At 45.5% G+C, this 264,862-nt stretch overlaps 6 protein-coding genes, 1 non-coding gene and 5 pseudogenes across 10 annotated transcripts; 6 read left to right on the forward strand and 6 right to left on the reverse strand.

The window, feature by feature from the left end:
• Positions 1–207: 207 nt before the first annotated feature.
• Positions 208–55,455, forward strand: ARID3B (AT-rich interaction domain 3B). The gene is made up of 9 exons (XM_054565190.1): positions 208–298; positions 2,832–3,439; positions 35,327–35,398; positions 35,578–35,650; positions 48,915–49,098; positions 50,421–50,701; positions 50,810–51,064; positions 52,474–52,572; positions 54,888–55,455. The coding sequence occupies exons 2-9, from the start codon at positions 2,909–2,911 to the stop codon at positions 55,049–55,051; spliced, it is 1,659 nt and encodes a 552-aa protein (XP_054421165.1). The 5' UTR covers positions 208–298; positions 2,832–2,908; the 3' UTR covers positions 55,052–55,455.
• Positions 55,456–74,791: 19,336 nt separating this feature from the next.
• CLK3 (CDC like kinase 3) lies at positions 74,792–88,114 on the forward strand. Of its 2 annotated transcripts, none has more exons than XM_054565204.1 (13): positions 74,792–74,811; positions 78,000–78,151; positions 78,840–79,056; positions 80,959–81,055; positions 81,333–81,399; positions 83,479–83,595; positions 84,314–84,480; positions 85,625–85,719; positions 85,804–85,933; positions 86,190–86,272; positions 86,682–86,761; positions 86,964–87,054; positions 87,663–88,114. In XM_054565204.1, exons 2-13 carry the CDS (start codon positions 78,000–78,002, stop codon positions 87,837–87,839), a joined length of 1,473 nt encoding a protein of 490 aa, XP_054421179.1. In that variant the 5' UTR covers positions 74,792–74,811; the 3' UTR covers positions 87,840–88,114. The 2 variants fall into 2 exon arrangements, with proteins under 2 accessions (XP_054421179.1, XP_054421173.1); XM_054565198.1 differs by lacking the exon at positions 74,792–74,811 and adding an exon at positions 75,032–75,097.
• Positions 88,115–89,564: 1,450 nt separating this feature from the next.
• Positions 89,565–167,831, reverse strand: EDC3 (enhancer of mRNA decapping 3). Of its 2 annotated transcripts, none has more exons than XM_054565213.1 (7): positions 167,729–167,831; positions 136,305–136,515; positions 133,212–133,525; positions 110,068–110,403; positions 96,320–96,473; positions 92,509–92,726; positions 89,565–90,809 (listed from the first exon to the last, which is right to left on the reverse strand). In XM_054565213.1, the coding sequence occupies exons 2-7, from the start codon at positions 136,466–136,468 to the stop codon at positions 90,475–90,477; spliced, it is 1,521 nt and encodes a 506-aa protein (XP_054421188.1). In that variant the 5' UTR covers positions 136,469–136,515; positions 167,729–167,831; the 3' UTR covers positions 89,565–90,474. The 2 variants fall into 2 exon arrangements, with proteins under 2 accessions (XP_054421188.1, XP_054421198.1); XM_054565223.1 differs by lacking the exon at positions 167,729–167,831 and adding an exon at positions 167,538–167,563.
• LOC129064146 (transcription factor BTF3-like) lies at positions 98,152–98,794 on the reverse strand (annotated as a pseudogene).
• On the reverse strand, positions 148,414–148,961 carry LOC129064153 (neuronal vesicle trafficking-associated protein 1-like; annotated as a pseudogene).
• Positions 167,832–168,940: 1,109 nt separating the features above from the next.
• On the forward strand, positions 168,941–169,047 carry LOC129064322 (U6 spliceosomal RNA). The gene has a single exon (XR_008528437.1). It is a non-coding gene; the product is annotated as a U6 spliceosomal RNA (small nuclear RNA).
• An 832-nt stretch (positions 169,048–169,879) lies between these two features.
• On the forward strand, positions 169,880–174,886 carry LOC129074879 (non-histone chromosomal protein HMG-14-like; annotated as a pseudogene).
• A 19,535-nt stretch (positions 174,887–194,421) lies between these two features.
• Positions 194,422–195,264, reverse strand: LOC129074970 (suppressor of cytokine signaling 2-like; annotated as a pseudogene).
• Positions 195,265–198,186: 2,922 nt separating this feature from the next.
• On the reverse strand, positions 198,187–199,995 carry LOC129075038 (40S ribosomal protein S14-like). The gene is made up of 2 exons (XM_054579036.1): positions 199,906–199,995; positions 198,187–198,806 (listed from the first exon to the last, which is right to left on the reverse strand). Exons 1-2 carry the CDS (start codon positions 199,993–199,995, stop codon positions 198,198–198,200), a joined length of 699 nt encoding a protein of 232 aa, XP_054435011.1. The 3' UTR covers positions 198,187–198,197.
• A 1,318-nt stretch (positions 199,996–201,313) lies between these two features.
• On the reverse strand, positions 201,314–207,315 carry LOC129064162 (cytochrome P450 1A1-like). The gene is made up of 7 exons (XM_054565257.1): positions 207,174–207,315; positions 204,147–205,011; positions 203,477–203,603; positions 203,300–203,389; positions 203,084–203,207; positions 202,851–202,937; positions 201,314–202,698 (listed from the first exon to the last, which is right to left on the reverse strand). Exons 2-7 carry the CDS (start codon positions 204,981–204,983, stop codon positions 202,413–202,415), a joined length of 1,551 nt encoding a protein of 516 aa, XP_054421232.1. The 5' UTR covers positions 204,984–205,011; positions 207,174–207,315; the 3' UTR covers positions 201,314–202,412.
• A 5,920-nt stretch (positions 207,316–213,235) lies between these two features.
• Positions 213,236–221,095, forward strand: LOC129079862 (cytochrome P450 1A2-like; annotated as a pseudogene).
• A 25,801-nt stretch (positions 221,096–246,896) lies between these two features.
• On the forward strand, positions 246,897–263,779 carry CSK (C-terminal Src kinase). 2 transcript variants are annotated; one of them, XM_054565270.1, is made up of 13 exons: positions 246,897–247,536; positions 258,810–258,889; positions 259,215–259,340; positions 259,455–259,567; positions 259,883–260,102; positions 260,963–261,056; positions 261,245–261,310; positions 261,394–261,493; positions 261,586–261,676; positions 262,140–262,213; positions 262,298–262,493; positions 262,600–262,686; positions 262,952–263,779. In XM_054565270.1, exons 2-13 carry the CDS (start codon positions 258,875–258,877, stop codon positions 263,132–263,134), a joined length of 1,365 nt encoding a protein of 454 aa, XP_054421245.1. In that variant the 5' UTR covers positions 246,897–247,536; positions 258,810–258,874; the 3' UTR covers positions 263,135–263,779. The 2 variants fall into 2 exon arrangements, with proteins under 2 accessions (XP_054421245.1, XP_054421255.1); XM_054565280.1 differs by having other exon boundaries at positions 259,227–259,340.
• Positions 263,780–264,862: the final 1,083 nt, after the last annotated feature.

The following is a 264,862-nucleotide window of genomic DNA, read 5'->3' on the forward strand; positions in this document are numbered from 1 at the left end:
CCGACCCGCTTCCGTTCACGACTTAATTGGGCGGTGCCGTCCCTAAGAAGTCACTTCCGCCTGACCCCGCCCCTCGATCCCTTTTTGGCCGCTTCCGGCTTTAGGCCGCGCCCCATCCCTAGCGGCCCCGCCCCCTCCCCACCCAGGGCTGACGGGCGGGCCCCGCGGCGCCGCTTCCGGTGCGGGCCCCGCCCCGGCTGTGGCCCCCGGCTGCGGACCAGTCGAAGGAGCGGCGGTGGTGCTGGGGTCTGAGCCACTGGCTCCTCCACCGCCCCTGAACCTGGAGCCCCTGGCACAGGTAAGTCGTGCGGTCCCGGCTCCCTCAGCCGCGGCGGGAGCGGGGTCTGTAGCAGGTGGAGGCAATGGAGGGGCAGGTGTGCAAGGATAGACGTGAAGGCACTGGCCGGCGGAGACTGGGGGCCGCGGAGGAAAAGTCAGAGCGCTGGGAGGAAACCGGAGACGCTCTGCGCCTCTTAGGGTGATTGTAGATAAAAGGATGGGCCGAGTAAGGCTCTCCCCCATCCCCCGGGAACTGAGAAGGCGAGATAGGTGGGGTTGGGACAAACAGAAGAGCCAGTGGATTGGCTAGGAGGGCTGGTAGAGGTAAAAGTAATCGGACTGGCTGTGGCGGGGGGCGGGGAGGGTGTATAAAAAAGCGGGGGGAGAGAGTAACCGGGGAGGGAGGTATAGGGCTTGAAGGAGGCCAGGGCCAGAGACATCGCGCAGTGAAGATACTGGGAGTGGTGAATGAGACCTGGTTCAAAGCTGCAAACAGTCCGTTGCTCCGGACTCGGTGGTCTGGGAACTTTAGGGAAATGAGGGAAGGGGGCCGTGTGAAGGGATGAAGTGACTTAAGAGTTCTGAGACGAGTTTTTTAAATGTAGACAGGTGGTATTGTTGTTTGGATCGACTGGCTGCTTAGGGACGGGGGACGATGGGCTTTTGGGGGTAGGGTGTGTGTATTGAGTTGTAGAACTGAGTCATATCAGTCTTTCTAAAGAGGCTGTGAGACACATCTTCCTCTGCTAGGGACAGCAGAGATGGTGCCACAAGAAGCAGTTCAATGACTGGCAGGACTTGGTTAAAAAATTTCCTGCCCCCGATTAGCTGTAATGATTATAAGGAAAATTAAAAGGGCCAACGAATTATTTGCTTCATTCTTTAGTTTAATTTTCTTTGATGCAAACTGTTTTAATTTTAAACGAATACTTTTGCTGACTGGATTTAATGTGGGTGTAAATCTTTTCCTGCTTTGTTACACTATAAAAAGGGCTAAAGCAGAATGAAAGTATGGTACAGGCATAACACACTTTCTAAAGTGCTAAGCAAGGAATTAAAGGTAGTAGGAGGCAAATTGGAATTTGACTCTTTCTCAGAATACAAAAGCCAAAAGCAGTGCTTCTAAGATAAATAGAAAATTAGTTTTTTTATCTTTTTTTTTTTTTTTTGCCTAGCTTTAAAAATTAGACCCTTTTTTTTGTAACCCATTAAAATACTTAAACATCAAAGCAGTTTTTATTGCTGGGGATGTGATTATTTCCCCATGAATTTTTGAAGATGCTAACGATTACTTTGTTTCTTTTAACCTTTCCACCCAATCCTGAAACAGCAGAACAATGCAAATGTTAATTCCCAACCAGTGCAGTGCACTCTCTTTTCACGTGATGATAACATTGTATGCCATATTACAAGCCCTGTTCACTTAAAATTTGCCCAGGCATAGTAGTAATCTCCATTCAGTTATGAAGCCTTGATGAAGTAGCATAGCTCAAATGATGCTTATTGGGGGTAGGAATTGGAGAGGAGGAAGGGAAGGGGGAGTGAGAGGAGGAGAGCATGTGAAAGGGGTGTGTATTTGGATACTGATTGGTAAGAATGCTGATAAACCAGCCCCCAGAATATTTTTGGCCTAAAAGCCTTTTCTTTTTGTATTTGCTATAGAGCATAGTAGAAATGCTTCAGAAAGAAAGAGGATGTGAAGAATTTACTTGGCTGTGTATAAAAAAGCATTAACTTACTGTTTAGATAATATTGATATCTGTTTCAAATTAATTAACTTTAAAATCTCCAGAGGCATTTCCCCCTGTTTGTTTTGGAGTGACCATTGCAATTTGAAACTCTTGCCTCCTTGCTGGATTGGAGGGGGGCATACATTCTTTCATCTTGTTGAAATTGGATTCTTTTTAGGCTATAATGTCCTGTTGGCATGGCCCAGCCCACTTGAAAAGCAGGCTGGCAATTTGATCTGGGAAATTTGAAAAGTTTAGACCCAAGAGCAGATTGCTAAATTCTTCTCGTCTGTGAAAGAAGTCATTTTGTCTGTCTGATAGTTCTGTGTCTAGTTTGGATGATAATTTCTTTCTCTGATGGACCTGAGAACTAAGCAATATTTTCTGTTTTGTAGGCAAGCTCTTCCTTTTATTATTGTGGTTTTCATATTCACAGCCTTTGTACAGTGCAAACCTTGTTGCCTTTCCAGTAATAAACAGATTAATGTTTGGTATGTTGAGGGAGAGAGATCAGAACGCAGGTGGTTTATATACTAGATACCACCTGGATTTACTTCTTTTTATACGCACAGTAGTCCATCACTAATAAGATTCATCCCATATTCCCCTTTTAAATCTTATTCCTCTCACACATTTCTCTACCTTACTCACCCCTGAAACTCCCACCACTCACTCATGTTAAAATTCAGGTTTAGGAGCTTATGTTTAGTGTTCAGAACTCATTCCCTTTACTGGAGAAAAGAAAGTTATCTTATACCTGTTTTCCATAGTGATTTTTTTTTCTCTTTTCTCCTTCTTCGTGGTTTCTGTTAATCACTTAAGGTTTAGACCCAGTGTGCCTGCTGGGCTGTGCCCAGGTTCAGAGCCATGCCAATTGGTGGGTGAAGCTTTAGGCCGTGATGGAGCCACCGCAGCAGCCACCACCGCAGCCACCGAACATAGCTCCTCTGGGGATGGATGCCAGAGAGAAGCAGGGACAGCAAATGAGAGAAGCCCAGTTCTTGTATGCCCAGAAGCTGGTCACACAGACTCTCCTTTCTGCCACACCTGGGCGGCCTGCTGGCAGCTCTTCCCTGGGTCCCTTAGCCAGAGTTCATCCGCCCACAGCAGTGACCCGAGTTTTTGAACGGAACAGCGCAAACTCAGAGCCTGAGGAAGAGGAGGGAGGCTTGGAAGATGACGATGGGGATGATGACATTGCAGATGTGGCTGAGAAAGAGGCCCGGGCTGCTTCAAAATATTCTCAAGGGCAGAAAGTAGTTTGCCAAGACCCCAGAGGAGCACATGTATCTGGCGTCCTTCCAGCACCAGGGCTCCCACCACATGGACAGCAAGCTCAAGAAGACCATACCAAAGATGCTACCAAGGCCCCACCTTCAGTCTCTGGAGCTGGGCCGCCAGGCTGGAATCAGGATGAGCAGCTCAAACAGGTCAGACTTTCTTGCATGGGGGTCATTTGTTCTTCTAAAGGCTAGCCAGAGAGGGACACTGGACTGCCAGGACCAGGGTCTGTGCCACTCTTTGCCTCCTTACCCTACTTCAGTGACCAGCAGCTTAGGCATGAACAGACATTAGTTTTTTTCGTCATACTTGTTTTCTTGATTAAAGCAAAGAAATGTGTAAGTCACTGCTCGTATAGATTGTTCCAAGTGTGAAGGGAGAGAATGTTAGTATAATCTCTTTTTCTTAAGGAAGGATGAGGTTTCAACAGTGTTATGAGGAATATCTAAAAATGAGATATGTGACTCTAATTACAGTTTTCCTAGTAGTGATGTAAAAGAATAATCTTTTTTTTTTAACTTTTTATAAAAATCCTCACCCTAGGATATGTTTATTGATTTTAGAGAGAGAAATGGAAAGAAATATCGATGTGAAAGATAAACATTGATTGGTTGCCTCCCATATGTGCAGTGACTGAGGATCAAACTTGCAACATTTTGATGTACTAGACAGTGCTCCAACCACACCTGGCCAGAGCAAAGAACAATCTTGCTTAGGATAGTTTCTTAGCTCCAGACTAACCCAGGATCCCATTCTTTAAGGACAGTTTTGTTGTTTGGCTGCTAAACATAACTGACAAGAAGTGCTTGCATTGTGTGTATTTTCTAACAAAGAGCCCTTAGACATGATTTTATTTCACAGGAAAGGGTAGTCCTCAAAATGCCCATTTTAGCCAAGGCAAGTTTAAGTGATTTTTAAACATAATGAGCATTAGAGTCATCTAGGGAGCTTTAAAAATATATACATTGCAGGGTCCTAATGAATTATCTTAGGGGGTGGAGCCTAAAGAATCTGTTCTCAACCAAGCCTTTGATTTATATTCCTCTTCTGTTTCTGACCTGCCATGCACTTTTTCCTCACCCAGAGAATGGGATCAATGATAAGTTGTTCCAGATTGTGACTTACTGGTGCTTGGACAAGAAGCTTATGATAAAGCTAGTAATTTCTGTATACTCCCCATAAGCACATACTCTTTGTGCGGTCCGGTGGTGTGGTTTAGACACCAATTATGAAAAGCTGTGAATTTTCACAGGGCAACTTAAGTCACCTATGGAAAGTTCTTTGGACCCTGAAAAATCAGCCGTTTTGTATACAGGAGCCTGTGCAGTTCATCTGAGTTTACAACTCAGATGATGTCAGCAGGAGATTCCAGAGCCAACAAAGTGAGGTCCAAATCCCATTTCTTCCATTCATTACCCTGTGATCTTTCAATAGGTCTCTTCATCTCTCTGTGCCTGTCTTGTATCTGTGAAATAAAAACCTTGAACAGGTTTTTGTTTTTGTTTTAGTGAATTAAAAGGCAATTTTTATTATCAGCAGTTGCAAAATGGCAATCACACACCCTTATGAAAAATTTACAGAAGTTATCAGACTTGGTGGCTAGCAGAGAGATACTTAAATATTTTGTGAATGAACTTGCCAACAGAACAATAACAAAAAAACTTCAGAAGGGGAGCCCAAGGTATTTTATGGCTCCATATAGTTTCATTCTCCTTTTGGCATATCATTTCTCTGGTCTGATCCAATGCTGAACTCTGGTAAAGAAGTGCCACATGGTGAAACAGCGTCTGAATACAGGTAGAAGAGAGAACTGGTGCAAAGTATACCAGGGAACAAACGAATTAGGACATCCTGCTAGGTCTTACTTTTGAAGGATGGCACCTTCTTTGTTAATTGAAAAATGAAAAATGGGGGAGATAGCAAAAAAATATTAATAAAATAAAAGTGTTCTGGCTCTAGTTTCTCTCTTTTCTGACATTATAGCAAACTAATGTTTCATAGTCCTGTATTTTCATGTATTATTCTGGAACTGTCTGCAGGGAGCCTAAAAGGGGCTGTGGACTCGAGACAATCTGCAGTTGAAAGTTCTTTCAAGAGGAGTTCTGTCAGGGCTGCGAAAGGAATAGAAGGATGTTGCGAGGATTAACTGAGCTAGCATGTGGTTAGGTGGCAGTGCTCCAGGTGCTCTTTAATACAAACTGCCACCTCCACTGATTCTGCACAGACCTGCCCTGAGGAAGGGAAGATGCTGAGACACACAGAGGTTTTTCCTTAGATCGCCAGGGAGTAGTGGCAGAGATAGGACAAGGGATCTGAAAAGCCCAGCTTCCACGACAGCAGCAGCCTGGCTGTCAGCCCAGACCTGCCTCCTGGCTGATTGCTCTGGTTAGCAAGACATCTGTGAGTTGCTGGCAGCCCCCGCACTGCTGGGTGGTTGGCAGGGTTCCATGCTGGCCGCTGAGTCAGCTCATAGTGGGATCCCGCCCTGACGGCACTGGGAAAGTTCAGGCCTGAGGCAGCTGGGCTGCCCCTGCCTTGGCAGCTGGCCAGCCTTTGCGTGTGTGCGGTCGTTCCTAGAAAGTGCAGTGGCGTGCGAGGAACAACTGGAGCTCCAGAGCCTGTCTGTCTTCAGGAAGTGCAGCAGGTGTTGAGGTCAGGCCATTAGAGCTTTGAAAAAAGAGACTCTTCAGAACTGGCGTGTGCGCGCACACACGTGCACATGGTAGCAGGTACCCAGTGCTGGGTTCTAGATGGCAGCAGTCCTGTGACCACACAGCTCGGGGCTAGGGGGACTGGCTGTGCGTTTCTGAAACTCGTTGAGTTCCTTTTAAGTCTCTGAGGCATACTCACTAATTATAGACTGCCTGGCAGAGCACTGCCAAAATGTTTTATAAATGCCAGTGTAGCTGAATGAGGTCTAATCTCATCCCCTGAATTTACTTTCCCCTTGGATTTGAGGATCAAGAATTGGGTTAGGGGGTCATTGGGTAACAGTGGCTCAAAACCTTAGATGTGTACCTCCTTTCCTTCTGAATTTAATTTTACAAAATCCTTGTGGTTTGTGCCCTCCACCTTTGATCCTGCTTTTTGGTTGTTGTTTTTTTTTCTGTTTTAAATTTTTATTTACTGATTTGAGAGGGATGGAGTGAGGGGAGAGAGGGGGAACGTCAGTTTGTTATTCCACTTATTTATGCATTCGTTGGTTAATTCTTGTTTCTGCCCTGACCAGGGATCAGACCTACAACCATCATGCATCAGGAGGGTGCTCTAACAGAGCTTCCCGGCCACGGCTGATCCTGCTTTTAAAGCAGTAAACTATGTGCTTAGGGACTTAAAAACCTTTTTTTCAGTTGTGTTTCAAAAGAGGAGCCAAAAAAAAAAAAATTATGGGGAGAGCCTATTAGGAACCATTAGGAACCACAAGACTGGTTTTTTTATTATTCATAGTCTTTTGTTTCTTAAGCAGTTACTTACTAGAGAACAGAAATAAATGATCTCTTGCTTCAGCAAAAATTACAAAGATTGACACAAAATGTTCTTATTGTTAATGTGCTGCAGCGTTCATTTTGTTGTTTTTACACAGCAAACTTTTAGAGAGCCTTCTTTGGGCCAGGCCTGTGCTTCAGGGACTAAGGCATGCTTGTCCCTCAAGGAGCTCATCCTGATCAGCAGAGGCAGTGTGGGAACCTCAAGAGGAGTTGTTGGGTCTTGGGTTGCAACAATTTCACTCTGTCCTGAGTCAGCTTAAGCCAAACTGTTCAGTCGAAGCTATGCTGACAGATAATTTTAAAACAAAGTTTTGCTTCAAACATTCACACATTGAGGTAAAAGAGTTAATTTTGTCGATACTGTAGCTAGCATAACTTGGTAAACAAACAAGAAAGCCCAAAGGTATTTTGCAAGATTTTGATGGGTAGAGGAGGCGGCACAATATCTGCTAACTGAAAAGCGGAAGTTGAAAAGCTTAAGGGCTCCACAGATTATCTTTTGCTTCTGAAATCCGTTTCTTAGAACATGTGAAGTCAAAATAATTTCATGGATTCTCTTTGAAAAAAACTTGTAGAAAATAATTGCTTCTCAGGCCTGAATCCTTAGAAAGAGCGTAGGATTCTCTGACATCAGAGTGATGGGAAGATGAATAAAGCCAGGGAGCCCAGGGTTTTAGAGGCAATCAGGTTTCAATGGGCAGAGTAAATAATTGTAAAACAAGACAACAAAGAGCTGAGTGCCCTTCCCTCAAGGGAGATCAGTGAGCTCTGTCAGCATGCTACCCACTGGGGGCTGTTGCTGGCCTAGTAGGGGTAGTCTTCTGTCCTAAAAAGAGGGCAGTTCAGGCAGTACAGGCTTTCTTTGTCTTGAATCCACTAGTGGAGCCAAGTTTCCAGAAGGGCATAGGCTCCCTCCCATACAATAGATAGACGAACGATGGCTTGAGAGGCATGTGGGAGCCAGAGTGTATGGGCCTGGTTTTCCATACTTTAGCAATCACTGTAGTTACTGACTGTGGGAAAGAAAAAGGGTGACTGACTGACTACTTGGTCCCCAGAATCTGTTAGCTAAGAGTCCCTCTAAATAGTAAGGTGTGTTCTCTTGGGTTCAGCCTGGTTTTCTTGGTACATACTGCATGTCTTTGGAGCATTAGATGTTTTTTGTAAAGATTGTGCAAACTATTGCCTGGAAAAAAATAAGGTCAAAGCTTTCCTCACTTTCTTTGTAGGCTAATCTTGCCTGCCCTTATTGCCACCTCTTTCTCCCTCCAGGGGATGTTTGGCAACCTGTTTGGTTATCTTGGTTCTGGGGAATCAGGGAGAATGTGCCACAAGCAGATAGTGGGTAGAGACCAGGGACAGTACTAAATAGTCTACAGTGCACAGGACAGTCTCCCATAACAAAGAATTATCTGGTCCAGAATGTGGCAGAGGATGGTGGTAATCCTCTCCCACCATCCTTATGTAGTAATTTTAAAGATTTTATCTATTGATTTATTTATCTCCCTGCCAAGTTATAGCAAACAACTAAAAGTCATCTTCTTATTAACACAAATTGTAATTTCTCTTTATATTTTCTAGTACCCAAGCTTGTTGGTCATTTATCTGCTCCTTCCCAGAGTCATTTCAGGTCTTCCTAAAATTTATTCTGCATTGGATTCATTAATTTCTCTTTCTCCCCAAAAGCTCAAAATTACCTGGAATTAGAGATTTTGGTGTATTTTTCATTTAGTTCTAGGCCCTATGTTTAAAGAATAAAGATATTACAAAGGTGGAAGAAGAATATGAATGAAAGATCTGTGTAAAGTTTATCCTATCATACAAAAGTTAGGTTGCATTGTTACTAGCACCTAAATACTTTTTGGCGCTACAACTTTTAAGTCTTTACTACCTTTGTAGGTTAAGATGCTCCATAAATCCTAGGCACTACTCTAAAACAACTCCTTTTTTCTAGAGCTGTGACCAAACTCTACTATTCTGGAATCCTCTGGAACATTTCAGGATTATACGAGCTGAAAGCATTGCACTTTTGAAGCTGCGTCTTCCACTTTAAAATAAGGATATGTGTGTATTTCTTCTTTAGGTAGAAGTAAGCTTTGTATTAAATTGTTACAAAGGCAAAATCAATGACTTAACTTGGGTCCTGATCCTTATTACCAAACACTAATCCCTCCATGTATGTCCCAGATCCCGTGCTGTCCTAATTTTCAGGGACTTGCTCCATTAGTGAACTTCTATTTCCCTGAATCTTTGGACTGTCTTCTGAAGCCTTTTCCACATTCACAAATGTTCCACTATCTCACAAATTAAAAAAAAACAAAACTCCCTAATAAATATGCCTGATTCGATTGCTACAAGGAAACAAGAGGTCCCTTTTAAAAATATTTTCCTTCCAGCACATCTTTTCCCAGCTGTTAATGTAGTCCTGTCTACCTTTCCCCCCATAACAAATCTTGGAGGAATTACTTGCACTCCTTACCTCCGCTTTGTCACCTCCTACTCACTCAACACTCTTCTAGTCCAGACTCTTTCTCTTCCATGTCCCTGAAGTTCCTCTTGGTAAGGCTGCCTAATGACCACTATGTTGCTAAGCCCAGCTTGCCTTCACTTCATTTGCTCCCTCAGCAATATAAGATACTTTTGACCCTTGTCCTTGAAACATTCTCTTTTGCTTTTCATAGCCCCATTTGCTTATTTTCCTTATCTTTCTCTTCTATCTTGACGTCTAGAGCTCCCAAGTTCCTGGGGGCTCAGTCTTAAACTCTCTTCTCTATATGTAATCCCTGGGCAATTTCTTTTACTTTCATGGCTTTAAGTACTATTCTGCAAGTATTTGATTCTAATACCTATTGTTTGAGCCCCTGTTTCCATTCTGAGCTGAAAGGATATATTCCTTACTTCCTTGGTATTTCCACATAGATTTTTACTGGCATCTCAAGTTTAACTCCTATAAAATTGATCTCTTGGTTTCCAACTTATTCCCTCATGGTTATTTCCTCCTCTATTTTTCCTCTCTGTGAATGGCACTTCTATTGAGTTGGTCATTCACATCAGAAACCTCAGAGTCTTTCATACCTCCTACACTCCATCTGGTGATGTCTAGTCTATCACCAAGGCTTATCAATTGTTCCATCTAAATATATAGAATCCTGCCACTTCTTCTCCACTATTACCTGCCTAACCAAGCTACCTACCTACTGCTGTAGGTGTCAACTAGTTTGTCTTTCCTCCCCCATTTGAATACATTCTCTAAACAGCCCCTAGAGCAGGGGTGTCCAGCGTTTTGGCATCTCCGGGCCACACTGGAAGAAGAAGGGTTGTCTTGGGCCACACATTAAATACACAAACACTATAATGAAAACTGATGAGCAAAAAAAAGATCCATGAATATTTTTTGTGATATCCACCACCACAAATAAGCAAAAAAGTCCTCCTACAATAACCTTAATTATGTGGAGGCTCTTTCAGTAATCTTTTAAAATCGTTGAGCGGGTTCCAAGTTTGTGATCACTAATACAGAAAATGTTCATATCTAGGTACTAAAACATCATTGATGGTTTTTAAATATTTTTTATTATAAAATTAAAAGAAAAGAGGGCAACATAAAATTAGTGGGATGTTTGACACTGTATTTGAGAAACTAGCACATCAGTGTCTGATTCGATACAAGAAGTTGCAATTCTCAGTGAGTTCTCAAGGTGCTCATCAGATATTTTGGTTCTAATTTTACTCTTAATGTGTTCCATTCTTGAAAATAGCTGCTTGCAAATGTAGGTGCTGCCAAATAGCGATGACATGAATAAGACGTGATTGTGAAACAAGGGGTATTTGTCTCTGGGAAGATTTTACTGGACTATAAAAAGTCCAGTATAAAAAGAGACATGGTCAAATTTTTCTTTAAGTTGAATGTCAGATTGCAACTCTCTGCACTTCATTTGAAAATTGACAGGTAACATTTATATCGATTGAAAATAGAGTCGCAAATATAGCAAAATATTAATTATTTTCCTGGAAATCTTAAAATCTGTTTTCAAATTCTTGTTTCAAATTGAAAAGCAAGGCTGCATATCTTTTGCTGTTCACGGACTGTGTTTAGCCAACATACCAAAATGCATAAAATTGTTTGCCCTAATTTGAGCTTGCCAGAATTTCAGTTTCATTTGGAACACTGTTATGGTTCAAAACATGGTATTGATAAGTTGGTTTGCACCTTGAATATGCATGTTTAACTCATTTAAATGAGTGGTTATAGCCACTAAAAATGCTAAATTGTAAGCCAGTTTTCATCATCCGTTTCTGGCACAAATTTTTTTTTTGATACCACAAACGACTTGATAACATGTCGCAAATGATAAAATCTTTTCAATATTTGGTCTTGATTTAGCCATCTTGCTTGTGTAAAGTAAATGTTGCCATAGTCTACATTAGTACTTTTAAGGAATTCCTGGAATTTGCAATGATTCAGTCCCCTGGCTCTTAGGAAATTCACAGTCTTGATGATGATTTGCATGACATTATCCATTTTTAGCTTTTGTGCATACATTTTCTTGATGTACTTTGCAGTGATACTTTGTCAAACATGAACTTTGGGCGGCAATTGCATCGTCTTCTATTAATTTTACGAGTCCCTCTCTTTTACCTACCATCGCTGGGCACCATCAGTTAACTGTACCAGGTATGTTGACAGTGTACAAAAAAAATTGCTTTAACATATTTTTTACTGCTTCATGTAAATCTCTTGATTTAATTGTGTCTTGTAATGGCACTAAAGAAATCATTTCTTCAATGACATTATATTCATTATCAATACCTCTAATAATAAAATGGCAGGTTGAGCCGTATCTGTAACATCGGTGCTATCCTCCATCACCAAACCATAAAATTTAAAATTAGCAGCTTTACTCTCCAAACTTCTTTCAATAGATTTTCCAATTTCTTCCAATTCACTTGGCTACAGCCTGCTGAGACAAACTGATTTTAGAAATATCCCCCTTTTTTCAGGGCAAATTATATCCGCTACACTTTCTATACATTGCTTAATAAACTCACCATCAGTAAATGGTTTTGATTTTTTTGCTAGTAAATATGCTGCCACATAACTAACAGCCTTTTCAGTGGAATCTACCCAAATTGTAACTTTCTGAAAAAATTTTTGTTGAGAAGACAGACTTTTTTTTTCAGTTCTGCTATTTTGTCCTTGTGACAGAATTCTTCATACACATTGAATTGGGCAGCATGCTTTTGCATATAATGCCTTTTCAAATTATAGTCTTTGAAAACTTGCACAAATGCCCTACAAATTAAGCAGAGTGCCTTACTATTTGCTTTGACAAAGAAAAACAGTCATCTGCCTACTTTTCATTGAACAGTCTTCCTTCATCCATAATTTTTCTTTTCTTTTTTATTTTATTGTTTTTTTTTATTAAAGATTTGATTTATTTATTTTTAGAGAGGGGGAAGGGAGGGAGAAAGAGTGGGAGAGAACATCGATGTGCAAGAGATACATTGATCTGTTACCTCTTGCACATGCCCAACTGGGGACCTGGGCCGCAACCCAGGCATGTGCCCTGACTGGAAACCAAACCGTTCCGCTCCCAGGCTGGCACTCAGTCCACTGAACCACACCAGCCAGGGCTTTTCATCCATAATTTTTGTTTTGGAGTCTGTTTTTCTTTTGACATGCTGTAGAACCCATGCTGGGATTGAAAAAAATTATAATAGATAAGGGACTTTATTTACTTTTATTATGAAAGTTAATTGACAGGAAAATAGAAAGCAGGGTTTGGGACCTTCCACAACCCTCTCTACCCATGCAGGGCGAAGCGGAGGGCCAGTTGTAAAGCGTGGTGGGCAATGTGTGAGGCACTGTCAAGGTGTGGAAATACCTTTAATAATCAAATGAGAATGCTAACCTTGACTTCTAAATAACATTAAACTCCTAATGTTGCAATGATAGGTTGAAATATTATCGCTGCCTTGCTAACTCACCATGAGCACAGGTAACATCTCATGGTGTCAGTTCTACTGTCCGTGCTTAGAAGATAACACTCTGGAAGCTGCCCACCACCATAAAACTGAAGCCACCAGTGCATACAAATAACAAGAGCACATGTACCTTTATTTTATGTGATGTTGCAACATGTAATCACAAAAAAACTCAGTGATTAAGTACATTTACAGTTTTGTGTTGGGTCGCGTTCATAGCTATCCTAGGCTGCATGCTGCCTGTGCCCACAGGTTGGATACCCCTGACCTATAGTGATCTTCTAAAAATCAAATTAAATTATGTCACTCCTTTAATGCCCTCCAAGTATTATGTCACTTGCTTTAGTTGTAATCTGCAGAATCTGATCCTTGCCTGCTTCTTCAGCCTTGCTTTTGCACTCCTCCAGGCTCTCACCTAGCCTTTAGTTCCTACTTTAACATGACTTCCTCATTCCAGTCAAGATGGCTGCATAGGTAAACATGGTACTCCCGTCCTCCCACAGCCATATCATAATTACAGCTAAACTACAGAACAATAATCATTCAGAACTGCCTGAAATCTAGCTCAATAGAAGTCCTACAACTAGGAATTTAAAGAAGCCACATTGAGACAGAGGGGCGGAGATATGGAACAGGCTGGTCCCATACCTACTACTTGTGGCAGATAAAAATTGCAAGGGATATGTAAGCTATGGAGGTTCCCCCTTCCCCCTGAGTAGTGAGAGGTCTGAGCCCCACACCAGACCCCCCAAGCCCAGGGTTCCAGTGCTGGGAAGAGAAGTCCCCGTAACTTCTGGCTGTAAAAACTAGTGGGAATTGAGGCTGAGTAAGAGAGAAGGCTTTTGGAGTCCCAGGGAATTTCTCGTAAAGGATTCACATAGACTCACTCAAACTCATTTTTTCTGAGCTCCAGTGCTAGGACTGCAGCCCCAAAGGCACCAGGGACATATGGGATGGAACTGACGTGCCTCGTATCAGGGCAAGAGCTGGAGGGGCAGCCTTCTCGCAGATAGCAGTGCTGATGGGGCTCTTGTTCTTTTCTCAGCCTTTCCCCCCAAAGAGCCTGCAGGGGAATGCCATATCTGAGTCTCCATAAGCCTGCTTCACACTGTTCTCACCGCCCCCCAAACTTGCATGCCCACCCAAGCTGTTTCCAGTGGCTTTTCCATACAAATGACCTGTCTTGGCTCATACTTTAGACTTTGCTAAAGTCCCTCAAACAAGCAGCATCTGGCCTCAGCATGCCCCCTACATCTTGCTGGGTGGCCCCAGGCCCGTTGCTAGCAGCAGCCAGCCCTCGCTTGCAGCTTGGCCTCTCCTGGGCACTTCCAAGCCCAGAACAAATGGCAGTCATCTGCAAATCACTTTGTAGCTCAAGCACAGTGGCCCCAGGCAGAACACTGGCAGTGGCTGACCTTGGCCTGCACCCCCTGGGAGGCCCCGAGCCAGCGCACCTGGTGGACAGCTTCAGACGATGTCAAAACACCACCCAGCCACCTCTACAGCGATACACTCAAGGGGTGGACTCAGTAGGCACCAGAACCCCACTGAAGTAAATCTTATTCTGTGGGTGAGGCCCTTGCACAGCTGATTCTCCAAGGTGGTCGGAGGTCAGTGGTCATTGGTTGCAGCTAGTCCTTGCAGCCAACCGGCCCCTGAGTAAATCCCTCCCATTGCCATGCCAATAGCAATCAAGGATCAACTACAAGTGGAGGGTGTACACAGCTCACATGGGGGGGCCGTACCGCAGGTGCTCAGCTTGGGTGATCTGGGAGGTTGTGCCACTGGACTCTATAGGACATGTACTATATTAGGCCATTCTGCCTAACAGAATAAGGAGACCAGAAAAACATGTCCCAAAGGAAAGAACAGATTAAAACTCTAGAAAAAGAACTAAACAAAATGGAGACAAGCCATCTGTTAGATGCAGAGTTCAAAACACTGGTTATAAAGATGCTCAAAGAACTCAGAACTTCAGCAGCGTAGAAGGGATATTGAAACCATAAGAAAGAACCAGTCAGAAATGAAGAATCCGCTAACTGAAATGAAGAATAATGCATAGCAATCAACAGTAGAATAGATGAAGGTGAGAATTAAATCAGAGGTCATTTTTCCTTTTCTGAACCCTCCCCCAACAGAGCCACAGAGCCAGTAGACAGGCACCAAATCTGAGACTGAATCAGCCTGGCTCACTCTGTCCCACCTGGGTGATTCCCTGAAGCCCTGCCCCACCCAAATTTCAGGCTCACCCAGCTGTATCCAGTGCCTTTTCCATATGAATGGCTGTCTCTGCCCATGCTTCAGAGTTCCCTAAATTCTCTCAAACAAGCAGCATCTGCTTTCAGCAAGCCCACACCTCTCACTACGTTGCACCAGGCCTGGCACCACCAGCAGCTAGCCTTGGTTCACAGCTTGACCTCTCCTTGGTACTTCCAAGCCCAGCACAAGCAGCAGCCATCTGCAGATCACTTTGTAGCTTATGTTGTGTAACCCTGGACAGAACTCAGCTGTTGGCTGACCTTGCATATACCAACAGCAATCAAGGCTCAGCTACAACAGAGGGGTGTATACAATTCACAGAGAGGCACACCTTGAGTACCAGGCTTGGATAATAGAGGAGACTCTGCCATTAGACTCTACAGGACACCTACTACATTAAGCCACTCTCCCAAACTTGGGAGATGTAGCAGCTCTACCTAATACATAGACACAGGGTAGCTGCCAAAATGAAGACACCCGCCCCCCCACCCCCAAAATGGCCCAAATGAAAGAACAGAACAAAACTCCAGGAAAAGAACTAACAAATGGAGACAAGCAATCTATCAGATGCAGAGTTCAAGACACTTGCAATATGGATGCTCAAGAAACTTAGGACCTCAACAGCAGGAAAAAATCCAATCAGAAATGAAAGATACACTAATTGAAATAAAGAACAATTTACAGAGAATCAATAGAGTGGATGAAAAAGAGTATCACATCAACCATTTGGAATATAAGGAAGCTAAAAACACCCAGTCAGAACAGCAAAAGGAAAAAAGATTCCAAAAAAAATGAGGATAGCGTAAGGAGCCTCCGGGACAACTTCAAATATACCAACACTCATATCATGGGAGTACCAGAAGAAGAAGAGAGAGAGCAAGAAATTGAAAACCTAATGACAGAAAACTTCCCTGACCTGTTGAAGGAAATAGACCTACAAGCCCAGGAAGTGCAAAGAGTCCCAAAGAAATGAACCCAAAGAGGCCCACACATAATTAAAATGCAAACATTAAAGACAAAGAGAATTTTAAAGCAAGAGAAAAGCAGTTAGTTACCTACAAGGGAGCTCCCATAAGACTGTCAGATTGCCCTGGCTGGTGTGGCTCAGTTAGTTGGAGCATTGTCCTATAAACTCCAAGTTCCATTCACAGGTCACACGCCTAGGCTGCAGGTTTGGTCTCCAACTGTGGTGCATACAAGAGGCAGTGGATTGATGTTTCCCTCTCACGTTGATGCTGCTTTTTCTGTCTCCCTTCTTCTGTCTATAATATCAATAAGCAAGTCCTTGAATGTGGATAAGTTTTAAAAAAAAAATTGCCAAATGATTTCTCACCAGAAACTTTGCAGGCCAGGAGGGATTGGCAAGAAATATTCAAAGTGATGAAAAGCAGGGATGTACAACGAAGATTACTCTACCCAGAAAAGCTATCATTTAGAATAAAAGGGTATATAAAGAGCTTCCCAGATAAGGAAAAGCTTAAAGGAGTTCACAACCACCAAACCAATATTACATGAAATGTTAAAGGGTCTTCTTTAAGGGAAAAAAAAATAAAAAAATTTGAACAATCAAGTGGCAATAAATACATATCTTTCAACGATTGAATATTTAAAAAGGAAAAAAAAAAGCACCCTGACGGCTCAGTGGATTGAGCACGAGCCTGTGAACATAAAGGTCATTGGTTCAATTCTGGGTCAGGGCACGTGCCTGGGTTGTGGCTCAGATCCATCGCCCACTGGGGGCATGTGAGAGGCAACTGATCAATATTTCTCTCCCTCCCTTTTCCTCTCTCTAAAAATAAATATTTTCTTAAAAAAAGAACAAAATATTAAAAAGCAAACAAATGAATAAGCATAACAGAAACAGACTCAGGTACAGAGAACATTTTGAATGTTGCCAGATGGGAAGGGGATTGGAGGTGGTGGATGAAGAAGGTGAAGGGATTAAGAAGTGCAAATTGGTTGTTGCAGAAAAGTCATGAGGATGTAAAGTGCAGCATAAAGAATGTAGTCGATAATGTTCTAATATATATGGTGTCAGATGGGTATGAGATTTACTGGGATGATCACTTAGTAAGTTATATAATGTCTAATCACGGGTGTGCACCTGAAACTAATACAATATGTCAACTGTAACTGAAAATAAAAAATGATTTAAATTAAAAAAAATTCCTCACCGGCTCTGTCTTTACCTCTATTGTAGATTAGGTTGTATGCTGCCATTGAACATTATAGTTTTATAGTTGTGTGGTTTGTTTGATATCTGATTTCTATACTAGATGGTAAGCTCTAAGAGGACAGGGACCATATCTGTTTTAGCATCATCATTGTATCCAGCACCCTGCAGAGTGATGGCAGGTAATAGACACTAAATAGTGTATTTGTTTCCTCTAATTTTTAATTTGCCCTGTATTTTATGTGAATGGCATCATTTTTTAAAAATAAACTTCATTTTCTAGAGCATTTTTAGGTTCATAGCAAAATCGAGCCGAAGGTACAGTGATTTTCCATATCCCCTATGTCCCAAATTATGCATAGCCTGCCTCACTATCAAATCCCCCCACCAGTGATTCATCTGTTACAATTGGTGAACCTATATTGACATATCAGTACCACCCAAAGTCGATAGTTTACATTAGGGTTCACTGTTGGTGTTGTACATTCTTTGCATTTGGTAAAGTATACTCATATATTTTGTTTGTTTTGAACAAAAAAAATAGAAACTCTACATATTATTGCTATAACTAGCTTTTTTAGTCAGTGTTAAGGCAATTTTTCCATGTGTGTTCATAAAGATCTCTTTATTAATGTTTTTATAATCACTTTCTCAAAATTACTTAAGATGATAGATGCTTATGAAAACTTAAAATAATACATGTATACTTAAAAAAAAATACTATAGCATCTTATTGCCTGCTTCCTCCCAGCCCTCCATGCCCCCCTTCCTTCCCACAGGAGGCAGTGATTAGGCATGAATCAGCTTCTAGGGCTTTTCCTGTATTTTTACCAATTTAAGTGTGCAGTCAGCACACACACGTGTGTGTGTGTGTGTGTGTGTGTGTGTAGCATAAATACAGACCATCTTTGTAGATGCCATGTAACTGTGCTTTTGTGTTACTATTTTTGTGGTATGGTGGATAATTTTAAAGGTTGAATTTGCTGTGTCATATTACTAACTTTTCATATGTTTGCCTTTTGTATTTGTTCTGTGACTTTCCTGCTTTTGTAGCCTTTGCCCATTTTTCTTTCTTTTATTATTGTAAAAAACATGAGGTATACCCTCTTAACAGATTTTTAAGTGCTTAGTACACATTTGTTAACTGTAAGCACGATGTTGTACAGCAGCTCTCTAGAACTTTATCTTTTTATTTTTTATTTTTAGAGAGAGGAGAAGGGAGGGAGAAGAGAGGGAGAGAAACATCAACATGCAAGAAATATATTGAGCAGTTGCCTCTCACAAGCCCACTGATCTGGGAACCTGGCCTGCAACCCAGGCATGTGCCCTGACTGGGAATCGAACTGACGGCCTTTCAGTTCACAGGCCAGCGCTCGCTCCACCGAGCCACACCAGCCAAAGCAAACTTTTTGGTATTTGTGTGACTGAAACTTACATCCATTGAACAGTAATTCCTCATATCCTCCTCCTCCCGGTCTCTGGCATCCACCTTCTATTTTCTGTCAGTGCAGTTGACTACTCTAGGTACCTCATATAAGTAGAATCATGTATTTGTCTATGACTGGCTTAGTTCACTTTATTTTCACTTATTTTTTTGTTTAAGTATTTATATTATTTAGAATAATGTCCTCCAGGATTATCAATGTTATCACATGTTGCAGGATATCCTTCTTTTTAATGACTGAATAATATTCCATTTTAGAATATATGACATTGTCTTTATTCATTCATCCATGGACACTTAGATAGATTCCATATCTTGGTAATTGTGAGCAATGCTACAGTGAACGCGAGAGTGCAGGTATCTCTTCAAGACCCTGATTTCAATTCTTTTGGATAAATACCTAAAGGTGGGGTCATATAGTAGTTCTATTTTTTTTTTTCATAAACATCCACACTGTTCATGTCACCTGCAGCATTTTACATTCTCACCAACAGTGCACAAGGATTTCGATTTTTCCACAACCTCCCCAACACTTATTTTCTGTTTTTGTTTTTTTAATTACATTATATTTTAAATTATTTGTTTGTTTTTATAATGGCCGTCCTAACACAAATTAGATTTTGAGTATCTTTTCCTATTCTTGTTTTCTACTTATATGTCTTCTTTTAAGAAATGTGTATTAATGTCTTTTGCCCATTTTTAAATCAGGTTTTGTTTGTTGGTTTGTTTGTTTTTTTTGCCATTAAACTATAGGAGTTCCTTATATCTTTTGGATATTAATTCCTTGTCAGATACATGATTTGCAGATACTTTCTCCCATTCTGTAGGTTGCCTTTACACTCTGTTGATTGTTTCCTTTGATGTGCAGAATCCTTTAGTTTGCCTCGTTTGTCTATTTTTGGCTTATGTTGTGTTTGATTTTGGTGTCATATCTAAGAAGTCATTGCCAAGACTAATGTCATAGAGCTTTCACAAAGTTTTCTTTCAGGAACTTTACAGTTTCAGGTCTTTTGTTTAAGTCTTAAATCCATTTGTAGTTGATGTTTATGAATGGTGTAAGATAAGGATCCAGTTTCATTCTTTTGTGCTTGGATATCTAGTTTTACCAATACCATTTGTTGAAGAGATTATCCTTTTTTCATTGTGTAGTCTTGGCAGTGTAGCAAAGATATGTGTGGGATTATTTCTGGGCTCTGTATTTTTTAAGTTTTTTTAAAAAGATTTTATTTATTTATTTTTAGAAAGGGGAAGGAAGGGAGAAAGAGAGGGAGAGAAACACCAATATGTGGTTACCCCTCAAGTGCCCCTTACTGGGGACCTGGCCCACAACCCTTTGGTTCACAGGCCGGCACTCAATCCACTGAGCCACACCAGCCAGGGTGGGCTCTGTTTTCTGTTCCACTGGTTTGTATATCTGTCTTTATGCCAGTACCATACTTTTTGATTACTGTAGTTTTGTATTATGTTTTTAAATCAGGAAGTGTGAGGCTTCAGCTTTGTTTATCTTTCTCAAGATTGTTTTGGCTGTTTGGGGTCCTTTGTAGTTCCATATGAATTTTACAATTGCTTTTTTCTATTTCTGTAAAAAACAAAATGCTGTTGGGGTATTTATAGGGATTGCATTAAATCTGTAGATTGCTTTGGGTATTGTGGACATTCTAACAATATTAGCTCTTCCAATCCATCAACATGTATGTCTTTCCATTTATCTTTAATTTTCAGCAATGTTTTGCAGTTTTCAGTGTTCCAAGTCCTTCACTGCCCTGGATAGATTTATTCCTGAGTATTTTATTCTATTTGATGCCATTGTAAGTGGGATTGTTTTTCTTAATTTCCTTTTCAGATTGTTTGTTAGTGTATACAAACATAAGTGATTTTCATATGTTGATTTTTGTATCCTGCAACTTTCTGGAATTTATTAGTTCTAAGTAGGTTTTAGTGGAATATTTGGAGTTTGCTACATGTAAAATCATGTCATCTGCAAAAAGATAATTTTACTTTTTACTTTCCAATTTGGATGCCTTGTATTTGTTTTTCTTGCCTAATTGTTCTAGTTAGGACTTAACATGTTATGTCAAATGTAAGTGGTAGTGTAACCGAAACACAGGTTGGCAGCCTGCTACAATGGAAGCCAGACTCTTGAGACAGGTGCTAGTGCAAAAGGAAAGAGGTTTATTCAGGTGCTGCAACCTAGGAGGCCAGTGGACTCCCATCTCAAAGACCATCCCCCCTTCCTGCTCAAACCTATAGTTCGTAGAGGGATGGGTAGGAGGGGCTTTTTTCTTTCTATCCAGTTATCTTTCTAGCTCTTGGCATGCTGAGGTCCTATTCATTCATCTTTCCTGCTTTTGGTGCGCTGGGGTCCTGTCCATTCATCTTTCTAGCTTTTGGTGCACTCTGTAAGAACTTCCCTCTGCGCCATCTTGGATAATGGGGGAGATCCCCCAACACTCAGACTGCCTGTCTAGGGTAACAAATTCCCATGCACTGACAACCTCTTTTCCTTTAGAATGTGAGATTAAAAAATGACAGCAGCCAATATAGCAATAGCCATCTGGTGTGAATGAATCAAAATTAAATCTATTTTTTGTTGGATTGGCAAAAAGTATTTTTTGGTGTGCTGCAGAATTTTAGCAATTAGTAATGTGTGCCACAAGATGGAAAAAAATTGGAAATTGTTGTTCTAGGTTAATTTGTTGGTGTCTAATTGTTCATAGTTGTCTTTTACGGTCTTTCTTATTTCTGTGGTAATCATTGTGATCTCTCCTCTTTCATTTCTGATTTGAGACCTTTCTTTTTTCCTTAGTTTAGCTAAAGATTTGTCAATTTTGTTCATCTTTCCAAAGAAACCAATTCTCAGTTTCATTGATATTTTTCTATTCTGTTTTATTTCTTCTCTATTGTTTATTTCCTTCTTCCTGCTTAACTTTGGGCTTAGTTCGTTATTCTTTCTCTAGTTCCCTGAGGTGTAGAGTTGGGTAGTTTATTTGAGATCTTCATTTGTAATGTAGGTGTTTATCATTGCCCGTTTAGTACAGCTTTGCTGCATTCTATGAGTTTTTGTATGTTGCATTTTTGTTCCCTTTCCTCATTTTTCTATGCTGTTTTCTTTTTCATATTGAACTGATTTTTTAAGGCTTTTGTGCATCATTCCTTGTCTTTATCTTTCTAATGTTTTTCACAGTTGTTAGTCTTTCAGCTTGATTTATAGTTCTTTCATCAGGTAGGAGTTTAAAATTTTGATGTAGCTGTATCTGTTGATCTTTCCCAGTGTGGTTTCTGTCATACTTACCTCTCTAGGACCTTTTTTTTTTTTTTTACTTCTTATTTTGTAGATGTATTTGTATATGTAGATCTTTACTCCACCATTTTTTCTCCAAAACTGTTATTTTTTTAAAATACATTTTATTGCTTATGCTGTAACAGTTGTCCCAATTCTTCCTCTTTTGCCCCCCTCCACCTGGTACGCCCATTCCCTCCAGCACTCCTCCCTCCCCTTAGGTCATGCCCATGGGACCTGCATATAAGTTCTTTGGCTTCTTCAATTCCTATTCTATTCTTAACATCCCCTTCTCTGTTTTGTACCTACCCGTTATGGTTCGTAATCCCTGCACCTTTTTCCATTCTTCCTCTTCACCTTCCCAGCTTATAACCCTCCAAATGATTCACATATCTATGATTATGTTCCTGCTCTGGTGGTTTGCTTGTTTTTGCTTTTGTTTTTGTTTTTGATTTATTTATTTTTAGAGAGAGGGGAAGGGATGAAGAAAGAGAAAGAGAGAAACATTGAGTGGTTGCTTCTAGCACATCTCTAATTGAGGACCCGGCCTGCAACCCAGGCATGTGCCATGACTGGAAATTGAAGTGGCAACCTTTTGGTTTGCAGGTTGGCACTCAGTCCACTGAGCCACAACAGGCAGGGCTCTTTGTTTAGTTTCAGTTGCTGATAGTTGTGAATTTGTTACCATTTTAAAGTTCATAGTTTTGATCTTTTTCTTATATAAGTCACTTTAACATTTCATGTAATAATGGCTTAGTGATGATGAATGCCTTTAACTTGACCTTGTCTGGGAAGCACTTTATCTGCCCTGCCATTCTAAATGATAGCTTTGCTGGGTAGAGTAATCTAGGTTTTAGGTCCTTGCTTTTCATCTCTTTGAATACTTCTTACCAGTTTCTTCTAGCCTGTAAATTTTCTTTTGAGAAATCAGCTGACAGTCTTATGGGAACTCCTTTGTAGGTAAGTCTCTGCTTTTCTCTTGCTTCTTTTAAGATTCTCTCTTTATCTTTGACCTTTGGAATTTTAATTATGATGTGTCTTGGTGTGGTCCTCTTTGAGTCCAACTTGTTTGAGACTCTATGTGTTTCCTGGACTTGTATGTCTGTTTCCTTTGCCAGATTGAGGAAGTTTTCTTTTGTTATTTTTTCAAGTAAGTTTTCAATTTATTGCTCTTCCTCTTTTCCTTCTGGCATCTCTGTGATTTGGATGTTGGTATGTTTGGATATGTCCCAGAGGTACCTTATACTGTGTTTGTTTTTTTGAATTCTTGTTTCTTCTTGCTGTTCTGGTTGAATGCTTATTTCTTCTTTCTGTTCCAAATCATTGATATGAATCAAAAGTTTCATCCCCTCAACTGTTGGTTCCCTGTAGATTTTTCTTTATTTCACTTAATGTAATCTTCATTTTTTCCTGGGTCTTTTTTATTTTGTTGTCATACTCATTGAGTACTCTGAGCATCCTGATCACCAGATTTTTGAACTCTGCATCTGATAGGTTGGTTATCTACATTTCATTTTAGTTCTTTTTCTGGGGTTTGTTCTGTTCTTTAATTTGGGCCATATTTCTTTTTCTCTTCAATTTGGCAGCCTCTCTGTGTTTGTTTCTGTGTATTAGGTAGAGTTGCTTTACCTCCCTATCTTAGTATCATGGCCTGTTGTAGAAAAGTCACCTGTAAATTGTGTAGGGCACAGCTTTAGGTAATCACCAAGGCGGGGCAACCTGCTTCACTGCTTTGGGGCTCTTTTTAGGGCTTGACTCAGAGAGGGGACAGTGCCTCTGTCTGGCTTCTGGAGGTTTGCCTGGTACGCGCCCTGTGCAACCGGTGCCCTTCCAGCAGTTGCCCTGGTGCTGAATCTCAGAGGGGATGGGTCTGCGGACATTTTAAGTCCATGCAGGCCCTTTAAATGGAGTTTCCTGAAAATCCAGCAGTTTCTTCCACCTCCCCAATACCCTCTGCTTTTCACAGCCAGAAGTTATGGGGATTTAGCTTCCTGGCACTGGAACCCAAGGCTATGCAGTCTGGCCTGGGGCTGGGATCCCTAGTTCCCAAAATATCACTCCAGATTTTTATCCACCACAAGTAAATGTGGGACCACCTCTTCTGCCTCTCCATGCCACACCAAGTCTCTTCCTCTCCACCTCTCTCCACGGTATCCACACCTCCTTCCGGTCTGGATGAATGTGGCTTCTTTAAATCCTTGGTTGTCGGTCTTGCATACAGCTCAATTTTCTAACGGTTCTGGGTGTTATTTGTTTTGAGGTCTAGCTGTAATTCTTTCTGTGGTTGCTCAAGGAGACAAAGCATATTAACTTATGCCTCCATCTTGCCTGAAGACTTCATCTTGAATTAATAGGAACGATGTGAAGTAGGGATTCAGCGTTTTTATTTATTTATTTTAAAGTGTTTATTTACTTTTACAGAGCGGGGAAGGGAGGGAGAAAGAGAGAGAAACATCAATGTGCAAAAGAAACATTGGGATCTGCTGCCTGTCACATGCCCCCAACTGGGGACCTAGCCCGCAACCCAGCATGTGCCCTGACTGGGAATTGAATTGGTGACCTTTCAGTTCACAAGCCAGTATTCAGTCCACTGAGTCATACCAGCCATGATGGGATCAAACATTTTTAAAAACCAGTGGTATTTTGTAGCAAATGGATAGCATCTTCATGTGTTGCCTGCTCTCTTAATGTTAGAAATTTAGGCTAGTTCTGATTGTTTTACTCTTATAAATAAAATTGTACTGTATTTCTAGTTATTTTCTTAGAGTAGATTCATAGACTAGTATTACGAGATCAGAAGGCTAAAAAAGTGAAGTGTAGTTAGAAGCAGCGACTTGAAGATGCAGTGTCTGCTTTTCATTCTCAGATGCACTGCGTTTTTTAAAAAATATACTTTATTGATTATGCTATTACACTTGTCCCATTTTTTCCCCTTTGTCCCCCTCCGCCACGCACCAGCTGCTTCCTCCAGCAATTCTCCTGCCTTTTAGTTCTTGTCCATGGGTCATACATATAAGTCCTTTGGCTTCTCCATTTCCTATACTATTCTTAACCTCCCTGTGTCTATTTTGTACCTACCAATTATGCCTCTTATTCCCTGTACCTTTTCCCCCATTCCCCTCTCTCCCCCATCCCGTTTATAACCCTCCATGTGATCTCCATTTCTGGTGATTCTGTTCCTGTTCTACTTGTTGCTTTGTTTGTTTTTGTTTTTGTTCTTTTCAGGTTCAGTTGTTGATAGTTGTGAGTTTGTTGTCATTTTACTGTTCATAGTTTTTGATCTTCATTTTTCTTAGATAAGTCCCTTGAACATTTCATATAATAAGGGTTTGGTGGTGATGAACTCCTTTAACTTGACCTTATCTGGGAAGCACTTTCTCTGCCCTTCCATTCTAAATGAGGGCTTTGCTGGACAATGTAATCTTGGATGTAGGTCCTTGCCTTTCATGACTTTGAATATTTCTTTCTAGCCCCTTCTTGTCTACAAGGTTTCTTTTGAGAAATCATCTGATAGTTTTATGGGGACTCCTTTGTAGGTAACTGTCTCCTTTTCTCTTGCTGCTTTTAAGATTTTCTCCTTATCTTTAATCTCAGGTAATTTAATTATGATGTATCTTGTTGCGTGCTTCCTTGGACCCAGCTTCTTTGGGACCCTCTGAGCTTCCTGGGCTTGCCTGTCTTATTTCCTTTGCCAGATTGGGGGAGTTTTCCTTCATTATTTTTTCAAATAAGTTTTCAATTTCTTGCTCTTGCCCTTCTCCTTCTGGCACCTCTATGATTTGGATGTTGGAACGTTTAAAGTTGTCCCAGAGGTTCCCAAGCCTCCTCATTTTTTTGAATTCTTGTTTCTTCATTCTGTTCCAGTTGAATGTTTATTTCTTCCTTCTGTTCCAGATTGTTGATCTGAATCCCAGTTTTCTTTCCCTTCCCTCTTGGTTCCCTGTTTATTTTTCTTTATTTCACTTTGCACAGCCTTCAGTTCTTCCTTTATTTTGTGTCCATACTCAGTCATTTCCGTGAGCATCCTGATTACCCGTGTTTTGAACTCTGCATCTGATAGGTTGTCTATCTCCTCATAACTTAGTTCTTTTTTCCAGAGTTTTGTCCTGTTCTTTCATTTGGGCCATATTTCTTTGTCTAGGTGCACGTGTTACGTTGTAAGGGGCAGAGCCTTAGGTATTCAGTGGTGCGGGGGCAACCCACTTCACTGCATTGTGGAACTCTATGTGGGGGAGGGGCAGAGAGTGAACAGTGCTGCTTGCTCGGCTCTTGCCCTGCTTTCAGTCACTTCCCCCACTTCTCACAAGCAAATTGTGCTCTTTCAGGTGCCGCCCTGGTGCAGTTTCTCAGGTGGGTGGGCTTGGGTACATTCTGGGAGCCTGTGGGACCGTCCAACAGACTCCCCTGTGAGACTAGCTGTTTCTCCCACTGCCAGAACCCTGGGTTGGACGGTGTGTCTCATTAACCAGTTGTTCCTCCTGGTTTATCCACACGCAAATGTGGGATCACCCTGTCTGCCAGCCGCCTCATCTACCCAGTCTGCCAGCTGCTGCCTTGCCATGCGTGTCCTCTGCGCCCCTCCTACCAGTCTGGATGAATGTTTCTTCTTTAACTCCTTGGTTATCAGACTTCCATACAGTTCGATTTTGTGGCAGTTCTCGTTTTTTTGTTTTTAAATTGGTTGTTAACCTTTTTTTGGCTGTGTGAGGAAGCCTATCTACCTATGCTTCTATTTTTGCCGAAAGTCTAGAGTTTTCCTCTTACCCTCTTGAACTTTGAAATTAAACTGCTGTCTTTAGGAAATGGTTTATGTTTCATTCTAGCTCCCCTTTATGGATTTGTAGTTTATTGCAGGCCATCTTCTTTTAATCATGTGATTCCCTGCCTACCCTCCCACCCCCCAGTTCATCACTTAACCAGCCTGTGTTGATTCATTCACAGGCAGGGAATGAATCCCTGACATTCATTTGAGCCCCTCTACCATCTGGAGGCCCTGTGCCAGGTGCACTAGTGTTGCAGAGGAGTAAGTCACCATCTGTGTAAGAGAGAAACTCATAGTCAAGGAGAGGTGGCAGGCAGCACAGGGACAGCTGGTACCAGAGTTGCAGTGAGTACCCCATAGTACCAACCCCTCAATGGGGATGCGGGGTTGGGAGAAGTCCTGGCAGCTACTCTCAAGAGTTGTAAATAGGGCTGAATTTTAAACACAAACTGTAGCTGTGTTCTGCCTGAAGAAACCTGCTCTGTGCAATCCCAAGCTTGAAAATGAAAGCATTTATTTCTTTATAAAATAATTCATCATAGCATTTTTTTAAAGATCTGTTCTTCCTATACATTTAAAAGATGTAGTTTGAGAGAAAGGATAAGTCTAATGAAACTTTTCTGAAGCATTGACTTTGGACAAGTTTCCTACCCTTGCCAGGTCTCAGTTTCTCCTCTTGTGAGATGCAGTGTGTCTCCACTGGCTCTCTAGCTCTGAATTACTGAGCACTGTGGTATGAATGTATGTCAGCAACCATTGTGAAGCTCAAGTGGTGGGTAGCTCACAGGGTGGAATGAGCAGTGCTGTCAACTCAAATTCTTCACAGAAGGGGAGCTGGGACTTTTTTGTCTGTGGCTCTCACCCTCAGAGTGACTTGACAACTTGACTGGGCTAGTTCATTCATTCTTTGGCAGAGAGTTGTTCTCGTCACCAACATTGCATTTTAGTTTTTCTTCCTCCTTTTATAGGAACACCCCATTTCTCATCAGTCTTCTTGATTATTGCATGGTGTGATTGTGTGCCGAGATGAGAAGGTAGGCATGTGCCCTCCCTTCCCTCCCCAACTCATCCTCCTTTCTATTGCTTAATCAGAAAAAGTCCCCCTTAGCTCTTTTTCTAAGCCAGTGAGTTTGAATTGATCTTTGTTGCTACTAAGAGGTAGGGAGGCACTTTCTGGTTCACGCTAAAGTTACCTGACAGCGGAAGGTGTACATCTGATAATTAGAACTCTGGTGCCTCCAAGGCCTGAGCCATTTAGCTAAGAGCAGTAATCCTGATCTTATCAGGAAGGTTTTGTAGTTCAACAGTGTTGTTTATAACAGTATCTGTTTTACTTCCTAGGACTCCCCTCTCCATTTAGGATTCTCTTATAATCTTGCCTATTATCCCTTTAAAGCAAAGCGGTTTTTGTTTTCTTCCTACCAAGATCTGGGAGTTAGACTTTAACAGTACAGCATCATCAGCCCAGCCAGCAGTTGGAACAGTCACAAGGGCGGTACAGGTAACACCTGTGGAGCCATGGGTCTAGCCAAAGGGAAGGTAGTTTGTGTGTTGCTTAATTAAAAAAAAAAAAATAACAGTACTTACTAACAACAGAATATTTAGCCCAAATACTTTAGTTACATTTGGTATTTCAAAGTAATTAATTGGTATCCACAAGTTTGGGATCCGCCCCTTTGAAATCTAGTGATTTTGCTAAACGCTACTTTAAGGTTCAGGTCCTAGGAATTTGCTAAGATCCTTGACCCTGGAGTTCAGAATTTATTAGACTACAGAGCATAGATACGAGAAACATTACTATTCTGTGTTTTCAGAGAACATTCCATAATAAAATTGTGTGTAATAGTGTTCAAACAACAGGACAGTTTCTTCAGGGTTTCAGAATATGGGGGGCCCACATGCAGAGTTGGTTGCTTAGCCTCTGTACTTTAAACCTGAGGAAGGGGTTAACTCTCGCCCTGAGGAAGAGTGAGGAATGGGAACTAAAATTGCTTTGGACATCTGAACTGTGCTTTAATAAGATATTCCAGGTGGCCAAGGAATAATCCTAAAATAGCCTAGATACTTAATTGCTTTTAAAGTCTGGCACTGCTGTCTCTGGGGAGGTACAGCTCTAAGGAATGCAGTGCTGGCTCCTAAGATCTTAGAGGCGTGGTCTGGTTGGCCTTTTTTTACCCCTAAATCCCAGTAAAAAAGAAGGGCCCAAGGCAGCCTTACTGGGTTAGGAGACCCTGGTTAAATTTCTCCTCATGGAAGGTTGCCGGTAAGCCTTTGGCTCCTGCTGTTGCTGTCTGGCACAACCGGGCTCCCTCCAGGGCTGTGGGATTGCTCTTGTCACCACCATCACCATCACCCCTCTGCCCTCCCCCAACACACATCCAGAGACAGTGGTTTATTTTCATTGGTGCCTAAAGGCTTCCTTCTTGCTTGATCCCCTCCCTACTCAGTGTCTCTCCATTTCCATCAGAACATATCTTTCTCATGATAAAGACTAAGATTCATCCTCTTTCTCTTCCGTGCCCTCAGTCCAAGAGCTGCCTGATTCTCTGACTTGGCTGCATCTTACGACGACGGTCGTTTCTCCCTGGTTCTGCCCCAACCCCCCACTGCCCACCCAGGTTCTCAGTGTGGACAGCTAGAGCCAGCCAGTCCCAGTGCTGGCGTTCCTTCTCAAATCTTCAATATTGTTTACAAAAGTAACATATTGACATTGTAAATTATTTCTGAGGAGCACTAAAAATATTTTTTTTAAATGAAGAGTCATACTGCTCGGTTACTTGAAAGAATAAGTATTGTGAAGATGTCTATTTGCTAAAATTATCCTATAATTTCAGCGGAAATTTTCATTGTTGAGGGGAGAGCAAGTGATGGGCCTTGACGGATGATTCAAAAGTAAATCTATAAAAAAATTAACAGTTGTATTTTAATTGTCTGTCTCCATTAAACTGTCAGCTTCATGAGGTCAGAGGCTCTTGTCTGTGTTCTTTTTCCCTCAGACCCTTTCACGGTATCTAGTGTATTCTAGGGGATCAAATGTTTGTACTTGAATGAATATAATGAAAAATGGAAATTCTACATTATCTCAATCCATTAGGTGTCCACATACTATATTTTTTCCAACAAAAATGGGTCATTAAAATCATCTCAAATGCCAATTTAATCGTGTGTTTTGCTGTTCAAAAAATATCCATTGCCTCCCAACTGTTCACAGTTCAGAGTTTAAATTTCCTCCTGGTATTCAAGGCATCTCACGGCCTGTTTTCACCTTAACTAGTCGGACTTGCATCCTCCCTGCCAAAACATACCTTGTTTATCCTCCACTCCATGCTCATTTAAACTGTAATCCCCCGCCCCCCCCCCCACCCCTGCCTTCAATCCTTTCTTCCAGGCCAGCTTTGTCTCCACCTCTGATCCCTATCCCCTGCCCCCACCTCCTAGGCACTTTGTGTTTTGGTACTTGTTGCCTTGCTCTGGTGAATGCCGTGTGTGTGTTCTGCTTGTTTTTCCAACTATGTGTTTTTCCTCCTCAGCAGCTTGTACAATGCTCTATCTGGGTTAGTTTCTCAGGAAAAGTGTTGAAGGAATTTGTTATAGGATCTTTGCTTCTCAGGATAGAAAAAGCCCCTAAAGTCCCTCTTGTCCACCCCCAGCTCATGTTGGATTCCACGCCATGACATCCCAGACGGATAGTCATCTAGGGACAGGACGCTGCCTGCCTCCTAAGAAGGCCCATTCCATTACTGGGAAGTTCTGGTTGTTACGAAGTTCTTCAACCTGAACTCTTCTTCCTGATAACTTCAGCCGATTGACTCTAGTTCTGCCTTCTGGGGCTTTAGAGAACAAAACAAAAAACACCTGCCTGCCTCCTTTCCCACAAGACAGCCTTTTAGATTTTCAAAGACGGTGAATCCATTCTTCTGTCTTTTCTGTCTTCCAGGGTTGAGGTGTTGAGGAAGCACTATTTTAACCTTCAGCTTAAACTCTTGATTCATTATTTTTGAAGGCCTTGTATGTGTATGTCACAGTGCTAGGTGCCATATTCTTCTGGTCCCCTTTCAGGTTAACCATTTTTTTCTCTCTCTCCCTCTCCCCCACCCATCCCCTGGTGGAAGATGGGCCCATCCTACCCAGGATGTTCGGTTTTATAGGATAGCAGTTCTTATTCCAGTACCTCAGGGAAGTTTCCTGGGCAAGTGTTGTGTTAAGGTTGGTTTTTAAGCCCATGAGGTGAAATGAGGCATAAAAGCTCTCCCACTGATAGGAGCTACGCAGGGCTGTGACTGGGCAGTGCAGGCATTCGGTGAACAGAGGGGTTGGTTCTTTTCTTCCCTCTCCTACTTCTCCCTTCCTGATGTTTGAACCCAGAACACTTCCTACTTTCCTTTAAAGCCACCAGGCAGCACGGTGTAACAGAGGGCTAGAAAGGCCTGGTTTAAATGCACTAAGAATCTGGGCAAGTTACCTGTGCTCTTTGAGCCACTGTTTTCACCCAAGCCTTTCCCCACCCCCTTCTTTCCTATGAGTATGCCTCGCGCCGCCCCCCACCCCCGCAACTGCGCGGCCAAACTTCTCCAAACCTCTCCTCCCTCTTTTCATCTCTTAAGGGCCTGTCTTCTCCCTCTCCCCCTCCCCCTCTCCCCCTCCTCCTAAGCTCCAAGGGCCATTCTTTTGTTGTAACTTGTTTCCTGAGTCAATTTCTTCTACATTGTACTTTTTCTACCTCTGTGACTTCCTCAATAAATTTCAATAGGTAGGTAAGTAGGTAGGTAGGTAGGTAGGTAGGTAGATAGATAGATAGATAGATATCCACCCACCTCTACATTGCAAGGAAATACTTCATTAAGCTTCTGGCCCAATCCCTGCTACACAGAAGATGCATAAACACTAGCTTCCTGTTCCCTTTTGCTCCCTTTTCTCCTTCCCCCAACCTTCTTTCACTACCACTTCTGAGGGATTTAAAGGCAAAATGCTCTGTGGTTTCCTGGGGAAAATGAGCTAAATGTGAGTGTAGTAGCCAAAGCTTGACTTAGGTATTAGGGAACAAACTATCATTTTCTGTTGAGCTCCTAGTGAGATCAAAGCTGGTAAGAGATTTCTCAAGTCAGAGAGGTTTAGAAGGTTATAAATGACAGTAAGTGACCACTGTGGCTGCTGTTGCCTCCCGCACACATTCAGAGCTATTGAACACTGCCTGCTTCCCATAGGCTGACAGAGGCTGTTCCCCTGGCCACTGGACTTGCATGCAGTGACTCTTAAACCGAAAGCCTTTTCTTGGGGACCCCTCTTGATTCCTAAACTGTTGAGCTGGCTCTTTGGGGCTGTTTTACCCATACTCACCTCTACTGCTCCCTGTTTTCCTCCACTCTAGATTCTCAGCACACTTAGCATCCAAGAAAAAATTCATTTCTGGGCTGAGAAGTTTCCAGCAGTCACACCCATACCCTGTTGATAGGCCAGGAAACCTGCTGCCCACCCACTTGGAGAGCATACGTGAAGCCTTCTTTGCGGCAGTTGGTCAGAGTTAAGAACCAAGAAAACTGCTGAAGCCTGTAATCTTCCCAATGAAAGGAGGAAGGAGAGCAGAGCTGTGGGGTCGGAGCCCCCATTTGGAAGCCCCTCCCTGTCTTTCAGCAGATGCATCAGTGCTTTCTATATGCTGGGGGATGGGACTCCCCTGACAGGATGTTTACAGACTGGGGACAGAGGTAGGGGCACAAGTAACCAGAACCCAGTGCTTAGTGGGCAGAGGTGGAGGCTTTGTGGAGGAAACAGCACTCCAGCTCGATTGGGAAGGGAGGCCAGGGTTCAGGAATTACTCTTACCTCAGCTAGAAAATCTGGGTTGAAGTTTAACTGCCCCGATGTGGAGAGTAATGCAAAGAGCATGGACATTTCACCAGAAGATCCGACTGAATCTTTTAAATTAAGTAATAGGCCGTCCCTGCTATGGAACTGATCAACAGGGAACACCTCTCTCCTGGGCAGCTTTTTTCCCTGCGTTTCTTTAAATGGTGACTGACCTTCCTATCTGTGGAATGGGTCAAACAGTGGGATTGCTCAAAGAATTTAGTGTCCTATTTCTCTCTTGTTTTGACAGCTCTCCCTGTCTTGAGGTAGGGCATTTCAAAGTAATATACCATCACTAAGATTTTTAAGCTGGATCGAGTGAAGCGGTCATGCCGACCCCCACCCCCATTCCCCATCCCCCATCCCCTATCCCCTATCATACAAGGCTTTATCCTTTGTTCCTGGAGCTGAAAGCTGTCACACTTGGGTGTTTATCGTCGCACATAGGTATGCAGTGGTTGTACTGGCCTGCCTGCTTTTACACTCCTCTCCTGCTGTGGAAAACCCTGTCTGAGATTCTAGGTTGTGTATTCCATCCTCTCCACCTGCAGTTAAATAGTTTCTGAATGAGCATTCAGAGTGCTGGAAGTTACTATAATTATCAAAAAACTATGTTTTCATCTCTCCTGGTGATAGAGAATCCTGTGAGGAACCAGTTTCAGATCACCAGCTAGAGAGTTGGGAATTCAGCAGCCACAGTAAACAGCTGACAGAACAGAAGCAGCAGTGATCCCCCATTAAATAAATGTCTTTCAGCCGATAGGGGCTTCCGAGGTAATTGACTTTCCAGAAGGAATTACTGGCTTAAACTAAATCACTGGGCATTAGGGAAGCCTACTGCATCTTTTGAAAGGGGGACTGTGACTCTCTGGTTTTGCTGACCTGACAGGCATAATTCATCTTGATATTCATTGTCCTAGTTGCCACCAGATGACACCAGATTTCTGTTGACTGTAATTACAACATGGGGGTGAATTTGGGCTTTTTGGTTTTTTTTTTTTTAATAGTGCTCCACCAACTGGGTTATTGGCTTCCCTGAGTTGAAGGTGCTGTAGGCAGATTTCTGCATCGTCTCCCTGGGGAGATGATGAGTGCATAGCCAGAGAGCATTTACTGAGCACCTCCTCGCACACGTCTTTTACTCTCTCAGCAGGAAAACAATTTGATGTAGCCTGTTTCATTTCAGCTGACAGGATGTCACTTCTTGGTTATGCTGACCTCCCTGTGTGCTAGATTGCTGCTGTCAGAAAGTGGGTCTACACCTCAAAGCCCACTCAGAGTAAGGGAAGCAAAGGGTGGCCTCCAAATATAAGCAACTAAGACCTCTGCTTTCAGGCAAGCTTTAGTAAAGGGAGAGGGGAGAGAAAATAGAACTAGACCAGGCCTCCATTTTATTGGCATGGTTTCACAATGAGATCCTTATGTAGTCTGAACATCTTCCCAAGAAACTTTTGCTCCCCATTCCACAATGCCCCTTTTCAACCTCTTATACACCCCAGCCAGCTGGGTGGCACACACTTGTGTGTGCATGTGTGTGAGTGCATGCGCCTGTGGTCCTGAAGAATAAAGGACAGTGTGACGGGCTCACCGCGTCCAGTCCCAGCCACCGGGACAGGGTGGGCAGCAGACTTCCAGTGTGGCGTTTTATACGCCCCTGTAGCAGAGAGCGGTTTTTACTCTCCTGTATGGTATATGTGTTTGTATATATTTTGAAGAAGTATTCAATTGGCTCAAATAGCCAGTTAATTCCTTTTAACAATGATTGTAGTTCATCACATATTCACTGGGGCCTAATAACTGCCAGGCAATGTGCTATGTGCTACAGGTACAAAGGTGATAAGACACTTTTGCTGTTAAAGAGCTTACAATACAGATAATTCTGAAATGATATATTAAATTCTAAGTTCAAAATGTACAAAGATTGCATCTGGTATACTTAGCCCAGCCAGGAGCGAAGAGGAGGCTGCCTGTGGAAAACAATGCCTGACTGGAGGAATAAGAGCTCCCCAACTGAGTCAGGCTAGGAAGCAGATTCTAAGAACATGAAGGTATACTTACATTTACCATCCCATCTCCTCCATTCAGTTGAACGGTGTCGGTTTAACTTAATCATTTAAATCACTATTGCTTTGATGAAAATGAACTTCAGTCTAGTAGCACGGAGTCTCTACCTTGGGAATAATCTCAGGCCCTGGGGATCCTTCCATCACTAGGGAGTTCTGATTGCTAGACTTAGGCTAGCTGAGACACCACAACTTCAGGATATGTGTCCTGCTTCCTTTGACCATTTAACCCCACTTTGAGTGTTGTATGAAAAGGCAGGCTAGCTATCTTCACAACATACCATATAATACACAAATAAATCATCAAATAGACAAACACATATACCATAAAGAACCTGCCGAAAAGCGATCCATCTCATAATGGTGGCTCCCCAAAAATCAGCTAGGGGTGAACAGGCTCTCAGAAAATGGGGCCTTTGTGTCCTCCTCTAACAGGATTTTCAGGTGTAAGTAATGCCCACCCTCCACCAAATGGAGATGATTCTTCCACCTGACTTCCCTCTCATTTTGGAACCGTAATTGAAAGCAAAGAACTAAACAAGGGGCGGGGGGTGGGGGGCGGGAGACAAGCTGCCCCTATAAGGGTGGCAGAGGTAGTGAACTGAGCAGTCTTTTATAGTATAAGCCAGAATAGTCCCAATTCCTAATGCTGTCCATTTCCCCCCTAAATGAGTGCCTTATTCTCTAACACACTCTTCCTACTGCTGCCTGAACTCTCTGCTCTGTTCCCCTTTAGAATGGTGGCTTGGCTTGGAGCGATGATGCAGATGGAGGCCGAGGAAGAGAGATCTCTCGAGACTTTGCCAAGGTCTGTAATGTTTCCTTTGTGATAACAAAAGGGGCAGTGGGTCGTTGTATCTGATCCCCGAGGCATAGGACAGGAGGGGCCTATGAGTCACATTTGTAGTCTAGATGGTTAAGACTTCCTGCATAAGATGAATTTTTTCATTATGTTTTTTTTTCCCCCTGGGGGGATTGGGATTACAGCTGTATGAACTGGACGGTGATCCGGAAAGGAAAGAGTTCCTGGATGACCTCTTCATCTTTATGCAGAAGAGGGGTGAGTGTGCATTATTTCAATTCTGTGACTATTTATGGAGTGCCTACTGTGTGCAGTTCACACTTGGGCTTAACTCCTCCCCACGGAGTGCCAGAGTCTTAGCCCAGGAAGACAAGAGGCATTTACTGCTGATTGGTTATGAATGTAGCCAAACAATGGAACCAGATTGAAGGCAAAGAGGGCCCTGGCAGAAAATGAATGGACTGATTATTGAGATCTGGTCCTGCTATTTTTTTGTCATTCTGCTTCTGATTAACTGGTCTCTGAAGTCACTTCAAATTTAAATACATTTTTTTCTTAGTCTTATAACTTCCCTGAACATCACTTAAACTGGTACGTGGGGTTTCCTGTTGCTGTATCTAGCCTCAGAGAGACTGGGAAAGGCCATTGAAAGAATAGAGGCCCCTCAGTATTTGTTGGGAGGATCGGAAATGACTTGTGAAAAGGACAGGTTAAATCTTTTTTCTTTCCATTGGCTCTTTGATTTTTGCATCCACTGGCTCGGTGGAGGCATTTCTGCAGTTTTACTGTAGGTATGTGGGTGTCTGCTTTATAATGCACCTTCCCACTTCTCTCCTCCTCTCCTTTTAAGCTCCCTTACTCACCGCCAACCATCTCACTTTGGACCGGGTTATGACTGAGTCTTGAGCCCAGTGACTCAGCCTCCTGGCTTTATAGCCTTTCATTACAATGGGTTCACCAGCCAGGCCAGCCCTCAGCACGCATGGCCAGAAACCCAGGCTCTCTAGGAGAAGGTTCTTCGCAATCTGTGTAGCTCCACCTTTGTTACCCTCAGGACAAAGCCATGGGAGAGCACTGCTCCCACCAGCCTCTTTCCCAGGATTCATTGGGTTGGCCAAAAAGTTCTTTTGGTTTCTTACCATACTGTGGCTCTAGTAGCGCTTAGTTGTCTTTAACTTCATTTGAAATAATTTTGTTAGATTGTATGGTGACAGCTGTCATATCAGCCTGCTTTAAAAAAAAAACTTATCAAAATTGGCCAATTTTTGTGTAGCCATTTTAATATTGAAGATAGAAGAAGATGTGCAACATTTTTGACATATTATGCTTTATTTCAAGAAAGGTAAAAACACAACTGAAATGCAAAAAACGATTTGTGCAGTGTATGGAGAAGGTGCTGTGACTGGTCGAATGTGTCGAAAATGGTTTGTGGAGTTTCGTGCTGGACATTTCTCGCTGGACAATGCTCTACAGTTGGGTAGACCAGTTGAAGTTGATAGCAATCAAATCAATCACAGCAATTGAGAACAATCAATGCTATACCTTGAAGGAGGTGGCCAACATACTCAGAATATCCAAATACAGTCCGTGGTGAAAATGAAGAATATGTCTTTTATTTTATGGAAAAAACTACAGGAACTTTTTGGCCAACCCCACACGTCCCTTGGCTTCTATATCAGCTCCTTCTCTGAGACCTGGCTCTGCAAGAGTCTTCTTAGCCAAGGCTGAGCTCTGATGGCAGCCCCAGCTGCTAAAGATTCTGTGTGAACTCCTCTCTCATCCCTCTGTCTCTCCCTGTCCTTCCTCTTCTCTACTTTCCAAAGCCGAATTACCTTCTTAGTAATATGACTATTACATGCCCATTACTTTGTCATTTCTTTGCTCACAAAAGGCAGTCACGTGTTTTTTGAGGTTCAGTGTCCCACCCCATCTTCAAGCCTATCAAAGTAGTCAAAGCAGCCCTCATTAGTGTACTTCTCCAGCTGTTGTCTAGAGCTGCCTGTGCTGGTGGAAAACAAGACTACAATCCCAAAAGAGAACGTGACTAGCAGCAGTGAAATGCCTTGCTTGCACTGAGAGGGAGAAATCCACTCAATATTTCAGTCTCCCCTCCAATTACCATTTAATTATTCAGCAGCTCCACCAGCCCAGCTGGTGCAGACCAGGAGCTGCTGTCATCTCAGGGGGCTCCTGTAGCAACGTTGTAGATTTAATCAGCTCTGGCGCTGCCACTGCTTTATTTTCCACTGGATTGTTTTTCTCCTTTCCCAAAAGGATTTTTAAAGGAAAGTAGAAGTTTTATCAGCCTGGCCAAGAGTGAAGATCCGTAATTGTTTCTTTAGTACAGCCTGTCCCTGCTAGATTAGGAGCATCTTAAGGACAGCTGCTTTGTCATTTCTTCATGTCCCCACCGCTAGCACAGGGCCAGACAGGTGGGTGCTCAGGCTATAATTGGAGGTTAGCAGGAGAGAGCGGTGAGTGCCAAGCCTCCTGGTGCTCTGCAGCGCTAGGGCTGCCGGACTGCCATCGGGTATGTTTCTGGGTGAACCCAAAGCAGGAGTAAGGGACTCCTTTTGAGTGTGTCAGTTCAGGCCCTGAGGAATCCTTCCCGTCTTCAGCCCTCATGTGTTTTGGTGTTTGCTGGCATCACCAATAAAGTGAACTGGCTGAGTTGGTTTTGCTACTTGTTCATTATTCTAATACTTAAAGGTTTCTCAGCCTTAGCATATGACCTTGGGGACTGGATAATTCTTTGTTGTGGGGGTACCCTCCCCCAGTTGTGATAACCAAAAATGCCTCCAGATATTATACATTTCCCTGGGGGATAAAATTGCCCCTGCTGAAAATCAGTGCCATAGAGGAACAGAAAAGATGGTGAAGGTCTAAAATTTCCTCAGCAAAGAAACTCTTTATGGAAACCATCTTATTTCCACTCAGGTAGCAGTATCTGATGGCAACAAGGTGTGTCTCGAGCCATATTGCAGGAGCCCCCTCTGAGGCTGAATGCCACAGGCAAGGGTGCTGGGCCCCCTCCTGGGCTGGAGTGCAAGGCAGGCCTCAGAGAGGAGCTGAGCTCTGGCGATTGGGGTCAGGAGAATGAACGAAGCCACACAGGTGGAAGCAGAAATGCAGGGGCGTGCCTGGACTAGACACAGCTAGAAGAACCCTTCTCTGTGTCCTGGGAGAGTCACTTGTCACCAGACTGAAGAACATGTTTGGCCAAGAAGTTAGCATTCCTGTCTGTGGACATAGTGGAGTTACTGAAGTTAAAGCACTGTGAGTGTCACTAAAGCTGGGCCTTCAGGACGCTTACTGGGGCAAGCAGTGTGTAGTTGGGCTGGAGAAGGGAGACTGAGGCAGGAGGACAGTGTGGAGGCTGTTTCCTTAAATTCGGTGATCTCTCTGGCAAACTCATGTCTGACAGTCTGATTCAGGTGGGCAGTTCAGGAGGTCTAGGAGTGGGTTGCACTTTTAATGCAAAACTTGATGTATGTATTTGCTCTCCACTGAATGGTGAAACCAAGGGCCCTAGACATTTGTGACTTACTTGCCATTCCCAAATTGAGTGTCTGAGGTACTCAGAAGCCAGGTCTTATTAGTTGGGTCCAAGGAAAAGCCTTACAGACCTCAGCAGCAGGCAGCAGGTCATCCTACAGAGCTAATATGAAGGGCGAGTAGATTTCATAGGAGCCACTGGAAATGGCCTGAGTTTGAAAACCCTGGTGACACCCACCTGAGCTGGGAGTGGGGCTGGGCAGCTTTGACACAGTCGGCCACACCTCAGAGGAAGTGGACAGGGCTCTCAGGGAGGCAGCACCCAGCAGGCTTTCCCAGAGACTGCAGGTGATGAATCTCCTGTTCAGCAGACGGGGCCCACTGTTAACTGCTGCTTTGTGCCAGCTCTTTGCTTGTTAGCATTTGGGTGAATTGACTGTAACAGATGGGCCTCTCAGCATGCAGCACCTTGGTTTCTAGGCCAGACCATCATGACTTGTACCCTGGGGACCCTTCCCCAACCATCAGAGCAACCTGCCCTAGAGGGAGCCTGAGAAGAGGGCTAGGCAGTGCTCTGCTGGGCTCACTGCCTTCCACCTGCCTCAGGAAAGGGCTGTGAGGCATGTGGCAGGAGGAAGAGCTCTACACTGATAAGTGTAAAGCTGGAGGTAACATCCCACCGTCCCCCATGATCTTGAGCAAATCCTTCCCTTTCTGAGGGCCATAGTTTGTTGATCTATAAAATGAGAGGGTTTAGTAAGAGTTAGTCGAAGTTTTTCTAAGTTCTGTGTTCTGTTTTATGTGTCGCTAATTACATCTGTTGAGCTACCAACAGAGAAGAGCCACCCTCGGTGACCAAAAAACAAAGAAAAGGTTTATAAAGCAGTTTTCTATCAGAGTAGTTGTATAGCTCTGGCTGATGTGGCTCAGTTGGTTAGAGTGTCATCCCATAAACTGAAAGGTTGCGGGTTTGATACCTGGTCTGGGCACATGCCTAGGTTGTTGGTTTGGTTCCTGGTCAGAACGTGTGCAAGAGGCCACCGAGCAGTGTTTGTCACATTCGTATTCTCTTTCCCTTACCCTTCCCCCAAAATCAATAAGTATGTCCTTGGGTGAGGAATTAAAAAAAAAAATGTGTAAAAATTAGACCAAGGATTCCCCAAGACAAAATGCTTCTCCCCTTTTCTTGCTGACTGTGTTTCCTCTTTTGCTGACTGAAGCCCAGTTGAATTAAACAATTTGCCTTGATTCTATTCCCCCAAATGTATCTCTAGAATGATTGTTATGATTGTTTAGATTTGAGGTACACCATTTTGCTCACCTTTTGCCTCAGGCACATGCATGTGTAAAATACAAAGGGGGACCACCCAAAAAACAGAATTATCTTCTGGAGGGCAGACCCCTTGTAGTACAGGCTTCCCACACTAGGTGAGTGTTCTAGGAACCCATCTGTACCATTGTATCAACTGGCGTTGTGAGAGGCTACATTCAGCTTCAGTGAATTTTTTTGAAGATTCTTTCAACACACCTGCCCATTTCATGATGGGTGATTTACAAGCGCACCTGCCCACACTGCGCTGAGTGTTCAACAGTTTTTGACCAAAAACAGCACGACCCCATGCCCCTCCCTCCATAGTCACTGTTTTTGTTTCCTTGGATGAGAAAAGTCCTCAAAGGGAAACGGTTTGCTTGTGCGGAAGAGATGAAACAAAAAAACGGCAGAAGCACTAAAAGGCATCAAAATCAATGAGTTCAAAAGCTGTTTTAAGCAGGGGAAAAAATATCTCGGAGGTGTATTGCATCAAATGTACTTTGAAGGTGACTGAAGTTTAAACATGTAAGAATAAATACACAATTTTTTGTAAATAAATTCTGGGTTTTTGAGGGTCCTCCCTCGTACACGTTTCTTTGCCAAGAATAAAGTCAAACAGTTGCACAAAAGATTTTGTGGCTGATTGACCTCACCGTGGGCGGTTTCTGAGATGGCATTCCCTGGTGGATTTTCCAGGAGGTAATCTGGGTGGGAGGGCCTAATTTGGAATTCTGATATGGAAAGGCTTATAAACAATTCCATTCCTCCTCCCTCAGTGCCAAAGAAAAGTGTGGTCTATTGGAAGAGGAGGAGGACAGTAGTGTTGCTGTTGTTTTCATTATTATCCCATGCACTTTACAGAACCCTTTCAGCCCGTTATCTGGCCTGCTGCTCCCCACAGCTTCAGCTCCGTGGGGTAGAGAGAGCAAAGGTTATCAGTTAGCTATGAAGAATCAGCCCCCAGGTTAAGTGACTTACCTGAGGCTAGAGCTGCAGATTTAGCACTTGGTTTCCTAACTGCCAGGCGAAACTTGGTCCCTAGCACCAGCAGCACCATCACTCCCTGTTGGGGCAGTGGATAAGCTGCCTTTCTCCACAGGCCACTGTCTGGTAGGGCTGATAGCATCTAGCTGATTAACACAGGGTAGAATTCTTCGTGCAAGGCCTATCTCTCAGGGAAGGGCAGATTCACAGTGGCACAAAAGCTGCCATCTGTCAAGGCAGGATGGGGTGCGGTGAGGGGCACAGGAGACAGAGCCCCAGCGGCAGGATCATGCACACACCTGGAGCACCCACAAGCAGGGCTGTCCTCCCAGCCCTTGCCCCAGCTGGGCATAGCAGGCTGAGGACCCATGAGGAAAAGTTTTGTCCAGACATCACCTGGAGAGCTGCCCTCCCTCCTCCACCAGTTCTATTCAAGGCTGCAAACTGACCTTGGTTTTCCCAAATGGATTGTTGGCTCTGTTCTTGATGTGTATATACAAAGAATTTACTGTGGGAAAAGGGCTTGGTCTGCCTCAAAATGGAATTTGAGTGTTTTTCCTTCTGTTGTGTCCTTATCTATCCATCTCAGGCAAGGAAATGTTCATGACATATATGGCTTTGCCTTTTGGTGGAGGCAGTTTTTGTATATTCTTTGTGTCTTGCAGTAAATGGTCAGCGCTGTGGGCACTCTTCCTGACAGACCAAAATACGCTGTCTTTGTCAGGTGATACAGGCTTTGGGGCTTCCTTTTCTAACTTTATTCCCAATGGAAGTCTAAAATGCCAGTCTTTGCCTAAGGATTAGCCCTTTGCCTGACGCCTGACCTTTTTCTTTTCCCAGGAGATCCAACTGCTGTTGATATACCGTTCATCTTTTTTCCACGTTTAATAGTCAATTAATACTCTATAACTACCCAGTTATTCATGATAGTGGGACGGGATCCTCATGTTTGAAAAGCATGACTGATTTGAATGGCCCATTTTTTTAAATTAAATTCAGCTTCTTCCCCTTCAAATTCTGTTATTGGTACTTCTGGCACTTGGTAAAATTGAGTTGATAGTTTTGCTTCCTTTGTTCCAAGGTGAACTAATAATATTCAGTAAATTGTCCAAGGGTTGGTATAGGGAAAGTTTGAAATGAGGGTTTGGCTCACTTACACTGTGGGAAAATCTGCTGGGTCTTGAGAGGCTAGTGACATGGATGGCAATGGAAGCTCAGACGGCCGTGCACTGCCCAGGCCAGAAGGCCTGGAGTTATGTCCCTCCCCCATCAACCCTCCACTCTGTCTCCCAGAGACACCGACCAAGTGTGTTGATCAGCAGCAGACAAAGCAGAGAAGATCTGACAACCCTTCTAACTCCTTGGCCAACCTCTATGGACATAGGTGTTTTTCGTTTTTGTTTTTTTAAGATTTTATTTATTTATTTTTAGAGAGAAGGAGGGAGAAAGAGGGACAGAAACACCAATATGTGGTTACCCCTCAAGCGCCCCTTACTGGGGACCTGGCCCACAACCCAGGCATGTGCCCTAGACTGGGAATCAAACCAGTGACCCTTTCGTTTGCAGGCCAGCACTCAATCCACCAAGCCACACAAGCTAGGGCTGGACATAGTTTTTAAAGAAGGAGACAGCACAGTCATAACTAAAATTTTATTATCTGTCATAGTAGAATATAGCATTGTACATACTGCTGAACTTCACCTAGGGCAATTAATCTAAGCCAGGGTATCAAAATAGGTAATGAGTTTCAAATTAGCCGCCATGGTTATGGTACCTCCAGAACTTCCATGTATTGCTGGTGGGAACATAAATGGCTTAACTTTGGAAATCTGTTTTTGTAGTATTCACTAAAGCTAAACACATGCTGTCCCTATTACTCAGCAGTTCTGTTCCTAAGTGTACCCCGACAGACACTAGCATTTACATTCATGAAAGACACTTGCAAGAATATTCATTATAGCCAAACACTGGAAAGACCTCAAATGTGGACTGGTAGTAGAATGGATAAATAAATAAATGGTGCAGCGTCACATTGCTGGTAGAATACCACATAGCAGTACAAAAGAATGAACTTCTGTACACAACAGGGATGACTCTCACAGACCTACTGTTGAGCAAAACAAGCCAGACACAAGGATATATACTACATGGTTCCATTCATTTAAAGTTATAGGAAATCAGCGGGGTGATATATGTCCAGATGTAGTTACCCTCTGAGTGGGCTGCAGGGGCAGTGGGTATTGACTGGGAATGTTTCCTGGGGTGCTGGAAGTGCTCTCTGTTTCATCTGAGGAATGGTTGCAGGGGCGTACACAAAAGTACAAGTGAGTTGTATACTCAAGATGTGTGCACTATACTGTATGTCAGTTAGACCCACTTGGTGGGAAATCAGAGGTGGAGGGCTTAGGGTACCCATTAGTCCATCTCTAGGATATTTGTGCACCCTAGCCACTGTCCAGTCTTGCTGAACGGTCAACTGCACACAGCACTGCACCCCACCAGACACTGCTGCTCAGTTTCCTGGAGGCAGGTATTTTCTACATAAACAAATCGAGGAATGAACAGTCATTTCTCTTTGTGTTCCTGGGGGGCAGGTCTAGAGCAGGGAAGGAATAAATAAGCAGAGGGGCGGACAGAAAGCCTGCCTGCCTGTCTGCCTGTGCATATTCCCTGTTTAACATGGGTCTTAACTCATCCAGCGTCTCTGAATGGCCTCCCAGCATTATTGACGGGCTATGGAAATGATTAATGATCTTTCTCAAATCGGGGGCGGGGGGTGGGGGGGGCAAAGCAGCGAGGGTCCTTGGCAGGACCACACCCTGGGGCCTGGGCCCTTGCAATTGGTGGGAGAGCAGCCGTCATGTGACTGCCTGGGCTCCCTCCTCCCTGATTCCTTCTGGTCTTCGTTGGAAAGTACCCCTTCTCTTCTGAGAGGAAGTGGCCCTCCCTCAGCATTCCCACCCTACCCTATCTTTGTTGTGCCAGCGGCCATCTCCTTACCTCTCCCCAGCCTGGTCTTCATAGTCTGAGTTGTAGGAAGGAGAGGCAGCCAGGTGTCAGGGAACAGTGCGTGTTTGGCTCATGTGCATGCGAAGCTCCTGATCAGAGCTTTGGCCTGCTGATGCCAGTGCCATTAGCATTCCCACCACCAAGGGTTAAAGCCCAAGAGCCCCACAGCTTCCCTGGGTCCAGGCCCTCATAAAAGCCTTTCCACTTAGCCCCTGGGCTGCTTTCCTCTCCCTGGCTGAAATCTGATAAGAGGCCTCTTTGTTGGGACTGTCAGTCTCCTTTATTGAGGAGGGAGCTAGAGAGCAGTGGCATTTCTTGGGGTTGGGATAGATAAGGCCCTGGATTCCTGTCAGAGGGAGCATGATTAATTACTCTCAGTCCAGGCTCCTGCTTTGATTCAGTGACTGACAGTTCTCAGGCTTCCCTGTCAGGCGTTTACTGCCCTCTGAGAAGCTGGACGGGGCTGAGATTCAGCCTCCTATGAGGCCAACACTAGGGACCTGCAAGGAGCTCTCTCTCTGCCTCCTTCCTGGTTCCAGGCAGGTGTTCTTGCATCTGTTGTGCACAGAGGCCTGCCCCTCTCTCTCGGTGGAGCCTCCTTACTTGTAGGATGTAAGCCAGCCCAGGGAGGCCTTAAACTTTTTAGCTAGTCCTAAACCACCCAGAACCCTGCACAGAAGGTCCCAAACCCTCTATCTCAAGGTCACTTGGCAACATTATTTCATAATTCAGGCAGGCTCCTAAAACCAGGTCACCCTCCTTTTCGTAATAATCACAACTATCAATTTTTAAGTTTTATTCATAATCTCATAGGACTTCCGAACTGAAAGTCATCTAGTCCAAGATCTTCATTTCACAGATGGGGAAACTGAGGCATGAATAGGTCTCTCTCTCTCTCTCTCTCTCTCTCTCTCTCTCACCCATACCCAGTATGATGTATTGTTTTCTTTTTTATTCAGGCAGGTAAAACTGGGAAAAGTCCTCGCCCTCTGTCTTATAGTTGAGGCTCCTTGGCTACCAAGTCCATTAGGCATAGAGCAGACTGCAGAGATAGAACAGCCCTGAGGATCTTGCCTCTCTCAGTTGTCAGGGGAATGAAGCCAGGGTGGGGTTCGTGTCTAGATTATCTGCCTAATGTGAGAAAACCAGACCATCATCCAGAGGTAGCACTTAGAATAGCCTCAGCTTTTTTTTCCTCGCAGTCCCAAGGTATTCCCCTGCCCTGGGAGCTACTTTCAGCTCTTCTGCAGAGGGCGGATACCCTCCCCTCCCCCACTGGTCTCTGCAGCCACGCAGCCACACAGGGCAGGTCTGGGTGGAAGCAGGACTCGGGGTTACCACCAGGGTTCCAGTGTGCCCCTAGCCTGGGTTTTCTCTGTGGAGGTTCTAGGAAGAGGTCACTTTTGGTTAGGCTTACAGCCTTGATTTCCAACACCATTTCGTTCCTTCCTTACCTTCTCAGGCCCTAGCTCTACCTTTTGTTTCCTTTGCCCCTGAGCATTTCTCAGTCTAATGCAATCACACTGTGTGACGGTAAAAAGGTGAATTTTTAATGAAATTTCTACATCTGTAACATTGTTTTTCAAGCAAGTCATCTCAGATGGTTATATATTAAGTCCAATGACTATTCAGAGTGAACTTATAATTCCTCTCTGGGGAATTGGTCTTCAGAGATCAGTTGAGTCACACTAGAAAATCTCTTGGTGTACGGTGAAAACAAAATCAGTATAAGCAGCCTGGTCACTTCATCTTATTCTGCTGGCCTGCCTCCATGCATGACCATTTCTAAAAGTAAAATACACGCTTCACGTTTGATTCACCACCACAAGAGAGACTCAAATGAAAATAGTGCAAACTCTGAAAGCTATTCATGAGCAAAGCTCAAAACCATCATCTTGTTATAGAACTTGGATGCAAAGAGCTTGACCACTCTGGGCCTCATTTCCTTAGTCCATTTAACAATGAACCTGCTCGGGCCTGAGTGGGGAAGGTGACTCCTTTCAGGCTGTCAGCGTTAACACCTAAAGCTAGTGATGGGTCCTGGCAGACACACCACAAGCCTGAGGGAAGTGTGGTTAAGATTCCCAGTTGGGTTACCACGGAGCTGGTTGCTTCAACTCAGTTTTTTTTAAAAATCTGCATGGCAGTTTAGTTTATTGAACACTATGAACTATGAAGCCGTGGTGAAGGAAAAACAATCGCTGCCTTTGGAGAGCTACAGTCGTCCTGGGATACCAGATGAGCGTACATTAAACAATGAGAAAGTAATTATGTGCTGAACATGGAGGGGTTATAACAAATTTTGAAAGAGAAGACATCCATGTGAACTAGGGTAGTTAGAAAATTATTCATGGAGGGAGTGACCATTAATGGCTGGTGTGGAGAGGGTTTGAGCAGGGACAGGTCATTTTAGTCCTGATGAGGAGGGAGAGTACAAAGCAAAAGGTAGAGGAGAAATGAGCTTGGTTTTGGGGGTGATAATGAGGAGACCCCACTAATTGGAGAGTGAGTTGTTGGATGTAGTAGAAATGCTTCATACTTTTATCTGTTACAGAGTGCCAGGGAACTCAGTCATGAGATCAAATATGTGGGCTGGGATGGGTAGGCAGTCAGAGTCTTTGCAGGTTTTTAAAGAAGGAGATGAGCAATATGGTTAAAGTGCAAGTTGAGTGCATGGATAAGAAGCTGCTGCAGGCATCTAATTCTGGGCCAGCAAGGGCCTGGTTCAGCATGGTGGCTGCAAACTGGACAGGAAGACACCTTTGCAGGGTACCTCTGAGGAAGAATCAGTGGCGCTTTCTAACAATCTGTAGGTTAGTCATAGAGGAGAGAAGAGGACTCGGTGCTGCCCCTGAGCTTCCTGCCCAAGACCTCAAAGAATGGTATGTTGTTGGAAGAAGGAAGCAATGGGAAAAAGGAGCTAGCTTAGGGGATAAAGGTGAGCTCAGTGTGAACAGTCTGACTTGGAGTGAACAGGTCACACGTGAAGATGTCCTGGAACCTTCTGGAAATGTGAGCTTAGGGAGCCTCTGTGAGGGGACCTTGGAATGGTCTACCCATCTTCCTAGAGTCTCTAGGTGATGCCATGGAGAGTGTGAACATGCCCAGGCCTTTAGTGTGCTCAGGCAGACAGACCTCCAAAAGGACATGAACCTCAGTCCTGTCTTGCCGGAAACTCATTCTGCTGCATCAGCCTCTCATCTTGTGACAGGAGTAAGGGTGAATGTCCAGAACAGCACAAGGAGGAAAATTAACCAACATTATGAGCTGTGTCTTGGAGTATAACAACAATCCTCTGAGAATTTACCTGTGAGTCTGCGAATCTAACTCTATGGCCCTTTTGTCCTTGACTCTCCAAAGACCCAATTGGTCCAGACAAAGGCCTTGGAGGCCTCCTGCTCCCTCCCCACACTGAGAAAGAGACCATGGTAGTCCAACGTGTTCGTGCTTACTCTGCTTCCTCTTCATAAATGTGGGAGCCTTCGCTCCATTCTCTGGCTTGAATTATCCTACAAGAGAGTTGGTGAGGCCAGCATTCCAGGGCTGGGAATAGAATGCCATTTCTCGAGGGAAAAGAAGCAGGAGGAGCCGAAACAAAGCCCTTCTCTAGTCAGGCTGGTCTAACGTCTACCAGGCGGGCAGTGAGATTGGGACAGCGGGAGGGGCTAAGGGAGGAACAGCCTGTGTACAGTACAGGCAGTTTGCCATTAAAAGGCAACAGGTCTCATACCCTGCCCTGGATGGTGACCCTTCCCTTTGGAATTCTCCCCTCTGACCTCTAGATCATTAATCCAGAGGCTGCCAAATGACAGTCATCCATCACGCCTCCTGATGAACTCCTGAGGAGCGCCTGTGAAAGGCGCTTGTCCCCGCCCTCCCTGCATCCCCTGGTGCTCATTAATGGGCCTTCCTGCTCAGGGCCAGGTTTCCTAGCCACAGCTCTGGCTCCTCTCACTTCCCTTTGGGGCCAGTGTAGGGAAGCTGTTTTGACCCGCCCCTCCCTTTCAAAGGCCAAGGAAGGGGTGGAGTGATTAGTGAGGAGAAAATTGTTGAGTGGCTTCACTGGCTCGCTCTCTCTCTCTCTCTCTCCCTCCCTCCCCCTCCCTCTCTCTCTCTCTCTCTCTCTCTCTCTCTCTCACACACAAACACATACACACACACACACCCTCCCTCTCCCCAAACCTGTGTTTCCTGCAGCCCCTTTGACATGGTGGAGACACAGAACAGAAAAACCCATTTCTCTTCCCCTGCAGCAGCAGAGGAGGAAGAAAGCAATTACTCAGGTAGATGAAACAGGCAGGATCTCCCCTTGTTGAGGGAGTCAGGGAAGGCCGTCTGGAGGAGGGGGCTGACTGGCACATGAGGGCTGCAGAGGAGTGAGTTGCCGCATTAGGAAAGAATCTGGACTCAGTCCTGCTAGGAAAAAAAAAAATTTTAGTCCAACCCTCTTATTTATAGATGGGAAAACAGACCCAGAGAGGCTATGTGTTTTACCCAAGGGCCACACAGCCTGTTGGTTGGACCTATCTTTCTGTTCATCCCAAGAGAGGTGGCAGCTAGTCTGACAGATCTCAGGCTTTGGGAGTTTGAGTTAAATTACATGTCCAAGCAGATTTCTGAACATATTTCTAACTCAGCAAAAGGTGGGCATACACAGATGTCTTTTTTTCCCTCTGCTTGAGGATGACGCAACCCTCTATTTCTCTCTTTGGACGCTAACAGGGACCCCCATCAACCGAATCCCTATCATGGCCAAGCAGATCCTTGACCTGTATATGCTGTATAAGCTGGTGACGGAGAAGGGGGGCCTGGTGGAGATCATCAACAAGAAGATCTGGAGGGAGATCACTAAAGGCCTGAACCTGCCCACATCCATCACCAGTGCTGCCTTCACCCTGAGGACCCAGTGAGTGGCCAGGCCTTGGGGAAACGAGGCAGAGACTGAAGAAGGGGGATGTTTTCTCTTCGGGTTTTTTTTGCGGGGCGGGAGCTGACAGGAGATTGAACCCACAATCCCAGTGTATCAGGACGATGCCCCAGCCACCTGAGCCACCCGGCCGGGCAAAAAGGAGATGTTTTAGGGGAGAGGAAGAAAGAAAATTCCATTATACAGTGAACAAGGTGAGTGGGATTTGAGACAGCCAGGAACTTTCTGAGGTGAACCCCTCACTAGACCAAAGTAATGATGAGAGCCGTTGTTTCCCAAGTGGCCTCTGTGCTGCTACTTCACTATTCTGTTGCCTTCAAACCTCACCATCAACCCTGTAAAGTAGGTGTCATTCCCGTCTTCCAGATTACCAAAACTAAGTATCAGAGGTTAAATTGTTCAGTGAAGGCCATACCAGTTATTAAGTGGTGGAGCTGAGATTCATTCCCACCTGGGCCTTGTCCCTGAAACCTTCACTCCTTCCAGGACACTGTCTCCCACACTACACCTCCACAGTAAGCCTCGCCCTTCTGACCTGACACTCAGCTTGCCCAGCAACATGGGACCCAGGAGAAGGTGGCCAGTCAGGCCCCACTGGAGTCAGTGAATGATTTCTGTCACCATTTGAGTTCTTTTAAAAGTGTGATAGAAATAGTGAGGCTAGGAGCAACATTGGAGAGTGAGGGCCAGAAGAAATTCTTTTCTTTCATAGCACTCTGGAAGTTGCCCTGTGAAAAATATGGAATGACCAACTGACGTGTCAGTTACGTCATGTCCTTGTTGAAAAGTAGAAAGGATTCATCTGTTGGAACTGTTCCAGCAGAAGTGGGGGGGCAGAGCTATAACCAGTATAGCAGTCCTTATCTCAAGGTTCTTGAGGAGAGAATTGCCTCCTGGGACATCTAACACACAATGGGAAAAATTGCCTGTCTGACCAGCCTAACTTGGGATGGTTAGGAGATCAGCAGCCAGATAGTCATGTCACAATATGGATGCAATACCTTGCAGGGCACTAAAAAGCCACCAAAAGGACCATCAAGTATTGGCCTATGTCCCTTATTTCCCTTAGTGATTGACGCCTCCCTTTTGAGCAGTGCTCAGAATTGAGTAGCAGTTAGACGGGCCTGGGCCAGGGTAGTCAGCGGCCCTGGAGTTTTCTCTTCCGTGGGGTGCCCCAAGTTGCGGGCCTCTGTCTTGGAGGCCTGCCTGCAGAGGCTGCTTCCTCAGACCCAGCAACTTAAATGGGGCAGCCTCTGGTGCCATGTTTTGGATTACTTTTTTCCTTCCTTCCTTCTCTCCAGGTACATGAAGTACCTCTATGCCTACGAGTGTGAGAAGAAAGCCTTGAGCTCCCCAGCTGAGCTCCAGGCAGCCATTGATGGCAACAGGCGGGAGGGCCGACGGCCCAGCTACAGCTCCTCCCTCTTTGGCTACTCACCCGCTGCCACTGCTGCCGCCGCCGCCGGGGCCCCTGCCCTTCTCTCTACATCCAAGATCCGCTTCCCCATCCTTGGGCTGGGCTCCAGCAGTGGTACCAGTGCCAGTAGCCCACGGATATCCCCAGCAACTACCCTCAGGAAAGGTCTGCAGGGCCCTAGGGGAGGAGGAAGGAATGGAGCCAAATTTCTGTGTCTAGGACCTGGGCTGGAGGGTGGATTGTGGGTCAGTCTAGCTTTGGTGCCTTTGCCAGGTGATGGAGTCCCAGTGACAACAGTACCTGTGCCAAATCGACTGGCTGTGCCCCTGACTTTGGCAGGCCAGCAGGCTGGCACCCGGATGGCCACGCTGGAACAGCTGCGGGAGCGGCTGGAGTCAGGGGAGCCCCCTGAGAAGAAGGTGTCCAGGCTGTCAGAGGAGGAGCAGCGCCTGGTGCAGCAGGCTTTCCAGCGCAACTTTCTCAGCATGGCACGGCAGCTGCCCATGAAGATTCGGGTCAACGGGCGGGGTGAGTGTGCCAGGCCATGCTGCATTCACGGGCCCATTCACGTCCCTCACGACTGGGCTGGGGCTCCTCCAGCTTTTGACCTCCAGTTCCCCAGAAGAGTCTAGAGGCCGGAAAGCCACATGGGGCTTCAGTGGCCACGGAGATCTCAGTTCACCAAGCTGAAGTTACTTTCTTGGGGACCAGAAATTGCTTCAGGCTATGCTGTATTCTCTAGCAAATAGGAAGAAGCAGTGTTCAAGGAGGAGTCAGAGACTCTCAGGGACAGAAGCTGTGTTCGTCTCCCCCACCAGCCTTTGATCTGTCTACATTAAAGGGCTCAGCCTTGACTCCAGTGCCTGACAGGATGTAGGGGTGTAGGCACGCGCAGGACACATCTGGGAGAAAGTCGGCACCTCTGTTCCTGAGGCTCTGTGAGGGACTAGCTTCCCTCAGACCAGGCTGCCTGTGGCCCTCAGAACAGGCGGGAAGGAGGAAACACAAGCCTGGCAGCATAATTGGCACCCTTTCCCTTCCCCTCCACACTTCCAGGTGCCCCACTTTCATGTCCCCACACACTCCATGTCCCTTGTTCCTCTTCCGTCCCTTTCCTTCCTCACACACATTTTCTTGGCCATTCCTGCCCTTGATGCTGTCCCATAACAAACATGAAATACGTGTGCATAGGAAAGAAACTAGGGGTGGAGGAGCTAGGGGTGCACATTCCCAAGCAGCCCCTCCCTGTCCCGCTCTCCCCTGGGTGAGGAGCAGAAGGGGGCTGGAGGCGATGGCCCAGGTAGCAGGTCTCTGCTCCGTTACCCATCCAAGGCTAGGCGCCCCGGTCCTGCACAAGCCAGAGGCTAACAGGACAAGCGGGTCATCTGAAGGAATTCTTGGCCCTGTGCATGGTGCGCTGGCAGAGGTAAGCTGGGCAGTGGCCTTCCATGAGCCCCAGATGCCCAGGCTGAGATGGAGCATCAGGTGCCGGGCAGGTAGACCCCCTCCTTGAGGATCCCCCAGCCTGGTGCAGGGGAGGAGGAGGCAGGGTGAGGCCTCAGAGGCAGAGCCTGGATCTTCCTGATCTCTGGTTGCTCAGCCGATGGATAGTGGGTGCTCGGTGAAGTTTGCCAAATCTCTTAAAGTGCCAGCACACAGCTGTGAGCCAAGGGCAGCCTCTTGCCAGTGGTGATCCCTTTTTCTTCAAGCAGAGAGAGTTGGGGAGGTGAAGTGGCTTACGGAGAAAACAAGCAGCGGGACATCAGCAAGCTTGGGTCTTTCTGCCAGACCTTATGCTCAGGAGACGGTTATATAGGTGCTTTCTACCAGTGCTTCAGTCTGCTGTGTCCAGAGAGGGGGCATTGGAGAGCCTCAGAAAGGACAACAGAAGTGTCGGAATGGTTGACCAAGCCTGCTGTCTCCCTTGTCCCCAGCAGAAGACAGATCAGAGGCCTCGGCTACAGCGCTGAATCTGACCACAGGCAGCATTGGGAGCATTAACATGTCTGTGGATATCGATGGCACCACCTATGCAGGTGAGGCCCGTGTGTGGCAGCCAGCTGCCAGGCGGCAGCCCAGCCAGCCCCGTTTGTCACCCTCCTGTCTGCATACCTCCCCGGGGTGACTTCCTTTTAGGTGGTCTCAGAGTTCCACAGGTGAACTGGACTAGGCGAGGCTGAGGATTGTTAATATGATGACAGATCACCCTCCACCTTTGACAGAACGATAGAAACCCAAGGGCAAACCCTTCTGGACCAATGGTTGGCTTGCTAATTGAATAAGTCATTTAATGCAAAGTAGTAGTCATTTCTATATTTATGCCTTTGAATACAATTACTTAGAATACAGTTATTTAGAGTACAATTACTTAGAATACAATTCTAAGTAATTGTATCCTAAGTCCACAATTATGGCCTTCTAATGCACTGTCCTCCTTTCTTTGTGCTTCAGCTGTTCTCTTTCTAAACTGCTGTTACTCCTTTTCTTTAAAATGGATCAAGAACAGACACAAAGGGATCTGACTGCTTGTTTGTTACAGTTTTCCCCATCACTTACAGTTGTTTCTCCTTAGTCTGATTTGGCAGTAGTGGTTGGTTGGTTGGTAGGTAGGTAGGTAGACCAAGTAAGTCTACCCAAGGCAGTCAGCTAAGTTTTCATAGTTCTCTTACCGCTCCCATTTTGTGGGTTTAGGACTAACTCTGAGAACAAAGCAAGCTGACTCTTGTCAAGCATAGTTTGATGAGTTGGGGCTAAAATGCCCAGGCATTCTAGCCGGTGGCCCTCTGCCAAGAGCCCCAGCATCAGCCCCTGGTTTTACATAGGGCATGGAGGTGCCCCTTCCATCAAGACTGGGGGAAGTTCCTCAGAGCATGCCTCTGGCCCTTCGAATGCTTATGTGCTAGGGGCGAGGCTCCTTCAGGGTGCACCCTGCAGGCCTCATGCTCTGGATCTCTGCTGGATTACCTGTTGGCATCAGGATCAAGGCCAGGGAAGGGACAGAGTCCCTGGGAGCAGCCTGCAGAAAAGCGGCGATGTTCAGGGCCACATTCAGTCGTCTCTGCCTGACACGGGAGGCCCTTGAGGAGATTGGACCAGCCAGTTGGCAGGGCTTGGGTGCTCTTGGCCTTTTGGTGGTGTCTGGTGGCCTGAAAGGTTTAGGGTTTGGGAGTAGGTCCATGGAGAAGACAGGGAAGGAGGAGATGGGGGCCTGATCTCCACATCCTTTTGTCCTTTATCAGGAGAAAGGACACAATGGCTGCCTCCTCTCTCAGAAGAGAGTTGAAGTCTTCCCAAACCTCACCTGCCTCAATCCCAGTCCCACCTGTGTCCTTTCTCAGTGAGTTTGCAGTCACCTCAGCTAGGAACCTGGAAGTCATTCCTGAGAGCCCCTCACACCCATGCTGGCCCCCCAGAGCTGAGCAGACCCTGCTGCTCTCTGCTCTCTGTCCTCTCCTGCTATCTTCGCCACCGGTGCCCTGGGTCAGGCCTCTCTTCCCCTGTGAGAGTAGCTCCCTTGCCGGCCTCCATCACCCATATTCCTCCCAGCCCCATAGAGAACGTTCTAAAACACATCTTATGAGGTCCCTCCCTTCTTAAAAGTTTGAGGGGCACCCTGGCTGGTGTGGCTCAGTGGGTTGAGCACCAACCTGCAAACCAAAGGGTCGCTGGTTGATTCCCAGGCAGGGCACATGCCTGGGTTGTGGGACCCCCAGTAAGGGGCATGTGAGAGCCAACCACATATTGTTGCTTTTCTCCCTTTCTTTCTCCCACCCTTCCCCTCTGTCTAAAAATAAATAAAATCTTAAGGGAAAAAACAAACAACTTTAGAGGGGCTTCATAACATCTACAGGGTAGAATCCGGGCTTCCTTAGGGGCGTACAGGCCTCCACTATCTTGTCCTCCCATCTGTTCAGCTACATCTGCCTGCATGCTGTAGTCAGACCACAGCACTGTGTGGCCTCCAGCACGTTTGTTGCCTCTTTGCCCTCTGTTGTCTCAGGCTCCCTCTGCCTGGCACACCGCTCCCTTTCTCCGCTTTTTCTAATAGTCCAGGCACAGCCTCCTGCTGGAGCCTTTCCTCTCCAACATTCCCCCTGCCCTCCAAAAGCTTTTTGTTCCCACAACACTCTTCCTCAGAGCATTTGTAACACTTCAGCAAGATTACTGTACCATCCTGTGTGTCCCCCTCACAGCCTCTAAACATCAGGAAGCAGGACAGTGTTTGGGACTTCCGTCCCTCGCAAAGTGTCCAGAGTGGAGCTCTGCACACTTGGGCAGTAACAATCAGTGGAAATGAATGGAACCCGCCTCTTGTCTCTCATCTGCTCACTTTCTTCTCCTCCCCACCCAGGTGTGCTCTTTGCCCAGAAGCCCATGGTCCACCTTATCGCAGGGTCTGCTCCCCAGAGCATCAGCAGCAGCGCCAGCAGCAGCAGCAGCTCTCACTGCTCACCCAGTCCTACCTCATCCCGGGGCACCCCCAGTGCAGAGCCCTCCACCAGCTGGTCCCTCTGAGGGGCAGGACCCAGCTCCTACTCCCCACTCTCCTGTAAAGAGTGAAGGAAGTTGATGCACAAAATTTACCTCATCTCACGGATCCCATGTCAAATACCATTTGGCCAGATGTTGAGAGTTTGGATGTGTCCACCTGTCCAGGCTCCATTCAGGTCCTGCTGTACTCTGGGGACAGGGAGAGGCTAGAGGGCAGGACAGGGCAGCGTTGTCCAATCAGGGATTGTCCTGGGGAAATGGGTGGGGTCTGTGGGCAGCCAGCTTCCTGGGGATTCCCAGGCCACCCCCGATCCGGGGCGCAGTGTATTGACAATCTGTAAGCCAACACAGGGCTGGAAGCCCTCATATCCCTTCCCCTTTAATTTATTTTCCTTGCCCTGCCTTCTGTCATGACCCCAGGGTCACTGTCCCTTCCCCTGCTCAGTTCCCCAGTCTTGACTTCACATGTGGGTCTGCCAGGAGCCAAGAGCATGCCTTTGTAGCCCTTCTCTACTGAACATGAGATGGGGCCATCCTTGTCTCCCATGTTGGTTCCTGGGGTATGGGTCCCTCAAGTTCAAGTCTTGAAGCAATCCTCATGGCCCCTTAGGCCCCTTGTAATGGCCCCAAAAGGTCACATGAAGGGAGTTCTGAGGTCCAGGGCCTATTGGATATCTGCTATAGCACCCATTTATACCCTTTCTGACCCTCTCAGACCTCATGCTGCCCACTCTCCCTTGTTGTCCAGCTCTCCCAAGAACAGCCCGCCTGTCCCTCAACCCCCTTCTTCTCATGGGGCCATCTCAGCCCCAACATCCCCAAACCTGCTGATGTCAGGTTCATTGAAATACCTCAGATTTGTAATTGTTGATGTTTGATTCTTCAGGAAGTATTTCATCTCTGAAGTCTTTTTTAATATGTTTTGCTGACTTTTGTTCTTTTATTTTAAAATTTTTATTGTTATTATAGCACCAAAGAAATGAAAGCAGATCACCCCAAAACCAAACAAATGATTTGGTACCCCAGCCCCTCTGAAAGCCCAGTGAGGAGGCCGGAAGGCAGGCAGGAGAGATGACTCAGGGATCACAGTGGCAGGGAGGAGGTAGAACAGAAGCCCGCTCTCACACAGGCTAGGTCGTAAAACCACCATTTCTGAAGATAGTCCTCTACTCAGTTCCTGTCAGAGCAGGGCTAGTCCCACCTCCTACTGCCCGCTCTCCAGTGAGGGCCAGACGTCTCCCCTTCACTCCACACTCCCACCTCAGGACGGGGAGGCCATGGGGCTTACAGAAGATATGCTACTGAGAGAGCTGCATCTCCTCTTGGACCCGGGGGTGGAGCAGACAGCTCCTGTGTGCTGAGGAAGAGCTGATTCTCACACAGGGCTCACCTCACAGTGTTCAGTAGACACCATCCACCGTGACATTGCCAGGAGCCCATGCTGGCCCGAGCCCACACCCAGCTAACATTCCATAGCATCTAGGAAAGGAAAGGGAATTCCAGAGCTTGAGCATAAAACATGCCTCAGCCTGGTAAGCTGCAGCTCTACTGGACTGTATCTCTCTCTTCCCTCCCCTAGCCTTACACACACACACACACACACACACACACACACACAGCCCATCCACCCGGGGCTGACCCTCTTCTGGCCTCAGAAGCCTTCCCACCTTACCCACCGGGCAAGTGAGGGTGTGAGCAGGGAAGGGCTTCTGGGATCTGGTGCCAGGGAGGAGCCCAGTTGGCTGGCGCTGGGCCCACTTTAGGGTGTCACAGACATTTTGCCAGTGTGTTTTTCTCAGGGGTTTGGTCACAAAGGATGGACTCTTCCCAGCCAGAGGATGCAGGAGCAGCACACTGTTTCTTTCTGGTCATTGGATTCTCTCCCCATGGCAGCTTGCCCAGCCTCCCCGTCTCAGTGAACCCTTGCTGACCTCAGGACAATGTAAGGGCCTCAGCCTGAAAGCCCAAGAGTGGGGGCGCCAGCAGGTATCCCTGGGAGCAGGGCCCTGGGCCAAGAGGAACTTTCCCTGGAAGTGCAGTCCTGAAAGCCACGTGGCAGGCAGCCAGGGCAGCTCCGTCCACTCACCGTCCCTGTCTTCTGTGTTTCCTAACCGGGAAAAGCGGGATAGCACATGGGTAGCCTAGGCAGTGGAGAAATACCTCAGATGCCCTCTTGCAGCAAGTGTCTGTATATGTTGTGGTTATTTTCTATCTTACATGTTCTTGAATGTTTATATTTCAATAAACCTCTACCTCTTCACACAAGTGGGTGGATGTTTTCACTGATTTCCATTGGATAGTACTAGGGGAGAGCTAAAAGCTTTGAAAATAGATAGGACTGAGTGTACTCTTCTGACCCACTGATTTTTCCTGAACCTTTTCCCCTTTGCTACTCACCCTTTCCCAAAGTACACACTCAGCCTGTCTATATCAGCAGGGTACTTATGGTATTGCCTGATCACCAAAACTGACTCCAGTGGCGTCACATCAGTATCCTGGGAGGCACAGGCTCGGGGGCAGCCTCCATTTAGCAAGGCCTTTGTGCACTCCTGCTGAATAAGTGGCCCCTATGCATATGGAGCTCCCAATCTTGTCTGGGAGGTGCACGTGTTTATCTAGACAAACACTAGTTCTTTAGACTATAGCATGACTGGGACAGCACACTGTCCAAGGGCCATTAGATGCTGGGAGAGCTCGCTAGGGGACCTCTGGAAGGCTTCCCAGAGGTGTTGACATTTAAGCTGAAAAGATGAGATTTGCCAACTGGAGACCTGAAGAAGAGCATTCTCAGCAGAACGGATATTGGGTTGGCCAAAAGTTTGTGGGGTTTTTTTGTTTTTTGGGGGTTTTTTTCTGTAAGGTGGCTCTAATAGTGCTTAGTTGTCTAACATAATTTGAAACAGTTTTGTTAGATTGTATTGTGACAGCTGTCACATCAGTGTGCATTTAAAAGAAAACAATTGGTGAATTTTTGTGCAGCCATTTTAATATTGAAGATGGAAGAAAATATGCAACACTTTTTACTTTATGCTTTATTTCAAGAAAGGTAAAAATAACAAATGCAAAAAAGATTGGTGGAGTGTATGGAGAAGGTGCTGTGACTGATCAAATGTGTTAAAGTAATTTGGGAAGTTTTGTGCTGGAGATTTCTCGCTGGACAATGCTCCCCGGTTGGGTAGACCAGGTCAAGTTGATAGAGATCAAATAGAGACATTAACTGAGAACAATCAACATTATACCATGTGGGAGATAGCCAACATACTCAAAATACCCAGATCAATAAAGTTATTGGTGAAAATGAAAAATGTCTTTTATTTTACAGGAAAAAAACAACTTTTTGGCCAACCCAATATATATGGAAACCTGGTGGCATCAAAAGACCTGGTATGCAAGAAGGACCTGGCCAGATCTAGGGCTGCTGGGGTGGGGCAGGGGGGGAGTGGGAAAAAGTGCAGCTGGAGCCAGGGAGGATCCCAAGCTATGGGATTTGGGCTCCATCCTCTTGAGCATGAGGGGATAGCCAGTCTGTTTTTTTTCTGGGTGTGGATACCTGAAACACCTGCAACTTAGGCTTAGACTGAGAGTGCTCAGTCTTTTCCTCTGCCATGGCGCACATTTTATGGGCCCAACCTGGTTTTGGTGAAACAAAAAGAAATGGACAGAGGTAAAGCATTGGGTGAATTTGTAATTGTCTTCCATTCCACACCGTACACCTCACCTGCCTCAGCCCTCTGGTTGCAAAGCAGGGAACCATTTCTGCCATTTTCAAGTGCTAGAAAATGAGGGTGACATTGGGACAATCTTGAGCCTATCTCACTGATTTTTAAAAATCTCTTGAAAGAAATGACATTCTTTAGTAATTTAATTACTGATAACCAACACGTGGCATCACACTTAACAGCTTCCTGTGACACACCAGGGGTCTCCCCCGTGGAGATTCAGTGGGCCTCGTCTAGGAGAGCACTGAGAGATGGAGAAGCAGGGTCTTGAGACATTTGAGAGGGAAACAGAAGAGTGACTGGAGGCAATTCTGAGGGAGACGTGGTAGGTGAGCGAGGCTCCTGATGGAGAATCCAGGGAGAAATAAGGCACCAGACCGTGGCAATCCCATCCCATTTCAGTTTCCACAAGAAAATACAGGAGATTATCTCAGACTGAGAAAAGGGAAGATGTCTCAAACTAGACCCTGCAAAAAAGTTCATCGAAAGATACCATAAAGTAAAAAGACAAACTGGGAGGAGATACTGCAACACAACAAACAAAGGCACAGTGGCCTGAATGAATTCTTTTTAATGCTTACTAAGATAAAGACAAAAAGATCCCTGACTGGTGTAGCTCATGGATAGGGCATGGTCCTGCAAACCAAAATGTCACTGGTTCTACTCCTGGTCAGGGCACATGGTTGGGTTTCAGGCTAAGTCCCTGGATATGGGGCATACAAGAAGCAGCCAATCAATGTTTCGCTCCCTCTCTCCCTCCCTTCCCCCTCTCTGGAAATAAAATCTTTTTTTAAAAAAAAGTGGGGGACAGGGGGCAAAGTTATAAATGTGTGCACAAGAGGATATACAAATAGCTGGACCTCATTCATGATCAGGGATACACACAAATTTAGTCTTAAAATTCCAGATCTTGACGAGGGTAGGGAGCAATGGGAACTCACAAACTGCTCGGAGAGTGTAAATTAGTCAAACCAGTTTGGAAACCATTTTGGCATTACCCAGTCGTATGGAACATGTACCTCCCCTAAGGCCCAGCAATTTTGAATGTGTGCCCCAGGAAACCGGATAGTAACTTTGCTGTGAAACTACCAATTAGCGAACCCTGATGTGTGCCAGGCAGTGTTTTAGTTCTTTGTATGAATTAATTCATTTGACCCTCTGCACACTTATGAGATGGGACTATTATTCTCCCCAGTGTACAGCTAAGGAAATAGGCACAGAAGTTGAGTACACTAGACTGAGGTCCCAGAACTGGGGAGAAGAGCATCAGGGGTTATAATTCATTGACGATGCACAGAGCCAACCACTCTACGCAGTACTTCATTGAGCGCCCCATCCTCAGTCCTGTTAGCGACTTTGTCCATCTTACATGTAAAGAAACTGAAGAGCAGAAATATGCCCCAGGTTACACATCTAGTCAAATGCAGGGCTAGGAAGGGACTCTAACGTAGCTGCAGTGGCCTCTCCCGCCTGTGCCTCCTCCGTCAGGGGCAGGGGCAGCTCAACGTGGTGAGAAGAGGGAAAGGGAGGCTGTCTGGTTGCCCCTGTACCTGCTCCACCTGGCGCCCACACTGCAGTCACCTGCCCGCGGGAGCAGTAACAACCTCTCAACAGTTCTTTTCCTGACTGCGCGCCGTAATTTCCCACCTGATTGGCCAGGTCAGCAACACACCCGAGCACAGCCAATGGGGTGAGGGCAGGGCGAGGGGCACGACCGCTGATTGAGCACCAGCTGGGAGCGCAGCAGGTGTGTCTGTGTGAGGAGCGTGCCCCTCGCTCCCCAGAAGGAACGGGGAGCTGGCGGCGTGGGGCTTCTGACGGAGAAGGTTCGGAGTCACCATTGGAGGGAAAGGGAGAAGGGGCCGACCAGGGTAGCAGGACTGGGAAGAACGGGGGGCCCGCTGCGCTTGGAGACAGGGAGGTACAAACCGCGGGGCAGCTGGGACACAGGAACAGACCAGAAGGCCAGGGGTGGTGGGGCGGGCCGTCCGAGAGCAAACGGGAAAAGGGTTTGTGGGGGGAAGAAAAACCAAAAACCAGAAAGCCCGATGCTATTAACCAGCTCTGCTCTCGCTTCTGTAAATTTGCTTAGCCCAGGAACCCCCGCCAGCTGCAATGAGCCCTCAGGCAAAGGGCGGACCTTTTACAGTCTACTTCCGCGCCCCCTCCCAGCCCGGGACTCCTTTTCCTGCGCAACGCTAAGGCTTATAAACCCCCGGTCTAACCCCACTCTGGGGCTCAGAATTTGGAGACTGCCTCCTCTGAGCCCGCGCGTGTGAATAAAGGCTTACTCCGTTCCTTGAACCGTGTCTGAGTCTATTTTCCTGTAACATTTGGTTCCCTGACCGGGACTCACACGAGCAGGCCGCTTGCCTCCGGTGAAGACGGCCAGGGTCGGCCGGGTGGGCCTGGAAGCCAGAGGGAAGCACCTGCCCCGGTGATTTCGGGTCCTGAGGAACTGGGCTCCCTCAGCCCCGACCTTGGACCGTTCCACAACCCGGCCGCTCGGACCCAAGCCAGCCAGCAGGCAGGCACCGCATCGGTAAGTGCCCTGGGGACCAGCCTGAGACCTGACCCACCCTTACGATGGAAGAAGAGACTGATCACCTCTCAGGCCCTTGGCCTCTGGTACGGATAGGGTGTCCCCACTCGGGAAGGGACGTATTAACCTCTGGATTGAATGCGAATGTCAAAGCGCAAGAGTGATTGTGTTTGTGACTCCACCGGCTTCCGCCTACGGAGTCTGAGTGAGCCCCAACCTGCGGTTCCTCAGTCCGTCATGGCATAAGGGCTGGGAGATGAACCCGGACTCTACTCGGGCCGTCTTAGCTAAGACGGACCCAAGTCCCTCGCGAGAGGAGAGGCCAGGCGGCCGAGTGTGACCACCCACAAACCTTTGTCTGGCTGTGCCCTGTCGGGCGGGAAAACATGGAAGGTGGACCTTCGACAATTTTAGATCGCATGCTCCAGAATTTTGACGGGTTCCGTTGCCAGGACCCCTGCATGACGCCAGGTCAATTACAGACTTTTTGTTTCGCTGAATGGCCCACGTTTGGAGTAGGTTGGCCTCCCAAGGGAACCCTCAACCTCTCCACTCTCAGGGCAGTCCACTTAATAGTGACAGGGAGACCAGGGCACCCTGACCAATTTGTCTATATAGACAGATGGCAAGAGCTGGCTCAGGACATGCCAAAATGGCTGCAGCAGTGTGCTAAGCAAGCACCCAGGCGTCTGGGTGTCACCAGAGCGCGCCGGAAAGACTTTCAGGGGTGCTGTTAGCGACCAGGAGATAAGTCAGGAGATAGGTCCCAGATTCTGGTCGCCAGAACCAGACAGCCGCCTATTCTTAACAGCCCTGATGAGGAGCCCCCGTTCCTCAGCCCGCCTCCATTCCCAGCGAACCTGCTGGAAGCTCAGCTGCTATCACTAGACACCCCACCGAGCTCCATCTCCCCCCCCTCTGGCCGAGCCCACGGCTCCACCAAGGGAGCCGTCGCCCATAGCCTCACATCTCTGGGACCAACACCCCCTCCAACTGCCCCTTGGGGGACCCAGGGACCGCCCCATGTAGCCCCGGACGGGACGGTCCAGCCTGGGCAGATAGTCCTCTGCTATCAGCCGTTCTCCACAACTGACCTCCTGAACTGGAAGGACCATACCCCTCTTATTCGGAGAAACCCCAGGCTCTCACTGACTTAATGGAGTCAATCATGCAGACTCACAGGCCCACCTGGTACGGTTGCCGCCAACTCCTCCTCACCCTGTTCAATACTGAAGAGAGGAGGAGAATCATGCAAGAGGCCCACAAGTATTTAGAGACTACTGCCCCTCTTGGGACCCTAGACCTGGCCCAATACGCCCACACTGCAGCCGCAGAGACCCAGCCCAATTGGAACCATAATACAGAGCAAGGGAGAGTAGCACTCAACAGGTACAGGGAGGCACTCCTCCGCGGCATTAGAGCAGGGGCCCGAAAACCAACCAATATGTCGAAGGTAGCCAGCATAACCCAGAAGCCAGACGAATGTCCCGGTGACTTCCTTGAAAGGCTCTTTGAGGCATATCGCATGTACACCCCGTTTGACCCTGAGAGCCCTGAGAACCAGCGGATGATTAACACCGCCTTCGTTTCAGAGTCGGCCCCAGACATCCGCAACAAGCTCCAGAAACTGGAGGGGTTTGCCGGCATGAACACTAGAACCACGCTCGATCAGACAGTAGAGGTGAAAGCCCTACCCCCTGGATGGTCGGCACAAAGAGCTGAACTTTGGGCCCTGATCAGAGCACTAGAACTAGCCCAGGGCAAGAAGGTCAACATTTATACTGACTCTAACTACGCCTACGCCACCCTGCACATCCACGGGGCCATCTACCGGGAATGCGGCCTACTGACAGCAGAAGGTAAGGAAATCAAAAATAAGGCAGAAATCCTACACCTAGAGGCAGGCTGGGCTCCAGCCGCAGTGTCCGTAATCCACTGCAAAGGCCACTCCAGACCGGACACCATGCTGGCCCGCAGGAACCAAAAGGCGGACCTGGCAGTGAAGGCTGCCACCATAAGCAACGATATGGCAGAAATACAGCCCTCTCTTCTCGGGCCATTGTTGGGAAATCCTATTAACCACCAGGACTACGAGCCAGCAGAGGTAAAGTGGGCCCAGCAAGCAGGGGGCCAGGAAACTCCCGAGGGAACTTGGAAACTACCTGATGGACGTTTATACGTGCCCCAAAGTCAGGCCAGTAACCTTAGTGAGGAATTGCCACCATCTGACCCACCTGGGCAAAACCTCCCTAGAAAGGCTGCTCAAGAGATATTTCTACTTCCTCAATCTTTCGGCCCTGTGCTCAACCGCAGCCGCCCAATGCATCACCTGCGTGAGGAACAACGCGGCCCCACACCCGGGGGTCCGGCCGCGAATCCATCGCAAAGGAACTCAGCCCTTCGAGGACCTCCAAATAGATTTCACGGAGGTCAAGGCATGCCAAGGGTTTAAATATCTGCTGGTTCTGGTCTGCACCTTTTCAGGGTGGGTAGAGGCCTTTCCCACCAGGACTGAAAAGGCACGGGAAGTAACTTGAGTTCTCCTCAGGGAAATCATCCCCAGGTATGGGCTCCCGCTCACAATCGGCAGCGACAACGGGCCGGCATTCGTTGCCCAGGTAGTCCAAGAGGTCGCCCGACTTCTACAAATAAATTGGAAATGCACACTGCATACTGACCTCAAAGCTCGGGCAAAGTGGAACAGATGAATCGGGCCCTTAAGGAAACTCTAGCTAAATTTCACCAGGAGACAGACCTGCCATGGACTGACCTGTTGCCACTGGCCCTGCTGCGAGTCAGGAATGCCCCGAACTCCTCAGGATACATCCCCTATGAGTTAGTCTTTGGCAGGCCCCCACCAGTAGCTAAGCTGGAAGGACTCTATGACCTCAGACAAAGCGGGGAGTTGAATCAGACCCAGTACCTAAAGCGGTTGGGCAAGACCTTAGATACCTTTTACCAGGCCAAATTAGGCCAGGAACCCCAACCCCAAGGGAGGCCGACGCACTTTTTCCGACCAGGGCAATACATATGGGTAAAAGATTGGAAAAATAAGCCACTCCAGGCAACCTGGACGGGCCCACACCTAGTGCTGTTAACTACCCCGACTGCCCTTAAAGTTGCAGGCATTACACCATGGATCCATTACAGCAGAGCCAAAGCGGCGGCAGACCCAGATAGAAGGAGGACTACAAGAACTCCAGAGGGCAGCCCTGAGGACCAAGGGCCGAGCGCAACTCCAGAACAGCAACCAGCTGCTCCGACTCTGAGACTGCGGAGGGAGGCTGCCACCAGAAAGCAGCCAGGGACATGGACCGTTGTTCCAGCTGACACCTAACCATCATCGGTGTCTTCAGTGTCATCCTGGGCATCGGGCTAGCAATGGTACCACCCTCTGAATGGAGCCCAGTGGAGCGAGTAGCCCTCGGGGTCATCTACCTTTGCTTGTGTTGTATCTTTGGATATCTAGTTTGCTTTGCTTAACTTACTCAGCCTCAGTTACCCTCCCAGAATGTCAGTGTAGGGCCCCCCCTGAACAGATCAGAATAGGCTCGGGAGCAACCTACTATACTGTACCCGCCCAGGCCTTCGTCTCTAGCACTGGTATGCCCCCAGGATGCATAAAGACCAGCACCATAAAACCTTGCGCCTGGAGGGGGCGCCAGTACCAGACTGGAGTAAATGGAAGGCACCTCAGGATACCAGAGTCAGAAGTGCAGGCCATACGGCACCCCCGGCCAACAAGTCTGCTGGAATATGCACAAAATGCTTAGTAGCCTAAACCAGGCAGAATTTGAGCTAGAAACGCTAAAAGTGGTAAACAACCTAAATAATCAGCTTAAGAAGTAGCAGGTAGACTATAAGCAAATCAACCTTACTGCTTTCCAGGAAGCAACCGACCAGTTAAGGCCAGAAGTCCAAGTCTGGCAAATAATACAGACCTTATATACTGGTTACCACAACTCTACCAATCAAACAGAGTGTTGGGTCTGTCTGTCTCTCCAGGATAGGGGACTGATTGGAATACCAGTCCCTGACAATTGGGACGGACCCCGAGACACCACAGGTCAAAATCAGACAATACCCATAGGGCCAGTGGCCACAAGAGTATTCCTAGACCCTGGGAAGGCCAATATCACCTGCCTCCTACCCATCCAAGCGTCCCCATTAGAGAACCCTATGGGGTCCCTTAACTATCAGCTTTGTACCCATAACACAAGTCTCCCTAACAATAGTTCCTTCTGCCCCGAGCCAGGGGTATTCCTCCTCTGTGGGGCTACCACGTACAAGTGTCTCCCTACGAGCTGGACAGGAGTTTGCACCCAGGTATTTTTAGCCCCTAGCATAAGCATAAGGCCCCCACAAGAAATAGCAAAAGCCCTCCAGGAGACTCCCAGAAAGACAACCCGAGTGCGAAGAGGAGCATTAGTAGGGGCCTTAGCAGGGGTGGGCATCGCCTTAGAGCAGGTACGGGAGTTGCAGGACTCAGGTTATCCACCTCCACCTACTACAAGCTCTCTGCCCAACTCAACGAGGATATGGAGAAGGTAGCAGACTCCCTAACAACCCTGCAATGGCAGATTGTATCCCTTGCCGAAGTAACCCTGCAAAATCGAAGGGCAATAGACCTTAAAGCTGAAAAAGGGGTGACCTATATGTTCCTTGGGGAGGAATGTTGTTATTTTATTGACGAATCAGGAATAGTAAAAGAGAAGGTAGAAGACATAAGGGAAGGCATCAGATGCCGCAAGGAGGAACTAGAGAAGTGGAAGTGGGGTATGAACAGGCAAGCCTGGATAAGTTGGTTACTACCGTTCTTAGGGCCCATTTCCATTATTGTGCTTGGTTTAAGTCTAGGGCCATACATCTTGCGAACCTTAGTTCGCATAATAGCACCAGACAGACTACTGCAAAAATCCTGGCCCTACAGCACTACCAGTACCAGGCTCTCCAGCGTTCGGATAGCCAGACCTACAGCCAGCCCTACGATGATGCCAAAAGCCACCTGAGTAGCTAATGGCATCAAAGCGGGGAATGTAAGGGAAAGAAAAACCAAAAACCAGAAAGCCTGATGCTATTAACCAGCTCTGCTCTTGCTTCTGTAAATTTGCTTAGCCCAGGAACCCCTGCCAGCTGCAATGAGCCCTCAGGCAAAGGGTGGACCTTTACAATCTACTTCCATGCCCCCTCCCAGCCCTGGACTTTCCGATCCTTTTCCTGCCCAACGCTAAGGCTTATAAACCCCGGCCTAACCCCAATTCGGGGTTCAGAATTTGGAGACTGCCTCCTCTGAGCCCGCGCGCGTGAATAAAGGCTTACTCTGTTCCCTGAACCGTGTCTGAGTCTATTTTCCTTTAACCGGTTCACGATCCATTCTCAAGGGAGGGCCTTCCAGGAGGACAATGCCTGGTTTGGAGACCGTTGGGGGTTGTTTCCCTGGCGAGGGGCCCAACATTCAGGGTCGTGTAAGCAGAAATGAGAGAGACTTATTCCAGGACCCCAGGGCGTGTGGCGGAGTCCAAGAACAGGGAGACCTGGGGCTGGCCTCTGGAGGGTCTGGAACCCAGAAGCGTTAACCACGGTAGGTGTTCCTCGCCTTCTGTAGACCAGCTCACCCTGCCTCCCGGGCCACAGAGCAAGGTGAGACGACCATCCCAAAGGTCAGGTTTATGGCTTCTCCATGGGGGAGACCCCCCTGGGCCAAACCAAAATCTCTATCCTCCATCCCAGGGATTGGGCAGAGGGGAGACTGTAGGCCCCTCCCTGGGCTTGCAGGCCTGGCAGAGGCACAGAGAGAGGTGGTGCTGGGCACCATCCAGGGCCTGCTGCTGCATCCTGAGTTCTGAGTTCCAAGTTCTCAACAAGTCCCAGGCTTTCTGAAGCTCAGCATGCCTCTGGGCCAGCTCAGAGCCCACCTCCTGCAGGGGACTCTGGGAAGGGAGTGGGGGTTGTTTGCTCCTATCTCCATCTGGTGTTTCCCCCAGAACATTACCCCACCCTGGTCTCAGAGATTCATTCTCACAGGGACTATGCCTTGACCCAAAGAATGGACATAATGGCTGGGAGATGCTAGGAGACTGACAGAACAGCACTAGGGGAGGGAGCAATATGCCTCATTCTTCCCCATCAGACTGTACAGGTGACCAAAAATTTCCTGAATCCAAAATATTGCTGGGTCATATTCCTCAGTGCTCCCTGTACGAGTAGAGCCCAGGTCTGCAACCCCTTCCATCTCTAGAAACTCCCCTCTGGCTACTGCACAGGGTGCCCTGTGCATTGGCTGGGACCACAGGGCCTTGGCCCCCATGCCCTTGCTTCTGTGAGCCCATGCTCCCACGGAGTGAGTGTCTGCTCCCTCCCCAGGGTCACCTAGAGAAAGTACAAGGGCAAGGCAGCCTGGGGTCCAGCCTGGGATGGGTCTAGGCTCTGCTCTTGGCCCTTCGTAGAGACCCCCCGATGCCAACTCACTGATTCCAACAAACCAGACAACTCCCTACCCTACCTCCCAGGTTCAGCCCTACTGTCACCTCTCCAGGTGACCTCAGTCTCAACTCCTGGTTCTTAGTCTTAAGAGCCCAGTGTGGTCTTAGGCACCCTGGTCCAGACAACAAAGGAGGACCCCTCCTCCAGCCCCACCCCCAGCTTTACCTGGGGGTGAGGCAGCCAGGACCACCCAGGTCAGCTCTCACCTAACTGCACGAGCTGCAGCACCTTGCCCCTGCCTGTCCCTGAGTTCTCCCCTCTGCCTCTGATGGGAAGCCTCTGAACAATCCTCTAGCTCCTCTTTGGGTCTCAGTTCTTGCCACTCCTGGGCCTGGTGGGACAAAGGCCCAGTTCCAACGGGCTGGAGAGTGTGTGACCCAGGGACACTGACCTGGTAAACCAACCAGGGTCATAAAATCACTGAAGGTCAGAAACTGAGTCCTGCCAACACCAGTTCCAGTGTACAGTCAGGACCAGAGCTCAGAGACAAGGGGCTTGACCAGGGCCTCAGGCCACAACCCCATCTACGTCATCTTGGAAACTCTGCTGCCCGAGTCCCAGGTAAGGATTCCACAACAGCCTCCCCCACAGAATCTTGAGTCTGGGCAGGGTGTGGCCTGCCTTCCTCACTTGATGTAGAGGAACTATCTGGGACCCAATGAGCAGCAAGCCCCCTAATTCACCATGGCCCCTCCAACCAACACTCCAGCCTCTCTGCAGCTGTGTCAGGGTTCTGGGATTAAATGAGAGGAAAAACAATACAAGGAGCAGTGGGGGCCTGGAGACCCCAAGTCATACCCGGCCCACCCAGGAGGAAGGTATCAGGAAGCAAAGTGGGGGCTATTATGGGTTGAACTGTATCCCCCACAAAAAAAGACATATTTGTGTTCTAACCCCTGTACTTTAGAATGTGACCTTATTTGGAGATGGGGTCTTTAAAGAAGTGATCAAGTTAAAATGGGTTAATTAGAGTGGTCTCTAATCCAATATAACTGGTACCTTTATAAAAAGGGGAAAGTTGGCAACAAAAGCATGCACACGGTGGGAGCACCTTGTGAGCATGAAGGCAGGGATTGGGGTGATGTGTCTACAAGCCAAAGAACATCAAAGACTGCCAGTGACCACCAGAAGCTGGAGGAGACACAGGAACAGACTCTCCCTCGCAATCCTCAGAAGTAACCAATGTTTCTGACACCTTGATTTCAGACTTCCGGCCTCCAGAACAGTTTCTGTTGTTTAAGCCACTCACTTTGTGGTACCTGGTTATGGTAGCCCTAGCAGACTAATGCAGAGGGTGAGTGGGATCAAACCTCATTGGCAGCTCTCTGGCCCCAAAGGGACGCTGATTTAGGAGGAGACTTTCACCTCAAAGCAGTCGTGCCTGCAGCAGCAGGAAGTGTGTAACAATAGTAGCTAATGTTTCATGATGCCTGCAAGACCTCAGTGTCCAGCGCACCACTGACCCATTGCGGCCTGCTGAATTTCACCCTCACAAGCCAGCTGATGGGGGAGGAAAACTGTTACTGTTCTCTCTCCTCTCTCTCTCTCTCTCTCTCTTTTTTTTAAACAGAAGAGGCCCAGAGAGGTTGAGAGTTTGGTTGAGTCACTTGCCCAACAAGTATAATGTAGAGCCAGGATTTAAGCCCAGTATTCAGGCTCCTGAGCCCAAAGTCTACTTTTTGCTTTTTAAAGATGTATCTTGCAATTACAGTTAGCATGTATTGTATTAGTTTCAGGTGGACAGCATAGAGATGAGACATTAATATACCTTATGAAGTGATCTCCCCGATAAATCTAGCACCCATCTGATACCATACATAGTTATTCCAATATTATTGACCATATTCCCTATGCTGTGCTTTATATCCCCATAACTGTTTATGTAAGTGGCAATTTGTACTTAATCCCTTTACATTTTCCACTCAGCCTTGCAATCTTCCCTCCTTGAGCCCACAGTCTTAACCACTAATTTGGGGACAATGAAGACCATAGAATCCTGGGAGTTAAGAGGAAGCCAGACTGAGGTACAGAACCAGAAAGGATCAGGGTGGAAGGAGCTGGAGGTTGGGGATAGGACTGGAGATGGAGCATGCATAGTGGAGGCCCTGAGAGCCCTTCCCACCTCCTGCCAGCCAAATGTTGATGCAGCATCCAGAACCTAACCAGCTGTTGCCCCATCTCTGAGATCCGCTGCCCTGCTGTGAGTTTTGCCCATCAGTTCCCCATAAGACCCCTACCTATAACCCAGGGTCAAATGCTAGGTCACCCTGCCTGGAGGTACGTACCCACTTGCTCACAGGTGAGTCCCGGATGGGTTTCTTCAGGGACTAGAGAGGAGAAATGACCTAGGCCATCCCTAAGGGGCAATGGGCTGGAAGGCCCTAGAACTGGGGCCCAAATCAGCACTGGTTTTTTGTTTGCATAGGGCTCACCTGGTGCCACTTGCTTCAAGGAGTCTGTGTGCCCAGAGGGCCCAACCCTAGGTCACTGTGTGCCCTGCCTTCTCGCTGACATTGCTCACTGCAAAAAAGCCCCTAACTTGACTAGCGTGCACACCCCATAAAGAATAGAGTCCCTTCAGACCCTGAGAAGACAACCTCCAATCCTCAAGGATCTGAGCTGAGAAAAAGACAATCTAGATTTTGTTTCCATGCAAATGGGTAGTTGCAGTCTTCCTTGAGGAGCTAATAGCCTTCTCAGAGACCCCAGATTGAAATATACTGATTTAGACCAACTCTACCTTTTGTGAGGCCCAAGGCCAGCTAAATACTGGTGCTGAGATGATGATGCCCTCCCCGCCCCCCCCCATCCCCCTGCCAAACCTTTGCAGCCAGATCAACAGATTGGTGCCAGTAGGGGGTCCTATGACAGAGCATGATTCCATCCTGGGTCCTTACAATTCTACATCCCTGTGACTTCTTGGTGTTTGTCTCTCCATTTCTCTGGGTGTCAGATGTATGTCCATGTCTATCTGTGCACACATACCGTTGCCCAGGAGACAAGGAGAGGACACTGGCCAGGAGAGGCAGTCACCCAGCTGGAGTTCAAGTCAGGTGGACAGGGCCTGGGGCACCCAAGCCCTTGCTCTGGCCCCTGTCCCACATTTCAGAGAAACCCTCTCACGGCACTCTACTTTTCATCTGGTTCAGGGAGTTTACATATCCACACCTCCACGACTCTCCTCTCTGGGCCTTTGCACATACTCTTCCCTCTTGGTAAAATGCCCTTTGTTCTTCACTCTTGGAAGACACTCCTTTTTATCATTAAGGTTCAGAGGCCCAGAAACCCTCAAAATGGAGAGGATTTCTTTATCTGCTACCACCCTGCCCAGTGCCTCTCCTCTCATCAGGCACATTAAACTGTAAATGCCAGCATGATGATTGTGTGGCCCCAAACTATAAACTTGGGATACCAAGTGGTGTGGCCTGAATTTGGTTCTCCTGTGCACAGAAGAGGGCCAGACATAGTAAATATTTGGTGAATAAGTGAATGGAAGATGGAACATAATGAGGAAAGGGCATAAGAAGGGGAGGAAGTGTAGGATGAAGTATCTTAAGAAGGGAGGAGGCTAACTGTCTTGTAGTAGAAAAGACAGGGCAGTGGGGAAGAGAATGGGGAGGAGGGGGTTGTGGAGAAAAATAGGAAGAGGGAGCACCCTCCTGGGAAAGGCAGGCCTAATTCTGTTTCTGGAGTCTCTATAGTTCCTTCTCTTTAAATTTAAAGGCAACAGCCACCCGGTGCCAGCTACCTCCCCCATCAGCCTTCCAGTACTCAGGCACCTTCTCATGAAACTTTCCTGACGGGCCCTGGTAGCCCCTGGACCTAGAGAGTGCTAGTGGAAATGGAGCAGTCTGGACACAGCATGGACCCTAGATTGCCCTACCTCATTTTCAGTGATTTCTTTCCAAGTTGCACAGAGTTCCTCACTATGTCTTATTGGTCGGTATGGCGGCTGGGGCAGAGATGTGTCTTTCACAGCTCCCTGCACACACAGAACCCTCTGTCCTAGGCACTTCCACTCCTCAGCATCCTGACATGAGCCCACATTGCCCTGGAGGGGCTCAGCCATGTGTAGGGGAGACAGGGCTTGTTGAAGACCACAGGTTTCCCACATTATCCCATAAAAATCCAGACTGTGACAACCAGGAGTGTTGATACCTGGGGAAGCTGGTCTGGCTTTGGCCATGTGATTCAGGGTTTGATAACGGAGGCTGACCCACCTCCTGTCCACAGGGCCAGATATCTAACTGAGTGTGAGAGGAGGATACTGACCCCAGCCTAGCCCAGACACTCTGAGGGGTGGGCCTGAGTGGCCACTTAGGCCTCCTGGCTAGGGGCCACCCCCAGTGCTTCTAGCAGCACTCACTTGTCCCTTGGCAACCTACCATGCACTGCCTCCAGGGCCTGCATGTGGCCCTCGAGTACCGTCTGTTCTTCTTGCAGCTGTTCCAAACACATCCCTCGTCGATAGGGGTTCTGGCCCAGCTTTTCAGAGCTGTTCACCTGTGAAGACCCCTGCTCAACTCAAAGTCATGGCTCCCCTCCACCAGGGCTATGCCTGGGATCTGTCTGCTCAAGCTATGTCCCAGGGCTTTACCCACGCAGTTCGCTCCCCCCAGAGCCCCTGATCTCCTTATCCTCTGGGGTTCAGTCCTTCCAGAAGGCCTTCTCTGACCACCCCAGCACACAGAGGCATCTCCAAAATCCATGCTCACGTCTGGACCAAACGATTTAAGGCTAAACAGTACCTGGACGCCACCACTAGAGGTCGCTGTTTTAGGTGCACTACAAAATGAATGGTGCTCGCTAGAGCTGTGCTGTGGAGGCCCTGCTCCTATCTGTCCCTCCTGGTTTTCTTTACCATGGAATCTCTAGAGCCCTTCACCCAACTTCGGAATCCCCCAAGGACAGGTCCCAGGCTCCCCTGCTTCTCTGCCCCCGGCACAGGTGGGCACAGCCTGGCTCAAGTGGTGCCTTGGTTTTTCCTGTGGGGCTGACGCTGCCAGCTGCTTGACCCACCTGGGTGAGCATCAACAGCCACTCCTGCAGGAAGGTTGCGTCCTGAGCCTGGGTAAGGGTCTCAGCTGCCTCCAGGGAGACTCCCCCGTTTCCATCCTGGCCCTGCAGGCCTGGCACCAGCGTCTCCTGCAGGTACACTCATTTCAGAATCCCGAGGTTTCCTACCAGTCTTTCTTGTATGTGTGAGTTCTTTTAGGAATGAAGACACAATAGATGAAGCACTAATGGAAGAAGCTCAGGCACCGCAGATTCTGGCGAGGGAGATGGGTCCTATTCTACTTCAGAAAAAGAGAGAGCTGCTTTGTTACTGGGAGGCAAGGACTCCTGGGTTCTCGATGGTGGGGAGGCTGGTGGGAAGATAGATCCGACTTAGCACTTAGGACCTGGCTTTAGGGGCCGGACCTCCGCGCTCGGCCACTGACGGGGCCGTGGCTTCCAGGAGCCGCTGCAACTGTGGCAACACGAAGCGGTGCGGGGAGGGGACATCACAGAGTCTTCCAGCCTCGCCTGGGTGGATGAAACCCTGAGATGAAACTCGGTTGGTGTGGCCGCGGCCGCAAGCGAAGCCTTGCGTCGGGACAAGAATGGCAACTCAATCTCTGGCCCCTAAGGCAGCATAATAAAAGGGGGCGGGGACAGCTGGGCTCCGTCATCCTCTTCACGCTTGAAGACGCTCCGGAATCTCTATATTGGGGGCCGGGTGCATCTGGTTGGCAGGGGACTAGGAGCCGGTCTTGAAGATGCCTTAATGCATCCCGTTTTTACTTAGCTTCAGTTTTTTGCTTGGGGTGGAGATGGTGGAGCTAACAGATTCGGGGATCTTCTCAAGTTACGCCGTCAGACCTTAGTTTGAGGAGGAGCCGGACACCTAGGACTAGAGAGACTAATGCAACTCTGTAGTGGATATCTCCGCTCGAAAAGCGCCGGCTGGGCCCTGGAGACTAAGCTTCGAGTCAGGGGCGTGCCAAAGCCCTCACTAGAGAGGGGGCGTGGCGTGGGCGGAGCCGGAGAAACCCGGGCTGCGCGGCCTGGAGGGATGCTCTGCCCCTCCCACTACGGGCAATTAGGGAGACCTCCCCTCTTCTTGGCTAAATTCAGCGGGAGCCCGGGGCTGTGCACATTCACAAACCGCTAGGTCTCCCATAGGGCCGGACCTCGGGTTTTCTCTTGAAAATGGGGCCTAGTTATCCCACCCCGGCCAACCATGAGACAATGGGTGGTAGGGTTTTGTTGATCCAGGGATTGTCGAGTGACTCCGAGAAATCGCCAGTGGGGCATGACCGCGGCAGGGCGCGGGTCTATTAACTGAGAAACAAAGCTGTACTCTTGCAGTGGTGCTCAAGGAAAAGCAGAGCCCCCTTCCCCAGCGGCCACGCCCCCGAGGCTCCTGGGCGTCTCTCCACAAACTGCTCGGCGTGCCCACGGGCACTGGGCGTGCCGCCAATGCCTTCACCCCCACCCCCAAAAGAGAATGTAGTCTCGTTTACTTCTTTCACGGAAGCGGGAATCGCGACCGCCTTTTCGAGCCCCGGGGCTCGCTGGTTCTTCTCTGAGGCGACGACGCAACAATGCCCTCCTCCCCTCGCGCAGGAAGCTATTGGCGGGCGCCGTCAGGGTCGGGGCGGCAGAGCAGGCCGAGCCCTCCAGCCAGGTCGTGGTTCCACCTTTCGGCTCCCGCCGCCCGCTGGCCGGGGAGGGCTTCCCTGTTGCGTCTCCAGGGCCTACGTGCATCGCGACACGGCGGAGGGCGGGCCGGGGACGACCCCTCGGCTCTCCGGAAGCCTGTCTGGGCAGACGCCCCACCGACAGGGTAGGAGAAGACGGGTCCTCCAGGGCCTTTGAGTTGGGAGCTAGAGCGGCCAAGCCACCAAGCTGGGACAGTGCGTCACGTGAGGGGCGGGGCCTCCGCGGGCGGAGGCTGGAGCCGGAAGCGGAAGAGGCGCACGGAGCGGGAAGTGGGGCCTAGCCGCAGCCGGAGCCTGGGAGACGGTGAGTGTGGTCCCGGGCCCGCGGCGGCGGAGGTGAGGGGGCGGGGTGGAGGTGCCGGGTGCGAGTTCCTGAGCTCCTAGGGTGTTGTCTGCCTGCTCCCTTTCTTTCTCCTCCTCGGCCCACCGCAGACCGCGGCTCCGACCTCTCACCTCTGACCCGCCGCTTCTCCCCCGGGGGGTGGTCAGCGGAGACCCCGATCTCTCGATCCCGCGATGTCGAGAGTCCGAGCTTGAACGGCCTCCGAGGTCCCTGCAAGGGCGTGGTTTCAGCCCTGCAACTGTCCAGGGCTGAAACGGAATGGGGTCGGGTGATACCGAGGTTAGTCTGGAGGGGCCTTCAGATCCCTCCCTTACTCCTGTCTCGAGGCTTGGTCCGCTGACGACTCCTCCCCTCGCGGCTTAAGAGTTTGATTCCGACCCAGGCTGGCGTTCCCCCTTGCACACCCTCCCCCACCCGTCTTCCCCTCGCCGCCATTGGCGGCGGTTAAGTGGGGGACGGATCTTGAGAGCTCTGGGACCTGGGGCGTCAGGAAGGGCCGCGAGCGAGGGCCGCAGGCCCCGGCGTGTTTTGTTGTGATGATGGAGCCGCTCCAGCCTGGGGGAGGGGCCAGGCCAAGCTGACAGTACAAGTGCCTGGGCTGCTCCCGGCCCGAGAGTCTACGTACTTTAGTTCCGGGTGCGGGTACTCTGGTAGGGAGCTGGGGTGGGAGTTGACTGAGCCAAGGCCCCCGTTGAGGTGGAGTTGGCGGTCTTCCAGCTTCCCTCCTCTATGCCCTTGAAAAGGAGGAGAGTTTCACCCGATGGTGGCGGCTTGCAAGGTGGCAGGTTTGAGATTGCAGTCGTGGAGCAGCGTCAGCCAAAAATAACCATGGGGCGCTGCGGTGCCTGGGATCGAGAGGGCAGCCGCTGGCCTGGCTGGCACCTCTTGTCAGCCCAGTTCTCTGGCCAGGAGCGGCAAATGAGAAGCCGACTAGGTCTGTGCTCAGACAAAAGCTGGCATCCTCTGCCTGGTTTCCTTCACGTTACCTTTTTCATTGTGTAGAGCAGAGCCTTCTGGAGCATAGTAGTGGCCCTTACCTTCTTTCAGCAACCCGTTTGTTGGGGTCTCGGAGAATAATAATTGAAATGGGCCCTAAAGCCGTGGCTAGGAATATAATGAGGGGGTATCAGGTAGTCCCAATACTTCACCTGTAATGTGTTGAAGGAAAGGTTATTTCTTCTGTGATTGTCTTGTGTGTGGTATTTTATAGCTTGTCATCTCCTTTGCGAAGTGGGCTGAGAGGTGTTGCCTGCATCTTCCAGGTGTGGTAAATGGTAACAAGGCCCAGAGTTGTTTGGTCACAAGGCCAGCCCTGGGATTTTGGTCAGGGTTTTCTAACCAGAGCTCTCCCCTGCCATGGTCCCTTGGAATAGACTTATAAAAAATGTCCTTAGCTTGTGTAACACAGACCCACATGTTACTTGGAACCTTTTTAATGTTAATAAAGGGCTGCCTTCAGTACTTCTTGTGGGCACAGACTTAGGCATTTGACCTAAAGGCATGGCCCAGGCATGTTAGGAAAGGAATGACATCATGTAATCCTCACAGAACCCCATAAGAGATTACACTGTCCCCTCGTTGCATGAGGAAGATGAAGGTCAGAGTAGTTTAATAACTTGCCTAAAGGCACACAGCTGGAAGCGGCAGTGTCAGGATTAAGATTGACATCTATCTGACTCTGAGGCTGTGCTTTTTCCTCTAAGTGAACATGTGTTGACGTTAGGATCTTCTTGGTCCCAGGAGAAGGTCTTTGGTCTGGTGTGGATTAGACCATGTCCTCCAGCTCTGGTACTTTGTCTGCCCAGTGAGGATGGGCAGGGCCTCTATCCTGGCCACTGGAGCATCTTCTGGGTCACTTAGTGAGATGTGAGATATTGCCGTCATTTCATAGCTTGGGCACCTGACCCAGGGTAATTGCAGGAAAACAGTGAAACATTAGTCAGCTGATCATCAAACAGAACAACAGCCCTTACCAGTGTGGCTCACTTGGTTGGGCATTGTCCCAAAAAGCAAAAGGTCGCTGGTTTGATCTCCAGTCAGGGCACCTGCCTGGGTTGTGGGTTCAGGCCCTCCATTGGCGCACAAGCGAGACTGATCACCACTGAAGGTTGACTCTGTCCAAATGGAGGGTTGGGAGTGGCCATGGCCTCTGGCCCAGCCTCCTAATGGAGGCAAGCAATGTCAGGGTTTTGGTTGTGGGTGGAACAGGGAGATGGCCTCACGTAGCCACCTTTCTCAGCTGGTGGCTGATCCAACCTAGCAATTTCCCATAGTGGACATAAGTCCCTGCTAAACCGGGATAGTGAGGTGAGCCTTTTTAGCATGCCTCCCCGAACATGCCATCCTGAGATGGGCACAGGAGAAAGGTGCTGGAACAGAGGATGGAGGAGAGAGGACAATAATGGTACTGTTGGATAGAGGTGAAGCACTGCCTAACCTTGCACCAAAAGTGGCCTGAAGGTGCTAAATGGGTGTCAGGCAACACACTTGGATGCTCTGACCTTAGCATCTTTACTGGATGCTCTGATCCTAACAAGGGCTGGCCAGACCCTCGGGTGGGCTAGGGAATGATTGTGAGACCCTGTACACCTTTTTCTCCAAGAGCTGGCCTTGTTTCTGCCTGTAGCTCTTCACACAGCTGGTGGTCCTTGCTCCATTGAGCCAGGTCGAGTTCAGGGCTTTCACCCTTGGCTCCTGCATCTTGGTGACCTGCCAGCAGCCATCTGACTCTGGCCTCTGGCTTGACAGAGCAAGTGCTTCATTGGACCCCATAGGCAGGCAGGAGGGAATTAAGCACAAGAGGCTCCCCTTTCTCCTGGGTCTTGGACTGGGTCTTGGCTCCCCTTTCTCCTGGGTCCTGTGATGGCGGTGCTCACCAGCTCCTCCCTGCGTTCAGCCTCGGCACCTGTCCTGGCTTGCTGGGCTCTTCAGCCCGGCCTTGAGGCCAATGAGGCTGTGCTGAGGAGGCAGATGTTTGTTCTCTGGCAGAAGAGGGTGTTGCCTATTGTTTGCTCTTTGACCACTGTGACCTCAGAGTTCTTCACTTCTTAAACCCCTGGGAGGGGCTGCCCCCAAACAGAACAATGGGCCTCTTCTTCAGTGCCTAGGCTGCTCAGGCAACCAGGTGGCTGGAGGTGGCTGGCTGCATGTTTAGCAGAGCTGTCCATTTCTCGTGGCCTAGATGCATCACTGTAAGCGATACCGCTCCCCTGAGCCAGACCCATACCTGAGCTACCGATGGAAGAGAAGGAGATCTTATAGTCGGGAGCATGAAGGGAGACTGCGATACCCATCCCGAAGGGAGCCTCCACCCCGGAGATCTCGGTCCAGAAGGTGAGAGGGAACTGGGTCAGGAGGAAGGGCTCCTTCCCTCAGCTGGGCTAGAGAGACAGTCTGGAGACTTGTGGCAACCCTAGGCTCTTTCAGGTGACTGATGCCTCTGCATGACTGCACTAGATCATTGCCCTTTCCTCTTTGGGTTCCTCTCCTGATCTCACCTGCGTTCCCTGGCCTCAGTGTTTGCTTCTATCCTTGGCACCCCTTCTTTCTCTGTTCTTGAGTCTTTCTTTTCCTAACACACTCTCCATTTTCTAGGTCAGTATCTCCCCTGCTAACCTCTGAGGCTTCCTCAGTGGGCATTAGAAACATAGCCTTAGTTCTTTCCAGAGGTTGGTCCCTGGTCTGTTTCAGCCCCAAACCAAAATTACCACCTCAGCAGGCCACAGGGAACTCCAAGGCATTGGAACCCTTGAAGGCCCTCCATCATGATCACCTTCCCCAAGGGTTTTGTGTCCTGTGGCACTCCAGGGATGCTGTCAGTAGCCCAGGTTCTGAAGGTAGGACTTCACACACACACACTCCTTGTTCCCTGCTTCCCCCAGTCCGTGTGCCTCTGCTCCAACAAGCTACCCTTGTGAGCCCTTTGCAGGGGCCTCACCAGATGCTTCTTGCTTGGTAGCAGGAACCTGGCTGATGGGAGGAAGGGCCTATCTGATCAGCGTCCCCACTCCCTTCTTGGCAGCCATGACCGCCTGCCCTACCAGAGGCGATACCGGGAGCGCCGCGACAGTGACACATACCGGTGTGAAGAGCGGAGCCCATCCTTTGGAGAGGACTGCTATGGATCTTCACGTTCCCATCATCGTCGGCGGTCACGGGACAGGGAGCCATACCGGACCCGCAAACATGCCCACCACTGCCACAAACGCCGCACCAGGTCTTGTAGCAGCGCCTCCTCGGTGAGTGGTGGCCAGAGTGCGCTGGCTGGGGCTTCAAGGCCTCATCTCTTTGTTGCCTTCTCTCAGGTTGGCTGGTCTGGGTGAGTACTGCTAGCCCTGCGCACGTGCATTTGGTGTGCGTGCATGTGCGTGCGTGTGCGTGTGTGTGTGTGTGTTGTCTGGTTTAGGTACAGGGCTAAGCAAAGAACCTGGCTTCTCTTATCTTCTGGCCCATTGCCAGCGTCAACTGCAGGGGCTCTGGTTCCGGCGCTGGCTGGCTCCCAGCCTGTCTGTATCTCCACACTGAGCTAGGCACAGGCTGCATGGTGCTGGTGGCCAGGGACATATCTTAGGGATCCTAACAGAGTTGCTGGCATGTGGTCTAGAGCTATCTGGCCTGGTTTTTCCCACCTAAAGATTCCCTCCACACATAGCTGAGTGCTCTAACGGGTGTGGATTGCACCCACTTCTGCAGTCTCAACCTCCATACCCCTCCCCAAAGGCCTGGAGGCTGGACTGCCCACGCGTAGGGGAGGGCCTTCCTGTCAGTCAGCTCAGACTGGATGCATCCCTTCTGACCTCCAGCCAGGCCCTCTTCAGCCTCGCCTCTTTGCATGAGGGGCAGTCAAGACGAGAGATGAGCTGCCTATGTGATGGGACATGTAAAGAAATGACAGAAAGGACTACAGCCCCGGGACTTGTCCAGTTGCAGGCCACATGCCAAGAACAGAGCCTGGCGGTGTTCCTAGCTTGCAAGGTTACATAGCTCTCTACTGAGACCACAGCCCACAAAGCACTCATACTTCTGGGAAGGAAAATTGGTTGTGTATCTCTAAGGTTAAGTGCTGTCTTTTCCCCATCCCTCTTCCCTCCCTCACTCCCTCTCGCTAGCCATGAGGCCCCTGAGGAGGAGGAGTAGAACCAGTGGAGAGGCCAGGCATCTTCTCTGCTGAACTCTCTGGTGACTTCTTTGAGTGACTTTAGGTTGCAGGTTGACCGTGGGCACCCATCATTGTGTGGTGGTCTTTCTGCGCACTGCTGCACCCTGCCACAGGGGGGCAGTGCAGGTCTGTGGCTCTGCTTCTCTTTTGGTGCTCTCTGTTGTAATGAGGCTCAGGATGGGCCTGGCCCATGGGGGCCAGGGCCAGGGCAGGAACTGGCTTTTGGCGTCTGGGCCATTGTGGTAGGAGGCCTTGCGGTTGACCAGCTCAGAGAATTCTGGTCTCCTTCTCTGCTGAGGCGGTGGCACAAAGGCTGCTGATGGAAGGCCCTTTCTGGTGGTGATGTTAAGTCTGGCCACAGATGCTGTCTGGGGGCCAGTAGCAGCTTGTGTCTGAGTGACAGCTGTTGGGTATGTGTAGGGCTGCTTGGGCAGAACAGAGGCAGGTGAAAACAGGCTGGGCGTTCTGCAGTTGAAGCCAGAATGAAGCCTCTTGACTATTCTGATGATCGGACCCAGGCTGGGACAGCCACATGTGTGCGCCGTTTTCATTGCGTCTTCACCCTGGCAGAAGTGTACTGGGAGGGCCGGGGAGGGGGACACTCATTGGAGAAGGGTGTCAGGGCTGTGGTTCTCCTCATGGCCCAGTCCCTGAGCAGCAGAGGCTGGTCGTCTTTCTGAGCACTTGCGGCGCCCTTCTCTTAGATAATGTCCGAGTTTTCTTTACATACCTGTAGCTGTTTTTACTTTTTCTGTTTTTGAAGTCAGTTTGTGTCTTGACGTGTCCCTTGCAATATCCCTATCGTTATATATGCTGTGTGCCTTATGAAATGCTGGGATCTGGAAAATCCAACCATCCAACCAACCAACCCACCGGCTCCTCACCGTCTCCACCTCTGCCTTTGACTGACACCTCAATCTGTCAATCGGAACCGCCTACCATGCGATTGGTCGGATGGCGTTTCGGGGGGCGGTGCATGCAGAGAAGCCAACAGAGCAGTAAGCGCAGCAGCCGGAGTGTGGAAGATGACAAGGAGGGCCACCTGGTGTGCCGGATCGGCGATTGGCTCCAAGAGCGATGTACAGCCACCTTTCGTAAAACTTTACCTCTCTACTTTCTACCCCCTTGTTAGACCAGACCTCTCCTGCCCGGAGGGGCCTCTAGTGCGCGTGGTGCCTTAGCGGGGCCACCAGTAATTGCCTGAATGACACAAACGCTTAGCAACTTCTGTTTTTAAGAGTGTAGCAGTGAGAGAGAAACCTTTTTTGTTTTTGAGAATTTGAATGCTGTGAACTTGCAGGAGCTGCCAACCCTCTGCCCTCCATATCCTCATGCCCTGCTTCTTTTCTCTCCTAGATGAGATTGTGGGGAACCTGGGCGAAGGTACCTTTGGCAAGGTGGTGGAGTGCTTGGACCATGCCAGGTGAGCGAGCTTTCTGGGAAGGGCTAGCCTGAGGTTCTTGTAGGTAGTAGCAATTGGAGCTTGACTTTTTTTCTTTCCGAAGGGAAGCACCAAAAGTGTTCTGACTTGCACGTGTTGGGGTGTTGCTGATCCCGTGAAATAGGGAGAAACTGCTAGGATTCCACAAGCATGTGGCGTGCCTCCCTAAGAACCGCTGGCCAGTGAATGGCCTGCCCTAATTTCCTCACTTCCCTGGGTTTGTGGTGGTGGTGGTGGTGGTGGTGGAGGATATCAGAACAGAGCCAAGGCTCTGGCTCCTCTGTAGCCTTGAACTGCTTCTTGTGATGACTTTTAGGGCCAGGGCCAGGGCCAGAGCCATGGCCTGTGATGGGGGTAGAGAGTACTGCTGAGCCCAGCCTAAGTATGAGCCACAACCCCCTAGAGGTTGGTCTGAATGGCCATGAAGGCCCCTGTTGAGAGACCACTTTCTCACCGAGCAGTCTGCTGCCTTCTCCAACGCGGCTAGGGTTCACTGTGGGCCCCTTACAGTGTGCTCAGGCGGAGCAGGGGCACACCTGTGTGTGTTGGAGTGCTACTGGGGGCACCCTGCTTTCCCAGGCTGAACAGTGGAATACTTTGGTCCCCTTGCCCTTTCTCAAGAACAGAACCCTGGCCTCCTTCGTTTCAGGCTGGAAGGCCATCTTGTGGGAGCCACTGCCTCCCAGCCTTAATGGCCCTCTCATTGGTTTGGGGGTTTAGCTACACAGTTCTTGTACTGACTGTCTCAGTTGAGCCACGTGCTGCCCACACGTGACTCTTCCACTAACTTATAGATGAAGGAACATGCCCAGGGTTTGCCCATATCCCCTGGCCGTTGTGATGGGGCTGGGCCCCACTGTGTGCAGTGCTCCCACGTGCAGAGAGGTGCTTGGAGAGTGCTGTTAGGTCAAGCAGTCTAGGTGGCCATGGAGCCCCAAGGTAAAGTAGTGATGGTGACTGATAGGAAGTCTCCCCAGGCTCCCAGTTCCCACTTAAACACCCCTTGGACCCAAGAGGTTAGGGTTGGGACCCGTGAGCATAGGGATATGTAGACTGTAACCGGAGAGATATGTGGCAGATCTGAGAGCTGTGGCACATGGGGGCAGCTAAGCTCCCTGGGCTGTGCCACTGAGTAGCTAGAGGGAAAGGTAGTCTGTGGAGCCACTAAGGGGCAGGCACAGGGCTAGGATCCAAAGGGAGTTGGCCAGTGGGTTTGTTGTGACGAGCAGAATTCAGCTCAGTAAAAGGGTCTCCACGCTCAGAGCCTTCCAAACCTGGTGGCTGCCTGTGGGAATGATGAGTCCTGTGCTGAGGGGGTCTCTTATCTAGGAGGAGGCTGGTAATCTTTCTTCTGAGCTCCTTTCTTGTCCTGAAAGTCTGAGAAAATGGGATAGGGAGAGAAAAGCAGGGTATTCTCTAGAAGATGCCTCTGCCCTGGGGCCTGTGAGCCTTTCCTTGGGCACAGCAGGGATAAATGCTGTGGCTGGTAGGTAGCAGGTTGGGCTGGAGGGGGTGTGGTAAAGAGAGCAGCCCTTGGCCTCCTTGGAGAGGCCCCTACTCTTGGCACCCTTCCCCTCTTGCCAGGCCTTCACTCCGTCCTGGAGCCCCTACCCTTTTTTAGGGAGAACCATTTGCCCAGACTTGCAGGCATGCTCGGGAAGGTTAAGAGGTGACACAAGAGGGTTCTGTGTGGGACAGTCCTGCAAGGGTCAGGGATTAGTACTGGCCTACAGGTTGGGTACTTACTGAGTGAAGTCTGAGGCTAGTGTGTGTCAGTGAGATGTGCCTCTCCTCCTCTGCCCAGTCTTCCCTGGAGCTGGCAGATAGCTGAGACCATAAAAGCCTAAGGCTGGCACAGGTGCCATGGGACCTTGCTGTTACAAGGGTAGAGGTCTGATGTTGCATGGGACAGGCTGGGTGTAAGGCACCTGCTCTCCTCAGGGTAGACCCTATTCCTGCAGTCCTGGGTGGTGTTGGCCAAGAGTTGCTGGGATGGGGTGGAGGGTGGGGAAGGGCTGGGCAGCTTCTCATGAGAACCTCTGCTTTCTTCCTCGGTGCCAGAGGGAAGTCTCAGGTTGCCCTGAAGATCATCCGCAATGTGGGCAAGTACCGGGAGGCTGCCCGACTAGAAATCAATGTTCTCAAAAAAATCAAGGAGAAGGACAAAGAGAACAAGTTGTGAGTGTCAGCAGTGAATGGGAGGAAAGTTTTCACTAGAAAGAAAAGGGGACAGCTTCCTTTCTAGTCCAAACAGCTGGGACCCCCTGGGGCTGAGCAGTAGTATCCTCTCACTTGGTTGGCGCTGTGCCTTTTCCATTCACTGGAGCCAGGGGACATGGGCGATTGAGGTTTGCTGGAAGGAGCCTTTGGACTTCAGTCCAGGTTCCACCACGACCAGTTCTGAGTTCTCCCAGCCCTGCTTTAGTGGATTGGGGGCCCGACTGGGTATAGTGGGCATTAGAAAAGATATAAACTGAAAGCTGTTTGGGGCGCACATAGTCACACCCGAAGGAGAGCTGCCTTTGGCACACAGACTTAGGAATCTCCACTGGGAGTTGCAAAAGGTACTGCTAGTCCTGCCGCGTGTCCTGGCATCATTCCATCTTTCTTGGAAATGCCGGGGTTATGCCCATATCTTAAGTAGGGGAGGCTGGAGACTTGAACCAGAATGCCCTCCACTCCACCCCTTCACAGTGGGAACTTTAATCCTTGCTGAGAGCTAATCTGGGTGGTGGCTGGGAGATGTACTCTTGCTGTTAACTGATTCTCCTTCTTCATATGTGTCTGCATCGTGGTGTAACACAAGGGCCTGGGAGGGACTAGTTTCATCTGAGAGAAGCGTGGGCAGCCAGGCCCTCAGCACAGAGCCTGAGCCCTATCCATCCTTCTTCCCCAGCTTGTGTGTCTTGATGTCTGACTGGTTCAACTTCCATGGTCACATGTGCATCGCCTTTGAACTCCTGGGCAAGAATACCTTTGAGTTCCTGAAAGAGAATAACTTCCAGCCTTATCCCCTACCACACGTCCGGCACATGGCCTACCAGCTCTGCCACGCCCTTAGATGTGAGTGCCCACCTCGTAGAGCATGGGGTGGCCATATACGTGATGGGAAAATCACTTGCACATTGCCAACCATTCTCCTGAACCTGAGACATACCAGGGCCCCTCTGACTGCAAGCCCTTTGGGTATGAATCTGCTGGCAGAGGCGCTACCGTCTCCTCCAGGGGCCTTCTGAGCCAGCCTCTGCCTGTATGCACTCAGGAAGAAAAAAAACTGCTCTAGAATTTTTCTAGCTATGAATTCTGTTCCCACTTTCCTGCAAAGGATGAGAAGGTCCAGGTGACCTGGGGGCTCCCACCAGCAACTCCAGTCAACACAAGACACCCTCTGCCTGCCAGCCTTTAAGAGCGTATTAGCACACTCTGCAGGATTGGTGGTGGCTAGAGCAGGACAGCAAGGCTCCTTGGACGACAGATGAACCTAGCGCAGGGTTGTGTAGACAGAGGGGGCATTGACGAGCACTCCAAGCACAGCGAGCTGCTCAGTGATGGCCTGGAGCCTGGCCTGTACTGACGCTCCGGTGAAGGAGGGCCAGCTCTGCAGAGTGGCGGACCACGCTGCCGTGAGGGTCATGAGTGCCAGGTGGGAGCCTGGAAGTGGGAGTGGAAGGGCACCACTATTGGTGGGACAGGGACTGGAGGCGAAAGGCAGATCTCCCTTCTTAGGGCAAGGGATGAGGGGAGGCAGGGCTGGCTTCAGGGGTGGCCCTCTGCTTGGTTTAATGTTCTTTTGTCACCAGCTTGACACTTAATACGTTTTGAGTAAGGGGACCTGCATTTTCATTGTGCCCTGGGCCCCACAAATGATGTTGCTGATGCTGGGGAGAGGGAACCACCCCAAGGCTGATGCTGCCACTTTGGTGAGAGACCAGGCTGAGGAGGCCTGACCCCTGCAGAGGTGGAAGGAGGTGTTCTGAATCGCACGTCTCTCCCACCCCATCTTCTAATGCTCTCAAAGCCTCCAAGGCCCTAGGCACAGAGAACCTCTGAGAGGGAAGCCAGTGCAGGGACAGAACTGCATCTGCCCCCCCTCCCCCGCCCACTGCAGGGCCATGGGGTGAGGGTCTCTTGCTTTGGAGGATGGGTCTGGCCCAGAGAAGAATCCCAGGCTCTGAGGGTCTGCTTTCCTCCCCTCCTGCCTCTCCAGTTCTACATGAGAACCAACTGACCCACACAGACTTAAAGCCAGAGAATATCCTGTTTGTGAATTCTGAGTTTGAAACCCTCTACAATGAACATAAGGTACCACTTGGGGAGAGGGCGATGTCCTGCTGGGTTACTACTCACTGGAGAGATTCCTGACTTGGCTCTTTCCTTGCCTCTCAGAGCTGTGAGGAGAAGTCAGTGAAGAACACCAGCATCCGAGTGGCTGACTTTGGCAGTGCTACCTTTGACCATGAGCATCACACGACCATTGTGGCCACCCGTCATTACCGCCCACCTGAGGTGATCCTTGGTGAGTAGTCATGTGGTCCCCAACCCAAATAAACTGGGCTACTGCTTGAAGGCGGGGGGAGGGTGGGAAGGAATGAACAGAGGCAGCCCTGTGCTTGTGTGCCACCCGGGGCCACTACCATGAGTCACTGTGGTTGCCAACCTGACCTGGCTGAGAAAGGGACTTGTGCTGGGGTTTGGGCAAGTCCTGCCAACCAGTGTGGCAGCTGCCCTGTGACCCAGAGCTGGACCTCAGTCTCTTTTTCTTTGACCTTCAGAGCTGGGCTGGGCACAGCCCTGTGACGTCTGGAGCATTGGCTGCATTCTGTTCGAGTACTACCGGGGCTTCACACTCTTCCAGGTAAAGGCCCCTCCCGCATTGCCCTGCTACCTTGAGTGCTCACACTCGGGCAGGCCACAGTGGCCTGGTGCAGGAAGACCCTCCAAGGCCTGCCAGTCAGCATGTTGTGAGATTCACTCTGGCAGCAGCTCACGGGAAGGGGAAGTCAGGAGTCTGAAGCTCAGCCACCAAGGGCGGAGGACTGGGGCTGGAGGATTGAGCATTTGAGACAAGGGACACAGCTGGAGGGTGTGAAGATGGGCTGAGGCATGTAACATTGCAGGGAGAATGTAAGAAATGTGGCCTTATCCTGGCAAAGGGTGGCAAGCTACCAGAAGGTCAGAGAGGCTGGGAAAGCACTTACTTTGTCCCTTATCCTCCCTGAGGGGCTGAGGCTGACCCCTACTTGCTCTGCCCCGACCTTCCACAGACCCACGAAAACCGCGAGCATTTGGTGATGATGGAGAAAATCCTAGGGCCCATCCCATCTCACATGATCCACCGCACCAGGTAAGCACCCTGGCCCATAGGCCTTTCCCATCTTTGGCTATGGGTCAAGATACCAGTCTCTGTGTAATACCCTATGGCTCCTCCAGGCTCATAGCAGCCTTCCCTGCATGCGCCTCCACGTGGCCTGACCAACCTGCTGCCCAGGCTGCTGCTCTCTCTGTCCACCACCGCCCCCAACCTTGACCACTTCCTTCCTTTTCAGGAAGCAGAAATATTTCTACAAAGGGGGACTGGTTTGGGATGAGAACAGCTCTGATGGCCGATATGTGAAGGAGAACTGCAAACCTCTGAAGGTCAGTTTCTGGCTTCCCCCAGCTCAATTCATGCCAAGGAGACCCCAGGCACTGGGCACACATACAGCAGAGACAGGCGAGGTCTGTCCCTTGCTTGGCCCTATTGGAGGCTGCACCCAAGGCTGCTGGGTACTGGCAGTGGGGCTTCTTCCAGAGGGGCCCTCAGCCCCACCCATGCCCAACAGGGTGACCATGAATATAATTGGGGAACACCAGGATCAGAGACCCCGCTGCTTCCTCCCCCCCTCCCTTCTCTCTGTTTTGGGAAGAACTAGCCAGAACCAAGGGGGAGGGAAGACATAGATGTGGCCAGGAAGCGGCTGTCAACTGCATTTGTTGCTGGGACAGTGAATTTTGCAGACATGATTTCTACCTGTCAGGACTTTGCATGTGCTGGCAGAAGCACCAAACCAACAAGACACCCAGTAGTCTTGACACATTCAGAGCAAAGTGCTCAACAGGCATGAAAAGAAAGTTGCCGCTCACTGTCCAAGAGGGCAGAAGTAGTCCTCACTACTTGCCCAGAGGAGGTATCACTGCCTCTTGAAGCCATGCAAGGCTTCCCACGCCCCTGCCATTACACTGAGGCACCTTGTGTCCCTGAGCAGAGTTACATGCTCCAAGACTCGACAGAGCACGTGCAGCTGTTTGACCTGATGCGGAGGATGTTAGAGTTTGACCCTGCCCAGCGCATCACACTGGCAGAAGCCCTGCTGCACCCTTTCTTTGCTGGCCTGACCCCTGAAGAGCGGTCCTTCCACACCAGCCGCAACCCCAGCAGATGACAGGCACAGGCCACTGCGCGAGGAGGAGATGGAGATGGAGAGTGGGACTGGGCTGCCTGGCCCCCTTTCTCCAACCTCTGTAACCACCGGGCCTCAGGGCCAGAGCCACCCAACGAACAGTGCAATGTGAAGAAAGGCAGGTGCCTGCAGGGGCAGAGATGCAATGCCCAGCTGCCGGAAAGCACAGATTTGACCCAAGCTATTTATATGTTGTAAAGTTATAATAAAGTGTTTCTTACTGTTTGTAATCCCTGGTACCAGTGTGTCTCCAAGCTCCTTGCCTTCTCCCTTCCCTATCTTATTAATAAAGTCTTTCTTAGCAGTTCAGCTTGTGGAGAGCAGAGTGTGAACTGGGCCAGGCACCGACCAGAAGCTGGAACCACCCCATTCTGGCCTCTTTGTACCTCTCAGCTCTTAGGAATGTAGGGGGAAGACCCCACTGGTGGCTTACCAGGCAGCATCTGGTTTTAACTGTTCAAGTCCTTTTAAGCACAAGTTAAGTTTGGCTCCTAGGTCTGAGGAGGCAGTTCCCTGCAGCCTACAGAGCAGAATTCACCAGAGACAGGACTCTGTCATTCAGCTTTATTTTAGTGCTGGTTTTTGGTTCCCCAAGAGCTGCATGAGTGATCTTGACCACATGACTGGGGCCCCTCAGAGACTGGGCATGGCAGGCAGGATGCCTCTGAAAAAAGCGAACGACAGAGGAATCATGCTTATCTATAGTACCACTGGGGAAGGCCCAGGCTAAGGGAACAAGGAGGCTGTACTGCCACCAGGGAAGGAAAAAGAACTTGGGCACAAATTCCCAGTAGTCCCTGAAAGCCATCACCCCCCACCCCCCACCTCACCTCCAGTGCCACTTCAACTTAACTGGAGTGAGTAGTCTTTTGGGCCAGGGTTCTTCTAGCTTGTTCTCCACTGTACCCAATCAAGGAACCTAAAGCACATTAAACAGGCAGCCAAAGAACCTGTTGACTGGTTGCTCACTAAAATGCCTGGAATCCAGCACTCCTCAGACTATAGCCCTGCCCCTAAAGAGAGGGCCCCATCCTGGGAGCTGCTGGGTCCTGAGAGTGAGCAGACACTCAGGGAGGATGCGTAGCACAGGGCTGACTGTCTCTGACCTCCTCCCACTGCTGGAGACAATTTAACACTTGAGGGAGGATGGGAGGAAGAGGGACCAGCCCTCTCTGCCCTGCCTCCTTTGTTCCTGGCTATACTCCTGTAAGGAAAGTGATAAGCAGCCCTGTGTCCGCAAACCCTTGGTGAGCCTTCCCACTCACCCCCTTAACCCGACTGAGTAGGCACAGAGCAGAAGGAAGCCTGGAGACCTGAGAAAGGCTTTAGATCACAAGTCTTCTGTAAGGGCAGCTGTCAGGAACTCCAGGGCATGGCTTCTGTTCTATCAGCTCCCAGGGCCTAAGACGACAAAAGTCCAGGGGCTTGCTTAGTGCCTTAAAGCTGAGCAGCAGCATGTTCCTACGGCTGAGCCCTACCAGCCAGTTCATCCAGAACTAGCCTCATTTTGGCATCTCTGAAATAGGGCGTTGGCCCCAGGCCTACTCATGTAGAGTGGACAACCAGAAAGGGCTCAAAGGGAGGGATGTGCACCCTGGTCTGGGATGACAGCTACAGAGGACAATTTCAGGAGAAGGGCCGAGAAAACAAGATAGTGTGGGTATGTATGTGCAGGCGGGGGGCGGGGGGGCGGGGGGGGCGTGGTGGCATAGGACAAAAGCACCAGGAAGCCTTTTGTGGCTCAGCACCAGGCCCCCCAGCCTCCCCAATACTGAACATTAAAGCTGCACCCTGAGGGGTCTGGTCCCAGACTAAGAAAATGCTCAGCCCCCAGCTAGAGAGGGTACGGGGGTTGGGGGGCACTGCTGGCAAGATGGGCACTGTGGCTCTACAGTAACATAACCTCATACTACCTGGGCTGAAGACAAATACAATGTAAAATCCCAGTGCAGTAAAACCATCCCAATGCCACACCCTTCCCTGCCTCTCAGAGTGCTGCAGAAGGGAGGAAGGGCCCTGGGGAGAAAATCCCAGGAAGAAAAATAAAATTTGGATCAGCTCAGGAAAAAGGGACAAAGCCTACAAATCAACTTGTGGCGGGGCTCGCGGGAGGCCCACAGCCCTCAAAATGAAATGGGGAGTGCAAGTCTGCCCTCTAGTGGACAGCTGCAGCACAGCCAGGTGTGTGTGTGATCAGAGGAGGGGAGACAAAGCCACCAGCACTGAAATAGCAAGTACAGGCAGGCCCTCAAACAGGCCCTATCCCACTCTGCAAGGTGCTTGCCCAGGCCCAGTGGCTGTAAACCTGAAACACAGTTTGTGAGCTGCCTACGTCTGTAAACAAAACCCCACGCAGGGGGTCGAGTGTAGAGATGCCTGGAGCCACTGAGCACTCAGCCTGCCACCTGCCTCACACATCCAGTGGGAAAGTGTTTTCTGGAGAAGGGCAGGTGACAGGTCAGCTTTAAATATGATTTGTTCTCTCACAAAAGAAAGAAACCCATAAGAGACAAAATTGAACACGGTCCATGAAGCTTCACATCCTTAAGGCGTTCGTTGTCAAGTTCAGTGTTAGGAGCAGCAGGGGACTACAGGGTCCAGCCTGCCCAGAGCCCCTCTAGGCAGAGTGCAGCGGGATGACAAACTTGCAGCCAAACGGTGAGTGGTAGTTGATCCCCACCTCCTGGAATACCTGCTGGGGAATGCCAATGTCGCACAAGTAGACGCGGCCTGCATGCTCTCCCAGTGGCAGAGGCAGACCCAGAGCCAGTGACCACTTGGCATCGATGCCCTGTTCAACTTCATGCACAGGAGGATCTATGCTGAGTACTGGTGCCCGGTTCTGGTTGGCCCAGGCCACAGCCGCCTTGTACCAGGGCTGATCCCGTAGGAAGGCGTTCTCGGGACAATCCAGACAGTTGATCACCAGATCCACGGGGCTAGTGGGCAGATCTGCAAGTGGAAAGAGTGTCATCTAATAATCCCTCTAAGCGTAGGACCCAGGCTGGGAACAGAATCCAGGTGGCCCCCTCATGGAAACAGGTCCTCCTTACAGCCCAGCCTTAAGAATGCGGAGGGAACCTATCACTTCTCCCAGGCATTTTAAAAGGCTTCTCTGCTCTAACCGGGCCTATGGGACAGTGTAAGCATATGTAACTCTGGCCCAGGCGAAGGTTAAACTGAGAATATAAAAAATTCAGACCAAACCTCAGGGTTGGCATCCTCAGGTTTTTTGCCTCCTGCCACAGCTGGGACAGAAAGCCTTTGGGGCAGTCAGAGAAAGTACTGCCTGAGGTGGGCATCATGTTACAGATTTCAAGAGGACAACCCATACCAGGCCCCCTTCCCAGCTCTCAGCCTAAAGTAATGCTATTTCTCAATGACAGACCCACAGCTTCCTTACTTAGGACAGAGTCCCAGGGTATACGTAGCTACAGGTACCTGGCCTAAGAGAGAGGAAACTGAAGTTCTGGCTCAGGCTCTGGCCCCAATTCACCATCTGACCCCTGGAAAAACCCTTTCTCTGGACCATATATGTTCTCTCCACTTCTCCCCTGTTCTCACTAAAACCCACTCCAATCATATTTTACCCCCATTACTCCACTTGAAACTGCTCTTCCATACTGCTAAATCCAGTGGTCAATTCTAACTCATCATTTGAACTTAACCTAGACCTATCCTGCTGACTTGCCTTTCAGGTACTTGCCTGTCCTGGTTTTCCTTCTCCTTCACTGACCACTCCATCCCTGTCTCCTTAGCTGCTCTCTGATTCTCTGACTTCTAAACAGTCTAACAACTTCTCTAACTACTCTCTCTTCCTAGGAGATATCTTATGCAGGCTCATAATGACTTTAAACACCACATACACATGTGTAACTCAAGTGGATCCCTTCACTTAACTCCATGTTCATCTACATATCAATCCACATTTCCACTTGCATATCCAGCAACACCTCTAACTGAGCTTCTGCTCTTCTTCCAAGTCTTCCTCTCAGTGGTGGTACCCCATCCTTCCAGTTACTTAGGCCAAAGACTTTGGAGACATCCTTAACTTTTCGTTCTCTCATCCCCTTCATCCAATCTGTACACTCTATATTCAAAATGATTCAAAAAGTTCAAGCCCTTAAAGTGATCCACAGGCCCTTTACAACGTGACCCTGAAATGTTTAAGTCTGCTATTCCTCACTTAACCCTCCAACACTCTCTTCTCTCTTTCCTGCTTTATCTGTTTCCATAACACTACCATCTGACCTATGTTAACTAAATGTTACTTATCTTCAAATGTAACTTAAATGTTACAGTATCTTCATCTGTCCTAACCAGAATGTTAAGATTCATGGAAGCATGGATTTAAGGGCCGGGGGCGCGGGGCGGAATCTACTGTCCTATCCCTAGTGTTGGGAACAGTGCCTCTTCCATAAATATTTGTGAAATGAATAAATGAGTCCCCAGCTCTCCATCTGAGTATGGGACAGTGGGGGTGAAGGGATGCAAAGTAGGCAAGTCAACACCAAAGGACTTCCCATTTGCACAAGCAGAACACGTTATACTCATGATGCTTTTCTACCTGTCACCACTGGGTGGCACCACCAGACCATCAAACTACTGAGGAGGGAGGCAGCCTGAGCCCAGCCCCTATGCAAATACTCACCTTTGAGACTAGACACTTGTTGGCCTTGGGTCTTGCTGAAGAGAGACAGCTCATTGGTGATGGACTCTAGCATCTTGACAAAGTTGGGCAGGAAGAGGATGACCTGGACATCATGGTTGGCTAGATGCCTTCCACAGCTGATACCCTGAGCCCCCTTCACATGGGGACCGCATAGCAAAGCCACGGTAGGCCTCTGGTGAACATTTTTGGGATTCAACCTGGAACAGAGGTAAAGAAGCATTCTCAGTTGCAGACCTGGCAATTCCTCGCATCCCAAACCAAGTGAGTGCTTCGCACCTGTTGCTTTCAGAGTTCCTGATAGTCCCAGGTTCCAGAGGAGCCAAAACCCATTGTAGGACAGGTCTAGAGGGTGTCCCATACTTCACCTGCTTGGTCTTCTCACTAGGTAGATTACCCAAATCTTATTCCACAGAACACTGTTTTCTGACCAAGAACATTTACTGTCCTCACAGTGTGAACCTATTAGAGCCAAACTCTTTGTAACAGAGAGGCTTTTCCATTTCTGCAACCCTCTTTGCTTTCTTCCCCCACATGCCTGCTCCCCTGAGTCTGGTCTCATTCTCTCCTGCACTGTTACAGCTCTTTCTTGCTTCTGCTCAAACTATGCCCCTGCCCAGAAAGCCCACCTTTTCTTTGAGATCCAGCTCAAGGCTCACCTTTTCTAGGATTACTCTGGCTAAACTCCTAAGAAACCCACAGCAAGTACCAAACAGGATAGTTCTGAATCATCCTTAATCAGTCACCAGTTCAAGTTCTCTTTACTGAGCTCCCAGTAAGCTTTAATAAGGGCAGTGCTACAGATACTGATAGGCCCTACTTCCCAGGATGCTATGTGGATTAATAGATGTACAGCGCTGAGAACAGGACCCAGCACAAAAAGTGCCCCCTGGATGTTGGTACTACTATAGTACTGGTCACAGAAGAGGCAGCTGGCTGGGCTTCCTGGCCCTCAGACTGGCAGTTGTTTTGAACACCCACTGCCTGATGCAGGTACTTTTGGTTCCCTGCCATTCAAAGTTGAGACCTCTCTGGTCTCAGGGAAGTCACAAATTAAGATTTGAGGGTTACCCTGGAGCTGTGCCTGACTCACAGGCAACACAGTCTGCCCCAGGGCATGAAGGTGAGGGAAATATACAGCAAGAAATAGGCTTAGGACCCTGCTGGGGGTAGAGCAGTGACAGTCACTTATTGGTCTCCCAAAAGGAGGAACATGACAGCTGCTGTCTAGCCAGTGGGGAAACCCCTGTCCTTCAAATAAATTTGGGGTAATATCATTCATTTCCCTCACTATGTCGGCATCTTAAGGAAATATGATGAGTACTCCCTTCAGACAGACGCAGCGGCATTCTGGCATATGACTCACCCATGTCTGTTTCCAGAGAGGGTTCAAAGCAGACCATGGCACCCACACACGCAACAAAAGGGGACAGAGCGGCACAGGCCCTGAAACAGAACTATCTGGATCAGAGACCTGGTCCACCACGTCTGGGCAGGATCATGTGGGCCAAGTCTTTCAGCTCTAGTCTTAGCTGGCTTGTTTTAAAACCCTGGGCTACTACTTACCTTCGAGGTGAAGCTACGAGTAACAAATTCAACACTGTTGTGAAAGCAGAGTGACTGCATGATCCTTGACATACGTGAAAATGACCACTAACGTGGTAATCTTTTTCAAGGAAAGCCAGCAGCTGCTGCAAAGGACAGGAGATGGCCTTTCTAAGAGTTCAGACAGGCACAGGGACAGCCAATCCCAAGAAGCTGGCTTGAGAGGAATATGACTTTGTGGGGACATTCAGATCCTGCCCCCAAACTACTCTTTCTGGGAAGCCACTTAATGGCCTCAAATACTACCAGGAAGAACTTACTCTGAGAGCTGCCCCAATGGCCACTTTGGCAGGGAGGTGTGGCAGTTACCAGGACCAAGGGCCTGGTGCTCTGTCTGCAGGCAGCTGGCTTTATTCCTTCCTTTGGGCTGGGGGTGGGGGGGGGGCGCGGAGAGGGGTAAGGGAGTGCCCTCCATTGGCTCTTCCCTGTTACAGGAAAGGCAGGAATCCCACACAGTTGAGAAGCAAGTCTACATCAAGGGCAAGGAGGAGTAAACATACCCACAACTCCTCAGGGCAAGGGGAATGGAGGAGCAAGAAGGGGAACCTCACACCCAGCTGGGATCCCTTTAGACACCACTCTCCACAAGGCTGCCACTGTCCTCCTCTTACTGACAAACCCAGCAGATGCCTGTCAGCTCTAACTTTGTTTGATCTCTCAGCAGTACCATTGCTGACCATTCCTTTATTCTTCAAACACTATTCCTTTGGTTATGAAGCACTATCCTCTTGGTGTTCTTACCTCTCTGGCTTGCTTTCTCAGCCATTCTGGAAGGCTCCTCATCTCCTCACTATGCCTTTAATGCTGATGTTCCCCAGAATTCCATCCTAGGCCCCTCCTCCCTATACATCGTCTCTTTACAGGATCTCATCTATTCTATACCACCTAGAAGCTGATGACTTCCATGTCTCTATCTTCTGCTCAGATCTTCTTGTAAACCTCAGATCCAGACTGCTAATGGTCTATTTGGCTATCTCACATGCCTCTTAACATATTCAAAACAAGATCCCACCATTTCCTCCAAACCTGCTCCTCCTCCCCACGTTCCCTATCACAGTTAATGTTATCACTATCCGACAAGGTGTCATGCTGAAAGCTTCAAGTTCAGTGACCAAAGACACTCCATTTTCCCTCATCTCCCACATCCATCCATTCAATGACCTTGCCCTGTTGATTTATCTTTAAAAAAACCCATCACCTATCTCCACTTCTCTAATCCCTATTTCCCTGGTTGCTCAGTTTTCTGTTACAGTGTGCTCCCAGTCTTGCCTCCACTCAATCTACTCAACCAAAGTCATCTTTGTAAGATCATGTCACAGCCCTACTGAAATCCCTTCCACAGCTTCCTACTGCTCAGCTGCACCGAGACCCTACTTTCCAGCCACAGAGAATGACTTACAGCCCCCACCACTGCCATGGGCTCTCAACTCTCTATGCTCTTGGCACACACTACTTCCCAGATCTAGACTACTCCCCCGCTTCCTGCTGCCCCTGTTCATTCCATATAGCCCTGCAAGATGACTTAATCTGGATGCCCTGTTCTAGGAAGGGTGACCAGCTTCTTCATCCTGGAGAAGAAAGAATGTGGCTTGCTGAAGAAGCTTCTGTTTCCTCTACCACAGCATGGTACTTTTCCGAGGCCTCATTAGGCTACTGGAGGGCAGGAGTAGTGTTTTATTCTTCCCTGTATCCCTAGTCCTAGCACAAGGCTAGCACATGGTATCAGTAAATGTCCACAAATAAAATGAAGCACCGCTCCTGCTACATGACCCGAAAGGGCAGGTGGGGACGTACCAGACTCCAGCTCTCCCACCCAATTGTCAGAGTGGCTCTGGGGGCCCTCAGCTATGGAACTCAGGACTGACCTGCACCCCAGACTCTGGAATGATAGGTGCCAAAGGCCGGGTCTCTGAAGGTTCTTAGAAGGCAGGCCTTTGACAGTCAGCAACTGTTATCAGGAAAGAAAAGGTCAAAGGGTGGCTTGCTGGGAGAAGAATGAGGACTTCCAGGAGATTGGTTAGAGAAACAAACAAAAACCTTCAGGATCCAGGAAGGTGACCTCATAAAGGTGTTTCCATCACACAAGAAGCAACTGTCCAATGAATTCCTCTTGTGTGAGGCACTGTGACAGGGCCAGGCAGAGCAGCATCAACCCACACTCAGCCCCTGCTGATCTAGAGGCATTTACCTGTTGGGTCCTCCGAGTAGAGTCAGTGCCATCTGACTGGCACACACACCTGTCATCTCCAGTCTCCGCTCCAAAGTCAACCCATGCTTTTCGGCCACAGACAACAGCTTTTTATGTAGCTCATAGGAAACACTTGGGACAACCAGGCCAGAGTCTGCAGTTCAAAAGAAGGAACGGAGAGAAAGGGGCAGTGATTACAGGAAACCAGGTCCACGAATGGGTGTACTCCATCCAGGATTCTATGAAAGCCACAACTTTGAGAATGACCCTGCCCTGACCTATCTGCCTCAGCCGGACTGAGGCATGCTATGCAGCCCCAGGGGCTCAGGCAGTGATGGGGAAACTAAGTAACAGCTTGTTCAGGTGACCACAGAGCGGGGTTGTGAAGCTTTAACCATGGAGGCTAAATCTACCAAGATATATTTGGTACCACCAAGAAAAGTTGAGCAGAGAGCATGTGTTCAGTAAGAGCAACCTACAGACCACACCAGAAGAGAACATGCTTGTCCCAAGTGGCAGAAATGCCATCTTAGCAGTGGGATTTCCTTATAAGCAGAACCTTATCCCTTCCCAAGAACCTAACAACCCTCCCAAACCCTCTGGTCCCACTGTTCACTTTCTGGGCAGGATAACTTGTTCATCCCATCTGCTCCCCACTTCTTCCTCCTCCTCTCTTCTACTTATCCTTTTTCTCTGCTTAGGAAATTGCAATTAGCAACTTATTTTTTCCAATAATTTGTCATTTTTCTGCCCATTTCGAGTGAGTATGATGCAATACTCATACCACAGGGAAAGAGTATGTGGAGAGTAACCTATGGCTCACTTTAAGCTACTCAGAAGAATCTTATCATTTTATTCACCATAAATGAAGAGAACTCTATAAAGGTTGGAGAAAATCAGTCACTGAAAGTATTTGGCTTTAAAAGGCCCAAGTCTGCAGTAGCTTGTACACTTGAAGGAGTCTACAGAATTACATCTATGCATCAGTATCAACACACCATGTGTTATTTCAGGGCCCAGAAAACCAGGACAGGAAAGAAACAGCCAAGTCGAAATCTGCAATAAGCAGCTTTTGCCTCGACAACCAATGCCATCTTACAAACACTAAAAGCTACCGGGAGCAGACGCCCTACCCAAGAGCCCCATTTGGCTGATGGACTGACATGGATTCCCATTAGCAAGTTACTGTGGACTGTATGTCACAAGTTCTGTCTGGCTAAATCAGACATCTTTTTTGAGCCTGTGTCACCATCTACATTGGATTTTCAACTCCTCAAAGTAGGGAAATAAGCCTATATTTCTGGGCCCTCACCTCCTCAACTTGTCTTACTTGTATTTGTCAATGGATGTGAGCTCTCAATACGTATTCAAACATATAAGTGATGCAAACCTAGTGTTTGTTATTTCCGGTCTGACCAAGCTCTAAGGTGGAAGTTCATCATCATTCTATTGGTTCCAGAGCTGTGTGTAGAAAAACTTATATTTCTCACTGACAATTTCTGGAGATATTTCTTGAGGGTCTATCAGGCATCCAGTCCTCCTGATACACGGGTTTTTGTTTGTTTGTTTGTTTGTAACTGGGCAAAGAACTTTATTAACTTTTGTATCAAACTTTATTCCCAGGCTTTTCCAGCTTAATTAGCTGCAAAGTATGACTTGTGTATGAGCAAAAACTGAAAAGAGCTGCAGTGGCTAAGGGGCTTGGGCTTAAAAATATTATAGATCTAGATTTTTCACCGACCCATGTGCAAAATTTGAAAAGGCATTCACAATGCAATGCAGCAGCTCCCAGTATCTTCTTCAAGTTTACCTTTGTCACAGGTTGACTCAATTCAGTTTGCTTCATCCTTGGAAGCCTCATCACAATTCTCTGTAAGATCTGGAACTTCATCCTCTTCCTCCTCTCTGGTAGCAAGTAGAGCTTGTCCATTCACAGACTGGGCAGAGCTTTGCCAGTCTCCTTAAACCAGTCAGACTGTCTGCATGAGGCTGCTTTAAGAGTCTAGGTAGCATTTTCGTCAGCTGCTGTGTCTCAGCACGGCAGTAATGATGCATGTGTTCACTGCCAGAGATGCCTGAACTTTAGGGTTGTTAAAGTGGATCACTGTTCCTTGGTTTGTGAATATATTTATCTCTTCAGTATCAGAGATATTGTTTACCCCTAACTCCTGTAAGGAGAACTGAAGTTTTTTTTATCATCTTCTGTATCTGCTCGGTGCACTGCCTTCTCCTCTCTACAAGCAGTTCCTTTCCCACCAATGTGCACTTGTGCCTGCAGTTTGGCAAGTTGCTCCTGGATCATGATAGGTTCTTCCACCTTGATGGAGAGGAAAAGGGGCTGCACGGGGAAGGACGGTTGGTGCTCAGGGGTCTTGAGCAGACCAGCTGAGAATAAGAGCACACACGTGGGGACATAAGATGGCAGCCAGAGGATATGGCTGTACATTTTAACAGGATTCTAAGCACAAACATGAACCTAAAGCACCTAGGTCTGTATCATGTCAAGGGCAGGTGAAATAATTTAATGTGATGAAGATAATAAAGTAAAAAACGCCCAAGCATCAAAATCAACATTATCCTTTTGGTTAATGGAGCCTCTCCACTACCTGCCTGAGTCCTACTTCTACCCTGGGCAGAGACAGCAAACAGTGCCATAAGGGGTGTTACTTCCTCTCACCCTTTCAGAAACATCAGTCACTGATGTACCCAGGTGCCAATACTGGAGGGTGCAGCCTAACCTTACATGTCAACAGCTGATTAAAACAGTCATTTTTATGACCTGCTCCAGACATGCACATATTATCAGAACTAATTAGGAACCATTGATAACAGTATAAAAACGCTGAAGGAATTCTTGGGAGTCCTAAGCCACTTACAATCCTAAACCTATCAGACAAGTCACGCACCTGCCCACATCAAATACCTTCTTTACCTGCACAGTCACGCAAGGGAGAGCTTACCCTCAAGTCTGTGCACTTCCGCACCTACTTGTTCTCTTTCTGCTGGATTGGAAACGGCTCAGGGCAGTGAGCCTTGGCCTGCTACCCGACCATCACACTTATTTTCTGCTGTGGGTACAGGTGCCCCTCTCCCGTTCTGAGGGCTCTCTGAGGGCAGGCCGAGCACTTTCTGCTGCCTTTCTCCTCAGTTCTTAAAGGTACGAAACTCACGGTACATGGAGAAGAGGCTCACCACTTGCTGGCTACGCATGGCAGCCGGAAACTGTGTGGCTGTGTGTGGGATGGGAGACACTGCTAAGGACCTGGCTTATTTGTAGCATCGGGAAAGGCAAAGGCAGGGTTGGCTCCATCAGTTGTTGCAAGGCCAAGAACTCCAATGTACTGCATTGCTTCTCTGAGAGGAGTGTGCAAGCACTACAAAATGTTTCTTTTCAACATTCACACACAAAGTCCAACCAGGCAGACTGGCTTATCAGAAACAGGCAAGTGGAATAAAATAAAACTCAAAAGGAACAGAACCAAGAACACACTGCAAACAATTTATTTTTTTTATTAAAAAAATAAACTGCAAACAATGACGCTGTCAAAGCCTGAACAAGAGCCAAGCCTAATTATGTTTGGTTTGGAAGGTGGCTCTGTATTGTTCTGGCACCAAGACAGTAACATCAGTGGGAAGGGTTTCTCTTAATATGTATCTTACAGCTGTTGGTGAAACAAGGAAGGGAGCTGTAATTATAGTCAGTTTGTGACAAGCAGAGAATGTCTTAGAATCCGACTGACCTTAGGGTATCAAGGAAAATGGCTTAAGTTCGCTCAGTACAGACCACGGCAGAAGACCCTTCCAGATGGCACAACTTATTCCACAGCGTGAGGTGAGGGCCTTGGAACCAAATAGCCCCTTTGGCACATCTGTCCCCTCTGCATTGCTCTCCCAATACCTACTACATCAGGCCTTTCCTTCCCTCATGAACAAAACACCCTCCATCATACTGCCGCCCTCAGACACCATCCAGCACTACGTCCAAGCCCTCCCCAGTAGCCGCTGAATGGACATCCCTTCCTGTTCTTCAAACCTCCCACGACAAAGCGAGGCTCCCACGACAACGTTTCATCTCATATCTGTGCTCAGTCCTCACAGTGACATGGCCTTTTAGTCGAAAAGGCTGTGTGTGTCCCATGTATTATCAATGAGGAGCATGGCTCATTAATGGGGCTGGGACTTATCCAGGGCTATGAATTCTGATTTCATTCCATGGTGGTCACACATTTGGGTGATGATCTCATACTGGGTCTTTTTCTGGAGCATAAAACCACTGATAAGTTGAGGCCCTCAGATGTACAGCCCCTGCACATTTACATTAAAGATACCTGTAAATGCAATTTGGTGTCAAGTTGTCTCTGAAAGGAGGATTCCTTACAAAAAGTCTAATACTCCCAGTACTTTTTATAGGGTTCAACAGGCCTCCCACTATCTGGCCCTTGCAGACTGCATCCCTTTACCTTGGACCCAACCCCCACCACGCTCCAGGCACCTCAGTTGCTTTCTGGTTCCTAAATACTCCAAGTTCTTTTTGGCCTCTGGAAGCATGTCCCTCTCCAGGCACTCTCTTCTCCCTTCCAATCCCTCAAACACAGGGCTGGTTCCTTATTCTTCAGGCTTCAGCTTACATATGCCATGGTCTCAGCACACTGCTTATTCTCTTCGCTGTACTTAATACAGCTTATACATAGTTTTCTTTATGGACTCTCTACTTCGTCAGGAAGTAAGCTCTATGGGGGCAGTGACTGTGCCCATCCTGTTCCAGGGCTGTGTTCGCTTCTCCACGGTGCCCTCAGTGCTAGTAGAGTATCTACAGGAGTGGCCACATAAATGTGGTGAACGAGTGAATGAATGGGAAGGGACCCTGTACAACAGCCTCAGGGCATTCCATTCTGCAGCTGTAACCAAAGGCAGGCGTGGGTTAGAAGGGTTTGACTCCTTCCCCACCTCTTCCATTCTTATTTACAACTAGGCCAACCTTCCTGTCGATGCTGGACCTATTTTCTTCAGGATACAGCTCCACTGAAACAAGCTATGGACTTGAGAGGTAAAGGAGTTCCCAACAAGATTACCTATTAATTACAAAGGAAAAAGTATATTTACAAAGAAATCTGATGGACACCTTACCAAGTGATCAAACTTAGCCCTCAGTGATGGGACAAACTGACAATGTGTACTCTACATGAGAGACATGGTAGCCATGAGAGACAGAGCCCAACTAAAACCCTGGAGAAAGTGTTTATAACACGAATCATGTCAGAAGAAAACAAGCAGTAAATCAAAAATAAAAGGCATTCCTTAAATCAACTTCCCTACACTCTTTACAAATGTCAATATCACAAAAGGCAACAAAAGTTGTAGGAAAGGAAAGAGATATGACAACTAAATGTCATGTGCCATGGTTGATTAAAAACACAGCAATGAAAGACACAACTGACTATAGAGTACATATTAAATAATACTTTTGTATTAATTTTAAATCTCCTTAGAGTAATCTTGTGATGTGGTTGAACAGTGTAATACCCTATTGAATGCACATGGAAGTGTTTAGGGGTGAAGAAATATAGAGTGCAACAAAACCACATATAGTTCGGGTGAGAGAGAGAGAGAGAGAGAGAGAGACAGAGAGAGACAGAGAGAGAGAGAGAGAGAGTGAGTGTATGTGTGTGTGTGCAGTTACTTTATTTATGTAAAGTCAATGTGGCAAAATGTTATCTGGCAAATCTATATGAAGGATGTATGGTTGTTCACTATATTAGTCTAGCAACTTTATTTTAAAAAGATTTTGTTTTTTAGATAGAGGGTAAGGGAGAGGAAGAAGGAGAAAAACATTGATGTGGGAGAGAAACATCATTCAGTTGCCTCTCTCATACCCCCACTGAGGACACCTGGCCCGCAACTCAGGCATGTACTCTGACTGGGAATTGAACTAGCAACTTTTCAGTCTGTGGGATGATGCCCTACCCACAGAGTTACACCAGTCAGGGCTAGTCTAGCAAGTGTTTGAAATTTTTTTCAATATAGGAAGTTGGGGAGAGCTCTGGCTGGTGTGGCTCAGTGGACTGAGTGTCAGCCTGTGAATCAAAGGATCGCCAGTTCAATTCCTGGTCAGGGCACATGCCTGGATTGTGGGCTAGGTCCCCAGTAAGGGGCGCACGAGAGGCAACCACACGTTTATGTTTCTCTCCCTATTTCTCCTTCCCATCCCTTCTCTGCAAAAATAAATAAAATCTTAAAGAAAAGAAAAAGAAGTTGGGGTGAAAAAAAGAGAAAGAATTAAGTGCCTCCAAATATGATCAAGAAATGTTTACAGAGCAATAATATAACAAGCTGGTGGTGGGGTGGAGAATGGCAAGAGACAGAGTAAATAAAAAGAATAGGGGAAAAAAGATCCTGTTCCCACAGTCTGATAGTTTAGCTGGAAACAAAAAATACATATATGTGCAAGTATCAGAGAATACACAAACTAAATGGTGTTATCCTGAGCAAAAGTACAAAGTATGCATTTCAAACTAGGAGCTGCAGGCAGGTGTCAAATTCTCAATCTAAACTGTACTTGGAAAGACAGGCAGGATTGTAGTTACAATGATAAAAGAGAGGGCACACTCCAGATCAGGTGGGGAAGAGCCTTGAACTAAAGTTCCAGAGGCTGCCAGGAGCCCAGAGACTGACATCAGAAGGTTTTAAAAGCCAAGTTGTTTTATGCAGGACGAAGGTGACACAGAAAATGAGGGCAGAACGATCTTACAGAATTGATTTCAAGAGACACAAGAATCTGTGGGCAGCACAAGACACTAAAAGCTCGTAACAATTTCAAGGGTGATTGTGAAGGAAGAAGACAATCTGGAGCCAGAATGAATACTGAGGATAAAGGATAAGTCCTTGCCAGGGCTGCTACCAAAGGAATTGCCACACTGGCTGTTAAACTGGCGGGGGGAGGAAGGGGGAGGCCTACAGGGCTCTTGTTAATCATAAACTTTTACAAGGAGGAAGAGGCAATGATGGCCACAAAGTTTCATGCTGGACACTTAAAAAATGGTGATTCCACATAAAGAAATAGGAACGGCAAAGAGTCAAGGGTATGAATGAATCGCTTAACTGTGATGTGTTGAATTTAAGGAAGATGGTGGGTACTCTGAAATCAAACTCCTTTCTTACTCTGGTTAGGTACCTTTGGCTCTGAAATGGTAAAAGATCACATATTAGCAAATATTTATCAAGAACATCTCTGACTCTAGAATAACCAACTGGCAGCTTTATCAAAAGACTCACGTGTCAGGCCATACATGCTAGACTCCAGATTCTCCAGCCTTAGTTTGAGCTTAAACTCTTTAATTAATACTCTGGCAACAAACTGCAATGAGATCTTTTCCAGTGAAAGACTGTAGGAAGCACAACTGTTCGGCACAGGGAGAAGAGTCTAGCCAAGACATTTATCTTAATAGTACTCCTCTAAAGCCTCGACAGATTGCCGTGACTTACAGCCAGACCTTCATGCCTAAGACAAGTGTGCACGTGATTATCCAGGCCCAGTAACTGTGAAGGATTCCATGTTCAAGGTACTGACCATTCTCTCCACTTGTGGCAATGGAGGATCTGCTAGAATCTAAGGTTCCCCAAATCCACCAAATCACTGTCAAGGAAGTCTGCCTGCAAGAGATACAATTTCAGAAAATAGGCTCGTGAGCTCCTGCTCAATGAAAAGCTGTGGTAGCACCTAATGCAGGAACACAAGCGTGTTAGTGCAAGTGTTCTAATCCCCCTCTTAGAATTTACCTCTTGATAACTCCCTGTGGCTCTCTTAAGGTAAGCAATGTAGAAGAGGTGCCTCCCTGGGAATGATATCCCTGTAGCACATGGCCTAACCTGTAAACACAGGATGGGGAATTGGGGTCATGGGGACATCAAGGCAGGAACCATATGGGCTGGGTCAATGCTTTGGGAGGGCAATGAGATCATGACCAGTTTCAGTGCAGCAGACACTTGATTTTTTGAATGAGAAGGATCCTCATCAGGAGCACAACAGCCACTAAAGGAGGTCTCAGTATCCTCAAGGTAAAGTTCTTCAATGGCCACTTCTAAACTCCGTTTATTTTTTTCCTGAATTCCTTCTGAACACATATACAAACCTAAAACAGATTTCCTGATTATTCTTCAGGAGATTAAAACACTGCTGATCTTGAAGGCATTACATTTCTTGAGGGATTATTGGTGACAAAATGCAGAGGAGGCAGCCAGGGCTCAGAGGCAGAAATGGAAGGCAAGTGATGGAGGACCAAACGCCAGCCTGGAATGGTGAAAGCCGAACCTGTCATGAAAGCAGGATACATCTCCCCTGAAGCTCAAAGATCTTACTAGCTATGGTGGGAAGAGTGAAAAGGTATGCCACAAAGCATCAGAAAAAATAAACTGCGGCTTCATCAATTGCTCTCCTTAGGAGTATAAAGCTGAACTGCTTTTACCACAAGAAATGGGCATGGGTAAACGGTGCTAGACGCAATGGGGGTTCAGACCAGAGTGCCTCGCTCAAACTTTGATCCTTTTGGAAGACAGTACCCAGTAACTCTACTTCAGGTCATTTTCATTCACTTACTGCTCCACTAAGGGTGGAGGCAGAGGCACATCCGTCAGGCAAAGGAGGTGGGATAACTGTGGAAATTCAGTGCTTGCATCAATTACACCCTACTGCCTCCCATCTGGCCTTCCACGTCCTTGAAGACAGAAGAAGGCTACACGGTGGGAAACAACTGGTAGAAGTTAAATAAAAATTCTACACAGAAGAAAAGGTTCTTGAATAGATATACCTGAGAGGAATTTACTAGAACCCAGAGAATGAAGAATTCAAAACACTTCGTCATTCCTAATGAAAGATTTACTGGAACACAGAGATGCCATGAAAATCAGCTGAGGTGAATGAGCATGTGCAAAGAGTGAGGAACCATAAATAAACATTCAATATTATGATGACGTTGCTTCTCCTGAACCAGCCTCTACCCCTCCTGCCCCCCTCTCCCTGCTTTCTGCGACCTCTAACCCCTGCACACACTTCTATTACTTTTTCGCTTAAACATTTGGTTATCCTATACTCTAAGGTCCCTGAGATGCTGCACAATGACTTACCCAGAGTGTATAGAATGGTGCCTGGCACATAACTGAAAATTTTTAACTGTTGATGCTTTGCTTTGAAATTACCCTACTGAGACAGCCTTTGCAATTGACATTTAAAGTCACACACTGATAAATAACAATTATAAACAGAGCATTGCACTAGTTGCTTTTCCACCTGATCTCATTTGACAGGTATTACCCATTTTACAGATAAGGAAACAGGCTCAGCAGCCCCCTTTGAGCTATGGAACTCAATTGTGACCCTACAGAAGCCTCCCTATTGAAACCTTAAATAGTTAACAACTTCCTCACCTCTCTGTTCCTCCATGTGGCAACTCTAATATCTATTTTCTCTAGGCTCAGCCACAAAACACTACATAAGAACAGTGGACTTTGCCCATTATAAATCCACGTAACCTAACTGGAACTAGATTCTCACTGCCATTCTTCCTGCCTCACAGGTTTAATGCCTTTCAACCTTCTTGATCCATCAATCCCTTTCCACTTGTTTTCAACCATCAAATCCTATCAAATTCCCCTTTGTCACTTCTCTCACATCTTCATCTTGCTTTCTATTCAGAGGCCCAAAGCCCTGGTACATTAGTTATGTCATAAGCCTAAAGGGTCTTGAGCCTATTCCGGTCTCTTCTCTCATCTACCCTGAGTTCTATCATGAGACCAGTCTTCCTAGACTCAAAGTGTTCCTAAAAGAGATTTTGGATCATGCCTTTTTCAGAATCCTTCCATTGTTCCCCATCGCCATAGGACAAAGACAGCGTTGGCACACAAGGCTCTCTGCTCTTGTCCAAAGCTATTTTAAATTCCAGCTACCCTCAACACCAACTTTCTGCATAGGCTAAACCAGCCAATGGCTGATTTACCACAGGCTACCCACAAATGTCCTCCTCTTTCTATCTGCCTATGAGATCCTGCCTGTGCTTCAAGGGTTCTGTCCTATGCCCTGTGAAGCCTGCCCTGACCAGCCCAGCCTTTGAGACCCCTCCTGTTTCGGAATACCTACTGCACTCCCACTGGACTCAAAGCACATATAGTGTACTGCCATTTCCTAGTACATTTTAAAAACTTGAACACAAGGACTGTCTTCTAGTGACTTACAATAACAAGCACAATGTCTTGACTGACACAATCTATCTTAGGGCTTTCCAGAGACAAAAGACTTAGGTTAAAAAAAGACCTAAATTGACTTGCTTCCTGAATGTGTTTTCCTAATCAACAGACCTTTTATGCCATTTCCCCCACCCCCACAGTTGGCGAAGAGTACTGCCAAGAGGAGGGGTATGAGCAATTAGACAGCAATGGCTTTAGAAACTGCTGACACTTCTAGTATGCAGTTAGCGTATAGAACACCAGTAGCAAGCTCTCAGAATCCTAAAACCCCAGCAATCACCAAATGGGTGGTAAACATCTTGCTCTTCTTTTGCCTCTCTGGGGATTAGTTAAAAAAAAACCCAAAACAACAAAAAACAGTATTTGAGGTTCTAGGACATGAATACCACAAGACTAGACTGAGGAGCTATCCAAGCCACTTTCCAGAACTGCTGATGTAAATTGGCCCATTTCTGAAGAAATACTAAAGAAAAAAGACTGCTGTCTATTTTGCCATTAAACTGCCCTTCTCATACTATATTCTTTTTTCTCTTTAACTTAATAACCACATTCAGAAGAGGAAAAGAAATGGGATAAAGTTTTTAAGAGTCTTTAACTCTCTGGGCCTCAATGCTCTCATCTGTAAAATGAGAAAATTATGTGAGGTAATCAAGTAACCTAACATTAACATTTTATGAACCTAGGTTGTTTCCTCACATATTCTAGATAGTTTGCCTTACTCTGATCCTAACATCTGGAGTAGATCCAATTGGAAAAGTGTCCCCCGCTATGCACTATATAAATAACACTCAGTAAAATCTGCTTTGAGGCTTACGCTTTGGAGCTAGACCAAGATACAAATCACCTGTAAGAGAAGCTGCTCAGCAAGGTAACTGCTTGCTGGCTCCATTTCCAGCATAGAACCTGCTTGGCAAAAGGGCCTCATTCCCACTCCTCAGCACTGATGAGAACAAAGAGAAACAAGGGATGGCATGAGGTTGCAGGGCCTCTGGCCCCTCAAAGCCATGTACCAGTGAAGTGCAACTGGTCACACAACACAAGCTGCCACACCTGCATTCTTAACCAAGGACCAGCATATGTGGTTACAAGTATGTCTGTTAGTGGCAGTTATGGAAAAACACTTTGATATGAGAGGAGGTGATTTTTACTCCTGTCATTAAATTAATGAAGTGTGTGAAGATCAAGTTGGGAGGTGGAGTGTGTATGTAGTAGGAGGAAATCCTCACCTCCTCCTCTGCCTCCTTCAGCAAATGTTTTCTTGAGGTCTTTCAGATCTGTGACTTTCCTGATTCTCAGTTATTCTCTCCTTGTTAAGCCACTTCACTCCAAGGCGAGCTATTATATCCCCAGCTCAGAAATTCCAGGGAAATCACATACTATGTGACCAACCACCTTAGCCAGAGAGCTACCAGTTGAGGCAATAAAAGAGGAGCAGTCAGAGGTAGATGAATGGTAGGGTCTGAAGCACTACCAGACCGGCTAGATGATGGCTGCCTTTGAAAAGTTTAAAACCTGGCCACTTAAATTGAGCCTGACTCTGACCTACTCTGTTTGCTTTTACACAGGTGGTGAAAATCAAAGGGGTTCAGCAAGATACACCCAGTGTCACATAAGAAAACTACCTTAGTAAAGAGGTAAGCCTGCCAGAGTCTGCTAGCGGAAGATGGAAACAATTTAGGAGTCTTTCTTAACTTGTGAGTCTGCTTTTTCTTTTCACATGGAAAGCACAGTCAAGCTTCTATACTCAGCAAAACCAAATAAAACAGAGCTCTAATGCTGTCTACAAAAAGTCAGGACTAATCCGATTTTCCTCCAGGTGTAATTAAGCTGTCTCCATAATTCTCCCTATAACCATTACCAGCATTCAAAATTTGTATCTTAGCCCTGGCCTTGTAGTTCAGTTGTTTAGAGTATTGTCCCAATACGCCAAGACTGTGAGTTTGATCCCCATTCAGGTCACATACAAGAATCAACCAATGAATGCATAAATAAACGTAAAACAAATCAATGTTTCTCCATAAAATTGAAAAAAAGATTAGCAAAGAAAAAATGTTATATTTATATTCAAAACTTCAAACCAAAATCAACATTACACTGTTTCTTCTCTACCTTATTAAAATGATTATGATTCCCCTTTTAGCTTCAGGTCATTCAATAACAATGGTTTTAAAACTGTATTCCAAGAAGCCCAGTTAAGACCGTGGTTTGGGAGGAAGGGACAGGGATGGAGCAGATCACCTCTCCCATAGCTGCTTTTATCTGCCTCCCATAGCTGCTTTTATACAGCTTACATGCTGTATGTTTGAAAATTCTAATGCCCGCCCCCGCAAAAAAAAGGACCTTAAAAATCACTGTGGTTAATAGACTAGACCAACAATTTTCAATCGGTAAGCTGCAAGAATTTTTAAAACATGCAATACCTGACTACTGTATTTTGCCATGTATAATGCACACTCATGTTTTTGGCCCAAACTTTCAGGGGGAAAAATAATCTTTCATTTAAAATTTTAAATTCAATTATTTATTTATATTTAGATACTTGGTTTTTTTGGTATGTAAAGGAATTTTAGCATTTATTTTTTAACATATTATGGTACAGGAAATTTTATGTAACAAATAATTACAAAACACAAGAACAGACACAAGGTATTTCAGGTACTAACCATGTATAATGCACACCCATGTTTTTCCCTAAAAAGTTTGGGCAAGAAGTGCACATTATATGCAGCAACAAACAGGTGTTTAGTCAGGGGCACTGATCTCTTTACCCTTACATTGTCAAATAAAAAAATGGGAACAGCCAACACAATAACAGGTGTTTGGAGTGAGTGAATCACAACTGTAACTATTTTTTTGTCAATCAGCAAAAAACATATTTTTTGGTATGCTACAGAATTTTTGTAATTAGCTTATGTGTGCAATGAGATGAAAAAAGTTGAAATCACTGGACTAAACTATCATATACAGTGACTTACATAACTACAAAGGCATTGTTTGGTTACATGAGAATTACAACTAGCCAGCCCTCCATGACCAGGACTAGCAGGAGATGAAAACAATGTAGTAAACAAATGTAATTTATTGAAATCCTAATTTTAGCTAATGGTTTCAATCACCCATCTCCAACTGCTCTTTAATCCCAGCAAACAATCAGTAAAACAGAGTTGATCTTCTGCTAAAATGTACAGGCAGTAACAGGCAGCCAAAGTGAAAAGAGATTTGATCACGTGAACCTAAACAGTTGGCCTCTATGTTATTTAGTTATTAATCATAACATACTAAATGAACCGCAGACCAGATCTGCTGCCAGATGCAGGATATAAATGGACATGCAGAGAAGTCAGCTCCCCCACAATGGTAGGTAATTACGGCATACTATATTGGCTATGACCCCCAAGCCATTTTAGTTAGTTCCCACTACAAGATTCTGACTCCGAACCTGGGTCATTCTGTTTCAATAGTAACAGGAACGGAAGGGCAGCCAGGGGGATGTGAGGCCTGGTGCAACTCACCTGTGCAGAACTCCTTGCTCCCATTGTGGGGCACTGTGATCCGTCTGTAGACAATGGGCTCTGACTCCAGGATGTTCTCGTCATGGCGGTACCGAGCAGGCCTTTCATTTGGGATGCCCCGGGAACGGGTACCACTTTTCCTCTCATAGGTATCAATCTCCTCAAACACAGCTGCCTTGTCAAACAGGGCAAGGTTCCCTTCAAAATCAAAATCTGTGTCTGGGATCTCTTCAATATCATCCCCGAAGCACTCGTCATCTTTATTCTTCATTTGGCCATTCTTTAAACCACTTTTCTTTGGAGTTGCCTGATTTGGGTGCCTGCTACTAGATGACCCTAGAGAAAAATAGGGACTACAGTCAGTGTGCCCACAGAAAGTGCTCGGTGAAAGTAGAAAATGCATTCATCCTTTATGGGGAGTGCTACAGGAATGAAAGTGAACATGGTAAGCTATTCCTCAATCATATTAAGTAGCACAAACTACCATAAATTTCATGGAATAACAGATTTCACATATTACCCAAATAACAGTGAATATGAAATAAACAGTACTCTTGAAAATCTTAATCAGTTCTGCCCTTCATAAGGAAACCGGTAATGAAAGAGGCTTTTTTGACAAATGAATATCAAAAAAGTGAAAGGGCAAAAATACAGTAGTCTCTTTCGGCAGGTTTGGGTAGTTTCATTCTGAATGTCTGGTAGTTGTTTAAGAGAGAAATACTCCAATGTAAAAGGCCAATTCTCATAACCTGAAGCTCAAAGGAAGATGCTATTCAACTGGCTCTTAATTCTATGCCTACCAAGCAAGCAACCTTCTGATTTTTACTTAGTACCAGACTAGAGCCCAGTGGGAGGGAATCCCTGATTTAGACTGATTACAGATTCTGAGCCAGATATATACCTCCCATTATAAATTGGTATTTTGACTTATAAACCTGTCCTTAGACCTTCTGGTTAATGTGATCTCTTTTCTCAGAATTTTATCATTTCTGGGTAAGCAATTTCTGAACCATCAAGTAACAACAAGGGCCATACTGACCTGATCCTGTAGAGGCCACACCAAATACATATCAGCAACAGGACAGCCAGCCACCCTTTGTCTCTGAGACTCTATGTAGCTGCCACACATCAGTCAACTATTCCCCTAGTAGCCAAGGCAGAAGACGCCACAGAGTTCTCCAAACCATCCATTCCCAAAGGATCCTGAATTGAGTTTGTCCTCTGATCCCCATCTGACCACCTGAAAAGGTGGACCAGGTGACTGGTATGCCAAATGGAACCTCCAACATAGTCTAAATAAATGTAAGGTTCTTCCTTTGAGAGACTGAGTTCCTCAATTACTGAAAATACTCAAATGGAGGTTAGCATGATCACAAGCAAACCCCCTCACATACATCATCCCAACCGTCCTTCTCTAACTCTTCTCGTGGCAGCAACTCCCTTCTACCCAAAGGTCCTAGGATCTAGTTGCAGTTCTGTCAGTAACTTGACATATCATCTTATATGTGTCATCCAACCTCTGTTTCCTTGTACAGAAAATGTTCACTGTGGTATTCCCAGCAGAGTTTCTGGCACCTAGCACTCAGTCAATATTTAATGAATTAATCATCACCAGCAAGATTAATTACAATAATTATTCTGAAGGATGTGCACTATGCAAATTTAACTTTTATCCTAGTTTTCCTAATTCCAAGAATTGGTATGAAAACGGGCTGTGGCTGGCAGAAGATTTAGGCCTCTGAAAAAAACTAAGGTTGACCAAAATCATGAAGAGGAAGAAGAGCTGGCTGGGCCATCATGAATGGCTCAGATTAATTATGAACCACTGAGAAGTTTGTCAGTGTCTGGGTTGAGTTCTAATTCCAGTAATTTAATAAAAGCATTCAGTGTGAGAATGCTGTGTGCCACAGCTAGGTGCTAGGAATATAGTATATAATCAAGACAAGCTATTCCAAAAGGGAGGAGGAGAGATATATAAGAAAAAAAACTAAAATACAATGTGATGAGAGTTAATAATGGGAGCTTATATAAAGTGCCACAGAAATATGGATAAAAAATCAAAACTGGATTAGGAATGGGAGCGTAGGCATGGAAATACAACGTCAGGATGACACAATTAGTAATATATGTTGGCAGGGGAAGAACTAGAGAGAAGTAGAGTTTGCAAAATTATTAATGTACTGCCTGAGTACTATATGAAACTACTCTAAAACAGGTCTCTAGCCCAGTGGTCTCTCGCCAGTGGGTATGGCCATACTCAGGAGTGCACAGGATGATCCATTGGGAGTAGGAGATGATACTACATATTCTATTTACATTTTCTTTTAACTAAAATTAGTAAGAAATCAAGCTTTATGAATTTAATGTATGGGTGGTGACTGGCACTCTAATGAGGTTTCATGTCAGCTAACTATTTCCAGTACTTGAGATATCTGAGCAAAGAGTGATGCTCTATAACAAGAAGTGAACATATACAAGTAGAGTTACATCATTTTAGTGTGTCTGGTAAAATACATGTACTATAAAATTTACCATTTTGATCATTTTTTAAGTGTACAATTCAGTGGCATTAAGTACATCCACATTGTAAAACTACACAAATTTTTAACTAAAGCATACAAAAATGAGTAAGTGGCTTAAAAACATTCCCATAAAGAAAATATGTATTAAAGGGAATATTAATAATGCAATCCCAAGTAAACAAAAGTATGGCAGAGCTAACACTATCCGGAGTGCTTTTATAGGCCTTCTTTAGCCAGCATGAGGATTGAAAATTACTCTAGTCAGATTTATAGAGATGAACTCCCAAATTAAAAAGTATCAAGGTTATTCCAAACATGAATCCATTTGACCTATCACTGATGAACTCTGCCCTAAGTGTAAATGCACTACATCAGGAGTCTACATACTACGGCCCTGGGGCCAAATCCAACCCACTGCCTGTTTCTATTAATAAACTTTTATGGTTTATTTGTTCACATATTGTCAAAGGCTGCTTTTGGGCTACAGAGGCAAAGCTAAGTAATGGAGACAGACCTTATGGCCTGCAGAACCTCAAATATTTAAAATCTGACCCTTAAAGAAAGTTTGCTCGCCCTGCTCTGCATTATACCTCTCAAGGTATCCTTTCTAGCTATGATTGCCATTAAAATAAAAATTTTAATTAGCTGAACCTGTGACCAGTTCTTTGAATATCTGCTTCATTCAGAGTGTTAAGTGTGTCACTTATTAAACTACTGTCTTTGAACTCCACACTCATCCTCTGTGATGCATCACTGGAACTCTACAAACTACATTTTTCCTCCCTTAGCTGGCTTCCTGTTAGGTTCCACCACCAGCAGTAAGTAACTGAAGAGACTGGGAGAAAGAAGGAAGAAGGAAGAAGGAAGAAGGAAGGAAGAAGAGACTTTGTCCTCCTTTGCTTGCTCTTTGCACCAGCACTGCCTGGCAGCTGGTTGCAGTCTCCAGCTTTTCTTTCTGACAAGCCCAGTGTAGACACAACCTGCTTCACTGCACCCCCTCAGACGTACTGGAACCTGGAAGTTCTGATAACCACAGCCCCCTGACTTTGTTTCCCCTTCCTCAATGACTCTTTTTGCTTTTTCAATTTTCCAACACTTACTTAACCAATGCCTTATATTATTTTTTTCTGAAAGAACTAGTGGTTATTATATTCCTTAGTGGTTTATAAAGATTTTAAAAATTAATGATTCACAGTTAATCACTCTAACTAAATAATGTTTAATAAGAAAACATTTTGAAATATTTGAATAAAATATTACTGTAAAAATAGTTCATGTTTATTTAATACTTTTTAAAGATCTTTAAATGAAGTGAAGACCTTTTTGAATTACAGACATACAGACAGAAAAACAGAGCTTATAGCTTCAATTCTAAAATCTCAGACAGGGGTACAGAGTAAACAGAGAACTATAAACATTTACCAGTCCAGATATCAAAGAGCTGATCTTCTCCCAGTGGGCATAAAAATCTTAACTGATTCGAGCACAAAGTCGACAAATAATCAGAAAAGACTTTAGTAAGACTAACAAAGCTAAGTTCACAGTTAATGCTGATGCTTGTAAGGTGAAGTGGAAATTTCAAGGGGAACTCTCATTCTTGTCTTTGTAACTTTATTATTGCTTTTAACTTTTATAAAAAGCATGTATTTCTTTAGTAACCCAAACCTAAATTCAAATAATTGAAGAAAAAAAAAAAAAGTTGACACAGCAGATTCTCTGCTGTCTCCCAACCAACAGAGATTAGGTATGTAGAAACATTAATCTCTATAGAGATCAACAGGTGTTCAAACCATAAAGCCAAACACCCACTGCTGCTACCAATGAGAAATAGCTGAGCTCTAAACAAACCAAAACCACAAAACAGTAGAAAGGAAAAATAGTAAAGAAACAAAGTCAACCAAGTTCCATTGCTGTTTTGGATTTATCCTTGGGAGCCAAGAAAAGATACACCTGGGGTTTATCTTCATATGCTCATGACGTGCATCACGGGTCATTTTTTAAACAGATTTACTGAGGTATAACTGGTATACAAAAATCTGCACATATTAAATGTATTTATTTTGATTAATTTGGACATATGCTTATACCTGTGATACCATCACCACAATCAAGGTAATAAACATGTCCATCACTTCTCCCCACTCCAAAAAAGGTCAATGACTCACAGTTAATCACTCTGTTCTAATGAAATGTTAGTTTTTTAAGAAGCAAAAAATATTCTGAATCATTGAACCATTTTTTAAGCCAGTAAAATATCACTGAAATACAGTTCATGTTTATCTAATCCTTTTAAATTTGTACTTTTGTCTCATATCTAATGTAAAATACATAGTATACAGATATAGGATATATATTAATAAATTGATGGTCTAATCAAGAGTCCTTATCAATGTCACAGAAGTAGGTAAATTCTAAAGAAGGAAGTGCAAGAAACCTAATGAAATATCATCATATCATCAGTATTATGAGTCAAATACTTCATGCTTATTTTAAAAGGCACTATTTAGGTCAAAGCATAATTCCTTTGAAGCTGAATATAGCTTATTTTAAAGAAAGGAATGGGGATGGTCTACATGAGTCTCTTCATTTCAGCCAACTGTGTTTATAATCACATCTCTGCTCACTAAATCCAAAACACCATTTCATTCATGGGAGTATTCTGATTGGCCTTTTGTGAAATATGCAGTCATTCGAAAACTTTTCATTAAGCATCTGCTGTTATCTATTGGGATCTGTGTGAGATGCTAGAGGGCAATGGTGAAAAATATCAACATAACCCCAGTCTTCACCTAATGTTAGTCACCTCCTTATCATCATTTATAATCACTCCTGCAGACCCAGCAGTCAAATTGCCTGCATTTTCCAACACAGCACCTTGACAGCCCTTGCCATAAGTAAGCAGTTTTAGAGTGAATATTTTTTTTCCTTGCTAGCGGACTCTGCTGTTACCTATACAACATCCAGACCCCTCTACCCTCACAACAAAACCCATTTGTGATCAGATACCCTCCTCCCAGGTGAGGAGAAAGCTGACAATTTCTAAATCAATCATGGTGGTGCTCATGCCAATAACTGATTGAAGCATGGGCATGCAAAGCTATACTGGCCAAGCAGACAGGGTGGGGCAGAAGTTAAGGGGAAAAGATCTTTTGGCTGTTTCTGACAAAGGCATCCTCACTCCTGAGAGCTCCTGGCTCTCCATCAGGCAATTCTGCCTCCCAGGGGACATCTGACTATGTCTGAAGACATTTCTGGTTGTTACAACTGGTGGTGGTTGCAGCACTACTGGCATCTAGCAGGTAGAGCCAAGGGAGTACAGGATAGTCTCCCATACATGCAAAATTATCTGGCCCAAAATATGAAGAGTCCTGAGGCTGAGAAACTACGCCGAAGATGACATTTGGGAAGAAATGGTGTCCTTTCTCCTCATGAAGAAGGTTAAGTCTAGATGAGCCAGCCAGTGTTTTTCTGAAGACCGAGCTAGCACACAGAGGAGGCATCAGAGAACCAGGCTGAGCCTTCACTGTACTATACCAGAGATGTCCAACCTCTGCACTCACTGTGACAGTGCTTTACCATGTGAGCACAGCCAGAGCATCCTAACTGATCGACTGTCTAGTACTTTCACATCTACCATGATGAGCCTTTTCACAAAGATTGCTTACTTAATTCTTACAATACTCTAATGTATTAATAATGTATTAGAGAAACATGAAAATACCTTAAGATGGTTATTATTGTCTATAGTATTTAGTAGCTGAGAGTAAAGGAAGGAAGACACTATAAACTCCCCACTGGTTACCCTGGAGAGCCTATGCACCTGGTACTATCTTAGGCTTTCATATACAAACTATCTGAGTTTGTCTTCAAAGCAACCTGATCAAACTTATCATTCTACAAATGAGGAAATTAAGGGTGCCTTAAATTTACATAGCTAATAAATGTGAGCTGGGATTTAAACTCTGCTCTGTTAAATTCCCAATTCCACACTATTTCCACATATAAATATGTGGAACCAAGTAGGTAGTCCATGTAAATCTGGAATACCGAGGCGAAATTAAAAGAAATAGCAGAAAGGATTATGTCTAGAAAATGAGCATATAAAGCAAAAGCAAAAAGCCTATTCAACACAGCACAATGGTAAAAATGAAATTAAAAAAAGAAACCCAACAGGAGACAAGTAGTCCTTTTTTAAAAATAAATTTTTGTTAATGAATGTTCATAGTGGATAATGCAAATGTTGACTTAACATTTTGACGTTTCCTTTTAGTTTAAAAAAATGCATCCATCTTATGAAGTTTTGTATCCTGTTTTCTTCCTTAGTAGGAGAATCTCATTGTTTCACAAAGATTTCTCCAAATATTATATGGCGGGCTAAAGTATAGATACTATATTGACACAGAATAGGGCAAAAGTAGGTTTAGAGTTGTTCATATGGAAAATAATAACAATTAATAAATAACAATATAAGAATAAACTCCTGCCTTTCACATACTCACAACTGTAAATCTACTTCTGCCTTACCTGTATATACACCATACGTACGTATGGACTTTCAAGCTATTTCTCATTTTTATTGTTATGGACTCAGCCCAAACACACCATCTCTGATTACTACAGGTGAAAAATCACTCACATTTGATTACTTGTAGCAATATGGGTACTGTGCATCTAGCACTTATCATATACTACTTACTTTGTTCTGTAGTTATCTTTGTTCTTACATTAATTTTCCAAGTAGCATGTAAGACAAAAGTGGGCAGAACTATGTCATTCACACCTGTCATCTAATACTCTGGCTAGTCCACCATAAGTACATAAATCTCTACTGAATTAAGGAATTAAGAGACATATCAAAAAGCAAAAACCCCAAACAAACAATAATAAAAGGTTATAAAGAAAAGACAACTTGAGATTAACTATGAGCAAGAAAGAGAGTCATCAAAAGCTACACCAAATACACTGCATGACTGAAAAGGACAGGCAGATGTTGTTGTCAACAATATAGGGAATATAAAACAAGGGCTTTGCAGGAAGAGGCTTCATGTCTAGTAGGGACTGATAATAACTTACCGCAATGACAAATGAAGACAAGTAATTAATTATTGGAGATAAGATGATAAAAGAACAAAATGGGAAACAACTTTTGGCTCAGCCATAAGGATTCTACAAAGATAACTTGCAACCAACCCAGAGCTATGTCTTTAGAAGGTGCCAGGTATTTTCTTGTGCTCCCTGTGAATACAGATCTTCCATTCATTCATTTGACAAATAAACACTGAGGACCAGCTATGTTCTAAATACGGTCAGGAAAGCAGAGAGAAAAAAATTTCTAAGAGGAATTACTGACATCAAAGGTCAGCAAAAGAAAGAGTGTGAAATAAACCTAAGGCGGGCTTAACATGCTCAGTTGTCGCTGATTCTTTTCTTTCCTCATACTTTAATACAGATATTGGGAAATCCTAGATGAATAAGCTGTCTCAATACTTGGCTTACTTAGCCCAAAGGGCCTCGCTCTGTATTAAACTGGCCTCTGGTCTGTGGGAGAGAAAAGCATTACTCTTGGAAAAGATAAACAGTGCTTCCCAGATTTCTTTACCTTTCAAATATGTTAAGACTGGAGACAGGCAGTCCTCCCCTTGCCACTTTGCTGCCAGCCTTTGGCAGAGACCTCTTGGTCAGGATAACATATAACAAACCCATTGTTGTACAGCCCTCAGTGCCACTTATTTATTGGTTTTTATCATGCACATTTTGTAAAGGGAAACTCTGTCCTGCACTTAACACACTAAAGGGCACCTGAAGGTCAAACTGCAAACATTTTAGTGCCAGACTTGACGGGCTTCATGAGGATGTACCTGAAAAAATCTGGGACCTTCTTTTCAACTCTCAAATTCTAGGACCTGGTAATCAGTCAACTTCTTAGGCTCCAGCAGCAGTACCAAAGTTTCAAGTCAGTTGGAAAAGTAAACTACACCAAGGAGGTGAAGATGTCATAGAAAGACCATGAAAACTTGGCAAAAAATAACTTTCCAACCCCAGACAGTGAGCTCACTGTCACACTGAATAGACTATACGTAAACCTGTATCCTTAGCAGACCTCAAGTGGTTTCTTCTCTACTCCCTGAGACTGGTGTTCCATTCACATACTTGAAAATATTCTGAGTGGTCACTTCAATGACCAAGGTCATAGAAAGAGTTCTTTATAACTGACGCCGCCCCCTGTGCTAACTTAAAATCTACCTGTGCTAAAACTCTCATCGGCCCTACCTGGTATGGCTCAGTGGATTGAGCACCGGCCTGAAAACTGAAAGGTCCTCAGTTCTATTCCCAGTGTAGGGCACATGCCACAGGTGCAGGCAACGTTCCCAATAGGGGGCACGTAAGATGCAACCACATATTGTTGTTTCTCCTCCTCCTTTCCTCTGTATGAAAATAAATAAATAGGACGTCCAGCGAAGATGGAGGAGCAGGTAGATACACTCTGCCTCCTTGTACAACTAAAAGAAGGACAACAACAAATTTAAAAACAAAAAAACCCCAGAACTGCCAGAAAATCGAACTGTGTGGAAGTCCAACAACAAAGGAATTAAAGAAGAAACACTCATCCAGACTACCTGGTAGGAGGGGCTGAGATGGGCAGCTGAGGTGGAGAGGACGTGTGGCAAGGTGGTGGCAAGAGGACCAGGAGGGCAAGATGGTGGTTGGCAGACCATGCAGTCACACATTTCCATGCAGATAAACAAGGAGAAACAGTTGGGGTGCAAGACAGACCGTGCAATGCAGGATTCCAGTAAGGGAAAAGAAAGCCTCAAAACCTCTGGAGGTAGAAACCTGTGTGGCTTCTGGAGGCAGGAGAAACTCTCAGCCGCAACAGAGAGTCCGTTGGAGACCCACAGGGTCCTAGAATGTACACAAACCCACTGGACTTGGAAATCAGCACCACGAGGATCCAATTTGCTTGGGAGTAGCAGGGAAAGTCACTGAAAGCCAGCCAAGGGCTGAGGAAGCAGCACTGTTCCCCTTGGACCCCTCCCCTACAGGCAGCCTTACAACTCAGCAACCTGGGTTGCCCCACCCTGGTGAATACCTAAGGCTCCACCCCTTTCAACCTAACAGGGGCACTGAAACAAAGAAATATGGACCAAATGAAAGAGTAGATCAAAGGACCAAAAATAGAACTAAACGATGAACACATGGCCAACCTATCAGATGCACAGTTCGAAACACTGGTAATCAGCATGCTCACTGAATTGGTTGAGTATGGTCGCAAAATGGAGGAAAAAGCGAAAGCTATGCAAAGTAAATTAAAGAAAAAATATACAGGGAACCAACAGCAAAGGGAAGGAAATCGGGACTCAAATCAATGATTTGGAACAGAAGGAAAAGATAAACATTCCACCAGAACAGAATGAAGAAAGAAGAATTCAAAAAAATGAGAGGCTGAGGAAGGAAGCTCTGGGACAACTTAAAATGATCCAACATCCAAATCATAAGGGTGCCAGAAGGAGAAGAGAAAGAGCAATAAACTGAAAACTTATTTCTAAAATAATGAAGGAGGAGTTCCCCAATCTGGCCAAGGAAATAGAATTCTAGGAGATCCAGGAAGCTCAGAGTCCCAAAGAACTTGGACCCAAGGAAGCACACACACCAAGGCACATCATAGTTACATTGCCCAAGATTAAACATAAGGAGAGAATCTTAAAAGCAGCAAGAGAAAAGGAGACAGTTACCTACAAAGAAGTTCCCATAAGACTATCAGCTGCTTTCTCAAAAGAAACCTTGCAGGCAAGAAGGGGCTGGCAAGAAGTTTTCAAAGTCATAAAAAGCAAGGACCTTACATCCAAGATGACTCTATCGAGCAAAGTTCTCATTTAGAATGGAAGGGCAGATAAGTGCTTCCCAGATAAGGTCAAGTTAAAGGAATTCATCACCACCAAGCCCATATTATATGAAATGTTAAAGGGACTTATCTAAGAAAAAGAAGAAGAAGAAAACTATGAACAGTGAGAGGCGGCAAGATGGCGGAGGAGTGAATGGAAGTCATACAGACCTCCTCCCAGGACCAATGTGGAATTACAACTAAATTGTGGAGAAATCACTGGAATAAACAACTAAACAATGGTGAGAGAGGAGCCTTATACCCTCAGGCAGGCAGAAGAATCAGCTTTAGCACAACCTAACTGGTAAGGAATGCAGTAGAGACTAGAGAAGGCAGGTTGGGTGCCCACGGGCGGCAGTGCCAAAGGGATATTTAAACAGCCAGTTGGATCTCCCTGAAAAAAGTGGAGTCTAAACCATAAGTAGGGATCTCCAGCCTACAGCACCAGAGCCCAAAAAGTACAGAGATAACAGACAGCTGCAAAAAGCCACAGGGTTGCTCTCTGCCAGAGACAGGCATCCGGAGACACCCACAGCACCGAAGAGCCGTTTAAACGGCCAACCCAGAAATTTTTATTTATAGCCACTTACCCTAGGCTATGGCAAAGACGGGGTCACAGTGGCTAGAGATGCCTGAGGAGAGATAGAGGAAGGAGGCTTTGGGGAAAGAACTGAGAGAGTGGCCAGCAGGATCCCAGTGCTGATTCCTCCCGCATATGGCAGCAGCCATGTGGCTCAGGCGGACCACTCCCTGAGCAGCAGCAGCATGGAGGACACAACAGCCCCGTCCCCAGGAGGGATTCTGCCCTGGCCCTGTAGTGCTTAAACCTGACTGGAGAGTAGAGTGAATAGATTAGTAGCTGAAGGAGACAGCCACAGACAGTAGATTCCTGGAAGTCCTGAACACACTGCCTAAGGTCAGACGGGGTCATCATCTGACACCATCAGAGGCAGATCCAGAAAGAAAAAACAGTGGTCTACTACCATAGTTCACACCACAAAGTTAGGAAATCAAGACCTATCAATTTAAGAAGCAGAAGCAAGAACAGAGAATCAAGATGACGGAGGAGTGAGTGGAAGTTACACTGACCTCGTCCCAGGACCAACCTGGAATTACAACTAAATTGTGGAGAAATTACCTGGAACAAACAACTGAACAATGGCAAGAGAGGAGCCTTGTAACCTTGGAGACAGAAGAATCAGCTTTAGTGCAATCTAACTGGTAAGGAGTGCGGTACAGACCTGAGAAGGCGGGCAGGGCGCCCACAGGCGGCAGCACCAGAAGGATGTTGAAATGGCCAGCTGGATCCCCCTGAGAAGAGTGGGGTCTAAACCAAAAGTGGGAATCTCAAGCCCACAGCACCAAAAGATACACAGGAAACAGCCAGCTGCGAAAAGCAGCAGGGCTGCTCTCTGCCAGAGAAAGGAGGCTGGAGATGAAGAGAACTGTTTAAAGGGCCAATGAATAAATTTTTATTTGCAGACACTTACCCTGGTCTCCGGCAAAGGCGGGGGCAGAGTGGGCTAGAGACGCCTGAAGAGAGGCTGGAGAAAGAGGCTTTGGGGAGAGAACTGAGAGAGTAGTCAGTGGGATCTCGGTGCTGACTCATCCCCCATGCGGCAGCAGCCATCTTGCTCAAGTGGATGAGCTGCACTGGGGGTCAAAGGACCCAATAGCCCCGCCCCCAGGTGGGATTCCACCCCGCCCTGTGCTAAACAGCCTGCTGGGTGCAGAGTGGCAGCCACAGACAGTAGATCCCTGGTTAAAGGGGGTGCAGAGAGGTCTGGCGACACTTGAGGAGAGACTGGGGACAAGAGACTTTCGAGAGAGAACGGAGAGAGTAGCCAATAGGATCCCAGTGCGGACTCCTCCCCCATATGGCAGCAACGTGAGAGGACCCAATAACCCTGCCCCCAGGGAGGACTCCGCCCTGCCCTGACCTGTCTAAGGCGGCCTGCTGAATGTGGAGTGAATAGATTAACAGCTGAAGGGGACAGCCACAAACAGTAGATTCCTGGAAGTCTCCCACAGACTGCCTAAGGTCAGACAGGGACGATATCTGACATCATCAGAGGCAGATCCAGAAAGTAAAAACAGCGGTCTCCAACCATAGAAGTTCACACCACAAAGTCAGGAAATCAAGACAGATCAACTTAAGAAGCAGAAGCAAAAGACAAGAGTCTCACAAATAAATATGCCCCACTCGAACGGAAAGGAGGAATCCCCACAGAGAGAACTAAATGAAATAGAGGCAAGTCAACTATCAGATACTGAGTTCCAAACAATGGTTCTAAGGAAGCTCAAGGAGCTCAGTGAGCTCAGGGAGAATTACAAAAAACTACAGGGAAACGACAAGGAACTTACTGCAAACTACATTAGCATGAAAAAGGACATAGAAACTATCAATAAGAGACGAGAGGAAACAAAGAATACCATTTCTGAATTGAAGAACACAGTAGAAGGAATCGAAAGCAGGCTCGATGAGGCTGAGGACCAAATCAGCGAGCTGGAGGATAAGGTAGAAAAAAGCTCCCAGAAAGAGCAAGAACATGAAAAAAGACTCAAAAAGAACAAAGAGGCATTGAGGGACATGCAGGACAACCGGAAATGTAATAATATCCATATAATAGGGATACTAGAAGGAGAAGAGGATGAGGAAGTGATAGAGAACCTGTTTGAAAAAGTAATGATGGAAAACTTCCCAAATTGGAGGAGAGAAAAAGTCACACAAGTCCAGGAAACACAGAGGGTCCCATTCAAGAGGAACCCAATGAGGTCCACTCCAAGACACATCATCATTAAAATGGCAAATATTAAAGACAAACAGAGAATCCTAAAGCAAGTAAGGGAGAAAGAGGTAGTAACATACAAGGGAGCCCCAATATGGGTAGCAGCTGACTTCTCAAAAGAAACCCTACAAGCCAGAAGAAAATGGCAGAAATACTTCAAGTAATGAAAAGCAAAGGTCTGCAACCAAGACTGCTCTACCCAGCAAGGCTCTCAATTAAAATGGAAGGTGAAATAAGGAGTTTCCCAGACAAAAGAAGGCTAAAAGAATACACCTCCACCAAACCAGCACTGCAAGATATGCTAAAAGGACTGCTTTAAGATGAAGTAAAAGAGTGAGAAAGAAAGGAACACTCTTTCCTTTCCTTGGAAAGAAGGTACCAAGGGAAAAACATGAATAAGTACCTATCAATAATAACTGTAAATGTAAATCGGTTAAATGTTCCAATCAAGACACAGGATAGCTGAATGGATAAGAAAACAGGACCTGCACATGTGCTGCTTACAAGAGACCCACCTCAGAACAAACGACCTACACAGACTGAAAGTAAAGGAATGGAGAACAATATTCCAAGAAAATGGACGGGGGAAAAAAAAAATGCAGGGGTAGCAGTACTTATATCAGACAAAATAGAATTCAAAAGCCATTAAAAGAGATCCAGAAGGATACTTCATAATACTCAAAGAAAGAATCCATCAAGAAGACATAAAAATTGTAAACCAATATGCACCCAACATAGAAGCACCCAAGTATATAAGGAAAATCTTAGAGGACTTCAAGAAAGATATAGACAGCAACACACTGATAGTAGGGGATTTTAACACCCCACCGTCAACAATGGATAGATTTTCCAAACAAAATATCAATAAGGATATTGTGGAACTGAACAACGCATTAGTTCAAATGGACTTAACTGACATATATAGAACCCTTCAGCCCAAAGAAGCAAAATATACATTCTTTTCAAATGCACATGGAACATTTTCAAAGACAGACCACATGTTAGGACACAAAACAAGCCTCAACAAATACAAGAAAATTGAAATCATGACCTAGCTGGTGTGGCTCAGTGGACCGAGCGCAGGCCTGTGAACCAATGGGTCACCAGTTCGATTCCCAGTATAGGGCACATGCCTGGGTTGCAGGCCAGGTCCCCGGCAGGGGGCACACAAGACACAACCACACACTGATGTTTCTCTCCCCGACTTCCCCTCTCTAAAAATAAATAAATAAATAAAAATCTTAAAAAAAAAAAAAAGAAAAAAGAAAGAAAATTGAAATCATAACAAGCATTTTCTCAGACCACAAGGGCTTGAAACCGGAAAACAACCTCAAGGAAAAAAGCTCAAAAACATTCTCACTCATGGAGACTGAATAGCATGCTATTAAATAATGAAATGGTCAATAATGAAATCAAAGAAGAAATCAAAGTTTCTGGAAACAAGTCAAAATGAACACACAACAGTCCAAAACCTATGGCACACAGTGAAGGCAGTCCTGAGAAGGAAGTTCATAGCAGTACAGGCCTACCTAAAAAAGACAGAAATATTTCAAACAAACAACCTAACCCTATATCTTCAAGAACTGGAGAAACAACAAACAAAGCCCAGAGCGAGTAGAAGGAGGGAAATAATCAAGATCAGAGGAGAACTGAATAACATCAAGACTGAAAGAACAATTCAAAGGATCAATAAATCCAGGAGCTTGTTCTTTGAAAAGATAAACAAAATCAACAAACTTTTAAGCAGACTCATCAAGAAAAAAAAAGGAGATGACCCAAATAAATAATATCAGAAGTGAAAGAGGAAAAATAACAACTGATACCACAGAAATAGAAACGACTGTAAGAAATTACTATGAACAATTATATGCTAAGAAATTTGAAAATCTTGATGAAATGGACAAATCTGTAGAAAAATATAACCTTCCAACACTGAATGAAGAAGCAGCAGAAAGCCTGAACAGACCAGTAATAGCTTGTGAAATTGAAGCAGTAATTAAAAAACTCCCAGCACACAAAAGCCCTGGACCAAACAGTTTCACAGGAGAGTTTTACAAAACAGTTAAGGAAAAGCTAACCCCTGTCCTTCTCAGACTATTCCAAAAAATCCAAGAGGGAAGACTCCCAAACTCTTTTTACAAGGCCAGCATCATCCTAACCCCCAAACCAGATAAAAGGCACAACAAAGAAAGAAAATTACAAGCCAATATCACTCATGAACACAGATACTAAAATCCTCCACAAAATACTGGCAAAATGCATCTAGCAATACGTTAAAAAGATCATCCACCATGATCAAGTGGGATTCATCCCAGGGATAGAAGGATGGTTCAATATTCACAAATCGATAAATGTAATACATCACATAAACACAAGACAAAATTCACATGATCATATCAACAGATGCGGATAAAGCATTTGATAAGGTACAGCACCAATTTATGATAAATACACTCAGTAAAGTGAGAATAAAGGGGGCATACCTCAATATCATAAAGGCCATATATGAAAAACCTACAGCCAACATCATACTCAATGGGGAAAAACTAAAAGCTTTCCCACTAAGATTGAGACCAAGACAAGGTTGTCCACTTTCACCACTTCTATTCAACCTAGTATTGGACGTCCTAGGCACAATGATCAGACAAGAAAAAGAAATAAAAGGCATCCAAATTGGAAAGGAGGAAGTAAAACTACACTGTTTCCAGATGACATGATAGTGTACATAGAAAACCCCACTGACTCCACCAAAAAATTACTTGACCTAGTAAGTGAGTTTGGCAAAACAGTGGGATAGAAAGTCAATGTTCAGAAACTGAAGGCATTTTTGTACACCAACAATGAAATATCAGAAGCAGAAATCAGGAAAAAAATTCCATTTGCTATACCAACAAGAAAGATAAAGTACCTAGGAATAAACTTAACCAAGGAGGTAAAAGACTTGTACTCAGAAAACTGCACAACACTGAAGAAAGAAACTGAGGAAGACACAAATATATGGCAGCATATACCGTGTTCACAGACTGGAAGAATTAACATCATCAAAATGTCCATACTATCCTAAGCAATTTATAGATTAAACACAACCCCTTTTAAAATACCAAGGACATATTTCACAGACATAAAATGAACACTTCAGAAATTTATATGGAACCATAAACGACCCCGAATAGCTGCAGCAGTTTTGAGAAAGAAGAACAAAGTAGGAGGGATCACACTACCTGACCTCAAACTATATTACAAGGCCACTGAAATCAAAACAGTCTGGTACTAGTATAAGAACAGATACATAGATCAATGAACAGAATAGAGAGCCCAGAAATAAACCCATGTCTCTCTGGTCAATTAATAGTCAACAAAGGGGACAGAAGTATAAAATGGAGTAAAAATAGCCTCTTCAACAAATGATGTTGGGAGATCTGGACAGCTACATACAAAAATTGAAATTTGACCACCAACTTATACCATACACAAAAATAAACTCAAGGTGGATGAAAGACTTAAATATAAGTCGTGACACAATGAAAGTCCTAGAGGAGAACACAGGCAGGAAACTCTCAGATATTCCACACAGCAATATTTTCACTGATATGTCCCCTCAAGCAAAGGACATAAAGAATAAACACATGGGACTTCATCAAAATAAGAAGCTTCTGCACAGCTAAACATCAGCAAAATGAAAAGGGAACCAACCATATGGGAAAACACATTTGCCAATGATACCCTGGACAAGGATTTGATCTCCAAAATATATAAAGAACTCACACAACTCCACTCCAGGAAGACAAACAATCCAATTAAAAAAGGACCTGAACAGACACTTATCCAAGGGGGACATACATAGGGCCCAGAGACATATGAGAGGATGCTTAGCATCACTAGCCTCAGAGAAATGCAAATTAAAACCACAATGAGATACCACTTCATACTGGTCAGAATGGCCATCATAAACAAACAACAAGTGCTGGTGAGGTTGTGGAGAAAAGGGAACCCCTAGTACACTGTTGGTAGGAATGCAAACTGGTGTAGCCACTGTGGAAAAGTTTGGAATTTCCTCAAAAAGCTAAAAATGGAACTGCCTTTTGACCCAGCAATTCCACAGCTGGGATTATACCCTGAGAATCCCAAAATACCAATTTCAAAAGAACCTGTGCACCCCAACGTTCATAGTAGCACCACTTACAATAACCAAGTGCTGGAAGCAACAACCTAAGTGCCCATCAATAAAGGAGTGGATCAAAAAACTATTCTGTATACTTACAGAATGGAATACTACACAACAAGAAGGAAGGAAGGAAGGAAGGAAGGAAGGAAGGAAGGAAGGAAGGAAGGAAGGAAGGAAGGAAGGAAGGAAGGAAGGGAGGGAAAGGAAAAGAAAGGAAGAAAGGAAGAAAGGAAGAAAGGAAGAAAGAAGCAAGCTACTACCCTTCATGACAGCATGGATGAAACTGGAGAGCATTGTGTTAAGTGAAATAAGCCAGGGGGTGAAAGACAAATACCATATGATCTCACCTATAGGCGGAACCTAATCAACAAAACAAATAAGCATGAAAAATATAACCAGCAACACTGAAGGAAAAAAATCAACAGTAACGAGAGGGAAGGAGGGAGGGAGGGGGGTAACGGGAAAAAGAAGGGGAAGGGTCAAATCAAGGAACATGTATAAAGGAACCATGGACAAAGCCAAAGTGGGGAAGGATTGAGGGTGGAAGGTAGGAGTGGGTGGGTCATGGAATGGGGCAAAGTGGTGGTGGGAAAATAGAGACAAATGTATTTGAACAATAAAAAACAAGTTAATAATAAACTCCAAACAGTAAAACAGGGGGGAGAAGGAGGGGGAAGAATGGGGGAAAAGATACAGGGAATAAGCAGCATAAATAGGTACAAAATAGGCAGGTGAATGTTAAGAATGGCATAGGAAATGGAGACGTCAAAGAACTTACATGTACAACCCATGGACATGAACTAAGGGTGGGGGGGGCGGGGTGTGGAATGCTGTGGGGGGCAGTGTAGGGTGGAGGAAAATAAAGGGGAGAAAAACGGGACAACTGTAATAGCATAATCAATAAAATTTTGAAAAACCAGCCCCTTAAAATAAAGAAAAATAAAATCTTAAAAAAAAAATATCTCTCATCAGTGTTGGATTAGGTAATGAAAACCACCAAATCCCTCAACAATTCATTACTAACTTTGAAAAAACGCTTAGAAGCCAGAAATGAAGAGAAATTATATCCCTATAGTGTTATCAGTCTACTAGTCTCAACATTAATGTTCATACACCAGAATTCTATTTATAGATTTCTCATTAGAAATCTAAATCTCTATCTCTTCATTCATCAATGGAGAAAACATTGATATACTACATTACAACTGTGGTGGGAAGAAACCAATGTATTTCCTTGGAATCCTTAAAATGCTACATAAATGTCAAGTAAGTCAATCTCTGGCAGACCTTACCGCTTATCTTAGAGGGCCACCACCAAACAGATAATAGATGTAATTCTATCTTCTATCACAAACTAATTCTGAGCCACCTTTCATGATCAAATTTCTAGGCCACAGACATTTCCCACAATCTTGATTCAGAAAATGTTCTCTGAAAGAGAGTAACATTTTTCTGTCCATGATCTCTTTATCATATTTATCTGCACTTAATCTAGGAAAACGGGAACAAAGCAAACAGCAAAAGTAGAAGCATCAGTCAGGGTATGCTTCTGAGAGTGACTACACTTTTTAACATACCAAAGTAAGTCATTAAAGATCACATAAATTACTTGTTTTGAAGTCAACTGCAGTCTTTGAAGAGAGTTGCTATAACTGCTAGTAATAGGAAAAAAAATAGAAAAAATTGATAGCCATACTATAACATCCAGCAATCACACTCCTAGGTAGTTACACAACTTATCTGAAAACTATGTCCACACAAAACCTGCACACAAATGTTTATGGCAGTTTTATTCTGAATCACCAAAAGCTGGAAGTGACGAAGATATTCTTTAATAGGTAAGTAGATAAACAAAAAGAGTATGATCTATCAAGCCACAAAAAGAGATGGAAGAATCTTAAATGCACACTGTTAAGTGTAAGAAGACAGTCTGAAAAAGCTACCTACTGTGTGACTTTAGTTATGTGATACTCTGGGCAATGGGGAGGCTGGGCGAAAAAGGTGAAGGGATTGAGAAGAATAAATTGGTAGTTACAGAATAGCCACGGGGATGTCAAGGACAGCACAGGGAATATAGTCAATAATATTGTAATAAATATGTATGATGCCAGCGGGGTACTGGAAATTATCAGGGAATCAGTTTGGACAGTATCATTGTCTAACCACTATGCTGTACACCCGAAACTGAAATAATATTGACTATAAACTATAACTGAAAAAATTAAAAAATATATGCAATATTCTGGAAATAATAATATTGACTATAAAGTGTAACTGAAATAATATTGACTATAAACTGTAATTGAAAAAATTAAAAATTAAAAAATATATGCAATATTCTGGAAAAAGCAAAACTACAGAGGTTGGTAAAAAGATCAGTTGTTGCTGGGGTGAGAAGGAGCTGTCAGGAGTGAAAGTTCATTAAAGGAAGGAAGAAAGGACAGAACAGGTAAAACATGGGGGATTCTGTATGATACTGTAACAACGGACACAAGGCTCTGTATTTGTTAAAATCCACAGAACTTCAGAAGCCAAAGAGTGAGCTTCAATGTACATAAATTTTAAAAACTTTGTTATTGTTTTTTAATGTACACAAATTTTTAAAAATCACGGAGGACGCTGGAGGCCATCAGGGTGAAATGCAGAATGTGACAGAATTTGTTATATGAAACAAGTCGATGTAGGTGAGGGTACAGATTAGTAATTCCTATGCTAACTAACACATGTGTACTGCAATAGAATAATTTAAGTCAATGGATGGCAAATAGTAGGAGACAGGTGTCTGTTGGAATGACAAATAAGAAAAGGAGGCTAGAATGATCCACACGGTAATGGATTAAAATTGCAGATATCAATATAAACTCATATTTATCTTCATATAGTAGAGAAATATATATGGGTATGCATATATACACGGGTTAGGTATGCACATATATTTTCTTGTTCTGTCAGCTTAAAGGGCAAAACCCAGTAGCAGTGTGTATGCACCCAGATCATGGTTTATAATACCATTCTCCGATAAAAGGAAACAGGGCTCCTTAGAGACATGGCTGTTTCTGGGAGGAAGATAAACCTGGAGCCTCTTGCAGTGCCAGAAAGTAAAGAACTACTGGGAAGAAACCACCCACATGAATGCATGTCAAAGTGCATGCAATGCGGGCATGTCAAAGGTACACAGCAGCCAACTGAAAGTGCTCTCAGTGGCCAAAGCTGAAGCAATGAGCACAAAAATAAAGCAGTATAGAATTTAGTCCATACTGATAAAAAAATAAATGACTGAGTGAATAAATACATGGAAGAGAAGAAATCTTAAGTGCATGACACTCTCCCAGTCCTTAGGTACAGGGTGCACACAGTGACTTCCTTACAAAGAGCACAATCTGGAAAGGGGGGAAACAGAGTGACTTTACAAAGGAAATCTAGCCCTGGCTGGTGTGGCTCAGTGGACTGAGTGCTGGCCTGTGAACCAAAGGGTCATGGGTTCAAGTCCCCGTCAAGGGCACATGCCTGGTTTGGAGGCCAGATCTCCAGTAGGGGGCGCACAAGAGGCAACCACACATTGATGATTCTCTACCTCTCCTTCTCCCTTCCTTACCCTCTCTCTAAAATATAAATAAAACCTTAAAAAAAGAAAAAAGAAATCTGACACACACCACCTCAGCCAGGTAACCAAGGTCAACATCAAAAGTCATAACCGACTTCCGCGTCAAGAGGGCGGCATAGGTTAACGTGGTTTGTCTCCTTGTACAACCACATCAAAATTACAACTAAAATATGGAACAATCATTACTCAGAAGTGTCAGAAATCGAGTGGAATGGAAGTCAGACAACTATGGAATTCAAGAAACCACACCTATCCAAACTGGTAGGAGGGGCAGAGATATGGAATGGACTGGTCCCACATCAACGTGTAGTAGATAAAAATTCAGGAGGAATATCTCAAGAGCGAGGGGTCCTGGTCCCATCACAGGTCCCCCCATCCCAGGGTTCCAGGCTGGTGCCTTATTTGAGTCTCCACCAACCTGGCTAACACTGTTTGCTGTGCCCTGGAAATCCCCAGAGACTCTGTCCCACGCAATTTAAAAGACCACCCAAGCAGCTTTCCCAAGCAGCTTTTCCATAGGAATGGCTGGTTTTGGCTCACGCTTCACAACTTCCTAAACCCTCTCAAACAAGCAACTGCCAGCCTCAGTGAGCCCCCAGCCCCTATACATACTGCTAAGTGGCCCTAGGCCCAGCGCTAGCAGCAACTAGCTTAAGATTCACAGCTTGGCTTCGCCTGGGAATCCCCAAGCCCAGCACAAGTCGCAGCCATCTCAGATTGCTCAGCTCAGCTCAGCTCAGGCAAGGTGGCTCCAGGCAAAACAAAGGTAGGGGCTGACCTTGGTATGCACCACCCAGGTAACCCCAGATCCTGTGCACCCAGTAGAAAGCTACATTTGATGTGATATAATGTTAAAAACACTTTATCTCAGTGTTGTTCTTCTCCGAAACATATAATCCCAGTATAATCATGAGAAAAACATCAAATACCAATTGAGGGATATTCTACCAAATATCTGACTAGTACTTATCAAAATTATCTAGGTCATCAAAAGCAATGAAAGTCTGAAATAATGTTATGTATCAACACTGGTTCATTGATTGTAACAAGTGTACCATAATAACATCAGATGTTAATGACAGGGAGAAAATCTGTAGAAAAAAATATATAAATGATTAATAAAGATTATCTCCAAGTGTATGAGATTATAAACTCCTTGAGTATTTAAAGTTTTAACAAGTCAATGCTTTTGGTAAAGAAAAAAAAGGTCTGGTTTTGTTTTTGTTTTTCTAAAGAGAACATAAAGCAAAATAGTGAAGGTTAGAGTCTAAATGGAAAGACTCATTTTCTATCCAAGTATTCTACAATTTTTCAAAGGATACAGAAGTAACAATTCAATTTCAGTCTCAGGTTTTCAACCATGGTCAATTCAGATAGTTACTTAAGAAGCACTGAAGAAAAGTGCCTTGAAATACATTTTTTAATCTCAAAATTTCAAAAGTTTATTCACAGAATCAGGTATTTTCAAAACTTAAAATGATGACTCCTGACAGCAGTGCCTCACAGATTCTAGTGCATCTGTTATAATTCATTATTATATAACAGAGTCACATTATTTCAGTGAATATATTATAGAGCAAACCAGATTCTAGTGAATTAACTATGGTTCCATAATGAGCAAATGGCATTCAACAATAGGTTAGTACCAAACAAAATCAGACATCAACATCCACCAATGCGCACTCTTTGTATGTACCAATAGGGACAGTAAGTACAGTAAATTCACAATTGTCAGCCTGAAACTAAGATCACAGAGATGTCTAGGCAAGACACCTTCCTCTCCTCTAATTGAGGATAGGAGTGAAATCACAAGAAGAAAAGTTATCCAAGAATCCCCTGGACCAGCCCCAGTGCAGGTTCAACTCAGAGGTCACTACAACCATCAGTTACTAGATCAAAAACAATATCACTTCGGTCTATGTCAACTCTAGGCAGATGTTTTCTTGAAGAAAGGGAAGGGAGAGGGCAGGAACTGGTGTGAGTCTCTAATAGCCTTTTCCTTTTCCCTTAGTATCTTGAGGAAATAGCCCTGGAGTAAGAGAACAATGGTATGTTTTTGTGAAGCTCTACCAGCATCCTTTTTTATTAGGGTAACAAAAGATTCTTTAAAGAATAGCAGTGGTAAGAACTTACAGCCCTCAAATATCAGGTTAAAAGGAAGTATCAATGTGCTCTGACTTACAAGAGTTGTGCCGACGACGGAAACTTCTGGACTGACTCAAGGGCTCCACGTGCCTGTCCACACAGCTCCTGGAGCACTGCTGCTGTGGGGAGACGGCAGCATCGTGGCTCTTCACATCAGTCCTCTTCGGGATGTTTTGAGGGGCAGTGCTAGAAGGGGCTGGCTTCTTGACCAACCTGCCTGTGCCATTCTGATTGATACCCATTTGGTACCCAACACCAGAGGAGCCTAGTTCTGTCTGAAGGTCTCCAAAATGTTGGTTTTCTCCAGGACCTGGTATCTCCAGAATTTTTAATTCCATAATGTCACCTGCCCTGAAATACACAAAAGAATCCATTCTCAAAACTACAGTAGTGGTAATAGTGATGAAGCTGGAATCAATAGTAACCAGCTACACTTTTGTAGGGCTGCATTTCAATGAGTTATCAAAGGCAAGAGCTAAGAAAGGTGGTAAAGCACTTAATGACACAGCTCAGCCACCAACAGTGAACTAACACATCACTGCCCTTTAAAGAGCCCTACTGTTAATCACAAAACTATCATTATCATCTTAGATTTCCAGAATGCTTAATAGCATTTTTTATTCATTCACTCACTTGCTCATTCAGTAGGCATAAACAGAGTACTTAATATGCGGCAAGCCTTGCACTGGGAATGGGGTATATAGAGTCGAAAAGCAATACATGCCCACAAAGAACAGCCTGGTCAGAAAAGACAAGTAGACAATCAAAAGTGTTAAATACTGGAGGCTGAGTAGGGAGTGGGTGGGTGGAGGAATTGAGCAAAAAAGAAAAGAGAAAAAAAACTCATGGATACAGACCACAGTGTGGTGATTGCCAGGGGGAGGTGGAAGAGGATAGAGGAGGGATAAATGGTGACAGAAGGAGACTTGACTTGGGATGGTAAACACACACTACAGTGTACAGATGATATGTTGCAGAATTGTAGAACTGTGCACTTGAAACCTGTACAATTTTGTTAACCAGTGTCACCCCAATAAATTCAATAAAAAGGGGAAAATTTGTTTAAAGTGTTAAACACTATGAGAGAGGTGTGCATAGAAGACTAGAGAACCTAACTGGAAAATAAAGATGTTAGTTTGGCAGCGACGGATGAAACATGTATGCTAAGTCTGGGTGGATGGAAAATAAAGAGTTGGCCAAGCAGGAGAGGCATCTCAGCCCAAGGCTCAGAGACTGAGAATATGTGGCTCATTTGATGAATGGAAATGTTATGGTGTGATTAAAGGGAAGGATGCTTGGGCAGGTCCAGCAAGAGGTAAGACCTGTGGAGATAATTAGGAGCCAATCATAATCACACTGGATTTTTCTGGTGGTGGTAGCTGGAGAAACTAGAGGCAGGAGCACCAGTTAAGAGACCAGGCAAGAAATAAGAGGAGATAAACAGGGCAAGTGACAATGAAAGGGAGAAGGGAAGATGGAACCATGGGACATTTGGAACCCACAGGGTTTGGTGACTAACTGAACAGGAGGATCAAAGAGAAAGAAAAATTTATTATGATTCTTAAGTTTCTAACTTGAGTGTAAAGTCAGTCACCTATTAAGGGTAAATTTTTGCAAAAAGGAATCTGCAACTAACATGAGTTCAACTTTGAAAATCTTAAATTGAAAATTTAAGGCTATCCACCCCAAAATGCCCAGGAGACAATTAAAATGAAGTGTCTGGAGCTTAGAAAATGGGTCTAAATTAAATATTTTGTATAGGCAAACAGAGAAGTTATCAGTAATAACAATGACCAGTTTATAAGTAGTCTCATGGGGATAAATGACATGATATATGCAAATCATTAAGTCTAGTAATTAGTTATTAAGAATTCAATAAATGCTTATTATTACTACTAAAAAAGACTTGGGATCTCATTAAGATATAAGAAGGTATACATGAGATCATCTAGAGAGTACAGAATGAGAAAAGAATCAAAGATAGAAATTTGAGTAAACCAATCTTAAAAAGTGGGTATAAGAAAAGGAATCTGGAAAAAAAGAATTATAAAGGAATGGAGGAAAACATGAAAAGAAAACCCAAAGGGGTGACAGAAATTAAAAGAAGCAGACACTTCAAAAGTTAGTGAGCATTTTCCCTGGCTGGAGTGGCTCAGTGTTTTGGAGCATTGTCCTGCAGACTGAAAGGATGTGTGCTGGATCACCCATATGATAAGGCAGCTAATCAATGTTTCTCTCTCACATAGATGTTTTTCTCTCTCTCCCTCCTCCCCCTTCCTTTCTCTCTAAAAGCAATTAAAAACAAACATGTCCTCAGGTGAGGATTAAAAAAAAGTCAGGGGAGCATTTGAACAGATTATAATTGAGACATGACTCTGAATTTGGCAATTAGGCCGTCTGTAACTTTGGCAAGAGCTGGCTAAGCAAGACAGTAAAGTTAGAAAAAAGGTAAGGTAGGGTAGGGGCCTAGAGAATGAGGCCACAAAGGGAACTGAGGCAGACTATTTTCCTCTGAAAAAAAAAAATGTGGGCATAAAGAGAAGGGAATGACAGTTACAAATGCAAGTTTTATGTGGGCTAGGGGGAATGCCCGTACTATGGGGGAGACCTGGGAATTTTAGAATGTGGAGAGGAAAAAGACAGTAAAACAGTTGAAACTAATGACATGAAAAAGATGGGTAGGGTCTCAAAGGAGATAGAAAAGGATAGCATATAAAGCATACACGATAAAGTGAACTCTGAATACAGAGGATATTTCTTCTACTGAAACTTCAGAGGAGGTAAGAAATAAGCATGGATACACCTAAGGACAATGATATAAAACTGAGAAAGAAAATCTGAAACCATAAAAGAAAACAAAGAGGTAATTCTGAATTTTAGGCATTTTATTTAAATAATATAATATTCCATGCCTGACAGAGATCAGAAAAATGTTTCACAAACCCTGAACCATGAGCTGAAAGCTAATTATGACAGTCTGCTAACTATATGATCCAATACTGCAAAATCTCATCTCTGACAAGAAGACTACTCAAAATAGTCCTACGCAAGAGACTATTGGCATTCTGGCCTCAGTTCAAGCTCCACAGACCACCAAATTAGACTTGGAAGAATCAGTCAGGACACCCACCTGAAGGTGACTTCCGGCACAAGGCACTTCACTCCATTGTGGAAAGGCCGGGTGAGAGAAATGGTCTGGCTCACCTGATCCACTGCTGACACTCTTCCCTGATAGACACCCAAGCTGTCGCCACAGTTGATGGACACAATACTGCCCAGCCAATCTGTAGCCATGTTTCAGATGTGAGACCACCGTGGAGAAAAGAAACCAGGCAGTGTACCTTGAGAAACAGACAAATCTTTAATTAAATTCAGTAAAAAATTATGTCAGACTCTGTATCAGGTGTTGCTTAATGATACATATTCTGGAACATCCTTAATTGATGAATAAACATAAAAAAATAAAACATTTCTCCAGGAGTATGTATATTAATGAAAAAGCAGTCATTTAATATAGATAAGACCTTACAATTGCTTTTACCCAAATAACAAATCACACAAACTATATAACCTGTATATAACCTATTATATTTTAATATATCTGCCATCAGAATGCTTTCAAAGAGAATATATTATGAAGAAATGATATGTCAAAAATAATACTGGTAATGTCAGAGTAGTTCATATCAGACTAATTCTCTTGTGATGATGATAACTTCTGGACAGAATTTTTTAAAAAGTGGGCTGAAGGCATTAAGAACCCAGCACATAACAACTACAGAATGTACATCCTTCTTAAGTCCACATGGGATGTTGACCAACATATGCTGGGCCTTAAACTAGTATCAACTTATTTCAAAGGACTGAAATCAGAAAGAGGGTAGTCATGATCCACAACAAAATTATACTTGAAATTGATAAGCTATCTCAAATATTCTCAAATATGTGGAAATTAAACAAGACATTTCTAAATAACCTAGGAAATTAAAATTAGTTCAAACTTAGCAATAATGAAACTACAACATTTGTGGGATAAACTTAAAACAGTGCTTAGGGGAAAATTAGAGCTTTAAGTGATACTAGAAAAGAAGAAATGCCCAGCCCTGACTGGTGTGGCTCTGTGGAGTGAGTGCTGGCTTGTGAACCAAAGGAGTCACTGGTTCAATTCCAGTCTAGGGCACATGCCTGGTTTGCGGGCCAGATCCCCAGTAGGGGGCACATGAGAGGCAACCACACATTAATGTTTCTTCCTCTTTCTCCCTCCCTTCCCCTCTCTCTAAAAATAAGTAAATAAAATCTTTTTTAAAATAATAAAATGTATTATAGTATCAGAAATGAATAAGGGGACATCACAGGCATTAAAAAGACAACCTAATACCAGTAAATATGACAATTGACTTGAAACAAATTCTCTGAAACATAAATGTTACAAAAACTGATCCAAGAAACAGAAAACCTGAGTAACTTTGTATCTATTTTAAAAACTGAATCCATCAATAAAATAAAAAAAAATAAGCCATATACTGAGAGAAAAAATTTGCCAAAAAAAAAAAAAAATCTAATATAAAAAGAACTCAAACTCAACAACAGAAAACGAACAATCTGATTTTTAAAGATGGGCAAAATATCTGACCAGACACCTGACCAAAAAAAATATGCAGTTGGCACCCTGGCTGGTGTGGCTTAGCAAACTGAGCGTCAAGCCTGTGAACTGAAAGGTCACCGGTTCAAGTCCCAGTCAGGGCACATGTCTGGGGTGAGGGTTGGGTCCCCAGTTGGGGGTGTGAGAGGCAACCAATCAATGTCTCGCTCACACACTGATGTTTCTCTCCCTCTGTTTCTCCCTTCCCCTCTCTCTGAAAGTAAATATAAAATCTTAAAAAAAATAAAGATATACAGATGGCAAATAGGCATATGACAAGTTGTTCCACATCATGTCATTAGGGAAATGCAAATTAAAAAATAATGAGATACTACTACATACCTATTAGAATGGCCAAAATCTAAAACACTGATATCAAATGTTGGTGAGGATAGGGACCAACAGGAATTCTCATTTATTGCTGATGAGAATGCAAAATGGTACAGCCACTTTGGAAGACACTTTGGCAGTTTCTTACAATACTAAATATACTTTTACCATATGGTCCAGCCATCACACTCCTTGGTATTTACCCAAATGAGTTGAAAACGTATGTTCACACAAAAAGCTAAGCATAGATGTTTATGAAAGCCTTATCCATAAAACTGTTATTTCTAGACAATGGAATATTATTCAGCCCTAAAAAGGAATGAGTTATTAAACCATGAAAAGACATGGAAGGAACTTAAATGGATATTACTAAGTGAGAGAAGCGAATCAGAAAACAGTACATACTATATGATTCCAACTATTATAAGACATTCTGGAATTGTCAGGGGCTGGAGGGGGAGGGGTGACGCAATGAAGGACGAATAGGTAGAACAGAAAATGCAAAATGGGCAGTGAAACTAATTCTGATATTTGTAACAGTGATTGCATTTGTCAAAACCCACAGAAGTACAACATGAAGAATGAACCCTAATGTAAACTATGGTCTTTGGGTGATGAGGATGTGTCAATGTAGGTTCGTTCACTGTGACAAATGTACCACTATAATAGGAGATATTGATGGTTGGGGCAGCTATGCCTTGAGGGGGGCTAGAGGTATATGAAAATTCTCTTGTGCTTCCTGCTCAGTCTTACTGTGATCTTAAAAGTGCTCTAAATTATAACGTTTATTTATTAAAAAATAATTATATTAAAATTTATTTTTATTGTATTTTTTCCATTACCATTTATCCCCCTTATACCCTCTTCCACCCACTCCCCTCACCCCAGCAATCACACTGTTCTCCATGTCCATGTTTTCTTTTTTGCTCGATCTGTCTACCCCCAAACAACCCTCCCCTCAAGAGCTGTCAGCCTGCTCTCTGTCTATGAACCTGTCTCTATTTTACTTGTTAGTTGTTTGTTCATTAGATTCTACATGTGTGAAATCATATGGTATTTGTCTTTATCGACAGGTTTATTTCACTTAGCATTATGTTCTTCAGGTCCATCCTGTCACAAAGAGTAAAATTTTCTTCATTTTTACGGCTGAGTAGTATCCCATTGTGTAAATGAACTATAGTTGTTTTTTCTACTCATCTACTGATGGACGCTAGGGTTGCTTGCAAATCTTGGCTACTGTAAATAATACTGCAATGAACATAGGAGTGCTTATATTCTTCTGAATTAGTGTTTTGGATTTCTTCAGATAAATTCCCAGAAGTGGAATCACTAGGTCATACGGCAGTTCCCTTTTTAATTTTTTGAGATAAGTCCATACTGCTTTCCACAGTGGCTGAATCAATCTGCATTCCCACCAACAGCGCAAAAGTGTTCCCCTTTCTGCACATCCTTACCAGCACTTGTTTGTTGATTTATTGATGACAGCCACTCTGACTGGTGTGAGGTGATATCTCATTGTGGTTTTAATTTGCATTTCTCTGATGATTAGTGACAGTAAGTATCTATTCATATGTCTATTGGCCATCTGTATGTCTTCTTTGGAGAAGTATCTATTCAGGTCCTTTGCCCATTTTCTAACTGGACTTGTTTTGTTTTTTTGGTGTTGAGTTTTATAAGTTCTTTATAAATTTTGGATATTAACCCCTTATCAGTTACATCAGCAAATATGTTCTCCCATTCAGTGGGTTGTCTTTTCATTTTGTTGATGGCTTGTTCTTTTTTTTTTTGGCTGTGCAAAAACTTTATAGGGCAAAAAACTTTTTAGTTTGATATAGTCCCATTTGTTGATTTTTTTTCTTTTGTTTTCTCTGCTTAGGGAGATAGAGCAGAAAAAAATATTGCTATGAGCAATGTCCAAAATTTTAGTAAGTTTTCTTCTAGGATTTTTATGGTTTCAGATCTAACATTTAACTCTTTAATCCATTTTGAATTTACTCTTTTGTGTGGCATGAGAAGGTGGTCTATTTTCATTTTTCTGCATGTATCTGTCCAATATTCCCAATACTGTTTACTGAATAAACTATCTTTAGCCCATTGCATGTGCCTGGTTCCTCTGTCAAATATTAACTGATTATAAAGGTATGGATTTTTTTCCTGGGCTCCCTAATCTGTTCCATTGATCTATGTGTCTGTTTTTATGACAGTACTTTGCTGTTCTGATTACTATGGCCTTATGGTACAGTTTGATATTAGGTAGTGTAGTTATTCCAACTTTGTTCTTTCTCAAGATCCCTGTTGCTATTTGGGGCCTTTCGTGGTTCCATACTCATGTTTCATTGAATCTTTAAGACCTCCCCACAAAGAAGGCTCCAGGCCTAAATGGCTTTACCAGTGAATTTTTCCAAACACATAAAGAGGAAATAATGCCAATCTTATTCAAACTTTCTGAAAATCCAGGAGAATGAAACACTTCTTAACTCATTCAACAAGGCCTGCATAACCCTGATATAAAAGCCTGACAAAGGCATTAAAGAAAAAAAGAAACCAATGTCCTATACAAATATAAACCAAAAATCCTTAAGAAAATATTAACAAATCAAATCCAGCAATATGTTTTAAAAGAATAATATATCATGATTTTTTAGGTATTTTCTCATGGAATGCAGAGTTGGTTTGATATTTTAGAAGCCTATCAATTCATTTCACCACATTAACAAAATAAATAAGATCATATGATTTTTATCAGTAAATGCAGAAAAATTATCCTGATACCAAACCCAGATAATAACTAACCACCACCACTATCACCAAAACAAAAACCAAAAAAAGCTACAGAACACCCCCATAGATGGAGACATAAAAGTCCTTATTAAAATATCAGCCAACAGAATTTTGCAATATGTAAAAGAATTCATTATACATCATTAATGATAAACACTCAGAAAAATAATATTATCAATTCGATAACGACTATCTATGAAAAACCTACAGAAAACACTATATGCGTACTTATGGTGAAAACTTTAATGCCTTCCCCCAAGATCAAGAACAAGACAAGGATGTCTACTCTCACCACTACTGCTGAACACAGCTCTGGAACTTCTTATAAGACAAGCAAAGGAAATAAAAGGCACACAGATTGAAAAGGAAAAATAAAACTGTCCCTATTTGTAGATGATACGATTGTCTAAGAGAAAATCCCAAAGATTTACAAAACAAACTCTTAGAATATGTGAACTCAGCAAAGCCATAGATACAAGACAAATATACAAAGTACACCTTATTTTAATATACTAGTAAGAAACACAGGGACACTGAAATTTAAAATGCAATACCATGTATAAATCTAACAAAACATTTACAGTATTTGTATGCTGAAACTATACAATGCTTATTAAAAAATTGAAGTTATAAATGGAGAGACATATCATGTTTATGGACTGAAAGACTCAACATATGTTAAGTCTCCCCAAATTAATATACAGGATTAATGCAATTCCTATCAAAATCCCACAAAGACTTTTGTTACTATAAAGATTATTCTAAAATGTATATGCAAAGGCAAAGGAACTAAAATAGCTAAATCAATTTTGACAAGAAAATGGGAGGAATCAGTTTACTCAATTTCAAGATTTATTATATATGTATGAGGTCTGTCCAGAAAAGGTTCAGCCATTGTTAACATAACGAGAATGGTTTGCACAGTACTGATGTAACCTGGGAGCCACAGAGTGGACTGGAATGAGCATGCATGAACAATGATGACTTCACTATGACAGTCAGTGGGGGCAGTAGACACTGCTGAGTGAGCACGAGCAAGCATGTGTACTGCGTAGCTGTTGCATTCAAAACGAATGAGTGAGTAGAGCAATGAATCTGCATCAAATTTTGTGTTAAGTTTGAACATTCCTCCATGGAAACTATTCAGATGATTCAGAAGGCTTTCAGGGATGATGCAACGAAGGCAGCGCAAATAAAACTGTAGCACAAATGCTTCAAAGATGGTCAAGAATCTGTTGAAAGTGATCCATGTTCTGGAAGGCCTGCAACAAGCAAGGCACCTGAGAATGTTAAACATGTACAGGCTGAAATCAACAAACAACAGTGACTGACAAATGGTGTATAAAGGATATATAGTGACTGACACCTTATCTGGAGTTTCCAAAAACTAATGTCACCGAGATTTTGATGCAGGGTCTTGGCATGAAACATGCTGTAGCAAAATTCATTACGTGGTTTCTGCTACCAGAACAGAAGGATCATTGTGCTACAGTTGGGAGAACTGTGTGAGGTCCCAAGGTGTCTACTTTGAAGGGGACTGAGGTGTCATTGTCCTATGTACAATGCTTCTTGTATCTTCTTCAATAAATGTCTATTTTTCAAATTGCATGTCTGGATACCTTCTGGACAGACCTTGTATAGTAATCAAGACTGGTACTGATGTGACAATAATCAATGGAATAGAACAGAAAACCCTACAACAGACCCACACAAATATACCCAAATCATTTTTGACAAAGTGCAAAAGCAATCCAAAGGAGGCAACATAGCTTTCACAACAAATGATACTGAAGCAAATAGATATCCATCAATAAAAATGAACTTTGACCCAACTCTCATAACTTAATAAACATTTACTCAAAATGGATCTTGCACTTAAATGTAAAATACCAAACTATAAAGCTTTTAGGAGAAGAATAAAGAGAAACCTTTGGTGATAAAAAGATAAAGGATGACTTTGGTGAGGCAAAAAATTCTAAGTAACTAAACATAATCTGTAAAAATACAATCTGTAACTAAAAATACAATCTGTAAAAAGAGAAAGTGAGAGTCTTGATGAAGATGGTGGAGGAGTGAGTGGAAATCATACTGACCTCCTCCCAGGACCAACCTGGAATTACAACTAAATTGTGGAGAAATCAACTGGAACAAACAACTGAACAATGGCGAGAGAAAAGCCTTGTAACCTCAGAGACAGAAGAACTGGCTTTAGCGCAATCTATCTGGTAAGGAGTGCGGTACAGACCCAAGAAGGCGGACAGGGCACCCACGGACAGCAGCACCAGGAGGATACTGAAAACACCAGTTAGATCCCCTTGAGAAGAGTGGGGTCTAAACCAAAAGTGGGGATCTCCAGCCCACAGCACCAGAGCCCAAAAAGTACACAGAAAACAGCCAGCTGCGAAAAGCGGCAGGGTTGCTCTCTGCCAGAGACAGGCAGCTGGAGACCCAAAGGATCTTCTAAAGGGCCAATGCAAAATTTTTATTTGCAGCCACTTACCCTGGTCTCTGGCAAAGGCGGGGGCAGAGCGGGCTAGAGACACGTGAGGAGACACTGGAGAAGGAGGCTTTGGGGAGAGAACTGAGAGAGTAGCCGGCAGGATCTCAGGGCCAACGCATTCCCCATGCGGCAGCAGCCATCTTGCTCAGGTGGACACCACTCCCCCTGAGTGGCACGGGGGTCAAAGGACCCAATAGCTCCGCCCCCAGGTGGGATTCCACCCTGCCCTGTGCTGTCTAAACTGCCTGCTGAGTACAGAGTGGCAGCCACAGTCAGGAGATCCCTGGCTAAAGGGGGTGCAGAGAAGTCTGGCGACACTTGAGGAGAGACTGGGGACAGAGGCTTTGGGGAGAGAACGGAGAGAGTAGCCGGTGGGATCCCAGTGAGGACTCCTCCCCTATATGGCAGCAGCGTGAGAGGACTCAACAACCCCGCCTCCAGCAGGGACTCCGCCCCACCCTGAGCTGTCTAAGGCAGCCTCCTGAGTGCAGAGTGACTAGATTAACTGCTGAAGGGGGACAGCCACAAACAGAAGATTCCTGGAAGTCTCCCACAGACTGCCTAAGGTCAGACAGGGACGATATCTGACATCATCAGAGGCAGATCCAGAAAGTAAAAACAGCGGTCTCCAACCATAGAAGTTCACACCACAAAGTCAGGAAATCAAGACAGATCAACTTAAGAAGCAGAAGCAAAAGACAAGAGTCTCACAAATAAATATGCCCCACTCGAACGGAAAGGAGGAATCCCCACAAAGAGAACTAAATGAAATAGAGGCAAGTTAACTATCAGATATTGAGTTCCAAACAATGGTTCTAAGGAAGCTCAAGGAGCTCAGTGAGCTCAGAGAGAATTACAAAAAACTACAGGGAAACTACTGCAAACTACATCAGCATGAAAAAGGACATAGAAATTATCAATAAGAGACAAGAGGAAACAAAGAATACCATTTCTGAATTGAAGAACACAGTAGAAGGAATCGAAAGCAGGCTCGATGAGGCTGAGGACTGAATCAGCGAGCTGGAGGATAAGGTAGAAAAAAGCTCCCAGAAAGAGCCAGAACATGAAAAAAGACTCAAAAAGAATGAAGAGGCATTGAGGGAAATGCAGGACAACTGGAAATATAATAATACCCATATAATAGGGATAGCAGAAGGAGAAGAGGGTGAGGAAGTGATAGAGAACCTGTTTGAAAAAGTAATGATGGAAAACTTCCCAAATTGGAGGAGAGAAAAAGTCACACAAGTCCAGGAAGCACCGAGGGTCCCATTAAAGAGGAGCCTAATGAGGCTCACATCAAGACACATCATCATTAAAATGGCAAATATCAAAGACAAACAGAGAATCCTAAAGGAAGCAAGGGACAAACAGGTAGTAACCTCAATACAGCTAGCATCTGACCTCTCCACAGAAACACCGCAAACCAGAAGGGAATGGCAAGAAATATTCCAAGTAATGAAATGCAAAGGCCTGCAACCAAGACTGCTCTACCCAGCAAGGCTCTCAATTAAAATGGAAGGTGAAATAAGGAGTTTCCCAGACAAAAGAGGGCTAAAAGAATACACCTCCACCAAAGCAGCACTGCAAAATATGCTAAAGGGACTGCTTTAAGATGAAGAAAAGTTTTCCATGAATACCCAGTTCCTTTCAGAGTTGCCAATACTTGATATTAACAATATTTTTAATACTCATTAATATGATTGTGACAATGACATTTTAATTGTTCCTTTACTATTTGTTGAAACTAAACCTGTTTTAGTGTATTTCTTGCCTATTTCTATTATTTAAAAAAAAAAAGCTTTAAATGACTTTCTGGTATTCTTTATGCATTTATTGATTAAAGGTTTGTAGAACTTTTTTCCTTAAAAGAAAAAAACAAAAACCCCAAAAAAACCTATTAACCATGTTTTAGATGTTACAAATACTTTTCTATTCTATTCCTTGTCCTTTAACTTTTTTATATGAGTATTACTATATACTTAAATGTTTAATATAGTCATATTGTCAATATTTACTTTATAGCTTCTGGGTTTGAGTATTTTACTTCAGGTCATGAAAAATATTAGTTCTATTTTCTTCTAAAACTCCTTAGATTCTACATATTGATTTTTAACTCACCTGAATATTTCTTGTGTAATGTGTGAAATGGGGCTCTATATATATTTATTCCAAGTAATAGTGGTCCGTGCACCTTATTTGTTGAATAAGCCTTATTTTACCCATTGATTTGAAATGTCATCTTAATCATATATTATATTGTTAGATATATACATTGGTCTCTAGAATGCTCATTATATTTCACTGATCTACTTGATTATTTCTGTGCTGGTGTCATGTTGGTTTAATTTGCTCAGACACTATAATGGTTTTAAATTTTTTTAATATTTTATAATTAACTTTGACATTTAAAAAAATAAAATCAATCTGCATTTAAGAAAGAAAGAGAGAGAGATGGAACTCCTACCTTTTGTGACAACATGGATGGAACTGGAGAATATTAAGCTAAGTGAAATAAGCCAGTTGATGAAAGACAAATACCATATGATCTCACCTATAAGTGGACTCTATTCAACAAAACAAACTAATGAACAAAATAAACCACAGGCATGGATACATGGAGCAGGCTGAAAGTGACCAGAGAGGATGGGGAAGGGGGACAATGGTGGAAAGAAGAAGGGACTAAACAAAGAACAGGTATGAATGACCCATGGACATGGACAACAGAGTGGGAACTGACTGTGGGAGCGGAGGGTGGGGGTGGGATGGGTGGAGGGGGATAAAGGGAGAAAAACTGAGACAACTGTAACAGAATAAACATGATTTATAAATTTAAAAAAGTACATAAAAAAAGAGAAAGTGAGTAATCGGACTTCTTGAAAATTATAAAATTTTATTCTGCAACAGACTGTCAGGATTCACAAATTGATGTTTCCCTCTCTCTCTCTACCTCTCTCAAATCAAGTTTCTAAAAAACAGGTGTGAAAAGACATTTCAACAAACCTATACAAATGGCACATGGAAAGATGTTCAACATCATTAACTATTAGGGAAATGCAAATTAAAACCATACTCACTACACACCTCCCAGAATGCTAGAATAAAAAAATACTGACACCCTGGCTAGTGTGGCTCATATGGCTGGAGTGTCATTCCATAGGCTGAGGGGTCATGGATTCAATTCCTGGTCAGGGCACATGCCTGGGTTGCAGGTTCTCTCCCTCTCCCTCACTTCTCCTCTCTAGTGTCAATGGGCATGTCTTTGGGTGAGGATAATAAACAAACAAACAAGTAAAATAAAAATAATGACAGCATCAAGTGCTGACAACGATGCGGAAAAATTGGATTAGTCATACACTGCTAAGAATATTAAAGAGCACAGCCATTCTGGAAAACAATTTGCAATTTATAAAAAAATCTAAACATGCAACTAACACATGACCCAGAAAATGCACAAGTGGTCAGTTATCCCAGAGAAAGGATGACTTAAGTTTACACAGAAACCTGTACTTCAATGTTTATATCAGGTGGATTCCTAATAATCCCAAACTGGGATTTGAAGGTCAACCCACATGACCTTCAATGAGTGAATGGTTAAACAAACTGTGGTACATCCATACTACGGAGAAAAAGTAAAAAAAGCCTACCTCAAAATGATACATTTTATATGATTCCATCTGTGGAATATTCTTGAAATAACAAACTATAGAAATGGAAAAGAAATTTGTGGTTTCCAGAGATAAGGGAAAGGGTGAAAGCAAGAGGGCTATAAAGGGAAACGTGAGGTATCCTTGTGGTAATGAAAATGTTCTGTGTCTAGATCGTATCGGTGTCAATATACCGGTAGTAATACTGTGCTATATTTTTTGTTGTTCGCAACAGGTCTTGCACTATGTTGTTTATTTCTGATGTACTAAAAAACAAGAAAACTTTTGACACGTCCACCAAAAACAACACATTCGAATGCCATGGAAGAAAATGTCGGAGTATCTTTGTTCTACATAATTGTTTTACACACTTAGTGTATCTAGCTGGCAATTTTGTAAACGTATACTTTACTGTCAAGATTCAGGCTAAAACAATTTTCTTACAAAGGTTGTGAGTTGAAATGCCATAATTAGATTTGCAGGTGCCACACCACCAGCTTTTTCTGCCTGCTTCTTGCATCAGAGTTACATGTTTCACAAAACTAAAATTAAAGTAGCCTTGGCTTACCAGCAATTACATTTTCACTTTTCCCACCCAGCCAATTTTTTAAAAACAAACTTGCTAATAGGGCTGTTGGTGAAAATTTATTCGTAATAGAAGTGAACAGAAGGGCCAGTGGAGTTGCATTCCTGTTCAACCAGCACGTCACAGAGCACACAGACTACCTAGGAGAAGGCATTCTGCAGCCGGGGGCCCAGGGTCTTCTCTCTCCAGGGTCTCCACACCTCATGTGCTTTGATGCAAGCAAAATACAGCCTGACAATAAAATGATGGTTCCTGTCCTTCTCTATACTGGTCACCATAGTGAGTCTTGTTGATCAGTACTGGTGCCATATGATGAAAACGGGGAGTACAGCTTGCTGTGAGCAAAGCAGGGGAATCACTCTGGATGTGGCTAGGATGTTAGGTCTGCAAACAGCAAGGTGGTTTAAAAAGTCAATTCCACAAATGCATTATTTATCTGAAATGCAAACCCCCTGTATATCTAATATAAATGTGTTTTTTGATAGCACCCTAGAAATCCCAGCAAAGTAACTAAATGAAGATTCCTTAACATGAAGAGTGGTATCAGAGCTCCTCAGGCAATGCTGATTTGCACTTGGTTTTATGCCAATGGGCAGTCTGCAGAAAGTTTTATTTGCAAAGCAGCATTAACAAACAGAAGTGGTTACGCCATAAACGAGTAACCTCTAAATTATCGGTAATTATATTTAACAAAATATCCCTCAAAGTCCTTTTGTTACCTTCAGGTGACACATTGTAAGGAACTTGCATAATTTGCTAAGCTGACTTCTTAGGGGCTTTAGTCTCCTGCTCCGATAGCTTCTCTGCCCAACAGCATGGACATCTACCGCAACACAGAATGGGTGATGCTGTGCTTGGCTAAGCTGTAGTAGTTCAGGATTGTATAGCATTTATCCAGGGAGTGGAGGGCCCTGTTAGGCCGCCAAGACATTAGGAATGCACTGGGCATCCTTGAGAATGAAGCCATCAGGACAAAGCTATTCATACTTGTACACCTTGTAGATGACCAGGAAGATGACACAGGAAGGTCAAGGCAATTAAGACCAGCATGGAGACCTTAAACGTTTCATGCATGCTCTGGGTGATACAGATGGTGAACTTGGCTATTTCATGAATGAACATGTCCTTTGCCTTTCTTGCAGCCAGGTTCATATTCAGTCTGTTTTCACGACCACCTTATTAGGTGTGGGAACTGCAGCTGACTTACATGGAAGAGCATTATCCGTGGGATGGTGTAGAAGCCACCCCTCCAGCAGTGTCCCCTTGGTGCCTTTCTCTGGGAAATTGTTCCCCAACTTCACCATGGTTTTGGGAGACATGAGGCTGCCGGCCGCAGGTTCCAACGTGCTCTGAGTCGCCACTCTGCTCGCATCAGTTGATAGTGATACTTTTGCAAAAAGTTACCAAAAGGGAAAACCAGGTAGGGTACATGGAATCTCTCCATATTATTTCTTATAGTGCATATGCATATAATTGTAGAACATATCTATCTACATATGCATATAATTATAGTGTATATGCATCTACAATTATTTCAAATAAGTTCAATTTAAAAAACCAAAGTCTTCGGTGTTAACAAAATAAATGAGGGAATCATGTACGACAATATCATATCAATAAATGCACAAAGATAACTTGACAAAATTCAATCTTCATTCATGGTATCAAAAAGGAGCGTTAGCTTCTACAAAACAAGTACAGCTAACATCATATTAATAGTGAAATAATGAATACTTTCCCCTCTAAGGCTGAGACAAGGCAAAGATATCCGCTCGCATCACTTCTTCTTCTATTCAACCCTATATTGTAGGGCCCAGAAGTACAATAAAATAAGAACTAGAAAGCACAAATACTGGAAAGGAAGAGGTAAAACTGCTCTTATTTATAAACTATACAACTGACTATATATGTAGAAAACCCTATGGAATGTACCCGGCCAAAAAAATCCTGCTAGAATAAATGAATTTAGCAAAGTCACAGGATACACACTCAACATAAAATAGACAACTGTATTCTACAGAACAGCAATAAACAATTGAAAATAAAATTTAAAAATACTACTTGTAATTATTAAAAACATAAAATATTTAGGAATAAATCTATTGAAAAATGTGTAGGATCTCCATTAGACTGTTGAAAAAAATTTTAAATAAATGGAGAAATGTACCACATTCATGGATTGAAAAGCTTAATGTCAGTTCTCCCCAAATTGATCTATAGATCAAATACATGTATCAATAAAAATCCCAGATACAAAAGCCAAAACAATTATTTAAAAGAAAAGCAAAGTTAGATGTTTTGCTACCTTATATCAAGATTTCCTATAAAACTATAGAAATCAGTGTGATGTTGTTGCAAGGATAGACAGACAATGAAACAGAATAGAGTCCAGAAACAGACCCACACACATAGTCGACTGACTTTTGGTCAAGGTACCAAGATAAATCAATGGAGAAATCAAAGTATTTTTCAACAAATGGTGCTAGAACTGAATGGATGTGAGAAAAAAATGACCTATTCCTATCCCCACCAGATACAAAAATTATTTTGAAATGAACTATCTAAACATAAAAGCTAAAATAGATTTCATAAAAATTAAAGTTGTGCTCATCAAAAGTCACCATTATAGAATGCAAACTGGAAGAAGTGCAAAACAGATGGCAGTGAAGCCACCTGGGAGGCAACTAAAGCAGTCCATCTGAGAGGTGATGGTAAGCTAAAACAGGCCACATCGATGGATATGGGAAAAAGTTAACGGATTCAAGACCTATATAAGTGGTGGTTTGAATTTGGTTAACAGAAAGGAGAAAAACCACTTTCAAGAAAATAAGGTGATTGGAACACAATTAACGCCACAGCTGTTATACATATACCCTCATATTGTGTAAAAGCAGCAGCAGCTGCAGCTAGCATTTACTGCATACTTACTTTTTCAGGCATGAGCTAAAACTTTAGGAGCATTCTTCCCTTCCAACCTCATGAAAACCCTATGAGGTACCTACCTTACTATCCCATTTTACAGGGGGAGTATGTGCAACCCAGAGATTATACTGGATATTTTACACACTTATAACTAAAGCATAGAGTCAGCTTCTTAGGACAAAGGCATATTTGCTATGCTGTACATACTATTTCACTTCATTCACATATTACAGTTTTCTTCTCATTGGACATCCACTTTTCACAATTATAATTAACGCAGCAAAGATCTATTTCATTTAGTGCTTGTCTTATTTTCTTAGGATAGCACTTCAATCAGTTAAAAGGTAAAAATCACCTTTTTATCAGATTACAATGCACCAGAGCAGAAACTATTTTTTTCAAACCAAATCATTCTACGGATAAGTTTAGACAGTCACACATTTAAATTAATGGTACTGTAGTGAAATAGTTTAAAAGGTATTCCAGATAATCTTGCCCATTCCCCAAATGCTCCAATGGAGGCTACCTCCCAGGCAGTGAAGCACTTCAAGAAAACTTACATGCTAGAACCTTCCTAGAGTGAATCATGAAGGAATGTAAAATCTAAGTAGACCCATGAAACAGAGAGGAAATTTAAACAACCATCACCCCCCACCAAAAAAAAGCCCAGGACCAGATGGCATCACCAGTGAATTCTACCAAACATTCAAAGAAGATCTGATATCTATCCTTCTCAAACTCTCCCAAAAAAACTGATGAAGAGGCAGTAATTCCTAACATTTTATGAAGCCAACATAATCCTGATACCAAAACCTGGAAAGGATAACACTAAAAAAGAAAACTGCAGTCCAATATTTCTGATGAATACAGGTGTAAAAACCCTAAGCATAACACTAGCAAATTGAATACATTAAAAAAAGTAATACATCACAATTAAGTGGGGTTTATTCCAGGAGTACAAGGATGGTTCAACATACACGAACCAATCAATGTAACACACGTTTAACAAAACAAAGGATAAAATCATATGATCTTATCGACGGATACAGAAAAAGCATCTGATAAAATAAAACATCCATTTATAATTAAAACACTCAATAAAATGGGTATAGAAAAATAAGAAAAATGGGTATAGAAGGAAAGTACCTCAACATAATAAAGGCCATATATGACAAACCCTCAGCCGATATCATAGTCATTTGTGAAAAACTGAAAGCTTTTCCTCTAAAATCAGGAACAAGACAAGGATGTACACTCTCACCACTTTTATTCAACATAATGGAAGTCTTAGCTAGATCAATCAGGCAAGAAAAAGAAATGAAAGGCATCCATACTGAGAATGAAGAAGTAACAGTCTCATTCTTTGCAAATGACATGATTCTGCATACAGAAAACCCTAAAGACTCTACCAAAAAGCTATTAGAAACAAAAAAACAAACACAGTAAAGTTGCAGAATACAAAATCAATATACAAAAATCCACTGCTTTCCTATATACTAAGAGTGAAACATCAGAAAAAGAAATGGAAAAAAATTCCTTTTGCAACTGCAACCAAAAGAATAAAATACCTAGAAATAAACTCAACAAAGGATGTGAAGGACCTATAGACTGAAAACTACAAAGCATTATTAAAAGAGATTGGAAAAGGCACAATGAAATGAAAAGATATTCCATGTCCTTGGATTAGAAAAATGAACATAGCAAAAAGGGTCACACTACTTAAAGTAATATACAGACTTAATGCAATCCACATCAATATCACAATATCATTTTTTAAAGAAATAGAACAAAAAATTGCTAGATTTGTATGGAACCACAAAAGACCCCCAAAAGCCAAAGCAATCCTGAGGAAAAAAAAACAAAGTAGGAGGGATCACTCTAAGTGACCTCAAATTATATTACAGAAATATGATAATCAAAACAGCCTGGTTTTGGAAGAAGACTAGACCAGTGGAATAGAACTGACAACCCAGAAATAAAACCACAAGTAAATGGGAAAATAATTTTTTGTAAAGGAACCAAAAACACACAATGGAAAAAAGAAAGTCTCTTCAATAAATGGTTCTGGGAAAATAGGAAAGGCACAAGCAAAAGAATGAAACTAGACTACAGTTTGCCCTCATGTACACAAATTAATTCAAAATGGATCAAAGACCTAAATATAAGAACTGAAACAATAAATTGTATAGAAGACAGGAGAAGTACTAAACTTATGGACCTAGGTCATAGAGAAGATTTTCATAAATTTGACCCCAAAGGCAAGGGAAGTAAAGGTAAAAAAATAAATGAATGGGACTCTATCAAACTAAAAAGCTCCTGCACAGCAAAAGAAATTGATAACAAAACAAAAAGGCAACCAACAAAATGGGAGATGTTATTTGCAAAAAACAGCTTAGATAAGGGATTAATATAAAGCATAACGCATAACTCAATACTGAACACACACACACAATTTAATTAAAAATGGGCAGAGGATCGGAACAGAAACTTCTTCCAAGAAGACATACACATGGCCATGAGATATATGAAAAGATGTTCAAATTCACAAGCTATTAGGGAAATGCAAATCAAAACTACAATGAAATACCACCTTATAACTCTTATCAATAAGACAGGTAATCACAAGTGTTGGAGAGGTTGTAGAGAAAAGGAACCCTCATTTACTGCTGGTGGGAATGAAAAAAATGGTACAGCCACTATGGAAAACAGTATGGCGGTCCCTCAAAAAATTAAGAATAGAGTTACAGCCGTGACCAAAGTGGCCCTGTTTGTTGGGCGTCGTTCCTAAAAGCAAGAGGTCGATAGTTCAATTCCTGGTCAGGGCACACGCCCAGGTCGCAGGTTCAGTCCCTGGGCAGTGCGCCAGCAAGAGGCAACCAACTGATGTTTCTCTTGCACATCAATGTTTCTCTCCCTTTCTTTCCCCCTGCCTTTTCTCTCTCTCAAAACAAATAAATAAAATCTTAAAAAAAAAAAGAATAGAGTTACTATACGGACCCAGCAATCCCTCTTCTGGATATCTACCCAAAAAACCTCGAAAATATTTATTTGCAAAGATATATGCACCCCTATGTTCACTGCACCATTATTCATGGTGGCCAAGACATGGAGAGAACCAAAGTGTCCTTTGACAGAGGACTGGATAAAAAAGATGTGGGATGTGTATATATACACTATGAAATACTATTCAGCCATAAGAAAAGATGAAATACTGCCGTGTGACATGAATGGACCTTGAGAATATTATGTTAAGAGAAGTCAGTAAGAAAAAGCTAAAAACCATATGATTTCACTCATACGTGGGATATAAAACTGAAACTCATACAGACAACAGTATGGTAATTACCAGAAGGAAGGGGATAAGGAAAAGTAGAAGGTAAAGGGGGCCAATTATATGGTGACAGAAGATGATTTGACTTTGGGTGGTGGGCACACATGCAATACACAGAACATGTATCACAGAAATGTACACTTAAACCTATATGACCCTATTAAAACAATTTCATGATAATAAATTTAATTTAAAAAAACAAAACTTTCAAATTTATGATGGCAAAAAGATGGCCCTGTCTTCTATTATGATCACTCCAAAACAATGAGAAAAAGAAAAGAAAAGGTAAGCCATAGTCACAAAGTAGTCACAAGAGAAATATTCAATGGAGGATTTATATCTAGACTATACAAGGAAAGCTTACAATAAGAAAACAATATTTATTTATGTATTTATTTTTATTGATTCTAGAGAGGAGGGAGAGAGATAGAGAAACATCGATGTGAGAAATATCAATCAGTCGCCTCTTGCACACACCCCAACTGGGGACCAAACCTGCAACCCAGGCATGTGCCCCGACTGGGAATCAAACGTGCAGCCTTTCAGTTTGCAGGACAATGCTCAATCGAGTCACACCGGCCAGGGAAGAAAACAACAAAATTTTTTAAAGTGGGCAAAATAATTTATATGGGTGGCCAATTAAAATATGAAAAGCCATTCAACATAATTATCAATTAAATGCAAATCAAAACATCAGACACAATTGATGTTTGGATAAACGAAATGTGGTGTGTGTGTATGTGTGCGTATATACACACACACACTCTCAGGGTCTGGCAGAAGTACCACCTGCTTCAGTGTGGTTGGTAGGGTAATAATATGGGTGTAAGAACATAGTTTAATTTGAACATTTCACCTAAAATGGCATATGTTGTGCTTGAGTGCAATATTGTTCTGTTACAGAATTAAAGCCTTATTTGTTTTTTAAAGATTTTATTTATTTTTACACAGAAGGGACGTGAGAAAAAAAAGGGAAACATTAATGTGTGGTTGCCTGTTGTGCGCTCCCCACTGGGGACCTGGCCCACAACCCAGGCATGTGTCCTGACCGGGAATCAAACTGGCGATGCTTTGGTTAGCAGGCTGGCGCTCAATCCACTGAGCCACAGCAGCCAGGGCACATGCTTATGATTTTGTAATAAAAAAGGTGTGTTATGTGAGCCGGACCCAGTATATTAAATGAAATAATATCATTCGATCTTAAAAAGGAAGTTCTGATATATGTCACAACATAGATAAACTTTGAAGACATTATGCTAAGTGAAATAAGCCAGACACAAAGGACAAATTTAGTATGATTCCATTTATATGAGGTTCCTAGAGCAGTCCAACTCAGAAAGACAGGGAGTAGAATGGTGGCTGCTGGGGGCTGGAAAAGCAGGAGATGGGGAGTAGTTATTTAATGGGGACAGGCTTTCAGTTAGGGGTAATGAAAAAGCTCTGAAGATGGATGGTGGTGATGGCTGCACAATGCAAGTGTACTCAATGCCCTACCTGTAACAGTTAAATATGATTAAAATGGTAAATTTTATGTATATTTTACCATGATTTTAAAAAAAAAATGATCAAATGGGGGAGGGACACACACTGTAAAATACCATTTTACAGCCACTACAATAGCTTAAAGTGAAAAGGACTGACAGGTCACCAAGTGTATATGACGTTGTGGAGCAACTGGGACTTCCTTACATTGCTGATTAATGTAAAATGATACAACCACTTTGGAAAACAGTTTGGCAGTTTCTTATATTATTAAGCATATACCTATGACCCAAAATTTCATTCTTAGGATCTACCCAAGAGGAATAAAAACATATATCCATAAAAAGACTTGCCCATGAATGTACATACAAGGGATGGGCAAAAGTAGGTTTACAGTTGTAATACAAATAAATAATACATTTATATAATTATGTATAAAAATGTAAATAATACATTTACATAATAAATGATACAAGAACAAACTGTGTTTCATGTACTTGCAACTGTATACCTACTTTTGCCCACCCCTGTAGTAGCTTTACCCACAACAGCCAAAAAATGGAAACAAGGAGAAGAGATAAATTATACAATATTGGGGTGGCCAAAAAGTTCGCTCAGTTTCCCATAAGCTAGCTCTAGTAGTACTCATCTTTAACTTCACTTGAATCAATTTTGTTAGGTTGTTACTGTGATAGCTGTCATATTAGCATGCATTTTTAAAAAAATCAAAATTGCTTAATTTTCTTTTAAAGATTTATTTATGTTTAGAGAGAAGAGGAGGGAGGGAGGGAAAAAGAGAGGGAGAGAAACATCAGAGTGTGGCTGCCTCTCGCATGCCCCCTACTGGGGATCTGGCTGGCAACCCAGGCATGCACCTTGACTGGGGATCGAACCAGCGACCCTTTGGTTCACAGGCCAGCACTCAATCCACTGAGCCACACCATCCAGGACAAAACTGGTGAATTTATGAATAGCCATTTTAATATTCAATATGGAAGAAAATAAGCAACATATACGGCATATTATGCTTTATTATATCAAAAAAGGTAAAAACACAACTGAAACGCAAAAAAAGATTTGTGCAGTGTGTGGAGAAGGTACTGTGACTGACAGAACAAACTACTTGTGATACAACACAGAGGATTCTGAAAAACTGAGTGAAAAAAGTAAAACAGATAAATACATCTATAAGATATACATGTGAGTATATTCATAAAATTTCTAGAAGAATCAAAACTACAGTGAGAAAAACAGAAGTGATTGCCTCTAGTGTGGAACACTGCTTGAAAAAGGGCACAGGGACTTCTGGTGTAATGGAAATGTTATATATTTTTACTGATGCAGTAGTTACACAAAGGTACACCTTACCAAACTCAATCAGTACTTAACATCTGTGAATTTTATTGTACATAAACTATACCTCAACAGCAAGGAAGGATGTAGCCAACATAATAACTATATAAAGCCAGAGAATATTTAGTCATTCCTCCAATTCAAGAAAAAACTAATTTTCTAGAAAAGTTTTCCACAAAACATAAGATGAAAACTCACACACTGAACAGTTCCTACCAAAATGTCTATTATTAGGCCCTTCATATATGTCCAAAAGAGAATTCTTGATTTCTCCAACCACCTGCTAAACACTCCCATTTGTAGATGAGTCTCAATAAATGGCACTGGCATCCATCAAGTTGCTCAGGCAAAAAAAAAATAAAAAGGAGTCATCCTTGATTCCTTCTTGTCCTTGATCCCATACATTCATTCTAGCAGCACATCCTATTGTCACCACATCAAAAATATGCCCATTCTTCCACTACCCACCTTCCTAATTTAAACCACCACTATCTGGACTTCAGGTCAAAATGGAGGCATAGGTAAACACACTTCACCTCCTTGCACAACTACAGAAAAAATTACAACCAGACTACAAAACAAATAATCACCCAGAAACCATCAGAAAATCAAGCTCTATGGAAGTCTGCCAATCGAGGATTTAAAGAAGCCACATTCATCCTGACAGGTACAAGGGGCAGAGAGGTGAAGAGGCACGGAGCTGTGGAGTGTCATGGAGAGGTAATGGAATGAGTGGTCCCACATTCACGTGTGGTGGATGAAAATTGGGAGGGATACCTCAGGAGCAAGGTGTCCCAGCCCCAAACCAGACCACACAGCATTCTAGGGTTCCAGTACCAGGAAGATGAATCCCCATAACTTCTGGCTATAAAAATAAGTGGGGGTTGGGGCAGCCGAAAAAACTGCCAGATTATCAGGAGATTCCTCTTAAAGAGCCCTGAAGAATTTAGGACTTACACAGACCCACCCCATCTGGGATTCAGCACCAGGGCAACAGCTGGAAGGACACAAGTGGCATACAGGGAGAAAGTGAAGTGACTGGAAACAGGATGAGTGCTGGGAGATAGTTTCCTCCCAGAGAAAACTCCAGAAGCCAGGCAGCTGCACTGTCCCCTCTAGGAGTCCTTCTCCACACAGAGCCACAGAGCTGTGAAACGGAGTTGCCCTGCCCTGGTGAACACCTAAAGCTACACCCCACACAATTTACAGGGCCACTCTTCTACAATAGGCTACACTACTAAGGCAGGGAGTCAAAGCAGCTAGCTCTACCTAATACACAAAAACAGAGGGGGGCTGCCAAATTGGGGAGACAAAGTAATAGGGTCCAAATGAAAGAACAGAACAGAATTCTAGAAAAAGAATTAAACAAAATGGAGATAACCAAGCTATCAGATGCAGAGTTCAAAACACTGGTGCTTAGGATGCTCAAAGAACTCACTGAGTACTGCAACAGCATTAAAAAGACCCAGGCAGAAATGAAGGTTACAGTAAGTGAAATAAAAATCTACAGGGAACCAACAGTGAAGGGGATGAAATTGAGAATCGAATCAACAATTTGGAACACAGGAAGAAAAAAGCATTCAATCAGAATAGCAAGAAGAAGAAAAAAATTCAAAAAAACAAGGATAGACTACGAAGTCTCTGGGACATCTCCAAATGTACCAACATCTGAATCACAGGGATTCACCAAAAGGAGAAGAGGAAGAGCAAGAAATTGAAAACTTATTTGAAAAAACAATGAAAGGAACTTCCCTTATTTGGTGAGGGAAATAGACATCCAAGTCCAGCACACACAGAGTCCCAAACAAGTTGGACCCAAAGAGGACCACACTAAGACACATCATAATTAAAACACCGAAGGTTAAAGATAAAGAGAGAATCTTAAAAGCACCAAGTGAAAAGCAGAGAGTTACCTACAAAGGAGTTCCCATAAGACTGGCAGCTGATTTCTCAAAAGAAACTTTGCAGGCAAGAAGAGACGGGCAAGAAGTATTCAAAGTGATGAAAAACAAGGACCTACAACCTAGATTAGTCCATCCAGCAAAGCTATCATTTAGAATGGAAGGGCAGATAAACTGCCTCCTAGACAAGGTAAAGCTAAAGGAGTTCATCATCACCAAGCCATTATTACATGAAATGTTAAAGGGACTTATTTAAGAAAAAGAAGATCAAAACTATGAGTTCTGCCTGGTGTGGCTCAGTGGACTGAGTGCTGGCTTGCAAACCAAAGTGTCGCTGGTTCGACTCCTGGTCAGAGCATGCCTGGGTTGCAGACCAGGAAGAAAGGCAACCACACACTGATGTTTAAAAAACAACAACAAAAACAACACCCACCTATGAACGTTAAAATGGCAACAAATTCACAACTAACAACTGAATCTAAAAAACCAAACCAAGCAAACAACCAGAACAGGAACAGAATCATACATATGGAGACCACGTGGAGGGTTATCAGCGGGGATGGGGGAGGGGGAGAATGGGGGGAAAGGTGCAGGGATCAAGAAGCATAACTGGTAAGCACAAAATAGACAGGAGTAGGTTAAGAATAGCATAGGGAATGTAAAGGCAAAGAATTTACATGGACAACCAATGGACATGAGCTACGTGTGTGTGTCGGGGGATTTCTGGAGGGAATGAGGGTACCAGGAGGAGGGGAGCTAAGGGGGAAAAACTGGGACAACTGTAATAGCATAATCAATAAAATATATTTTAAAAAATAAAATAAACTACTACCATCTCATGATTGCAACAGTTCCCTATTTTTGTCTCTCTGTCCTTTGATTCTTTGTCTATACAGCAACCAGAGCAAATTTTCAAAAGTAAATCAGTTGTCATGATTCTACTTAACAACAGTACTTGTAATCAAGTCCACCTTCATTTCCATGGACTATCATCCCTACATGATTTGATTTCTGCTAACTTCACAGCTTCCTCTCTCACCACTCCCTTCTCACTACTGTGCCTCAAACATGTTAAGCTTGTTCCTTCCCTCCAGTACTTTGCACCAGATATTCTCAGAACACTCTCTCCCTCTCAGAACACTCTGTGAACAGCTAGTCCTATCTTGTCTTTCTGGTATATGCTAAAATGTAATCACCCCAAAGAGGCTTTGCATGGCTACCCAATCTAATGTGGCTATTCTCCAACTCTCCAACATTTCCCCTATTACTATGATCTCAAAATAAATCACCATATGAATTATCTTATCTGTTTATGTTGTGTGTCACCTCACTAGAACATAAGCTCCACGAGAGCAAGGAACCTTGACTGTCTTGTTCAGTCAATAAGAATGCCTAGAATGGAGGAGGAACTCAAGAAATATTTATTCAATGAGCCCTGACTGATGTGGCTCCACTATCTGAGCATTGTGCTGCGAAGTGACGGATCTCCAGTTCAATTTCCAGTCAGGACAAATGCCTGGGTTGAGGGTTTGGTCCCCAGTCGGTGCATACATGAAGCAACCGATTGATGTTTCTGTCTCATATCCATTTTTCTCTCCCTTTTTTCCTCCCTCCCATCCCGTCTCTCTAAAAACAAACAATCAAACAAACAAATAAATAAAATCTTTAAAAAAATACTTAATCAATGAATGAGTTAGACATAATAAATGTGACAGGAGTTACTCGAAGTCTAGAGTATCAAAATATTTATATCTAAATGCCTGGCTCTTTTTGGAAATGGTTCTAAAAATACAATATCCTTTAAGTATGGTCTATGCAAAATCCTATATATGACATCTAACACTGCCCTACACACACAAGTCAGAAAATAGCAGATGAGTGTATATATATGTAATATACTACATTAAGTACAAAATGTAACACTGGCTTAGTGTTTTCCACTAAGATAGTGGATAACACTAGATAGATAGATAGATAGATTAGCATTTCAAGCTGTTTCAAATATTAATTTCAGAAATATATCTACATAAAATATAAAGTCTAAAAAAGGAAAATAACAAAAAAGCATACAAAGGAGCAGAAAAGTGCTCCTTAAGTAAAAATAGTATGTCCTGTCAAACTCTGGGAGTTCTCTAGTGATGTAATTGAAGTTTTATCACAGAACTATCCTGTCAGAACAGAAAATTTCAAACATACACAAATGTAGGTAGAACAGCATAATGAATCCTCACATATTCATCACTGACTTTAACAATTTAAGAGATCAACAACATTGAAAGAAAAAAGAAACCAACAGAGTCAAGAGGGGAGGGAGGGGTGGGTGGGGAAAAGGAACGGAAGGGTCAAGTCAAGGAACATATAGCAAGGACTCATGGACAAAGCCAAAGTGGGGAAGGACTGAGGGAGGGAGATGGGGGAAGTGAGGGCAGGGGAAAGTGGTGGGGGGAAGGCGGAGGCAAATGTATTTGAACAAAAAAAAATTAATAAAAAAAGGAAAAAATCATGTAAATTGCCCATGCAACACAATTTCCACAACACTGATGATAATAAAAGAAACAAAATACACATACCTCAGGCATATTTTCTTCTTCCTGAAAGCCTTTGTCTACTTAATGTCACAAAAGAATTTCTTTTTCTATCATTTGATACCTATCATGATTCTACTCTAATACTTATTTTAGATAGATGCAGAATGAAAAGAATTTTTAAAATACCAGAAATTAATCGGATACGAAAAGACTTTAACTTCTTTATTCAACATATATCTTTAAGACACTGATGCTGTACATTCATGTTTATGTTAATAACTGAGTAGAATTGTTAATAGTTTTAAAATATGGATTTTTGGTATCTATTTAGTTCTATATTAATAGAAACTTTTTAAAAAGTAACCACTCAATATGTAAAGAACTGTCCTTTTCTTTTATTATCAGAAATTTCCCTCCATATAAAAACATTAATACATTATTCAAAACTTAGAAAACAGGTTTACAGGCATGCTTCATTTTACTGAGGTTCACTTTATTGTGCTTCACAGATGTTGCATTTTTTACAAATTGAAGGCATGACCCTCCAGCAACAAAAACATTACAACTCACTACACTGTAATACTCATTTTATTGCAGTCATCTGGAGCCAAACTGGCACTATCTCCAATGCACGCCTGCATTCTATAAAGAAAATTTATTAACTGAAAACAGTAAATCAATTGGAATGTCACCATCTGGGTTCTTAATCAAATGAACACATGAAGGAAGGGGGCTTCATCAATTATAGGGCTAACCCCTTCATGTCAAAAGAGCTACAACTGAAGCAGAAGATAGAGAAGCTACAGGGGGCCAATCTTGGATGCCTTTTATTTTCAACTTTTCTATTGAAGTATACAATAAACAATAAGTCTACCTATTTTAAATGTGCAGCTCAATGCATTTTTATATATTAATTCATTTGCATAACCACCACCAAAATCAAGACACAGAATACTTCTAATACCCCATAAGTTTCCACTGTGTACCCACAAAGGTAGCCATTATTCTGATATCTATCACGAAAAATAGCACAACCTGTTTTTTGAACTTCATATAAATGAAATCATAAAGGTCCTCTTTTTAAAGTATTTGGCTTCTTTATGCTCAATGGTACATCTCTGAGATTCATCCTTGCTGATACATGTAGCAACAGTTTATTCTTTCTCATGACTATGTAGTATTCTATTACATAACTATGTCTTAACGGATTTACCCATTCTATTGTTGACAGGCAGCTGAGTTATTTCCAGTTTAGAGGCTATAATCAACAAAGAATTAAACATTTTTCTGTATGTCTTTGTGGTGGACAAGTGTACCTGTATTTGCTGGGCATAGTATATAGAAAGTCATAGATAGGTATGGGGCTATTTTGCTGAAATGCTGGACTATCAGGATTTCCAGACTACCAAATGCCACACTAAGTATGAGGCTTTATTATTTCTCTTGTAAGAAGCCTTTAGATAACAAAATCAAGTAGCCCTAAATAGTTTTCCACACATTATGCAACTGAGGCAGTTGACAAAATGTTCTATAAACTACAAATAAAACAACTTGCCAATTACACACCTAACTTCCATCTAAACTGCCACAATAGCATTCACAGCATTTGGATCCAAGAAGTAACCCCTTGGCATGCTAAAGACAATTACAACCAACAGCTGTAGATGAGTAAGTGGTTAGTTATCAATTTCTGAAAAACTAGGTATTTTTCCATGCCTCTATCTGCAAAGGTATTCACAGAATCAAAATCTTGGGAATGGCAGAGAGCTTAAAAGAAAACACCTAGTACAATCCTAGTACTAAGTCTGTATCTTCCATAAAAGGCTGCGTAGTGAAAACAGCATGGACTTCTTGAGGTCAGACATCACAGGTCCCGGTTCACTTCTGGACTTTACCACCTATCAGCACTACAACCTGGGCAAATTATCCTAATCTGAGTCTCAACTACAGAAATGGAAATTATACCAATTAGACCACCACCTCACAGGACCACTGTGAAGATAAAGTAACACAATCTATATTGTTCCTATCATACAGGAAATTTTATTTCCAAAGTCTCCTTTTAGCAATAATATTGGTCAAATAGGGGACTTGATTTATAGCCCTAGAAAGTCATACTGTGAAGGCCACCTCCCTTCTCACCCAAACAAAACTACAAAAATACTTGAATTACCTCTACAACACCCTGGAAAAAAAGTCCCAATCTTCAAAATATGCATATCCCTAGAGGTACAGAAAGATATGCAAGCAAGGGAATCAATTTCCACACTACTTTTCATAAACTTGATCTGCCTAGATAACTGAATTATCAGTAAAAGATTTCCTACCATAAAATGTATTACTTAGGACAGGGGTTAGAAAACTACATCCCATGGGCCAAATCTGGCTCACTACCAATAAAGTTTTATGGGAACACAATCATGTTCAGCTGTTTGCCTATTATCTGTGGCTGTTTTTGCAATACAATAAAAAAGTTGAGTAGCTTTGAAAGAGACTACGTGGCTCACAAAGTTTACCATCTGGCTCTTTACAAAAGAAAGTTTGCTGACTCCTCCTTTAGGAAAAAATCTGTGTAAAAATGGGTGGATACAAGTTCAAAAAGAAAAAGGAAAAATATGAAATGGACCAATTCCCAGAATGATACAAATGACCAAAGATGACTCGAGAAGTAATAGAAAATGTGGCTAGACCTAAATCAAGTAAAGAAATTGAATTAGTAATTGAAAATCTTCCCATAAAGAAATGTCCAGGTCTAGGAGGCTTCAGTGGTAAATTCTAGCAGACATATACAAAAAATATAATTAACAATCCTACACAAACTCTTCCAGAAAATATAAAAGGAAAGAACATTTCCCAATTCATTTATTAGGGTAGTACAGTTTACCCTGAATAATGCAGAAGTTAGGGGCAATCTAAAATCCCTGTATAGCTTTTGGCTCCCAAAAAAACTTAACGCTGTCCCTTGGTATCCACCAGGGATTGGTTCTAGGACATCCTACATCCATGCAGATACCAAAATCCATGGAAGCTCAAGTCCCTAACATATAATGGCATGAAACAATGCATAGAGTCAACCCTCCACATCCATTGATTCCTGAGAATTGAAAATACTGTTAATATTGCTTTCGATCTGTAGTTGATTGAATTTGCAAAGGTCGACACCCAGGGAAAAAGAGGGCCAACAGTAAATTTATTGAAAAAAGTCCAAGTGTAAGTGGATCGATGCAGTTCAAATCTGTATTGTTCAAGCGTCAACTGTATCACTCTGATAACGAAGGCCAGGCAAAGACATCTTAAGAAAACCTCAGATCAATATCCGTCATGAACACAAAAATTCTTAACCAAGTATTAGTAAATTTAATTCAGGAACATATAAAAGCTATTATACACCATGACTAAGTGGGGTTCATTATAGGAACACAAGACTGGCTTGACATCTGAAAATGAAGTCATGTAATATAACATTTATACATACCTTTGAAGGTTTTTAATAAAATCAAGGTTTTTTTGTACATTTTATTTATTTTTTAATAATTTTTAAAAGACTGTTTATTTATTTAGAGAGAGGAAGGGAGGAAGAGAGGGAAATACCAATCAGTTGTCTCTCATACAGAGCCAAACCTGCAATCCACGTATGCCCCCCTGACCAGAATCTAAAAGGTATCCTTTTGTTTTGTGGGACAACATCCAACCAACTGAGCCATACCAGTCAGTGCATTTGTATATTTTAAAAACATCAAGCTGCACCCTGGCTGGCTGCATGGCTGAGATGGTGGGAGCATGATCCTGTACACCAAAATATTGCAGTTCGATTCCCAGTCAGGGCACATACCCCTAGTTTGTGGTTTCATCCCTGGTTGGGGCACTTACTGAAGGCAACGGATTAATGTTTCTCTCACATCAACGTTTCTCTCTCTCTTTCTCTCTCTCTCTCAAATCAATAGATATATTTCTTCAGGTGAAAATTTAAAAAACATCAAATTGCTACTAAACTTAGATAGCTTTATATCTATTTTTAGAAAGTCAATATTTACAATGTCAGAAATTACACCCTTAACCTTTTAAAATTAAATGCTTAAACTAAAATTTGTGATGAAAAATTTCAGATGCCAACTTAAAAATAAGAGATACACAGATTTCCCAAACTTTTGGACACTCTCAATCAAGAATGTTTTAAGCCCACAATGACTCCAAATATGACTGAAGTGACACGGGGAAAAAGAATCACTCATGCCAAAGCAACTTCACCATATCCTCAGACAGGCAATAAAAAAAATTTCTTTTTAAAACTTGACAAATTCCAACTCCTTTTAATGTCTAATCTCAAAATTAATTTATTCTTGTAGGTTACCCATGCCTAAACCTAATATTCCAGGTGTAAGCCAACCAGTGCTGGGGTCAAGTGATACAATTTTTCTTAATCTTACATTTCTTAATGCAATCTACTACTGCAGTTCACATCAGTTCTCCTCACAGGCTAACCACATACACCACAGATTCAGATGACTGAGATTCCACATTTTTTAATTACATGACCCCCTCCTAAGTCATATCTCTATCTTCATTAACGGGTATAACTGGTTTTTTTGGACCCAAGTGAAGTTCCTCTCATTTATATGACCCTTCCATTTCATTAAGTTGCACTGAGCAAATTTTGAGATTAACCAGGTGATACTTTCTCTCTTCACTTCATCAAGGTCACAAATTTGCTAAGCACACCTTTCAGGTAAGACTTCAAAGACATACTGTGTATAAAGAAGGTGACAGAGCCTCAATATGGAATCCCAGCAGTACTGTGTCCATAAATCAAACCCCTCCAGACACACACATTCAAAGTCATGATTCCCTCTACTTTTACCACAATCTGGCAAATACCCCTATCATACCCACAGGGCGATCATAAAAGACTTTAACAAATTACCTTGCTAAGTGGACACCATCACTGTGGATACTATATCCACTCACACTTAGCTACCAATTTGGATGTCTTGTCCTGTTGATCTGTTGAGTTTTATAAGAACTCTAGTAACCCTGCTACTCTGAGAAAAATAGAAAAATGACACATTTTTCACTTTGAATTAATTACAGAATCTCAGGAATCACATAAGAATCTTAAACATTTTTTAGTCCATTGGTTTTCAAACTATAGGTCTTTAGCAGCCAGAGTCAATTTAGTCAGTTGCCAATATACTTTTTTCTTTTAATGAAATGTCAAAGGGCATCATACGTTGAAAGAGTACACTTGTGTCATGTGTGCACACATATGTGTACTTTATGAATTTAGGGGTACAGTGAGTCATGCTGTAGTCACAGGTCAAAAAAGTTTGAGAGACACTTTGCTAGTCTCACAGCTCTAACCCCACAAAGAAGCTCCATCAAAAAATTCTTAATAATCAGTAAGTTGTTATGTGTAACCATCTTCACTTCATACACATAAACCAACAAACAGGAATTTTGTGCTCAGTACAAAATCTGCTATTCACTAAAAAAAAAAAAAAAAAAAAAAGACTGGAGCTCAGTTGGTTGAAGCATCATCCCCACAAGCCCAAGGATTGGGTTCAATTCCTGGTCGGGGAACACACAGGAATCAAACAATGAATGTATGGTTATGTGGAACAACAAACGATATTTCTCTCTTCGTTTCTTTCTCCTACCCCCTTTCCTCTTTCTAAAAAAGTCAGTAAAAACATTAAAGAAAAAAATAGAATCCATTAGGGGTTTTCAAATGAAATAGGAACCTGCTCAGACGACAGTCACTTATGTTTTGGTGGAAGTAAGACCAATATCGACACGCAGCAGAATGAAATAACTTTAGTAGTCTATAACTAGGAAAGAGAACAAAACCATTTTGGACTTTGGTCTCCAGTTCCTCATCTGTTACCATGGAAAAACATAGTTAGGATTCCAGCAAGCTCTGGAATTGCAAGTTATTGAAAACGAACTGGCCAAGCAGGTGAGAACTATGCCTACCACACAGCAAGACACTTTAACCACTTCACCAAGTCAGTTATTGATAAATTAAATCAATATTACACAAAAAAGTACTGATAAGAAGCTCAGCCTTAACCAACAGCAGGAAGATCAAGGGGAAGTTTCCAGGATTCTGCAGAAGCTGGGCCCTGGTAGGTATCACTACTTTCTGAGCCACTCTTCCCTTCTAGACCCCAGTTTATCTCTGTCCTCAAGCTTTCAGTCATGGATGTGGCACTCGCGCACTACTGTGGCAAAGGAAACAGGTATAAAGCAATGAGTGGGCGAGCTGCAGCAACCACGAGCAAGTCTACACTGAGAGCCTAGGCCGCTTAAAACAAGTCTCACGCCATTCCCAGACTGTTTAGAATCCCGCGGTCCTTGTCCTCACACCTCAAACCACGGCCCCGAGACAATCTCTAGGACGTGGCCCTCAGCGCGCCCGATGCAGTCCCTCGCATGCGCCGCCTCTGTAAGGGTCTACCAGGCCTGGAATCTTGAAGCCTAAAAGCAAATCCGCCCGGCAACCCCGGAAGTCCCCTCCCACAAACACCCGCAAACCAGCCACCGCCTCTTCCTCCCACCTCCAAGCCGTCAGGCCTGCGCCTCTTCAGCACACCACGCCAGTCTGCCCAGTCACGAAAAGGAACCCAGAAATTGAACGGCCTCTTGCTCCACACCCACCCACACTGCCCTGGCCGCCGGAAGTGCCTCTCGTCTCCAAGCCACCGTCGTGAGGTCACTTCCTGCGCGACGCCTTGGAAACCGCAGACCGGACAATTGAGGGGCGGGGCGCCCGGGAAATTTGAGAGCTTGGAGCCCGCTGCGGGGGCGGGGCCTGAGGCCTTCCAGGTCCGCACCTGGGCGGCCTTGTTGCGTGCCCCGCCTCTGTGAACTCACGTCGGCTGCAGTCCCGGCTGGAGTTGCGTCTAACTCTCCTTCCGGCTTAGATGTCTGAGGGACTGTGCCTTGTCTTGTCGTCTTGATGGCGGGCTCTGGCTTTCCCTCCAGTCTTCCTTGCGAGGGGTGGTGACGTGGACCCATCTTTAGTCAGTCGCAGCCGTGGGACGCAATATGTAAGCCTCTGAGACGAATTAAAGAAAACAAGAAGTTCCCTTCGTGGTTGATCTTCAGAGTTTATCACTTTCGGCTTATTTGGGGGTTAGTGTCAGCCAGTGTTTGCTTGACTGCCCCTCACCCCGACATCGACCCCAGTAACCGTTACATCGGTGGCATTTTAGTTTTAGTAGTTTTTATTTTTGAAAAACGCAGGCGTTTAGGGCCAAAGCTGAATGTAATGAGGAATTTTAGAGCTTAAAGTGAACAAGGTCATCCTGATGTCTGACACCTGGTTTGAGAACCACTGTTTGAGCAGGCGGCATAGAACAGGGCAGTGGGTCCAAACCTAGCTCTTCACAATCAGTAGAGGAACTCTGTAAGATTTCCACTTTCCAGGGACTCACTCCTTCCCTCTCTCATCACCAGAGATTCAATTTTAGTAGGTCTGGAGGGTGCCTGGCGTGTATTATGTCAAAGATTCCTTTCAGTCAGTTCTGATCAGACCCCCAATTTGGAATCTACTGGTGTGCTAGATGCAGTGTTGAATTTATTACAAACAAGCTTTGCAATTCGAGATAAACTGGAGATAAGAGCTAACAAAGTTGCCATGAAATTAAATGAGATAATGTGCACCAGAACATGGTTGACGGTTGTTGGGGCTGGGTGATAGTATATAGGGCCTTATTATACTATTGTGTATACTCTACTTTTGTGTATGTTCAAAAGCTACTGTAATAGTGCTTGCTTCAGTAGCACATATACTAAAATTGGAACAATACAGAGAAGATTAGCATGGCCCCTGTGCAAGGATGACACGCAAATTCGTGAAGCATTCCATATTTTTCTAGAATGCTTATTTTATTTCATTGATCTACTTGATTATTTCTGTGCTGGTGTCATGTTTTAATTGCTGAGACTTTATAATGGATTTAAATTTCTTAATATAATGTATCTTGACACTTAAAAAAGTAAGTAAATAGAATCAATCTGCATTTAAAAAAAGAAGAAAAGAAAGAAGGATCTCCTACCTTTTGTGACATCATGGATGGAACTGGAGAATATTATGCTAAGTGAAATAAACCAGTCAGTGAGAGACAAATACCATATGATCTCACCTTTAAGTGGAATCTATTCAGCAAAATAAACTAATGAACAAAATAACCCATAGGCACAGAAACATGGAGCAGACTGAAAGCGACCAGAGGGGATGAGGAAGGAGGACAATGGTGGAAAGAAGGAGAAGGAACTAAACAAAGAACATGTATAAATGACCCATAGACATGGACAACAGAGTGAGGATTGACTGTGGGTGAGGGGGGCAGGGTGGGATGGGTGGAGGAAGGCAAAAGGGGAAAAATTGAGACAACTGTAATAGAATAAACATGATTTTAAAATTAAAAATTAAAAATAAAATTTTTAAAAAGCCACTAATAAAGATTTTTTTTAGTAACACATATTTTTTAATTTTGTTTACTTTTTAGAGAGAGGGGAAGGGAGGGAAAAAGAGAAACATCTATCGGTTGTCTCACACCCCCAAACTGGGGACCTGGCCCACAACCCAGGCCTGTGCCCTGACCAGAAATCAAACCTGTGGCCTTGCAGTTTCCAGATTGACAATCCACTGAGCTACACCAGCCAGGGCGAGTAACAAATATTTAAATACAAGTAATTGGCCAATGCCAGTGTCCAGCTTTGCCAAGGCCAATGCAGCCTCGCTTGGTATGTTAATATAGCCCAAATGATATTAGGTATGAAATTGTTGAAATAGGAACAGTGGGAGCTAAGTGGCAGAGCAGGGAGAAATTTAACATTACACTGAAAGTGTAGTTGTGTTTCTTTATGGCACGTGTGTAAGGCACTCTGGAATAAAATTTAACAATGACTATTAGTAAACCGAGAGCAAATTGCACATAAAAATAAGTAAGCATAACTAGTAAGGAAAGTCAAATAAAGAGATTCATAGATTTCAAAGAGTACTTAGGGGAAAAAAACAAAACAGCTAACTGGCTAAGACCTAACCTCAAAAAAACCAGAAGTAGCCATCCTGGTTTGATAAAATTAGTTCACTTTGAGAGCTTTAAGCAGTTAATCAATCAGCAGTAGAATGGTATGCAGCTACTAAAATTTGATGAATAGCTACTGACCTGGAAAAAAAATAAAAAATAGAAGGTCACAGAATAATATGTGTATTACAGTCTCATTTTTGTGAAAACAAGCTACATATGTGATGTTCCCAAAACAAACCATCTACATGTGTAAATGCACAGAGAAAAGCCTGAAAGGATAGATAGATACCCTCTAAACTGTATTATAGCTACCTGAAGAAAAGGCATGGCATGGAGTATTGGAGCAGGTGAAGATTTTCACTTTTTACTCTGTCATAAGTCATATAACATTTCGGTCAACAACAGACCACATATACAGTGGTATGCCATATAATGCAGGTGTGTAGTATAGGATTTACAATCTAGGTGTGTACTCTCTGATGTTCACACAATGATGAAATTGCCTACCAGTGCACTTCTCAGAAGACATCTTTGTTGTTGAGTGGCACGTGACTGTATATACTTCTGAATTGTTACAAAGGTTATGTATAAATTTTAAAAACACTTCTTAAAATTGTTTCAAAGTTCTGAAATGGAGCTACTTAGGAGCATTCCATCCACCTACTGCTCTAGAAAAGGTTACTCCCACTTCGCCCAAAACAGAGTAGACCATTCAGAATGGGGCATTGGTTTTTTATGCAGAAAAGTGTGTTAAGGCTATTGAAAAATTATAATTTCATGTGCACTGGCAATCAGCGGGGAAATCCATTTTAACAACCTGGATCCCAATCAGAGTTACTTCCCACTTACATCCACAAGAAAAGGAAGTTTGCAGCAGTCCTCCCTTCACCTCAGCATAGTGAAGAATACAAAAAAACGAGAATTCAGGACATAGAGACATAGATCAGGACACTAAGAATTCAGATACCATTAGCAAGCCCAAGTGCCCCACAAAGTGAGAAACTTCCTAGTTTAATAAGTGGAGCAGAAGACCAGCATCTTACAGGGGGTATTAAAGGAAAACAAAGCCTTCTAATAGCAATACGATTGCTATTAGGTGTGAAGGTTGAGGAAGGGCATAGGTCATGATAATGCCCTGCCATTATGACATGACAATCTCAGGACATAGCATCTTGGCATCCAGAAAAGGTTCCACAGAGCTTGGGAGAGGAGAAAACCAGGCTCACCACAATAGAGGCACTTTTCATGGTCGCACATATTTAAGGTATTTTCAGTAAAAACTAGAAACTGATTTCAGAACTCCTCTACCTTATATTAATTGTATATAAATTGCTTATTAATTACATAAAACTATTTTTTTAAAAACAAATGGAATGTTCATTTCATAGTTTTTTGATTCATTCAGTAAGCGTTTATAGAGGGCCTGCCTTCTAGGTATCCTGTTCTGTGCTTGGAGCTGGGACAGGGGTAAGACAGAGCTCCTTCCTTCAAGGTTCTCACATTCCAGAGGGAAAGACAGGGAATTACAACTACCATGATACAAAAACAGACGGTACTATGTGAGCATATAAGACACCCCTAACAAGGAAAGGAGGGAAGGGGGCACAAACGGGAGCACAGGGTTTTCTGGATATGACCTTTGGCTGAGATACAAAGGATGAAAGTGGATTAGATAGGTGAAATTAATTAGGTGAAAAAGGTCATTCTAGAAAAGAGAGAAGTACATAGATAACCAGGGAAATATGGGTAAGTGTGGCTCATCCATGGAAATACAAGCAGTTCAACTGGATAGAGCATATATGTACAATGATGAAGTGAAGATGGGTTGATCTAAAATGATAGGCAGGAGCCAGATCCCAAAGGGTGTTCTATGCCCTAAGGAGCTTGGATTTATCCTAAGAACAATGAGAAACAAATAAAGAGTTTTAAGCAAGAAACTGCTTATGGTGGGAGTAAGATTAGATGACAATGACAATCCAAACTAGGGCATTACAAGTAGGGTACTGAGGTGAAGACTGACAATATAAAGATGTTTAGGAAATAGGATCAACTCCTATGTTTACAGCTAAAGCAAAAGATTGTTTGGTGGTGCTATTTGCTCAGATGTGGAACAAAGAAAACGAGGATTTTGGATAGGCAGTAATGGAGGAGAAAAAAGAGGTAGATGATAAATTCAGGTCTGCATATGTGAGTTTAAGGTACCAATGGGAGCAGTTAAAATCCTTAGATTTCGAAAATTGGGGGTGTTACCCTAGGCCGCATACTTTAGATGGTCCTCATTCTGGTTCTCCCCAAGCCAAGCCTTTCCCTGTGGGCTAAGGGGACATGACTACCCAGAGCTCACACCCCCACTTTCAGACCTGCTCCATTTCTCATTCCTAGGATTCCCAAATTCCCTCTGCAATGGCATGGATCCACTTTCAGCCCATAGATGAGCCCCTTCCCCAGGTCTTTCCTCCTGAGGGTGAACCTCACTGCCATTGTACCACACTCCTAGGCTCAGGGAGTGGCAAAAAACAAAAAAAAAAAAAAAAAAAAAAAAAAAGTGGCTATTTGGGAGGAATACAGGTGGAGCTTGGAAGTTCAGACCAAGATATTTACACATGTGGACCTAAGAAGACCCTCACAGTCTAAGGTAGAATAGAGGTAGGGAGAAAAGGGAAACATGCCAAGGATCTCCATGTATATTCTTGCCCTGGCCATGCTCATGTTAGGAATGGGCACCTGGTGGGAAACGATATGTGGATCTGAAGCTAAGGAGAGATGAGATTTAGAGGTCATCAATAACCAGGCTCTAATTAAAGTACAAAAATGGGTGATATGGTCCAGGGATAGCATATAGTATGAGAAGAGTCAAATGCCAACGACAGAACACTTAAGGAATATGCAGAGGAAGAGAATGACTCCAAGAAAACTGAAAAGCAGCAGCTAGGAAAATAAGAAAACCCAGCAGCTGGTGGTGCCAAAGAGACCCAGGAATAAGAGAATTTTAAGAGATTAGTCAACACACTTACCCTGGCAGGTGTGGCTCAGTGGATTGAGTGACAGCCTGCGAACCAGGGGGTCACGGGTTCGGTTCCTGGTCAGGGCACATGCCTGGGTTGCGGGCCAGGTGGAGGGGGGTGTGTGGGAGGCAACCACACATTGATGTTTCTCTCCCTCTCTTTCTCCTTCCCTTTCCCTCTCTCTAAGAATAAATAAATAAAATCTATTTAAAAATTTTAAAAAACATACTAAGCGCTGCAAAGAGTTTAAGTCAGAAGAAGACAATATATGCATTAGACTTGGCAACTAGAAGGCCCCTGGTGATTTTGACAGTAGTTTAATAGTAGAGTGGTGGTGTCAGAAATCAAATGTGTGTGGATTGAGGAGACAATGGGAGGTCAGCAAGTGGAAGCAGTGAGTACAGACAACTCCAAGAAAGTAAGAAGTGAGAATACAGCAATAGCTACAGAGGCAGCGAGAGTAACGTAATGGTTCAGTGACAGAATTTCCCCACATTTCAAGTTTATGAAAGCTTGGGAGTTCTCAAGCTTTCATAAACTCCCAAGTTAGAGAACCCACTTGCTAGTTATAGACAGCTCTCTGAATTGGATGGACTCTACCTGACCCTAGAGTCAAGTTTCTGGGAAATACTGTAGGTACATGGGTTCTCACCTCTCCCAACATGTGGAAGGGGGTGTCTTTTACACAAGACTTGCTTCTGCTTTCATGTACTACAGGCCACACCAACAATCTCTAACAAGGACATCAACGATTTGAGAATTAAACAAATTCTTAGGTCAAGAACAGTACAGAACTAATCTATAGCCCCTGACTTGGCAGTACATGTAATGGAGTTCTAGAATGGCAGAGCTAAAAGAATCTTAGAAATTATCTACTTCACCCTCATTGGTACAGGTGAGAGTTTAGCTAGTTAACGGTGGATCCAACATTGGGATTTGGGTCTCCACTATTAACATGTAGGGGGAACATAAATCCCAGTTTGCCTGGGAAAGTCCCAGTTCATGCCCATTACCATCATAATGATTAGTATCACCCACTTTTACTCTCAAATATGTTCTGGTTTAGACAATAAATTCTAAGACACCCTATTTATACAGTATAGTATAGGTTTAGGCAAGCCCCAAATTAATAGTTACTTAACATAAGATTATTTTTCTTTTTATGTGATCTCAAAGGTTTAAGTGTCTTAAACTCTTTCATGTCATTCTATAAGTGAGGTAATGAACATGAAAGCAGGTCCCAGACTCTAAAATGCTAAATAAAGATTAGGATTAAAAGGAATAATCGCCTTGGCAGTTCCCAGCAGCTCCCACCATAGGAGAAGCAGCAGTGGCCAGGCAGCCAGATTTGCGAAGACTCTTGGAGCCTCTCGTCCATAGTGCCCAAGAGGAAGTTCCCCTCCACGGAGGGGGCCCACGAAAGAGGATCCCAAGAGGAGATCAGCAAGGCTGTCAGCTAAACCTGTTCCTTCAAAAGTGGAAACAAAGCCAAAGAAGGTGGCAGGAAAGGATAAATCCGCAGAGAAAAAAGTGCAAACAAAAGGGAAAGGGAAGCAAAGGAAAAAGAGGTTGAAGTGACCAACCCAGAAACTAAAGATGTAGAAGAGAAACTGAAAATGAGGAGAATCCAGCCTCCAATGAAGCAGGAGAGAAGGAAGCCAAGTCTGATTAATGTCATATATTATGTCTTATCAGTGGTCCCTATCTCCCTTCTTGTACAATCCAGAGGAATATTTTTATGAACTGTTTTGTAAATGTGCATTTTTAGCAGCTCTAGAAACATTTTTAAGAAGGAGGCAATTTCACCTCATCCCACTTAAGTGTAAGTGGTTTTTTTTTAAGAGGTGAAAATTGAAATGTCCATGTGTTTACTCTCAAAACAACCAATAAAATCTCAATTATGAAAGAAAAAAATAACTTTGGACTAGGCAAGAGTTTCTTAAATATGACACCGAAAGTATGAGCAACAAAAGAAGAAATAGATAATTGGACTTCATCAAAATTAAAAGCTTTTGTGCTTCAGTGAACATATCAAGAAAGTGAAAAGACACAGAATGGGAGAAAATATTTGCAAATCACATATCTGATAAGGGTCTAGTATCCAGAAAAAAGAACTCACAACTGAACAACAAAAGATAAACAACTCAGTTTAAAATGGGTGAAGAACTTTGATAAGCATCTTTTAAAAGATGATATACAAATGACCAATGAACACATTTTTATGTGCTCAACATCACTAATGAGTAAGGAAATGCAAGTTAAAACCACAGTGAGATACCATTTTGTACATACAAGGAGAACTATAATTTAAAAAGCAAAACTGAAAATAAGTGTTGGTGAAGATGTGGAGAAATTGGAACCCTCATGCACTGCTAGTAGGAATGTAAATTGGTGCAGCCACTGTGGAAAACAATTTTTTAGTTCCTCAAGAAGTTAAGCATAGAATTCCCACATGACCCAACAATTCCACTTCTAGATATATACCCAATAAAATTAAAAACATATGTTCAAACAAAAATTTGCACAAGAATGTTCATAGCAGCACTATTTACAGTGCCAAAGGTGGAAACAAACTAAATGTCCAACAAAAAATGGATAAACATGGAGACAAAAGGTAAGTTAGAGGTTACCATGAGTTTGGAGGAGGGAGAAGTGACTGCTTAATGGATATGGGATCTCTCTAGATTTGCCTATTCCAGGCATTTTTTATAAATGGAATCAAACAATATTTGGTCTTTTGTGACTGGCTTCCTTCAAAGATTTTGTTTGTTTCATTTTAGTGAGAGGGGAAGGGAGGGAAAAACAGAGGGAGAAAAACATTGATGTATGAGAGAGACCTCAGTCAAGAGGGACGATGCTCAAACAACTGAGCCACGTGCTCGTCAGGGCTGTGACTGGCTTCTTTCAGTTGGCATGTTTTCAAGGCATCCATGTGGCAGCACATATCAGTACTTGATCCCTTTTTATGGCCCAATAATATCCCATTGTGTGGATACATCCCATTTTGTATGAACATTCATGTACAAGTTTTTATGTGAACAAGTGTATTCAGTTCTCTTGGGCATATATCTAGGAGTGGGATTGCTGGATCAATACCAATTTTTGGTAATTCTATGTTTAACTTTTTGAGGAACCACCAAACTGTTTTCCATAGCAGATAGATGTATCATTTTACATTCCCACCTGAGAGTTCCAATTTCTCCATATCATTGCCAACATTTATTCCCCATTCTTTTCTTTCTGGTCATTCTAATGGGTGAGAAGTAGTGGTATCTCATTCTGATTTTGACTCATGATATTGAACATCTTTTCCTGTGCTTATCGGCCATTCGTACATCTTTGGAAAAATGTCTGTTCAAGTCCATTGCCCACTTTTGGATTGAGTTGTTTGTCTTTTTGTTGTTGAGCTGTTTTTTCTTTTTGGAAAGAAAACGTTCTAGAATTAGATAGTGGCAACATTTGCACACTTTAAAAGGTTGAAAGGGTAAATTTGATGTTACATGAATTTTATCTCAAAGTTTTAAAAAGAATAATATACATGATGTACAATGAATATCCAGTTTTTTAAAGAAAAATGAATTCTCTCACTGTTCACATTGTTATTACAATTATTTTTGCTTGCAAAATCAGAAACTCTCTCCATCAGTAGACTCCATAAATTTTATCATGAATGTCAATGGGGAAATGGTTTTATCTCATAGAAACTTGCTTTACCATTAAACTTGTTGCAATTCTCCTATCACATTAAAAAAGAACTCCCCAGATAAATGAATCTAGATTTGTCAAAGGATCACTTCACATGTTGGCTAAAATCATCTGAGAGTTGTTTTCCCTTCCTGTCATCTTGGTGAAATCAACTTAGGCATGAAACAACAGTCTGTGCAGTAAGCAGGGGTCCTGAACTGCAGCAGATGAGGCAGGACTAGAAGGGTCACCACAAGGAGTCTGTGGTCCACCCGGCCACAGCAACAAACTTCCCTCCCTGCGTGCAATGTCCTCTCTCCTGCTATACCCCTCCAAGGACACCTTATGATCATTACCTCTTATTTGGTTTTCTTTCTCAAGCTCCTTTCCCTACGTCTAACTAGAGAGAATTGTCCTATTTTTTTAAATGGGTGGGAATAGGTAATAAGCATAAAAAAAAAAACAAAACAAGAGGAAGCAAGAACTGTGCTGGGTAATAGGGGAGGGTGCGTTGCCTGTTCAAAAAGACTAGCCAAGAGAAGAGACAATTGTCACTGAAGTGGCAGGAACCTTGCCTCGGGCATGAAGTCCCTCCCAGCTCCAGCCTCTAAGCAATTAGGTCCACCCTCCCCTTTCCTTCCTAGGATACTCTGAGTGAAACCAGATCAGCAACAGTTGGCCTTTTCTGGTGCTGCCACTCAGCTGCCACTTCACGTTCTGGTCCTAGGGCTTGAAACAAGAATGCCAGCTTCACATCTCCTTTCAGGTTCCCAGGCAAGCCTAAAGTTTTGCGTGCGGACACGGAGGCTCCAGATTTTCCTCACCTGGACCTGTGCATTCCCCACAGCACAAATAGATAAAAATTGCAGGTTGCATATCTCCATGCTCCCTTGTTCTCCTCCTCTACCACCACTTACCTTTGTGCCATATCCTGACATATCTGATGTTTCCCCTGCAAGAGAAATGCTGAGAAAAGTGAGAAGTAAATCAGAAATCTGACAGAGGTTACTATAAACAAGTAGTTCATGTTTATATTTTGTGTGAAGACCTTTCTACTCGAGCAGAAATATTTATTCAAATATACAAGAGGAAGTATTTGCTAGTGGACAGACACCACCTTATTCAGCCAACAAGTAGCTAAGTCTTATTCTCTAATTTAATGCCATGACTACCATAGGAAGCAAAAAACTGTATATAATGTTCAAATGCAGACATACCAAACCAAGGAGCAAATGCACTCACAAAGAGTTGGAAAATGATTTTTTTTACTCCTCCTAGAAGATCTGTACTTGAACAGGCATATATATCACTGAGAACAGGTTAAATCATTAGAGATACTATCAGAGAGCGGAAAATATTAAAATCCAAGAATGGCATAAAATACATTCCCATATTTCAAGCTCCTCACTCCCTTTAACATCCCCATTGTATAACAATATTCCTTTCAAATATACACAAAAGAACAACCTGTAATTTTTTTAAATTTATATTTCTTAGATGTCTGGGAACTAATATAACAAAATAAGTCTGAAGTGACATATTTAGTAATAAAAGAGTGTAGTTAGACCTGCTGTGACAGGATAGGAAAAAACTAGAAAAATTTCTGAGCAAGTAGAATAGGGAAACTGAGACAAGAAAATTAAATAAGGCCAAGCACTTTGAGCAACTTACAGCCAGCTGGTGAATTGCAAGACCTTATCTCCCCTAACCAAGTGTTACTGAAAGCAGGTCTGGCTGCCTGCCATTACAAAAGCCAATACTCAAGAGGCAGGTGCTGATGTAAAAGAAAGTGGTTTTATGTAAATGCCGGCCATCTGGAAGGTGGGGCACTCACATCTCAAAGCCCATCTCCTGGAAGATGAGGGACTCATGTTTCAAAGCCCACTTCCACATCTCAATGGAGGCAAAAATTTTATAGGGAGGGAGAGGGAGACAGAAAAAAGAGATCAAGGAAGGGAGTTGAAAAGTCTCTACATGCAGACTAGCACAGTCCATTCCAATGAGGCAAGTGATAATCCAGTGTGCATCATCCTGATTTAGCCATCCTGACTCCACATCATCCTGGCTTCCTGTTGTCTTAGATCCATGGCTGAAGGTCACCAAATCTCCTGGAAATGGGATGCTTGAAGGTCAGAGTCTGTATCTTTTGAGCCATTAGTTCCTAGGATTCTTATGCAAACATGCTGTTCATCTATAAGCTACATATTAGTCGGAGTCAGCACTTACAGACACAATGTTAAAGGAATAGTGGAATGGGTTCCAATTTCCTGCCATTGCAATTTTCCACTGCTCCACTGTAAGACAAATGGAGGCAGTCTGGCTTCCTCACCCAGATGCTTTGGTAACTAGGCGGAGCAGCGTCACACAAACTTGAAGGAGTTTGACAAAGCCCGAGTCTCACAGCCTTGAGCCTGGGTGAGATAAACTGCCCCGTAGCCTTGAGTAGCCTTGCATGCACAGCTCATGCTAGGTTACTTCACTTTTTGGCCTGAAGCTGGCTTTTTTTGGGCTGGTAATTAAGGAGGTTGGGGCTTCTCAGAGAGGGGGCGGAGAGAGGGAGTGAGTGAGGGAGTCATGGCACTGACATAGACATGGGCTTGTGGCCTGTGTGACTTTCCCAGATAAAGGCATGTCAAGCATCCCCACGGCTCCATACATCTTCCGTCTGCCTGTCGAGTGGACCTGCCCAGCCTAGAGAGGCTGCAACACATACACAAAGACACTTGAGAGAGAATGGTTCATACCTCTCCTCCTTAACCAGAGGATACATGTCTTAAACCTCCCTGATCTGGGAAAATAGAGAGAACAGAGACCCCATTAATGCCATTTGTGCCAGCTTAACCTAAGGACAGAAGAAGTCAGGGGAACAAACAACAACAAAAAGCACTAAAAGCCAGTCAGAGCCAAAGTAAAAGTAAAACAGTATAACGGACCAAAGAATATTCCCAAACTCCCCTATGTGCTCATTTTGATGCATCAGCATGTTTAAAATGCACCTGGAAAGCTGGTGAATATTCTGCTGACACCATCCCTTAAGATTCTCACCAGCAGAAAAAAGATAAAAAGCCCTCAGGACAAAGACTCATTGTGGGTTCACTCCAGAGCATGCTCATGCCCCTGCCCTGGCATGAACTTTTTACTTCCTCCTAGACTCTAAGGGTTCCCCCAAGACTTGTAGCCCAGAAGCCGTGGGCAGCAGCAGCTCCACCAGGGCTTACCTCCTGTTCCTATTTCCAAGACTCCCCTTTTTTACTCACTTCTCACTTCTCAGTGAGCTAAAAGAAGCCCCACCTTGCCCCACTTCTGTCTCTTTGACCTTCACTTCCCAGTGAGCTAACAGCAGCCCCACCTTGGCTCACATCTTTCCTATAACATTTCTAGGGGGCCAAAGCAGAGCACCGCCTAGGCTCTCTCGTTACTTTTTCTATCCTAAGTCCTTCCTTTGTTTCACTGTTCCCAGCTTTAATAAATATACTCTCAAAATCACCTGGGCTCACGTTGTGAAATCTTTCCTACATGAAGTCAAGAACCCACACACTTCAGGCTGGCCTGAGGCAGATCCACTCCAGGACAGACCCTGTCAGGTAACACTACCAGTAAAAAGACTTTTTTTGATCAATTAGATGAGTGTAAAAGTGTTGTTGGTATTTCATGTGGTGTGGCCCAATCAGCAAGATTTTACGTTACATGGCTTTACAAAAACCTATGAACCTTTGTAACAGGTATTTATGTCATATTTACAAGAGTTATCTTAACACAAGCTATAGATATAAAATATTTTTGAACTATTATAACTTATATTTTTCCTCAACATAATCAGGACATATGATATACTTTTTTCTACAATAAAATTATTAATTGTGGGCCAATCAGAAACAAATTAATTTCCATATCACAATTGTAGTTGGTGGCATTTTTAATAAAATAGGAGAGATCTCATCAACATTCTTGGAGATAAATGATAAATTCAACAAATTAAATTTCTTTTGGTAACTACTGAATCTAAAAAATGAGCTACCTCTATATATAAAGAGTTGGTCCTAAAATTAGGATGGTCAGAAAAATAAAAAATTAAAAACTAATTATTAAAAATAGTTCAAACAATATAGAAGGTAAATTAGTAGCCCTATTTAGAGGCATGGACTTTTTGATTTTGTTTTTATTTTAGAGAGAGAGAGGATGGGAGAGAGAGAGAAACATTGATTTGTTGCTCTACTTATTCATGCATTCATTGGCTGATTCCTGTATGTGTCCTAACTGGGGATCAAACCCACAACCTTGGAGTATGGGGACAATGCTCTAATCATGATCTTGATTAAAAGATCTTGGGTTTGAGTCGTCTACTTCCATGAAGTCCCTGTCTCTGCATTAGAAAGGTCCTGGAGACCCTGACTGAGTCACTGAGTATAGTCTGGCAAGTGTCTATGGTGGTTATTGAGACTTTTTGATGTTCCTTCTAGGAGACTCAGTTTCTGATCTATAACTTGTAGCAGGAACCTTTAGGCAAGAGTAAGGAAACAAAATAGAAACTCCTTTAGGCTGATAAAATCAAATGGCTCCTGTTAATTTAATTTAATAATCAACAATACTAGACTTAGGAAAGTGGAATTCTCTGTTAAGAATAATACATACCAATCTATAAAGATTTAGTCACTTATTTATACCATAAAGTGTTATGATAACTATTCCCAGTTGAAAATGGTATTTAAACCTGGGGAAACAAATTGTTCATCAATCTGTATGTGGCTATTGTTTTGGTTGTTGCAGGTCAACATGACAATGTCTGTTCTCAGACAAAATAGTACATAGTCCCTGAAACATATTAATATCCAAACTGAACTTCCCTTTTGATGTGTCAGATTTAATTTATTTTCATCTGGGTTTGGAAAACAAAAAACTTTTCTTAATAATTTAAGTTAAATAAAATTCAGAAATAAATCACACCCCCCCCCCTATTATTTTTTCTTTAATAAGAAGCAAATTTCTTGGCCAAGATGGAGGTATAGGTAGATACACTTCTCTTCCTCACACAACCAAAAGAAGGACAACAATCAATTTAAAAAACAAAAAAACTACAAGAACTGCCAAAAAACATCAAACTACATGGAAGTCTGACAACCAAGGAGTTAAAGAAGAAATATGCATTGAGACTTGTAGGAGGGGCGGAGATGGGCAGCTGGGCAGAGAGGATGTATGGCAAGGCAGTGGCAGCCCCACATTTGCATGTGGATAAACCCAGAAGAACAACTGGGGAACGAGACAGATCACACAACCCAGGTTTCCAGCAGGGAAAAGAAAGCTTCAAAACTTCTGGCTGTAAAAACCTGTGGAGGTTTTCCTCTATCCACGGCAACCCAGGGGGACTCTGTGGAAACAGGGTACCCCCATCAAAAGGGTCTTCTTTAAGTTGAAGGGAAAAAAAAGGTCAAAAATATGAATAATAAAAAGGCAACAAATACATATCTATCAACAATTAGTTTAAATGCAAATAGATTAAATGTTCTAATCAAAAGACATGTGGTTGCTGAATAGATAACAAAAAAAACCCTTTACATATACTATCTATAAGAGACTCACTTCAGACTGAAAGGCACACACAGACTAAAAGTAAAGGGCTGGAAAAGATTCTTCATGAAAATAGAAACAACAAAAAAGCTGAGGTAGCAATACATATACCAGACAAAATAGTCTTTTATTTTTTTAATTGTATTTTATTGATTATGCTGTTACAGTTGTCTCAATTTTTCCCCTTTGCCCTCCTCCACCCAGCACCCCCCATACCCCTCAGGCAATCACCATGCCACTGTTCATGTCCACAGGTCATGTGTGTAAGTTCTTTGGCTACTCCCTTTCCTATACTGTTCTTTACATCCCCATGGCTATTCTGTAACTAACTATTAGTACTTCTTAATCCCCTCACCTCTCACTCATTCTCCCGCACCACCCCTCCCATCTCTTTATATCTATCTTTGGCTTTTTAATTATGATGATTCTTGGAGTGGGCCTTTCTGCATCCATCTTGTTTGAGACTCTCTGTGCTTCCTGGACTTGCATGTCTATTTCCTTCACCGAGTTAGGGAAGTTTTCTTTCATTGTTATTTCAAATAGATTTCCAATTTCTTGTTCTTACTCTTTTTCTTTTGGCACCACTATGAATCAAATGTTGGATTGCTTAAATTTGTCCCAAAGGCTGTTTACACTGTCCTCATTATTTTGGATTTTCTTTTCTTCTTCTTGTTCTGATTGGTTGTTTTTTGCTTCCTTATGTTCCATTGATCTGATTCTTACTTTCTTTCATTTTACTGTTGTTTCCCTGTAAATTGTGCTTTATTTCAATTAGTGTGTCTTTCATTTCTGACAGGATCTTTTTTTATGCTGTTAAGGTCCTCACTAAGTTCCCTGAGCATCCTTGTAATCAGCATTTTGAACTCTGCATCTGATAGATTGCTTATCTCCATTTCACTTTACTCTTTCTGGAGTTTTGATCTGTTCTGTCATTTGGGTCATGTTTCTTTGCTTCCTCGTTTGGCAGCCTCTCTGTGTTTGTTTCTGTGTATTAGGTAGAACTACTTTGACTCCTCGTCTTGGTAGTGTGGCCAATGTAGTAGGTGTCCTGTAGGGTCCAGTGGCACAGCCTCCCCTAACACCCAAGCTGGGTACTCGAGGTGCACCCTTCACGTGGGCTGAGTACACCCTCCTCTTGTAGCTGAGTCTTGAATGCTGTTGGCAGATCAAAGCGAGGGATTTACCCAGGCCAGTCAGCTGCAAGGATTAGCTGTGACCAATTATCACAAACCTCCCCACCCTCTGTGGAGGATCATCTGTGCAGGGGCCGGATGGTGGTACTCTGATGTGATCTGTAGCTGTCCACTGGGTGCACTGGCCTGTGGTTTCCCAGGTGGTGCAGACCAATATCAGCCCCCATCTGTGTTTTGCCCAGAGCAACCCTGCCTGAATTGTAGAGCAATCTGAGGTGGCTGCTACTTGTGCTGAGCTTAGAGATTTCCAGGCAAAGCCAAGCTGTGAATCTAGGTCACTAGTTCCAGGCATGGGGCTCACTGAGGCCAGCTGCTGCTTGTTTGAGAGGATTTAGGAAGTTTTGAAGCATGAACCAAAACAGCCATTCAAAAACAGCTTGGGTGGGCCTGTAAGTTAGATGCAGTGGAGTGTCTGGGGATTTCCTAGCAGATCAAGCAGTGTTAACCAGGTTGATGGGGTCTTAGATACAGCATCAGTCTGCCAGCTCTGTTGGGGGAGGGTTTAGAAAAAAGACAATGGCCTCTGCTCATCTTGAGGGCAGATACCTTAACCTCCCCCTGCATGCCACTGGTGCCCCTAAGCCACAACCCCAGTACCGGAGCCCAGAGGGAGTAAGTCTGAGTAGGTGAGTCCTTATATTGGTTCTGTAGGAGGAACTGCTTGGGGCACCAGGAGTTTTTTCCACTGACTCAATCTCCACTGGGTTTTGCCACCGTAAGTTATGGAGACCTATCTTCCTGGCAATGGAACCCTGGACTGGGGGCCTGGTGTGTTGCTGGGACTCCTCACTCCCAGGATATCCCTCCTGAAATTTTATCCACCACACATAGGTGTGGGACCAGCCCATTCTGCGTCTTCACCCCTCCTAGCATTCTGGATGGATTTGGTTTCTTTAATTCTGTAGTTGTCAGACTTCCATTCAACTCAATTTTTATTAGTTCTGAGCAATGCTTGTTCTGTATCTTAGTTGTAATTTTGTTGTGGTTGTGCAGAGAGGTGAGACATGTCTGCCTACACAACCATCTTGAATGGAAGTCTCCAAAACAGTCTTTTAAAAAAAAGGCTCTAACAAAAAAGACAAAGAAAGACCCAGCAACTTGACTTCTGAATTTTTACCTGAAGAAACTCAAAACACTAAATTGAAAAGACATAGGCATCTGTTCATTGCAACATTATTTACAATAGCCAAGATATGAAAGCAACCTAATTGTCCATCAATAGATTAATGGAACCCTGGTCAGGTAGCTCAGTTGGTTGGAGCATTGTCCCATACACCAAAAGTTTGCAGGTTCACGCCCCAGTCAGGGAACATGCCTAGGTTGCAGGTCTGTCCAGAAAGTATCTAACCATGCACTGTGAAAAAGGGATATTTATTGAAATTATAAAAGAAGCATCGTACATAGGACAGTGACACCTCAGTCCCCTTCAAAGTAAGCACCTTGGGACCTCACACAGTTCTCCCAATTGCCATCAGCTTCTCCACTGTATTTTCCTGAATCGCACCAATGGTCTGATATCTCTTCCCTTTCTAAGGTGATTTTAGTTTTGGGAAAATCCAGAAGTTGCAGGGCCCCAAATCTGGGCTGTAGGGGGCCTGAGTCACCTGAGTGATTTCATGTGTCATCAAAAAACTCTGCACAAACGTGAAGCATGAGCAGGTGCATTGTCGTGATGAAGCTACCAGTCACCAGTTTCCCTTAGCTGTGGCCTTCTGAATCATTCCAATTGTTTCTGCAGAGGAATGTTCAAGCTTAATGCAAAATTTGATGCAGATTCATTGCTCTACTCACTCAGTCATTTTTAATGTGATGGCCACATGGGACGCATGCTCACTCAATGGTGTCTACCATCCCCCACTGACTAGTACAGTGAAGTCATCATTGTTCACACATACACATTCCAGTCCACTCTCTATGGCTGCCAGGTTACATCGATGTCGTACAAACTGTTTTCATTATAATAACAATAGCTGAGCTTTTTCTGTACACGCCTCGTGTGTGTATGTATATATATTCAGCTAAATTTAGATTTCAGATAAATAATGAATTTTTTACTGTAAGTAAAAATATTACATGGGACATACTTATACTAAAAAATTATTAAATCTCTTGAGGGCCAGCCCAGAAAGGGATTTATTAGACCTGTGTTTCTGTCTGTTCCCTAAAAAATGCTCCCTTGCAACAATCAAAACAAAAATTACCAGATGTACCGGCAAATACGTTCTCCCATTCTGTGTGCTGTCTTTTTATTTTGTTGATGATTTCCTTTGCTGTGCAAAAACTTATTAGTTTTATGTGGTCACATTGTTTATTTTTTCTTTTGTTTCCCTTGCCTGGGGAGATATATCTGATAAAATATTGTTATGAACAATATCCAAGATTTTGCTACCTGTGTTTTCTTCCATGATTTTTATGGTTTCAGGTTTAACATTTAAGTCTTTGATCCATTTTGAATTTATTCTCATGTGTGGTGTAAGAAAGTGGTCCAGTTTCATTTTTCTGCACATATCTGTCCAATTTTCCAAACATCATTTATTGAATAAACTATCTTTAGTCCATTGTATGTGCTTGCTTAGTACGTTGAATATGAATTGACTATAAAGATGTGGGTATTTTTCTGAGCTCTCTATTCTGTTCCATCAATCTATGTGTCTGTTTTTATGCCAGTCTCAGGCTGTTTTAATTACTATGGCCTTATAGTAAGTTTGATATTAGGTAGCAGGATTCCTCCAACTTTGTTCTTTCTCAAGATCGCTGTTGCTATGCAGGGCCTTTTGTGCTTCCATATAAATTTTTGAAATATTTGTTCTAGTTCTGTCAAATACATCATTGGAATCTTGATAGGGATTATGTTGAATCTATAGAGTACTATGGGTAGTGTAGACATTTTAATGATGTTAATTCTTCCTATCCTTTAACATGGTATGTGCTTCCACTTATTTGTATTTCTTCTGCTTCTTCCAAAACTTACAGAGAACTTACAAAACTCAACACCAAAACAACACACAATCCAATTAAAAAATGGGCAAAGGATCTGAATATACACTTCTCCAAAGAGGACATACAGATGGCCAAGAGACATATGAAAAGATGCTCACTGTCATTAGTCATCAGAGAAATGCAATTTAAAACCACAATGAAATATCACCTCACACTGGTCAGAATAGCTATCATCAATGAGTCAACAAACGAGGAGTGCTAGTGAGGATGTGAAGAAAAGGGAATCCTTTTGCACCATTTGGTAGGAATGCAGATTGGTGCAGCCACTGTGGAAAGCAGTATGGATTTATCTCAAAAAATTAAAAATGGATCTTCCTTTTGATCCAGTGGTCCGACTTCTGGGAATATATCTGAAAGGACCCAAAACACTAATTCGAAAGAACATAAGCACCCGTATGTTCATTGCAGTATTATGTACAGTAGCCAAGATTTGGAAGTAACCCTAGTGTCCATCAGTAGATGAGTAGATAAAACACCTATAGTTCATTTACACAATGGGACACTACTTGGTTGTAAAAACGAAGAAAATTTTACCCTTTATAACAGTATGGATAGATCTAGAGAACATCATGCTAAGTGAAACAAACCAGTCAGAGAAAGACAAATACCATGCGATTTCACTCACATGTGGAATCTAATGAACAACCTAAACTAACAGGGAAAATTGGGACAGACTCATACATAGAGAGCAGGATGCCAGTTGGTGGTGGGGAGGGGAGGTGGTGGAGGGGTTGAGCAAAAAATGAAAAAGGACTCATGGACATGGACAACAGTGTGGTGACTGTTGTGGGGAGAGGGGTATAAGGGGACTAAACAGTGATGGAAAAAAATACAATAAAAATTAAATTAGAAATTACCAGGAATGAAAAAAATCATTTGATGATAACAAAAGATAAAGAGGTTTAATAAAGGGTTGCATAATGAACTTTATGAAGTTTTAATCTAAAGGAGAACCACAAAAGAGCTTCCTATAGCCTAAGATAACAAAATACAACAATGAAACTCTACAGAAATACTTGAAGCTCAGTAACATACCCAGCAGCAAACTGGAAGGTATCAATAAAGGGCACATAGTAGGTCAGAATTGAATGTTCAAGAATTGAGAGTCCTGTGGCACATGGACCATGTTGCCACCATGTGGGACCTTTATTTTGATGAAACTTTAAAATAAGAAGGCTGACTGAAAGACAAAGCTCTGTTTATTACACTTTCCAAGCAATATGGACCTACATTCACTTGGAAATACAGTCTTTCCCAAATAATGCTTTAGCCAGTTTTATATGTTACACTGAGTATGCACAGAAGATTCTAATTGGCTCTTACAGAAGGGGGAATAATTCAGATAGTCCCGTAGACCAAACACGAACAACTTCAGCAATCTATATGGCTGAGTTAGCCTGGGCTCCTGGCCCCTGACATGATTTTTTAAGTTGATGCATTATATATATACCATAATAGCCACCCTTTTAAAGTCTACAATTTAGTGGCTTTTAACATTCATGAAGTTGTGCAACCATCACCACTTATTCAAGATCATTTTTCTCATCCCCCCAAAATACTCTGTACCCATTAGCAGTCACTCCCTGTTCCTCCCTCTCTTTAGCTCCTTCCATTCATTAATCTTTTTTTAATTGATTTTGAGAAAGGGGAGAGAGAGACGGAGAATTTGGTGTTCCATTTACGTATGCATTCATCGATTGATTCTTGTATGTGCCCTGACTGGATATCCAACCCGCACCCTTGACTTAACAGGAGGATGCTCTAACCAACTGAACTACCAGGCTGGGCCGCTGGCAACTACTAATATGCTTTCTTTTTCCATAAACTTATGTATCCTGGACATTTTATATATAGTAAAATGAATCACATAATATGTGACCTGCATATAATATCCTGGCATCTTTCACTTAGCATAATGGTTTCAAGGCTCATCCACGTGAAAGCATTTAACAGTGCTTCATTTTTAAAGGTTGAATGATATTCCACTATGGATATACCACATTTTGTTATCTGTTGATCATGTGATGAACATTAGGATTATTTCTACTTTTTTGACTATTATGAATAACACTGTTACAAATAGTCATGAGCAAGCTTTTGTATGGAATGTTTCTTTTTTTAATCCTCACCTGAGTAAATGTGTATTGATTTTAGAAAGAGAGGAAGGGGAAGAGAAAGACATTGATATGAGAGAGAGACATCAATTGGTTGCCTCTTGTACGCACATGACAGGGGATCAAACTCACACCTAGGTATGTGCCCTGACTGGGAATCGAACCCACGACCTGGTGTATGGGTTGATGCTCCAACCAACTGAGCCACCCAGCCAGGATTGGACATATGTTTTAATTCTTTTGATTATATACTTAAGAGTGGAATTTCTTTTTTTAATTATATTTTATTGATTATGTTATTACAGTTGTCAAAATTTCCCCCTTTTTACCTCTTCTCCCAGCACTCCCCACACCCTCAGGCAATCACCACACCATCGTTCATGTCCATGGGTCATGAGTGTAAGTTCTTTGGCTACTCCATTTCCTATACTGTACTTTATATCCCCATGGCTACTCTGTAACTATCTATCTGTACTTCTTAATTCCCTCACCTCTTTACCCATTCCTCCACTCGCCTCCTCCCATCTGGCAACCGTCAAAATGCTCTTCATAACCATGATTCTGTCTTTGTTCTTTTTGTTTGCTTAGTTTGTTTTTATAGATTAAACTCTTCATAGATTTTATTATTCATAGTTTTGGTCTTCTTTTTCTAAAATAAGTCCCTTTATCATTTCATAAAATAATGGTTTGGTGATGATGAACTTCTTCAGTTTTTTCTTGTCTGGGAAGCTCTTTACCTGCCCTTCGATTCTAAATGAGAGCTTTGCTGGGTGGAGCAATCTTGGCTGTAGGTCCCTGCTTTTCATGACCTAGATATTTCTTTCCAATCCCTTCTAACCTGCAAAGTTTCTTTTCCAAAATCAGCTGAAAGTCTTATGGGAACTCCCCTTAGGTCACTCAGTGCTTTTCTCTTGCTACATTTAAGATTCTCTCTTTATCTTTAACCTTTGACATTTTAATTATGATGTGTCTTAGAGTGAGTCTGAGTAGGTCCATGTGTGAGTTCTTTGAGAGGAACTGCTTGGGACCCCAGAAATTTCTTCCACCAGCTCAATCCCTGCTGGTTTTTGCAGCCAGAATTTATGGGAACTTATCTTCCTGGAACTAGAATCTTGGGCATGGGGGCCTGGTGTTGGGCTAGGACTCCTCATTCCCAAGATATTCCTCCTGAATTTTTATCTATCACATGTGGATGTGGGACCAGCCTGTTCCACATCTCCACCCCACCTACCAGTCCAGATGGATGTGGTTTCTTTAATTTCGGAGTTGTTGGACTTCCATTCAATTCAATTTCTGACAGTTCTGAGTGATGGTTGTTCTATAGTTCAGTTGTAATTTTGATGTCGTTGTGTAAGGAGGCAAGCTATGTTTATGTACACATCCATCTTGACTGGAAGTCTCTAAGAGTATAATTTCAAGGTCATATTGTAACTCTATATTTAAACTTTTAAGGAGCTGTTTTCCAAAGCAGCAACATCATTTTACTATTCCACAGCAATGTATGAGACACTAAATATATTTACAGACACTAAAATATATCATGCTTTCTTAAAGAGACATTCAGAAGCCTCCGAAATGAGGCAAGCACAGATTGTTCATGTGAACTTCCACAAGGGATAACAGATTCCATCTTCATAGTACAACTAGAAAATTTCAGAATTATCTCTGACCTATCAGAAGTCACATATGACTCCACTTCTGTTCTGAAATCCCAAAAAACTAGTTTAAATTCATTGACTAGAGTTGTCACAGACAATCATATACCCTGTGATTTCCTCTTGGTCAACCAAGGAGAAGTCTGGGCTATAGCAAATACTACTTGCTGCATCAATTTAATACTCCAGGGAAAATATAAAAAGCCACCTGACTCTCTGCAAAAGGCTCATCTGAATTCTGGGACATATTTTTATTGTCCAGATTTTAATAGCATAGGTCCTTGGCTCTTAGGCCTATCAAAAGACTAATAGTCATTTTGATTCTGATAATTGCCTATGTTACGATTGGCCAATATAGCCTGTCCAGATTTTAAGTACTAGTAGGGCAGCCATTGTCACAACAGATATTCCAATAACTCATCCTACAACAGAAGAAGAAAAGATTAATCCTGGTTCAATTAGAGACTACATTCAATTATATAAGTTGATGTTCTTTTTTTTAAATTAATACATTCTAATCAAATAGTAACAGCAGTAAATAAACTCTTTGCAAAGCAGGCAGGTATCCCCCTATATCTGGAAGAAAATTAAGTCAAAGTTTCTACATGGTAGAAGGGAGATAACAGCTGATATCTATGGTTAGACAATTCAAGGACAACTTGGAAATTTCTAAAGCCATTAAAAAAAAATGGCAACAGGTGGGGACACAGCTACTTCAAAGGATAATATGTCTATATCTACATGGTTTTATTATAGGGGGTGTGTGGTACCTGTATAGCATGACATTATTGTCTTTACCCTTAAAGGAAAGACAAAGTCTTTTCTGTTTGCACCAATTTAAAATATTTTTTGAAGTGATGCTCCCTTAAAATGGATTACCACAGTACTCATTCACACGAGAGTTCATATATGTAGTAAAAAGATAAATACAGGATTTCATAGTCACTTTTTTGGTTGATTTGGTAAATTGCATAAACTGAAAGATCAACACTCACAAGCATATCTGATCAACAAAACCCCTAAGTACATCAGAATGCAAAGCATAACATGTCCAAAATAGACTCGGATCACCAGACATATAAAATTGAAGTTAAGCCTTTGTTAGTTTCCTTCCCCTTCAGTACTCCTCCATGGAATTTTTTCTCTACTACTGGTGCTTGCATCTTGAATCAGAAAGAAAGGAATCACAAAAGACAAGGCATTCTGATAAAAATGTTACTTCAGCCTTTACTTAGGACATTAAGTTTTTAACTTAAAAGATCAACTGATCTTAGACTTAGGAAGGAAAGAGTTACTCAGGTGAAAATATTTGAGGAAACTTTACCTGGCTACCTCGTCACACATTTAACTTAGATTGATTCAGCTGTTCTTAGAATCCCGTGTTGCTATCCAGAGCAGTCACTCAAGTTTTGGCTTTTTCTTTTAAGTAGCTTCATTCGGAGGTACTCTATATGAAGCATGTTTAGAAAAAAATAAACACTTAGAGAATGTAATACTTTAGCCAGGATGAAGCCGTCAGTAGATATACTTTGCCTCCTCGCACAACCAAAAGAAGGACAACAACAAATTTGAAAATAAAAGATAACTAGAACTGGCAGGAAATCAAACTATATGGAAGTCTGACAACCAAGGAATTAAGGAGGAAGCATTCATCCAGACCGGTGCGGGGGTAGGGAGGGTAGATGGGCAGCCAGGGCGGCGAGAACATATGGCTAGGCAGTGGATGGAGGGTCAGGTGGGCAAGGCGGAGGCTGGCAGACTGGGCAGTCACACATTTGTGTGTGGATAACCAGGAGGAACAGCTGGGGAGTGAGACAGACCATGCAACCCAGGGTCCCAGGGCAGGGAAAGAAACCCTCAAAACTTCTAGCTGTAAAAATCTGTGGGGGTTCCAGTGGTGGGAGAAACTCCCAGTCTCAATGGAGAGTTCTCACAGGGTCCTAGAACGTACACAAACCCACCCACCTGGGAATCAGCACCAGAAGGGCCCAATTTGCTTGTGGGTAGCAGGGGAAGTGACTGAAAGCCAGCAAGAGCTGAGCAAGTGGCATTGTTCCCTTTCAGACCCCTCCCCCACATACCGGGTTACAACACAGGGACCTGGGTTGCTCTGCCCTGGCAAATACCTAAGGCTCTGCCCCTCCCAACATAACATGCATGCTGAGGCAAAGAAATATAGCCCAAATGAAAGAACAGATCAAAGCTCCAAAAACAGAACTAAGCAATGAACAGATAACCAACCTTTCAGATGCACAGTTCAAAACACTGGTAATCAGCATGCTCACAGAAACGGTGGAGTATAGTTGCAAAACAGAGGAAAGAATGAAGGCTATGCAAGGTGAATTAAAGAAAAATATACAGGGAACCAACAATAAAGGGAAGAAACTGGGATTCAGATCAATGATTTGAAGCAGAAAGAAGAGATAAACATTCGACCAGAACAGAATGAAGAAATAAGAATTCAGAAAAATGAGGAGAGGCTTAGAACCCTCTGGGATAACTTTAAATGTTCCAACATCCGAATCATAGGGGTGCCAGAAGAAGAAGAGCAAGAGCAAGAAATTGAAAACTTACTTATTTGAAAAAATAATTAAAGAGGAGTTCCCCAATCTGGCCAAGGAAATAGACTTCCAGGAAGTCCAGGAAGCTTGGAGAGTCCCAAAGAAGCTAGGCCCAAGGAAGCACACACCAAGATACATCATAATTCCATTACCCAAGATTAAAGATAAGGAGAGAATCTTAAAAGCAGCAAGAGAAAAGGAGACAATTACCTCCAAAGGAGTTCCCATAAGACTCTCAGGTGATTTTTCAAAAGAAACCTTGCAGGCAAGAAGGGGCTGGAAAGAACTATTCAAAGTCATGAAAAGCAAGGACGTACAACCTAGATTACTCTATTCAGGAAAGCCCTCATTTAGAATGGAAGGGCAGATAAGTGCTTCCCAGACAAGGTCAAGTTAAAGGAGTTCATCATCACCAAGCCCTTATTACATGAAATGTTAAAGGGGCCTATCTAAGAAAAAGAAGATCAAAAACTATGAACAGCAAAATGACAACAAACTCACAACTATCAACAACTGAACCTAAAAACAGCCCTGGCTGGTGTGGTTCAGAGGACTGAGTGACAGGCCGTGAAGCAAAGGGTCATGGGTTTGATTCCCAGTCTGGGCACATGCCACGGTTGAGGGCTAGGTCCCTAGCTGTGGGCATGTGAAAGGCAACCACACATTGATGCTTCTCTCCCTCTCTTTCTCCCTCCCTTCCTCTCGTGCTAAAAATAAACAAACAAATAAATAAAACAACTGAACCTAAAAACAAAAACAAACTGAGCAAACAGCTAGAACAGGAATAGAATCAGAGAAATGGAGATCAGCAGGGAGAAGGAAAGGGAGGGGAGAAAAGGAAAGGGAGGAGGGAGAAGAAAAGGGAGGGGGGAGAAGAAAAGGGAGGGGGGAGAAGGAAAGGGGAGAAGGAAAGGGGAGAAGGAAAGGGGGGACGGGGGGAGGGGGGAAGGGGGAAGGGGGAAGGGGGGAAGGGAGGAACAGGGGGAAAAGGGGGAGAGGGGAGGGGAGGGGAGGGGAGGGGAGGGGAGGGGAGGGGAGGGGAGGGGAGGGAGAGGGGAGGGGAGGGGAAGGGGAAAAGGTATAGGGAATAGGAAGCACAAATAGTAGGTACAAAATAGACAGGGGGAGGTTAAGAATAGTATAGGAAATAGAGAAGCCAAAGAACTTAAATGTACTCCCGGTGGGCATGAACTAAGGGGGGAAGGGGATGCTGATGGGAGGGGAGTGCAGGGCAGAGGGGAATAAAGGGGAGAAAAAAATGGGACAACTGTAATAGTGTAATCAATAAAACATATATTTTGCATATGTCTAGGTTGCAGAAGCCCCGGTGGGGGGCGCTGGCGGGGCAACCATATATTGATGTTTACCTCTCTTTCTCCCTCCCTCCCCCCTTTATAAATAAATAAATAAACAAACTAAGAAATCAAAGAAACACTTATACGTGGAATTTATATTGTTCCAAGTAATCCTTCAGTCTTGTTGGTCAAGGCAGTCCCCGGACGGTACCTGTACATTTGTTTATGGTGAGTCTACGGAGGTGCTGCAGAGGTGGTGCGGCTGTGTAGAGCGGTTTGATCCCATGGAGGTGAACCGTGCAGTTGGTTGGGGGAGAGGGGTGGGACTGAGGCCTGACCTCTTATCTTTGAACATCTGAACAAAGTAGTCGATCAGATGAACCACACTGTTAAATTGTTTAAGCTTGGACTTGAGACATATGATAGAGTCCTATCTGAATTTACCATCCTGATATTCTATTCGCAGATTAGTTGGTCCAGCTGATGTTTTAGCAGATATTGTTAGTAGGTAGTCTGAATGCGAACTATCTCTAATCAAGAAAGTTCCTTCTGGTGCCTCTTTTAATTTCTCTTTGGCTTCATTAACAGTCATAGTTCCCCAGTACCACCTTGTTTGAGCTCCCGCAAGGCCTTCCCCAGAAGTGCCGCCTCCGGGGACGGCTCCTCCGAGGGCTTGGCGGGCCCGCATCTCTACTGTGCCATTCACGGAGAGCTCGAGGCACCGCAGGATCCTGAGCAAATGGTCACCGCAGCAAATACAAATGGCCGCCTGAGCTGGGGTCAGAGAGGGGCACGCATCATTTCTGAAAGTCAGTGGAACCCCAAAACACGTCCCTGCGCAGTATCCAAAATGATGGTGGAGGGGGACTGAGTCGGGAGTTGCTGATTCTTCCTCTCCCAGTCCCGGTGGGCAGATAGAAAAGTCTCCCGCAGGCGCGGTCACCCACAGTTTGCCTGCCACCTGCCCCCTGCTCCGGCCCCATCTCCTCCAGCGCCCCGACTGCAGGCACAGAGGATTCTGAGGCGATGCGCCCAGGGCCCCGTTGCACTCCGTCAGCGCCCCGCGCAGCGCCGGTAGCGGCCGGCGGGCGAGGAGGCTCACGCGCTTCAAGGGAAGCCCAGGACCTGCTAGCAGCAGAGGAGGCGGCGGCGGCCGCGAGACTTGGCAAGAGTTAAATATCGGTCAGGATGCTCTTCTTAATTCGCAAAACTTTGGCAATGATGAAAATCTGGATATAATGGATGAACGTCCTGAGGCCTAACTTTGTCTGTACTTGACCAAAAAGAGGGACTGAGAAGGAACAGTTCCTGGTCGCTGGAACTGATGTGATGCTCGCAGTAGCTAGCATCAATATTTTTAAAACCTGGTTTGATGCTCAAAGGCCACTTTGTTCTCCAATTCTTTTATCATAGAACACCACCGTCACACATGGTCATTCTGAGAACATGAGAGAATGAAACAAAATAAGGCCACTTTCAAAGAGATAGAAGTAGAATGGCTGTGAAGAGAGGAATGAGTTATTGTTTAATGGGTATAGAGCTTCAGTGTTTCATAATGAAAAGAGCTATGGAGGTGGGTGATAGGGATGATTCCATAACAGTATGAATATATTTAATACCACTGAACTGTATGCTTAAAATGGTTAAGATGTTAAATTTTATATTATGTGTATTTTACCAAAATATAAAAATGTAAAAAAAAACCAAGACTACTTCATAGCTTTGTCTAAGCATAGGTAAGAGCAACATCGTGGAACTACCCACCAAATACCCAATCATAGAACTGTCCCCATTTTCTGACAGTATCCAATCTGGAGCTAACTCCCCTAAATCTCTCAACTAAAGCCTAAATCCTATAACGTTTTTTCTAACATCTTCTTATCAAGACAGCCTGCAGTTCCCTGTGGTCTGTGGTCTTCCTCACTGCAATAAATAATAAACCCCATTTATTTGATTATAGATGTGTTCCTCACCGTCTTTTGCGGTAGGAAATTGACTACCTGTGAATTATTGGGTTAGGTAAAAAGTTTGTTTTTTTCCCATAAGATGGCTCTAGTAGCACTTAGTTCTCCTTAACTTCATTAGAAACAATTTTGTTAGATTGTATCCTGATAGCTGTCATATCAGCGTGCACTTTTAAAAAGTTATCAAAACTGGTGAATTTTTGTGTAGCTATTTAACATTGAAGATGGAAGAAAATACACATTTCTGCATATTATGCTTCATTATTTCAAGAAAGGTAAAAGTGCAACTGAAATGCATATAAAGATTTGTGCAGTGCATGGAGAAGGAAGTGCTATGACTGATCAAATGTGTCACATGTGGTTTGCGAAGTTTTGTGCTGGAGATTTCTTACTGGATGATGCTCCATGGTTGGGTAGACCAGTTGAAGTTGATAGCAATCAAACGAAGACATTAACTGAGAATAATCAATGTTATACCACGCAGGAGATAGCCGACATAGTCAAAATATCCAAATCAATAAAGTTATTGGTGAAAATGAAAAATGTATCTTTTGGCCCTGCCTGGTGTGGCTCAGTGTAAAGAGCACTGGCCTTTGAACCTAAAGGTCACTGGTCTGATTCCCAGGCAAGGGTACATGCCTGGGTTGTGGGCCAGGTCCCCAGTTGGGATTATGTGAGAGGCAGCAGATCCCTTTCTCTCTCTCTCTCTCTCTCTCTCTCTCTCTCTCTCTCTTGCACATCGATTTTTATCTCCCTCCCTTCCCCTCTCTTTAAAGGTAAATAAATAAAATCTTAGAAACAAGGAAGGAAGAAAGAAAAGAGGCCCTGGCTGATGTGGCTCAGTGGATTGAGTGCTGACCTGCAAACCAAAGGGTCACAGGTTCAATTCCCAGTCTGGGAATTGCAGCCCAGGTTCCCAGTGGAGAACATGTGAGAGGTAACCACACATTGATGTTTCTCTCCTCTCTCTCTCTCCCCCTCCCCCATCTCTAAAAAATAAATAAATAAAATCTTCTTTAAAAAAAGAAAGAGAAGAAAAATGTATCTTTTATTTTATGGAAAAAACCATATGGCCTTTTTTGCCAACACAATATATTTCTAAAAAGCAAGGAGAAATTCAAGTTATTTATTCTTTTCTTCATTTTTATCAAGTAAGCATTCTTGTAACCACACCCAGATTTAGAAAAAGAACTATCAATCTTCCTAGAAGTCCTCCACATGTCCCATTTCATGGGACCTACAAAGTGTATCCATTCTCCAGACTCTTATAGAAATAATTTCTTTGTTCTTTATAGACTTATCACCAAATGTGTATTGTTCATCTCCTAAATTTTATGTCTTTTAAGTCTCTTACAAGCTTGTCTATGTACAAGTTTTCCTTCCATCTCTTTATTTTCCTTATAGTTATCTGCTGAAGAACCCAGGCCTTTAGACTAGAGTCTTCCAAAGACTGAATTTCCTGATTGCACAGTTATGTTTCCATTCAGCATGTTTCTTCATTCTCTAAGTGTATTGCAAATTGGCAAATGGAACCAGAGACTTGGTCTTACTCTGGTCAGTCTCTTGCAATATGGCAGGTAGTGTTGGGTTCTTTCATCAGAAACCACGCCTGGCTTTCTCTGCTTTTATGTTAACAGTTGTTAGGTGCAATGCCCAGATCCATTAATTTATTGGTGGCTGCAAAATAGTGACAGTCTAATTCTATTGTTTGTTTTTAATTTATTAATTGGAATACTTCTATTAAGAGATACTTTTTACGTACTATTAATTACCTATAGGTATAGTTCATGTAGAAAAAGTAGAATAAATGTTTGATTTTGGCTTTGTTTTTACACTTTTCAAGATAGTAGATTGGTTTCTTTGAAGGTAACCAGTTAATTTTTTTAATATCTTTTTTTTAGTTGACACAAAGGCAATTTATTAACAGAATACAATAATGTGAGGACTCCTGTTCACAGAAGGTGACCTCCCTTCCTGCGGCTGCTGTCGGAAGGGATGGGGGTGACATCCTCAATCTGTCCAATCCTCATTCCTGAGTGGGCAAGTGGTCTGAGAGCTGACTGGGCCCCTGGTCCAGGCAGCATGGTCCTATGTCCTCCTGTGGCCTGAAGTTTGATGTGGAGAGGAGTGATACCTGGCTCCTTGCACCTCCGGGCCACATTCTGGGCAGTCAACATGGCAGCATATGAAGAAGACTCATCTCTGTCAGCCTTTGCCTTCATCCCACCAGCCACACGGCAGATGGTTTCCTTGCCAGGAAGATCAGTGACATGGACAAAAGTGTCATCGAAGGATGTAAAGATGTGACAAACACCAAATACATTTTCTCCTTCAGCCACCTGAGGTCCAAGGCTGATGACCTGTTCTTCCTTCTTTTCCTTCCCCTTGTGAGGTGCTATTTCTGCTTGTTGGGTCCAGACTCCGCCACCAAAAAGAGAGAGTGGGAGAGGGCTGGGCAACAAGTCATGTTCTAATTTTTTAATATCTTTATGAACCCATGGACTCAAACATATTTGATGGATTTTAATCAATGAAAATATTATTATGACACTCAAACTTTTCTACCTTTGGCCAGTTGGAGCCTTTGCAGTAGACTTCTGAATAGCTTAATCTACTCCTGTTCATTTTGTGGTGTCTTTACTCTGTGGTATATGCAGCTGTTTCAGGCTCATCCTTTACATTTCTTCCCTGAATCTGTAACCAGTATTTCTCTAAGGAACCCTGGATGGCACTCAAGGTATTAGGAATGTGCATTGTTGTGAGTTGGTCATCGTTTCTAACACTTAGAAATATACATTGTGTGTGTGTGTGTGTGTGTGTGTGTGTGTGACATACATACTTTTTAACTTAACCTTTTCTACATTACATTTGTATCTCCTTTTTTCTACCTAAAATCCTGGTTCTCAAGGATATAGGAGATTATGAATTAGAACAACCTCACTATTAATTACTAATTTGTTTTATCACATATTACACTATATTCTCAAAACAGAAATACTAATTATCATTACCAATATGATTACTGAGAACAACTTAAATTGTTGTGCATGTTACCCCCATTTCTCCTTCACTTATTTCTTAGGAAAAAACATTGACAAACTTTTTCATTTTTAGTGTCTTAATTAGTTTAAACTGCATAATTCAGTGGTTTTTAGTATATTAAAGAAATTATATATGCTGTACATCTGAAAGTAATACAAAATAATATTGATTGTAAACTGTAACTGAAAAATAAAAATTTTTAAAGATTTTATTTATTTATTTTTAGAGAGAGGGGAAGGGAGGAAGAAAGAGAGAGAGAGAAGCATCAATGTGTGGTTGCTTCTCACATTCCCCCTACTGGGGACCTAGCCCACCACCCAGGCATGTGCCCTGACTGGGAATCAAACCAGCAGACCTTTTAGTTCACAGGCCAGCACTCAATCCACTGAGCTACACCAGCCAGGGCAAATTTAAAAAAAAAAAAGAGTTATACAATCATCACCATTATTTAATTCCAGAATATATTCTATCGCCTCTGTACCTTCCTCTCCCCTCTCTCCTATCCCCTGGCAACCACTAATGTATTTTCTCTCTCTCTCTATGGATTTACATGTTTGGGACATTTCATGCAATGGTCTCACCGATGCACCTCCGCTTGCCTAGGCCAAAGAGAATCACCTGCTCACTCAGTGCCTTGTTGACAGTGCCATTGGGGGTGAGAAAGCATTCTGGCCGGAACTCGGATGGGTTGTCCCAATATGATTCCATATTGGAATCATACAATATGTGGCCTTTTATGTCTGGTATCTTTCAGTAAGATGTTCTCATGTTTATCTATGTTACAGCACATGAAACTAGTTATTAATATTTTTTAATCCTCACCCAAGGATATTTTTATTGATCTTAGAGAGGAAGGGGGAGAGCAAAAGAGAGAAACATTGATGTGAGAAACATCAGTTGGTTGCCTCCTCTACACACCCTGACTGGGGATCGAACCCACAAACCAGGTATGTGCCCCAATCTGGAATCAAACCCAAAAATTTTTGGTGTATGGGACAACGCTCCAATCAACTGAGCCACCCAGCCAGGGCAAGTTATTTTAAGTAAAAAAATAAATCAGTACAAAAATGATTGGGCATCAAATTCCTCACCCCCTACATAAAGAGGCCTGCCCCAGCTAACTTCGCTTGTTTCCTGTAGGGTCCTGAATGCATTGGTGAGTGGGAGCTATCTACCCCTGTCAGAAAGCGGTGCATGAATGACACTTGCTGGCCCCTGCACAGTGCTTCTGGAAGATAGCTGGGCTGGGACTCGCATCCCCAGATACATCTCCCCTCACTCCCTCAAACCAAAACAGCTCCTGGCTGCATGAGTCTAGCCTCTGCCCCTACATGGTACTGCTCTCTGCCATCCCAGGTGAACAGGGGATTTCAGTGTTGAAATCTGGGCCACCTGCAACTTATGGGGCCCAATAATCAAAGGCCTTTTTCTCCATTTGTGACTAGCTTTAGGTTCTGATATGGATGCACAGCCTGAGCCGGGCCTGACCCGTAAGAAACAGACCACAACTTTTGAGCTGAGAACCTCTCTCTCTCTATCCACTGACCAGGGCCTACCCTGCTGGACTCAAGTGAGACTACCTCTATTCTTTAAAGGAGGGCTCTGTACAGCTGTCCCCAAGACCCAGAAACCTTTCCCGCTACCCCTACCCACCCAGGCTCTGGGCCTCACCCTCCAATATGCATTTGCCTTGTAGAATCCTGATGGCAATGAGGAGGAGGATGTGTTTATGAGTCAGTTCCTCCAAGCCACTTGGGAGGCCCCCAAAGACAGGGGTCATGTTTTATTCACTTTCTATCCCCCTTCCACCGTGCCTGGTCCAATGAGTGCTGTTTATCAATAATCACTTAGTAGGGAAGAAGGCAGTGTCCCCATCCAGACTGTAAGCTGTCTGAGAGCAGTGACTTCACCTCCTAGCCGCCTCCTCCTCTTCCTCCTTCCACAGTAAAACTAGGCAAAAGATTGGGAGCAGGACAGGAATGTAGACAGGTGATGGCTTCATTCAAGATTCAAAAATCTCCACCTGTAGGACTTCTGCATATCTTTATTTAGCTCAGAAAGATGTTTCCTACACATTTCCAGGTACACAGGTATGAATTTGCTCTATTGTATTCAATAAATTGTTCTTAAGCTTTTACATATGGTAAGTGCAAACATGCAAGTACAATGCAGGCTAAAATAAAAAACTCCTTGCATACAAACATTTTTAAAAAGACACATTAACACAGGTCATAGAGAAAGGACACCAACAGATAGTGATTGAATCACATTCCCCTCACCCCCCATCTGGTCCTGGTGCCTAGATATAGGACTCTCTCTGCCCTGTGTTCTTCTAAGACACAGGTCCCCAGCTCCTCCTGGACAGGAACAGAGGCCTCATAAGGTCAGGAGGCATCACTGTTCCTGCCTGAAGAGAGGAAGGCAATGTCCTCAGGCACAGTGTCCCAGGCCCATGTAGTCGGATTCCTCAGCCTTGTTCAAGTAAGGAGACCACCTTTGTGCCAGTATCCTGGGCTGCCTCTTTCACTCTTGATGGCTCCCAGTTGTCAAAGAGATTGTATAGGCCTCGATGTGGCTTGTTCTAAATGTTTCTCAGGCCAGTCAGCCCCCACAGAGAGCCAGCTAGCTGTTGGACCCAGGCCTTCCAAAGAGCTCTTCAAAGGTTTCCAGAGGCCAGGGAACCTCCTGACCCTGTCAGACCTCCTAGCTCAAGCACTACTTCCGAAGGCTTCATTGCTCCTGTGTGGCCCCTACAGTGTCTACTGTCTGTGTTCAGTATGCAGAGGGGAAAGTCCAGCGTAGGAAGCAGACATGATCCCTTAGGCTTGCCTACAGCCAGACAGCAAAAAATCAGCCAGTCCAATATCTGTGGCTTTCAAGCCAAAACTTAGAACCCCCTGGGCTCACCTTGGCCTATCTGGGCAGACAGGCCAAGGGATACAGGTTCAAGGCCTTACTTTAGTCCATGTACCAGAGCAGGGCTGGTGGAAGGAAGACAGTATGTGAAATAGGGGAATCTCATTGTGACCCTGATCTTAACTGAGCTTTCTCCCTCCCCAGTACCACCAGAAACACAAGTCTGAGAAGCTTTTACAGGTACATGGCTCTGCAGGGCTCTCAGCTCCCTAAGAGCGAACCTGCATCTGAAAGTGCTCGCAGCGGACATACTTCATGGTAAGCCCGTAGATGGGGGTCATGTCCACCTTCACACCTGGTGGCATGCTGAATTCTACCTGATGCAATAGGATGGCCAGGAAAAGAAAGATCTCGAGGCGGGCAATGGTCTCACCGATGCACCTCCGCTTGCCTAGGCCAAAGAGAATCACCTGCTCACTCAGTTCCTTGTTGATAGTGCCATTGGGGGTGAGAAATCGTTCTGGCCGGAACTCGGATGGGTTGTCCCACAGTTTCCTGTAATCAGAAAGAGGCAGCTGAAGTGACAGCCTGGAGACTCAGAAGCATCTAGTGGGTTGCATCCCCGCCTAAAATAGCAGGGGATAACCAGGAACAGCAGGGTATGAAGCTCAGAAGAGGGTGGTTTCTCCTGTCCCTCTTCAACTTACTGGTCATGGTTGACCTGCCACTGGTTCACAAAGACACAACGCCCCTTGGGGATGTAAAAGCCTCTCAGACTCGTGTCTCTGGTGGTACTGAGGAGGGAGAAAGTTCAGTCAAGCTCAGGGCAACAGTGACATCCCCCTACCTTCCCCACCATGTTTCCCCCCACCAGCCCTTATCAAGTGCATGAACTGAAGTAAGGCCCAGTATCAGACAGAAATAGATCATAGGGCCTCACCTGTGGGGGATGGTGAAGGGGACAAAGGAGGAGTGTCGGAAGGTCTCCAAAATAAAGGCCTCCATATAGGACAGCTGGGGTCTGTCAGAGAGCCGGGGCCGCCGCGCCCTCCCAATCACTGTGTCTGTAGAGTACAAAGGACCAGACAGGTGAAGGGGCCTCCCAGGCCTTGGCTGGGCCCCTGCCTTAAGCACTTCGTAGGAGGCCACCACCTACCGAGCTCCTCCTGGATCTTTTTCTGCACATTGGGTCTTGTCACCAGGTACAAGAGGCTCCAAGAAATGGCAGTGGTGACTGTATCAAACCCTGGCCAGAGAAGAAGAGAGGGAGAAGTTAGGCAGTTGGTGGGTTAGGACAGTTGGGCACAAGAAAGGCAAATGGGGTAGCTCATACCAGCTCCAAAGAGGTCCAGGACAATACCAACGATCTGGTCTTCCGAAAGCTGGATATTGGCATTTTCATCCAGCCTCTTGTCCTGACAGTACTCGATCAGACTGTCTGTGATGTCCCGGATGTGGCCCTGGGTAGGGAAGGTACACAGGTGAGCGAGATCACAAACCCAGACCTACCTCTCCATCCAGACCTGGTCTCTTACTATCCTGAGCACCTTTATTCAAGAGATGACCCCCCACCACCACTTGCCGAAGGCTGCCACCCCAGCTTTCCTCTGCTTGTCCAGGGCTCTCTTCTGTCCCAACTTAAGGGACACCTGACACACAGAGTCTGGTATCACTTTCATGGGGACGTGCTCTTTACCCTTTTCTTCCCCATAAGGCCAGGAGACTAATGTTTTAACTCTTCCTTGTCCCTATAACTGTCCTACAGTCCTGTATGGAGTGGCTATTCAGTAAATATTGCTGTCTAACAGAAGGATAAAAGGGATGGTCAATAAAAAGTTCTATTTCCTTGCCATGGATGAAGTCCCCTCTACTACTACCTTCAAAATCTCAGGGTGAAGGCCCCTGAGAGTCTGCTAAACCCCAGGCTGTTCTAGTTATCTTGACCTCCTGATCCCTGGCCCTACCTACTCCTCACCACCCACCTGCCTCTCCCCAGCCTGTACCTTCTCAAATGTTTTATAGTGTTTCTTAATCATGTTCTGCATGAAGATGAAGAACTTCTTATTCACGTCCTTGAAGATACTCAGGGCAGGGTTGGGCAGGTAACGGAGGAAAGGAAGAAAGTCAACCAGGTTTCCGGAAGAAGCCACCTCCCCAAACTCATTATTCATGTTGACTAAAGTAAGTAGTTCTTGGTCATCATGGTCATAGCGCTGACCAAAGCACATGGTACAGATGACATTGGCCACTGACACCACTATACACCTGTAGGGGTCAAAGTGTCCAACCCCTGCCATCAGCTCCTGGAACTTGCTAATGAGGGCCTCAGCCTCACTGCTCACGTGTTCCTCCAGGTAGCAGGAAGATGAGGAAGCTGGGTCTGAGGCTACGGAGAAACTCTTCAGGGCACTCTGGGCCAGGCGTCGGCGGGCAGCCCACACTGGTCCAGAGTCTGGGTTAAAGGTCAGGCTCTGGCCACCACTGATGAAGGTGAAGCTGTAGAGGTCAGGCCGGCCCTTGAAATCGTCACCCTGCCGCACCAGGGCCTGATGGATGGTGTCCAGGCCACTGAGCACCAGCACAGGTACACGGCCAATGCGGATCTCCAGCACGTCCCCATAACGCTGGCTCAGGCGCGACAGTGCCAGGTGCGGGTTCTTCCCCAAGGTCAGAATGTGACCAAGCAGGGGCCAGCCCCAGGGCCCTGGTGGTCTCTTCAGGCCTTTGGGGACCTGAGGCTGCCAGGTCCTGACCACCCAGAATACCAAGCAGAAGATAGTGGAGGCCAGTAGAAGCTCTGTGGTCGAGATGGGGATGGAGAGTCCAATCACAGAAAACATGATCAGCGTAGAGATGGCAAGGTGGCTGCTGCGAGGTGGCAAGAGGGAAAGATCATGACTTCATACGGGGGAATGGGACGAACCAATGTCTTAAAGTAACAGCATGTTGGTCAAGGAAAGAGAAAACGTCATCTAGAATCGCTAACTGGCTATGAAGGGGAGAAGGAGGTGGGAGAAGGTGTTGAGCTGCCCAAATTGCCTAATTCCAGAACACCCTTTCTTAACTGTGCGCCAGTGTTTCCCAATGTCACTCTGCAATTTCAGTATACACCTGTACTATTATTTCACATTTTTCTAAAATCAACTTTAAATCTACCCACTTAGCATTATCCCAAACATATCTGTATGAAAGTACAAGTCTGATTTTTCCCCTAACATGTTAAAATAAACACATAGCTGACATGTATCACCTAAATCTCCTTGAGTACTACGCACCACACTTAGGGAAATGTTGCTATCAAAGAACTAGGCATCATCCACTCCTTTAACCTCATTTCACATTTGGAGAAAGTTGACCTTCAGAAGAAGCATTGACTTGGCTAAAGTCACCCAGCACTCAGTGTTTGAGCTAGGACTCAGGCCTCTTAGGGAAAATTCCCTGGGAGGTTTCCAGCTCCTGTCATAGCTACCTCCTTTTGAAGAGTGATCCCAGAACCCTCAGGACTCTCCTGCTCAACCTCAGGGTCCAGGGTGTCCTGCCAGGCCCTGGGACAGGGTAGGAAGGGGACAGGGTATGGGAAAACCACTGCCTAAGCCACCAGTCCCAGCTCTCTGAATTCAAGTGACACATAGTATAAAAGCAGCTGGAGACCAGCTAGATTGAGGGTCTGAATCATAGATATCTAGGCCAGGGTTTCTGTTGGGCTCAATTCTCAATGAGGGAATAGTTTGGTTCTCCCCCAGATGCCATTCACCAGAGAACAGAGAATAAATGGAAGGCTCCCACCAGAGCCAGGGCTGCAAGAAAACTCCAGACTGCCATAAGGGAAATTAAGAATGGATCTGAACTTAATGGAGGCTAAGACAATGCTTTCTAGGTTTGGTCTAGGAAATGTGTGCAAATTCATAGACTACTGTCTCAAGGCATCTGGCTCTGACTGGGACATCTTCCTGGTGCCCTGGACTGAAGGACAGGAGACTCAGTGTTTCAGGCTCAATGGCGTGGCCTTGGACTGGTCATTTTACCTTTCTGGGCTCCAGTTATGTCACCTGAGAGAGGAAGTGTCTGATTCAGGGTGCCCAGCTGGATCTCAGAGAAAACTCACATATGGCCTGGGGAACCTCACAACCTGACCAGTGAAGTTTCCCCACAGGAGAGCCACCCAAGATGGGAAGGTTGGTTGTATGGTTCCTACCTCAAGTACTATAGCTGTCTGCCTAGGGAGGCTTCCTCGAGGAGCAGGATTCCAAAGCACACATAGAAAACCCTGGGTCCCTAACTGAACTGGAGACACTGCTAGGCCTTGGTGTACCATGGTGTCTCCTTGCATATATTGGGTGCCCCAAGGACCTCTGGCCTTAATAAGACGGTAGGAGGCCAAGAGAAATGTGAGCAATGGTCCAGCTCCCTTGGAGCTGAGAGTCTATCACACTAACTGCTTCCTAACAGAGGCCAGAGTAGACAGTCAATGGAATAGGGAGGGTCCCTGGGCAGTGCCCAGGACTCCTGCTCAGAGCAGCTTCTCTTGTCCAACTCAGCACATCTCAGCTCTGACAAGCCATGCCGTGGGGGGTAGAGGCAGCCAGGGGTAGCTTTTAGATAAAACAGGTACAGCTTGGAAGAACACAACCTGCCCCCTCCATTCACCCTGACCTCCCAGGGAGAAGCCCTACCTCATCACACAACCTAAAGAGAGGCTGTATATGGACCCAGCTTTGGAAAACTGTGTCCTTATGCCAGCCAACCAGGTGACTCTGATGGGGAAGACCCTAGGCATTCAGAGGATCAGTGGGGCTGAAGCAGCAGCCTGGGTCCTGGAGTCGGGAGAGAGACATCTGCGTCTAGGGTTCTGGACTAGCTGTGGGACATTGGGCACGTCCTGCCTTTCCCTGGACTGCTTGGTCACTAAGACCGTTACTAGCCACCTTTTTTGAGGTGCTAGACCAGTGACGACCTAGGAAGACCTAGAAGCATCAAAGTTTTCCTTTTATTGGAAGGGAAGGGGCAAGCCAGAAGTCCCCAGCACTCACCTGTGGCTGTGAAGAGGTGCTGAACTGAGCTGGGAAGAGTGGTCTCTGGAGCCAGGACCCCAGAGAAGATCAGGGAATGCTCCAAGGAACTGTCACCTTCAGGGTGAGGGTGAAGGCACAACCAACTTTATAGGCGGCTAGCGCGTCTGTGGCCACGCCCCCTGGCTCTAGGGTGGGACAGAAGGAGCTGAGGCTGAGGGGGAATGGTAGCTCTAGGGTGAATGAGAATTGGGAGAGCGTGATGCACCGGGACAGGTAAGAGCCCACCATGGGGACGCCTCATCCAAGCGCCGGCACGTAAAGGAGTGAGGGTTGGGGAACATCTGGGACGCTCAATCCCAAGGTACTCTATGGACAGCGCAGCGCCCAGGTGAGGCGGGGATTTGGGGAGAAGTTCTAGGACAACCTGAAGAGAGGGTATGGGGGGCCTCCTACCCCGGGTACGGGGACCCCTCACCCTCATTTTTGCACCCACTGGTCGTGCAAGTACCTCCCCCTCACTACTAACGGACCGAGGCCAGGCAGGCCAGGGGCGTGGCTGCCGGGTAGTGACCTCCCTTCCCCGGGTTACTGAGTCCTGGCTCGCGTGAGAAGCGCGGCGACCTCTGCCCTTAGGTCATCGGGCGGAAGGCTAGCAGCGCGGATGGGCTGTCCCTTCCCCGACCCAGAGCCCCCAGAGCTTCTAGAGCCCCAGCAACTGGCATGAAAGTCGCGCTCTCTGGCCTGGGAGCAGGAATACAAAGAGAAGGTGCGGTCGTGCCGAGCTCTCACTAGCGGCTCGGTGCTGCCTCTATGGCCACTTTGAAAAGCTGCAAACCAGGGGTAACCTCCAGCCGGGATCCACCAGCCCTCGAGGTTCCCTCTTGGCTCCCGGGGTCGCTAGCGTTTTGGCGGGGCAGAGAAATCAAGCCGCGAGGGAGACTGCGAGGCTAGCTCCCGGCGACCGAGAAAAGGATTTGAGGGAGGGCGTCGGGCCGGACAGGGGAAAGAGCCAAGGGACTAAGGAGGGGGCACCTCGCACAGACACGTCCTAGGCTAATGAGTTTGGGTCCGGGACCTCCCTCTTGGGGGAAGAGGTCACGTGGCCCGTCCCCGCCCCACTTGGCCGCGGGTGCAGTGTCGCCAGTTGCGTGAGAACGGCGAGAAATCCCGAGCAGACACCCAGACTCCCAACGTCCGGGACCTGGTCGTGTCCTGGCACAGTCACGCGAGAGGGGAGGAGATTCTGGGGGCCTCTTAATGCGCCAGTCTCTCTCTAATGGAGCACGGGGGCGGAAGAAGAGGAGTGACTGAGCCTGGCTGCTGTGCCATTGGATGGGAGTCGGGGGCGGTGCAAACGGTGCAGGTTTGCGTGCAGAGCTGGGCTTTGGCCTGCGAGCGGGCGCCAGCGTGTGCCCGTATTTTTGGTGCACGCCTGTGGCAGGTCACGCAGCCCCAGAGCCGTCCAGCTTTCCTGGCTGGCTGCCTTCGGAGCTGTCCCCGCCCCTGCCGAATCCACCCGATGTAGGATGTTCAGGCAGAAAAAAGCCGTATTTGCGTGTCTAGCTCAACCTGTCTCCAACTCACCACATCACCCGCCCCACACGCGGTGCTCCCCAACCCAGCGAATGGCACTGTCTTCCATCTGCTGGCCCAGGCCAGAAAATAGCCTCATCCTGACCCCTGACTTCCGCGTCAGGCAGGCGCCACCTCATGTATTGCACAAACATTTATCGAACGCCATGTACCACCACTGTTCTGGATGCTGACGATTGATATGCAAGTGAACAAACTCAACCTCCTGCTCACATGGAACTTATATAGTATTTTGGTTGAGGGGGGAGGGGTTGGGAGACAGATAATGCACAGAGAATGTCAGAGGGTGACAAGTGCTACAGAGAAAAACAAAGCAGAGAAAGGGATAGGAGCAGACGGCATTTGAAAACAGGGTGGTCAGGGGAGTCCACATGGAGTAAATGACACTGAGCAGAGGCAGGCATGTGGAATCATGAATCAAAGCACACAGACTCCTAGAAGAAGAGTGCCCCGGGGCAGAGGGAACAGCAAGTTCAAAGACCCTGCACAGTGGTTCTTGAGGGAGGGAGCAGTACCAGGGGCAGTGGTCTTGTGACTGGGGAGTTCTGCTGGAATTTTATGACCCCAGGGGAGGGGATGCTCATGGGGGACATCCCTGTGCCAGGTACAGGGAGCACCCTATTGCAAAACATGGGACTTCCTCTGTGTGAGGAGACATTGTGAGGTCTGAGTCAATGAAGGCCACTCTGGCTGCTGTGCTGAGAATAGACAAGGACACGTTTCTCTACTCTGACATCTGTCCAGGCCCACTGCCACATTCTCATCTCAGCCCTCATCATGGCTCCCTCAAGTACTAACAGCCTCCAAACCTAGTTTCCATTTGCCTTTTACTCCCTCCAATTCTTTTTCCAACCTGTCACATCCAAAGTGTTTTTTTCAAAAATGCAAACTCTCTATCCATCAGCACCTTTCCTCTTTAGTAGCTCCCATCTGAATACAAAGTAGAATCTTTAGCAGAACCTACCAGGCCTATCCACCTCTACTTCTAATCTCCTCTACTTGAAGTCTCAGCTAAAACATCACTCCCTCTAGGACAACCTCCTGAATCATCTCCATAGCAAGTAGGTATCCTGGCCTGTTTCCAACACTTATCCATAGTAATCCTCAAAACACTTGACTCTTCCTATGACCCCTACCCAAACTGTGACTCCTTCCTCCAAACCCAGACAGAGAAAACCAGCTTGTGGGTAATTGATCTGATAAGCCAAGTCCTTGCAAGATATTAATAACAGGTAAATCCAGCTGTATTATGGATGGGGCACCTGACCCGGGTGATGTTGAGCCCAAAGTACTGATGCTATACTGGTGGAACTTAGGCACCAGAACAGGCAGGACACAAGGGAGTTATTACTTGTCTTCTGGTTCATCCAGCATTGTTCCATTCACCCTATCCTCTACATCGCTGGCTCAACCCGTGGAGCTTCATGATACCCAAGGGGGAGGGGGTCTGTCCTTGAATTCCAGTTGGAACTAGAGCCACAGAAATGGAAAGAACCTGTGTGGAAGCTGTGGCAAGGAAGTGGGGAGCAAAGCACTCCCAGATCCTTCATCTTGCTCTGCAACACAGTCTGTCCTTTGGTTCCCCAGAGTCCCCACCAATGCTCAAGCTCTAAAGAATCATGGCAACCTGCTCTTCTGGGCTGGAAGACCATCTGCTGAGGCTCCTGACCAGGGACCCTAAAAAACCGTTTGTTTGACAGAAGAGGCATTTATTTGCTAACACTCTCTAAGGGACTCGACCCCCCAAATAAATTTACTAGCTAATTAAGCCCATTTCTTTCCTACTGGGCTCAAAGACACCTGGCAAATCAAAACAGAGCCTAGAGCTCTAACCCATTAATTCTAGGCCATGATTTATTGCCCCAGACTAACAGCAAAGCCACAGGAAGCCAAAAGGGGATCGCCTCAGTGCCTGGGTCAGGGTTCCCATCTCCCCGTACTCCTGGACAGTCTGGTGAAATGAGGGTTAAGGGAGGCAGTGAATTTCTCACCAAGTCCTGTCTCCACAGAACAGCTCCCCAGATGGAGGGGGTGCTCAGGAGCACTTGGCGAAGAACAAGGGAGACAAGCAGGAGGTTAGGGAACCTTGGCCAGGAGCTGAACAGCCAACACTGGGTAAAAGTTTACATGCCTTTGCGTGAGAAGCTCTTTGGCTGATTCCCTAACGATCAATACCAGGAACACAAAGGTGGGGGCAGTGGGAAGCAGAGGGGACTCTGGGCTGAATGGATAGAGACCACTGCTGAGGGTCTTGGCCCAGCAGAGCCACCCAGCTTAGAGTCTTTAATCAGCACTGTTGAGAAGTATGTGGCAGGGAAATGGGGAGAAAGCAAGCCCCACGGCAAACCTCTACCCAGTGGTAGAGGGCAGGAACCATACCCTAAACACAGCCTATGCTGAATCTGGAAATGCTACAGGCGCTGTAAGAAGCTGACGTGGGGCAGGGGGCAAGTAAAGGAACTCTGGAGAGTGGGGGACCATAGAAGGGTCACGGAGCATGAGGAGTTATAGGAAAGGCCTTTCTGGCAAAAGGACCGGACATGACAAGAACAAAGCATGGGAGTGGGAGGTTGGAGTGAGGCCCTTTGAGAAGAGTTGGAGAGGAGGTGTAGAACTGGGACTTGCCTCCCAATGTGTCTTCACCCCACCTACCCACTCTTCACTCTACTCAAGATCTGAATCCCAAGTGCCTTCCCCCTCCTCCTATGCCCAGAGAGCCGAAGAGGTTTAGTTCACAGGATCCAGGGCTTAGATGGGGCAGTCCTCTACCCCAAAGCCAGATCCCTGCCTCTTGGCTGCTATAGTTAGGGTGACAATATTTTCCCAAGGTAGACTTGGTCTAAGCCTTTTGCCCTGGTGAAAATACTAAACGTGCCCTCTTTCACTCTCAAAAGAGTCCTGTCTTGAACAATAAATTATACAGTCATGCTGGTGACAGTGAGCATCTGAGGGGTTTTGTGTGCCCAGCACCCATTCTCTCTTCTGGCATTACCACTTCTGTTCCTTACCCCACCTCTACTCTCAGCCAATAGTTTTGATGGAGCTGACCACACCCCAGGTTACCAGGCTGGCGCATGATCCAGGCCAGGCCAATGAGAACCCAACGAAGATTTTTCTGAAGTCCTTGGAAGGGAGAGATTATCTTTCTGCCAGGGTAGTTAAGCTAATTTGAAAATAACTCTGGGCCTACCAGTGGCCATTTTTTAAGAAAGTCTGCTTTAGAATGATGCCTATTCAGGCAAAAGCAAAACAAGGAGGTGAGGAGAGGGAGAGAGGGAAAGAATCGATGACATTGAGCACTTAGATCCAATTATTCCTGAAGGCAATAAAGTTTACCCACAGAGCATCTCTGTTACATAAATCAGAGTCGCCACCACCTCCCCTTTGCCTCCTTTCCCCTCTTTGCTCTTCTTCATCTCTTCACCTTTTTTATTCTTCCTCTTCCTCTTCTAATAGGAGCTGGATTTGGGGACTTGCAACTGAAAGGATTATAACAAACCCTGCAGGCCAGAGAGGTTTACCTTGCAGTGCTCTGTGAGTAATTAAACCTCAGCCAGAGCCGGAGCCCTGTATTTGCCCCTACAGCCCTGCTGATCTCAAGCACCTGCCTCAATAGATACCTTTCTTGGGTTCATTTCCCAAGGAGCCCCTACCTTATATCTTGGGAACAGTGGAGGTGGGGGGATGAAGGTTAGAGGGAGGAATCCTCAGTTACGTGTAGGAGGCTTGAGTTCTGGTCCTTGCTGTATGGCTCCAGACCTCAGTTTCTCCATTTTTTAAATGAGCAGTTTGGACTGGGCCATCTCTAAGGACACTTAGTGTGACTGAAGTAAAGAGATGGGGAGGGTTCCTCCCAGCACAAGGGCAGCTCCAGTCCTGGCTGCAGCCCAACAATTTTAACCTCCAAGACTGGGGTGGGGGCATCTTCAGAGGAGATGACCTTCTTGATCTTGATAAAGATGACTCTGGGAGAGAGGAATCACAAGCATTTGCATTAACCCTGGGAACTTGGCCCCTCAGTGTTGCTAGGTTTGAGTAACTCTCTATTCCCCAGGAAAGGGGTGGTATTGGCAGGAAGCAGGCACTGGAGAGACCCCTTTGACACAACACGCAGCATACACGCTGTGCTGGGGGCTCACAAGGGGGTGCTTCCCTATTTTGAAGTAGTCACTTGCTTCCACTTCAGCCTCAGAATTGGAAACTGAGGTGACGGGGGAGGGGAAGACCATGGCTGGGAGTTCACACACTAAAGTTGGGAGTCACAGGGCTCCTTTCCAGCCCTCAGACTCTGTGATGCACCAAGGGTAAGCTCCTGGCATGCAGGACCCATGGTGCATGTAACTTAGTCTTTCTGGTGTCTGGCTGAGAGCCAAGCACAGAACATGTGCCAGTGTTTATTGACTGAGTAAATAAGTGAATGAATGAATGAGTGGCTCTATCTTGATCCCATTTGGTTCCTCTTTCCTCTTCCCTGGCAGTTGATACAGATGTCTTTGTCCTGGCCCAGTTCCTTCTTCGCCACGGAGCTCCTCCTGGCCTCTGCCATCTTCTGCCCATTATTCTGGGTGGTCAGGGCCTGGCAGCCTCAGGTCCCCAAAGACCTGAAGAGTCCACCAGGGCCCTGGGGCTGGCCCCTGCTTGGTCACATTCTGACCTTGGGGAAGAACCCGCACCTGGCACTGTCGCGCCTGAGCCAGCGTTATGGGGACGTGCTGGAGATCCGCATTGGCCGTGTACCTGTGCTGGTGCTCAGTGGCCTGGACACCATCCATCAGGCCCTGGTGCGGCAGGGTGACGATTTCAAGGGCCGGCCTGACCTCTACAGCTTCACCTTCATCAGTGGTGGCCAGAGCCTGACCTTTAACCCAGACTCTGGACCAGTGTGGGCTGCCCGCCGACGCCTGGCCCAGAGTGCCCTGAAGAGTTTCTCCGTAGCCTCAGACCCAGCTTCCTCATCTTCCTGCTACCTGGAGGAACACATGAGCAGGGAGGCTGAGGCCCTCATTAGCAAGTTCCAGGAGCTGATGGCAGGGGCCAGATGCTTTGATCCCTATACCAGGCGGTGGTGTCAGTGGCCAAAGTCATTGGTGCCATGTGGTTTGGGCAGCACTTCCCTCACAGCAGTGAGGAGATGCTCAGCCTTGTGAAGAACAGCTATGACTTTGCAGAGACTGCCTCCTCTGGGAACGCGGTGGACTTCTTCCCCGTCCTTAAATACCTACCCGACCCCACCCTGCAGAGGTTGAAGGCCCTCAACCAGAGGCTTGTGCGGTTCCTGCAGAAAATGATCCATGAGCACTATCAGAACTTTGACAAGGTGACCCAGCATTCAGGGAGTGAGATGGCACCCTGCAGAGTCTGGATCTGGCCCCTCTCACCCAGCTCCAAAGTAACAGCTGATGTGCCTCCAAGGCCTAGGAAGGCTCTGGGACACCTGGGACCAGCTGTGTGACCTGAAGCTAATCTTTCTACCTCCTAGTCTCAGTTTTCTCATCACTATAGCCTTCTCAGAGGAGCGGCTCAAAGCCACAGAGAGTTCTGTACTGTGGGGGGCTGTTACTATGAATGAGAAGGATTTTGTTCCCAGGAACCTGACCCCTGACAAAGACTCATTCTCAGCTCAGGTGTCACTTTGCTTCCGTGTACTCACACTAACCTCTTCCTTTGAAATTGGACCCCTGGGTTATTGGGAGAAATAATCAAAGGGGCATGAAATGACACTTTAAGCCCTACCCAGGGCAGATGCCACCTCCTGCTGTGAGCCTAACCCTGCAGAGTGGAGGCCTGGGGGAGGGTGGCAAACGGGATCAGGTAAGGTCCAGCCTTTGGCCTTGGAAGTGCTGCAGAACCTCTAAATTTGTCATTCCTCAGGACAGTGTCCAGGACATCACAGGTGCCCTGTTCAAGCACTGTGAAAAGGACTCCAGAGCCAGCAGTGGCCTCATCCCCTAGGAGAAGATTGTCAACCTTATCTACAACATTTTTGAGGCCGGTAGGAGCCAGTTTCCTGCCCCTCCACCCATCAGTACCTGCTGTTCACCCACAGCATTGCCCAGCCCCCAAGTCCATCAGATAATTCTGGAACAACACGTCAGATGGTGCAGGGCAGAGAGATCTGGCCCAGGTTCAAGGTTTGAGCCCAGGTTGTACTAACAACTCCCAGGGAAAGTCAGCCAAGTCCTTCTCCTCCTCTGGGCCTCAGTTTCCCCATTTGAACAATAAAGGGATCTCTGGCTTGAAAGTCTCAGCCCCTGTAATTCTAGTAGCTAACTATGAAACTAGTGACTCAAGGCTAGGGATGGGGAACCAGGGGATGGAGACAGAGAAGGGCAGTGCTTGCTACGTACATGGTGGGTGCTTGGTAAATGTTGGTTTCTTGTTCCTGTCTTCCTTCCTCATCTTGCCCCATGCTGCCCAGGATTTGACACAGTCACAACAGCTGTCTCCCGGAGCCTCATGTACCTTGTGACAAATCCTGAGATGCAGATGAAGATCCAGGAAGAACTGGGTATGCAGAGAGAAATTTTGGGACCCCAGGTCATTTGTTCAGTCCACATAGCTGTTATGTACCTACTATGTGCAAGCCCTGGGCATGTAATGATGTCCACCCTTGTCTAGAACAGGCTGGTGAGGGTTGGTGGGTCTCAGACATGTAAATAGTCATAGAGTGACACCACATAGAGTGACACATTGTATCACAGGAGACACAGATACCTTGGAACAGTTAAGGCAGCCCCTAAGCCCTGTCTGTCCTCTATAGCCTACAACCACAGTGATTGGCAGGGCACGGCAGCCCCACCTCTCCTATATGGAGGCCTTCATCCTGGAGACCTTCTGACACTCGTCCTTCATCCCCTTCTGCATCCCCACAGGTGAAGCCCACCTATTGTGCCCTTCCACATTTCATCCTCATCATCTTTCCTCCTGCCAGTTTCTCAGCTCTGGGCCCTAGCTGAGACCTCAGCATCGCCTTCCTAACCCTGACGCCAGGTTCCTCACAGACCCTTGGCCTCTGGTCTGCCCCTATTCACTCCAAACATGACCAAACTACCCAGTTCTCAGAAAAAAATCACACTCCTAACCTCAGTTCTCATTTACCTCTGCTCACCTTCTTACCCTGTGAGTACTTTCAACATACCCAGACTGGCCTCCTTATCCCTCACAGGCCAGTTCCAGCTGGTCTCCAATTTTGCTTATGCTGCGCCTTCTGTTTGCAATGCCTTCTAATCTCTTCTCTGGCTACCACAGTCCTATCTCTGCCCAAGGTCAATGCTGACACAAAACTTCCCCTCCCCAAGAAGTGTTCTTGACTCATTGAGCTGGCACAGCTTCATTTCTGATACCTTGTAGATCATAGATATGTACAGCCATTTGTCCTTGATTATGTGCTGAGATTTTAACAACATTGAAAGATGGTGGCCCTGGCCACTGTGGCTCAGTTATTTGGAGCATTGTCCTATAACCAAAGGGTTGTAGGTTCGATTCACTGTCAGAGCATATGCCTGGGTTGTGCGTTCTACTTCTGGTCTGGGTATGTACATGAGGCAACTGATCAATGTTTATCTCTCACACAGCTGTTTCTCTCCCTTCTTCTCTCTCTAAAAGCAATGAAAAAAAATGTCCTCAGGTAAGGAAACAGAAAAGAGAGAGATAGTGAACCCTTCCTCTGCCCCTTTGTTGGTCTAGTTCTGCCCAGGTAAGAGAGATCGGATTCCAAAGCCAGGTTGGAAACTCCCAGGGTTCCAGAGAATGGCTGAGTGCACAGCTGGGCACAAAGAGAAGTGTAGTAAACACACGTTGAAGTGGAAAGACAGGAGCCAAGGAAGGGGAGGGACAATTTCCCCCGTTCTGTTCTCCAACATTTCCTCCCAGTGTAGAGTATGAAGCCGGCGGTGGGCAGACTGTTAGGGTGGTGTGGAGGTAGGAGCAAGAAACACTCAAATATATACCCCGGTTTTCCAGCCCTTGACCCTGACAGGGAAGGGAGCCCTCTTCCCTTCTCAGCACAATGAGGGACACAACACTAATGGCTTCTACATCCCCAAGGAACGCTATGTCTTCATGAACCAATGGCATGTGAATCAGGACCAGTAAGTACATATCCCCCACTAAAAAGATGTATGAAGTTCAGCAGTTAGAAAGGCTGTTTGTCCCTCTAGGAACTGGTTATATAATAAAGAAATGTGCCTTAATTGCTATATAACTCTTATATAAAGTGACACAATTTAAGTCTGTTTCTCAAACTTTAGTGCAATAAGAATTAACCAAAAAGAAGAAAAAAAAAGAATCAACGAGGAATTTGGTTACAGATTATGGCACCTCCTCCCCCAAGATTCCACTTTGGTAGCTAAGGTGGAGTACTCAGGTGATTTTGATGTGAATGGCTTAGGGACTTCTCTTTGGAAAATCGCACTTCAGTCTATAAGCAGGGGGACCACGTAATTTACCACCCAAACAGGGGTACTTCTGAGTGTGGGATGCTATCGATAATTACTTCAAAACAATAAGGATAAACTGAGATATATTATGGATTCCCCATTTTTTTACTGATCAGAATGGAGACAATTTAATATTAAAAGCACTATTTTCAAGGTTGATCTCTATTCTTTTTTAAAATTTATTTATTTAAATTTATAAATCATGTTTATTCTATTACAGTTGTCTCAGTTTTTACCCCTTCACCCCCCCTCCACCCACCCTACCCCCCATCCCCCATTCCCCCAGTCAATTACCACTCTGTTGTCCATGTCCATGGGTCATTCATACATGTTCTTTGTCTAGTCCCTTCTTTCCACCATCCCCTCTGGTCACTTTCAGTCTGCTCCATGTTTCTGTGCCTGTGGTTTATTTTGTTCATTAGTTTATTTTGTCAAATAGAGTCCACTTATAGGTGAGGTCATACGTTATTTGTCTTTCATCAACCGGCTTATTTCACTAAGCTTAATATTCTCCGGTTCCATCCATGTTGTCACAAAAGGGAGGAGTTCCATCTCTCTCTCTTTCTTTCTTAAATGCAGATTGATTGTATTTATTTTTTAAACATCAAAGTTAATTATAAAATAGTAAAAACAATTAAAACCATTATAAAGTCTCAGCAATTAAACCAACATGACACCAGCACAGAAATAATCAAGTAGATCAATGAAATATAATGAGCATTCTAGAGACAAACATATATATCTGTCTAACAATATAATATATGATTAAGTTGATATTTCATATCAATAGGTAAAATAAGGTTTGTTCAACAAATAAGGTGCATGGACCACTATTACTTGAAATAAAACAAATATAGAGCCCCATTTCACACATTATACAAGAAATATTCAGGTGAGTCAAAAATCAATATGTAGAATCTAAGGAGTTTTAGAAGAAAATAAAACTAATATTTTTCATGACCTGAAGTAAAATATTCAAACCCAGAAGCTATAAAGTAAATATTGACAATATGACTATATTAAACATTTAACTATATAGTAATACACATATAAAAAAAGTTAAATGACAAAGAATAGAATAGAAAAGTATTTGCAACACATCTAAGACATGTTTCATAGATTTTGTTTTTGTTTTTTAGGGAAAAAAGTTCTACAAACCTTTAATTAATAAATGGATAAAGAATACCAAAAAGTCATTTAAAGCTTTTTTTTTAAATAATAGAAATAGGCAGGAAATATACTAAAACAGGTTTAGTTTCAACAAATAGTAAAGGAACAATTAAAATAACATCATTGTCACAATCAGATTAATGAGTATTAAAAATATTGGTAATATCAAGTATTGGCAACTCTGAAAGGGATTGGGTATTCATAGAAACTTTTTCTTCATCTTAAAGCAGTCCCTTTAGCATATTTTGTAGTGCTGCTTTGGTGGAAGTGTAGTCTTTTAGCCTTCTTTTGTCTGGGAAACTCCTTATTTCACCTTCCATTTTAATTGAGAGCCTTGCTGGGTAAAGCAGTCTTGGTTGCAGACCTTTGCTTTTCATGACTTGGGATATTTCTTGCCATTCCTTTCTGGCTTGCAGCGTTTCTGTTGAGAAGTCAGCTGCTAGTCTTATTGGGGCTCCCTTATATGTTACTACCTGTTTCTCCCTTGCTTGTTTTAGGATTCTCTGTTTGTCTTTGATATTTGCCATTTTAATGATGATGTGTCTTGATGTGGGCCTCATTGGCTTCCTTTTTAATGGGACCCTCGGTGCTTCCTGGACTTGTGTGACTTTTTCTCTCCTCCAATTTGGGAAGTTTTCCATCATTGCTTTTTCAAACAGGTTCTCTATCACTTCCTCATTCTCTTCTCCTTCTGCTATCCCTATTATATGGGTATTATCATATTTCCAGTTGTCCTGCATGTCCCTCAATTCCTCTTCATTCTTCTTGAGTCTTTTTTCATGTTCTTGCTCTTTCTGGGAGCTTTTTTCTACCTTGTCCTCCAGCTCGCTGATTCGGTCCTCAGCTTCATCTAGCCTGCTTTTGATTCCTTCTACTGTGTTCTTCAATTCAGAAATGGTATTCTTCATTTCCTTTTGCCTCTTATTGATAGTTTCTATGTCCTTTTTCATGCTGATATAGTTTGCAGTAAGTTCCTTGTCATTTCCCTGTAGTTTTTTGTAATTCTCTCTGAGCTCACTGAGCTCCTTGAGCTTCCTTTGAACCATTGTTAGGAACTCAATATCTGATAGTTTACTTGCCTCTATTTCATTTAGTCCTCTTTGTGGGGATTCCTCCTTTCTGTTCTAGTGAGGTGTATTTATTTGTCCTCCCGTTATTTGCGAGACTCTTGTCTTTTGCTTCTGCTTCTTAAGTTGATCTGTCTTGATTTCCTGACTTTGTGGTATGAACTTCTATGGTTGGAGACAGCTGTTTTTACTTTCTGGATCTGCCTCTGATGATGTCAGATGTTGACCCTGTCTGACCTTAGACAGTCTGTTCGAGACTTCCAGGAATCTACTATTTGTGGCTGTCCCCTTCAGCTGTTAATCTATTCACTCCACACTCAGCAGGCCACCTTAGACAGGTCAGGGCGGGGCAGAGTCCCCCCTGGGGGCAGGGTTATTGGCCCTCTCACGCTGCTGCTGTATGGGGGAGGAGTCCGCACTGGGATCCTGTTGGCTACTCTCTCCGTTCTCTCCCCAAAGCCTCTGTCCCCAGTCTCTCCTCAAGTGTCGCCAGACTTCTCTGCACCCCCTTTAGCCAGGGATCTCCTGACTGTGGCTGCCACTCTGTACTCAGCAGGCAGCTTAGACAGCACAGGGCAGGGTGGAATCCCACCTGGGGGCGGGGCTATTGGGTCCTTTGACCCCCGTGTCGCTCAGGGGGAGTGGTGTCCACCTGAGCAAGATGGCTGCTGCCACATGGGGAATGAGTCGGCACTGAGATCCTGCCGGCTACTCTCTCAGTTCTCTCCCCAAAGCCTCCTTCCCCAGTCTCTTCTCAGGTGTCTCTAACCCACTCTGCCCCTGACTTTGCCAGAGACCAGGGTAAGTGGCTGCAAATAAAAATTTATGCGTTGGCCCTTTAAACAGTTCTTTGCATCTCCAGCCACCTGTCTCTGGCAGAGAGCAACCCTGCCGCTTTTCGCAGCTGGCTATTTCCTGTGTACTTTCTTGGCTCTGGTGCTGTGGGCTGGAGATCCCTACTTTTGGTTTAGACCCCACTCTTCTCAGGGGGATCCAACTGGCCATTTCAACATCTTTCTGGTGCTGCCGCCCATGGATGCCTTGTTCACCTTCTCAGGTCTGTACTGCACTCCTTACCAGTTAGATTGTGCTAAAGCCAATTCTTCTGTCTCCAAGGTTATAAGGCTCCTCTCTCGCCATTGTTCAGTTTTTGTTCCAGGTGATTTCTCCACAATTTAGTTGTAATTCCAGGTTGGTCCTGGGAGGAGGTCAGTGTGACTTCCACTTACTCCTCCGCCATCTTGATTCTCCCCTCTATCTATGCTTACACTGGTGGTATCCTCCAAGGGAGGAAGTCTGTTCAGAAATCTTCCTCCAAGAGTGTCCTCCCAGGGTCTCCCAGCCCAAAGATCCCAGCCCTTCTGTTCCTCTTGCAGAAAGCTGTAGGGGGACCCATTTGAGTTCTAGCCAGAGCGATTTCTCACTGCCAAAGACACTACCATCAACAAAACCTCAAGTGAGAAGGAATGCTCTTTGGCATGGGCAAGCACCAGTGCATAGAGGAGGTCCTGGCCAAGTGGAAGGTCTTCCTTTTTCTGACTATCTTGCTTCAGTGGCTGGAGTTCAGTGTGCCACAGGCTTGAAAGTGGACCTAACCCCTATCTACAGGCTGACCACGAAGCATGCCCACTGTGAATATGTCCAGGTCTGGCTACACTTCACCATCAAATGAAGAGGACACCAGCATGCTGAGGCAGAAGGAAGGAGGGTGGTCAGCCATGGGCCTTTCTTTCTTTCCTTTTCTTTTTTATTGATTGATAATTCATGCAGGAAAAGAGAACTTTTCCCCTTTTCTCTTCTAGGTTCTTTGGCTGATCTACAATTAAAGTGACAAAAGACGTTAAGAGAAGAAAAACAAATTTAATTTTGTACACATGGAAGCCCATAGAAATACAAGACCCAAAGAAGTGACTAATGCAGGCAGGTTTTATACCTTCAAACCAAAGAAAGAATTATTTGTAAAGATTTGACAAAACAAAGGAGTTTGAGCTTTGAGTGGCAAATTAATAAAGAAGTAACAAAGTTTGCTTATACAGCTCTCTCAGCCTTGAATTTCCCATCTCTGGTGATAAGGGTGCCTCCTACCCTCCTGATATAGGGAGGGTATCTTCATGTAGAAGATTTATTTCCTGCTTTCAGGGAAACGAAGAAGGGGCAGAGGCTCCTTTTTGTATCAGCTCTTTATTAAGTAACTTTAATTCAAAATAATATGTCAAAATGGAATATTTTAGGATGATTTATTTTGCTCCCCATCATTCACATACAATATAATTCACTCCCTTAAAATGTGCAATCCATGGCCTTTAGTATATTCAGACTTGTGCTACCACACCACAATCAATTTTAGAAACTTCTTATAACTACCCCCTCCCAAAAAAAACATGCCTCCCTGGTCAGGTGGTTCAGTTGGCTGGAGTGTGACCCCTCTACACCAAAAAAGGTTGTGGGCTTGTAAAGGTTGTGGGTTTGATCCCCATTTCTCTGTCACAACAATCCCCACCCCACCACTTCTAAAATCAATAAACATATCCTTGGGTAGGGATTTTAAAAAAAATACCCATTAACAGTCACTTCCCATTCCCCCTCAACCTACCTTCCCTGCCACACCAGCCCTAGGAAATTACTAATTTTCTTTCTGTCTCTATAGATTTGGCTACTGGGAACATTTCATGTAGATGTAATTATACAGTAATTTACAGTAATATACAGTCTTTTGTGACTGGCTTCTTCACTGTGCATGGTTTCAAGGTTCACCCATGTTGTAGCATGTATGGTTTCATGAGTCCTGAGACTGGGCCCATATTTGTTACCTCAGTCATTGATGGGTATATCTTTTACTGCTCTCTCTTCTTTGTTTTTGTATGATTCTAGTCTTCGAACACTTAAAGGGAGTTGGGAGGTAGGCTCCCAGTCTTGTGAGCCAAAGCCAGGTAAGTGAATGGGGATTCCTCATGTTCTGCCTTCCATTAAAAGGCAGAACATCTGACTTCTCACAAGGCCTTGATTTGTTCATCCACAGCTGGGAGAGGAGAAACTCCCCAGAAATGTTTAGGTTACCTGCACAAGCCCCAGGTGTCATCAAAGGATACTATCAAAAGAATGAAAAGATAAGTCACAGAATGGGAGAAAATATTTACAATTCAAGTATCTAATAAGAAAATTATATCCAGAATATAAGGAACAACCAAAAAAAAAACCCCCCAATTTTAAAATAAGCAAAACACTTAATGAACAGTTCTCTAAAGAAGACATGCAAATAGACAAATACATGGAAAGCTTAGCATCATTAGTTATTAGGAAAATGCAAATCAAAATCACAATGAGGCCTGGCCAGGTGACTCAATTGGTTGGAGCATTGTCCCATACACCCAAAGTTTGCGGGTTCAAAGCCCCAGTCAGGGAACATGCCTAGGTTGCAGGTGCAATCCCCAGTCAGGGCACATATGGGAGGCAACCGATCGATGTTTCTCTCTCACATCAATGTTTCTCTCCCTCTCTCTCTCCCTCCCTCTCTCTCTCTTTCTCTCTCTCTCTCTCTCTCTCCCCCCTTCCTCTCTCTAAAATCAATAAACATATCCTCAGATGAAACATAGTGAGATACCATTTCACACCTACTGGAATAGCAACTTTAAAAAGCTAGATGGTTATAAATATAAGCTGTTATATGTAAGCCTCATGCTAACAACAAAGCAAAAATCTAAGGTAGATACACCAAAAATAAAGACAAAACCTAAACATACCACTACAAAAAAAAAACACATCAAGTTACAAAGGAAGAGACAAGAAAAAGAAGGAAAAGAAGAACTACAAAACAATCAATAAAATGGCAATAAATACATACCTATCAATAATTTAGATGTAAATGGACTAAGTTCTCCAATCAAAAGGCATAGAGTGGCTGAACAGATTCTTTTTTTTTAAAGGCCCGTCCATAAGCTCCCTACAAAGAGACTAACATCAGATATAAGGACACAGAGAGACTGAAGGTGAAAAGATGTAAAAGATATTTCATGTAAATGAAAACCAAAAGAAAACTGGAGTGGCTATACTTACATCAGACAAAATAGACTTTAAAACAAAGACTCTAAGAAAAGGAGTAGGGGCAGTGGCTCAGTGATCCAGAGACATGTTTGTTGTATAGGCAGTGCACAAACCACAAGGGGCAACATTTCATGAACAAGTTAAATTGGCATTCAAGAGCCAGGCTCCTGGCTTTGGGTTCAAGATGGTGGAGTAGCAAGATCCTGAGCTGACTTCCTCTCATTGACACTAAAACTACAACTACATATATAACAGCTATCTCTAAGAATGACCTGAAGATTAGCAGGACAGATTTTCTACAACTATAGCCATAAGTAAAAAGCCACATTAAAATTACAATGAGATACCACCTCACACTTGTCAGAATGGCTAACATCAATAAATCCACAACTGGCAAGTGTGGGCAAGGATGTGGAGAAAAGGGAACCCTCGTGCACTGTTGGAGGGAATGCAAATTGGTGCCTCCACTATGGAAAACAGTATGAAGGTTCTCCAAAAAATTAAAAATGAAACTGCCTCATGACCCAGTGATTCCAATTCTGGGTATATATCTGAATAGACCCAAAACACTAATTTGAAAAACATATATGCACCCATATGTTTATTGCAGCATTATTTACAATAGCCAAGATTTGGAAGCAACCCAAGTGCCCAACAATAGAAGGGTGGACTAAAAAAAGCTGTGGTACATTTACACAATGCAATGGAATAATACTCAGTCATAAAAAAGAATGAAGTCTTACTATTTGCCCAGCTTGGATGGACCTACATGGTATTATGCTAAGTGAAATAAGTCAAACAGAGAAAGACAAATACCAAATAATTTCAGTTAAATGTGGAATCTAAAGAGCAAAATAAATGAACAAACAATTGAAACAGACTTAGACACAAAACACAGACTGGGGATTGACAGGGGGGAGGAGAATTGGGGGACTGGGTAAAGGGAATAAGAAGTCAAATTGGCAGTCACAAAATAGTCACAGGAAGTAAAGTACAGCATACAGAATGACTATTTATGGTTATCACAGTTATGGTTCTAGGTGGATAATGGAAATATTGGAGGAAACACTTGGTAAAGTATATGATTATCTGACCATTATGCTGTACACTGAAGCCAATGCAAAATAATATTGAAAGCAAACCAGGAAAATGGAGACAACTGTACTTGAACAATAAAAAAAAATTTTTAAAAAAAGATGCTCTGGCTGTTGTGGCTCAGTGGATTGAGTGCTGGTCTGAGAACCAAAGGGTCTCAGGTTCAATTCCCAGTCAGGGAACATGCCTGGGTTCCAGGCCAGGTCCCCAGTAGTAGGCGCGCAAGAGGTAAACACACGATGTTTCTCTCCCCTTCTTTCTCCCTCCTTTCCCCTCTCTAAAAATAAATAAATAAAATATTTTTCTTTTTTTAAAAAAGAAAGTAAACGGTAATTGAAAAAAATTGCAAGTGTAGGTCAATTTATAAAAGCCACATTGAGACAGGTAGGAGGGGCAAAGACTCAGCTTAGTCAGGACCCACCCTCCTCCCACTGCCCATGCAATGACCTAAAAGTGGGAGGGATAGCACCACCACAGAGGTCCCCCCTGAAGAGTAAAAGATCTGAGTCCCAGCTTGGGATACCTGCACCAGAAAAAGGAGACCCCATAACACCTAGCTTTGAGAACCAGTGGGGCTTACTTCTGGGAGAGGCAAAGGGCTGTAGGAAACCAAAGTTGCGCTCTTTGAGTCCCAGAGCAGAGGCAGCAGTTTGAAAAGTAATATGTGAAGGTGATACATTGACTAATTTTAGGACGTACTGGAGAAACGTGTATCTGTTGCAACTTTCTTTAGGCAAAGAAGTGCTGGTGGACACCATTTCCCCCTTTTCTTTATTCTCCTCCCACCTAGCTGGTCTGACACTGCCAGATACCATTTCTGACACTCTCTATTAACCTACTAACACTGTTCACCTCAAAGGACCCAAACAGGCTGGCACCCCTGTAAAGCTGTTCCTGCCCTGCCACGCCTGGTGCATGGCCTCAGTCAGCACCAGTACACAGCAGTGTGTCTGCAACAGTCAAGGCTGAGCCTCTCAGCCGGCCACGCTGAAGGCCTTCCCTGCCCACCAGCAGACCTGCAACAGTTGTGACCAGGCCTCACAGCCAGCCAGACCAGAGACTAGTTTCACCTGCCAGCGTGTCCTTAGCAATTGTGGCCCAATCACAACAGGAGGCCACACTAGTCCACACAGGGAACACCACTGGAGCACCTGGCTCCGATGACAAGACCAGGGGAGGGGGGATTCCACCACTGGGCTCCACAGGGCTCCTTCTAAATAAGGCCATTTTTTCAAGACCAGGAGAGGTAGCTAATCTACCTAATATATAAAAACAAACAGGAAAAATGAAACAAAGGAATGCGTTCCAAACAAACAAACAAACAAAGCAAAACCCCAGAAAAAGAACTGAACAAAATGGAGGTAAGCTATCTACTAGATAAAGAGTTCAGCCCTTTTTGGTGTGGCTCAGTGGATTGAGCGCCAACCTGCAAACCAAAGAGTCGCTGGTTCAATTCCCAGTCAGGGCACATGCCTGGGTTGTGGGCCAGGCCCCCAGTAAAGGGCATGCAAGAGGCAACCACATATCGTTTCACCCCTTCTCTTTCTCCCTCCCCCTCTGTCTAAAAATAAGTAAATAAAATCTTTCTAAAAAAGAAGATATATTTTCAAGATATATTTTTTTAAAAAAGAGTTCAAAGTAATAGCCATAAAGATGCTCATCTAACTGCAGACAAGTGGATAAAAAAATATATATCACATCTTCTTTATTTATTCATCTATGATTGGGCACTTGAGTGCATGTAGAATGAACGTAGCTCAACATGATAAAAGCCATACATGACAAGTCCACAGCTAATGTCCTACTCAATGATGAAAAAAAGTGAAGAAGGCACAAATAAATATAAAAATATTGCATACTCATGGATGGGAAGAATTGATATTGTTAAAATATTCATACTAACTACCCAAAGCAATCTGCAGATTTGATGCAATCCTTATAAAAATTCCAATGGCATTTTTCACAGAAATGGAACAAACAACCTTGAATTTGTATGGAAACAAACAAACAAACAAACCCTGAATAACTATAGTAACCTTGAGAAAGAATTACAAAGCTGGAAACATGATTTCAAACTATTATAAAGCTATAGTAATCAAAAAAGTATGGTACTGGCATGAAAACAGATGGAACAGAAATAAACTCACACATAAATGGTCAATTAATTGATGACAAAGAAGCCAAGACTATACAATGGGGAAAGGACAATCTTTTTAATAAATGGTGTTAGAAAAACTAGACAGCCATAATTCGAAAGAATGAAAGTGGACCACTCTCTTACACCACACACAAAAATTAACTCAAAATAGATTAAACACTTGAATATAAGACCTGAAACTATAAAACTCCTATGAGAAAACTTAGGCAGTAACCACCTTGACATCACTCTCAGCAATGATTTTTTGGATTTGACACCACAAGCAAAGGCAACAGAAGCAAAAACAAGCAAGTGGGACTGCATCAAATTGAAATGCTTCTGTACAACAAAGAAAACTATCAACAAGCCCTGGCTGGTATGGCTCAGTGATTGGAGCATTGTCTTGTCTCATACACTGTAAGTGCGAGCTTGAGTCCCAGCCAGGGCACACGCCTAGGTTGCAGGTTTCAGTCCCCAGTACAGGGTGCATACAGAAGGCAACTGATCAGTGTTTCTCTCTCTCCCTCCCTCCCTCCCTCCTTCTCTCCCTTTTTCTCTAAAATCAATGAATATATCCTCAAGTGACAATTTAAGTAAGTAAATAAATAATAAAGACAGCCATTAGCCCAATGTGGCTACTATATTACTAAAAAATAAAAAAACTATCAACCAAATGAAGAACAACTTACTAAATGGGAGAAAATATTTAGAAATCATATACCTGGTAAGGGGTTAATATCCAAAATATACAAAGAATTTATACAACTGAATAGCAAAAAACCCCAATTTTTAAAATGCGCAGACTTGATTAGGTGTTTTTGCAAAAAGGACCTACAGGTGACCAACTTGTACATGTAAAGATGCTCAGCTTCACTAACCATCAACAAATGAGATATCACCTCACACCTGTTAAAATGGATAGTATCAAAACAATAAGTGTTGGTGAGGATGGGGAGAATAGGGAATTCTTGTGTGCTGTTTGTAGGAATGTAAATTGGTACAACCACTATAGAAAACAGTGTGGAGTCTCCTCCAAAAATTAAAAATAGAGCTACTACATGATCCAACAATTCCACATCTGAATATTTATGCCACTATGGAAAACAGTAAGGAGGCTACTCAAAAAATTAAAAATAGAACTACTATATGATCCAGCAACTCTACTTTTGGATATTTATCACCTTAAAGAAAATGAAAACAGCCCTGACTGGTGTAGCTCAAAGGCTTGGGCATCATCCTGCAAACTGAAAGGTTGCTGGTTCCAGTCAGGGCACATACCTAGGTGTGGGCTAGGTTCCCAGTTGGGGGCTTGCAAGAAGCAAGAGGCAACCGATTGATGTTTCACACATTAAGGTTTCTCTCCTTCTCTTTCTTTCTCCCTTCCCCCTCTCTAAAAATAAATAAACAAAATCCGTTTTTAAAAAAGAAAGTGAAAACACTAACTGTAAAAGATACATACACTCCCATGTTCATAAGGCTTCAATGTGCGAGAATCATCCCAGGTTCTGTGCTAATCACCCCTTCCTTTTCTTTATTCAGCACAGCAAAGCCTGAGGTGTTCTTTTCTGAGGCTGATTCTTCACTCCTTAAGGAAACAGACAGCACTGCCTGTAGCCCTTCTCCTATCTTCCACTGACACCCTTTTCCTCTGACACTTCACAATGTGCCTGAAATCCAAAGTGACCTTTGGTAACAATCCAAAAATAAAGGGCCTAATATTGAATTCCCCCCCACCCAAAAAAAACAAGATGAACTCTGTAGGCCAAGATGGAGGCGTAGGTAGACATACATTGCCTCCTCACACAACAAAAAGGACAACAACAAATTTAAAAACAAAAAATAACCAGAATTGCCAGAAAATTGAACTGTATGGAAGTCTGACAACCAAGGAGTTAAAGAAGAAACATTCATCCAGACCAGTAGGAGGGGTGGAGATGGGGATCAACAGAAGAAGTGGTACATATGAGGAATATTATTTAGCAACAAAAAAGGAATGTAATCTTGCAACAAATCTGTGAACAACATGGATGGACCAAGAGGGTATTATGATAAGTCAAATAAGTCAGACTGAGAAAGACAAATACTGAATAATTTCATTTATATGTGGAATCTAAAAAAAACAAATGAATGAAAAAACAACAGAAACAAGCCAAAGATATACAGAAATAGAGGATGACTGCCAAAGGGGAGAGGACTGGGGGATGGGAATTTATAAATAAAGTATATACATTACAAAAAAAGGGGAGTAACACAATAAAATATTGCCAAAATATTATTTTTGTTTTTTAAATTATATTCTATTGGTCATACTATTATCATGTTCTGATTTTTCCCCCTTTACCTCCCCTCCACCCAGCACCCCCCACTTCCTCAGGCAATCCCCCCATTGTTGATGTCCATGGGTCACACATATAAGTTCTTTGGCTACTCCATTTCCTATACTGTAATTTACATCCCCATGGCTATTCTGTGACTACCTATTTGTACTACTTAATACCCTCACCTCCAAAATATTATTTTTAAAAAAGGCTCAGGCCTTCCCATCTCTCCACATAGCCCTGAGGGTGGAGCACTCACTGCACTCCCTTACTTCCACAGTGGCCGAGCCCCTCATTTTCCACTCTGAGCTCCCTAATTTCACCTCCAGTGTTTCCACCTGAAAAATGGAGGCAGGGAGTTGGATTAGTTGATCTCATACAAGCCCCAAGTTCTAAGTGTTTAATAAGCTTGCATGTTCTTTACAAAATCAGAGAACTGTTCATTACGTTTTATCTCCTGTGCGTGAGCAAGGCTCCTCCCCATGGGAAAATAGAGACAGAAAGACAGAGCTTGAGGCTGCTGAGAGTGGACTCACACCTGAACTAACCACCAGCTTCCTTCATGCCCCTCCATCCTAAGGCTCTGTCCAAGAGAGCTGTTTACCCTTGGAGGGACCAACTGAGTATAGTGTGACTTTCAGAGTCCAGGTGTGGAGGATGAAGGAAGGAAAATTATGGAGGAATACTCTGGGAAGATCTTAGAAGGAGGTAGGAGAGAATGACAGAAAAAATGGCTGTGCCCGCTCATCTTTCATGACTCCCTGCCTTCTGGAATAGACACATCCAACCACGGGGGCAGTAGAGTGGGTCTCTGCAAAGTTAGTCCTCTTTTCCTATTGGCTTTTATTACTGTATCAGAGATGTATTCTGTAGGGAAAAATAGCCACTAATTTCAAACTGAAAATTCCATAAGAATCTGGTTCAAATGGTGACTAATTAGGTGTTGAAGTCTAGGAATGAGTTATGAATTTTTGGACCCTGCCAGAGCCCCTTTCCAAGTAACCCACATATAGAACTGCTGGACCTCACTTCTTTCAGCTTCTCTCAGGCAGAAACCACAGACTGATAGGGGTAAACTGTAATGCCACCTTTGACCAGCAGGAGGTGCTATCTACTATAGACCATCTGCACTCTTGTTGAAGCCTTCTTTCAGTTTATTATTAATACTAACCAAGACTCTGTTTTATCTGTCTTACAAATTATGATTCTTTGAGACTAGATGAAAAAGAGCCAGACCTTCATTTCCAAAGTGTTCATCCAGTGGCATAATTACCCCAACATTCTGGAAGGAATCACAACTGTTTGCAGCTATGTAGAAAATAATAAATTTAAGAAGTAAAATCAGCTGCACTCTGTGCTGAAATCTTGGAGGGAGGAAGCACCTCACCTGAGCTCCATCTGTCTTTGTCCATGGCTGTTCTCAAATCAAAGCTAACTCTTCGGCCAACTATGCATCGGAAAGAAGATTCAGCTTACCGCCCTAGCTGGTGTAGCTCAGTGGATTGAGCACCGGCCTGCAAATGAAAGGGTCACTGGTTTGATTCCCAGTGGAGGGCACATGCCTGGGTAGCAGGCCAGGTCCCCATAGGGAGTGTGTGAGGTGCAACCACACACTGATGTTTCTCTCCCTCTCTTCCTTCCTCCCTTCTCTTCCCTATAAAAAAAATAAAATCTTCAATTAAAAGAAGATTCAGCTTATCTGTCAGCTTATCTGTCAGTCAGAGGAGGAACAGCTCTACCCTAGGGGACCCCACTCTGAGGGAACCTAAGGCTGAGGAGAGCATGACCCTGTCATAGACATCACAAACTGAGGAGGAGGCACAGCCTCTACCTGGGGCTCCAGTCTGAGTGGGGAACAAGCCTGCTCTGAGAACGGGGCTCCAGCCCAATCCTGGGAATCTCATGGAACCTGGACTTGTCTGAGGAAGGAGACATGACCTTGCTCTGGGAACTCCAGTCTGAAAGGATATGGTTCTATCTTTCAAAGCCCCTAACTCATGGAAAACTCCAATGATACACCCCATTGGCACATATAAAGACTCCAATAAGCAACAGACATTGCCCGACTTCGTCAGTCTAAGACTCAGCCCAGGCCTAGCTCTCTGGGGTGTTTCAAGTCCACTGGTCACCAAACAGCCACTGCTTCCTCTCATTCCCCATGGTCAGGAGCTGACCTTAGCTTCTCATGCACACCTGGCTGATATTTCATTCACTCAGGGGGCTGGTCTAGGGCTCCCCTCTGGCCAGAGCCAAAGTAGGAGGAATTGGACATGGAAACATTGCTCGCGTTCCCTTCTCTCCAATCCTGCCCCCACAGCAGGCTGCAGGCAGGCTGGAAAAGCCCTTCCTGCCCCTACCTGGGCAGGTCCTGGACACACATCATGCCAGGCTGTTCGCACAACAACCCTAGCAGGTGGACATCATTACACCCCCTTTTGAGATAAGGTTCAGGAAGGATGATCTGGGAATTGTTGGGGAAGGGATTCGGGGCTGTGTTTCCTACACCTTGTGCAGAGCCTTGCATCATGCCTTGCCTCACTCCCTCAGCCAGGAATGCCTGGATAGAACAGGGTAGCTCAGACATGCAGCATGATAAATGAAACATGTAGAGAGTTGGAGAGAGCACTTGGCTGGAGGGTGAGGAGCCCTGAGCTCAAGTTCTATGTGTGAGCAACATCAGCCAAGCCCCTCCCCATCTCTGGGCCTTGGGCCTCCATCTCCAGCCCCCTCTGAGGGTTTCTCCAGCACCGTAGGCGGACTGGGCCATGAACAATGACTCCTGCTCTGCCAGCCTCACCTAAGACTATGGGCAAAATCTCATGAGGGTCTGGAAAACTTTTGAGGTTTGCCACTGGAGTAGCGTAAATTTGGTGAAGATGAAAAATTATGTGATTTCTCTAAGCATCCTAGCACATCTGATTTAGATCCTTTCACGTTAATCTCAAGTATCTACTACCACCCTTTATATAAGTTAGTTTAGGTTGTGGAGAAAGGCATTTGATTGGCTCAGGCCATCTTTCTGAGCCAGGCCACATGTGAGTCAGTGATTGAGTCCTTTTGGAGCCACATCCACCACTGGGCCAAGGAGTCACAGCCAGGGATGTTGGCAGGTGGGCCCTGCACGCCATGCCCAGGAAAGGCAATGGCATGGGGGGAAACTAGCAGAGCCGCACAGGAACCTCTGTTTTTCATTTGCCAGTCCTCCCCACCCCTCCTCACACCCTCAGTGCAAAGAAATCTTGCTCTTGCCCTCAGTCCTCCCTTGCCCTCTAAGACTGGGTCTACCGACAAATTAGAGAAAGAACCACTGCTATTCTTAGTCCAGACCAGCTCACCCCTTCACTGAAGGGGCTATGACGCTGAGACAGGTGGTCCTACCTGGCTCCTTTTCCCTCAGGATGACTTCTCTCCCAGGATCCCAAGTCCTTACACAAATATACCCAGTCCCTGAGGACCCTCCAGATCTGCCTGGATAAGTTTCATTCTTCAGGCAGCTTGCTCCCCGAGGAAGGATTTCCAATTGAAAAAGAAATCTGAGGAGGGAGCAGACTTCTGAAAGAGGGGAGGTGAATGCACCATGGGGCAGGGGGAGGGGTATCAAGCAGAAGCTGGATTTTCCTAGTCCAAAGCTTATGTGGTTAAAAAAAAGTTCATGAGTGTGCCCTCCATCTTATCATTTTCATTGGCTCCTGTTCCTGAGGTAGTCACACCCTGAGCCAATCTCCCCATCCCTCAGGGATTCCCCCTTCAAAATTAGCTTCCCAAGACCCTGCACCATGCAGGGTTACCCCTCCGCCATGACATGACACCAGGCTCACAGGATCCCTCCGGAGCTGAAGCTGTAATTCCAAGATGCGCAGCTGCAGTGACGGGCTCTACGGCCGCACAAGGATGGGGAGCCCATTGCTGAGCTCTAACAGAGGAGGCAGCCTGTGGTCTCCATTGAGATCACCTGCTCTCTCCCTGTGGGCCCTGGATGCCGGAGGGTTTTTCTGGTTTTAGAAGGATAACATGATGACACTTGAGACACTTCCCAAGGCGACCCCTTTATCTCTGCACCCCCTACTTCATCCTGAGCCAGTAATTAATGAGTCCAATCCCCAGCAGGACCTGGGAAAGGAAAAGAGGATAAGGCAGGAGGCTGGCTCACAGAGAGGTTTAAATCCCAACTCCTCCACTAACCCTGGGTCAGGTACACAACCTTTCTGGATCTAGGTTTTATCATCTTGCCTCTGCACAAAGCTGGTGGGAAGCTTCATGAGACAAAGTGTGTAAAGGGCCAGGTATGAGATCAATGCTACACATGCGCGCGCACGCGCGCACACACACACACACACACACTCCCAGGAAGACTGAGAAGGGTAGTCTCAGTCAAGGAACAAACCCATGACATGTATGGCATAAGCCTCTGTGCCTATACCGGGCACACATGTGTACGCCAGCATTCCCAGGACCCTGAACCCACTTACCATTGCAGTCCTGCCAGGGCCTGGACTCAGCCCACTTCCTTCCACTGCTCCCCACACCCAGAAGCTGGGGGGTGTTGGCGTGCCAGGGAACAATGGGCCCCCAACCCCTTCCGGCCCGTTGCGTGAGAAGGAGCTGCCAGCAGGAAACTTAACTCCCAGTGGAACAGGCCACGGTCCCCACCCCCACCCTGCCGCCCCTGTCCATACCTGCTCCAGGGAAGCCTGGAGACACTCGGCTTCTCAAGAGGAGAGCCTCTCTCACTCCTAGTACATTCTGTTCCTTTCGCATGGCTTGGTTTCCCCTACCCCTTTTTTCAGAGGCATCCCTGACCTCCTCCCCAGGGGCTGGGCTGGGTCCTCTTGCAAGAGTCCAGGACCCTGCTTTCTTGTCTGTTCCCCAGTGCACGGCCTAACTAGAGCAGTCTTCATGAGTGAGTGCAGGAGGCCAGTCCAGAGATGTCAGGGGCTCAGGGCTGAGCAGGAAAGGTGAGAGAGAAGGATCCATCTTGGGGGCTCAGCCCAAATCTCTATACTGCAGATAGGGATGAGGTCAGGGCCCCCAAACCCCTCTAGAGAACACAGGGCTCATTGTGGGGAGGGCAGATGGGGAGCATGCTATCCCCCAAAAGTCCTTCCAGCACTAGGGGCTTCGTTGCATAGCAGTCCCTTCACCTATACCTCCACCTCCCCGCCTCCGCCCTCTGCCAATACATCACCCTCCCTCTAGGGATCCCATGCCTCCACCATCAGAGTAGGGCCCTGGGCCCTGGGGTGGGGGCAGATGACAGTGGGAAACAGCTCTTCCACGATGCCTGTCCACTCCCAACTCGGAGGGTTCACTCCAGGTGGACTGCTGACCGGAGGCTCTGGACAAGACTCCAGTCTGGGCACCCATCTCCCCACCTAGAATCTGTGTGTCGGTAGTGGACTGAAATGAGACCTTCCCCTGCAGCTGGGCCCTCCAGGCCTGGGGGTGAGGTGGACACTCTAGCCCTGAGCACAGCCTTGTTTGATGTGCAGGTGGAAGCTGAGTCCTGCCTCGATCTTGCCCAGCTACTCACTTTCTCCACTATGCCTCCTCCAAAGCTCTGGGCAGAGTCTCTGCACTCCCATCCAGGGAGATGGCCTCCCCAGATTCAGGATTCCAGGTTCTCAGGTGTGACATTGCCAGTGAGCTGGAGTAGAAACATTCTCTGCAAACCTGCCTGAATTCCCTGCCTGGTGCTTCCCCATGCCCGCACCTGCCTCCTATCTGGGGTCTGAGCTTCCTTGGTTCTCAATTCTCAGGGCAAGGACTCTCAGGCATGTAAGTGAATGGCTCCCTTGGCCCTAAGGGCAAAGGATGTGGCAGGCACACCTGCAAACACCCACCTGGCTGCAAGCATGCACATATCTTGCTGCGTGCTGATCCATCTGAACATAACATCTGGCAATCTCACACACACATACACTCAGCCATCCCAGGCCCATGCTTGCCCACATGCATGCATCCAGAGTGTGGGTGTCCCCATCTATGTAGCCTTATACACACATGCCCAGGACTAGCATTTGACATGCAAGCCCACTCCTACCCCAACTCCCCACCAGCTCACCGGTGCCATTGCAGGAACTACATCATCTTGTGGACCCCACACCATTCCCACTTTGGAGATTCAGAGGATATTATGGGTATGGAAGGGCTGTGAGGATGAACCCCAGGCAGGGCCCAGGGCTAACAATGAGGTCAAGTGCTGTGTAGCAGATGATACAGCAGTGAGTTTTTGGGCCCAGCAATGCTACCGATACATTCATTCATTCACTCCTACAAGCTTTTATTAATAAGTAACATTTCAAATCAGTGGAGGAAAGATATATTATTGAATAAACAAAAATACATTGTTGAAAAAATTGCATACCTACCTCCCGAACACCAAAATAAATTGAAATGGATCTAAAATTTTACTGTCAGTAATAAAACCATAAAAAGCCAAAACTAAACATGGAATTGATTTTTTTAATAATCTGAGAATGAAAAAAGCCTTTCTAAATTTGATTCAAGTCCAAAAGCTGTAAAAGATTGTTTTTACTAAATAAAAATAAATCAATTCTGCATTTAAAAGAGGCATAAACAAACTCCAAAGACATATAGTGAATGTGTGCTGAATACCTATTGTTTTGCTGCTGTGCTGTGCTGTGCAGTGGGGTCTCTTCCACAGGCTCCCTTGCCCTCTGGCTTGTGGAATGGAAGTTCTAGTGATGGGGATGGAAGATGGGTCCTCTCAGGTGTCACTCCACAGACAGTACTTTCTCGCTAGGGTTCAGGCAGCTGACTCCCCCTCAGACTCTCTGAGTCCCTGCCTGCAGACGTGTATATACCTCTGTAAACCTTCCTCAAATTAAACTGATTTGAGCATGCAACCTGTTTCCTCCTGGGACCCTGCATGATATACAGGTAAAAGGTTAATTTCCTTAATATGCAAAGAGCTCCTTCAAAGCAATATCCAAAGAAAATGAACTTTCATATTTAGGACAAAGAAAATGAACTTTCCAAGGAAGAGAAAAATACAAGTAAATTTTAAAATATAAGGAGATGCTTTGGCCTGTGGATAATAAGAGAATACAACTTAACGCTAATATGCAATTTTTCACCAGGTTGGCAAAGATGAAATATCTGATAACATTGTGTCAGCAAGGGTGTTGAAAAACAGGCACTCATATTCATTACTGGTGGAGGTGAATTTTAGTTAAAAAGTGAATTTAACAATATTTGTCAAAATTCTTGAAGTATATACCGTTTGAACCAGCAATTCCACTTCTAGAAATTCATCTTTCAGTTAAGCTTACACAAATAGCAATAATACATTCAAGGATTTTTGTTGCAGCATTACATTAACTTCAATCATCTGGAAATGGCTAAATAAATTATGATAGATTCATAATAATATGCATGATGTGAAAGATCAGGGCATCTTGTTTTGTTACCATTTATGTGTTTAACTGCAGTACTAATATACACAGAGACTATCCTGCAAGGCATATAAAAAAAAGAAAGTTTCTTATTCAGAGAAGGTAATAGATGCCTAGGGGACATGACTTTGAGAGAGATTTCATGTTGTAACATTCAGATTTTGTACCACAGGTGTAGATTTCCTATTTCAAAAAAGGAATTTATATGATATTGATTGAACATCTGCCATGTACTAGGTACTGGAGATTTGGTCTTTAACAAGATTAGCCTGGAAAATAAACATATAAATAAATATCCAGTTATAAATTGTAATAGGTGCTATACAGAAGAAGCAAAGGTGCTATGGAGAGATAAATAGGAATAATGACTTTAGATGGGTTGATCAAGGCAGGCTTTGGAGGAGGTAGAATTAAAGAGGAAGAGCAGAGGCCCTGGCTGGTGTGGCTCAGCTGGCCGGAGCATTGTCCTGTAGATGGAAGGGTGGCGAGTTTGATTCCCAGTCAGAACACGTGCCTGAGTCAGGACATGTGCACGAGGGCAGCTGTTCAATGTTTCTCTCCCACATGGATGTTTCTGTCTCCCTCCTCCCCCAACCTACTCTCTAAAAACAATGAAAAAATGTCCTCGGGTAGAAGGGTCCTGAGCAGGAAGGGGTTTACTTTGTGCCCATGGGCAATTACCATCCCTCTCAGGGAAGGCATAGACTCACCTGTGAAATAACCCTATTTTAGAGATGGCGAGAAAGAGGCTAGAGAGGGAAGATGGCTTTCCCAGGAAAAGTGGATGAGCCAGAACTGGCACTTAGCTCTGTTGAGTCCATGAACTCAGTGCTCTTCCAGCTGTGTATTTGGGGACCTCTGGCAGGCTTGCAGAGACCAGAAGTAGAGGTTAAAGGTGGAAGAAGTGGCCACTCCCCTGGCCCTGCCCTCCATCCTCTGCCAGCTCAGGGACTGAGGGAGGGAAAAAAATCAGAGGCTTCATGTGTGTGCAAGCATGTACACACATGCCATAAGCACCAACTACAGCCCAGACAGCTGAGCTGCTAACTTACCATGGTCACCTTGGGCCTAGAGCCAGACCCCAGCCTTGGAAATGTACCTCTCTTTAAAATGCTGCTTCTCTTGTATACAAACCTCAGTGCATGTGAGTGTATATGTCCTTGTATACCTGAAAGTTCATGGGTGTAGCATTCTCAGTGTGTTTATGCTGAGCACTCCCTGAGGACAACAGCCAGTTTCTAGTTTCCTTGTTGCATGTTAGTTTAGTCCTCACAACAATCCTATGAAGTGCACACTATTATTTATTCTTTTTTACAGATAAGGAAACAGGTCCAGAGACATCGCATACATTGCCCAGAAAGTAAGTGGCAGGAGTACTCACACCCAGGGCTGTGGGATGGCACAGCCCCTGTCTTTAGCTGAGCAATAGACAAACGTCCAATAAATAAGTGAGTAAGTGAACCTCATGGCACAGATGGGGAAACTAAAGTCTAGATAGACACCTAGAAAGCTGGTATATGGGCAAGGCTAAAAACCCACTCTTGATTCTGACTAGTCAGGCCTCCTCCCAGCCACCAGCACCATCCTAGGGCTGCAGGATCCTGCCTGGCTCCTGCTAGGCTCCCACGCAGCCTAGGAGAACACACCAGAGGGGAATGGGCAGGATCTCCTCTTTGCCATCCCAGGGTCTGGCTGAATTCTCTGACCCTTGCTCTGAACCCCTCGGATGCACCTAGGGAGTCTGACAAGGGCCTGCCTTCTCCCCAATCTACTCCCACAAGGGGTGAAAGTCCTTGAGCCTGCCTTCCCGTAGCGGGGTCTGTGCTAGGCCAGGGCAGATCCTCGAGCTGGGAAGGGAGTACATCCTACACGCAGGCCTGCCCCCCACACACCAGTGCCCCGTGTGGACCTCCCTTCTCTACAAGGACTGACTCCCTGGAGGGGTGTGCAAGCTCAGGATACTGGAAAGCCCGCACCATGGTCGGCACCCCTGGGGATGATGAGGACTCCAGGAAGGCCCATCCCTGTGCCTGAAGTCCCGCCTCTTTCATGTTTCACTGCACTACCCTGAAGGGGTGGGGGCAGAAGGGCTCTTCTCCTGTGTACTAGGCCCCCTCCTCCCAGCAGCCATATGCTCACATTCTCTTTGTCCCAGAGGAGGGCTAATTGTCCCTAAATGTCTAGCTAGAAGGCTTCCTAGGCACTCATTACCCTTGTAGCCTTCAAAGTCTGCAAACTTTTTCCAGTAGCAGGACTCATTGTTCAAAGTAAACTTTGCCACCTTGACCCCTCTCCAAAAAAAAAAAAAAAAAAAAAGTCAGGCTGCTTGGGGTACAGGGGCCAGGACCCCATGTTGTCTCACTGTGATGTGCAGGGATGAGAGTGGCCCTTCTTCCCCTGACCCCTGTCACTGTCCAATTCTGCATCCCTCTTCCTGCAGCCATACACGTTCTCAGTTCTCAGGCCAGGATCTGCCCCCACCCTCCTGCTTGGAGCTAGAACCGTGAGAATGCAATCTGGGCTGCCCCCTCGTGGCCACTCATAGAAGCACATGCTTCCCACCGCCGACCATCACCGCAGCCCTGGGGACTCCGTTCCAAAGACAATCTAAGGAAAAGTGGATTTACTTCGCAAATGCAGCTCCAAGACAAGTCTCCAGTCCTTCCTACTCAGAAATTCTGGAGAATCCACTAAGAATAACCAAAGGACTCCCCCCATCCCTCGCCATCAATTCCTGGCCTGGTCATTATAGACACATCTAAATAGAAATTCCTGGTCCAATTCTCTGCCAAGAGTCCAGCTTCTTTTCCCTTCTTTGCAGGGACAAGGAGCTCACTATCTCCAACGCTGACACATCACCTTCTCTATGCTCGGGCCATGGGGAGCACTGACCTGGAACACTCTCATTTACTCGCCCAGAGCAAAGGTGAGCCAACAAGGGTTACAAGTTCACTGACAGGCACACGGATGGAGTAGCCAGTTCTACCAGCATGTATAACCCAACATGCCTATTCTCAGGGCTCTTATAGTCAAAGGGCTTAAATTCTAGAATCTTGACAAGGTCTGGAGACCAGCTGCCCCCTTGATTCAGCTTGAGAATCAGCCATTGTTCCCTGAGCACTTGCTCACACCAGGCCTCTCCTGCTGTTTTGCCCCGTTGGTTCTCACAACACTCTGTGAGGGCAGTGTGTTCATGCTCACCAGGCAGATGGGGACAGGGGTGTAGAGGGGAGGTCACTTGCCTAAGATGACACCACCAGGAATCTGCCAAATCTGAGCTTCCTCTCAGGCCTGCTGATAGCTCCTGCAGCTCAGAATTCCCTGTGCCCACACATGACACCTGGGCCCAAGCCAGCCTGCCAAGGAGGTTCAGAACAGACTGTGAAACCAGAAGTTTGTCCCCAGCCTGCTCTTCATGTCCCTTCATCCCAGTCCTGCCTCCCACCTTGGGGTCCAGGACCATTCCACCCAGACCCTCCTGCTCTGCACCAGCAGCTCCTCTGTGCCTAGATGGAAACATCTCCCCCAGCTCACAGCCCCTTCGCTGCCAAACAAACTCAGGACCTAGAGCCCAGGGTCTCTGGAACTGCTGTCTGAGAGCCCCATCAGAGGCAGAAGAGAGATCTCAAGTCCTCGGATGGTGCTGCAAATCACCCTCCGCGGGCCTCCTTGCCATACAGGTAAGATCTAGATGCTACTGTTTATTATCCAATGACTAAATGAGATCAAATGTACACAGTTCATGAACTGTGTGAGTACCCAGCACACAGTTCAAAGGATTGCGCCTTCCTCCTCGTCCTCACTTTGCTCATGGTATCCAGGAAAATCCCAGGGGTGTCAGCAGTGCCGAGGCCAGGCCAGGTGCTGGCGGGTCAGCATGGTGAGGGCCTTGGAATAGCAGAGCAACTCCAAGTAGGGGATGCTGCGGAATCCTGGCAGCCAGGTGCTTGTCTGGCTGTCCCCTACCAGCACCCCATCTGGAAAAGCCCTTGCAGTGCCAGACAGGGGCCACCAGGGTTTCTAGAAAAGCTGGTTTCTGCCTCTCTGTGAAGGAGGAACCAATCCGCCATGCTCTCTAGAAGTGGCCTTATCTTCTCCCACTCTAGCTGACCTTGTTTCCCCCTCCTCATCTACCCAGGCCAGCCCTGTGACACTGCCAGCTGGGGAGGGTCAGCTCTGCCTCTGGCCCTGGCTGAGCCTGTGACAGGGTCCTTCCCGGGCTCCTAGCAGCCAAAGCCTTGCAGACTGACTGCTCTGCCTCTAGCCCCATCATTCCCTTCCCCTTGGAAGAGATCTGAGCTCTGGCCACCAGGGGGCAGTGTTCCTCCTCAGAACAGATGAGACCACGGGCTCGCACCACCATCTCTCTTACAAAAAGAGGGCAGAAGGCAAATCATCACAGGGAGTGCAAAGGGAAGACAATGGCCTTTGTCTATCACTGCAATGAATCTAGAACTTCCCACGCAGTACCATACCTCATCCTCCCACCGCCACCATGGCGGGTGGGGTCAGAGGTTACACGGCAGGATTCTAAGTCACAGACAACAGAAACCAACCTCCAGCTAACATAAGCAAAAAAAATAAACGTACTGCAATGGAAAAGACGTTACTCCAGGAAGCTGGCTAAGGAAACGGCTAAGACTGGGCCGTAGGTGCAGTTCCAACAGGTGCTGCCCTTGGCCTCTTGGCCCTCAGCCGCCATTGAAAAGAAACTCTGCGTCCCTAGAGTTCATGGCACCCTCACCCTGACTGAATTGAAACTTCATGCTCCCTTCTGCTCCACAAGCTCAGGCAAGCAATCAGCTTCTCCCAAGCTTTGGTCCTCTCACCCCAACCTCAATCTAATGCTAGGCCCATGTGGACATCTAGCACCAAGGACCAGGGTTCCCAGACTCGACACACCTTTCTTCCCTCTAAGACTATGGAATTAAAGATGCATGGCCAGGGGTGGGGGAAACCTTGAGAGATAAGAGGGCCACCTCTCCAACCACAACCTGCCTGGCAGAGGAAGAAGTAGCATGGACTACCTCTATGTCAGGAGAGTGCCCCTGGAGACCCAGAGGTGAAGAAAAGTAGGGGTCTAGGAAGATGGGTTATAGGGAAGGACAGTGGAGTGTCAGGCAAGGGCCCTCTCCTTGTATGAACTGTGGCAGGAGTGAGAGCAGAGACCCCAAGGAGAATTCAGTCACTCACAGTTCATTCAACACAAATTTACTGCTACAGGCTCAGTGCTTCCCTGTGAAGAGACAGTAGAAAAGGAGCCATTTCCTGTCCTCACAGAGCTCCCCCAACCCAGACACCACTGTTTAAAACTAAACTCTGAGGGGCAGTATTACCAAAGGGAAGAAATACATCCCACTCGGTTCCTGGAGCCCATTGGAGAAGGGCCCTCCAGGCCCCATCCCTGGCTCACAGGCAGCTTCTGGAACTTCATCTGGCTCAGAAAGTGTCCCCTTCCTATCTCACTCCACCCCACTCCCAACCAAGGGAGGGGACTTCTGAAAGCTGTCCTAATCTCTGACAGGGACAAATGTTGGCACCAGGCTAAATTCACAGGTACACCTGGCAAAGAAGATTTGCATGAGATTTGAAAAAGCTTGGCCTGAGGCCCAAGCCAGGTAAGCTTCCTGGCCCTGCCCCTCATTCCCCCCGCCCTAGGCCAAGTTTCCCACCTTTGCACCGCAGAGAACCTCAGGAACCAACAGTTCCCATAAAGGAGTCAGAACAGCACCAACGGGATTTTGCAATCCACTAAGGCAGAGCCTGGGGATTTCTGGGTGGGTGGCCGGGTCCGGCTCAGAGATGAGACCTGGTAGGTGAAGATCTCTGAGCAGCTTTTGCGGGGGAAGCCTCAATGTGTAAGAGGTTTTGCTGAACCAGGACTCCAGGTAAGAAACAAGTAACCTTCTGGACCTGCCCAATCCCAACCACTCAAGTCCCCAGAAAGTAGTACGCACACCCTCACTCTTTGGCGACTGGATGATAGAGGGCTTCATCTCATCAGCCACTGGTGAAACGGAGGCTGGGAGGCTCGGAAACAGACAAAAGCCTCGGGGAGCTGGACTGGAACAAATACTTAGAGAACAGCAGGGGGGAGATGGGACTACAGAACCTGTTTCAGGAGCCAGAGAAAAAATAGTCATCTAACTGCCAGTGAGTGAAAGTGAGCCTTCTGTGGCACTGTGCCAGCAATTCACTAGTTCACCTCCACTTAGCATGAAAGGCACCCTGCGAAGTGGGCCTCTCACTCCCATTTTAGAGATGAGGAAACTGAGGTCACAGAGCCAGGAGGGGATGAAGCCAGAACTCTAACCCAGACACTTAAGATAAATTGGGTGAGAATGATACCTCTGCATGAGGCAGGCGCAGCTTCTTGACTTGATGTAGATCTCCAGCTCCTGCAGGTCTGAAGGGGAAGGGGCTGCAGGGGAGACCAGGCCTGGCCCCTCGTTTGTTCCTTCAGCCTTTAGCAGCTGTGGATATCAGCTTGGTCATCCAGCCAAGCAGCCCCTGGCATTCAGATGGCATAGGCCACTATGACCGCTTGCTGTCTCCTGGTTTTTGGCCTTCCCTAAGGACACTCAACCCGAGCATTGGTCAACTCTCCCTGGGCACTTTCCTCAAGCACCTCCTCCCCAGCCTGTGTGCTGCTTCTACCCCTTGACCCACCTCCACAAGTCCGTGAGACCCCACAGCAGGGAAGTGGCATTCACACCAGGCCTGAGTGACCTCAAAGCCCATGCCTTTTCTGCTTTGACACCTGCTTTTCCCCAGGTGTCCGCAGAGCTCTTTCCTGTGGGTACCACCACAAGACCTCATTCCCAGTGACTGTTATGTCCACCTTCTGTAGTCTTTTTCTGCAGGAGGTTCATTCCCCAAGGTTTTGGCAGAGCTTCCCAATGAGCGTGGTGATGACAGGGTCAAAGAACAGCTCCCAAAGCAGGGCTGGCTGTGCAGGGCGCCCCAGGTGCTGGCAGGGAGGGCAGCTGCTCGCAGTCAGCTCAGCCCGGGCACCTGCTCTGCAGGAAGTCGAGGGGACTTTGCTGGAAATCTGCCTTTAATCTTGGCTTCCTGTTTTCTGCCCAGGCAGGACTGAGTTTCAAACTATTTCACACCAGCTTCTCTAAACTGTCATCTCAGAGCAAAGAGGCTGGGGGAGGGCAGGAGGTAGCGAGGAGGGAGGAGAGGCCCTTTCCTTTCCAGGAGACCCTAGGAGCAAAGTGCGCCCACTCATAAAGGTACTTAAGCTCTGGACCTCTAGCCATCAACGACCAACCCAACTTTGCATCGAGCTAGCCCAGTTGGACCATATCATAAAAATGCAGCCCGAAGTCCTGAGCACAGTTCCCCATGTCCAGGGCTCTCCAGCCTCTCTTTTCTCCTTTCCCTCATGCCAGACAAGGTAGCCCAGACTGGGAAAGCTAGTGCTTGAGCCTAACTGGCTGGAGGGGGGCAGGGGGCTCTTAAATTGCCTCCCATATCCTAAAACCCAAGGCCCCTACTCTAATGATTTCCTTTCCAAAAGTCCACTGCATGGGGAAGCTGGTGCTTCAGGCTTTGAAGGACCTTAGATCTAAACCCTAGCCCTGGGAGTGGATTCTGGGAGAGTTCTTTCTCTTCTGAGTCTCAGTGGTCTGGTCTATAAAAGGTGGCTCCAAACACTGGCTTGACATCTCCATGTCTCACAGGTGTCTTCCACTCAGTCTGTAAAATCCCAGCTTGAGCCTCCCCCAGGCCCTCCCACCTCAACAAAGAGCACCACTCTTTCCCCCAGAGCTGCAGCCACACAAGAGGACCAGGCCTGCTTTCTCCTGTGGCCTCACTCCCCACAAAGAGCCCCTCACCAGGAGCTGTCACATGGTTCTCTTTTGCCCACCAGAGCCCACTCCCATTACTGGTAGAGGGATTATGCAAAGCATCCTCACCGGTCCCTTGACCTTCACTCAGTCCTGTCACTTCCCCACTTAAAATCCTTCAACGGTTCCCCATTGCTCAGACAATAAAACCCAAACTCATGTAATAGAATCCCCGATGCATAGCGCCCTACACAATCTGGCCCTTTCCTCTCACACTACTCTCCCGTGCTTGCTGGTCTTGTCATCCCAGCCTTCTGACTGCCCCTCAAGCCATCCATGCCTGTTTCTCCAGGCCACTGTCCTCTTTCAGGCACTCACCGCCTTCATACCACAGTGTCTGATTGTTCTGTTTATTGATTTATTCTCTTAGGCAAGACCCATGCTCACTCCTTGCTCACTTCTTCAGCTCCAGCATCCAGAACAGTGTCTAGCACTTAGCAGGTACCCAGTAAGTATTTGTGGAATGAGTGAATAAATGAATGGGGAGGTTGGAAGTTAATTGGCTCTTCCACTAGAGGATAGTTCTGAAAGGCAGGGCCCTTTATTGATTTGTCCCCTGTGCCTGGGGTTCAGAGAAGAACTTACTTATTTCACTCTGCTGTGAAGAGGTGGAGCTAGGATTCAAATACAAGTCTATTTGACTCCAAAGTTCACACTCTGGGCCACATATACCCAGGGGGAAAAGTCAAATGTATTTGAGGTTAAGGGAAGATGGGATGGTAACAAAACTGGGACAGGGATTAGAGCATTGCCCTCTAACCCCCATAGTCCTTTCCCATTTTGCCAGCTGATTCAGCCAGGGTAGAAAAGATATCAAGTTCTCCCTTCCAGAAGCCTTTGCAGACCTGCCAAAATGCATTCCTTTAGGCTGAGAGGTAGCCCCATCAGCCCCACTTTATCATTCCATCTTGACCTCAGAGAACAGAAAGGGAAACCAAATGAGTGGAGCACCCTCTGTACCCCCTTCACCCTTGGCCCAGTTATCTTGTTAAATCTGCACCATCTCTCAAGAGAGAGGTGTTTTTTGAGTAGGATCTTACAGAAGAGGAAACTAAGCTCAGAGAACTTAAGTAACTAACCCAAGTTCACACAGCTAGTAAATGGCCCAGTTGTAATTTAACTTTAAGATCTGAAGCCCAAATTCATGCTTTTCTCCACTACACCCACCATAGTTATCTCGAGATTTACTAGATATCTTCTCAAAGGGAAGGGGCGTGACTACTACTTCCCTCCTTGAAAGGCTGGCCCCTTACTGGGAAGCTGGCCCAGGGGTGCATTGGGTCAAAGGACCAACCTGTGGCTGTCTCAGGAGGCAACACCCTACTCCTTCTCCTGGAATGTAAGACTCTACAATCTGCAGCTACACTGTGCCCCCAGCTCACTCTCCCACAGGGCCCTTTACTGTTCACCTCACTCCCTCAGCCTCTAATTTTGAATTCCAAGACTTTGTCATCATACCTCATTTCCCACACTGGAGAAGGCCCCTCCACTCTGCCCACCGAACCCTGACCCTTCCTTCAGGGCCCATTCCCTAGGAAGTGACTTGACACCTCCGACCTGCACTAGAGTCTCTGGTCTCTCCACCTACACACACACACACACACACACACACACACACACACACACATGTTCTGTGCCCCACATCCATAGCCTGCTCCTGTAACTCAAAGCAGATCATTTCCCTGTTCCTTGTTAATAATGATATATAATAACAGGGGATATTGAGGGCTGATCATGCACCAGCCACAGCATACTAAGCATTTTAAATGTATTTACTCATTTTCTGCCCCACATAATCTTAAGAAGTTGGCGCTGTTATTGGTAGTTTTCCCATTTTGCCAAATGAGGATCTAAAGTACAGAGAAGTTAAGCAACTTTTCCAAAGTCACACAGCTATTGACAATGTTTTCATTGCCTCCAGGCTGAAAACAAAGTCTGAGAAAGTCCCACAAGGTTCTTTGGATCTCTCTAGTCTCTGTGGCTTCCCGGACCCCATCTCCTGTCAGTCTCCTGTACCCACGCTGCAAAGCGCTGCCACATTGAGCTATTTACAGTTCCCAAAGCCACCAAGCTCCCTCATTTCTCCCTGCCTTTGCCCATGCCGTTCCCTCTGCCTGGTGTCCCAGCTCTATGAAGTCTCCCCATTAGCCCTCCCCCTCTTTACTGCTTCCTGTGGTACATCACCTCCTCACTTCTAGCAACTATTTTTCTGAGCTTGACTGCTGGCCAGTTTTACTACTGAGAACTCCTTGACAGTCGTAAAGTGATCCCACTGGTAAATAAATGCGTCCTGCTGTGAGTGAGGCCCACTCTCCACAACTAGGTCAGAGAAGCCCAGGTCCAGTGTAAATCGCTTCTACATCAGGGGAGCTGCGCCCAGGGATGGCTGGAGGTGGCTCCAAGGCGGGCTGATAGGTCCTCTGCCAGGGGTCTCCGGGAGCCCTCACCGCACGTACCTTCGGGGGCAAGGCGTGGGCGCAGACACGCCCCCCTACACTGCCCCTGGCTCCCAGTAGGGGGCGCCGCCCTGCCGGCTCGTGTCCCGCCGGCCCACGCCCCGCCGCACGCCCGCCAGGCCCCCTCGCGCAGGCGCGCTGCCGCGGGCGGAGGATCCGGGCCGCGCTTCCTCTAGCCAGGCCTGCGAGCTTCCTCCCGGCGGAGCCCAGGGCAAGCCGAGCTGGGCCCCCGCCGCCGAGCCCGCCGCCACCTTCTTGCTCCCGTCCCACCCCGCACCCTTCCCGGTGGTCCTGCCGGGGTGGGGTTCCAGAGGGGCGACGGCCCGGCCGCGCCGCTGTCGGGGCCGTCCCGCGGCCAAGTAGTTCCTCCGCCCCAGCCAGCCTGTGGCCGCCGGAGCCTCCGCGCCGTGGAGCGCGGGGAGCTCCCGCAGCCCCCGATCCAGCGTCCGGGGCGGCCCCCGGTAGCCGGCGCGACGTTCCAAAATCGAACCTTGGTGGCGGCGTTCGGAAGCGGAACTCTGCCGGGGCCGCGCCGGCTACATTGTTTCCTCCCCCGATTCCCTCCCGCCCCCTTTCCCCACGCCTTTCTTCCCTCCCCGACCCCTGGCCGCGCGGCTGGCCCCCTGCCTCCGTCTGGCCGTCCCTCCTTCCTCTCTCTTCCCACCTATACCCCCTCGTACCGCACGCCCCGGGGGCCCCTGCTCCCCTTCCCTCTCTCCTGGCCGCACGGACCGTCCCGCAGGCCGCTGATGCTGCCCGCAGCGAGCTGGCTCGGCCCACAGTTTCCCGAGAGAGGTGAGTGCCTGGCTGGCCTGGAGGGGGCCGTCCGAGTGCTTCCCGGTGGTAGAGGGTAGAGGTTTCCCATTCCGCTTCGGTTCCTTCTGTTGCAGCTGCCGTCGCTTCCATTCCCATCCCCCACCTCCCTTATCCCCTCATTCCTGGATTCGAATTCGCTCGGGAGTCATTGTCAGCCCGACTGGGAGGGGAGCGCAGGAGAGAGATCCTGCTCTGTGAGTCCCACAGACTTTTCTCAGGCCATTCCGACTCTCTCCCTCTCTTTCCACTGTGTGGGGGCTGGCTGGAGCCCGGAGGGAGGGGGTCAGCCTGGGCCAGGGCCCTGGAGAAAGGGCAGTTTGCCGTTCCCTGTCCAGGGCCTCTTTGCAGGTTCCTGGCCTGCCTGGGTCTGACCCCTCCTTCACTCCCCCACTGAGGCCCTGCCAGCTCTAGGAAGTCCGTGGCCCAGAGGTCGATCCAGTCACCCTCGGCCTCACAGAAGACCAGACGTAATCCAAGGGACCTCTGGCCCTTGGGTGGGGACACAGGGCAGATCCCCTGCCCTAAGTGGAGGTAACACTGGACATTAGGACCATGTCCCCACCTCCTGACAGTCTGGTCAGCCCATTCTCCTAGGCTTCTCAGGGCCCAGGCCAGGTGTCAGGAAGGGGCGTGTCCAGCCATCAGATTCTTGGAGCTTAACTAGGAGTTCACCTCTTCTCCCATTTTGTAGACCAGGAAACTGAGGTTCAAAGAGGGAAGTTGCTACCCCAGGCCTCTGGCAGAGTTTTACCTTTTATCCTTCCATCCCCAACTCTGCATGTGGAGGGCTTCTGTAGGTAGAGGGCAACCAGGCAGGCACCTTCACCCACTAGGGACACAGGCTCCCAGGCTGGTCCAAGGGAGCCTGTGGAGTGAGCATGTGCTCCCCTGCAGAGGGCCGGAAAGGAGGGAGAGGACTTCTGGCCTCAGCTGTGCTGGGTTATGGGCTCAAGTAGCATCTGTGCTCCCTCTGGTACCTGAGGCTGGGTGCCACTAATGGGGATGTGGTGAGTGTATGGGAGCACCCATCTAGTGTGGCCTTAGAGCTGAGCTGAAGCAGCCTGATGGTCAGTACCGGCGCAGCCCTCCCGCACCTTGTCCCAGCTAGCATAGGGGAAGCCAAGTTCAGAATGTGAATGGGATCTGATAGGGAAGGGAAGAGCCCTATCTCCTCAGGGTGCACCCTACAGCCTTGGCATTGGAGCATTGTCCAGAGCACTAAGGGGCCTGTTCCAAGCTCCCCACACTGTGGGGATTCCAGTGTCTTTCTTGGTGGGACCTCAGCAGGAACAGGGCAAAGGCAGCAAGAGGGAGACTGGGAGTGTGGCAGGATCTTCTGGCTCCCGAAAGGGTGGGAGGTTCCCTGGAGGATGCTGAACCATGTCTGGGGCCCTGCTCAGGCCTCTGCTCTGGATTTAAAGGGTTTTGTGTGTGTGTTCTTTTCTCTAGACATGCAGATGTGGTGGGCCTTTGACGCTCCCCTCACCCAGCCCTAACTTCCTTTCCTGCCTGAGGCGCTGGGGCTGAGGCCTGACATGGTTAGGTGCTTTTAGGCCAACCGTGACCTGTACTCGTGCAGCCAGGGTCCTGTGGCCGTTACAGAAAAGACTCTGGCTCCAGGCCAGCATGTGTGCAGGGGGATGTGTTTTCTACCTGGTGAGCTAGGTCCCTTCCTCCCTCTCAGAAGTGGCTCCTTTCTCTCTGCGTTGGGTTGGGGGCAAGGAAGGACCAGAAAATGGTCACCCGGGTCACTGCAGAGGACACCAGGCCCCAAGAGGTTGAGCCAGTGTGGAGCAGCTCACAGTACAGGCAGGGGCTGAGGCCCAGAATCCATAGTGGGACTCAGCTGCCCCAACAAGCCGCCAGGTGGCCTGATTGGGCAGAAGAGCCTGAGTCCAGCTCTGGGTTCCATTTTTTGGGGATTTCAAAGCCTTGACACATAGTCCCCAAAGAACAGAATTGTTTGGTGTGGGAAAGACATGGTAGGGAGAGATTCTAACGTGTCTGATGAGCTGCCCCGTAACAGAAAGGCCATGCCATGGCAAAAGATGTCCCAGACACAAGGGCCAGAGCTGGGGGGCAGGTGGGGCCCAGGAAAGCAGATCTGAGCTCATTATGAGAAAACTGTATTTGTTAGTTTCTTAATTTAGAAAGTAAGAAAACACTACAGGAAATTTAGAAAACAAAACAAAAATCACCCACTATTTCTTTACCAGCACAGTAACTGTAGCATTTTGGAGTTCCCTGCCAGTCTTTTCTGGGTTTCGTTTTTTGGGGTTTTTTTCCCCTCTCCTGTCATTGCGGTCGTTGTTTGAATGTGCATGCTGTAACACCTTTTTTCACTTAATAATGCATCTTTGGGCACTTTTTCATGTTGCTACGTGGTCTGTGTAACTTTGCCTCTAAAATACTGTAGAGTTTTCCACATAGCTGCCTCAGCAACCTCACCCAGACCTTTTACTGAGCATGTCACTGTTGTTGCCCACCTGTTGCTGTGGTGGTGGTTATAGACTCTCAAAGCAACCAGGAGTGTTGGATAGAGTGGGCAGTTTGGCGCCCAGCTGAGGTTGGTTCCAGGCCCAGCCATGCCGTTTAGACCTGGGTGGAGGGACCTTGAACAAGTCACCCTCTATGCCAGAGTTCTTAATGTACACACCAGGGATGGTGATACCTGCTTCAGAGGGAGTGTGCAGAGAGTGTGAACTAACCAAGGTGCTACAAAGTGCCTGGCACAGCCCCTGGCATCCATAGGCACTTTGTCAGGAGGGGTTGACACCGTAGATGGAATGCCCACCACAGGCCGCCTCAACATGTGGGGAAGACGCCTAGGGCAGCTGGGGCTGGTGGCTTACCCAGCCAAGGCCTGATCTCTGCCAGGGGGTGGGGGGTTCCTGAAACACTCTGTCCCTGAGGATCTGGACTACTCTAGCCAGTACCCTGTCATTGGCCTCCCTGCCTTCCCCTCCCCATCACCCTGTCATTGGCCAGCCAGATCATGGGCTTAGCTCTGGGAAGATGGGCTGCTGCAGTAGTTGGTTTCTGGAACCGGAACCTACCCATTTTCTCTTTTTCCAGCATCAGAGCTGAGTGGACAGGCCTCTTCTCTGAGAGCCCAGCTGCCTCCTGTCCCCCACCTTCAGCTACTTCCTAGGCCAGCCCTTACATTTCTGCAGTGGAGATAGAGGCCTACTTTCCCTGGGAACATTGAGACTTGGGCAAGGAACCTAGGCATCCTGAGCCCCAACCGAGGGATAGCCATGCCAACCTCATCTTCCTGCTCTTTCCCAGGGGCGTGGGGAGGCAGGGATTTTCAAGCCTCACAAGGGGAGTTGGAAGAGAACAGAGATGGTCCACAAATTCCTGGGGAGTCTTGTGTGGTCACACCCTCCTCTTTGTCAGGTCTTCCCTAGGTCTAACCTGAGTGTGTACTGATGTGATGTTGCTTGCTTCCTCTTGTCCTGCTTCTGTGGAGACCAGAGAATTGGGGGTGCCTTCCTGGGGCCACCCCTTGGACAGTAGGAGGAAACCAGTCTTAGCTTGTCAGTCCCAGGCCTAGAAGACCCTTGCCCCAAATGACCGCAGGATGGCTGAGAACTAACCTAAGGAGAGGGTCCTCCCCGAGGTGGCCCCTTCAGCGCACAGGTCCCCAGGCATGTGACCGTGGACCCTGGCTGCCAGACTTCTGCCCGTGGAGTGTCTCCCTTCTCCCTGGTCTTGGTGAAGGGGAAGTGGGTATTACAACTGCCCTCCTGTCCCACAGTGTGTGCTGGAATGAGGTCATAGGGTGGGGTCCTCTCCAAGATGCTGGTCCAGCTGGGTAAGCCCTTTCGGTGCTTCTCAGTCCCCTCTTCTTGGTTGGGCAGGATAGGTGGAGGAGCAGGCCACCCCCTACACGAGGCAGGGGGCACCGCCTCCCTTCCTCCTCTCCTCTGGGTCCCTTCATCCAAGTGCTAGAAATAGAATCTGCTAAGTAATGATTAAAGTCAAATTCAGACCTAAAAATAAAGAGCTGTTGAAGGGAGATCCAGTGTGCTCCCTGCGTGGCTGAGGGGAGAAGGGAGCAAGGCCAGGCTAGCTTCGGCGGTCCAGGCCCCTGCTTCCTGGGAGAGAACAAAGCCCACTGGGGTATCAGCACTCTTCTACCAATTGTGGGGTTTCTTATCGAGCAGGATGCAATCTGCACCACCTGGCAGGACCAGGTAGAGAATCCCGTTCTTCCCTTGAGGGAACCAGGACCCAGAAGGGAGAAGGGGTCTGTCCAGTGACTGTCTGGGAGCGCCTCTGGTCAGGCCTCTGGGGACCTGAGGGCTGCATGCAGCCCACCTCCTTTCTGCCTGCCCAGTTTCTCTTCCTGGTTTTGAGGTACTATGATGAGAGCAGCTTCTCATCACACACTAGTTGTGTACGCCTTGGTGGGGCTGGGCCTCTAACCGCAGCTTCCCTCCGCCTCCCCCAACCCCCACCCTTCGTGGTCTGGGCCCAGTGTTGCAGGAGCAAGCAGGAGAGGCTGCCTTCCTGCTCCACAGTTGGAATCCTCGTGGGTGGGTAGAAACCTGGGTGACGTTCTGATGCCTGCTTACCTGGTCCTTACCCAGACCCAGGCATTTGTGGCCTGTGCTGTCTGCTCGTTAGCGAGACAGGAGGGGAGAATGAAGAAGGAACCTTGAGAGCTCCCCTGCTAGCCAGTAGAAGAGACCAGACTCGGAGAGCAGTCAATTAGGGGAGGCCTGTGGTTCTGACTTCCTGGCAGAGCTGGTGAGAGCTCAGAAGCTGGGGATCTGCGTAGGCTGTAACAGCAGAAGGCTTCCTGGAGGGGAAGGGCCATGAAAATCAAGAAAACATTTGCAGAAGAGGCAGGGTTGGGGCAGAGGTCCTTGCTTGGAGCTTCCACCCTCCCAAGGGCTCTGACTTCTCTAGTTGCAGTGTGGCCCTAGACAAACTCTTGGCCTCTGTTCGAGGCAAAGTACGGCAGACAAGCAGGGAGTGGGCACAGAGGTAACTAGTGCTTCCCACACCAGGAGAGCCAAGCTCTGGGCAGACCTCCCCTCCGCATCCCTCCTCACCTATCTCCTTTTTCAGGGTATCCGTCTGTCTTGCCCAAGGACATTGGAGGGGTTTTTTCCTGACCAGATTCAGATAGATCTGAGTTCAACTCCCTGCTCTTCCGCTTGGAAGCTGGGTGACCTTGCTCAGAACCTCGTTCCTCCCCTGTCAAACATAGATCAGCAGTAAAATCTCACAGCGTTTTGGGAGGATTAAGTAACTAACTCAGGGTGGGTCAGTAGGCCGTCATTCGGTGCTTTTATTTCTACAGCCATTCTGCCGGGGGAGAGTGTTGACCCCCTCCCCCTCACATGGGCAGCAGGGTTGTGTCTTGTGTTAGGCTCCCATGCTTCCCCGTGTGAGCGCTGTATTCTGTGGGTGGCACTCTGAGGTGGGGAGGCCAGGAATCTGGGGCCAAAGTTCTAGACAGCTCATGGGCCTCTGGGCCTCAGTCTACCCTCCTGTAATATGACTAGGAGACTTCAGGTGAAGGACAGGGACACTCCATGGTTTTTAAGTGTTCCTTGAAGGTCAGTACTGAGGCTGTATGCAAATATAGGCAAATAAACATGCAAATACCACAGCCTTTGCTCAGGCAGGGAAGGGGCAAAATGAGGAAGGCTGTGGGGAGTCCCCAGTCCCTGCTGCCCAGTGCATGTAGGTAATTAGGACCCTGAGTGGTAATTAGAAACCTTTCTGGGCCAGGAGTATCTGCCTCCAGTTGCAGGGGGGCCTGGTGGAGATTCCCAGTGGCTGCCTCTCACTCCCAAACCTCTAGACCAGATTTCCAGTCCCACTCAGCCAGCCACTGGGAGCAGAAAAAAAAGCCAGTGAGTTGCTGTGGTTTTGTCCTTTTACGTTTTCCAGCCATTAAACTGGCACCTCCCCTTAGGGCAGGGGCGCTGAAGGCTGAGGGAGCTCCGGGCATGGGGGTCGGGCAGCACACACTGGAGCCCAAGTGGGTCATCCTTCCAGCCCTTCCCCAATCCCCAGGGAAGCTTAGGCTTCAAGGGTCTTGTGCCCAGTTCTGCTGCCCAGCCCTGAGACATCTGTGCAGTGGGGGTGCTGGGGCTCTGGAACCTTTCACCCCCAGGGCCAGGGGCATCCCAGTGTCCACAGCCTGGGTGTCCTTTGCAGAACCACAGGTGGGGCTGATTTTACTGCTGCCAAACCAGCCCAACTGCTGGCAGCGCCCCACCCTTCTCAGGTGCACTGCCCTTTCAGAGGGGCGTGCCCAAGTCGGAAATTCGGTTCTGCTTGTGTCTGTCCTGTGACTTGTCTGAAACCTCTGGGCTGACTTCAAAGACTGTGTGCACCCCACCCTGGGCCTTCTTCAGCCTTAATTAACTCCCTCTGTGCTGCAGTTGGGACTCTGGGCCTGGCCTGATTTAGCATACCCACCCTGCTTCTAGTTCCTTCCACCTAAAATCCTCCCAGTTCCAGCTCCCCACCCCTTCTTCCTGAAAGCCTTCCCAGGTTGCCCATGTCTGTCCTGTCTAGTGAGGCACTGAGCACACCTGGCCATGATTGACCATTAGGAGGACAGGAGCAGGTCTGCATTTTGTTGGGGTACTGAGTGTAGTTCTTGGGGCCCCAAGGAGAGGACCTCCTGGGCCCTTTACTCCTCCAGCCCACCAAGCATGGGGCTGGGTGCACGGGGAGCCTCCTGAAACAGTGGCTCAAAGAGTAAGAAGGCAAGGTGGGCCTGCCATTGCCTTGCCTGGCTGCCCATGCCCCCCCCCCCCCAAGACTCCAGCTGGGTCCTGTGGCAGAACCAGTGTCTCTGGGGGCCGTGGCCCCAAGTTCCCCCCAGGTCTCTTGTATACTTCCCCTTTCAGTGGGTATTTTTAGCTGGGTATAAACAGTTACCAAAGGCTCCCATGCCCCATTAGGCAGTGGAGTTTTGGTGAGGGGGCAGGGCAAGGGCCCGTTGACTTGCCCTGGCCGTCAGCATATGCTTGACTGTGGGGGTCTAAAACTGTCCCCAGGGGAGGGAAATGGCAGCCCTGGAGTTTCTGGGCTCTGATCCCCACCAGCCTGGGCTCCCAAGAAAGGCCTGCCTGAGGCTGTGGCCACTGACCTCAGTACTTGGGCACAATGCCCAGTCTGTTCCCGGGACCCTAGTACAAGGGCTGCTGGGAGCAGGGTTTGGGGCAGGAAGTCCCTGTCCCCTAGTCCTGTGGGGGTGGGGTGACAGCTGCTGTCCTTGGGGGTTAAATATAGTTCTGTCGGTTATGGGACCTCAATGCGGTGCAGCCAGTCTAGCTTCCTCCTCTCCTTTGTTGATTCATTCATTCATTCATTTATTCATTCAGCACTCTGGGCCCAGTCCATGCTGGGGGCAAGTCAGCCCCCAGCTTTTCCCCTGAGAGCGCCCAGCCCAGGAACAGTGGCGTTCTTACCAGAGCCCAGAGGTGTTTGAGAGGCTGAGGCGGCCCAGAGCAGCCAGCACAGCTGGGGGCCATGGGAAGCTCCTGGCAGAAGTGGCTTTCAAAAAGTTCTTTATTTTCAGTCTTATATTTAGGAGGAAGGTAATACATGCGTGTGGTTAAAAAAAGTTAAGGACAAAATTAGCAAATACACAGTGAAAAGTATGTTTCCCTTGAACTTAATACTCACTCACCCCCCCACCCCCATCCCATCTCAGAAGCAGCCCCTCTCAGTCAGTTTCCTCTATCTTTCTAAGATAATCTGCATACCTGAGTTTAGGGAGGAATTGCGTATCACCTTGAAAAATACAACTTGTAATATACCATGGACATGTCCATCACCTTGCTCTTTTGAATGATCTTTTGAGTATTTCAAACCTACCAAAAAGCTGAAATAACAGTGTAATGAATACCCATATATCCTTTATCCAGATTCCCCAGTTCTAAAATTTTGCCACATTTGCTTTACCTCTTTTATAGACATAGACATGTGTATATATGTTTTTGATTTTTGGGGTTTTTTTTTGGGTTTGTTTGTTTTTTGTTTTTGTTTTTTTTCATTTTTTTGCTGATATATTTGCGTGTTAGTTGCAGGCATCACACCTTTTACTCCCAAGTATTTTAGCGTGGGTCTCTTACATAATCCCAGTACTGTGGTCACACTTAATATTATGTAACATTTCCATTTTCCCAATTGTCCCCAAATGATTTCTATAGCTATTTTTCCCACTGATCCAGAATCCAATTCAGAGTCCCTCATTGAATCTTATTGTCTTGTTCCTTTCTTTTTTCCAACTTTATTGACATGTAATTGACATGTTGTAAGTTTAATGTGTAAAATGTAATGATTTGATAGGTGTATATAGTACAAAAAATTACCACAGTATGGTTAATTAACACATGCTTCGCCTCACATAATTATCATTTTGTTGTCTCACGTTTTGTTCATGTCTTATTTAATCTAGAACATTCCCCAGCCTTTGATATGTCTTTTATGACATTGACTTTAAGAGTCAGGCCGGTTGTGTGGGCTCAGCCTGAATGCATCTCCCTGACAGGAGTCCGATTCAGCAGCTCTGCGGAATACCACACCGGCGCCTGTGTCCTCCCCGGGGCATCATAGCCGGAGGCCCTCAGTGTAGCTTCTCTCGTTAGTGGCGATGCTTAATTTGACGATTTGGTTAACAAGGTGTCTAGTACTTGGAAGCTATGTCCAGCAGCCTTTCCTTCAATGACTTGGGCTGACTTTTGCCATTTCCGCTTACTCTGTCCATAGGAGTGTCGTGTACCAGCAGTTAGAGATCTGTTCTGGTCCCATCAGCTGGAGTATGTTGTTCCCTTTTAGGGGTACCTGGTCATTTATTTACTTAGTCCTGATTAATGGACTGTCCCACTGTATTTTTTTTAGGCAGACATCCAACAGAAGCATTTCCTCCGCTGCACCCTGAAGGTTGAGCAGGGGGAAGGGAGTGGGGGGAAAATGCCAAGGCAGGACATGGGAGCAGCAGGTGGAAACCAGGTGTAGCTGAGGTACCTGAGAGCCAGCAAGTCCCAGAGCAGCCCTGGAGCTTCAAGGTTCTCACCAACCCATTGCACAGATGGGGGCGGCACTGCATCCCCAAGTTGCAGACAGCAGAGCAAAGGGAAGTTTGTTCCTCCCTCTCCAAGCCCAGCCCCTCAAGGAAGCCCACCCAGATTACCATTGCCTGGGCTTGCCCCTTCCTCTGAGCAACACTGGCTTCTCTCTCCTCCTTCGCACTCTCTCTCCTAGGCCAGTGTGGTCCTGGCAGGGTGTGGGCAGGGGAGGCAGGGAGACACAGAGGTGGCTTGCATCTGAGGGCTCACGTCAGTGGGGCAGGATGGCCACTCGGGATGTGACTTCAGGCAAGGCCACCTTGCCTCTTGGCTTTGCTCTGGGTCCCCATCTTCAAATGGAGTAGCTTTTTTCAGTTGTTAGGAGACTTGATGAGCCGTAATGTGCCAAAGACAGGGCCTGGCACTGAGTAAGTGCTCAGAAAACAGGGACTATTATTATTTTTATTATCATCATCCAGTCAGCGGGGAGGCGGCGGCAGCTGCAGGCTAGGAAGGGAGTGTTTGCAAACTGACAGCCGGGAGGGTGACTAATGGTGCCACAGCCTCCAAGCTCTTCTTCAGTGGCTTGTTTTGTGGGGAGGGGAAGCACGGGATGTGGCGAGCAAGCAGAGCCCCTATTTAGAAGGCCTGAAGGTCAAGGGGCCTCAGTTCAAGGTCTGGGCTGTCACCCTAACTAGCTGTGTGACTTCAGGCAAGTTGTTCAACCTTTGAGAGCCTCAGTTTCTGCTTCCGTAAAATGGGGACAAGGAGCTCGCAGATCCCACAATATGGACCCCAAGAGACCAGGGGGTGGTTTCTATACTCCAGGTGGCTCATGAATCGGGGGAGGGCCCAGGAACAAGGGTCATTCTCCCTGGGGCTCAGTCTTCCATGTCAGATGGCAAAGGTTAATGGACTGGCCTTTGGGGAAGGGAAGAGAGGCACAGGGTTTATGCCAGCCACTTCCAAGTCCAGGGCTTCATCCCACTCCTCCCACAGCCTGCTTGCAGGGGACCCCTGTCCCTGCCTTTCAGGATGAGGGATCTGAGACTCAGAAGGGTTGAGTCATTCACCCAAGTTGCACTTGGCAGAGCCAGGTCGGCCTGACTCCGGAACCAGGAGTGAGGCCTGGAAGCGGTGGTGGTCCTCCCAGTTCTAGTCTCCCTGGCTCCTTCTGGTGTCCGAGACCACACGCCCTGCTGCCGAGGCCCCAGGCTCCATGACCCTCAGAAGTAAACTCTGGTTTCTCACCTTGGCATTTGAAGCCCCTCCACTTTGCAAGGTTTATGCCAGGCCCAGCTCAGTGAATTGCCATAGAGTGAACCCACCCCGTGACTGGGCTCAGACAATTTCATAACCAGCATGCAGAAGCTCCCCTCACGCCCCTTCCAGTCACTGCCTTCTCCCAGGGACAGTCACCATCCTGCACCATGGATTAGGCCCGATTTTGAACTTCATACAGATGGAATCACAGGCATGTGCTTGTCTGTGTCTGGCTTTTTGGTTAACATTACGTTTCGAAGTTTATTGGTGTTGTTTCATAGTTGTAGTGTACTGATAGTCGCTGAGGCACAGAGCTCCATTTTGTGACTACACCACAGTTAATCCCTCTACTCTTGGGAGGCATCCCAGCAGCTCCCAGTTTGAGGTTTATTACAAATCTTGCTGCAGAGGGTGCTCTTGTGCCTGCCTCAGTGGACACCTGCCTTTTTTCTCCTGGGTGTGGACCCCAAAGTGGTACATAGAACCAGGCCATAGAATCGGTGTGCCTTGGCTTTAGAGCCTGGGCAAGTTTTTATAGACGAAGAAACTAAGAGGCCCACAGAGGACAGGTGACTTTTCCCAAGTCACATTGCATCTTCCCCAGGTTCACAGAACTGTCCTGGGCCCTCTTCCCCCACAGGCCAGTTAGCTAGCATCGGGCTTGGGGCTGGTGGCTATTTCGTGGGTCAGTAAGGCCCCCTGGGGGCTTAGGGGTTGGTGGCCCTCTCAGTTCCTGACGGCCCTCAGCCCTCATGCTCCTGCCTCCTCCCTGCTTCGGTGCCCTCAGCCTGCCGAGGCTGGAGGGACAGCCCGCACCCCAGTTCCAGCTCTGGCCACCTTTGGCACCTGTTTAAATTGCTGTGGGGAAGGAGTGGGATCTCAGAAACTTGGGGGGAGCCATCTCCTCACACCCCTCCTCAATCTTCCTTTTCCTCCCCACAGCTCTCATGGTACCAAGTGACAGGTCGGCCTTCCTGTGACCCGGGAACGCTAGATCTTCTGAGAAGATGTCAGCAATACAGGTACCATAGGGGCGGCATCTAGAGCCACCCAACTCTGGGTGTGGGGGTGCTGAGCATAAAAGAGGGCTCCGATCAGGTTGCTCCCCTCCGTCCCAGCCCTCTGTCCCTGCCCTGGCTTTCAGCAAAACGGCATTCCAGGGTGCGCTGTCACACACAGGGCCCTAAGGATGGGAGGCCTGGGGCAGTGGCAGAACGTCAGCTGGAAGGAACCCAGAGTTCTGGAGCTCTTGTGGGCGGTGGCATCTCACCTGGCTCACAGAGGCCAGTTGAGAGTTGTGACCTTGAGGGTTTGTGGGCTGGTGGGTGCTGTACCATCCACTTGTAGCCTGTCCTGCAGGCCACCTGGCCATCTGGTACAGAGTGTATTGCCAAGTACAACTTCCATGGCACAGCTGAGCAAGACCTTCCCTTCTGCAAGGGGGATGTGCTGACCATTGTGGCCGTCACCAAGGTAATCAGGGAGTTCACATGTCCGTCCACCCCTGCCCCCCACCTCTGGGCATTCCCTCTGGGTCCTGGTCCCCTGCAGGGGAGGGTAGGCCTGAGAATGTGTCCCTCTCCGCAGGACCCCAACTGGTACAAAGCCAAGAACAAGGTGGGCCGTGAGGGCATCATCCCAGCCAACTATGTCCAAAAGCGGGAGGGCGTGAAGGCAGGCACCAAACTTAGCCTCATGCCGTGAGTACCGCTGAGGGTGCTTCTCTCCCAGTCTGGGGAGGAGGGATGTGAGGAGCCCTGATTCCCCCAGAAGAGTCAGGAAAACAGGGAGGCCAGACACAAGGGCTGAAATGTCCTGAGGGCTTCTCGAGATGAGGAGAAGGGTGTGGGTGCAGGACCTCAAAGGGGGAGGATGGGTCTAGGACTGAAGAATCAAGGGTGGGATCAGAGGCAGGGCCTTCAGAAAGTGGAGCCTGGCAGATGCAGGACAAGGCTGGCAGGGACACTAGGCTCCATGCTCTCGGGCTACCGTGACCCTGGCCCGGCGTCCCCCAGCTGGTTCCATGGCAAGATCACACGGGAGCAGGCAGAGCGACTTCTGTGCCCGCCAGAGACAGGCTTGTTCCTGGTGCGGGAGAGCACCAACTACCCAGGTGACTACACACTGTGCGTGAGCTGCGATGGCAAGGTGGAGCACTACCGCATCATGTACCACGCCAGCAAGCTCAGCATCGACGAAGAGGTGTACTTCGAGAACCTCATGCAGCTGGTGGAGGTGAGCCGCCACACCCACAGGCCTGGATGCTGGCTCCAGTCCCACTGCTTCTGACTGTTTGACCTCAGGACTGTCGTGCAAACTAGATGGCCTCTGATCCCTCAGTACCACCACAGGGAGAGTGGCACTATCTCCATTTCATAGGCCAGGAAATGAAGGTTCAGAGCAGTTAAGAGTCTTGCCTGAGATCACACAGCTATAAATTGGAGGTGCCAGGGCTTGAATCTGAGCCTCCCTGATCCTGGAACTACTTCCTTCCAGCTGCTTACGGAACTACATGGCCAAGTGTGTGTATATCAGAATGTCCACATGGAGCTACATCTTAATGGCCAGGGTTTCCCTGGGCTCATGCACCTGCAACAATGTGCCCACAATCCCTGCAGCTCCTGAGGCCAGCTCTGCCAGCCATGGCCAGGCCACACCTGTAGCCCCATGCAGCCTCCTAGATACCTCCTGAATTCACTCTTATCTCCTTCCCTCTGCGGGTCTGGCTTAGCCTCTGGCAGGGGAGGGTCCTGGGCACGCCTGGCTCAAGACTGGTGTCTGGACTGAGTTGGTGCTTGCCCTCTACCTGGGATTGCTGATGAGGACCAGAGTGGTAGCAACAATGGAGAATCTGTCCGGCAACTGGGTGTGGGGTGGCATGGGCAACGGGCCATGTGTCGGGTCTCTGTAACCCAAGCCCTGCCAGAAATAGGGATCCCTTCCCCATCCAAAGCTAGTCCTGGCCGTTGGGGGTCGGGGGGGGGGGGGGGGGGGGGGAGGGTGGCGGGGGGTTGTTAGCCTCTGCTGCCCTCTGGTGGTCAAACTGGGGAAGTGCATGTGAGCAGCTGGTGATCACCTGCTGTGTTCCCCTGCAGCACTACACCTCGGATGCAGATGGACTCTGCACTAGACTCATCAAGCCAAAGGTCATGGAGGGCACAGTGGCAGCCCAGGATGAGTTCTTCCGCAGTGAGTGCCACCCCCACCCCTGGTCCTCACCTGCCTACTCGCCTCTTGCTACCCAGGCTTCTTGGCACTGCCCCATCCTGAAGGCTCTGGAGACCTCCAGGGAACCCTACACATTATAGTCCAGTCGGCCTCTGTAAACTCTGCACTAGCCTCTCCATTCCACACTGGGTCCCCTTTTCTTTCACCAGGTGGCTGGGCACTGAATATGAAGGACCTGAAGCTGCTGCAGACCATTGGGAAGGGGGAGTTTGGAGGTGAGCAGGAGGGGCTGGGAGCCCTTCGAGGGACCAAGGGGCTGTGGGGAGTCAGGGAACAACCACCCACTCTCTTCCTACAGATGTGATGCTGGGTGATTACCGAGGGAACAAAGTCGCTGTCAAGTGCATTAAGAATGATGCTACTGCCCAGGCCTTCCTTGCTGAAGCTTCGGTCATGACGTGAGTTAGGCAGGGAGTGGGTGGGAAGGTTGCCCATCATGGGGATGGAATGAGGAGGCTTGGTGGGTTCTGATCACTTTGTCTTGCCCCAGGCAACTTCGGCATAGCAACCTGGTACAGCTTCTGGGTGTGATCGTGGAAGAGAAGGGCGGGCTCTACATTGTCACCGAGTATATGGCCAAGGTGTGCACCAGCCCCAAGATCCAGCCCTGTCCTGGAGCTGAACACTGGGGTTGTGCAGCTGCCTCCAGCCGCTGACTGTGCCCTTGGGCCCTGCTCTCAGTCCCCTCCCTCCACCTGAGCTTTGAAGTCCCTGTGGCTCAGCTTTTGTCCTGGCTTACCATTTATTCACTGTGACCTTGGACAAGTTATATCACCTCTCTAAGCCTCAGTTTCCTCATCTGTGAAATGGAGATACTAACAAAGTTGACCTCAGAAATTGATGAGAATTAAGAGAGAATGCATGAAAATGGCTGAGCAGTGTCTAGCATGTAGACCCTAATATTCATGCCAACTCCTCCCATGATCCTCCCCTTTCCTCACACCTCCCTTGGGTGTTACCCTTCACCCAGCCCCAGGTTCACTGTTCCCAAGGGCTGGAGGGCAAGTCTGACCTGTGGGCCGTGGTCTGTCTATCCTGTCCCAGGGGAGCCTGGTGGACTATCTTCGGTCACGAGGTCGGTCGGTGCTGGGCGGAGACTGTCTCCTCAAGTTCTCACTGTGAGTGAAGCAGCCCCTGGGGAAGGGTGCCCCTCCTGCTCTGGGAGGCCTCTCTGAGGGGACATGTGGCTGGCTCTCTCCCAGAGATGTCTGTGAGGCTATGGAATACCTGGAGGGCAACAACTTTGTGCACCGGGACCTGGCTGCCCGAAACGTGCTGGTGTCTGAAGACAACGTGGCCAAGGTCAGTGACTTTGGCCTCACCAAGGAGGCCTCCAGTACCCAGGACACAGGCAAGCTGCCAGTCAAGTGGACAGCCCCCGAGGCCCTGAGAGAGAAGGTGAGTGGGCCTCCCCCAAGCCCCGAGCGGTGGTGGACATGGGTCCTGGGTTACCCCACCCCCCGATTCCCAGCATCTGACCCAGCTTTTCCCATCTACATGGCAGAAGTTCTCCACCAAGTCTGACGTATGGAGTTTTGGAATTCTTCTCTGGGAAATCTACTCCTTTGGGCGAGTGCCTTATCCACGAATTGTGAGTGTGGGTGCTGGGGCGGGGCATGACTGGGGCTATGTCAGAGGGGCAGGCAGGGGATGGGGCCTCCCTGGGCCCTGCCTCCCTAGTCAGAGGCCTGGAAGCCACAGGCTTGCCCTCAGGACCTTGCAGGCCGCTGCCTGGGCCTGGGCCTGGGCCCGGGCCTGAGGCAGAGCTGAAGGGGATCCCTGAAGAGGGGTGTTGAGTAGGGGTCCCCTCCTGGGTGCAGGCCCTGCACAGACTCATACCACCCATCTGCTGTCAGCCCCTGAAGGACGTCGTCCCTCGGGTGGAGAAGGGCTACAAGATGGACGCCCCCGATGGCTGCCCGCCCGCCGTCTATGAGGTGATGAAGAACTGCTGGCAGCTGGACGCCGCCTCGAGGCCCTCCTTCTTGCAGCTGCGGGAGCAGCTCCAGCACATCAAAGCCCGAGAGCTGCACCTGTGATGGCCAAGCACCCAGGTCCTGGGCCTTGGGGGCTGAACTTGGAGAGACGGGCCTCGTGCCTCCACTCACTGGGCCCCGGCCTGAACTGAGCCCAGTGGGCCTCTTTCCTCTGTCCCAGCCTGTGCCCACTCCGGCCCCTCGAGGGACCCCACCTAGGCCTGGCATCTTCTCTCATGGACCCACCTGTGGGGCTTGGCGAGCCCCACTGAAAGGCCAAGAAGGGAGGAGGCTGAGGAGCTGGAGGCAGACACCCCTACCATCGTCAGGCTTCCCCTGGCCTCCCATCTCTCAACTTCCTAGAGTTTTATTCCTTTCCTTTTTTGAGGGGTTTTTTTCCATGTGCTTATTTTTTATTATTTTTCAAGATAAGAAGAAAGAAAGTACCCAGCAAATGGGCATTTTACAAGAAGTACGAATCTTATTTTTCCTGTCCTCCCCACGAGGGTTGGGGAAACCAGGCCCCTCTCCAGGGACCCTTTGCCCGGCCTTGTTCCCCATTCCATGTTCCGTGTCCCGTGTCTCCTCGGTTGCCCCATGTTTGCGCTTGCCCATGTTGCACTGTTTGCATGCGCCCGAGGCAGATGTCTGTCAGGGGCTTGGAGCTCATGTGTGCTGCCGCCACCTGCCTTGTGAGATGGAATCATAATAAACCACTCCATGAGGACACTGCTGCCCAGCCTCGGCGCTTTCTCCGCCGAGCCTGCCTGTCTCCCATCCCCTGTCCCTGTGCCATCTTGTCCATCCCCCTGTCTCTGTAAGTGGGGCTGTGCCTGCCCTGTGAGTGGAGCGGGGTGGGGAGCACGGCCGGGAGAGGTGCCCGCCGCTTTGTGTCAGCTGCACCAGCAAGTGTCCTGTGTCTGCTGTGGGCGCTCTCACCACCTGCCCTCCCCCACCATTCTGCTATAGCCGAGCCTTGGCCCTGGGACCATCTGGGCTGTGCGGCCCTGTCCACAGGGTGATGCCCAGTGTCCTGGCTGCCCCTCCCGCTGTGCGTCGTTCAGGCCATCAGCACAAGGAGGGCTGAAGCCAAGGAAGGGGTGGAGGGGATCCAGGCCTGACCCAGTGGAGATGGGTAGAGGGCAGGAGGCAAAGATCTCAGAGAAGATGTTGACCCTAGAGGGAGAGGGGAGGGAGGCTCCGAGCCCCTGGCGGTTCTCAGAGTTTACCCGAGATGTAAGAGCGCTGCCCGTTCCCCACCCTGGCCGTGCGCAACGTCCTGTGCCTGAGGGTGCAGGTGGGGGGGCATCTCGGGTGGTGCAGGTGGAGAATGGGGACCGGCCCTGGCATTTTTTCCCCCTCAGTTTCCCAGAGGCAGTTGTCAGTGCAGAACCTCAGGGTCAGGAGAGGCTCACTTCATGCACTGAGGCAGCTGGGGTCCCCTTGTCCAGCTGGGGCTCTGAGATCGGCGCGGCCAGAAATCCTGGCAGTCCTGACTGCACAGCGCCTGTGGCAGGGCAGCGCGGCCGACCCCGCCTCCCGCCCCGCCCCGCGCAGCAGCTCCCTTGCCTCCCCAAGTCTGTCCTTGCCGCACACTGCCATACTCATTTTGCTAGAACTAGGCCATTCAACAACAAATACGCAAAAACCTACTGTGTGCTAGGACTGGGGTTGAGTAGTGAGCAAAGTAGACCGTGTGTTCACAGTTGAGACAATCCCAGAGACAGTTAATTACAAAACTGGTAAGTGCTATGAAAGAAACATGTATATGATGGGAGTCAGGTCTTGTCT

The sequence above is a fragment of the Pteronotus mesoamericanus genome, unplaced genomic scaffold, assembly GCF_021234165.1.
Source record: "Pteronotus mesoamericanus isolate MK-2021 breed Mesoamerican mustached bat unplaced genomic scaffold, CSHL_Meso_final contig_100, whole genome shotgun sequence".
Lineage (NCBI taxonomy): Eukaryota > Metazoa > Chordata > Mammalia > Chiroptera > Mormoopidae > Pteronotus > Pteronotus mesoamericanus.

What these genes read in the sequence shown, in the direction of transcription:
- LOC129075038 (XM_054579036.1), bottom strand. Translation starts at nt 199,995, where the DNA reads ATGGAATCATATTGGGACAACCCATCCGAGTTCCGGCCAGAATGCTTT. An exon ending in ACAAGGCACTGAGTGAGCAG is followed by an intron (nt 198,807 to 199,905) that starts GTGATTCTCTTT and finishes GGCCAAAGGTAG; the next exon opens with AAAAGTTTGAGTGTCATAAT.
- CLK3 (XM_054565198.1), top strand. Translation starts at nt 75,077, where the DNA reads ATGGGGTCGGGTGATACCGAG. An exon ending in TGGGGTCGGGTGATACCGAG is followed by an intron (nt 75,098 to 77,999) that starts GTTAGTCTGGAG and finishes CTCGTGGCCTAG; the next exon opens with ATGCATCACTGTAAGCGATA. An exon ending in CCCACCTGAGGTGATCCTTG is followed by an intron (nt 85,934 to 86,189) that starts GTGAGTAGTCAT and finishes TTTGACCTTCAG; the next exon opens with AGCTGGGCTGGGCACAGCCC.
- CSK (XM_054565270.1), top strand. An exon ending in GCTGAAGCTTCGGTCATGAC is followed by an intron (nt 261,494 to 261,585) that starts GTGAGTTAGGCA and finishes GTCTTGCCCCAG; the next exon opens with GCAACTTCGGCATAGCAACC. An exon ending in GAGTGCCTTATCCACGAATT is followed by an intron (nt 262,687 to 262,951) that starts GTGAGTGTGGGT and finishes ATCTGCTGTCAG; the next exon opens with CCCCTGAAGGACGTCGTCCC.
- EDC3 (XM_054565213.1), bottom strand. Translation starts at nt 136,468, where the DNA reads ATGGCTACAGATTGGCTGGGCAGTATTGTGTCCATCAACTGTGGCGAC. An exon ending in CTACTCGGAGGACCCAACAG is followed by an intron (nt 92,727 to 96,319) that starts GTAAATGCCTCT and finishes CCTCTGTTCCAG; the next exon opens with GTTGAATCCCAAAAATGTTC. An exon ending in ACAAGTGTCTAGTCTCAAAG is followed by an intron (nt 90,810 to 92,508) that starts GTGAGTATTTGC and finishes TTCCACTTGCAG; the next exon opens with ATCTGCCCACTAGCCCCGTG.
- LOC129064162 (XM_054565257.1), bottom strand. Translation starts at nt 204,983, where the DNA reads ATGTTTTCTGTGATTGGACTCTCCATCCCCATCTCGACCACAGAGCTT. An exon ending in AAAGATCCAGGAGGAGCTCG is followed by an intron (nt 203,208 to 203,299) that starts GTAGGTGGTGGC and finishes TGTACTCTACAG; the next exon opens with ACACAGTGATTGGGAGGGCG. An exon ending in TGGCAGGTCAACCATGACCA is followed by an intron (nt 202,699 to 202,850) that starts GTAAGTTGAAGA and finishes TTCTGATTACAG; the next exon opens with GAAACTGTGGGACAACCCAT.
- ARID3B (XM_054565190.1), top strand. Translation starts at nt 2,909, where the DNA reads ATGGAGCCACCGCAGCAGCCACCACCGCAGCCACCGAACATAGCTCCT. An exon ending in TCTCTCGAGACTTTGCCAAG is followed by an intron (nt 35,399 to 35,577) that starts GTCTGTAATGTT and finishes TTGGGATTACAG; the next exon opens with CTGTATGAACTGGACGGTGA. An exon ending in AGCAACTACCCTCAGGAAAG is followed by an intron (nt 50,702 to 50,809) that starts GTCTGCAGGGCC and finishes TGCCTTTGCCAG; the next exon opens with GTGATGGAGTCCCAGTGACA.